The 288,358-nt window shown below is 45.9% G+C and overlaps 4 protein-coding genes, 2 non-coding genes and 1 pseudogene across 12 annotated transcripts in view; 2 read left to right on the top strand and 5 right to left on the bottom strand.

Annotated features, from left to right (window-relative positions):
* LOC129381179 (uncharacterized) overlaps positions 1-18,707 on the bottom strand; it is a 21,161-nt gene extending 2,454 nt beyond the window's left edge. Inside the window, exons 1-7 of the mRNA XM_055063825.1 lie at positions 18,519-18,707; positions 17,314-17,438; positions 12,424-12,538; positions 8,960-9,163; positions 7,089-7,263; positions 4,937-5,013; positions 1-728 (exon numbers count right to left, since the gene is read on the bottom strand). The exon at positions 1-728 is cut by the window's left edge and continues 2,454 nt beyond it. Of these exons, the coding sequence (XP_054919800.1) occupies positions 564-728; positions 4,937-5,013; positions 7,089-7,263; positions 8,960-9,163; positions 12,424-12,538; positions 17,314-17,438; positions 18,519-18,707 (1,050 nt within the window). The 3' untranslated portion in view covers positions 1-563. The remainder of the gene's footprint in view (positions 729-4,936; positions 5,014-7,088; positions 7,264-8,959; positions 9,164-12,423; positions 12,539-17,313; positions 17,439-18,518) is intronic.
* An 81,141-nt stretch (positions 18,708-99,848) lies between these two features.
* On the bottom strand, positions 99,849-250,707 carry roq (RING finger and CCCH-type zinc finger domain-containing protein roquin). 7 transcript variants are annotated; one of them, XM_055063858.2, is made up of 18 exons: positions 249,948-250,707; positions 225,204-225,654; positions 223,122-223,441; positions 216,518-216,625; positions 214,517-214,850; positions 209,178-209,490; positions 199,245-199,283; positions 196,743-196,799; positions 193,509-193,544; positions 187,431-187,514; positions 180,966-180,989; positions 164,032-164,242; positions 160,661-160,696; positions 156,307-156,380; positions 154,871-154,982; positions 151,970-152,066; positions 144,413-144,567; positions 99,849-113,721 (listed from the first exon to the last, which is right to left on the bottom strand). In XM_055063858.2, the coding sequence occupies exons 2-18, from the start codon at positions 225,604-225,606 to the stop codon at positions 113,599-113,601; spliced, it is 2,526 nt and encodes an 841-aa protein (XP_054919833.1). In that variant the 5' UTR covers positions 225,607-225,654; positions 249,948-250,707; the 3' UTR covers positions 99,849-113,598. The 7 variants fall into 7 exon arrangements, with proteins under 7 accessions (XP_054919833.1, XP_054919835.1, XP_054919834.1 ...); XM_055063860.2 differs by having other exon boundaries at positions 144,413-144,564; XM_055063859.2 differs by having other exon boundaries at positions 199,245-199,280.
* LOC140215509 (uncharacterized) lies at positions 126,232-129,234 on the top strand (annotated as a pseudogene).
* Positions 250,708-250,818: 111 nt separating the features above from the next.
* UbcE2M (NEDD8-conjugating enzyme UbcE2M) lies at positions 250,819-253,658 on the top strand. Its single transcript, XM_050166926.3, has one exon. It carries the CDS (start codon positions 250,911-250,913, stop codon positions 251,460-251,462), a length of 552 nt encoding a protein of 183 aa, XP_050022883.1. The 5' UTR covers positions 250,819-250,910; the 3' UTR covers positions 251,463-253,658.
* A 4,522-nt stretch (positions 253,659-258,180) lies between these two features.
* On the bottom strand, positions 258,181-280,403 carry LOC126516826 (DNA repair protein SWI5 homolog). The gene is made up of 6 exons (XM_050166929.3): positions 280,172-280,403; positions 279,963-280,103; positions 279,266-279,314; positions 277,935-278,047; positions 274,177-274,271; positions 258,181-258,582 (listed from the first exon to the last, which is right to left on the bottom strand). The coding sequence occupies exons 2-6, from the start codon at positions 280,028-280,030 to the stop codon at positions 258,494-258,496; spliced, it is 414 nt and encodes a 137-aa protein (XP_050022886.1). The 5' UTR covers positions 280,031-280,103; positions 280,172-280,403; the 3' UTR covers positions 258,181-258,493.
* TRNAE-CUC (transfer RNA glutamic acid (anticodon CUC)) lies at positions 270,076-270,147 on the bottom strand. The gene has a single exon. It is a non-coding gene; the product is annotated as a tRNA-Glu (tRNA).
* TRNAS-GGA (transfer RNA serine (anticodon GGA)) lies at positions 272,213-272,287 on the bottom strand. The gene has a single exon. It is a non-coding gene; the product is annotated as a tRNA-Ser (tRNA).
* Positions 280,404-288,358: the final 7,955 nt, after the last annotated feature.

Below are 288,358 nucleotides of genomic sequence, written 5' to 3'. Positions count from 1 at the left end.
GATACGCTAAGCGACAGAAGTGACATGATAGCCTGCTTGACATCTATGCATGCGCTCTCCGTCACCACACCTGCACAGAACCAAGCCACTGCCTCTCCTGTCATTTGCAAACGAGGAACCCATACTGGCCTCGAAATAATTTTATTTATAAAAAAATATAATTGGTGAGTATTTGCTTTATGTCACCATAATAAAAACTAACTATGAACAACATTAAAACAAGAAAAATTTTTAGGTTTGGCTGACTACTGCACTCCTCAGCTGTATAATCCAAGGCTAAGATCAGCGAAACAGCCTGACTGTTAAAAAAGAAAAAAAAAAGAGAGGCTACGTGGATACAGCGAGGTGTATCTCAAGAACACTCAGACTTTGGTGAATTGGTGAGCTTTCTCAGCCTGCTCAACAGCTTGTTCAACACTGGCTGCTGTTTTTTTAGTTGCTGCGGCTGAGCGTGCTTTCAATGCTGTTAGGACTTTAAGTGCTTTGGTGCCTAGCTTTGTTGTTTTTGTTCTGATTTGCATCATGTGCTCTAGCAATGAGAGCGTCTGCTTTGCAGAGCTGACCTATTCGATGTTGAACGCCCAGTACATAGAAAATAACACTACACCAGAAGTGAAGTCCAGTACATCAACGCCTACGTCCTCACACTTCACACACATGGCCTCGGAAGACATGGGGCTGTCGCCAGTGTACAGCAATGTGGGGTGGGCAAACTCCTGTCCTGGTGTCTGCAAATCAAACATATAAAGAACATAAATTCTTGGGGCACAAAAACAAATGGGGTTGCTCAGTGACATATTAAAAAACTGACTTTTATTTTAGTGAAGGGTTGTCTAAATGTAAAACTTACGCAGTGCAAAAGATCAAAAGTGTAAGTTTTTGTTTGAAGTAGGGAGAAATGGTTTGTTATACCGCATTTACTTGCATAATGATCGCACTTTCTTGCCAAAAAAATTGATGCAAATTCAGGGGTGTGACCATTATGCCGGTTAAATTTTCTGCGAAAAGAAAACATTTTTTTTCATCCCGCATATTTGCTGCGGGATGACAACAGGTCAACAAATAGGCGGCTGCCACTGTAACAGTGCGGGACACCAAAACAAACATGGTGGCTGGCGGAGCAAGCCAGACGCGCCGAATGCGATTTTTTCTTTTCGCGAGTACATTATGCGCATTGACACAGTTTCTTCCGTATCAGTAACGCATAATATTGTTACTATCGGCAAGTTTGTGGCAATAACGTAGCCATGACCACTTTGAGGGGTCAGAAACAGAGATGGGTGCGCTTAGCTGCCAGTGACAGAAACACATGGTGGGCACGCTGCGGAAACTGCGGCATTTGTCTTCACTACTATCTTGATACGGCATGCTTGCACTATGGGTAGGCGAATATCTTAGCTGTGTTACAAGCATCAGCATATGAATAGGGTACACTTCTAATGTATCAGTGTAAACGTGGCTACTATCGTTGCCACTCGCGATTTGTTGCGTGCCCACGAGTGCAGGTGAGAAGAATTGAAAAGTACCTTTTTTGTTGTTGTTGACCACAACCATTATAAAGCCTATAAATAATAAAGCCAAGGTGAGCTTGGTTGTAGCTTTTTTTTCATGCAAGTGCGGAAAGTGATGAAAGGAACGAAATGGGGCATCTGCTTAAGAATGTTCGGGCGTGCAGACTGCTTGGTATGTCTTGAAGAGTTGTTCGCATAGCATTCGACAGATGTTAAGCGCGATCATCATTAGCTGGACTTGGCGCACGACATATGACTGCGGAAAGTTCGGGGTGCGATCATTACATAGGAAAGGAACAAAATCGAACTTTGAGAACAAAATTCATGGCTGTGATTATTATGGAAGTGGATCATTATGCAAGTAAAATACGGTATTACAAGAAATTAGGACAGAACAGTTCTAAGCATTTACTTCAAAAGCCGAAGTGCCTATATTAGTGTGCTACAAAAAATGCAATATCAGGGTGTCTACCAAGTTGACATTTCCAAATTCCCTGAATGAGCCAGAACTTTGTTTTATGTCAAGACAGGCTGACACCATGCTGCCCGATGCTGTCACTCTCTAGTAAGCATGTTGAAACAAAAAAATGACTTAATCCAGTTTGAATAGTAAGGAGTAATATCTATTTTATTTAAAAAGAAAACAGAAGGAAGGTGTTAGTAAAATGCACAGCGAAAGAAATGGTAAAGCCCATTCTAAATAGAGTCGAACATTTTCAAATACGAATGAAAAGGAAATGCATGCATAAGTAAATATTTTTTTAATATCAGCTATTTCTATCAACTGATAGCAAGCTCATCTGTATGAGGTCCTGAACTTTGTCACAACTAAGGTTCTCTCTCAGCAGCTGGGAAGTCAACCTCAACTGTCCTGACATACTCTCAGCCCGTACACAACATCTCAGTGTTGGGTTTCACTGCTTAAACAATTTATTTTGGTTTGGACGAGGGACACCTGTGTCTCAGCGTCAGCCAACACTTAGTTTTTTAGCTCAAGCTCCTTCAAAAAGGCGGCGGCACCCTTCCTTTCCCGTTAATTCCTCAGTGCGTCGGTCCTTTCTGTTCTCATCCTCCTTCTAACACGCTTTCACCACATGGATCATCTGAAGCATCCTCTTGGTCAGTTGTACAGTCAACATTTGATTTTTCGGACTTCCGAGGGGCTGCAAAAAAAAATTGAAAAAAAAAAAAACGGGAAGTCTGAAAAACATTAATGCATGTCTTTAACTGCCTTTAAGGGATAAAATTACCACAGGCACGTCTGAAAAAGCTCTGAAGGCCTGCCAGTACGCTTATTAGGCATATCAGGGCTTGTACTGTGACAGGATACGGGGTGCACGCATGTGTAATTAAGGAATACATACTGTGTCCCGTGACAATTGCCCCTTTCCCACGCTTGTTATGCTTCACCGCCTAACACAAGTGTACTGAGGCGAAGCTAACTTTCGGAGACTGGCATTACGCAACGCGCTGTGCTCTGCGAGCTTCAAAGCCAATCGCGAGGATTACAAAGGCGGAGTCGGTGCCATTGGTAATAGCGGCGAATTCTTTCAATGAAAAACACGGCACCGCACGGCAAGAAGCTTAATAGCGAACATAGAAGCAGCTAGGCCTAACGTTGCCGCGGTAGTGGTTACGGCTGCCAGCGGATCTGCCTGCGAGAGTGCCGGTTCGAGGCGGCGAGATAATCAAAATAGCGGCGGTGGCGGCTTTGATTAATGCCATTTCAGACCTGCAGTCAGGGCAATATACATTGACTATATGGAGTATGTGGTGGTGCCGCAAAACCGTGCAAATTATCGAGCATGTCCGAAAAATCGGGCGTCTAGAAAATCGGTCGTTAACTACTCTGGCAATACATCGTGCCGATGACACGGAGTCAATGACGATTCGTTGCGATTCCTCTGTTACTGGAGCCAGCATTAACACGACTTTCGTTCCCTTTCAATAAAGTTACAGCTAATTTTCCCTGATAGAAGCACAAATTCCCTGAGTTTTCCCTGAGTTTTTCCAGACTGTTCAAATTCCCTGAGAATTCCCGGTTTTCCCGGTTGGTAGACACCCTGAATATGCTGGAGTTCAATTTTTATAACTTAATTTTGCAAGATCATATGTGTGTCCATGGATGATTGCACAACAAGATATAATTCCTCTGATAATGTCTACCGTATTTACTCGCATAATGATCGCACTCGCGTAATGATCGCACCCCTAAATTTTGTCGTCAAAATTCGATTTTTTTTATTTCCCGCGTAATGATCGCACCCCGAACTTGCCGCAGCGATATCTCGTGTGCTAAGTCTAGCTAATAATGATCGCGCTTACCATCTGTCGAATGCTACGCGAACGACTCTTCAAGACAAGCCAAGCGGCCTGCACGCACCAAACATTCTTAAGTAGATGCCACATTTCATTACTTTCATCACTTTCCGCACTTCCATGACAAAATGAGGTACAACCAAAATCGCCTTTATTATGGGTTGGCTTTATAATGGTTGATGTCAACAAAAACAATAAAGGCGCATTTCGATTCTTTTCATCTGCTTTTGCACTCGTGAGCACGCAACAAATCGCGCGCGGCAATGATAGTAGTCACGTTTACTCTGATACGTTAAAAGTGTACCCTATTCATACGCCGACGCTTGTAACACAGCTAAGATATTCGCCCACCCTTAGCGGAAACGTGCCGTATTGGGATAGTAGTGAAGACAGATGCCGCAGTTTCCGCAGCACGTCGGCCATGCATTTCTATGTCACTGGCAGCTAAGCGCGCCCACCTGTTTCTGTCCCCTCCAAGTGGACATGGCTACGTTACTGCCGCAAACTTGCCGATATTAACGATATTATTCTCACTGATACGGAAGAAACTGTTTCAATACACGTATTGTACTCGCGAGAAGAAAAAAAAAATCGCGTTCGGCGCGTTCGGCTTGCTCCGCCGGCCGCCATTTTTGTTTTGGTGTCCCGCACCCGCAATCTCGCATCCCGCAGCAAACGCGAGACAAAAAAAAATTTTTTTTTTCCGCGGGAAATTTCACCCGCGTGATGATCGCACCCCTGAATTTGCGGCAATTTTTCTGACAAAAAAAGTGCGATCATTATGCGAGTAAATACGGTATTAGGTAGAGAGCATGAATGGTTTCCCTTGTTACTTTCAATGTTTTCAAAGCCCAGCAAAAGGTCACCCTAATAATCCGGTTCAGAATGGCACAGATAAAGTGCCTGCGCACGAGGATAAATTACTTGGTACTTCTTATGTCTTAATGATTAAGTTAATATAATTAGGCAATTTCAATTTAAGGCTATACTTCAATTGTTTATCTTAGTGGTTTTCTAGCTCCCAAATTTCCCCACAGTTCTACATCATTTTTATGGCCCCATGTGGATATTATGTACTTATCATGCTGACAGCTCAAAGTTCTAACCATTTTTGTGAACATGTCGTCCCCTCGCTCATTGACAAGGAATGGTAGAATCATCAGAGCGCCCACGCCTCTTGCATCTGAAAAGAAAAATGACACCAGTGAAAGTGCTGCAGTTGATGACCAATTTCGCTGCTTGTAATTATTCAGTAAATTAGCAAGTGCAACAAAACTGCAAGCACTAACAGTTTATAAGATTCGTACAGTCATACAGCAGTACACTTCAGGAATCTCGGTGGCACAATGCAGTACTAAATGGGCAGTGAACAAATAGTAACTGCATATAGCTGTCTACAATAAGGATATTTGCAAGATGTGTTGTTTAGCCATTTGATGTATGATGCTTACATCTGGAAGTGTACTGCAAGTGGTTCAAACATAAATAACGGGAACAATGGGGCCAGACTTTGTTAATCAAGACTGTATAAAGACAACGAATATCTAGACCAAGGAAAGCACAGGGAAAATTAAATATGATTTTATTGAAATACACAACTAATTAAGAAAATGGAAAAGTAGACAAAAAAACAATTTGACACGTAACCTGCCTTACACATGTGATGCTACATCAATTAAGCTACGATGGAGGCTATTTTCTCCTATTCACCTCGCTCAGCATTTATGTATGTTTATTAGATATGACCTTCGGAGTGTTAACTAGCACCACCCTTGGAAATGGTTGACTGTGAAACATGATCGGTTCCCCCCTGCGGCAAGTTGTTTGTTCATCCACTTTAATTTCCATTAATTCATCGTTTCTTTATTTTCATTTATTAAGCACAAGTAATTTCCCCTATGTTGTCCTTGGTGTCAGTGTTTCTTGGCTTCTTATGACATGACTAATAAAAATCGGGCCCCTCGGTTAACCCCCCTTTCTTCTCGTTCATACTTTTCATAGAAATATGTAATGCTAATTTTAGAAAGCTTAAGGATAGGGCTAGTTCATACGAACACATCAGCTAGTTTTTTACTCCTATTCAGGCAGACACAGCACTAAGGACATGGATTATGTGAGGACGCATAGAAAAAATGTTACATCACAATGTGTAATTTTCTTGTGTGCCTTCAATTTGTGTCCTTAGCGCTGTTCCTACCTTAATACGGGGCTAGTTTGTTATACATGTTGAAGTGAAATGCATTATTAAGCTACAATAACAAACAATGAATGGTATCATGTCTGTCCTTTCTGCCATGCTTCCTCGTGACTCAGTAGTGCGTTTCACTTTAATGCTATGTAAACAAGCAATTGAGCGTGAATCTTATGCTGCGTACCATACTGCAGCTATAATGCCCTCTACGGTTCCTTAGCAGTCAGCAGAAGCTATTCAATGGAAATAGGTTTTATGTTCAAGTAACTTTGTGGCTTCCTTAACTAAAGCTGAAATATAGCTCATGAGCAACACATAACTTTATCCCTTCAGCCATGACAGTGTGTGGTCACAATATGCACAAAATTTTCTGCAAACACAAAGCAAACTCAGAAGAAATCTCAGCCTGTAGGATGATATTTAAGTGACGTCAGGCCAGTCATCACCGTTACACAAAAAGTTGAATGTGAAATTTATTAGTTTAGATGCATTATTTCACGAAAATAAATTAAAATTGTTAGAGAAGTAGGTGACACTGTTATTGATCTAAGGTCCTTCTAATGAAAACAAAAACACTAAATAACAGCGATGATACAGAGCAACACTTCTGCCTTTTTGTGAAACATGGTGTTATGTTTTTAAGATACTGTTTGGCATTATTTGCCTTACAGTGATTATCCGTTTAGCATTAGTAGAAGCTTACATTCATAATCAGTACCATATTTAATATTTGTAACTTAGTTGTTATCACGATATTTAAGAGCTGCATCTTGATAAGACAGCATTATGACTGAAAGGGTTATTGCCAGTGAACACTGCTAGCCAAACTTTATATGGCACAGCAATTAACAGTGTCATAGGAGGCAAAATGTGCTCAATCTGACTATGCACCTACATTATGAGGTGTGCTGATGCAGGAAAATTTTAATATGGTACATATATCCCTGGACTCCTCAAACTTCTATTTCTCCAAAGCTGCTTATAAACACTGGCAATGCACTAACTGCAATACACTGCAGGAAAAGAATTTGTAGAAGAACGCATTATCTTGAGCCTTAACGACTTACAGTTTCTCGCAATTCTGTTCTCCACAGCCATTTCTGCCAGCACAGTGCACAGAGTTGACTGCGCTGCTCGCTTGAGCCTTGCTGCATTTAGAATATGGTCGCTGTAATCGTTCAGTGCTTTCAGCAATGCGTTATCAGGTGGTACACCGGTTAGGCGACAGCATTCATTGCAGATCTGTAAGAATTAAAACATAGCTTGAAACCAGTTCATGGAAACAATGTGAAGCATGGTCAACAGTACCAAGGTACTGTCAGTTTGCATACATCAGTGAAGCAGTCTTGCAGAACAGTAAAGGACAGTTGTTGAGAAATGTGAAGTTTCTGGCTGGCTCCTCTGCATAACAAATCATCGAAAGCTGAACATCAAGAAATGTAACTTTGATAACTTGACATTCCATGAGGATTAAATAAGAAATGCTGTGTGCTGTGAGTGGTGACACAACTGTTACAATAGTTAGTGTCACAAAGCTCTTTAATTCGATTGAAGTAGCTTCGCTGGAGCAGGAGCATGCAGTTATTTGCTGTTACTTCATGGTATGTAAGTGAATGCCATTCAGGCATGCTTGTAACACCAATAACTTGTCATATTTACTGTTTGAGGGCTACAGCATGCACAGCAAATTGGAAACTAGAGAAGAGAGTTGGGTTAGTTGGTACTGTGTCTTTTGTAGCGAAATAATTATAAGTGTGAGAACAATTTCTATAAGAGAGGGGATAGGACAGTGCACGGGACTTTTAACTGAGAAATCTTAATGAATCAAGGACCAGCAAGGATGCCTGTGTGTAAGCATGAACAAACGAGCAAACAAGCCAATAAATAAAATAAAACCAGACATGATAAACCACTACGGATCATTGATGCAAATGTTCATATCCAGACACGTGACTAATTTCCTTGCGAGTGCCAAAGACGGTGTGCTTACGCATCTATTACCTGTTTTTAGTACGCAAAAAAGCTTCAAACACTTTCCTATAAATTTGACCACTGAGCCGCCTTAGAACACATGCATTATCAAAGCATGGGGAGCATTTGTGTTTGTGGCACTGATCAGCTAAGTGACTAGCTGCAGCTAGGGTGATGACAATGGTTCGGTGCTCCCTTATGAGGTCCTTCAGGCATCTCCCTGTCTGGCCTATACAGCATTTTCCACATGAAAGTGGAACATTGTATACCACCTCAACAACCTTGCGATCCACAAAGTGCATGGCATGCTTCTTTGTGCAGGCACCTTTACCTCTTTTATGGGCTCTCAGTTACAGGCACCAAAGTGTCTTCCAGATAGCCAGCACTACGCAAATGCTTTGGCTTTTGCTCCACGCTGCAGGGTACTTAGTGCTCACAGGATTTTACAAGAGCAGCTCTGAGGCAGTTGACTGCTATGTAGCAGCAAGTGGAAAAAACAGTGCAGTTTAAATAAATTAGGAGATTTAAGCTGCCACAAGACAGCAAAATGGGAAGAGTAGACAGCAATGGTGACAATTTCTTGGGTCGAGCTGCGATCACATACAGTAACCCAGGAAGGAACATAGTGAGAATCATAGTTTGTGCCAGCAGTTTCTTAAATTACACGTTTGCATTTCTCAATGTGCTTTATCATTATGGTATAGTGCGAAGAAGCCTTGTGTACTGTATTAGAATTAATTATTTTTAGACAGATAACCTAAAGGTAAAGAATATGTTTGGATATGTTTCTTGGTGTTGACTTTTCCTTAGAGAACGCTCAGGTAATGGTTCCCCAGTAGGACTAAAGCTATTATTAAGGTAGTTGAACTAACCAGCTATGATAATGCAAGATAAAAATTGCCAATGAGGCAACTGAAGAAATTTCACAATAAACACTATAAAGTGCTGAACAATTAGGTACGCTCACCTCCTTTTCTAGCTTTAAAGCTGGATAGAGGTCTAGAAGAGTGGCAAGACTCATGCCCTCTTGTTCTATGTTTGCTCTCCTAGCAGCTGTGGTCCTGTTCATGGCGTCCTCTATTTTGTCCATGTCTGGGTTTCCCTTCTTGAGTTCTTTTTTCATAAAATTTGTTGTCTCGGAGATGAAGACCTCATCTACTTCAAATGCTGGCTTCACAGCAGTCAAAGTGCGAGAAAACAGAGACAGTATAACAAAGTTTGGTTTCATAACATTGGGAAAATTAAAGGCAAGGAGAAAAAGATTTACCATACTTATGCATCAGCAACACATACACTGCATGTTATCATTTAAAAGGCCTTCCTATACTTCTAGAACGTGAGTAAGGTCACCCAGTCATTTTGTACTACTACTGTAAATGCACAAGAAAAATAGTAATCCTCTGCATAAAACAGGAAACTTAAAGGTTTTTCTAAGCATTTGTCTATTATCACACCCAAAGGCCTCTATGGGTGCTACAGAGGTGATGGGTAAATGACTTGCAAACAATCATTTATGAAAAGAAAAGCAAGAAATAGACAAATAAATAAAAGAAGCCCAGCATATTCACCCAAAATCAAGCAACAGCTGACAACACCAACACTGGGTTAGTGTGGATATGCAGTAGGCAGAACACATTTAAATGTACATGGCTTCACTTCGCTGTAATTTGAGACAACTGTCTCCCAATAATGAGGCTCACTGCTGTGAACTTATAGCGTAACGCCCTGCAATGTCACATTTTCACATGAAATGTGCAGAATGTTTCTGTTATACATGAATGAAATGCAAGCTGTGATTCTATGGGGGAATGGCACTGAGCTATTGCCTACTAAACAATCTGCATAAGTGTAAGTGACAGCATCATTAACAGGACTACCATGCTGCTTTGCAGGGAGTCACTTCATCTCAGTAACATCAAAAGCGAGTTGCGCGCTTGACAGAGATAAGACAAAGTTCTAAATAAGGGCCAGAATTAAGTAGTATTCTTTATTGATCAAATAATGGCCACTATCTTCTGTCAAGTTAACAATGTCACACAAAATACAGTGGCCGCAGGCAACTTAGTGTTGTAACATACCGCATCTAGCGACTGCCTCATAACACATGATCCTAACGTAACACTTGCACTTTCCTTTTGCAGCAAGCAATTATAGTACTGAAGTACTGCAACGCACTTGCAAAGCAGAAATATTTCTTTATAGTAGAATCAAGACCACATAATAAAAAGGACACCACAGCCACAGCGTCGATGAAGTGCATCCCGCGGTACCATATAAGTGCTGAAGGCTCCTTCTTGGCACTGTAGAGTGATTTTCATTCTACCTAGTTCCTGTTTCGTGGTCTCACAAAGACTGTGGAATGATCAACACGTTGCAACAAGAGTCGCTAAAATTATACATTCACATTCACTGGAAGCACTTCATTTGTTTAACCCTTTAATGACTGCACATATAAGTACAAAACAAATTATTTTATACTTAAATGTGCAAAAGACATCGAGAATAAGCATAATCAACGAAAAGAAATATTTTGCAGAAATTCCTTTAGCAATATGGGGGAATATAACTGGAAGTGGGCTTCTCCCCAAGCCACATATGGCTGGCTGCGTTTGGAATTTGTACAGAGAGCTCTTTGCATATGTGTACTATAGGTGCACATTTCTTCACATCGTGTGTCTGACATCACTACAGCCGGAGATCTCATACCGGTCTGTCTCCTCTGACCGTGCTTTCAAAAGAAAGAGAGTCGCATGTCTAACTTCCTTCCCATCCTGTGTTCCTGCTCTAAACCAACAAATGACACTTGCTGTCAGTCATAAAGTGTTGGCTCAAGACATTTAACCAGAAACTTCTTACTCTATGCCAAAAATCAGCAAGAAAAATAAATATTTTTTGGTATGCTGTATAAATAAAGGGTTAAAACAACTCAAGTGTCAGAGTAGCATAGCCACCCACCTTTCACTACATCTTACCATGTATATCAATATATATTACAGTAAGATGCTGTATTACTAGCCTAGAAATGCTTCTACCACTACATCTTCAACCAATGTTTCACTCTAGGTTCAAGGTGGCAATGTGATATGATATTTTGCTCCTTTAATCACCTATAAAATCTCTAACAGCATTGCAGATATAGCTGCTACCGCCTGATTGCATTTGTTAAAGAAAAAATGTAAATGATATGAACAAGTACATCAAAAGAAGCAACTAAATGTTTCAACTAAGTCACATAACGAAGGGAGAGTCAGTTAATCTAATGAATAAAATATGCATGCAAACGTGCAGCTTATCACCTGTCTTCGAAATCCAGATGTTGAGCATGTACCAGAACTTTCGCCTGCCTTTCTTGCCTTCGCTTTTGCTTTTTCCGCATCAACTTCAGGGCATCCTGGGGGCATTCGCTTTCGCATATTTTTGTATTTGTTCCTGAGGCTCATATACCACGTGAGCTGGAATTAAATGAGAGCAATTGACTTTACATGCCTAAACAACAGTTCATTGACTTCCACTTTTCAGGTTATGAAAGAAACTGCAAAGACAGTACACAATCAAGCATGGAGTTGCCCTAATCTTAGCTTGCTTTTTGCACTGTTTCCTTCATGTTCCAAAATGTACCAACTGAGCTATTTTAGCACACCTTTAAACAACATAGCTGATAATTTCTTTCAGTATTGGTGTTGGTGAAAACTTTAATGCATGAAAACGGCTACAGGTACTAAAATATATTATTTAACCAAATATATATTTAGCTGAGCATGCAATTTGCATACCAAATGCAGAGGTGCTGTTGGCACCTTCACATTTATTTGAGCTGCAAAGCTTTAAAACCACCCCATCTCTACTCAATCACAAGCACACAGACCTGGACAGCCGCAAGCAAGGACGGTCATAAACGTTACGAAGTACTAAATTAAATTATGGGGTTTTACGTGCCAAAACCACATTCTGATTATGAGGCACGCCGTAGTGGAGGGCTCCGGAAATTTTGACCACCTGGGGATCTTTAACGTGCACCTAAATCTAAGTACATGGGTATTTTCGCATTTCGCCCCCATCGAAATGCGGCCGCCGAGGCCGGGATTTGATCCTGCGACCTCGTGCTCAGCAGTCCAACACCATAGCCACTGAGCAACCACGGCGGGTCATTACAAAGTACTAAGAAAGGCTTTGGCAGCACGCTTAACGTAAAGAAAAAAATTCTGCGGTTTTACGTGCCAATACCATTGTCTGATTAAGAGGCACGCCATAGTGGGGGACTCCGGAAATTTGGACAACCTGGGGTTCTTCAATGTGCACCTAAATCTAAGTAAACAGGTATTTTTGCATAACACCTTCATGAAAATGCGGCCGCCGTGACCGGGATATGCTTAACATATAAAAGTGCAAAAGAAATCAAAATGAAGGAAAGTTATGAGAAAATGCTCTTACATGGCCAGAGTCCGATGTGTCCATCAGTGCTGGGTAGTGGTTGACGAGGCTCCTTGCGGCAACGTTGTACAGTTTATTTGGGTACCTGATGTTTACAAAAGCATGCATCAACTTTCTACATAAAACAATACACAAAAAATAAAAGATGCAACAGCACTGTAGCGCAATAATTCCCATGAAATAATATCAAACAGTTGAACTGTGATTCGTAAGACGGGAGAACTTAAGTAAACTGCACCATGAAAGCATTAGGTGCGTGATGAGAACGAGGTTAGAGCATTGATCAGATGGATTTGACAAAGGACAGGGAACATTTAATCCCTTTGTCCTGCAATAGCCAAGATACACTGATAATCATGACCAGAGTATGTTTTAATTAATATATCAAATGAGCTATTACTAAAACATGCACACAAGGGAAAATCAGCCATGAATACAAGCTTGAAAGAGCATCTTCTATAAGAATTTAGCAGGGCAGCTTATTGAGCTACTTGTTAATCCATTATCCTGCGTGTACAGTGCAAAGGTTAAACGAGGACGTAGACGCAAGCACTGACTACCAATGGAGGTTTTATTGCCGAATTTACACAAAATAGTCATATAGCTATGAGAAAAATAATTATTAAAAAGGTGAACAAAGCAGACCTTTAAGGGACACACGAAGAAATGTAGTTGCATAAAAAATGCTGGCCATAGGTTTCACTTCTCAGAAACGTGAACTCTTTTTCTGATATGGCAATGAATGGCTTGCTGATGCATGCACTCTGTTCCCACACCAATTGTGCTACTTCAACTATGATATGGGTACGACCATCCCTGTGCTTGTGAATAACTGACATTCTTTTGAACCAACGAGTGCAGCCACACATGCTAGTATGATGTGCCAAAAAGCCTACTCTGCCATTGGACACATTATATGCATGTTCAGACAACCTCTCATGAAGGCATCTGGCAGTCTGCCCCATGTGACAAGCACCGCATGAAATAAATTTCATACACAACCTCTTATGTGGAGTCAAGACACCAAATCTTAAGCCTGATCTGCAAGGTCAGGCTTATCAGGCCCTATCAGAAAAAGAGCTAAAGTTTTTCTGGTTAACTTCCCTGCCTTTCCTTCTCCACTTGTTCCTTCCTTCCTTCCTTTTCTGGAAGTCACACGTATGGCCGGCATTTGTGATGCAACCTTGAATTTTTTTTGTTAACCTCTATTTTCTGCATTGTTCACCATTTTTTGCCCACTAGTCTGTTTTTCTTGCTTCTATCTCCAGAAGTTTTTCAGTAGCTGTTTCACTCGCTTGTGTAAATTCGGCACATAGGATAATAGCATCTCAGTTGACAGTCGGCACTCCTGTCTATTGGATTGGAAAAACTTTGATAAAAGTCCTGCAGGACGCACGTCAGCGTACTCGTTTACTTTTGTGCTGTACACTACCTACAAGAACTGTAACCAGCAGCTAAGGAAGTTTTAGCCAATGCATCATTCTAGCCCCCTCATTAACCCAAGACTCATGGCAAGGAAACCATGGAGGATATTGCTATAGTCAAGCACAACGTTAATTAGGACTGAGTGTTAACCTTTCTGTAGTTTTCGTGACTGTTTTTGTGGATGAAGAGGAATGTATGTAGAATAAATGCTGCTGATGGTATCCAAACCTGCAAATTTCACATGACACACGCAGCGCTGTACGAATTCAGCTAACCACAACTGTTCTTCCATCCAATTCACTTGGTGTTTGTATACATGCATCAAATGTAGTGCTGGAAATGTTAGGGTTCGTATTGTTAGCTGGAATAAAAAAGATGGGCGCAGGGCTGCAATGTCAACAAAGCCATTGAATATTAAAATTTCGCGGGTTAGAAAATGAGTGAACTATAATTCAAGACTAGTCAACAAATTATCAGCAATAAAAACATTTTCTACCAACAATGCCGTACACACTGCTGCACGCTTAAAAGGCACTAGACAATTTGGGTATTGCTCACTGCCCCAGTGCAAAGCTTTAGGGAAACAATTTTTTCCCCTCACGTATCGAGAGTTTGCAAGGGGAAATGTGCAGCAACTAAGTTATAATCATGAATTAGACAACAAAAACTTGTTTTGATTACAGACACCTCCCACTTGCCTTAGTGACGTAACCACATGAGCATGGAGGGCAATACCATTTCTAATTAACATTGTGCTTAACTTTCATGTTACAATATGAGGTTGAGAAAAATGTGTGACCAAACACAATTATGAGACATTTACTGTGGAATGAATTCTCATTAAGTACATTCAATCCCAACTTTATTTACATCTGGGCATAGGTCGGCAAACTGACTCACAAGTCGGCTCGCTCAGACTGATCTCTGAATGTGAGTCTCAGCGAGTCCGGCTGAGTCAAATTTCGGTGAGTCTTAGCCCGAATGAGCCTCAAGTGAGTTCTCAATATTTTGCTGACCTATGCATCCAGGTAAGTGTTGTAACTTACATTGTTTGAGATGACAAATGGCAGGCAATCCACTCAATTATTTTCTTTCGAAGATTGTCAGGCACATCTCCTGCTGTGACAGTTCGGAGGTGTGCAGCAATTTCAATGGGCATCGGAGGCAGTGTATATGTTGATTCGTTGTACTGTCCTTTGACTGCATTCTTGCTATGTTCGACTTCACTACCAGACAGCCTTAAAAAGAGAAGTATTCATTGAAATCAACAACAATACAGAGCTAGAAAAACAAAGATATGGTATCGCAGACTATCACTCCACACGCTCAAATTTACCTACTATAGTTAGTGACAATCCAAATATGGGCACATCTGCCAGTGGCAAATGGAGCCCGTTGCTGTTCAGGGATAATAATGTACAAACAGCAAAAATCATGGACTGTGACAACCAAGACTGCTTACAGAATGAATGGGTTGTTAAACAAAATTTGGAGAGGAATTTTACCGTCCCCTATATAAATACCTCCTTACCAACACACCGTGACCCCTCTCCCCATTTTCGTATTGGTACCATGCACAAGGAAGGCGCATTACTGGTCTCTTCACAAACATGGGTATCATGAGCAAAAAGCTCCCCCACCAAGGTGAAAAAAGCAACCCGAATGATGCACCTACAAACATTCCTTTTGAGGGAAACTTGTTGCTAGCTACATTGTCGACCTATAAGTGACTACAGAGGTACTGCTTTGTGAAGGACAAAAACTGGGTCATAAAGTGCCAAGTCCATACTAGCATTAAGTCTTCGGAACATAAAGAGAGAACAAAAGTAAGTTAGATAAAGGCCAAGGATGATATGATGGAACAAAAATATACTTGAACATTCTGGTTCTCGAATACACAAACTAGACTGCTTGTGTTTATCCAAACATTAACTCCCTATCGCATTTCTGGTGGCTAACGAATGAATACTACAATCAATGTATTTTTTCTGATAACTTCTTGGCACCTTTGCAAGTTCATGTTATCTATTACAAGTTTCTTTTTTGTGAAACATGGCCACTATTTCAAAGAGGAAGATGACTTTTCCCTCAGCATTACATAAATATGAGCTACTGAGATAGATACAAACATTAAGGTCTGGTAAGACTTTAAAGGTGGTATGGAACGATTGAGGAGTCACGAACATGATTGTGCTTAAGCTCTTCATATAGCATGTTATATTTCGGCTGTCTAGACCGCACAAAATTTTAAAAAATGTATTGCAGCTTTTTGTTTTTATGTTTTCACAAATACACCTCATTTGTCATATCTATTAGTAGAAGAGCATTCCAATTTTGAACAAGGACAGTGGTATGCTGCACAAGTGGAACTAGGACTACATAAATACATAAAATATTAGGGGAAAAAGCTTTTGTTTTTACAAACTAGAATTGCCCCTATGGCATGCATTTATTTGTTTACTAAATTCCCATGAGCTTATTCCCTGAAGTTAAGATGCAACTAAGGGCAGAAAAAAAGCTTTAGGGCAGGGATGAGTGTCACTTGCTACTACTTTATTAAAAGCAGATGGCATCACATTTATAGGTGAAGGTGGCCATGTGCGCACATATGTTTACACACAATACTCAAACAAGCTTGCACCATTATTCAATCATACAGTGCACAAACTGCCGTTCAGTGCTATGTAAAGGCACAGATGTATCGATGACACAGACATCATGTTTTATGTTGATGAAACAGGCCTCCATTAATTCCCATGCCAGAGAATCTGCTTTTACCAAGAATGCGGGTATGGAAAAGATCTGGCTTACACGTGCGGGAATCGCGATGCAACGGCAATAGTGTATTAATCTTATTCTTGACAGACAGCTCATGTTCCCTTGCCAAATCGTTATGCAGCTTCCTGTCTGGCCAATATGCACCCAGCTGTGATTAGGTGAAATTTCATACACCACACCGACCGTGCAAGTCACATGTGGCCTTGTATAATTTTTACCATAAATGGTCAGCTTCTGTGGGTTTCAGATGCATGGGCACAGGCCAGTAAGCTTCTGTGGAGCAAGAAAAAAAAAAAAAAACCATAGGCACTTTGTACCTGCTAGCCACTTTCTTTAAATCGTGGGCCACTTTGTGCATGTATGGAACAACATGCGGCCTTTTCTCCACTAGTGTCTTGGCAAGTGACAGCCAAGTGTTCTTTCTGGCGGTGACGCTTGCCTCCTGAAATCATGGGTTCGTGGCACTGCAATAAGCTATTAATGAACCAGTGTGAAAATTTTTGCACTAGAACGCTCCCAAGAGGGCACGTAACTTCCAGCATATAACCAAATTGCCTACGTAGCTGGGTGAGGGGCCCTTAAATGTATTGCTCAAATACCAGCATTTTAGCCTTCCGACGTACGACAGATTTTAATGTTGTACAGACTTAATGCATGAATACAGATTGGATAAGACAGGGTGCATACGGCTTTCTTGGTGCCTCTGATGCTTCGGAGTTGCTTGGGGAGACAACCAAGTTAATCAGTGCCCCATCATGCACTGTGGTGCTTTCATCCATGTCGACATAGCATTGAAACCAGTCGTTGAAGATCTGAAAGCAAAGCCAGATGGTTTATTGATAGTTTTGCACATTAAGTGTGAAGCAGTGGACACTGAACAGACATAAATTAATTAAACAGCCTTTTTCTGTGGTCGCTGTACTGTCCCGAACAGGTTTGTTATTTAGAGCCATCACAGCCCAGCACGACACTAATCCTGCTGCCCATATGTGAGCTAACTACAGGACGCATTAAGCATACAAGGCTGAGCTTATTTACCAATGTCAGCAACCATCAGTGTATAAGAACAGATGATTTCACAGATATAACCATATTGCTGATTGCACAAGGTTTTCAGAGTCCTATTGCTGAAAATGCCAACGATTTTTTTTTTCCTCAGTGGGTTCAACTTAACTTCATTGCTGCGTGATTGCTGCAGCATACAAATGACAACAGACAAAGATTGAATAGGCACACAACCAGTCTGTTTTCCTCGTCTTTTCTGTTTACAGGATAAACGCTGCAGAAATTTGCAGAATATGGCATATTACGACCGGTTACGCTAACTAAAGCACCATTACATTGACTGAAGCTGTTAGTACTTCACTTTCCCACACCAAATAGGGTAGCGATTGCACACCTGACCTCAATATCAGTAGTAAACCAACCGCGCAAGTTTTCAGAGGATGGAAGCCGTGAAAACGACTAGTTTTCTTGCGGCTTTTCGACACGGCAATAATTATAATTCAGCAACGTTGTGTTCGTACGGGCATGTATGCGCTGCACGTCAATTTAAGGTCAAGTGCACTGGCTGTGACGAAACAAAAATATTCGTAGTTGGCAGCACAGTGAAGTGACACAGAGCAATTTTGTAACACTCGATCTGTCAGTTCAACGCGCGGCAACCCAACAGTTACTAATCGTGCTCGACATTTCCGCTACTTATTTACCAATGTCAGCAACCATCAGTGTATAAGAACAGATGATTTCACAGATATAACCATATTGCTGATTGCACAAGGTTTTCAGAGTCCTATTGCTGAAAATGCCAACTGTCGCTATTTTGCCCATATGAATCAAACAGTGACCAAATCCTCTTTGAGCTCCATAACGCGCAGAACATTCACGCTCACCTGTATTAGAAGATCGCCGCCCTTCATCAGGTGCGCGAACCCACCCGCCCGCAGGCTTTCGTGAAGGTCGGCGAGTTTCCGGGCGCCTGCGAGCTTCACCACTTTCTTTGACGGCCCGTGCGAAACGAGGCAAACCGCTTCTTCTGCATCAGTCGACGAGCAGTTTGCTGAAGGCGGATCGAACGACATGCTGCCGCTGCTGTCAGGTTTCACAGAAGAATGCCCCTCGCGTTTCGACAGCCTTTTGTCGCCGTGGTTTGCGACTCCAAGGAGCCGTTGCCGCGCTTTTCACAGTTGTGAATCCAAAGTCGAAGTAAATACGGAAGCCGTAAGTCAGCCACTGTACGGGGTCCCGAATATTTCGCTGTGCGTATTAGAAAAAAGATTTTGCACTCATCGCTGCACTGTTCTCATTCAAATTTTGCAGAAAGATCGCATTTTGGCTACGACTTTGTTTAGTATAACACTTGGCACAGTTAATTGCCTTGTTTTTAAGAAAAAAATGCAAATTTGCCAGCGCCCATGGGGATGCGAGCTGCTGCGGCGACGGGGCAAACATAAACTTGTGTCGCCACTTGCCGTCAGCTGCAGAAAGCTGTATTTTATTGACGGCTGCCGCGTGTTGCCCGCTCCTGGATTCATAGAGTTTCCTACGTAATTCTTGTAGGAAACTCTATGCCTGGATTAGGCGACTGCCCTCCTTGAGACGCTACTTTCTGCAGCTGACGGCAGGCGGTGTAACAAGTTTATATTTGTGCCGTCGCGGTAGCTGCTTGCATGCCCGTGGGCGCTGGCAAATTTGCAAATTCGCATTAGTCGTGATTACTATCAGACGACGCGAAGGGCTGCGCCTTTGTGCTCGGGTACGCTTCAGTGAGTGATGAGTTCCGTCTGTAACTTTAGGTGCCCGCGATGCCCATTTTTTGCACAGAAATTCACACGTGTGATTTGGCATCTAGGTGAAGTACACGCGTCGGACCCAGACTTCAAGATAACTTGTGGCATTGAAGGCTGCCAAAACACTTACAAAATCGTTGGAAGCTTTCGAAAGCACGTCTACCGTCAACACCAGCGATGGCTTTCAACATGTGACGGTGATTCAGCAACGGAAGCTTCAGAAGAATTGTGTGATCCCAATGATGCCTCTGATTTAGCTGCCAGCGCTTGTCCGGACGACGGAGATAGTGACGGCCGCTCTTCCCCTGGTCAGCAGTGAGCCACCTCCGCAACCTGGGACGTCTGACCGAGAATTGGATCCGCCAACATTGCAGTGCTTCGCGACGGCTTTACTGCGAAGCCTGGCAAAGATGTTCTTTAACATATCCGAGAGCCGAAAAGTACCATATTCAGTCTGTGACAGCTTGTTTCAGGAAGTGCAACTTCTGGTGCACTCACTCTTGCAAAATTTTGCCGGGTACATAAAACAGGCACTCATTGAATGTGGCTGTGTTGTGCCAGAAAGTTTGACACAGGTTCTCGACTGCAACTTTCTTGTTGGCTTGTTTGATGAGATTCGATCTCAGTACCAACGATTCCGCTACGCCAAAGCCAACTTTCCATATACAGAGGCACAGCAGCTCGCCTATGCAGGTGATGACCGAGCCTCATATCAGTACATTTCAGTTGGCAGTGTCATACGTCCGTTTGTACAGTGTGAACATGTTTTTGAACACCTTATGAGGACTGAAGTTGATGGCAGTGCTACACTTAGCACTTTTCGGGATGGTTCAGCTTATAAACAGCAGCTGAACACTGTGCTCCCCTGCACAAATGCTAAGATACTTCACATACTTCTGTACATGGATGAAGTGGAAATAGCTAACCCAATCGGCTCTGCCAGGGGTGTGCACAAGCTTCTGGCTGTGTACTATACACTTCTGAATGTACACCCGAAATACCGTTCTCAATTGAAATTTATGCATCTTGCCATTCTTGCGAAGTATGCTGATGTACAGAAATACGGCTTGGAGGCTGTTCTGCGACCATTGCTTCATGAACTAAAGGAGCTGCAAGAGAGAGGCATAATGGTTCAAATAGGGAAATATGAAGTGTCCTTGACGGTTTTAGTTCTAGCATGCTGTGGAGATAACCTTTCCATGAACAGGCTTGGGGGCTTTACTTGCTCTTTTTCACGAGGTGCAGTTTGTCGCTTTTGCATGGCACAAATGAGAAATCTTGCATCTCTTACGAGGGAAGAATTGTGTCAAATAAGAACAAAACAGCTCCATGAAAGCCACCTCGCAGCCGTTAAACTAAATCCACTTCTGTACAAGAAACTTTATGGCGTAAACGAGACGTCAGCGATGGACTGCCTTCCAAACTTTGATGTCACATCACAGCTTCCACCTGACATCATGCATGATATCTTTGAAGGTACATTCCCGTTTGTGATGCAGCATGTACTCAAAGGGCTGCTCCAAGACAACGTTCTTGAACTATCGGACTTAGACGAAGTTTGCACATTCCACTATGGCCGCAATGATCGTACAAACAAACCACCACAACCCACGGAAGCCTTCGTACGAGGCAACGCCCCGCTAAAGGGCACTGCTTCACAGAAGTGGTGCCTTTTGAGACTTCTGCCTCAGATTTTAGCTTCTAAAATTCCAGAGGGAAACGAAGATTGGGAGGTTTACCTCTTATTCAGAGAAGTTGTAGATATGCTTCACAGTCTCTTGTGTATATGGAGATGAAAATTCAGGAATTTCTCCGTTCATTCGTTACCCGCTACCCAGGAGCCCGCATAATCCCAAAGTTACATTACCTTGTGCACTACCCACGTATGATATCTCTTTTCGGACCACTCAAACAAGTGTGGTGTATGAGGTTCGAGGCTAAACACCAGTACTTTAAGAATGTGGCATCAAAGACGAAAAACTTCAAAAACATATGCAAAACACTTGCAGAGCGTCACCAACTTTTGCAAAGCTATGAATTTAGTGAGATTGTCTTCAACCGACGCCACACCATGTCAGGCCTGAAATCTGTGCAAAGATCTGTTTTACATACATGCATTGAGGAACGTCTGCCTGCAGGTAATGTATGGCAAGCAAAGTCAGTCACTATTGAGCATATGGCATACCATGTGGGAGATGTGCTTGTAATGGCCAAGGGAGACGACCCGCAATTTGCACAGATTGTCGGTATTTTTACTGCTCAGGACGAGGTTCTGTTCTTGTTAGACAAGATGGGACTTGTTGAATTTAGGAGACATCGGTATGCATTTAAGTTACCTAAAGGCAATGTAGTCTGTGCGGCGCGGCCAGGAGATGAGGTATTGCCAGAGTGCCTGGATCTTTATCTGGCAGGGGAGGTGGTCCCCAGATGTGAATTGGTGTTATTTCATTAAATATAGCAATATTTGCTTAGCCTTATGTCATGATGACTCTACGAAGTGCACTCCCCAGTTTGTGTTCTATTGACATTGTGTGTATATTCGTGTTATATTTTAATTTCTTTTTGTTCTATTCTGTGCATGTTCAATGAATATTTATGTACTCCCTCCCCCCTTGAAGATATTTTTATATACCAAATACATATTCATGTACAGCGTGTTGTATATAAATACCATCCTGTGTTCTCACTTCTGGAGTTTGGTGTTGTACCATCCTGCTTCTATTATCTTTAACTGACTAATGGAAAAACAATTTGTATTGCTTGCTATGCTGATTACTCAGCAATGCAGCACTGCATGAAACACATTTTACTTTTTTGCGGCTATATAGTTGAACTCGGGTAGTTAAATATTATGCTGTTTTCTTTGCTTTAGTCATTCAGTTATTTGATTGAGTGAACAAATGCATCCACATTATTTGCAACCTATAACATCACATATGCTTTTCACTGACTCCTGTAGGAATCGCACCGCTGGCACGAGTTGTTGGGGTCTCGGTGCTGACGCCCGTTATTGCCAATGGGTCGCAAGCCCCAAGGGTAGCGTTGGCCTGGCGGCCTGGGGCACAGGAAGCATCCGAAGGTCCCGGCAAAGCAAGAGAAGACTGGTAACAGAACAACTTGTTTATTCTAACATAGCAAAAGAGCGGCCGGTCAGGTCGACCGAAGTGGAAAGACGGGAGAGCACGTAACTCAACAGTACAAATCGGAGCCTCTCTCCTGGCGTCCGGGGGCAGCTGCTCTTATACTCTCGGCGTCGCGGGCCAGAAGGAAGGTCACGGGATGAGCCCACGACACGGCGGAGCATGAGCCCACGACGGCGCGCACGGTCGAGCCGAGAGACCTGCTGAACCGAGTGTAGTGACGCATCGCCAACCCGCCGACGGACAGACCTGCTGGCTCCTCACTTGGGGAGCTCCGCTCCCCGGCTGCCGCGCTTTGACAAGCGTGGGCACACACACACACACGCACATACGAAGACACGTGGCACTGAAACACGCCTGGGCACGCTTGGCGGGGAGGCGTTGCGGCGGCGTCGAACGGCCCAAAATGTCCGCCGCTTTGAACGAAGCCCCGGCGTCCGTTGCATCCGCGCCGGCATTACCGCGCGTTGTAGGCGAAACGTAACAGACCGCCCCGCCGGGGGAAGGAGATCCCGATGGTCAGGGGACTGCATCCGCTGTCCGGAGGGATGTCGCTCGATGATGCTCATAACCGAAGTCGGGCGTCCTTTGGCGTTTCTTGAGCGCAGCGCACAGAGAAGGCCTCGTTCTCACGTTCAGGTGCACACAGGACACTGCAAAGTGACTTCGGGAGAGTTGACATTTTTGTTCTCGTTTCCGGCAAGCGTTAGAACCACGCCGAAAGTCAACCGCTCAGTCAGCAAGCACGGCACAACCCTCACTAAGCCCTGCCAGGCTCTTTCCCCTTTTATACTGCTGCCTAGTTCCTTGCAGTTGTTTAGCAGCACTCAGAACGCGTCCACAAATCGGAAAATTGCACTAGAAAGCACATCATCACTTTGAAACACTACACAAAAGCAATAGGTTAAAAATCCTGCCTCAGGAAGAAAAACATCAGTAACAAGCAATTTTGAGGCTGATTCCCACGTTAGGGGCTTCGACTTAAGCCATCGGCGTTACCGTTGAGACTCCCCTTTTTGTAACGCACCTCAAAGGAATATTGTTGCAAAGCGAGGCTCCAGCGCAGGAGGCGGCCATTTTTGGGAGAGATGGTCTGCAGCCATTGGAGAGGGCAGTGATCCGTTTCAATGATAAACCTCGAGCCAGCTAGGTAACATGACAATTTCTGAACGGCCCACACGATACACGCACACTCTTTCTCGGTGGCGCTATACGCCTGCTCACGACTCGTCAGCTTACGACTAGCATACAGGACGGGGTGTTCTACTTCTCCATTTTCCCGTTGGCACAGTACAACGCCCATGCCTCGCTCACTAGCATCACACTGAACAACGAACCCTTTTGTGTAGTCGGGCGATCGTAGCACAGGCTGGCTTGTTAGGGCGCTCTTTAGGGCGCTAAAAGCTCTTTCCTTTGCCTCGTCCCAGACGACTGTTTGCGGCTCTGTCTTTCTTAGAGCATCCGTTAGGGGAGCCGCGATATCAGAGTACCTGGGGATGTACCTCTGATAGTAGCCGGCGACACCTAAGAACGACCGAATATCGGTCTTCGTGCGCAGTTGCGGGAAGTCTCGCACAGCGGCCACCTTTATTTCAGAGGGGCGGCGACGACCCCGACCAATCACGTGTCCGAGGTAGACAACCTCGGCCTGTGCTAACTGGCACTTGGGAGCCTTGACTGTCAAGCCCGCATCGCGCAGGCGGGTTAGCACTGCCCGCAAGTGCGCCATATGCTCAGGCCAGGATGCGGAGAATATCGCTACGTCGTCTAGATACGGTAAAGCGAATTCTTGCTGTCCCCGCAACACTTTATCCATGAGGCTTGAAAAGCAGTATGGCGCGTTCTTCAAACCAAAACTCAAAACTTTAGGACGGAATGTCCCCATTGGTGAAATGAACGCCGCATACCTACTAGCCTCTTCTGTAAGTGGAACCTGCCAATAACCCCTGACAAGATCTAGGGTGGAAATAAACTGAGCGCTACTCACTCTCTCAAGGCGCTCCTCGATGTTAGGGATCGGATAAATTTGATCCTTAGTGATGGAATTAAGCCTGCGGTAGTCGACGCAAGGACGAGGTTCCTTGCCCGGTACCTCAACTAAAATCAAAGGGGAGGTATAATCACTCTCACCCGCTTCAATAACACCGAGCTGTAGCATTTTCTTTACCTCAGCCTCCATAATATCGCTCTGGCGGGGTGACACCCGGTACGCCTTGGATCGTACTGGCTCTGGGGAGGTAAGTTCTATGTCATGAGTAAGGACAGAAGTCCTACCAGGCCTCTCAGAGAACAGACCTTGAAACTCTTGTAAGAGCTGGTGTAGTTCGGTTTTCTGCTCAGGCGACAGCGATGCTTTACTTATTAAGTCACTAATGACTTGATCGGTGTCTTTCCTGTTCGTCACTGAGCCTAGTCCCGGAAGCTCGACCGGAAGCTCTTCTAACTTTCCCGCATCGGGAATTTCCTCTCCAGTATCTGGTGCCTTTAACGCTACAGGCTCAATTTTATCCCGTTCGGGCGTGCTCTGAATACCAGCTTGCTGCGCCTCTGACCCTTTCTCATCGTTCAACAACGTCGGCCCCGCAACTACCGCCTTTGCAGCGAGCTCCCGAACCTTCGATCTGGTTAAGGTCTGAACGCTAGCCTCACCAAACAAAAGCCCCTTCTCGCGCAGGAGGTGATCGGACCTGTTCGAAAATAGGTACGGGTACTGGGGGGGCAGCCTAGATGACACTGCGGCCTCCGTCTCAAGTGCTCCGAAAGGTCCTTCAATAAGCACTTTTGCTACCGGCAGACACACGCTATTAGCTTCCACTGCTTGCTTGATCCATGCGCACTCGCCCGTGAACATATCGGGTTCTACGTAAGAGGGGTGAACTACATCCATTGTAGCTGCGGAATCGCGAAGCACTCGGCACTCTTTCCCGTTCACGAGGAGGTCTCGCATGTAAGGCTCGAGAAGCTTCATGTTCTCGTCAGTGCTGCATAAAGACAAAAACACGACTTTTGTTTTTGTTTCTGGACACTGCGCCGAAAAGTGACCCGGCTTCTGACACGTATAACACACGCGCACTTGCCTCATCTCGAACCGCTTTCTGTGTTCGGCTTCGGCTGCCGCCGTCTCCTCACGTTCGGTCGGACACTGCGCCGAAAAGTGACCCGGCTTCTGGCACGTATAACACACGCGCGCTCGCCTCGTCTCGAACCGCTTTCTCATGGGCGTGAACTTCGGCCTCTCAAACTTGGAGCCAAATTCACCCTTTTGACCGTCCTTAGCTCCACGAGCCCGACGCGTCACAAACTCCTCGGCTAACTCAGCGGCTCTAGCCACCGTACTAACGTCTGGCCTATCCAAGACCCAGTACCGCACGTTCTCAGGTAACCGACTATAAAACTGTTCTAGCCCGAAACACTGCAGAACTTTCTCGTGGTCACCAAACGCTTTCTCTTCTTTGAGCCACTCCTGCATGTTTGACATAAGCGTGTACGCAAACTCTGTATATGACTCACTTCTGCCTTTCTCATTTTCCCGAAACTTCCGACGGAACGCCTCCGCTGACAGCCGGTACTTTTTTAGCAGACTCGATTTCACTTTGTCGAAATCCTCTGCCTCCTCTCTCTCCAAGCGAGCGACTACGTCGGCCGCCTCGCCGGGTAGCAAAGTGAGCAAGCGCTGTGGCCACGTTTCCCGAGAGAACCCCTGCTTCTCGCACGTTCGCTCAAAGTTAACCAGGAACAAACCAATGTCCTCTCCAAGCTTAAACGGCCGCATCAGGTCAGTCATTTTGAACAATACTCGTTCTCCTGCACCGTGTGCCTGACTTCCATTACGAGCGCGTTCCATCTCTAACTCGAGACGCTTCATTTCCAAAGCGTGTTGACGGTCGCGCTCTTCTTTTTCTTTCTCTTTTTGTTCTTTAAGTTCGCGCTCATCTTTCTCTTTCTGTTCTTTAAGTTCGCGCTCCTGTTTCTCTTTTTGCTCCTCCCTCTCCTCAATGGTCTCAAGGCATTCCGACAGCTCGTCATTCTCAGCTTCTAACTCAAGAATAGCCCTTAGCAGTTCTGGTTTTCTGAGTTTGTCTGAGACATCCAGACCCAACTCTCTCGCAAGCTCCAGCAATTTCGGTTTGCGCAACGACTTCAAATCCATGGCTGCTCTGAATGCTGCTTTCTCTACTGCCTACTATTGTCTTGCCGCAAACTAACCCGGCAGCAACGACAACCCCAATTACCAGCTCTGTTTCTAACACTAACAAAAGCCTGGCAAAACTCAGAAGAAGAAAGTCCCGCACTCACCAAACCTCGCAGCCAAGAATTCAGCGCAGTCGTTCCGCTGCAGGCAACCAGTCATCACACAGGGCTCGTTGCACTGCTCCCGGATGGTCGTTGTGCTGCTCAGCATACAGTCAACCGCATCTCTTCGCTGCTGGCCTCCGTTGTCGCGATCTCACCGCTGGCAACCAGTTGTAGGAATCGCACCGCTGGCACGAGTTGTTGGGGTCTCGGTGCTGACGCCCGTTATTGCCAATGGGTCGCAAGCCCCAAGGGTAGCGTTGGCCTGGCGGCCTGGGGCACAGGAAGCATCCGAAGGTCCCGGCAAAGCAAGAGAAGACTGGTAACAGAACAACTTGTTTATTCTAACATAGCAAAAGAGCGGCCGGTCAGGTCGACCGAAGTGGAGAGACGGGAGAGCACGTAACTCAACAGTACAAATCGGAGCCTCTCTCCTGGCGTCCGGGGGCAGCTGCTCTTATACTCTCGGCGTCGCGGGCCAGAAGGAAGGTCACGGGATGAGCCCACGACACGGCGGAGCATGAGCCCACGACGGCGCGCACGGTCGAGCCGAGAGACCTGCTGAACCGAGTGTAGTGACGCATCGCCAACCCGCCGACGGACAGACCTGCTGGCTCCTCACTTGGGGAGCTCCGCTCCCCGGCTGCCGCGCTTTGACAAGCGTGGGCACACACACACACACGCACATACGAAGACACGTGGCACTGAAACACGCCTGGGCACGCTTGGCGGGGAGGCGTTGCGGCGGCGTCGAACGGCCCAAAATGTCCGCCGCTTTGAACGAAGCCCCGGCGTCCGTTGCATCCGCGCCGGCATTACCGCGCGTTGTAGGCGAAACGTAACACTCCCTTCAAGCAGCATGGGAGTCATCAATTTCATGCGTTAGCCCTGGCTTCGTTTTGCGACTCCCATTGGAAAAAAAGGTAGTCATTGACTGAAAAAAGAGAGTCGAGGTAGTCGTGACTCTCTTTTGACTCTCTTTTTTTTTTAAGAGTGATAACACGACAGTGCAAGAAACAACTCAAATGGCGCCGTTCAAGCTGTTTTATTGAAGGAACCCGACGACGACTCTTGGCGCCATGCTGCCGCACATCACCGACAATGAGAATGTCGACGTAGCTGCCTATCTCCAGCATGCCGAAGAAACCCGACAGCTCGCCCGGGTGCACATCAACAATCAGCAGAGGAGCGATAGCGGCGCTACAATCTTCGACGACGATGCACGGGATACGAGCCTGGCGACCGTGTTTGGACCCCGATACGCCGATGAGGACTTAGTGAGAAGCTTTTCCGCCGCTATTTCGGACTCTACAAGGTCATCCGATGCACTGGAGCACTCGACTATGAGGCCGTGCCAGACGGCATTTCGTTATCAGAGCGGCGCCGCTCACGACCTGAAATAGTCCATGTTGTGCAACTTAAGCCGTTCTACCAGTGTCAACATTGGGACTTTTATACTTTGGGATTTTGTATACAGCGTAGCTGTGGACTTTTTTTATTGTTACTTTCGACTTTGTTTCGTTGTTGTTTTGTTATTTGTGTTCAACAAGTGTCCTTTTGTTTTTCGCCCTCCTGTTATGTATGTAGCATCGGGACGGTGCTTCTTGAGAGTGGGGGGGGGGGGGGGGCGACATTGACACGCGTTCTTGTTAACTTTTTCGGGTGACCGCCTTTCGCCATCTACCAAATGTGATCGTTCAGTGCGGGACGCGGCCGTTGTACCGGAAGTTTCTCGAATGTTATCGATGGTTCTAAGTGCTGTCTGTTGCCAAAGCTTGTGTAATCTGATTGCACGCGCGACGCGGACTGTGTAGAACTTTCTGGAAGACACACGGGCACCAGCGATTACTCTGGAACCTTCGATGACTCATGTATGGAAGCCGACGCGCTTGACCGACAGATCAGATTTCGACAGTCGCGGACCGTCTTCTTCGCTATTGTTGTGCGTTGAGTGCAACTTGCTTTTGTGCTCGCAAGTTCGCCGAATAAAAAGTTAGTGTCGTCATTCACAGTTTTACAGCTGTATTATTGACCGTCATTTCTACGTGACAATATGCTCCCGAAGTGAGCAGAGTGGCGCCTACCTTCTCCTGTCGCCGCTCACACCGCTTCTCGCAGAGCGTCATCACGTGGTCCAAAATTATGTCAAATTTCCCGCTGCGCTGCACAGAAGCGAACTTCACGAACGCGACACTGTCTGTTCGGTACGTGTAGTGTCATCAACATCGCAATCCGCCGCTTCCGTAGCATGCATGAGGTGACATGAATGACAAAACGTCACATAAATGACATGCATGTTTCCCATGACATAATGGCATACGTGACATGACATCATGAATGACATGCATGTAACATGGTATGCAGACATGACGTGGCATGCACGAATGACATGACATAAATAACATATAATGTCATAACATGAATGACATAGCATACAAGGCATGTCATATCAGTCACATGCGTGTACGACATGGCATGCCAATGGTAATGGTATAAAAACTTAGAGTTCCATTTGTGAGTCGGGGTGCACTTTCTTTTTATAGTTATATGATACCTGTGATAAGGTCGTCTGTGTCCGATCACTGGCGCTTGTACGTGCTCGCATTACGCAGTGTTTGAGCTAGGGCCCGCGCTTGGGAACACCGCAGATAACTGCCGCCCGTAGAAAATCTCGAATCCGGTGAAACGTGAAAAGTTAACAACTAATCGGATTCCAAGCTGCACCTGTCGTTCGCAGATAGGAATGTTACAATGGTTAAAGCTCATCTGCACATCATCGATATACGTAATCTAAAGCATAGTGCGTGGAATGACTGTATAATGGGGATTCATTTTTTATAATAGAGAATGCAACAAAGCCCACCTCCATGCGGCACGCTAGGCTCCTAGGTGAATGTTCTACATAAAGCAGTGCCCACTCATACACGAAACATGCGGTTAGACAAGTATGTTTATACTGTGCTTAAACTATTTCCAAGGACACCAATCGCGGAAAGATCTCACAGAATCACGAAGCGCCGTGTCGTGTTGTACGATTTCTCTACATATAGAAATAACGAAAGTAAAAAATTCACCGACGATAACGATACTCCCTAATGCAAAATTTGAGCGCAGCTCTATACGTGTTTTCATTTCGCGATATATTGGCTAGTGTGGACAATCTGTCTCGTGCGGCAAGTTGCAAACAGAGCGAAGTGTGGCGCGACTGTCTCGCTAATCGGGAGATCACAACAGGCAACGCGTGGGTGACGTGTGAGCGCGATTCCCAGCCGCCGCCGCAAACAGACCTCCGCTCGTGCAGCCCTTTGTTTCCATATATGGTATCGGTGGCGCCACCGGTGAACAGACGACGCGCGTTACTCTGGCGCCATCACGTAGCCATCGTCACCTTAGCTAAGCCCTTCTTGCGCGGCACTACGCTTTCCTTCTCACACTTTCGCCATACTCTCCTCCTCCGCTTTCCCCCTCGCCCTCTCATCGCTATCGCCGTCTTTCGTACGCGCTCCAGTTCGCATATTTCATCGGTCACACCCTCGAGATTTAGAAGTGCTGTTATGCGTTACATTTGATGAGAAACAACTTTTTCGATTAGACATGTGTTTCTAATTCATTTCACCTGCTCCCACGTTGAAGGAGATCACTAGACAAGCCATGGACATCACATTCGTCTCTACTTCCCAATCTCCCCAATTCAATCTGAGTATATATAGGTAATATCCTTTATCTAACATTGTTGTTCATAGTATTGTCCAATCATTGCCGTGATTATTTCTTGCGGAAAGCCCAATGGTCCACCTGGGGCTTGTTCCATCTAGAGTGTACTAGAAATGTGCACTCTAGTTGCATGCGTGATAAGGCATCATGCCACAGGCCGCGGCGATGGAAGCTGCCGTGCGCGCCCCTAGAGTGAGCCTCTTCTCTGAAGAATGGTTGGCGGCGCAAATATAACGTATGGATGGATGGAAACAACTTTATTTTGAATCCGGCAAATTTGACGACCCGGGCTCAGGTCTCCCATGAGGGGACTTCGAGGCCTTGCCTCGTTGCCGCCTTTCGGGCTTGCTGGACAGCCCACTCTTGTGTCTTGAGGTTGGAGCTGCGCAGAGCGGCGGCCCACTTCGACGCAAGAGCCTCCGGAGCTACTGTCATTGTAGCTGATGTAACACGACACTCCCACAACATGTGTGACAGCGTCGCTCTAGTTTCCTGACTGAATTTGCAAAGAGCAGTCGGGTATTGCGCGGGGAAAATGTGCTGCAGTCGCACCGGACTGGGGAATGTTTGTGTTTGCAATTGTCGCCAGATGAATGCCTGGCGACGTTTCAGCATGGGGTGAGGTGGGGGCAGCAGCCGCCTGCCTAGCTGGTAGTGCTTGGTGATGTCATTGTACCTGACCAGGCGTTCTCGCGTATTTTGAGCCAGGAGTTCCGAACTCGAAGAGACGGTCTCCGATTCTGTGCGGCGGGTCAGTTCTCGCGCAGAGCGGTGCGCTACCTCGTTCAAGTTAGGGGGGCCCTCATCCGTGGGGGTGGCGACGTGCGCTGGAAACCACATGATCGCGGTGTTATCGAAGTGCTGCCGACCAGCTTTTCTTAGAATCTGGAGAGCTTCGGAGGAAATGCGCCCTCGCGCGTAGTTGCGAACTGCGGATTGTGAGTCGCTAAAGACCCTCGCACATGGGGTCGGTAAGCGTAAGCGCAATCGCTACCTCTTCCGCTGTTTCGGGTTATTCCGTTGCGACACTACACGCGTGCCTAAGCCGGGAGCTAACGTCTACGACTACCGCCGTGAACCGGTGTTCTCGTGTGTATTCTGCGGCGTCTACAAAGCGCGTAGTCCTCTTTCCACCCAAGGAGCGCAGCAGTGCCTTGGCACGGGCCTGGCGTCGGCCCCGATTAAATTCGGGGTGCATGTTTCGAGGGATAGGGGCGACAATCAGCGTGTCGCTGAGGTCGGGTGGAATGACCTGTTTCTGACCGTGTTGGACGTGGTAGTTGAAGCCGAGTTCCTGCAGGATGTACCGGCCCGTGGCTGTCAGAGACATGCGTTCGAGTTGAGGTTCTTTGCGCATCCACGATTTCCTCAAGCGTGTTGTATACCCCCAGCTGCAGCAGACGAGCAGTGCTTGTGGACTCCGGTAGGCCAAGGGCGATCTTGTAAGTCTTGCGTATAAGGGTGCTGATTTTCTCCCTTTCGGTGACATTCCAGTTGTGGAAGGCAGCGACATAAGTGATGTGACTGATTGCGCAAGAGTGTACGAGTCGCATGACACTGTCCTCCTTCATGCCCGTGTGCTTGTTTGTAATGCGTTTGATCAGGCGGGTAGCCGCTGTAACCTTGCCTTCGATTTTGCGAATAGCTTCTATGTTTGACCCGTTGGCTGTTATATGCATGCCTAGGATGCGTATCTTCGGGACTCGGGGAATGCAGGAGCCGTCTTGCGTATAGAGGATTATGTCGTCACATTGGCGCGATTCGGCTCTAGGCTTGGGCTGGCGGCGCGGGCGGTAGACGAGCAGCTCCGATTTGAGTGGAGATAGTCGAAGACCTGTGTCTTGGAGGTAGGTTTCGACTGCAGAGACCGCTCCTTGTAAGGTGCATTCTATCTGACCGTCACTGCCCTTGTTGACCCACAGGGTGATGTCATCTGCATACAAGGCGTGATGGAGGCCATCGATCTCGTCGAGGTAGGTCGGGAGACCCATCATCACGAGGTTGAAAAGGAGCGGGGATACGACCAACCCTTGAGGAGTGCCGGTGCTTCCTAGGTTATGTTCGTCGGATGTCATGCTGCCGATCGCGAGGGTGACTGTGCGGCGCGGCAGGAAGTCTCTGACGTAGTTGTAGCTTCGCTCACCCAAGTTGAGCTTGTTTATGCGGCTCAGGATTGCTGCATGTGCTACATTGTCAAATACCTTTTCCAGATCTTGGCCGAGGATGGCCCGGTTGCCACTAGTTGGGTCATTGATAATCTGGTGGTAGAGCTGGAGCATGACGGCGTGAGTGGAGAGGTGTGACCGGAAGCCCACCATGGTGGATGGGTAGGCTCCAGTGTCCTCGAGGTGGTGGTTGATGCGGGAGAGGAACGCGTGCTCCATCACCTTGCCAACGCAGGATGTGAGGGAAATGGGCCGCAATTTAACGTAGCTGTATACTGTAACAAACTGCGAGTCGTTGCTCTATCCCTTGCGCTGGGCCCCGCCGACGCTCTCCGAAGAAACCCTTGTCCTCAGAGGCAGGGGGCATTGGGAATATGAGCCCGCTGGAACTACTAGCGATAGAGCACCTGCAGCAACACGAACCTCGAATACCACGGCCTGGCCGTCGCCAGCCCGGAGGCACGTTCAACTAAAGTGGCCCCGCGTGCGTCCGCCGGGCTCGTTCTTGAGAAGCGGTGAGCTTTGCGTCGTTTCATTCGAAATCCCGAACGTTTGCACGCGCCTACTTTGTTACTGTCGCTTTTGGACACTGCCTCGTTTGAGGCGCGCGCCCGTGTAAGATAGATTAGCAGTGTACCAGCGATAACAAGTCTAAGATTGAATCCATACACCGTGTTTCCGGTTAACCACATCGTCCGAAAGTATGATCGATGCACAAATAGCAGCAAAAGTGCAAGAACCTGTACGCTTCCCGGTAGGTGCTGCAGATTTCACGGCGCCGCCATGCAGAAAGGTATGGTGGTGCCGTCTTTCTCACTGCAAACACGCATATTCCGGTCGACAGTTATCACTTTTTCAATTAGCGCATTTAAAGCATCTGATAATTTTTCTATTATATTGTTGGGAGTTGGGTTTAGCGGAGGCAAGGAATACATGTTTTGACAGCTTCAGAACGGGAAGTCGACCGGCTTTATTGGAAAGTAAAAGCAGGTTTGCCGAGTGGCTGTGGTGGCGCGCCAGTTGGGCAGGCGCCTCGGATCCAAGAAAGGGCAGGGGGCAATGACGCCCACGGCGAGGCACGGCGAATTGACGGACGGTCGCTGCGATATATATGCAGTGAGTATGTCTGTGCGTGTACCTTTTGACATACAGAGTAGTTTAGACATTTGCTTCTTTTCTTCGCGCCACGCAGTTATTGAACCATATTATTTGTCATTCCTCTTTATTATTCAACCAAGAATAATCACGCGTGGAACAACGCGATACCAATAAAAAAAATTTACGCCGCTTCATGTTGCAGATCAGTGGCTGCTGTGACAAAATTACGCGTTACTTTTAGAAAACAGTGCTGAAGACAGGAATTAACCGGGCTAAAGTTATGATTGGTACCAGTCATGGGAGCACCAAAGTTCAAAGGTGCACGAAAGCAAATAATGACATTAATGAAGTGTGCTGTGCAAACTTCATGTAACAAAAACTGGGCGTCCGCGCAACGAACGCGCGCCCGCTAGCACACGACGCACTTGACAACGACTGCAAAATTGAGGACAACATCGTGTTGTATAACCCATGCCTCAAATATGTATACGTAGCAAAAAGGTGTCAATATAAATTTGCAGTTGAAATAAAGCCCATACAAAGAATGCGCATGCACAATCGGTCTCAGCGCCCGTAGCGAAAATGCGTTGAATATGCTCCGGAGCGCGTCTCCGCCATGATCCAGTTCGCGCTCAGTGCCTTCGCACAGTTTTTGTCACACAGCGCCTCAGTGGGAGCGCCGTCCAGCCCACTAAACTTTACTCTAGTACACTCTAGCTTCAACATTGTTGCTAGTTTTGCTCCTGGGTGCCCGATGAGTGGCTTTACCACACAGCGGAGGAACAAATTGGCGGAAGCATGCGCAACTCTATTCCCTTTGGGACACATACGGGGACACTACTTGCCGTGAGTGGTCTCTGTGGGGGACGGGGCTCCAGGCGCGTGGCGAGCATGCCCGAGCGCCCATATCCGACTGGAACAGGTAGCCTACCTTCCCTAGTTGCACACCTTCGAGATGCCTCACCAACATGGCCGAAGCTCGTTACGAGAGGACATATAGACTACGAATGTGCTATCTTCAACTCGGCGCAAGAAAGCAACGAGTAGCTATCGAGTACAGTGTAGCACAGCAAAGGGCGGGGACACCATGAGCTCTGCCGTAAGCTGAGGGATAGCCTCCGAGTTTGGCATGTCGTAGACGTCATAATCGAAAGTAGAGATTTCCCAACCTGGGCTTCGCAGTGCCACGGTGATGGTGGTGATAAATTATTGGCATTCCCTTTGAAGCGAGGCGATGAAACATAGTCACCTAGCCTGCTTCCGTTAATAGGGTATGCTATACATGCTTTTCCTTCTAGCATATTTGTATACATCTCCTTAATCTTTTTCTCTTCCTGAAAACTTCGCTATCTACCTTGTACCGCGCACCTATGCCGGTAACGGATCCGGCCGTATGAATCTCTTCCCTGCTTTTTTCCTCCAATACTCAACGTCTCCTGCTTATCTCGACTGCTGACCGGTTGATGCTTCCATCCACTTTGAATCCAAGCGCTTCATGGAAGGTGTACGTTACCTACGGGCCTCACTGGGAGGATCCCTTTGTGCCATGGACGCTGCCGAGCAGCGACGCTCGCTGGAGCGAATGCAAAATTCGCCAGACGCGTAGGCGTCACGTGTACGGGAATTCAGGCACCGACATTGTATCTCCCATGCACTTTGCCGCACAAGCCAGCCGTTCAGTGCCACGACCGCCTCGAAAACACGAATGGCCGGCACCCGCCCGCGAAATTCTACATATTTCCGGGCAGGTAACGCAAAAATTAGAGAGAAGCGTGCCCCACTAATGTTCTTGGCAGAGTCAAGTAAGTCGCGCTTGTTCCCTTTCGCACGCAAATTTACTTAACGTTTTGCCATGTGAAATCAATATTGGTGTCGCGCAGTTAGCAAACGGGACAATCGCATATAACTGGGATCCATTTTCAAAGGGGACGCTGGGCACTCCGCTGAGCGTCGGCAGGAGCGGCAGCTTCGCGCAGGTGCAGCGACTGGTGTGATGTGATGCGATATCACTGCATGTTAAAATCGAAAACGAGGAAAGGGGCAAAGGATTCATCAAAGACTAACAAAAGCGTGAAGAAACTCGCGTTGAAGGCCGCCTCGCAAGTACCAATAGGGAATTTTTACGATAGCGTCACGCGAAACGACTACGACGTCCCTGTTTTGTCGAAACGCATGATGAATTTATGCCCCCCTCACTCAGGCACTTTAGAGCGCGGTTGAGTCCTATCCAGTTCGGGTATGGGGACCTTTCGGCCACGACTTTGCACGATCCGGATCGAATAGATCGCGATCGTAGGCTGTCGTCTGCACCGTAATGCTGAGTGAGCTCAGCCAACACGATCCGGATTGCCGGACCGTGCAACAGCTACCATTCTTGATCGCGACCGAAAATTTTTATCCGTATCGGGCTCGATCATGATCGAAATTGCGAAATTTGCCGTGTTGCACCACTATTACACAACGACCGAGACCCAAAGCGATTCAAGTCGCCGCTGACGTTCTCCCGCAACACCACTCGCGGACTCAAGATGCCACACAGTGCGCTTCGCATTCCTGTTACAGGTCGACTACCGAATCATACGCATATGCTAGACCGCTCAACTGCTTGCAACTTGCTACCACAGAAGTGTTATCGATGAAGCACGCACTATAAAACACCGGAAAGCACAATGTACGTCGCACGCACAAATCAGCTGACGCTCAGTGCGACACTCAAAGCACGTCGAAGTATAGCTGCAGCGATATTCCCGTCGTCACAAACAGACTGTACTCACTGAGCTACAATTCAATCAAATTCTGGGGTTTTATGTGCCAAAACCACGGTTTGATTACGATGCAAGCCGTAGTGGAGGAGTCTGGATTAATTTTGACCACCAGGGGACCTTTAACGTGCCCCAAAGCGCTGCACACGGGCGTTCTTCTTTTCTTTTTTCTCTTTTTCGCCCTCATAGAAATGTGACCACCGCACCCGGGATTAGACCCCGCGACCTCGTGCTTAGCAACGCGACACCAGCCGCTAAGCCACCGCAGCTGGTCACTGATCTGCAAGACGAAGCAACAACGCCGTCGCGAATAATAGCAAGCATTAAGTAAAACGGCAAACATTCGCATTCCGACTACTTGATTCTGCGGACGGCGGTTATGTATACCATATATGCCTGGTATATATACGAGGCCATTCCGCCCTGCGAAGGTGGACAACCACCGGAGCTGTAAATATCGGGGTAAGAAAAGCTGTGGTACAGACTTTATTGTATCGCTCATTGTCACTTAGTGTCGACGGTCAGAATGACCTTGTGGTCGCTATGATATACACTGATCGTCATATTCGCAACTGCAAACACATTCTTTGATATACGCCGCTGGGTGGTCGGTTGGGCTAGATGGGTGTGATGTCGCAAGCAATATGTGCGCAAGACGACACGCGTAAACAACTCCTTTTCGGTCCCGGCACATCCACATTGAAATCACCGACAAGGACCACAGGGGGAATGTCATCGCAAATAACCCATGCAAAGTGAGTAGCAATGAACCTTAGGGGGCTGTGAACCATTGCACTTTTAGCTTACTTACGGAAGTATGAGCCATTGATGATGACAGTTTTCGACATGCGGTTCTGTATGCTGTATGCGTGATTGGAAAGAATGTAAGCACTGTTCGCTTCACTTTGCTGAGTGCTTGTAGCCTCTCCTTTATGGGGCTGTGAGCCATAGCAATTTTTGCTTGCTTACGACGATATGAGCCATTGATGTTGATAGTTTTTGTGTGCGGACACGAAAATTCTATAGTAACCAAGCCACATACAGCTCCGCTGTAAAAGAGAAATAGCCCAGGAACAACAGGACTAATGAACTTGTCCGGTTTCACTAGTTCACTTCATAGACTAAGAAACTGTACGCACAGATATTTTCCAGGGGCGCCGGAACATCGCCTTGACATAGCCTATTGTATTTACGTGTGTAGAGTAAAAATGTGATTTGTTATGATTCGCATAGATTCCTCACAACTATATCCTTATTCGATTTTTTATTCCGAGGACTTTTAAATTGTAAGTTTAGTATGCTAATACAGCGGTAACTAAATAAAGGTGTTTCGATATCACCGATGAGAATGTTCACGAACGGCACAATTTCAACAGACACTCAGTTTGAAATTTGAGAATAGGAATCTATGGTAAACTGCTTAGCTACTCTCAACGCGGGAAGGCTATTCTGAAGCTTGTATTTTTAGTTTCACGCTGACAAGAATGACATTTATATCCTGCTTATTGTGCTGAACTATAGACATTGCTTCCCATAGCTTGCACATTGATGAGCAAGCTATGGGATTGCTGTGATTGAGCACGGAGCTTCCATACTGTGTTTTGTCGCTGCAAAAAAGTTTAGTATCTTCAGCAATAGCAAACCCGCGGCTGTACCAATACCTGACAAATCCCGAGAAGCGCCCACGCTCCTACATTCTAGGCGGTGCCCAGTCAGGTGAGACGTTGCTACGTGTTTGAACCTTAGCAGTTAATTTCCTGACACGAAATTGAAGCATGTCGTACCAAAAACTGTTTTGTATGCCCTCTACAGCCGGAAGTTACACCACTGCTGTTGGTATGCGGAGATTCGTCGTTGGTTGCCAATTGTCATAAAAAAATATTGATCAGATCGCATAGACGATGATTACTCAAGTATCCGAATAGCTGAAACGCGTCAGGTATGAGGCGCGTAGGTTACTGTAGCCGGGTTACTCTCGCGCTTTCCTCTAGACACGCTGCACCATCTAGCAGTGCCGCCTCGAAGTCCGAGCATACCCAGTGGCACCTACCCACTGACCCAGGTTGGCGTCAAGAGTGCCATTGAAAAGAGGCACATACACAGAAGCGTATGCCAACATGAATGGCCCAATTGTTTTATGCTGCACTATCTCCTGGTTTGGCCCATATTGCTCCGTTGGGTTAGCCGAAAAAATAAGAATTCGTGCTCTCAAGAATGCTATTAGCAATAAAAAGAAGCAAAATTGGTGATTGCAGATAGTCGTAGCTGAGTGGCCTGGCTGTTTGTGACGGTAAACGATGGGGCATCAACGATTACAAAGGCCGGGCGCGCGCATTGCTGAAGCGAACAGTGTAGATGACGGCATTCTAAATGGATATCGCTGCTTTGCGCGCTTCTACTGGCCGATATCTCCGCTTCCGGCGGTCATAAAGCACTAACATGCCATGCGGTTGCCGGCCGCGCGTTCTTGCGAAAAAAAAAAAAAAAAAAGAACGAGAAGTATACAGAATGTGAAAAAAATCTGCAGCACCGAGGGGCTCAATTTCTAGTGCTAATTATCTGACGCGAGCAGACTATGACGCCAATAAAAGCATACATGAATGTAAGTTTCTTTCTAATTCAGATGAAGGAATTGATAATGAAGGTTCAACTTCGCAGTATAAACTACATATTCCGTATATTTAAAAGAAAAAAAATAAAGCAGGGCTCATCTCACAATGACTGTCGACGCTAATGCGAAGAACATTGCAGCAACGTACCGGCAGACCACATTCCCGAGGTCCCGTTTACTTAACACGGGTAGTCGTAATTCTGAGACAATCGTTCATTTGGCTATATGCCACATACTCCGATATCATTCCACCTTGCTAAGGCACTCGCTTGCCAAGGTCGCCCATGAAGATGGAAGCATGACGACGTCTGTATGACGCTGACGCAATGACGATGGAATGAGGAAGAACGAATGATATCCACGGAACGACAAAGGCGTATAACGACGACGGTATGACGACAATGAAATGTGAATTCTTAAAATATGATAATGGTACAACGACTACACTGTGACGACGACATGAAGACAATGTGATGATGATGGCTTGACAACGACGGTATGACGACTAGATAAAGAAGCGAGAATGACGACGATCGCACGACCAAGATAGCATGACGACGACTGTATGGCGAAAAGGCAGTGACGACGACGGTAATACATGGCATGAGGACAATGGGTTGATGACGAGTGTATGATGACAATGGCTTGACGATGCCTGTATCACGAAACCTGTATGACGACGATGACCTAACGAGAGTAGGATGATGTAGCTGTAGTGACGGTGATGGCCAGGCCACGACGGCATGACGACGATGGTCTGCCAATGGATGCATGACAGCGACTGACGATGACGGCATGACAAGGACGCCATAATCACATTTGAATGACAGTAAGATTACAATACAATGATGAAGAGTGTCGTCGATGGAACGACGAAGGCGGTATGAGGGCTATGGGGTGACGTTATTCTATTGATGACAATGATAAAATGACAGCGTGACGACGAAGACATGACCACTGTGTGACAACGATGGCGTGAAGACGACGGCATGGCGAGAGTCGGATAACAAAGCTGGAATACCGACGATGCAATGACCACGACGACATTAAGACCTAGTGACCCAAGCTATTTGGACCACTGGGTTGGAGTAGAAGGCGTGACTACGGACAGCATGACAAGATTGAGATCACGAAGCTGCAATGACGACGGTTGAACGGCCACGACGGTGTCAGTATGGCGGTGTGACAACCAAAGCATGAGGACTGTATGACGACGAGGACGTGAAGACGACAGCATGACGAGTGTCCGGTGAAAAACGACCGCGACGGCATCATGACCACGAGCCCATACCTACTGGCCCAAGCTATTAGTCGACTATTTCCGCTACAAGACCCAATAGGAAGGAACTTTACGCCTTACATACGCAAAACACAAGCACCTTTGCGGGACGTTACGATGAGTGCTCCTTCAGGAGTTGGCTAACCGTACGACAACGCAAACGTAACACGACGCTAAAAGGCAGGGCGGAATCTGGTTCTTGATACCAAGCATGTCCAATCCAAGAAAATTTATTAGCATCCACTCTGTCGTTCCTATGAAGACGCGTCTCATTAGACTTACGGTTCCCAGAATTACCGAACGATCTTAGAAATTGGACGCGCTATGCGCTCATAAATACCGCCTCAGGTCTGTCTAGAGCAAGTGAAGGCTCATGTGAGCAACCATTGGCGTTCTACAATAGCGAGAGCTTAGCCATCGCGACAGTTTGTGCAGGTGGGGGGGCGACAGGTGTGGCCACTCTGACAACGCTACTTCATATCGTACTATCGCACTCAATATGAGCTGCAACACGCGAGCAATCGCCACAGCTTCGCTCCCAAGAAAAGAGTTGAAATTTCGCCATTCCAGAAATTAGCACGCCCCTTTGCTTAAGGCTGTCTGCTTTTTTCGCGGAGCGGTAATACAGTGGCCCGTAGAGCAGCCCGCAAGTCCTTAGTGCAGCGTGCTTCGTCGTGGCGCAAGAAGCCGTAGCGTCGTAACTATTCTATATATTCCGCGATGAAGCGATAGCTGCTCGGTGTCACAGTGTAATATCGCTCCGCGAAGAAAGCAAACAACGGAAAGCAGGAGGTACGCGCGCATTGCTCAAATGGCGACGCCCTCTCCACTTCTTACTCGAGAGCGTCGCTGCAGCCACGGCTCACGTGCTGCACATATCGAGCGCGATAGTGGATTACTGCGTACGACTGACGATACAGTAACGTACGTAAACTGCAGAAACCTAATCAGGTACGGAGCACATTCAGTGAGGGTAGCATTATTTTTTTATGTTCGTTATGTGTTTCCTTGCAAACGCTATTCTAGAACTATAATATCTGATCATCTCTGCCTTAAGTGGACAAGCTACCCTAAGCGATAGAAGCATAGAGGTCGGTACTGAAATCACAGGACAAAATTCTCTGAAGCTTTGACATGCGCGTCCCTGCGGATATATAGCTTATGTCCCGCTTGTCGGGATTACATGCGGGTGGTCTGGTGCCCGCCAACAGCAAGGTTGAATAAGACGATCGAAGATATCACGATATTTAATCAGGAAGCACTAACACACGCACAAGGCGAAACAGAAAGAAAGTGCTGCGACTGCGTCAGTCCGATAAAATATTTGACAAAGAATGTGTGGCGTCCAGTGATGTACATGGTGGTGCCTGCAAGGGCTGCCATGAAGTTGGAAGCACGGCTAAAATAATTAAAGCAAGTATGACGAGCGAAAAACGCTCATAACAGAGGCTTACGTTAATTCTGGTTTACATTCCTGCAGCTTTAGTACAATGCACCGCTAAGAAAAATTAATACGATGAGACAGCCAGGTGAAAAGTGAACACTGAATTTATGCATCAGAGACAAAGCAGATGCTGTAAAGGGGAGTAAAAAATGCAGCCATGCGTTCTGCTTAAAATACGAGTAAGCGGGAAGGCGAACTCCTCGCAGTCGCACTGGCACTCGGTAAGGCCCGTCGCTTCATAGGGGCGCGCCCATGTGACTTCACCAGCACCAACCTGCTGTAGTTAGGTGCTCTTTGAGCCAAATGTTACATCGGGTCCGCGGGACCACTTGGCGGTGACCCCGGCTTGGGATGCATAGTTGCGGCCGTCGAGTGCGATGTAGAGGCAACAGCGCTCCCCTGCGATGTCTCGGACGCGGATGACAAGTCCTCTGTGGATGCCGTTGGAGGCAGTCTGGGTAGTCCGGCCTCCTTGAGTACTTCTTCGGAAAATTGCTCGTACGCAACTCCCCTCATAGCGAAAGCGTCTACCGTAGGATCGAAACCAACGGAGCCTTCGCTTGCAAAGGTGACCTTCTGATGTGGACGACCTTTGCTTGAGCTGCCTTTCTGGGGCTCAAGAATTTGGTGCGCCGGTGGAGACATGCTGCCTCCGCGCACCCATCTCTCCGTAGTTTCTTGGACGTCCTTGGGCGACCCTCCCTCGCTAGGTGGCTTCGGAGACGGACTTTTCCTGAAAAATGCGACCACTCGTTCCAGCGGCGACTTGGAGCGGGATTGTGGCGACTTAGGGCTGGAAGAACGCGGCCTGGTTGGACTACGACTTCCCGACGTCCCCGGCGTTGGGCTTGTGCAGGACGAATAAGGACCTTGGGGAGGCGACGCCTCCTCACTGCTGCCACCAGCCTTGGGTTTTTTGGACGGCAGACCCTCGCTCGCGGGTGAGAACGGCCGAGTGCTTCTTTCTTCTCCGGACATTTCAGGGCCTTGACGGGCAAGGTAGCTTTCAGCAGCGCCTTCGAGAGTCGACCTCCAACACGCCTTAGGTAAACGTTCGGTTCCTTTAGACAACGCTACAGCTCGTTGTTTGCTTTGGTTGTCACCGTGTTCTGCAGAAGCAACTTTCTCGCACCGCTATTTATATACTCTTTGTACGATATCTTGATATGCCTGAGGGTGAACGCAGAAGCTCGTGGCTTCCACTGTTATCTGTGCGTCGTAACAGATCCACGGAGGACTTCGGCGCGTGCGCTTAATGCCCACGGCGACGTTAGCGTTTGCATGCTATCTCGCTATTCAGCAAAATTGTTCCTCTTCGCGTGTCTTCCATGACTGAATGCTATGATAATTTTTGTTCTTGAAACGATAAGAATAAGATTGCAAAGGTACCCAATAACTTATGCGAAATAGGAATAACTCGACGCCATGTCAACGCATGCAACGTTATTTCGCATTCGCGGTAGTCAAAATATGATAAGGAAAAACTAGGCAACATTGGAGTAATGGGGCCCGATGGGTCACCCTGATTAACAATTTGTCTACTAAGGAGGAACCACACAAAGATACCTGCCGCATGCAAATCTGGAAGACTAGCAGCTAGCCCGCGCTTTGGGTGTCGCTTGTTCACGGGACGAACGTGCAGCCGCCAGACGGCTGTCGCCCGCTTGGCATCTCAAAATGGTAAAGAAAAATTGTTACTGGCGTCTTCATCGTGCGCTTATGTCTATGGTGTCCGCACGCCGCGTGGCGGGCACTCTGGGGATTCACAGCACTGTGTCGTCACCATTTTCGTCACCGGCTGCAAATAGCGGTATACGCGACGATGTCTGTCGAAATCTACGATTCCAATATGTGAATACGAATGGATCGGCGTGGGATTGTTGCGCAGGTAAGTGACGTTAGTGTCCCTTTTTCGCTGTTTGGGCACGTCTCGCTTAGGAAATGCACCATGATAGCCGGCGGTGGGCACACGTGTGTTGTGTGAGCACGCCCTGTATGGCGCCGTCGCACTAGCCCTGCAGAACGCCGATTTTAGGATGCCGACTTTCACATGACAGCTGACTTCCTACGGTCATTGCCCCTGTCATATGGCGCCGACGCCAACAGTCTGCCGGCGGACCGGAGTCGTGAGTAGACGAACGGGTGATTTTCTTCCACTGCAACGGTTCGGCTGTTCAGCGTACGAAACTTGGCGGCGCCTTCGAGGCGACAGACAGCCTTGTCTGATCTATCAAGTTATCGTCCTCCATTGTTTGTCCTTATTGTCACGATAGATGCTTCTATTAGCCTTTGATTTGAATCATGATGCTTCGACGGCAAAGTATTAGTGTCAAGTGGGCGCCGTTTCTGAGATGCATTCTGGGTCTCTTTATTCAGTAGGCTTTGGAGCGCCTGTATTAGCTGGAGATAGCCTAAAACATTTTACGGCGCCCGCGGCCATACCGAGGCAAGCCAGGTGCGCTCTGTAAGATCTCGGAGATCCATTTCTTGCGTTTTAATAGCGATTTATTAGAGCGGCGCATTTCTTTAGACGTTTAGGTATACGGCCACCGCTCGTGTTTCGCTTCGAATACACTTGAAAACACCCAATGCTGACACTGTGCTGCATTTCACAAGTTGGTTGCAGTGGGTGGAAGCTAAGAAGCGCGCGGCGGCAGTGTTCCAGCGCAGCGCCAAGTAGTGCGCCCATCGCAACCTATGTTCTTTGGTCTAATCACTACAAGAAGTATTGTGCGTATTGATGTAAATTAAGACCCACTAGGAGGCCTTCATCTCGATTATTTTAAGTTCCTTGGGTTTAGTATTGCAATTTGTTGCTGTCTTTTGCTACTTTCCGCCAAGACCATTGAAGAAACGGTCTTGGCGGATCATTTGCACATTGTGTAAATGGTCTTGCACATTTAAATATTATGTTGCAAATATGCCGGAAATTAATCCACGTATTTAGCACTAATTTGAGCCTTTGTTCAGAAAGTACTCAGCTTTCTCGCCCGCAGTTAAATCATGGAGGAAAGAAACAAAATAGGAAAGGCCTTGACGTCACGTTTTTGAAGCCGGAAATGCGGCCATGTTGGTGTGCCATCTCCCGTTGCGCCTCCAGTCAGCTCGCCGGAGCAGATAGGCGGGAGCTTTGAACTTGCATTGGTACGAGGCGCCGGTAATGTGTGCTGCCGACGCGCGTCAGAACAGAGCCTACGAAATTTCTGGAATAGGTTTAGTGAAGCCGACGCGCTGCTGGGCTTTTCCGTGGCACGTTGCAGACGACGACGAAGCCCCACACCATGATTATTTGAGTGTGTCTGTTGCTGACTGACAACTCACACTCACAGACCCAAAACACAACTTTCAAGCTTACGCACCGCTCTCCAAAGTCAGGTTGTCTCACGAGCAGCATCTGCTGCGAGAAAGACACGGGCCGAAAAAACCTACCTCACTTTTCAGAGGCCTGGAGCCGCATCGAGATCTTCAGGAGCGTGGTTGCTATGGCAACGTTGACGCTTGGGGTACCAGTCCCAGTGGTCCTTTGCGAAAAACAGCATGTGACTTCCGTCACACTTTCGCCAATACGTACGTGCTGGCTGGGGCCTCTGCTATGCTTTCCTTCCTCTATGAGTTAAAGGGAAGCTGAAACACTTTTCGAAAAAAATGAGTTCTCTGCGGCTTTCTACAGTTTTGAGTCCCCTGAACACGAATATCTGGTTCAAAAGGGGCGGAAACAAACGCAAGCGGCTGTTTTTCCAAGAAAACGCGCACCAGCGCCTCAGGGCATCGCGCGAACGCCGCTGCTGCCCGTGATTGGTCGGGGCCGCTGTGACGTCATTGGCGGCAGTCGCCGGTCGGCGCCGCCGTTTCAGAGCGTAGCACGCTGTTCTGTTCTGGCTTCATAGCTGAGTTGTAAGCATTATGGAACGTTCTCCCTGTCTCGGACAGCTTGTATTTTCGCCGTACATGTTCGAACCGACAGCCGATACGGAAAACGATGGCGGCAACGGCGGCAGCGGCGGCAACGACGATGTAGAGTGTGCCAACAGCGAGAGCGATGTGTGCACCTTCTCGCGCGTTGGAAATCTTAGTTGGTACTTACGTTTTTTTTTTTTTTTCATATAGCTGCAGGTTCCAATGCCGGGAGAAAAAATGCGCTAAAGTGTCACTGGGAACTTGCTGCTGGAAGAATGCCGAAGCACTAACTTCTCATTAGATTGTAAACACTGGTGCGATTCCGCGACGACAAGCACGACAAGCACCTTGCCGCTGCTTGTCTAAAGTAGTCCCGTGGTTTTTTGAGTGTTGATACACGATTGCGAACATAAGTGCCGCGTTTCAAAGCGCGCATATGCAGTGCTGCGGGGTACAGTCATGGAAGTTGCTAATCATACAAATCCAGAGATGGCCAGAGGTATTATATGTGCAATATTCATACTATGGTTCGACGACTTTGCGATTGTGGCTCGATCAAGAATCGGTATGCGTGCTCCATGCTAGTGTTGACATAAAGATATTAGGCAGTTTTAGCACCGCCGTGTGGTAAACACGATAACTGCAACCGTACGTCCAATGTCACTAGGCAAGCCTATACTCCATGTCATACCTCAGGTGCAACGCTGTGGAAGCTACGCAGAAGTCCGGTCACCAAAATTTATTACTGCGTGCGTTTCCGTCTATGCTTCGCAGCGTGCCAGCGGCGTTTGCTCGCGCGAGCATGCACGTGAAGGTGCCGCGACGGGCTGCAATTAAAAAATACCGAAAAGAAAATTGATTTAAAAGAACGTGTTAGCAGCCGTATAAGTACACGGATTGTTTCTATGGGTAAAATTTTTCTTTTTTCATTCATAACTGAGCTTATATATGAAAAATTTTCTAAAAAATCGGGTCAAGCAACACCGAACTTTTTCTAAGTGCGAACGCAGCCACTGCAAGAAATATCTCAAGCCTCCATAGCGTTGCACCTGATGTATGAAACGGAGTATAGCAACGCTAGCAACAACGCGTTTCCGCATTTCTCGTAAGGCTATCCGGCTACGCTAAAACTGTGTTACCAGACGTTAATGGCTGCGAATGTTCGCATTTCTCGAGTGCATTAATGTGGGTCTAATCAGGCTTTCATTAAACTAGGTGCACCTGCATGGGCTGCGTATTGATGGAAGATGAAGAGCATAGCACAGTTGATTTCATCGGCACAAACTTATCTCTCCTCACCGCACGGACCCACTGCGCTGCAAGCTTCTTGTCCTTCGGGAACCTGTGAAACACCACATCGTCTCGCCCGCCTGTGTTCGCGCAGCTGAATGCTGCACAGAACGAGGGCATGTTGGGCGCCCTTGGCTGTAGGCACTCACGCAGCACAGAAGGAAAGAACAGTATACGAAAATCGCAAAAGAAAACAAACGTGAGCGGCGGCGGCGGCAGATCTCTCATAGCGTCGTTCAGTAAAGCGCAGGGTGGAAAGAGGCATGCCAGCACATGCCAGCACGCCGTTGTAGCAGCTCGGTCCCCGCCAGTGACGTCACTCTCGCCGGTTCTCTCCTCTGGCAACCACCTCACCCGGCGCTCCGGGAAGCGATGGGGGCGTGTCCGCGAGGGTGATTTAGAAAGCGATTGCCGCCTCTTATATTAATAAAACGAAGAAAAAAATTACGGAGCCGTAAATTTTTAGGTCTGTTCTTCCCAACCCCAACAATTCATGGAAATTGAAAACCGTTTCAGCTTCCCTTTAAACGAACGTAGGAAGCAAACGCAAAAATGGCGAAGCGGAGGCTTCCTGCGAAATAGTACGCCGTCATCATCAAAGATGGCGTCCGCCAAAGCAGTCGCGTCTAGTGCGCGCCGTTCTCACGAAATGAAATAGTTCCCGAAAGAGGCTAAGATGTTGGCATTAAACGCCTTAGAATCGCTTCGCAGTGGCAGTGGCGAAAGAGCCAGCATGAATTTCCTAGTCAGGAGAACAGCGCAAGTCACGAATGTGAGCGAGTGGATGGTGTACGGGTAGTGGGTGTCGGAGAAAGAAAAGGCGGGCAGAATGTTGACCCCAAAGAAACGTTCTGGAAGAAAAAGTCGTGAGCACAGAAAGAAACTGGACGACTCTGACCTGGGGGTGTTGCGAAGGCTGGTGCACAGCTTTTTACGGAGAAACGAGATGCCCACTGTCGCCAAGCTGATGCGCCACTTTGAAGGTGATTGATAGCGTGCTGTCATCCGTATCGACGGCAACTATGCACAGCATGCTGAAGCTTGACTTCCGATACAAGAAGCGGTCTCGGAACGCACTGCTCATTGAAGCGACGCACATTGTGCAGTATCGCCGCCGCTACCTGCGCCAGATTGCGGAGTTGCGACGCCAGGGTAGCTAGATTTTTTTACACCACCTACGAAATGTGCGTCAACTCCGGTCGCTCGAGTAGTCAAGTGTAGGTTGACGAAACCGTAGATACCCTGCATAGGGCGCATTCATCCGGACTGTAGACGGGCCTCCAAAATCCAAGTGGAAAAGGCGGCAGGCTTATTGTGACCTACTTCGACAATGAAAATGGCTTTGTTGAAGGCGCAGGGGAAGTGTATCGCCCAAAGAAAATCTCAGGCGATTATCATATGGCGAGATGAATGGAGAGCACTACGAAAAGTGGTTCACTAAGAAACTGCTGCCTCTTCTGCCACCTGGAAGTGTTATAGTTATCTACAGTGCACCTTATCACTCCGTGAAGCAGAAAAAGGTGCCGCAAGTGAGCAGCCTCCAGAAAGACATACAAAACTGGCTTTCTGCAAATGGTGTTGCATATGGCCAGGACATGGTAAAGGCTGAGCTCATGAAGCTCGTCGAAAACACTAGCACGGTTGGAGACCGATACCGAGTGGACTTTATCGCTGCAGCATCAGGCCATCTCGTTGTGCGCTTGGAACCCTATCCTTTCCAACTGGATACGAAGAGCTCGGATGGGGTGACGTCAAAGATTTCGTGGCCAGGGAAAACAAGACATTCAACATGCAAAACGTGGAGCCGCTGATATGAAAGGGGATGCAGCAAGCGAGTGTTGATAAGTGGAACAAGTACGTACAGCACGTTCTAGACGAAGAAAGCGATGACGAAAGTTTATCGCATCATTGATGATTTTGTTGACAGTCTGGAATCAGTGGTTTTTCCCGTTAAAGACCGAGCATCTATATCGCTTAGCTATCATCTCGAAGATATCCCACAAGTAGAGCCACTCAAGTACCTTGGAGTCATTTATAACGAAAATCTTAGCTGGCGGTCGCGTATTGAATATATTAGTACAAAAGGATCTCGTACAATGGGCATTTTGCGGAAGTTGAGCAATTGAAGAACAGGTATGCGAAGAAAATCCATTTTGATGGTTATAACACGTACGTTGTCCGGTTTTATAATTTGGCTGTTTTATTCTCAGGTGTTTCATCATACAAGCTGCGGCCATTAGTTTTATTAGAACGAGAGGCGCTACGTCTGTGCTTAGGCCTTTCAAAATACGTTGCAAAGGCCGTGTTACACCTGGAAGCGAGAATCCCACCCATTTCATGCCGATTTCACCTTCTGACCGTTCAGACTTTCTTACGACTATATGAATCACCATTAAGCCGTCCTCAAATAATTTTCATCTCCGCCCCAGAATTATTTTTTCCCGTTCATTGGCTCAGGTATCATACACCACAGATTATATTTGTGCAAACATTACTTGAACCACTAAGTGTGGAAATTCGCAACGTGCTTCCTAATAATACGCATTCAAATTACCCGGAGATCATGTTCGATGACATTTTCACAAACCACGCGAAACTACGACCTTACGGCGTCTTAAACGTCATGTTACAAGACCACCTAAACACCCTAGGAACAAACATTATCATTGCAACGGGTGCATCATAGTGCGGGTAAATGATTGGCATTGGAATATTTTTTCCGGCGCTGGACTGGTCTTTTTCTTTAATATTGCCTGAATTTGTGCCTATCTTTTTGGCGGAGTTTTTATCCGTAATCCTAGCTTTACGTAAATTAAACCAAATGACTACAATAGCTGCTGTTCTTACTGATTCCCTTTCTGTTCTGTGTGTTGCGGCACCACGTACCCGAGCACACGAGGGTTGGACCCTCCAACGTGTAGCCGTGCGCGGCTTGGCCGTGTCCGGGGAAAGGGGGATCCTGGGGGTTGAGACGATGCCGGGTGTTCGGACCTTTAAGGCCTCCTGCATCCCCACCCGGGGGAAATCGGCAGTCGCCTTCTCCTGTCCCCCTCTTCAATCTTTTCCTTCTCTCACTTTCAATCTTTCCTGTCTTCTACTCACTTATTCTTCCGAATTTCCGGGCAGCAAGGGTTAACCGTGTGTAATATATTCAGCCTTGTCTATACACAGTAGGTTATAGTGGCGGTGTATAGCTGGCGTTTGCAAGTTCGTTGGAACGTGTAGCGTTCCCTTGTTGGGCTCGGTGGTGGGTGGCAACCACCGCCGCCGAATTTTTAAATCATCCAATGGCAGAAGCGTTCCTGCGAATTTCAGATCGGCCTCTGAAAAGGGGTCGTACCGAAGCAGCTTTCCAGTTCTTTTTGAAACCAAACGAAGACACATTTCCAAAATACCATGTTCTCCACAGTGAAGGCAACACAACCGTAAGAAAACTCACCATTTCTTGTTTCCAAATGCCTAGCAAACACAATTGGACCAGGTTACAAGGCCTCAAAAATACCTAGAGGAGACCTCCTCATTGAACTGACGAAGAAATCTCAACTAGAAAAGCTCGCTGAATTCACCAGTATCGGTGACATTAAAGTGACAATCTCTCCACATGTTCACTCAACACAAGCAGGGGGTGTTATGTCAGAAGAATACTTCCTAAACCTCAGTGACTAACAGCTCCTTCAAGGATTTCAGGAGCAAAACGTAATTAAGGTGCAAAGAATCACACTACGGTGAAATGACCAACAGATCGCGACGAAACATGCGATATTGACATTTGGCAGCAGCACTGCACCTAGTTCACTTTACACAGGATATATGAAAATCAACATCAGACCGTACATTCCGAACCCGAGGTGGTGTTTCAAGTGCCAGAGGTTCGGGCATGCATCGCAATCATGTAGAGGCAAAGAAACATGTACGAAATGTAGTGCCAATGACCATCCTTCTGATAACTGCAATGTTCCCGCACTATGCGTCAATTGCAAGGGCGATCGTCCAGCTTACTTGCGGAGCTGCCCTTGCTGGAAAAGAGAAACAAATAATCGCAATCACTGTAAAGATCTCACTCTATGAAGCGAGGAAAAGGCTGGGACACTTACCTCAAGTGAGCTATGCCAGTGTGACCCGGCAGGGGGCAGCGCCACACCGGTTTCAGGAGCCTGCAGGGTCCACGTCTGGTATCCTTGTAGAAACTCCATCCGCCTCCTTGGTGGCTGCAGCCAGTGCTGCGCCATCATCATCGAAGATGGGCCGGCAGACCGCAGTGCCGCAGGGCCAAAAGTTGAACCGAACGCCACGGCGCGAGACGCACGTCCCGGCGCCTGGCTCTCGATCATCCAGCGCCGCAGAGAAGGCAATGGAGGTCGACCAAAAAACCCCGGCGTCATTGACGCCAAAAGATCTGCGCTCCTTGGAGCGCTCCAAGAAGGAGAAACATCTTGTAACACCGCCGAAAAAAGGGACACGTAGTCTGAACGCTTACCGCCGTTCATAAGAGTAATCAGCTTTTTATTACATGTCACCTACAGCTTGTAAGCTCGCACACATAAGTAATTTTTTTCAATTCCAATAAAATGGCTTCCATCATTCATTGGAATGGCAGAGGCCTAATTCACAATCTAGGCGACATCAAAGACATTATAAATAAGTTATCACCAGTAGCATTCTCCCTTCAAGAAACGAACCTAGGCCCCAACAATACACATTTTCTTAAGTTTTACTTTCGTAAGAAAGGATCGCTAGCACTCCAGCCGTCTATCAGGAGGTGTCGCTACTGTTGTCCAAGGCGGCATCCCCACACGGAACGTTCGATTAAATACTCCGTACGATGCAGTAGCTGTCAGCGTTTTATCATTTACGACTGTCTCCATCTGTTCATCGTACATTCCTCCCCATAGAATAAAGGGGGTTAATCGAGGGGCCCGATTTTTATTAGTCATATCATGAGAAGCCAACAAACACTGACACCAAGGACAACATAGGGGAAATTACTTGCGCTTAATAAATGAAATAAAGAAACGATAAATTATTGGAAATTAAAGTGGACGAAAAAACAACTTGCCGCAGGTGGGAACCGAACACAAGTAAGCACAAGTAATTTCCCCTATGTTGTCCTTGGTGTCAGTGTTTGTTGGCTTCTCATGATATGACTAATAAAAATCGGGCCCCTCAGTTAACCCCCTTTATTCTCGTTGATTACGTAACGAAGGTCTCGAAACCGGCAACATTGATTGATGCCTTCAGGTAGCATATGTGGGTTTATTGACCAGTTGCCTTCACCCAAAAAAATCACGTTCTCGTGACGCCTGCGGCAAAAAGGACGTTCCACGTCCGCCGCCAAGGTCTGCGAGTGGTGGCGCTGGCTAACACTCCAGGGTTCTACTAGGACACATAAATACCCAAGAAATTGGATGGGAAAACGACGCCACGGTAGCTCAATTGGTAGAGCATTGCACGCGAAATGCTAAGGTGGTGGGTTCGGTTCCCACCTGCGGCAAGTTGTTTTTTCGTCCACTTTAATTTCCATCAAGTTATCGTTTCTTTATTTCATTTATTAAGCACAAGTAATTTCCCCTATGTTGTTCTTGGTTACAGTGTTTGTTGGCTTCTCATGATATTCCTCCCCATAGGCATTTCACAACTCGAGACCTGGAAAATTTTACAGCTCAGTTACCGGAGCCATTTCATTTAGTAGGAGATTTTAATGCTCATTCTACTCTTTGGGGCAGTGTCAAACTGACGAAAAAGGGCAACTCGTTGAAGATTTTATTCAGTCAAATGACATCTGTCTTTTAAACTCAGGTGCACCTACCTACTTTTCACCGACTTCCCGCACTTTTAGTTTAGGTTTGCCTTTTTGCTCACCATCTCTTTTTAGTGATCTCAAATGGGAAGCTCTCGACAGGTAATACGGTAGCGATCACTTACCCGCAGTCTTCAAACTCCTATCATCACCACATACCTTAGTAACTAGGCCACCTTGTGGAAATTACAGCTCGCTGACTGGCCGGTTTTTATGGAAAATGCGAAACTGGAAGTTGTCTTTTCGCCAGAGGTAAGCGTTCACGAACTTAACAAAAATATCACTGAGGTTATAATCTCAGCGGCAGAAAAGGCAATACCCCAGTCATCCGGTATTGTGCATAAGAAGCTAAATCCCTGGTGGACAAACGTGTGTACTGAAGCAAAAAAAGAACAAAATAAGGCCTGGGGAATTCTACGGAGGTACACCACCTATAGCAACCTTTCAAATTTCAGACAGACCAAAGCCAAAGCACGATTTATTTGAAGAAAGGCAGAAAAATCGTCATGGAAAAAATACATATCTTCAATCAGAAGTACAGTGACATAAAAACCAATGTGGGACCAGGTGAAGAAATTTAAAGGAGAGTACTCATCATACACAATACCACTACTTACATGTCAAGGCACAGAAACAACACTACAAGGCCAGGCCAACTTATTAAGTGAACACTTTTACAACATACCCTGCTCAGCAAACTATTCAAATACATTCTTAAAATATAAAGAGTCGGCGGAGAAAAATGAGACTGCCCACCACTGGGGCTTCAGCTGATATGTATAATCCCCTCACAATACATGAATTAAACAGAGTTCTTTCTGCTGGTAAAAAACGGCAACAGGTCTTGAACGTGTCCACTACACAATGCTGGCACACCTATCTGAAGCATCGGTTGAGGCACTTCTTAAATTCTTCAACAAGGTATGGGAGTCTGGGGTAATGCCTAGAGACTATAAAAACGCGGTACTGGTGCCTTTTCTAAAATCTGGTAAACCTGCAACATCCCCTTGCTGCTAAAGACCCATTGCACTAACAAGTTGTCAAATACTATAAGAGCATTATAAACATAACTCATATTCATCCTTGAAGCAAGAAGCCTAATAGACAAGCACCAGTGCGGATACAAAAAGGGCTGCTCGACCACTGACCATCTCCGTGCGACTAGAACATGAAATAAGTGACGCTTTTCTACACAAACAACACTGTCTCGCGGTTTTCTTTGATTTAGAAAAGGCGTATGATACCACGTGGCAATATGGAATTTTGAGACCTGGCTGACCTGGGAATGCGCTGCATAATGCTAAATTTTCTATGTGATTTCATGTCAAATACAACATTTCAAGTACGTCTCGGCACAATACTTTCCCGCACAGTTACACAAGAAAATGGCGTTCCACAAGGTTGCATTCTGAGCACGACACTCTTCATAGTGAAAATGAACTCTGTTACTAAGATCATTGCATCATCTGTTATGCACTCTTTTTATGTCGACGATTTGCAAGTGGCTTGCCGCGCCTCAGTCTTACACCCACTGCGAAAGGCAACTACAAATAACGATAAATAATCTTACACAATGTGCTGACAAAAATGGTTTCTGGTTTTCAACGCACGCAAAACTGTTACAGTTCCCTTTTCCCAGAAGCGAGGATTGCACTGCAGTCCAGTTCTCACATTGGATGGTACAACGCTGCCGGCAAAAGACTACAAATTTTTAGGCGTAACGTTTGACACAACACACAACTTCCTGGCCCACATTAACACAACCAAAGTTAAAGCAAATAAACCACTAAATCTCCTCTCAAGGTTTTATCACACAAGCACTGGCGATCCGACCGAACATGTCTACTACGTATATACTGGTCCCTTGTACGTAGCATCCTCGACTATGGTAGTGTAGTTTGTGGTGCAGCTGGGCAGTCCTACATTAAGCGACTTGATCCAGTCCATAATCTCGGCCTAGGACTGGCGAGCGGTACCTAGAGAACATCGCCTGTCCAAAGTTTATACGTTGACTGCAATGAGCCTTCCCTACAGCACCGCAGAGCACTACTTACACTTTGCTATGAAGTGAGAATTCTGTCATCACCACAACATATGTGCTACAACACCGTCACACAGTGCAAATCGCGGGTACACTAAACAAATGAACCGAACATGATTCGGACACTTACCTTACGACACGAAGAATACTGTCAAACTTATGATATTTCTCATGAAGTCCTGCAGGTTGCTGAAAGGCCACCAAGATTGCCTCCGTGGTGCAATATTTCACAGCTATGTGACTGTACATTAACACATCTAAAGAAAAAAGACATTCCACAAGAACACAAAATACAAGTGTTCCGAGCTGTTCAAGAAAAATATAAAAACTACACGGAATATTACACTGGCGGCTCTAAAACATAACAGTACGTAGGTGTCGGGATCATCACGAAAAATTGGGAAAATAGCATTCGGATAAATAATAATTCTTCAGTGTTTACCACCGAAGTTTATGCAAAATAGATGGCAGTTAAGATAATTCCTACCGACAGACAGAAGAATGTTATTATTTATACCGATTCATTAAGTGCCCTGAAAGCTCTAAACTTAAACTCCACGTCTGAACCCCTCCTTGGCGATATCTTAAAAGTTTTCTTTAATAAGAAATGCGGAGGAACCATACGATTCTGCTGGGTGCCAAGCCATGTTGGGATACCAGGGAATGAAGCAGCAGATAGAAGCTCATCCATGGCAGCGCACAAAAGCATAACTCACATAACACTTCCATACAAAGACAGTATCCGAGTGCTTCGTAAGGCCCTAGCATCAAAATGGCAACAAGAATGGAACTCGTGCATAAATAACAAGTTACATATGACTTAAAGCCCTGCTTCGCGAGTGGAAATCATGCATTCACCAAGAACGGTTCTATAAGGTAATGTTATGTCGACTTCGAATTGGACACTATTAGATTCGTCGGACGATCTCGCCGCTGCCACCATTTGAAGGAGTTGAAGGTCGTAGAGAGGAACTCGGTGAACAGGATTTATTTGCAGGATTTACATTTAAAACAAGACATACATCGACAGTCTAGCGTGACTCCTAAATGGTGCCCGCAAGACGACGCATACAGCAAACAGCTTACGAGCACACAGCTCACTAGTACATTTTGAGCACGACAACGAGTACGCAGCTCACTAGTACATTTCTAGCACGACAACGAGCACACAGCTCACGACGACGAGCACCCTCTAGCAGCCGGCAATCGCTGCTTATAAGCACTTGGTCCCGCCTTGATTCCAAGCGAACGGAAACGTTCGTCCAGTCATCGTTCGACGTCACCGTTCGACGTCACCGAAGATGACCCGCCCTTTTGGAGGAGGCGGGCTCACATACACGTGTTGCACAGATTTCAGTGCCGCACAGATTTCAGTGCCGCACACACACACAGGTGAAAAGGTCCGGAGCCGACGTCAGAGGGGCTTCGTAGAACTCTGCTCCGTCCCGGGTGGCGCTGGCGGGTAGCACATTCCTGAGCTGACCCCGCGCCACGTGGCTGCCGGTTATTCGCAGTTCTCTGAAGTGCGCCCCGTCTGGTTGGATTGGAACACGTGCAGCGGGCGGAAAGCTGGCACGTTGTCACCCCGTACGACCATTCCTAACAACACACACATCTAACACACAATTTTGTATTTCGAAAAGAAAACCCACCCACTTGCTATAAATGCCATGAATCGCATACAATCGCATTCCTTTGTTTAACGCTGCGAGCCCGGTACTTCAAAGCCACGAACGGCATGCGCGTTATCAGCATGACAGAGCATTCTCGACAGGAAAGTAGCGGGCGCAGCGTTTTGAAGAAAAGAACGGCAAGCAAGGCAGATGACGAATATTGTTGTGTGGCAAGATACGGTGTAATTTTTTTATGAGTGTAGCGACAAAGATTAACGTAAAAAAAAGAAAATCCGTATAAAAAGTTTGAGCTCTATTTATCAGAGCATAATGAGAGAAGCATTCCGGGCAAGTTGACAATCCATTACTCGAGTTATTGCGGAACAACAAAAGAAAAAGACACGGACGAAAGAGAAGACACACCAAGCGCAAATTTAACTAAATTCATTGTTCATGATTATATTGCGCTTAGTGTTACACTGACGATTTTAAGTGGAGGACAGGACGTGGACGTACGTAGCGCAAACTACCAACTGTTTAATACTGTTAAAGAACGCGCTTATATACAAGGAGATATGGCGCGGGGGGGGTGAGGGAGATATAAAAAGATACGACAAAGTGACGACATGGCAAACTCGACCTCAGCTTCGATAAGCGCGATGGTCGGAGTGCTTACGCACATATTTTTCTTTAACTATCGCAAGCGCCTCCATTTGTCTCGCTCCATTTTTGTTTTGTTCTTTATGTGCCAGTGACTGTGGTGCTTTCTAGTAGCGGAGATCATTTGCATTGTTTGCAGTGTACAGCCAAGTTGCTAGGTGCTGTCAGAAGCTGGCACGTGTATTTGTGCTCCCGTAACCTATAACTTAGATAACGTCCAGTTTGCCCAATGTACACTTTCCCGCAGTCTAGTGGGCTTCGGTAAACCACTGAAACACGTTCCCCGTACTATTTTACGTGCTTAGTCTGACAAACCGTAGCACTTGAATTGCCCTCTATGGAGCCTGCGTTCACCCTCTTGCACATGCCTTTTAGTTTTTGCGGAGCGGAGAACACTACTTGAACATCATGGCGTTGGGCTGTCTTTCTTATCCTATGTGACAACCCATAGATGCAAGGCAACAGCACGCGATTTTTCCATTTTTCTTTTTCCTGTGTTTTTTTTTTTTTTTTTTGCCCGCCATTGCACCACCACCAATGTGTACCACCATTCTGTTTAGGTACCCACTGTTTCGTAAGCGGCTTACTTGCAAATCGATGCTCTCCCCCATAGCAAGACGGCATGATTTTGCAACTGCTTGACTGATGCAAGCCTTGGCGATGCCTCTTTTTATGATTTTAGAATGGCAAGAGTCACACCTCAGGATTTCTTTTTCTCCTCTATTTTTGTAGCACCAGCACATGTGGGAGCCTCTGATCCTAATGTTTATGGCAAGGTACTGCAATCGACCTTCGGTAGGAGTCTCGTACGTGAATTCTAGACCTTCATGCGCTTCCTTGAACATGCTGATGACAGTTTCTACGCTAACTGGTTCGCTTTGGTTTTCTTTCATGCACAGCAAATAGTCGTCAACATATCTGAAATAGGTAGTTATGTTAGTTTCTTCAAAAAAGGCGGCGAGTTTTCTGTCTCCCACACTCAAAAATAAATCGGAAAGCACGGGAGCTATACAGGAACCAAAAGCGATACCATCCTTCTGCTCATACACACTGTCACCATATTCGGTAAACGCACCCTGAAGATACAGTTTTAGCAAGTTCACAAAACTAGAAATACTGCACTTGCACACGTCCTGAAATTTGGTGTAGCCGAACATGTCGATGGCTTCTTCTACAGCTTGTACCACCGCTGGCCTCGGGACACTGTAGAACAGGCCCTTCACGTCTATTGAAAAACAAGACGTCGGCGGGCTACTCTTTAGTGTTGCAATAACTTCGTCAGAGTTGCGGATCAAGAACGGGTTGTCGAAAGGTAACGAGTTCAAACCTGCCTGAAGGTAGTCCGCGATGCATATTTGCAAGGTTCCGCGGTCTTCAACAATCGTCCTAAAAGGAATTCCCTCTTGGTGGGTTTTTATCGTGAAAAATGGCTTCAGAGCGAGTTCTTTTCTCTCTTTCACGCGCTTTGCCAAGCTTGTCAAGCCCATGCTTTCACATGTTTTGCCGGGTTCGCTTTTCAGTTTTGCAACTGCTTTGTAAGTAATGACGCTTTTTGCGAAATTCTTGCGTATCGCTTCTTGGGTTGATTTTTCGTATCCAGGAGCGTTCATCACGACAAACGCGCCTGTTTTGTCCGAGAGAAGCAGTTTTAGATTTTCTTTCTTGAGGTACCTAGTCACTCTGCTTGTTCCTGCAGGTTTGGGCTTTTCAACTAGGCTCTTTTTCGACACTCCCGTCAAAACTTCTTTGATGCAAGTCACTTTTCCTGGTTCAGGGGTCCTTTCCGCGACTGAGCGAACCATGGCCAGAAACTACTGCCGTTACCGGGGGTTCAATTGCGTGTTTCGGCCCCTTATTTAGGGTCTGTTGCACATAATCGGGGATCTTTTACCGAACAGGTTGACGGCACCGCTTCCTTGAGGCTTACGCTTCTCTCTTCTAGGGAGGCTCTTGAATGAGCCTTTCCACAAACTTTCGGCGTGCAACTCTGCCAAGTCGTAGAAATACCTGATCATTGCTGTTGAAGCCGCTGAGTCCATTGTTTCCTTGCATATCGCCGCAGTGTGGTCTCGGAAGAGACGAATCTGGCGCCACGTTTCCGCTCGAACAATTTTGCAGAGGCGTCTTGCCGTTTTTTCGGTAGGGGCGACGTTTCCGAGTAGACCAGCCGACATAGGTGAAGACAGACAGTTGTTCACGGAGTACGTGAGGGTTCGAGTTCTGTGCCTGGCTGTCGCGATGTTGTCGACGAAATATAAAGTAGGAGGAAACGGAGGAAGGTTAGGAATGTAGAAGCCCGATGTACTCGAAATAACGTTTAGTAAACCAATGAAGGGGGCTAGTTGGTGAACGTTCATGATTATATTGTGCTGAGTGTTACACTGACGATCTGAAGTGAAGGACAGGACGTGGACGCACGTAGCGCAAACTGCCAACTGTTGAATACCATTAAAGAACGCGCTTATATACAAGAAGATATGGCGCGGGAGGGGGGCGAATACTGGTAGAACGACAGTCGGCAGACTGGTTTAGCTGGTGTCGGCGGCACGAAAGTCCGTCACACTACGCCCTCTCGTTGTCGTCGGTAACGTCGGCGCCGTTGTTGGTTTGCTGCGACAAATTGTCTCTCAGCGACAAGGTGCGCCGACGACTGACAGTCGGCTGATCGTAGGTGTCCTGTCGGCATCGGTGCGATGTCGCCCCAGAAGTGACCAGGCCTTTAAGGCATTCCGTCTGCGTCATGTGGAACGACAAATTGACGTTGCCAGACTGAGTCAAAGGATTCAAAAAGGAGGAAAGACTGCTCCTTTGCAGACTGAATGTGGCCGCTAGTTTACTGGCCTTAGCATTCCACTTTGCGCCGTGCTGTAGTTTGCTGTGCACTTTAAATAAAATAAACTTGTTTTGCATAGCAGTATGGCTCGACGTGATGCTACGCCACATTAGCCGTGCTAGGTGAAACATCGCTTCACCGTGAAATTCTTCGTCTTCTCCTTTTCTATGAACGCAGTATCCGTGCTTTACGATAGCATGCACTATGAACAGATGAGATGTGGCGGCCAGGCCAAGTGTGGCTCAACATATGCTTGCCTGGACGGGCATGGACCATAGCATTTGGCACCAAAAACTGCGGTAGCAATTGAGCAAGACGCATTCCGGTGCCTGTGACAAACTAGATACGCAGCAAAATGTCCTAACATGCGTCGCATGGGACGCACATTTTCACACTTGTCATCTGAACTGAGCATGCTAAACAGTTTGTATTTAAGATCTTGGGCTTGCATAATGCAAGCAACATTTTAAGATATTCTTTAGTCTTGTCAAACGTTTTCAGTAATGGTCACCCATTAGCTGCTGTAATGCTTAAAAACTCTTATATGTTTAATTCGTCCCGGGACAGATTTAACAACACACAGGTTCCTTATACTTGCAGGTGGATCTTACTTTTGGCCAGTTTCTCTTAAAGGGATCGATAACTGGCCAGAATAGGTTGCGAGACGTTGATGGAAATGAAATTTTCATGATTTATAGTGACTGAGTCTAGCACGCTGTTCACGCTTTACGTAGGAATTATCATTTTAAATTGGCGATGAAAGTTTCAAAAACAAGTGGCGAGACCTGACGGTGAAATCTTCGTACTTAATTCGGATTTGTTCTATTAAATTGCTGCACGTAAGTCAACTGTTGTTAAGTACTTCATAATTATTGCTTAAAATTGCAGTTGGTATAATATTAGACACTCGCGCATTATTCTATGCTTGGGAGATCAAAAACGCACGCGTGGCTGCGGCCACACGCTGAACTCCGTATCACGTGTAAAGGCTTCGTTTCGTTTTCGGTCTGATTAGTTTCATTTTTACTGGTTAAATACCAAAGCGATTGGGCAGGATTCCACGACAACACGCAGCTATTATCGCAGAAATAATTTAACAATTCTGAAAACATTGATCGCAGGAACATCGACTTGACAAACACAATCGTACTTTGTTACAGCCGGCCACACTTGTCGCTGCCTCCCACTAATGCCCGCGTGAACAGGGGAACATTTTTCGAATGTTTCAAGTTCTTCACACTACACTCAATCGTTCCTAAAGCAAAAACATACAATCGAAAAACAATAACTTCCTACAAGTGGCTGTACAAATGAGTCCTATAATACATTCATCACACTTCACGAAATCCAAAAGGTACTATCCGCAGGTAAACAGACGGCAGCCGGCCCTGATGAAATACATTATGAAATGCTCGCTCACCTCTCAGACGCTGCTGTGAACGCACTTCTGCAATTCTTCAATAAAATATGCGTATCGGGAAAAATTCCGGAGGCTTGGAAAAAAGCCGTGATTGCACCGTTCCTGAAACCTGCAAAACCACCAACCACCCCTAGTAGTTATAGGCCTATAGCTCTCACAAGTTGTCTGGCAAAATCATTTGAAAGTATCCTGAACATTAGGCTGACGTTCACTCTTGAATCACGTGAACTCCTTGACATCCACCAGTGCGGATTTAAAAAAAAAAACGTGTTCAACGACTGATCATCTCGTCCGCCTAGAAAATACAGTCCGAGAAGCATTCGTGCACAAGCAACACTGTTTAGCAGTCTTTTTCGATATCGATAATGCTTACGACACCACCTGGAGGTTTGGTATTCTCTGCGACCTAGCAGAACTTGGCATTCGTGGTAGGATGCTGAACTGGCTGAAAGATTTCATGTCCGACCGTTCATTTCATGTACGCCTTGGTGCAACCCTTTCGAAGAAATTCGTCCAGGAGAATGGAGTGCCGCAGGGTTGTATTTTAAGTACGACACTCTTCATAGTAAAAATGAACTCCATAGCAAAAATCATTCCTAGGTCCATTATGTATTCTGCATATGTCGATGACCTTCAAATAGCATGCACATCCTCCAGCTTACCAACACGCGAGAGATAGATACAACTCACATTGAACAAGCTCGCGATCTGGGCAGACAAAAATGGGTTTAAATTTTCACTCCAAAAAACAGTTGCTGTCCTTTTCTCACTCAAAAGAGGCCTACAGGTTGACCCCACCCTACACCTAAATGAAACCGTACTTCCAGTAAAGAATGAACAAAAATTCTTGACATAACTTTTGACAAAAAGCTCACATTCCTACCACACATAACCACCCTCAAAAAGGAAGCTTCCCAGTCACTAAATATACTCAAAGTGCTGTCATATAAACATTAGGGTTCTGATAGAACATGTCTTCTACACATTTATTGTTATTTAGTATGTTCCTCATTAGATTATGGCTCCATAGTGTATGGTGCAGCAAGACCGACACACCTAAAACATTAGAACCAGTACATAACTCAGGCTTGCGTATTTCATGCGGTGCATACCGAACGTCACCTATAACCAGCCTTTACGTAGAAACAAACGAACCCCCACTAGAAACCAGAAGAGCCGCTCTAACCTGTGCGTACATTCTTAAGGTACAATCTCTACCAAAACACATTTGCTATCCACTTGTAACAAAATGCCCTTCACGAGTACTTTTCAACAACAAACCATAAACTACAAGACCACTACTCCTGCTATTCGAAGAGATTTGTAGGAATCTAGGCAGAGTGGACACCTTACCTGGCATTATCCACAGACAAAATCCACTACCCCCATGGTTCATCTTTCCGACAGCTTGCGATCTTGCTTCAACACAGTTCCGTAAAGCACAAACTCCGCCACAACACATTATTCAAGAATTTCTGGCACTAGAAGAAAAATACAGCAGTTTCACAGTTTTTTATACGGATGGTTCGAAAACAAATGACCATGTTGGAAGTACAGTCGTCCAAGGGAACTGGGAAGAAAGAGTAAGACTTCCGCAGTGCACATCCATTTTCACTGCTGAATGTTACGCCATTCTTATAGACATACAGAAAATAGTAAAGGAGAACCTCGCAAATAGTATCATATACACAGACTCCCTAAGTGCGCTCACAGCTCTCCATGCCAGAAATGAAGTCACACCATCATTAGGAGACATTAAACACAATTTAATGAAAGCCACCACACAAGGACCGAACATTAAATTATGCTGGGTTCCAAACCACATCGGAATTAGTGGCATTGAGAGAGCATATGCATGCGCGGCACAAGCCCGGCACAAAGAAATCACAAAAGTAAAGATACCTCTTAACGACTGCATGAAGTTAATACATCATAAACTAAGGAAAAAAATGGCAGTCTGCTTGGACCACTGAAGTAAACAACAAATTACACCTGTTAAAACCCGTGTTAGGCGAATGGAAATCTTGCATACACCAGGAACGTTTCAAAGAAGTGATTCTGTGCCGTCTTCGCGTAGGACACACACACCTAATACACAACTTCATTCTAACAAAGCAAGACAAACCCCAATGTGAACTATGTGAAGGTGAACTAACAGTAAACCATATCCTATTTTCATGCAGAAAACTTGAACCACTAAGGAAGAAGTTTTTTTACCATATTTTACAACGAACACATCCCTTTTCACCCAGCTTTGATTTTAGGAGAAGATGCGCTTGTTGATGTATCATGTGTTTTTAGCTTTTTAAAAAAAGCAGGAGCTCTCATAAAACTTTAAAACCTCGCAGAGTGCTTAACTACATATTACAGAACACCTCATCCACCTTCTCATCCCTGAGAAGAAGGCCGAGGTCTTTGGTTAATTTGTTGGGACTCTCCGGGCTCTTGCCCAGACAAGGACTCACTGAGGTGTCCCAACTTTTTAAAAAAATCTATACCTAGTGTTTAGCGCATGATAGCCTAAGCTGCTTATGTGCCGTTAAACTCAACTCAACTCAACTAGTGCTGCGATGTTGGGCGCGCGCGCGGTGGGGCAACTCCGAGTGAAAAAGTAAAGCCCTGGCTCCGCGTTCCTTTGAACTGTGGCTGCCTGTTCTCTTAGGAGCAAAACGGCGTGTTCTTTGCTCAGCGTGCGTGAGTGATACATCGCAATGTTCGGGGCCAGCCTCCTACAGTTGAAGCAGAGGCTTACGCTACATTTTGTTCTCTATTGCCGCAAGAGTAGAACGGGCATTTTACTCTCTCTCTCAGAAGGGCAGAGTGAAAATCACATTTCACTCTCTCCTTGTTGACTGAGTGAACAATGCATTTCACTCCACTCGACATTTTGCGAGAGTAGAACACCGCTTTGAAGAGTAAATCGGCCCCTCCACTCCTGCGATACGCTCCCTAGTTCTTAGAGTGTTGCGACGAACCTCGTTGTTGAAGTGAGGTTTATTTAAAATCGATAGTGATCATTCTGACACTTGCGTTGCTGCAGCTACATGTGGCGCACACAATCGGTGGTATCGATCCATTTTGTAATTGGCACTCGCTTGCCTAGGTGGCGCATGAGCATGACTTGGACGTAGGGACGACGATGGAACGTCAAAGGCGGTGTGCCGATGACAGAGACATGAGCATTCTGAAATGATAATAATCGTATAAGGACGAGTGCTTGAGAACAATGGTATAATGACGACGGTATGACAAAGCTGGAATGACGATAATGAAACGACGGCATGGCCACAACGGTAGGACAACAGATGCATAACAGTGACATTCTGAAGACGACGCAATGACGAAGATGGCATGACAACAGCGAAATGTCAGAATTAAATAACGACAACAAGATGATCATAGAATGACAAAGAACAAACGTCGAAGAAACGAAGAAGGAGCACCGTCTTCAGACAGTGCTGTCATGGATCCATTATCATACTGTCGTCGCCATGCTGACGTGGTAGTGTAACTTGGGGTACTGGGTCGGCGTTAAACAGACAGACAGACAGACAGACAGACAGACAGACAGACAGACAGACAGACAGACAGACAGACAGACAGACAGACAGACAGACAGACAGACAGACAGACAGACAGACAGACAGACAGACAGACAGACAGACAGACAGACAGACAGACAGACAGACAGACAGACAGACAGACAGACAGACAGACAGACAGACAGACAGACAGACAGACAGACAGACAGACAGACAGACAGACAGACAGACAGACAGACAGACAGACAGACAGACAGACAGACAGACAGACAGACAGACAGACAGACAGACAGACAGACAGACAGACAGACAGACAGACAGACAGACAGACAGACAGACAGACAGACAGACAGACAGACAGACAGACAGACAGACAGACAGACAGACAGACAGACAGACAGACAGACAGACAGACAGACAGACAGACAGACAGACAGACAGACAGACAGACAGACAGACAGACAGACAGACAGACAGACAGACAGACAGACAGACAGACAGACAGACAGACAGACAGACAGACAGACAGACAGACAGACAGACAGACAGACAGACAGACAGACAGACAGACAGACAGACAGACAGACAGACAGACAGACAGACAGACAGACAGACAGACAGACAGACAGACAGACAGACAGACAGACAGACAGACAGACAGACAGACAGACAGACAGACAGACAGACAGACAGACAGACAGACAGACAGACAGACAGACAGACAGACAGACAGACAGACAGACAGACAGACAGACAGACAGACAGACAGACAGACAGACAGACAGACAGACAGACAGACAGACAGACAGACAGACAGACAGACAGACAGACAGACAGACAGACAGACAGACAGACAGACAGACAGACAGACAGACAGACAGACAGACAGACAGACAGACAGACAGACAGACAGACAGACAGACAGACAGACAGACAGACAGACAGACAGACAGACAGACAGACAGACAGACAGACAGACAGACAGACAGACAGACAGACAGACAGACAGACAGACAGACAGACAGACAGACAGACAGACAGACAGACAGACAGACAGACAGACAGACAGACAGACAGACAGACAGACAGACAGACAGACAGACAGACAGACAGACAGACAGACAGACAGACAGACAGACAGACAGACAGACAGACAGACAGACAGACAGACAGACAGACAGACAGACAGACAGACAGACAGACAGACAGACAGACAGACAGACAGACAGACAGACAGACAGACAGACAGACAGACAGACAGACAGACAGACAGACAGACAGATAGACAGATAGACAGATAGATAGATAGATAGATAGATAGATAGATAGATAGATAGATAGATAGATAGATAGATAGATAGATAGATAGATAGATAGATAGATAGATAGATAGATAGACAGATAGATAGATAGATAGATAGATAGATAGATAGATAGATAGATAGATAGATAGATAGATAGATAGACAGATAGATAGATAGATAGATAGATAGACAGATAGACAGATAGACAGATAGACAGATAGATAGATAGATAGATAGATAGATAGACGGCAAGAATGCTCCTCGATCACGTTGCTTGCTTTGAGAACGAACAGCAATCGCACCATGTTACAAAAGAATTTAGATTTATTTTGCGCTCGTTCGGTGAAACAATGAGCATTTTCTTACTATTTGAATGTCCGCAAATGTTCAGTTCTCGTACACGTTGTCTATACAAGTTACTTTAACATATTGCTCATGATTGGAAGCGAAGGTTGCACTGTGCGCAACACTTTTCTTCTCTAAGACACACAAAAAAGTTTCCCCTCTTTCATCCACCAACACTGCTTCTCCGAATCGCGGGTGTCGTTCATCGAAACACCCGTTTTGAAAGCCAGAAACTCCCTGAGGTTCCACACCGCGCGTATTATATCGTACTCTGCGACCTGCGACGCGCAACGCTCACGAAGCTCGAGCCGTGTATGGCCCTTGGCAGACTTGTCCAGAACATCTAGCACCGTGTTCAACCGGCCGACGGCCTCCGCAGCCTCACCGACAACGTCCAACTGGGCGCGAACAAGCCAAGGCAGTGCGATGAGCATCCTAAGCAGCATGTTTCCCCCGCGTACGCCGTATAGAGCGACACTTTTCAGGTTCTTGCAGTCACGCAGCAAGTTGAGGATACTCTGGGTGAGCGTTTTGGCACTGATGGCGACATGACGAAGCTTCTCCCCAGATTTTTGCATGACATGTTTTGTTTGGTGCTCTTCCATGTGGAACTGTTGAACGTCGAAGCGTTCCAGTTCTCTCTGCGTTCTGAACCGGCAATCGAACCACCCGGTGCCGCACTCCACATTCACTGAAATGATCCGGAGCTTGAGGAAAGCTTGAAGTGCTTGTGCTACCGTCACGTCGTTCTCGTTCCAAACGCTGCCGATCTTGAGCGACTCCAGGTTTGTACGTGCCTTAGGCACGTGCAGAAATCCGCCTGTGGACATTTGAGTTACCCAGATCCATCTCAGACGCTGCAGTGATTCGAGGCACCCCCGTGTGCTTCTACAGCGTACGCGATCCGAGTTGACATCCAGTCGTTCAAGCAATGGACAGCTGGCGCATAGCTGGCGAAGAATGCCGTGCGCGATGCAGAGGTCTCGTGAATTCGACGATACTTTCAGGCATTTTAAGCTCCGGAGAAGGCGTACGTCATCTGGCAGCAGCGTGTCCTTTCCACGCAACGCCACTGCGGCAAGGGACTCACAGTTTCGCAGAATGATTGGCATGCTGTGATGTGAGAGCGTACGGCAAGGTACCACCAGCTCCTTCACCAGTTTAAAGTGCGTTGAACCAGAAGCGATGTCTTCGATGTAGATGATTCCGGAGACATCAAGCTTGCGGATCAGGGTGGCTCTGTTTAGGACCTCGTGCACCTGCTGCTCACTTCTATGCACGTCTCTCCAGAAGGAAGGGTCGAAGGCCAACCTCCTCCATCGCTCACACACCTGGGATATTGTCGGGAGGCAGAGTTGCGGAAGGTAGGTGAATATCTTGAGTATGAGTTCTACTGGGAGGTCGACAAAGTGCAACATGGCCGCGCTGATTCAGCGTTCTTCTTCTACTTCTTCTTTGACCTCTAGCGGCTTCATTCAATCAAATATGGTTGTTAGAAGATCGACATTTCGGTGTTGTTATTCCTGAATGAGTAATTAAATTATGAATTGTCAGTGATATGTGCCAGAGAATGCCCACTTTCACTATATCTTGTTGTGTTCTTCATTCCTTCATTCTTTGGGAAAATTTTTACTTTCTTCTTTTGAAGGAGTAGTGTGTGAAGAGTCCAGTCAAACCCGTTTATGCTGATATCCCTTTACGAAGCGTTCGTTGATTCCATATACGCGCAATCTGATATCAAATTATGCAATATTTGATTACTAAAATGCGTATAAAATTTTTAAAGCTTGCTTCTGTTTAAGTTGTTAGTTTTCCTATATATAATTTCTCAGGGGAGGCGATATTCGGTTAGGCGAACGTTCTTTTGTCCTGGAATCGTGTGCCCAATGAAGGGCGTATGCGAACCCACGTAGGCCTTACTGGTCGCTGTTGCTGCTGTTGATTTAAATAACTCCTACCCACGAGGGGCTGGTGGTTTCGCATTCCTTTCTTCATTATTTTCGAGGAGCTCCTGGCAAGGCACATCTTGGATCGCAGCTCCGGAGCTTGAATCCGCGTATGGCGCATGCGGTGGAGATGATGATGGGTTCAGATATTGAAACATACCGACAATGGGGGATTGGCGCTAATGCGGAAGGTAGAACAATAAGAAAAGGATGGCGACAACAACGACACCAACAACAACAGCAGCTACTACTACTACTACTACTACTACTACTACTACTACTACTACTACTGCTACTACAATGATACTAATAAAAATATAAGGATAGTAAATCATTATTATGTAATAGATTTAATAAATATTCTTGTTCAAAACTAGAAGTATAAGAAGGGCGTATTCTTTGCAGTCAGCCTACTATAGAAAAAGCAGGACTTCGAAGCTGGAAAATGAAGAGGTAAAGAAAAAAAGAAGATTAGAGAAATTGAACACTCCGTGGTAGAGGTTAGCAATACTTTAACGACGGCACGACCTTTCGGTTCGAAGGAGCCGGCACTAGCAATGGCTACTGGGTGTCGGAATTGGAAAAAAAAAATTATGTCGACTCTTTCAAGGAATTACATTTTGTAATTTCGAAATACGGGAAGTAATCAGAGCTGTGTTAGCATACCATGCACTTTTCTGGACGCTGATAAAGCTAAGATTAATCGTGATAATTTTCACAAATCCAGGCAATAGCTATATGAGGGGTTCGTCGTGCCTTCATGTGGAATTTAGATGGCGATGTTTGATGAAGCCGCAAGAAAGCACAAGCGATCTTTACTGCGACATTACCTTGCCCATGCTGCCTGGAAGTTAGTATAATATATGGTTTGGGTAGCACGGCAGCATTGCCTCTCATGTAGTATTATTTATTTACCTTGTTAAAAAAGTATTACCGGGCCCCTTTAACGTCCACTTTCTGGTCAAGCTAAATATCGTTACGAGTGAATGGGTGGCCTCTTAGAGTAACGCAACTTTTCTGACCATGTGGACAAAAATTAACAAGACTATTCTTTCTTCTTGTGACCACTTTCCAACAATAAAAGACCGAAAATTAGGAAATGCAAGTTACGTTTACGATAGCCGCAGTGCCGGCAAAGTTATTTTTCTTTCTTCTGATCGCACACTTTCTTGTAGCTAGTCTCAATGAGAGAACAGAAGGGAGGAAGGCAGGGATGCTAATGAGAACGAAAAAAAAAATGCTGGTGCTCCCGTAATCGAGAGTAAATGTAAGCATGAAATGGTAACCGGCTAAGCAGATTGGTTGGAGATGGTACTAGCGACAATCTTAAAATGGGTGCAGCGCATGTTCACGACGGCACACGCCACCACACCCAACCGCATCACGCCATATTGTGCACTGGTCCATTTGGACGCTGCCCAGCTACAAGAAGAGAACAGGGCGAAGGCAGCACCACAGGCAGTGGAAGACGCCAGTGAGACAGAGCGCAATGCCCAGCTCGAGGATGAAAATCAGCTGAAGGAGGTGGCACACCGCGTGGCGCCATCTCTCGAGACGACGCAGAAACCGCGCCGCGGAACTCCCGGACTGCTAGCGTTGAAAAGAGCATAAGCAACCCTGTCTCAGCGCCAAAAAAATATGACAGTGAAGTATATGGTGCCCTCTGTCTGCCTTTTGAACGTCGCTACTGGAAATGACATAAAACTAACGCGTACTAGATGTTACAGCTTGAGTGATATTATGAACAAACATTAGAAAGAGCTCGGAAGCAAACTTTTTTGTGAATTGTTTGGGAAGTAACTAGCCTATGTGATGCTGTCCTGTGTACAGGACAGCATCACAGGACAGGGCTCGGGGCCAGAGACTGCATTTTCTTGTTTTGACCGGTTGCCCGGATGTTCTCGTTTGAGTCACTTAATGGTCGCCGCCAACCGTAGCTAAAAGCATTTCATGCTTAAAAATGCGGGTTCCTAGCATACATTGGTGATTATATATATATATATATATATATATATATATATATATATATATAATCATGAGAAGCCAACAAACACTGACACCAAGGACAACATAGGGGAAATTACTTGTGCTTAATAAATGAAATAAAGTAACGATAAATTATTGGAAATTAAAGTGGATGAAAAAACAACTTGCCGCAGGTGGGAACCAAACCCACAACCTTCGCATTTCGCGTGCGATGCTCTACCAATTGAGCTACCACGGCGGCGTTTCCCCATCCACTTTAACCCCCTTTCTTCTCGTTTATATATATATATATATGTATATATATATATATATAATATATATAAATCGAGCGCAGCCGCACCGCTAGAGTTAAACGCATTAAGCGCAAATACGCCGCTTCTTTATCACACTTCAAGCACACGCTCCGTAGCCCAACCATAGCTATTTCAGGCGTAACCAGACCCGCACGAGCACGTTTTGCATTTGTAAAGTGAACGTAGCGGGTATCTGACGACGCATGTTTAAATTCATTACTGTTTTATTTGTGAACATTATTTGCGTTACGCAAAGTTATCAGTGCGCAAAACTTTTTTTTTTCAACGCGAGGAAAGAAAACCGAAACAATGACAGGCGTAATGCGGGTCCAAAGTGATACAAAGCCGACGCCATCAAAAGCATAGCGCCATTTCGCAGTGTGTAATATATGTAAAGAAAGAAAAATTAAAGAAATTAATATATGTAGAGAAAGTTAAATTCTAGTGACGTTTGTGAGCCGAATTTCGATTCAGGGCCTAAATTTTCTTACAAGTATATTCCAAAATTCGAATGTTTGAAAAAAATAAAACCACGAAGTTCACCATATTATAGCTCTGCATCAAGAAAGAAATCGCGCTTCTGTGAACGGCATCCATGAAAGCGCTCCGTTAAGGACGAGTGCAGCCGGACAGTCCGGCAAGTTACGGTGGGAACTTCTTTCCGTGCTGTGTGATTGCGATGACAAGGACCGCCAGCAGCACTGTGTTGCTAATATCGTCTTTGTCGACATCGAGCAAGTGCCGCTAGCTGACCGTGACATGTGTTGTGGCTTGCACTGCGTCTTTCATAGCGATGTGGGAGATCCTAACGCACAGAGCCGGCCAGATGCGTACGAAAGCCTACCAGCGGGGAAAATGACATGTGTCATTTTTCTCTCAACGCTTCACGTGAGCGTATCAGTTTTCGAGTTTACAAACGGCGCATACTCGGCCCTTCCCATTTGGCCACGTTTTGCGCGACATTTCTCTTGGAAGTTCACAAACGTTTCGTAGGCATGCGCGCGCGGATGCACGCGAATATACTACTAGCAAACGGAAGCCTCGGGAAAGCATCTGAAATTATAACAAAGCTGTACTGTCAGGAGAAAGAGAGTTCTTACCGATCCTAGTAACGAACGGCCTGTCGCATTGAAAAAGCTGCAGTTATATTGAAGTGAAGAGAAAATAGTAGCACCAGTGTCACATTCGCTGCTGTTGACACGTCGTCGAAAACATTGAAGACAGCTTGTGTATTTTCAAGATTGGCTAGCGCTTCAGGTATATTCGCGATAATAATTTTAACTATAGTACAATGCTGTACGGGGTGTCGGGCGATGTGGCACCACAGACATTTTCGTAGCGGTAAGGCGGCTGCATGCACAAGCGTGAGAGAAACAACGCTTTAAGCGATGAAGCAACATACATTTAACGTGTATTCGGCCACAAGTCAGAAACACATTGGTTAACAATCGAAGCCGATGTATATCCTATTATTTTTCGCGTAATCTTTATTTTCACACTTGTTGCTATTTAAAGGCATGAATTTGCTGCAAGCTTTATATCGTAAAACTTACCAGGCTTACAAAACCTGGGTGAGTTCTGTGGTGAATTTGTAGTATTATTACTGGATTTTACATATTGTATCTTGTGTTGAAAAGGTGTCCTTTCATTTGTATATTTATGTTAGCGCTTACATTTAACAAGCGGAAATGAGCTCATTTCAGAGTCGTTCCTCCCAATGAGTTGCATATGAACCCAAGTTAATCCAGCCTTGGATATTGTAATGTGCGTATAACAATTTTAAGTAAATACAGCTGTAGTTGGCTTAATCGATATAGGATATTTTGTTGCAAAAGTGGAAGGCTATTTGTTATTCTAATGCTCCCATGCAGAAATACATTTTTCCTTTACCAATAAACTCTGATGTCGTTGCATCAAATATAATTGATTGTGGTGTATCCTTCTACTAATATAATTTTAAAAATTCGTCTGTCGTGTATCAGATATGAGTTTATCTTCTTGTACGAAACAATTTTGTGTGACGTACTCCTCTACTGCTATTCTGCATGTTTTTTTTTTGTAATTTTGAAATGTATTTCATTTTATGTATTCAAGGAGCGGCAACAACCACAGGAAGTAGCTATCTTATCGAGCACGTTATGGGTAAGACAAATTGTAGCAGGAACGTTGGCATATCTTAGCAGTATGATGCTGTTTGTTGTAAAATTTGTGTTGTAAAATTTGTGTCCTCATTCCTGAGTTTATTAATTTTATTTTTATTGTGTAAAGCGTAATATGTTTACATAGAGACAGAGCAATCGTACAAAGACAAGACGTGACTTGAGGAGACAACACAGACAAGCCTCATTTGTCCGTGCCTCAATGTTGCACAGTTACGCTGTCGTTATCTACCCACAAGCCCAGATTTCCGATCTACCACGAAGTTCGTACGCTCATCCTCGTTATCGAAACCCGGAAAAATGACGGACTTCTGATGACAGGTCTATGTACTTCCGCTGTGGCCGCATTGGAAATATTTCCCGTGATTGTCACAGTTCTTAGAACTCGTCGCCTTGGCCGAGCTTTCGAAATACCAGGCGCCCGCCTCGTAGCCCCCGCCCACTTACGCAAATCGAAGAAGAAACGATTCCAACATCTCTGCTCGCACGACTAAACCGTTCCCCTTCGCCATGTCCACGTCTTTCGCGCTCGACTCTGCCTCGTCGCGCTCCATCTCCTTACTCACGCCGCTCCTCGAAAAACTAACAGGTGCAGCGACGAGAGATGAGCCCGCCATGACGACCTGACCCGAAATTCCTCTGCTTACATTGCCTGGCCATCACAACCTGATCAACGTGGGCGCGGACGGGGTACCAGTAATAGCTCTAATTGACACAGGAGCACACATATCGGTTATGAACTCGAACCTCAGTACGCTTCTAAATAAAGTCCTAACTGCTACCACGCTCGCTGTCGTTCGCGTCGCCGACGATGGAACGACGGTAGGATGTGTGCCGCCCGCGTCACAGTAACCGGACTCCATATTTATGTTTTATGTCTTGGAACAGTGCTCACACGAAATCATCGTAGGCCTTGATTTTCTGTCTGCACATTAGGGCGTTATTGACTACTCCACGGATGTTGTCTAACTCGCGCTACCGCATGCCGTTCACCTGCCTGATCCTGCGCAGAGTCGACTATGTTCCACGCATTACGTCCGCCTACCTCATCGAGCGTAATCTATACTGCCGTTTCACCCGATCCACCTGTCGCCGACGGCGATTACGTAGTGCCGCCCAACGCCACTGTCTTCCTGTCACAGAACGTCGCATTCCCAGACGCGGTCGTCCCCCTAAAAGGCAGTGCCACCTGTCTTCTTGTAGTGAATTTCAGTCTCTGCCCTCAAGTGCTACCTCAGGGCACATCTCTTGAAACCTTGGGCCCGGCTTGCGACAACCATATCTCTGCCTTTGCTGCGTAGCCTACCTCTGTTGGTTCGGACCCTAAAACCCGAGTATTTGAACCTTTCATAACAATGATCGCTCCTTACTTTCCGGCCCACCATGCGGACGCATTTCGTTGCCTTCTTGTCTCGTACCGGCACATTTTCGATCTCGATGACCGGCCACTCGGTCAAACGTCCGTTGTGTAACATCGGATAAACACCGGTGACGCCAGCCCGATTCACCGACGGTCGTACCACGTCCATAGAGTAATATAGTAAACGTAAAGAGTGGATACTCCCGTAGGCACTTGTGGACGACTTTAGTGTTCCTGTATATGCGGGAGCATATACAGGAACACTCGACGACTTTGGCTCTCAGCGCACCTAGCGAAATCGAAACGCACCAGCCTCCAAGATAGTCGCCGCACGCCGCCGAATCTCGGAGGCCATGATTTCAGCTTCGTTTCCTTTATTATTATTATTATTTTTTGTGACCCATACCGTTGCTTAAATCGAGTGATTTCATGCAGGCGCTTGTGCCCCCGTTTATATGTTGCGACGACGAGCCCGCGAAGGTGTTTAACTTTATGTTAGGTTTATTTAAATTTATATTAACTGTTTCAAGCTGTAACTTAGCGCAACAATCATGCCAACTGCTGAGGAAGCAGAACTTCATCACTTGTGATATTGTACGAGTAGTAACTCGCGCCAAAAGGAGTATCGTAAATATATGTGTTATGTCCTTTAAATATAAATCAACTTGCTGCACAGCCAAGAACACGCAAATAGCAGACAGTTTATTGCAGCAAGATTCTAAGAGGCAGATACATGAAAACGGGAAGCAACTGCGAAATGCAAGGAGTACGGCTGTCATACGGCGCACTTAATCGCGATCAAGCCCGATCTGATTTTCATTTCTCGGTCACGATTGGTTTTCTTGCGCAAGCTGCCCGAGGTAGCCAATCGCAGTCGTGAATTTAGATCCGGATCGAGCTTGATCGCGATCGAAAGTGCTCGTGTGACACCGGTATAATGGAGAATAGTGGAAAATTAATGGCATGGTGCCAATAACTTTACACAAGAAAAACACATACAAGTCGTGTTGCAACTATTCAGATAATGAAAAAAAAAACTGCACCGACACGCGAGAAATTAATTTGCTCAAGATAGGATTGTTTTAGAAGGAAAAAAAATATGGCACCTTTTCTTGTACTTCTATGAAGGAGGGTGAATTAAGGTAGCAAAATTGTGTGAATGGTTGCGTGCAAAAATAAAATGGCTACAAAAATAATTGGGCACGCATCAACATCCTCATCTCGAATGTGTGAGCCAGTGCGTCCGTCATTAAACAGCTGCGATTAAGCACTTTGTGTTGGGGGTCTTCACCTGATGTCTTCGAAGCCTTTGCAATTGTCTTCTGATACTTGGAAATGAAATTTGCCCTTTAATATACGTGATGTCCTTTGGCTGTAGAGTGTATTTTGAGGAAATAGTGGAGATTCCTGCAATACTTAAATGACGGGCAGAAGGTAAGCAATACTGGAGCCTTCAAAGTTTTAGAATGGAGATGCTGCGTTCCTTCGCGTAATGCATATTTTTCTGATCTAAGGTCAAGATGATAAGAAGATGCTAAGAAGAATATTTCTACGGTAAGGACTCCATACACAATTAAAACACGAAAGCACGTATCTTCAGCCCAATGCAAAACAGCTAACAACGCTCGAGCGTACATAGCCTGTTACAGAGGTTGACAAAGCGCGCATTATTGCCATGCTGAACTATTGCACGTGTACCGCTTTAGAAATAGCTACATTGCTTTTGCAAAAGTGGAGCACCATACTTTTTCAGAAGCCGCTGCACGTAACGTAAGACGCTCTTCACCGAACGGTGTGTGTTCATAGGCAGCATTTCTTAACGAACCATTTTATTTTATTTTCTAACTTCGTCGTCTTATCGAACGGGCATCGCAGCTCGGACGCTGCCGCGTCGCTGTTATCGCTTTCATCACCACTCATTGCTGCGCATCATAAAAAAAAAAAAGGAATGCGATATGAAAGTCAGCGTAGCAAATGGGCAGCGGCTGTTTATGGCTTCAAGGCAGCCGTCACTCGTTAATGCGGCTAACAGTGGTGTTTAACCACGTGCAAAAGAACTTCCTGTGGCCTTAGCATGAAACGGCGACGAAGCAGTACTGTCAGACGCTGGCAGAACAACCCAACAACTATCCTCGCAAAAGGATAGACAGTTGGGCGAGTTGGTACGGTAACATGATCTTGGCTTGTAGCGCGAAGTGAACTATCCGCGGGCGCATTTTACAGAAAGAGCCCGGCGACGGGGCCTGACTACAAGGCATATGTAAACTGGTAGCGCAGCTTCCATAGAAGCTCACATGTCGAGCAAATGGTGGCTCGTTGCAACCGTCGCCATCTACGTATCGGGGGGACAACCAACGGCAAGCAAAAAATAAAAGAACGAAAAGTTACGGGACAACCAGAAATGGCAGAGACGTCAAGATCTTACGTTGCTTGACGCGAATGTTTGAATTTCTTTAGCGTCCGGCATTGCGACCGCTACGCCAGCAACTATTTTTTTTTTCTGTTGAGGCTGAGGCCAGCTTACGACTCGCCTCAGCTGAAGCGACAGCGTGTCATTACACTATAGGAGTGGCGTATGCCTTAATGTGAACATAATTATATAGGCTCTTATTGACGGCAATTGCCCCATTAGGTTCCTTAGGAAGGCGAGCGAACAGGATGGAAATAAACGACAGTGCCACAGAGGTTTCAAAAGCAACTTTACTATTATTCGCCTAGAATAATGGAACCAATATAACTGACCAAACAGAACGCGTTTCAATGGATGACAAGTACTATGGCCCGCACACAGTAGTAATGTGTGGCAACATATGCGAAACCTTTTCACAGAATCATTCGCAATTCCGTGCAACAACGTGTATTCATAACCAACAGTTATCAGACAACATTGCCCCACATTATCATTTAGAAGAGGTTCGACTTACTAATTTTATTGCCCGTCGGACACTCAGAGCCTGTGTTACGGAAAGTGAACGAACACAGCGCGACGCTTTTTCGCAGAGCGTTCCGTATTTATCGTCACGAGGAGAGACAGTGCGTCGGATGCCGCAGCATGAATTTGCACAATAATAAAAAACCTACAGTCACACCTCTCGTCAAAGAATGCCGTGTGCTAGGTCACGCATAGCTGGTCTGCACAGTGTGGCCAAGCCTTGCGCCAGAATCACTGGTTGGCAGAGGTCGTCAAGAACGACCTAATAAATTGTGAAATAGAAAACATTAGGGTCTGTTATTTTAGTACAGCAAAAATATTTGAAACGGTTTATTTACTCGTATTACAGTATTCTGATTAAAAATTGCACGCCTGTCAAGCTGCTTGCCGCAGCCGCAGCCACAGCCACACTTTTCTTGGTGCGCTCTGCCACCTAGAGGTATCTGCGAAGCTCCATAGCTCGGCCGTGAAACGGCTCCAATGTCCACTGTTGTCGTTTACTATGTTACTCTTATTATATACCTCTATGCCGCGTCTCCCTTACTGAACGTCAGGTCATACAGAAGGAAGGCGACAAGATGCTTGCCCGAGATATCATTGAGCCTTCTTGCAGCCCTTGGGTTTCCCCAGTCGTGCTCGTCAGAAAGAAAGATGACAGCAGCTGCTTCTGTGTCGACTATCGCTATCTCAACCAAGTAACAAAAAACGTGTATCCGCTGCCGCGGATAGATGACATCCACGATTGTTTATAAGCCTAAAATAACTTTCCTCGATATACCTTCGCTCCGGTTACTCCGGTTACTCCGGCAGATTGCAGTTGATGACATTGACCGTAAGAATGCTTTCATTGCACCTTATGGCCTCTATCAGTTTGCACTGATAGCGTTCGGCTTATGTAAGGCCCCGGCTACACCTTGAACGTGTGACGGACGCTCTCCTTCACGGCTTTAAGTGGCGAATCTGCCTGTGCTAACTCGATGACGTTATTGTATTTTCACCAACTTTGGCGCTTCGATTGCCTTTCGACAATTCTGTTTTCCGCAAGGCTGGCCTTCAGCTCAATTCATCAAAATGTCACTTCGGTGGCCGGCGACTTACTGTGTTCGGACACCTCGTCGATTCTTCCGGCGTCCCTCCCGACCTCGAGAAATTTCGCGCCGTCAAGAAATTCCCACTGCCGACTTGTGCCAATAACATTCGAAGCTTTGTGGGCTTCTCACATTTTTGATGATGATATGTGGTGTTTAATGGCGCAAGGGCCAGGTGTGGCCAAAGAGCGCCATGACAAGTGGTGATGTTGACGATGTATTATGGAGATGTGACTTGGCTGTAAAGTGGCCTAAAAATAGTTGCTGTAAAGGGCATAAAATCTACGTGATATATAATTATGGCGATGATTAATGACGAATACTATGAACAATAAAATCCATCGTAAAAGAATGACACAGAATAGAAAATATATGAGATAATAAAAATACCTGGAGCACTGTTGCCTCACCGGAGCCCTTGAAACACAAGAGCCTAGAGGCACGTGCTACACAAAAGAACTATCACAGCGCTATCCTCTATAGAGAGGAGGCGCTACGAACGTGTGGGGCTAATAACATGCAATACAACATCTTTCAAAAAACCTAGGACGGCGTTGGTGTCAAAGAGTGGTTCTGGACCAAGTAACATAAAGGGATGAAGGGGGATGTGGTGCCGGTATGCTAAGAGAAAATGTTTCTTTCTTTCGGATTCGGCTTCCCGACACTCCAGTAGGACGTGGAGGACGGTCAGCCTCTCCCCGCATCTACCACAGGTTGGAGGCTCGTTTCCCGTGAGTAAAAAGTTATGTGTGCCAAAAGTGTGTCCTATTCTTAGCCGGCAGAGTAGGACATCTGTCCGGCGTGATTTTGTTGCAGAAGGCCAGAACCCTAATTGTGGCTTTATTACATGCAGCTTATTATTTCTTTCCAGGTCCCACAAGTGTTGCCGTAGTTTCGCAGTTTTCTTCTTAAGAAAGGCTTCAAGTCTGTGACAAAGACCGAAGCAGTAGGATTAACTGCATGCATTGAAATTGATGTGGCCATCTGGTCCGCTAGAACGTTACCCTCGATGCCCCTATGTCCAGGCACCCAGCATATAATCACATGCTGGTTAGATACATATGCTTTACATAACACGGAATAGAGTTCAATTAAAACAGGATTTTTGCGCTTACAGAACGATATTAAAGCCTTCACGACACTTAGGGAGTCCGTAAAAATAACTGATTTTTTTTGTTTTGTTTTCCTTATATGCTTCACGGTCGACAATATTGCATAGGCCTCAGCCGTAAAGATACTAGTTTCCGGATGCAGTACGTCGGATTCCGAGAAGGATGAACCGACGGCTGCATAGGACACCCCGTCGTGTGACTTCGATGCGTCTGTGTAGAACTCCGTACAGGAGTATTTGTGCTGGAGTTCCCGGAAATGCATTTGGATTTCAATCTCTGGAGCGTTTTTTGTAACTTCCATGAAAGATGTATCGCATTGTATCAACTGCCACTCCCAAGGAGGTGGCAGCTTGGCTGGATGCATTAGGCGAAGTTCGAGAAGTGGAACATGCATTTCATGACTAAGCTCCCTCACACGCAGCGAGAAAGGCTGTCTTACGGAAGGACGATTACGAAACAGTGTAGCATATGTCATGTCATTAATGGTGTTAAAACAGGGATGTTCAGGATTAGAGTGGACTTTCAAAAAATATGTTTGGCTGATGTATGTTCTCTGGATATGAAGTGACCACTCATTCGATTCTGCATATAAACTTTGTACGGGACTTGTTCTGAAAGCTCCTGTTGCTAAACGGATACCCAGATGGTGAACAGGGTCTAGCATCTTTAGCGCGATCGGGGCGGCAGAGTTATATACCACGGCACCATAATCTAATCGTGACCGGATTAGGCTCTTATAGAGATTCATTAGGCACTTCCTGTCACTACCCCACGTAGTCTGGGATAGGAGTTTCATTATGTTCATTGTTTTTAGACACTTTTCTTTAAGATGTTTAATGTGTGGGACGAAAGTGAGTCTATTGTCAAGTATAACACCTAGAAATTTGTGCTCTTTGTTTACAGGTATCTGTTGTCCACAGATTTGTAAGCAAGGATCCGGAACAAGGCCTCTCTTCCTTGTAAACAGCACACAAGAACTCTTTTGAGGATTGATTTTAAAACCATTTTTCTCTGCCCACCGTGACACCTTGTTCAAACCATGCTGTACCTGTCTCTCGCATACTGTGAGGTTACAGGATTTGAAGCCTATTTGAATGTCGTCCACATAGACGGAATACAAAATGGCTGGTGGTAAGGAAGCACGAAGCGTTGTCATTTTAACAATAAAAAGTGTGCAACTGAGCACGCCTCCCTGGGGTACACCAGTTTCTTGTGTAAAAGGACGTGACAGCACATTGCCAACTTTCACCCGGAAGGTACGATTGGACAAGTAGTTTTTTATTATGTTTAGCATATTACCATGAATGCCCATTTCCAATAAGTCTCGCAAGATCCCGTATCGCCACGTCGTGTCATACGCCTTTTCCATATCGAGAAATATCGAGAGGAAGAACTGTTTATGTATAAATGCGTCTCGGATATTTCCTTCAATACGTACAAGATGGTCGGTTGTGGAGCGCCCTTCTCGGAAGCCGCACTGATAGGGATCAAGCATTTTGTTCTGTTCAAGGAAATGGATCAGTCGCCGATTTATAATTTTTTCAAATACCTTACACATGCAACTTGTGAGGGCTATCGGGCGGTAGCTTGCCACTGAGGAAGGATCTTTCCCTTGTTTTAAAACAGGGACCACAATGGCTTCTTTCCATGCTGTCGGAAGGTACCCTGCGTCCCAGATAGTGTTGAAAAGTGTAAGTAGTGTCACTTGCGTGTCATTGTGTAAGTTTTTCAGCATTTCATACATGATTCTGTCAGATCCTGGTGTAGAGCTCTTGCATGCGCTCAAGGCAGCTCTCAGCTCTGCAATACTAAAGGGGCGGTTGTACGGTTCATTCTGCCGACACTTTCTTATGAGTGGCTTGCATTCTTCTATTTGTTTATATTTGAGAAAGGGTTTTGAATAATTGGTGGGACTTGACACGCTCTGAAAGTGCTCCCCAAGTGCGTCTGCTTGTTCAAGCAGGGTATCGCCTTGAGTGTTTACCAGGGGGAGTGAATAAGTTTGTCGTCCTTTTATCCTGTTAACCCTGTTCCAGGCTTTCCGCTCCTCTGTATAAGAGTTGATACCCGATAAAAACTTCTGCCAACTCTCTCTTCTGGCCTGTCGGCGCGTTCTCCTTCCTTCGGATTTTGCTTTTTTAAAGTTTATCAGATTCTCCGCAGTGGGAGAGGCGCGTAGCAACCCCCACGCTTTGTTTTGTTTCTTACGGGTGGTCCTACATCCGTCGTTCCACCACGGGACGCGCCGTTTGCATGCGAAACCGCTTACTTCAGATATGCATTTAAAAGCGGCATCTATAATGAAGGCTGTAAAGTACTGGACGGCAGCATCAATTTCTAAAGAGGACATGTCATTCCATGAGATCCTGGTGAGAGTTCGGAATTTCTCCCAGTCGGCTGTATCGATTTTCCACCTGGGAGCCTGTGGTAGACATTCGTTTTCTTTATATGTTCTTAGTAGTATAGGGAAGTGGTCGCTCCCGTAAGGATTGTCGTTAACCTCCCATTCAAGTTCAGACAGTAGTGACGGGGAGACTAGGCTAAGATCTATTGAAGAAAATGTTCTGTTTGCAAGAGAATAGTATGTCGCTTCCTTCTTATTCAGAAGACAAGCACCAGAAGAGGCAAGGAACTGTTCAATAAGACGTCCTCGCGCATCTATACGAGGGTCGCCCCACAGGTAGTTGTGTGCATTGAAGTCGCCAAGAACAACATAAGGTTCTGGCAATTGATCTATAAAGGATTGGAATTCATGTTTAGTTAATTTGTAATGTGGGGGTATGTAGAGAGAGCTAATAGTGATGAGTTTGTTTAGGAGAACAGCTCGAACCGCCACTGCTTCAAGAGGCGTTTGTAGCTGTAAATGCTGACACGCAATACTTTTATGGATGACAATGGCAACACCGCCTGATGATGCTACACCATCATCGCGATCTTTTCGAAAGGTCATGTACTGTCGGAGAAAGTTTGTGTGTTTTGATTTTAGGTGTGTTTCCTGTAAACACAGCACTTTTGGATTGTGTTGGTGGATGAGTTCTTGTACATCATCAAGGTTTCTCAGAAGGCCTCTGATATTCCATTGTATGATTTGTGTATCCATGTTTAATGTAAATTGGTGCTGTGTATACGGAAACAGAAATGATTAATTAGATTACAGAGCTCTTGCGAGGCCCCGTAACCGGGGTTTTGCCTATTTTGGAGCGTTCGAGGGAGCCTCGCCGCTCCTTAGGCGCTTGGTGCGCCGTGGGGATAGGTGTTGTGTCCATTGCTTCTTGTGAGGCGCCGGACACGCGCTCTTGCGAGCGAGAAGTTTTTCGGGAGAGTCTCACCTCGGAAGGCGAGACCCCTGCGCCCACCAGCCCGGAGGTCGATGGGGCTCCCTGTGGAATTTGGCTGCGCCGGCTGTTGCCAGCGCTGGGAGGGGCCGGGGAAGTCGAAGCAGCCTCGGCTGCGCCTACCTTCGGGGCCAATATCGGTACTGCGGGATCGCTGCGTGTAGCGCAGGTTGCCGCAGAAAACTCTTGTGGGGCCGGCAACCCAAGGGTAGCCTGGCCTGGTTGCTGGTTGGATGGAGTAGGCTTACCTACTTCCACCCTGGGGGCAGGAGCCAAAGGTACCTGCTCGCTGTACGCGGGCTGGGCACTTGGCATTGGCCGCTGCGCCGCTGCCCCCCGACGCGCCGCATCAGCATAAGGTGTGTTGTGGAAAGGTGAGCACCGTTTACGGGCTTCCTTAAACGAAATATTTTCCTTGACTTTAAGTGCGATTATCTCTTTTTCTTTCTTCCAGTTTGGACAAGAGCGTGAGTAGGCTGGATGGTCACCACTGCAGTTCACACAGTGAGGTGTGCCACTGCAGTTGTCGGAGGGGTGGCCCTGGACTCCACACTTTGCACAAGTTGTTTGACCACGGCAGCTCTGCGAGCCATGGCCGAACCTCTGACATTGGAAACACCGTCTAGGGTTGGGGATAAATGGTCGAACATTTAACCTGATGTATCCTGTTTCGATTGTTTCTGGCAGTACGCTGGATGAAAATGTTAGGATAAGATGTTTAGTGGGGATTTCCTTGTTGTCTCGTCTAATTTTAATACGTTTTACGTCAGTAACATTGTGTTCTTTCCACCCTTCCAGGAGTTCAGTTTCTGTCAAGTCTAGGAGGTCTGTCTCTGACACGACTCCCCGTGAGCTGTTCATTGTTCGGTGTTGTGACATTTGGTAACATACCAATTTCTATTTCACAAGACTGCCAAGCTTCTCGTACTGATGTTTTTGAGGGATCTCAAGGAGAAGGTCTCCGCTAGCCATTTTTGTTACCTTATAACCAGACCCTAAGGCTTCGGTCAAAGATTTTGCTACTGTGAATGGAGAAATAAATCTAGCTTGTTTTTCAGGATTCTCACTGTGTACTACGTGGTATTTTGGGTAGGTCTCTATCGAGCGGTTGAAACAAGTGCTTAAGTCTTCGGTGCGTCCCCTCTTCGGAGGGTGACGATCAAGTAGGCGGGGAAATGCGGGTGTTCCCATAGTAATTTGGTATGTTTTCAGCAGCAATGGCGGCCACCCACCATGGAGCCCAACTTGGGGACGCTGCAACACTTAACGGGTAAGGCTGCCGGCGCCAACCGTACACTGCCACTATAACCTAAATATTATACCCAAGGGAGGGCACATACACAAGGTTAACCCTTGCCACCGTGGAGTAAGGAAGTAAATGGAAGAGAGAAGAAGACAGGAAAGATCAAAAAGGGAGAGATAAAGACGAAGGTTTGAGGAGAGAGAGACAGGAAGAGGCGACTACCGATTTCCCCCGGGTGGGTCAGTCCGGGGGTGCCGTCTATGTGAATCCGAGGCCGAAGAGGTGTGTTGCCTCCGCCGGGGGGCCTTAAAGGTCCAAACACCCAGCATCGGCTCAACCCCCAGGATCCCCTTTTCCCCAGACACGGCTGAGCCGCGCACGGCTACACGCGGGAGGGTCCAACCCTCGTGTGCTCGGGTCCGTGGTGTCGCAACACACCAAACGCCTGCTGACGCAGACGCCCCAGCGGGGTCTCACATTTTTGCCGCTTCGTACGCAATTTCGCTAAAGTTGCACGTCCTCTCACAGAACTTCTCAAGAAAGACGCGGCTTTTGTCTGGGGTGCGAAACAAGCTATATGGATAATGGATTCGCTGAGCTCACCGTGCGGCTCACTTCACCACCAGTTCAAGCCTATTTTTATGTGACCGCCCAACAGAAGTTCCCACCGATGCCGGCGGTTATGGAATTGGCGCAGTTATGACTCGGCGCCAACAAGGTTGCAACCGCGTTATTGCGTACACTAGCCGTTTTCTATCCCAAGCGGAGCGCAATTACACCACTACTGGACTCTAGCGCCTTGCCCTCGTTTGTCCGGTGGGTAAATTTCGCCCTACTTATAAGGCCGACCATTCACAATTATCACCTACCATTATGCCTTACGCTGGCTCTCATCCATAAAGGATCCTGCTGAACGTCTCGGTCGGTGAGCTCTACGACTCCAGGAGTACTCATGCACAGTTTTGAATAAAAGCGGCCGACTGCACGGAGACGCTGACTGCTTGTCGCGCCATCCAGAAGACTCACCGGAGCATTCTGACAGCTGCGAAGCTACTTGCGTGCTGTCGCTAATTACGTTTCATAACATGGGCACTGAGCAACGACGTGACTCCTACTTGCGAGACCTCATTCTCCGGATGACTTCTCAGACACCTTCCCCTTCTCTGCGTATCTTTGTGCTGCAGGATGGCGTCTTGTACCGCTACAACATGCACCCTGATAGTCCTGAACTGCTTTTAGTTATTCCCACATAATGCATCAAACTATTCTCGCACAGCTACAAGACGTTCCTACCGCAGGTCACCTCGGAGTCTCTAGAACGTATCACCATGTTCGGCATCACTTCTTTTGGCCCGGTATTTACCGTTCCGTCTGCCGTAATGTCGCTTTGGGTGAAAACTACCAGCGCCACAAGACAAGCAGTGCTACCAGGTGCCTGCCTTCAAACCCTTGATGTTCAATCGGAGTCGTGTTTAGGGTTGGTCTTCACATTTATGGCTATTTCCCGCTGTCTGCCTGCGGAAATAAGTGTGTAGCAGTCGCTACCGACTGCACGACCATCGGGTCGCGATTACGATCACTTGGGCTCCCCTCCCCAGGGGCGTTGGCGTCAGCAGGAGTTCCGTGTGTTGCGACACCACGTACCCGAGCACATGAGGGTTGGACCCTCCCGCGCGTAGCTGTGCGCGGCCCAGCCGTGTCCGGGGAAAAGAGGGTCCTGGGGTTGAGCCGATGCCGAGTGTTTGGCGCCTCGGCGGAAGCAACACACCTCTTTGGCCTCTGCTTCACGTAGACGGCACCTTCGGACAGACCAACCCGGAGGAAATCGGCAGTCGCCTTTTCCTGTCTCTCTCTTCGCACACCTTCGTCTTTCCCTCTCACTTTTAATCTTTCCTGTCTTCTTTTTCTTCTGATAACTTCCAACGTTCCTAGCGGCAAGGGTTAACCTGGTGTGCTATGACCTACCTTGGTTATAACATATATAGTTATAGCGACGATGTACAGTTGGCATGGTAGGGCTTGCTTCACCACATACCCTGCCTTGTCCCTTTGTTGTGCTCGGTGGTGGGCGACTGGCATCGTCACATTTCATGAGAACTTTCAATTCCTTCTCAACCGAACGTCCCTCTAAAAAGGGGGCGCACCGATGCTACATTTCAGTTTTTTCTTAAAGGTACTCAGACTTTCCCGAAATTTCACTTTGTCCACAGTGATAAACCTGACAAGGCAAGAACGATTTCACCATTCGTTGTGGCGAAGTATCTCACAGAGACCATTGGAGGCGGCTATAAAATCACCAAGCTGGCCAGTAGAGACTTACTACTCGAATTGAAAGACAAAGCACAACACGACAAGCTAACGAACCTTGTAGAACTTGGAGACATCCCCGTCAGTGTAACAGCACGCCGAACCATGAATACGTCCAAAGGCGTAATTGCTGACATTGACTTCATCGACTTGACCGAACAGGAACTCCTGGAAGGATGCAAGGATTTTACTATAGTAAGTGTACAAAGAATGAAGATCAAACGTAACAACAAGGAGTTGCCAACTAAGCACCTGATAGTTACCTTTGGCTCTAGCACCTTACCAGAGACATTAGAAACTGGATATATCAAAATCAGAGTGCGACCGTACACCCCAAGCCCGCGACGTTGTTTTAAATGCCAGAGGTTTGGTCATGCTTCCCAGAGCTGCCGAGGGCGGCTAACACGTGCGAAATGTGGCATCAGTGATCACTCTGCTAACGGGGCTCAGCCTCAAAGTCATCTGCAATTTAATGGTGGCCACCCTGCATATTCTCGATCATTCGCAGTCTGGAAGAAAGAAAAAATTTCAGAGAAGCAAGGCATCGCATCTCACCAACATACGCACAGAGCGCATCTTTCGCCGAAGTGGTACGTCGGGGGGCAGTACCACAACGGCACTTGGCGGACGCCAGCACCACGCGTAGCGAGCGTGCGGCAACGCCACCCGCCCCCATGGTGGGAGCAGCGAAGGCTGCCCTACCTCTCCCGAATTTGTCCACAGTGGAGGCCTCTGCTAGTGCTGGCAACAGTCAGCGCAGCTCAGAGGTCAAGACAAGCCCATCGACCACCAGGACGGTGGGCTCCAAGGCCTTGTCTTCCGAGGCAAGGCCTTCACGGAAAACATACCGCTCGCAAGAGCGAGTCTCCAGTGCCTCGCAAGAGGCCATGGATACAACACCCAGTCAGAGGGCGCAGGTGGCGCCTAAGGAGCGGCGCGATTCCGTCGACCGCTCCAGAAAAGACAAAATTCCAATTACAGGACCCCAAAAGGGCCCTGTAAAATAAACCAAGTTTATTCTCTTTCATACATAGCACAACATTTATTTGAATATGGATACACTGATTATTCAGTGGAATATCAGAGGCCTGCTTTGCAACCTAGATGGTGTCCAAGAAATCCTTCATGAACTAACTCTAAAAGTGCTGTGTGTCCAAGAGACTCATTTGAAATCTAAACATAAACGCTTGCTTCGTCACTACGCTATTTTTCAGAAGGATCGCGATGATGCCCTCACATCATCAGGCGGTGTAGCCATCATAGCTGACAAATGTATAGCTTGTCAACCCTTAACAGCTACAAACACCCCTTGAGGCAGTGGCCGTTCGAACTGTACTTTTAAATAAACTGATAACCATCTGCTCCCTATATATACCGCCGCATTTTCAGCTTCACAAACAAGAACTCCAAACATTAATAGATCAGTTACCTGAACCATATCTTGTGCTTGGAGATTTAAATGCACACAGCAACCTATGGGGCGACTCGCGCTGCGACGCGAGAGGTCGCTTGATTGAACAGTTCCTTTTTTCTTTAGGTGCTTGTCTTTTGCATGGAAAGGAGTCCACGTATTATAATCTGGCAAACAAAACATACTCAATAGATCTTAGCATTGCATCTCCTACTCTTCTACCTTACTTTAAATGGAAAGTTATTAAAAACTCTTACGGGAGTGACCATTTCCTTGTAGTTCTATGCACAACAACGTCTAATGAATGTCCCCCACAATTACCTCGCTGGAAAACTGACTCAGCTGACCGGGAAAAGGTCAAACATCTTGCTTCTTTATCCTGGGACGACATGAGTGCTTTAAGCATAGATTCTGCGATTAAATATTTTACGGTTCAATCTTTTTCTCCTTGACACCTCCTCCAAATGTATCCCTGTAACAAGTGGATTGTCCAAAAAACGCTGTCTTCCGTGGTGGAACGATGAGTGTCTAATAGCGCGTAAGAAGCAGAACAAGGCACGCGTATTCTCCGACAGCAGAAAATCTAGTTAATTTCAAGCAGGTCAAATCCCAGGGTTGGAGAACGCGGCGACAAGCTAGAAGAGAGAGTTGGAGAAAGTATAAATTTAACTCTTGCACTGATGAAACAAATTCTGGAATAGAGTGAAGAGAATAAAGGGTCGACAGCCTTACTCGCTGCCTTTGGTGAATACTCAAGGCGACAGCATGGAAAATCAGGCGAACTTTTTTGGCGCACATTTCGAACAGATATCCAGCTCGTCGCACTACTCTGAAGCATTCCAAAGATACAAAAGGACACCCATTAGAACGGAAAACCACAAACTGCGAGGCATACAATAGACCAGTATGCATGGCAGAGCTTCAGGCAGCACTAAACAGCTGCAACAAATCTGCCCCAGGTTCTGACCTAATCCTAAATGAAATGCTAAAACACTTGCCGCCTGAAACACAAACAACCCTTCTGTGTCTCTACAATTCTATATGGTCCTCCGGCGACATTCCCTCTGCTTGGAAAGAGGCCATCATAATTCCCATTTTGAAACAGGGTAAGGACCCTTCTTTGACAAAGAGGTATAGGCCTATAGCATTGACGAGCTGCTTATGCAAAGTTTTTGAGAAGATGGTACACAGGCGCCTGATCCACTATCTAGAAATAAACAAGAAATTAGACCCATATCAATGTGGTTTCAGAGAAGGCAGATCGACGACAGATCAGCTTGTGCGCATGGAAATGTACGTTAGGGATGCCTTTGTCCCCAAACAGCTTCTATTATCAGTGTTTCTTTACATGTAGAAGGCGTATGATACTACGTGGCGCTTCGCTATCCTTCTGGATCTTTCTGCAAGGGGCATTCGCGGCAACCTGCTGAGAATAATTGAAAGTCATCTCTCTGACAGGACATTTCGTGTTATAGAGTTGGCAACGTGCAGTCTCGACCATTCATACAAGAGACAGGTGTACCGCAGGGTGGAGTACTGAGCTGTTCGCTATTTATTGTTAAAATGAATTCCCTACACACTATATTACCTCGCACACTCTTCTACTCCGTCTATGTGGACTATGTACAGATAGGGTTCAGGTCGTGCAACTTTAGCATTTGCGAGAGGCAGCTACAGCTTGGCTTGAATAGATTCTCAAAGTGGGCGGACGAGAATGGTATTGAACACAAGCCTTGAACATAATTTCTTAGGTGTTATCCTGGACACAAAACTTAACTTCATTCCCCACTTAAAATATCATAAAGAAAAGTGCCTGAAGACCATGAACCTCCTCAAGCTTAAAAGTTAAATTATTGGGTTTTACGTGCCAAAACCACTTTCTGATTATGAGGCACGCCGTAGTGGAGGACTCCGGAAATTCTGACCACCTGGAGTTCTTTAACGTGCACCTAAATCTAAGCACACGGGTGTTTTCGCATTTCGCCCCTATCGAAATGCGGCCGCCGTGGCCGGCATTCGATCCTGCGACCTCGTGCTCAGCAGCCCAACACCATAGACACTGAGCAACCACGGCGGGTCCTCCTCAAGCTGCTCTCTCGAACAACCTGGGGCAGTGACAGGAAGTGTCTGCTTAGCCTGTATAAGAGTCTCGTGCAATCACGCCTCGACTACGGAGCCGTGGTGTACCATTCCGCAACTGAGAGTGCGCTAAAGATTCTCGACCCAGTCCACAACCTCGTTAACGACTGGCAACATGCGCCTTTAGAACGAGCCCTGTTGAAAGTCTGTACGTCGAGTCCAAGGAATGGTCCTTACATCCACGCAGAACATTCTTAAGTTTTTCATACTACACTAAGGTAAAATCAGACACCAAGCATCCATGTCATTCCATCGTAGCGACCTGTCCGCTGCTAGACTTTACCGTAACCGCTCATTTATTAGAACTCCTTTGAGCCTGCGCTGGGAAGCAATGGCAGAACAAACAGACATCTATCTCCCAGAAAAGATTCTGCCTCCCATTCGCCTTCCACTGCCTTGGGAATGACAGACTATGGAGTGCGATATCTGTTTTGTCGAAATAACGAAACATGCACCTGAGGTACAAACACGATCACACTTCCTCGAACTCCAAGCGAAGTACTGCTGGCCGAGTTTTATACAGATGCTTCCAAATCATCTGCTGGTGTCGCGTATTCAGCTCCTGGGCCATTTTTTCCACCTCAGGTGCTCTAAATCCCAACACAAGTATTTTCACGGTGACGCATACGCGATACTCACAGCTGTAAAGCACATCAGACAAAGAAATCTCAATAAGGCCATCATCTTCACAGATTCGTTAAGCGTAGTAAGGGCCTTAATGAGTTTTCGAAAACATAAGAACCCTGTTTTCAATTAACTATACACACAACTATGCTTAGCCTTAATGTACAACCAAAACATCGTCCTATGTTGGGTACCTGGCCATAGGGGCATAAAAGGTAATGTAGCTGCTGACGAAAATGCAAGGTCAGTCGCCTTTAATGAAACGGTATGAATAATCCCATACCTGCAACAGAACTTAAGCCCTTCTTACGCCATAAACTGGGGAAGTACTCGCAGTACCAATGGGATAATGCAGTAGTGAATAAGCTACACGTTATCAAACCAAAATTAGGGAACTGGATATCTGAAAGAACAACAAGACATAAGGAAGTGCTTCTTTGTAGATTAAGAATAGGACATACTTACGCCACTGACTCCTACCTTTTGACGGGAAGCGAACCTCCGACATGTACCAAATGTGGCAACAGGCTTACAGTTATTCATGTTCTTATCCAATGCGCTGAAATAGAGGCAGAAAGGAAAAAGTACTTTCCCTCCGCTTATCTCCAACACGTATCGTTACGTCGAGCATTCTTTCTGAGCAATGAACCCCTTTTTACTTTTCAAGCAGTATTAAACTTTTTTAACTGAAACTGACACCTTAAATGTAATTTGGCCAGGATACTTGTAGCACGGCCTCCACCTGGAGGTCGTAGCTGCAATGAAACAGTTTTCTAGAGCACGTGCCTCCCAGGCCTTTCTTTCGAGGCCTTGCTGAGGCACTAGTGCTACAGTCACTACATATTTTACTGATCATCCCCATCTCGTGAAACATCTATTGCCATCGCAGACACGGTCAATCACTGTCATTTTTATTATGTATGTACTTGTATTTTACGCACTTTAGAGCGAATAAATTTGAGGCCCTTTTACAGCCACATTGCACCACATGTATATTTTGCACTTTTTAGCGAATACTTTTACGCCTCTATACAGCCGTGTTTCATATACTCCTCGCAATTAACACTCATATATCATTGAGAAGCACGGATCATCGACTTGGCGCTCTTTGGCCACATCTGGCCCTTGCACCAATAAACTCTACAAATCAATCAATCACTTGGGATCTCCCGACCACCTATGCAACCGACGTCGCCTAATTCCTCCTCAAAGACATTATGCTTAACTGCGGAGCTCCTCGGCAGCTCCCCACAGACTGGGGCCGCTATTTCACATCAAAGGTTGTCCAGGACTTCTTGCACTCCTGCGCTACAAAGCGCAATTTGACAACGGCGTACCGCCTTAAGACCAATGGCCTTACAGAGCATCTAATACAACTATTGAAGAGATGCTTTCTATTTATGCATCTACCGACCATCATTACTAGGACGTCGCTGTGCCCTTCGTGACATTTGCCTATAATTCCTCCCGACATGACTGTGCGGGTTTTTCTCCGTTTTATCTCTTGTGCGAAAGAAACCCCAGGCTGCCATTTGACACGCTCCTTCCCGCCGTTCTTGACAAGTCGTCAGAATGCACCCGTAACACCATCTTCGGAGCTGTAGAAGCACGCCAGATTGCCTGCCTGCGCCTTACCGCTTTGCAGGAAAAGCAACGACGCTTCTATAATTCCCGCCACCGCGATGCCCACTTCAACCATGGTGAAATGGTTCTTCTTTGGACACCATCACGGCGAGTTGGCCTTTGCGAGAAGTTGATTTCTCCTTACTGTGGCCCACACAGTGTCTTGCACCAAGTGACCGACGTCACATATGAAATCACGCCTCTCGATTCCACCATTTCTCGACCTTCCACCGATGTCATGCACGTGACCCGCATCAAGCGATAATACTCGGACGGTCCAGCCAGCACCGGGACGGCGCCTTCGCTGCCGGGGGTCATGTGACCAAGCACAGCGGCCAGAGACGAAGCTGCGGCAGTACAGGAGATGGTGACGTTCGCTGATGTCGCGCGGGCTGGCTGAATGCCAGTTAGCGCCTTGTAAATACCCTGTAAATATATTTTCAACCTCTCTTCTCCCCGTAGCAACATGCATTCTCCCAGTCCTCCGCATACAATGTTCTTAAGGCATGCGTGCGGCTAATGCAATAATACATGGGGCGCAGTTGTCATAATCTTCCATTGTTCATGGTACTTGTGTGTTCTACTTTATGCATTTTACAATTTTGGCATTAATTGCTCAAGTGTCTGCTACCTTTCTCTGCGGCGTTATTGCTTATAGAATTATAGGAATATCGTGATCACCGAAGCAGCATCCTCATGCAGGTGAGAAAACGACGCGCAAGCATTCGCTTTTTATTAAGCGCTGTCCAACTATATAACACTGCAAAGCATATCTGAGGACGCAGCAGTTGAGCATGTCCCTCAACATCGGGAATTTCCGCTGTCGCTACAGCAGTGCACTACATCATCGCGCAGGCCAAGCAATTGTCATACTGCGAAGTTTCCTCTTGTTTTCAGTCAAGCTGTACACTGTATAGGCGAAGTTAACATGCATAGTAAACCCAAGTTCAGTTTACTACATTGTAAAAGGCACCGGTCGCCAAGGGTAGAGACTCCAACTCCTGCAGTTACCAGCACACGATGATGGCCACGGGATAGAATCGGCGACGGAATGTGTGATGTGTATCTGGACACCATCTGTTGATGCGCCTTTTGGGGTGGGGGTGCAGTGACACTTGTTACATAATATTGTTACAAATCATAAAACTCGTTTCACTGAGTGCAGGCGCAACGTTATCTATCAGATACCGCTCAGCTGTGAAAAATCTGATATAGGTCAAACGGGCCAGGGGTGCTTCAATGAAAAAGCTCCTCAGCACAGCAGTAACCTAAAGAATGGCTATGGGAGTCATTTAGCCGGACACTGTAACAAGTGTCACTGCACCCCCATATTTTAAAAGACAAAATTCATAGGGAAAGGAAAAGGTAAGAGGGAAAGGGAAATAATAGCTAGAGGCTTACTACATCAGAAAGGAAGGAGATAGATGTGTAAGCGCTCTCTCTCTCTTGCCTTGTCGGGAAAAGAAATAGCCTTTTTAGATGAAAGATCATGATGTTGTTGATTTGCAGATGTTTTTGTGACTGGTGTGCGCATGCAAATGCTGAAAAAGGTATAAATGTCCGGTGAATTTCAAGTAAACGTCCAGGTGGCAGTCAGCGCTTGTCTGTGGTATTTGTTTCCTTGTGTCCTCGTCTTTTTCGCGCTGTTTAACCTCAGTTCTATTCTATTCTCCCTCGAGGTATACCCGTACTATAATGCTAGCGAATTATTACTGTCGTAGGCGCGGGATACATTTCGGAATAAATGCAAGTGCGAGCAAGAGAAAATAATCGGAAAGCCAATTCTGCTGTTGTTCCTTAGCCGGCCTTTAGGCATGCTGTCGACCCAAATTAGGGTTCTGTTAAACATGCATGTGACGCTGGATACGCAATTACATAGCCTAGTACCTTTCGATTTGTTCGCGTTCGAATTTACACTGTTAGTAACTAACATAGCCACGGCTGACGCGAAGAACGTATCATGTTCCAGCAGGACATGGAAGAATACAGAAATATAACGCTTCTGGTAATTTTTTTTCCTTTTTAACTTCACATTACACTAGTGGAGTGGAGGCTTCGAGGCGTCCTCGGACACTTCAAACTGCCCAAGGAGTAGACAACGCTTTGACATTCTGAGACACACTGCACGATTTCGCTCGCATCCGCGTGGTTCCCGCACCTCATTTGGCTAACACCATTGGTAGTTTCCATCGAAATGCCTCACTACCATAATATACAATATCTAAGTAAAGAAGCTGCACATCGTCAACTCACGAGTACCCCGCCGGCTGCCGTCAGTTTCAGTAGTGGCAAGTCACTTTTCAACAAACAGTACACACGCTTTCTGTAAATATGAGATGAATGTTAGGCTACATTTGTATTGTTACTTGGCGATCCTTACTCTTTAAAGAGGCACAAACCACGCCTTAGCAATGTGCTACGTGAACATCAGAATGGAATACGAGCACGGCAGGTAATGGAACACGAGCACGGCAGCTAGGTGTTTGACTGCAGGTTTGCAAGAAAAGACCACGGAGCGGCCGCCTACGAGAGTCAGCCGCGGACCTGGTCGGCAGCTGTCCCAGCGTGTGCCGGTCGGTGAACCAGCTCATCTCCAACCTTGCTGCGCGCGGAGCATCTCGGGCCATCACCAGGTGGGCCTCAACAAGTCATGCACGGCCAGTGGAACCGACGGGTGCTTCCACCTTGCGGAGCTGTCCCTATGGAACAGCCTCCTGTGGGTCATATCGAGCTACGCGAAGCACGGCTGGCCCTGGCTTCCCTGCGGGGACGCGTGGTTGCTTTGGCTTCCAACAAGCAGCGCAGGCGCTCGTTCGTTCTGGTTCACTGGCCGCTGATGGAGCACCGCTCCACCGAGTTCCTGGAGGTGCGCGAGTCAAAGATGTCGCCAAAGCAGTTCCAGTTACGGGACGTCCTCGAGCTTAGCGAACACCTGAGGCACGCCAGGCTCTGCTACCACCTGTTGGACTACCAGACCAGGGACCTGATGGACGCCCTCCGCTCCACAGCGACCACGCTCGATAGGCTGGAGATCGTGAGCGTGCGCTTCTGGAGCGTGGGCGTGCTGTGCGAACTGTTGGACCGTGGCTCAGGCATATATGCGATAATGCGCCGTGCTACGCGCCAGCGCCAGATCCACGTCGCCGAGCTGTTCCGGACGGTACATGCACTCCCGCTACGTGTTGGCGGACATGGTGTCCTGCAGCGGAGTCATCCAGGAACTCGTCCTCAGCGGTGATGCGACAGGCACGTGCGGGACGCTGCACCTCGCAGCGTTGCTCGTCCTCGTCGCCGGTCGGTGTGCGACGCTCGCCACAGTGGAGAACTGCAAATATGAAGTGACCGAGGTGGACTTCGGAGTCTTCTCAATCGCGTTGAGCCAATCGCTCGGTGGCGAGGCGCATTTCGCCGTTTTTTCAGCTCAGCGCGAGGTTCTTGTGAATTTCAGTGTATATATAAATTAAAGTGCTCTAATTAGTTACTTTGGCCACTTTGGTTGGTTGAATTCTGTCACACAATAAACAATGGGACATGCACAGTGACTCAAGTTGTCTACTATCTTCGGCCATTAGTTATGTGCTAGCTGAAGACTTGACAAGTAGACTACCTGTGCCACTGGGTATGTAGCCGAATGAGACTTGTACCTAACACATTACAGGTTATTAATTACCTGCATTCAGTTGAATATTTTACTCGGCAACGCTCACACTACTTCAATTACTCTTTACAGTAACCAAATACATTCTACCAGTTATAACGAAGCAAGCTTCCATAGGCGACGCATGTTTAAGCGCATATAATTTTGCGGTAACTACATTCGAAGGCCTAAGGTCGGTGGCAGGCTTATATGCCTGCCACAGGCTTATATGCCTGCCAACACGAATGCCTCTCGGGCATTCGTGTTGAGACTGGCAGACCCTGGCAATCAGTATTCGTTTCCTCATCGTGAAGCTGCACCAGATGTTCGCCGACCATTTGCATCAGCCTTTCTATATGCTCGATAGTGATCACTACTTAGGACGATGACGCCAGGAAATTGCCTAAGCAAGCCCATTCGCCTCTTCTTTGGCCTCATGGGGATCATGCCTTTTCTATCACCAGCAACAATGTAGTGCTCTGCTTCACAGAGGACTCGGACGCCAGTTTTGGAGCATGGCATAACAATCATGCGTGGAAGATATTCGTAGGTTACAAAATTAGTCTTTGTCTCAGCGCGGACATGAGAGTATACATTGTCGCTGCCGGCGTCCTCAAGGTAAAAGCTAGAGAAGGTTGCCGACGAAAATTTCGAAAAGCAGTTGTTAGAGAAGGCAACTCGTGAGGGCTACAGAGGACACACTCAAAGCACAATACTAGCTCGCTGAATTTACTATGTTTGAGCAATCCATATAAAGACTGTCAGGAGAGTAACGTAAATGTAATTGATTAAGTTTCAGTAATTACTCGATTACTTTAATGGAGCAGTAATTGATCCCTGTGACAAATTTCATTTTTGATGGAGAAATTGGTGATTGCTATCGCTTATTATTTTTCTGTAACGTGTTCAAGCCGAGCCCGAATAAAACTCTTCCTGCTGGCTGCAGGGAGGTACCCTAACGCCGGTTCCTCAGGACCATTAATAAAGTTCTTTGTCTGTCTGTCTGTCTCGCCTAGTAGAACACTTGACTCACTGGGTATGTGCCACCGAGTGTGTTCCTGCATAGACACATTTGGCAGTACGTGCGCAATATCGGAATGTGCACATTCTTGACCAATCCCTTGTAATGGATGTGGCAAGGTTAATCAAGCGGTATTTACCCTCAAATATATTAAAATGATATCGCCCCATCCGCAACTGACACCTCCACGTCGGGCAGGACCGCTTCATGGATAACCATTGCGACAAAGTTGCATCCAGAATACTAGGGATAATGGGGGTTGCTACGGAGTTTCAATCGGGGTGCAGTGTTTATAATATGATACACTGTAGCGTATGATTAGGCATGGCTGCTGGCAGTAAAATTTCCACTGCTGATGTGATCCAAGGTTTAGTTATTTACAAATGGCAGTGATGCAGCAGATTACACGATAAACCTATCATGGTTTCGGCCACAATTATTTCTAACTCTTCCGCAACGCTCCGTCATGAGGGAAGTGCGTTTTTCACTCCGACAGGGCGGATAACCAAATAAATGCGATCGCAGACGTTAGACACAAAGCCATATTAGTACCTGCACCTAACTTGGAACACTGGAGGCTATACTGGCTTTATTGAATTATTGCCGAAGGCTATTGCGAACATTTCACATCCATTACATACGATTTGCTTCCTTTATTATTCTCAAAATATTTATTTTTCCAATACGCATAAAAAGAAATTCGGCGAGTAGTTAGTGCACTGTTCACATTGCTCTACCTGGGTTGTTGATTCCACAATCTGGAATCCCCCGTTGAGTTTTGAGCCAATCAGTCTAGGTCTATTCACCCTGTAAGCAAATGTGACTTAAGAAGGGGAATTCCAGAATATGGCACAACTTAACTGTATAACAGCACCGCGTGGTACACTGAAGGATGACGGAGATATGAAAAATCGCGCGAAAGAATTATTCAGCCTAACTTATGGCATGTTTCTCCAACGTGCATGGGAGTAATACTTGGCTCAACTGTCCAGGACAGGGTTGTCTCGCGGCTATATCATAGTTATTTTGAACAGTTAATTAAAAAAGCTTTTCAGTTACCTTTAACAAATTTCCAAATGCACTCCTATAAGTACCAACATCGAAGTGACCTATTCATTGTTCACCTCGGGTAACTTCATTGCCTCAATGACTCGGTGGGGGGACTGCTACTTATATTTAGCAGCCTTTCTTATATCCAATGCTTCCAATTCCAATTACTCTGGTTCTGCATTAGCTGTACCCACCTTTATCAGCAAATTCGGTCATCTCGTCACCACTCCTAGTCATTTACAGCCATTTACTGTATTTTCTATCCCACGAAACACGCTCTCTTGCTGTGAATAAGGCTCCCCCGGATAACAACACCTTACGTGACTCGCCACCTCTTCTTTTTATACTCGTCATATATATGTGTGTGTGTGTGTGTGTCGCGAAAGAACAAGGAAATAATTTTAGTTGCATTAAAAATGTCCGCTGTATAGTACATAGTTAAAATTCGTTACATAGATAATGCAGCCAAATTATATCTTACTTCAACCAATTTGTGTTTATGCTTTAAGTTTACTTTTCCTACAGCCAAGGCCCGAATGTTCTGCCATTCCATTTCATTCTATATTCTTATCATGTGTTGTGTAGAATAGCCAACACTACAAAAGACGGCGCTGCGGTATCCTGCGAGCCATTCGTAGACATCTTGACCAATCTCGTTTGCCGCACAATCTGCCTTCTCTGTTGTTACGACGCTACGTACTTAACTACAATAGGCATTATTATAGCTAATAATTAACAACAGTGTAAAAAAACCGGCGTGTATATAGACGCATCTTTATTGCGCCTCTACCAGTTTAATGCGCTCTTCTAATGAACAACGAACAACTTGCCCAGTTACTATTCTCGGGCACGTAATTTTGATATCGCGCGTCTTCCGCGGACGCGTATAGTTCCGATCATGTCCAACCTGCAGCACAGGCACTCGTGCTTCCTGGTTCATTGGCTGCTCATGGAACAATGCTGCATCGAGTACGTGTACCTGTGCGACTCCCCACGTGCCTGTGCGACACAGGCACAGAACTATGCTAAGGACACGATCCTGGGGGAAATAACCTTCATGTAAAATATTTAACGAGGCCTGGCAATGGGACTTTTAATGGCACGTAATGCGAATCTAACCATTGCGAACATAATACGTACATTACAGCGGCCTAACATTTAGACTCTCAGCTTCCCTCCACAAGCATCGCGTCATTTAGATTAAGACAGTGCATTGGATCTGTGGTTTTATTATTTCATGCCCAAACCGAAGCACCAGCACACTAGCGTGACCTCATGGATTTCGAAGCTTCGTGTGTACATGGACATTTGTTGCCCAGAAAAAAAAGTATCAAAAATGGTGGAGCCTTTCGTTCTTTTAGAACGTGAGGAAATCCTTGTTTCTCGGTAACCGTAACTATCCTCGAGCAGTAGCAGTCCAAATCTCACTAGCGCGGGAAATGCTTCAAGCCAGTCTTTTGCTTACGAGTCCTTTCTGGCTTACAAAAAAGATTGCTCGCAGAAAGTATGGCGTCGTTCCTGCTATTGCAGAAATGCAATACAGCTAACCTTTCTCTACTGCCACCTGACCGACCACAGCTGTTGTGAGCAAGCCGAAATAAAATCACCCGTGTACCGCGTGCATTCTTTTTCTGGCAGTTTTTTTTCTTTCTTTTTTGGGGGCCTCCTCCAGCTGGGCCTCCCACTGGTCTTCTGTTGATGTTTCACCAACTACGGCTGGCTATCAGCACAGGGCCGTGGCTACCTGGAATACGGTGGCCGCCGACCTCCGGACATGAACAGCTTGGTCGCTGAAATTAACTGACTGACTCACTCACTCACTTTGCCGCTGCAGATTGTGCGGGTGCGGATTCAACGAGGCGCTGCTCCTCTACAAAACCCCGGTAGTCCCTGCCTTCCCAAGAAAGAGACGTCGGGTGTACAGATTGGAGCAGTCTCTCGTTTATTATACAGTAACCATGTACTTGTGATGTGTACAAAGGGGAGGCCTTCAAAATAACAGATGGAAGCATCGCTCAGCAGCACTGCAAGGACAAAAGCAGTGAGAAATGTGGCAGACCAGAAACAGCGTCGTCCAGCAAAAGCGCATCCCACAACGCACCTGCCGCGATAAGTGACGTGCCCGAGAGCACTCTGTGCCCAACACGACGCAATCCGCTACGCTTTGTATTTTTCCCTGCACATAGAGGGCACATGTAGCGCAGTCTCCTGCGACAGGCGCCTCTGACTCGGAAGATTGACGCACATTAAAACACGTGCAGAGTTGCCGGCATTTCCGCAATGCAAACCAGCAACATGCGATTACATGACCCTGTTCGCCAATATGACGCAGCCCCGGAAATTCGCAAAACTAAACACGCACAACCTAAAAGGAGTTCTTCTATATAGTCCGTATGGACTTATTCGCGATTCAATTTATATTGGCAGTACTGCAGACATCGTGAAAAGTGCGCAAACACTTGGCCATTAACCACAGTCATCCCCGCGTCTTGGTCAGGTGGTCTATAGCGGCGCCGTTGCAATTTCAAAGCTTCGGGATATAATGATCAAACCTGTTTGTTTGTTTTTTCGCACAGGCGCGGAACATGACAGCAATCACGGGACTGTCCCACACAGGATGCACCGATCGATCGCTTTGGTCCCGTGTGGAGTTGTTTATGGCTGTGTGAAGATGGCCTGGGGTCGGAAAACTTGCATTTCTGCGGCGACTTCTTTTTATTTTATTTGTTTATTTATTTTTGCGACAGCCGTGGTTCGTAAACTTTTGTTCTGCACAGAAAGGGCCCACATTTGCCACACGTGCATGTGCGTTCACAGAGCTGTCTACCGACGTTCGTAACGCCTGTAAACAATTCTGAGAAAACCATTTAATGGTTACGGCCAGAAAAGCATTAGAACAGTGAGACGCTCGCCGCAGGAGTTGCGCAACACCACACACATCCCGAGTGGCAAGGGAAAAAAATAAAGGACATGTTTACTGCATATAATGACTAAAAGAGGACCATTTCAAGAGCGGAAAAAGAGTGCAAAACAAACAGTGCAGCAGTCACACGATCCTACTTGCTAAGCCCTTTAGTTTCAACGATCGTGACTACTCCATGCAGCGAACGGTCTTTAAAGGAGTGCCGCAACGACATTTCTTGACCAGAGGTGCGTTTCAGATAGGACAATATGCTCGCTGCCGCATCGGTGGGCGAATGGAGGCCAGAAACGCTATGGATATGCGAGGCTTCCCATAGCGGGCGCCGTACTCTCATCTGCACTCACAAAATCAATAACGCAAGTCAGAGTCGGGATAACCTATAACTATTCCAATCTGTTTCTATTCCAAATCCGCCATTAGCCATCCGCAATAGGTCAAAATGGCTCAGGTCCATGGGTAAGTTCACTGTACCATGGGCAGGGCCCGGGCCATTTTGACCTATCACGGATCGCTAATGACAGATTTCAAAATAAAAAATTATTGTAATAAGTTGTTATCCCAGCCCAGCGTAGTGTTCCTGGCTTCCTGACGTCACTGGCAGTGCCTAAGTTGGGGTGCTGTTCTGGACATCAGCAAATTCCGCTATATTGTCAATACTCTGTAATGGCGGCATTTTGAACCAATCAGAGAGCCCGTAGCACCTTCGAGGCCAAACAGAGCGGACAAGATGGCGAATTCGACAACGCAGCAGAATTTAACAATATCTGAAATAGCACCCCCACTTCAAACGAATTTTCTATGTATTGTGGGGCGGCATCCATTGCTTTGTGTAGTTACCGATCGAAGGTCTGGGTGGTTATCACACTGCGCGTAATTAATGCGCCGACGTCGAATGCCGCCACACCGAAAACACGTCGAAAATATGTTTCAAATAATTCTCGTCTTTGAACAAACACATTCTGCCCCAATTGGCCAGTCTCGCTCCTCATAAGATACGATAAAGTCCGGACAGCAAGTGCATCCATACACTGACGATCTTCACCTAACATTACAGGGTCCCTTTAATGACACATATATTTGATCATGGTATTTCAGTGGCGCAATATGCGCACTGTTACAAGGCAGAAAACACAAAACCACTCGTAAGCATACCATCGTATGCGAACGGAATAAAAGCACTTTGTGCGTGCGTAAAAGATAAACAATGGTGTACGTGCTTCCTGAGCGACAACCAAACAAATCCGTTGACAGTGCCACCAATCACAAAAATTGCCGCAACAGTCATGACTACCATAAAATGCCGAGCAAGTGCCCCGTCCCCACAGGGACATGCCGTTCAAGCTAATTGACACTTCTCAAAACAATAATTTCCAAGGCTCTCTAACAAGCTTGTAAGAATTTCTCCCTTAGAGAACAAATGAGCCACACAAATACTGTAAAAAGCAGACAATACATATGTTCTCCACCACATGTTCAGCATGTGCCTTTTCACATACATTCACCTTCAAGGTTGTACTGCCGGGCAGGCCTCACTCGAAAAGCCTGCTCAATGTGTGCGACACCAAAACATGCAGAGAGCCTCACATTGCATTACCAGCACTCTGTTAAGCCGAAGAGTGAGAAAAAAAGGCTTGTATGCACAAAGGTTTCATTACACATGCACGACACAATGTGCCTGCACAGCACGGTGTACTAGGGATAATGAGACATCCCTCACAATCACTAATGTACCACAGACTCGCTAGGCACAACAGAAGAAGCAGCAACAATAGCAGCTACAAATGACTAACACAGTTGTTTCGGAATGTCATGACCCATGCATCAGCATTATGATGGAGCAGAACTGCCATGTTGGTAAATGGACCCATAGTTCACCTGACACCCGCGCTCATATCCTTCGTGACACAGCCAAATGAAGAGGTGTTACCGTATGGCAATGACCAGCACCGGTAATGTTTGAGCACGCATTTTCATGAAAGAGAGGCTGGTCCTTGAGGGATGGACATGCTCGGTATTTCATAGTATACATTGTGACAAGTGGATACCACGTGAGCACAAAGATAGAGAACACAAACATGAATTAGACAGGTAAAACTCAAAGGCACATTCTAAGTGAACAAACTGACCTCTCAGGCCTACTTTCATGAACAGTCATGAACACTTCTTTTGAGTGAGGACGTGTGAACATCATTGTACGTTGTTCCAGAACTTTGTTTGAACACTTTTTTTTTTTCACAATGCATCCCCAACAAGGTTCGATCATGCCTGTTTGCCCTCAGGCATAGATGATTAGGTGCAGGGACATCGGTCCAAAGGGGCAAGTGATGAGTCCCAAGAAAAATGGTACACATACGTAAAAAACAACAACCTTGAGACTTTAAAAACAATTGCAGACCTACAAAATAGCAGAGGTCACACCAAAGAACTCCTTGTGACAGCACAAACACTGTGGCATGTAGCTTGAGGCTGTCGTGCAAACTTGGCTTGCACAAAAAGTTTAAGACAGCACAAAAGGTGCCATGACCAGGTTATGTAGAGTGAGAGTAACCACCTCTTTGCAATGCGCAACCTCCAAGCATAAAAGGAACAGCTGCCAAGTGGTCAAAAATTAAAACCTTGGGCACCACCACCATATGTCGTTACACAGATGACCAGTAAAACTTTCTCAAACATGTACAAGAAAATGCTGAAAACAAAAGCTAGCAGTAGGATGACCACGCAGCGTGGATTTAAGGTGAAGCACATTTCGGGAAACGGCAACACAGAGAAAAAATCCCCAAGTCACTCGTTGGTGCTGCTGTTTCTTACTGAAGTTTCAAATCAACAAGGTATGAAGCAAAATCCTGCCATGGGTACAAGCATGACATAGTGAATGCATTGGAAGCTCTAGACAGCTACAAATCTGTGCGGCTATGCCAGAAGAGCGATTACACAAAGGATCCTCTTATCCAATTCATCTCCGTGACACGACAGTTCTGCTGTGCATGACATGAAAAGCACAGTGGCACTGTCAAATGAGCAAATTAGCAGTGGTAAGGGAAAAAACAAACACTGTCAGTGTTTACTAACAAATGCAAAAAAACAAAAAATTGAAATGGCTGGAGGCCTCAACATACATTTTTCTAAAGCAACGATATGCCCCTAGCAAGCAATGACTGGATGTCCCGACTTTGCTATTACTACACATCAGCAACAAGTAAACAACAAAGGTCAAACAGTGTGACGCCCTGTGGGATACGCTTCAATCGCACGTGGCAAGCAAACACTGTCTTCTCACACAACAGCAAGCCAGCATTGGTATGCTGGGTGTGTATACATATATTTATAAAAAAGCAGCTAGATAAGGCAGCCACTGCACAAGGAACAGGTCTGAAGGAAGTTACCGTGCCAAGATAACAAAAGCTGCACATTATCGCCTACTTTAACAACTGCCCTTTGATACGGTTGGTTTTTCGCACAATCATACCAAACAATTCCACTTAAAGCTCCAGTCACTACAAGCTGCTCTTGCAGCTTCGGAAGCCCTGCAGTGACAGTGGATGCATCAATTCAGCTGCACCAAGGAACAAAGACAGCTGGTGCAGGGGGCGTTTGGGTACCGAAGACAATAAAAAAAAAGTGCCTGTTCAGCTATTGTCTAGCATGTCATATGGCACTACCAGCCATGCTGTGGACATTACTGTGGTCAGATCGTTAATGCACACACAGCGAAGAGACAACTGTGGGGACACAATAGCGGATGGTGGTATGACACATCGAGCGTTGGACCATTGTTTTGCAGTCACGGCTTGCAGGGTGATGGCACACCACAGCATTTCCAAAATACCCAATGTACAAATGGGTCAGCTACATGTCTGTGTCTACATGTCTGTTTTGTACAGAAAAAAAATCAGAAGCAGGCAGCGATGCCAGACAAAAAAAAGTTTTCATTTCACTGCAACGGAGCAGTCGTGCTGCCTGCCAACGCACAGTGGCAAAAGACAGTGTGCACTTTGCTTCACCACTACAACGAGCGTGGCAGCACCATTGTGTTCTCAAAAACTCCTCATTCTTTGTCTTGTGTCACCACAGACAACACATACTTCCAATTTAATCTAGATAAAACAGGCAATTAACGCACCTATATGCGAAATCGAACTGCATGCAAGGAGAAATGGCACCTGCATGTGAAAATTGAGGGCAGACAAGCCAGCAGTTTAGCAGAAAGATTCGTGTATACCTGGCACTCCTAGTTTGTACAAGATTCAATAAAGGTGCAAACAATGGCACATCCTATCTGTCACTGTCACGTCCAACACCACGCACTATTGTAGTGCGAGAACAAAAGTGTTGTACCTGCTGCACATGTACCAAAAGGCTGGTCTCTATCATTACGCATTTGATAGGGACAATAAAGGAATATGTAAAGCTGAGTTACATTAATAGACTATTTGTCTAGAAGTATATTATCATTTTCTGGGTGCCAATAGTATAAGACTTCATAGCATAGAAAATTACCACCAAAATCCTGCCGCTGCTCTGTAATTTGAATTGCCTTGCACCAAAATGGATGAGGTGGTGCTAACCTCATGTGACCTTCCCCTTTGCCACGCCCTGCGAATCAGCCAGTGCTGATGTTGCACGAGAGGTACCATAGTCCAAAATAGGTGACACCACTTTGATTGCATAAGCTGTGTTCTCACTACAAATTATGAGTTCATTATTACTCCCCCATGCCTAATATTTCAATGTAGCTTGACCTCATACTTTCCTTTAGTGTTTCTTTAAGTGCTGAGGGTACTGTACACTTTGACAGAATGCTCTCCCAGGCAAGCAGTGCCAAATGTAAGGTTAGCAAGCACCAATACTAGTGACATCTTTCTAGAGCCCTGCTACCCACAAGGAAAGCCAATGCGTCCACAAAGCATGTTCACTGAGCACAATGATAATCCATAACAGAAACAGTGCGCAAAGTATACTGAGAATTCCTTTTTTTTTTTTCAACCAACGATAAATGGAAATTGTGGCCAGTTGGTGTAAATACAAGTTAAAAAGAAAAATAATAAATGGCAACACGTCCACCGATCACTGCTGTCATTTTCCAACACTGCAGTTCACAGTGACATGAAGTCTTAACGGTGAATGCCATAAAACTTAATCCGGCAATTTGCCCATGCAAAGTTTGCCCTCCACAAAAAAAAAAGAATGTGTAAAGTATGGGAAAATAAGGTCACTTTTCACCTAACAACACACAATTCTTAAGGCAACAGTAACAACATTGAGAGCTATGTCTAGAAATTTTGGAACCGGCCACAAACAATAGTTCAGCCTTCAGACACGATCAGCTTCAGTGAATAGAGCATTTTCTCAAACCTTGCATCACTGCCACTGCACATTAAAGTCCAGGAGACCAACCAATGTGCCATAAACCAACCGCATCAAAAGTGTAAATGGCAGCAGACCAACTGACAGTCACAGAGAAGCAATAACCACCTCAGTATAATGCAAGGGGTCAATAATAATCTTGAAAACCAGTAGGCACATTTGGACCTATAAAGGTGCAAATGCACTCTCACAAGGTCATAAATGACTAATCAACGACAGCAACAAAAAGATCAAACTCATGAGCCTGTAGACCCTTTCGTTGCTTGCAAACAAAGGCCCCAGGAGACTTCCGGTTTTGCTTTGTGGAATTGCCAGCTAAATTCAGAAGGAAACAAATTGAATAGCAGATTGCAAGAGTCCTTCAATAGAATGTAATTTGATCGTTTAACTGATCTCATTCTTCGCTGCAGGATGCCATAGCCACTAAATCACTGTGGCAAGCTTAGTCATTGAATATTGGCTTATTCTGCTCCCCATATAATTAGCAGCCTGCAGCCACATAGTTTCGAAAACAAATTTTACTAAGTGACCTGAACAGCCGGTGCACCTCTACCAGAATGAGTTATCAGCTCAGTCTGCACAATGCAACAGTGCATGGGTTTGCAATGTCTTGAACAATAATTCTGTGACTGCACTCTCTTGGGAGACTGTCTGAAATTTAAAAAAATTCTAGATTATTACGTGCCAAAATCACGATCTGATTATGAGGCACATCTTAGTGGAGGATGCCGGGTTAAGCTTGACCACCTCGGGTTCTTTCAAGCGCACCTAAATTTAAGTACAGACGCATTTTTACAAATGTAGCTACCGTAAGTGGGATCGAACTCGCGACCTTGAGCTCAGCAGCAGTGCAATGCGATAGCCACGGGGCTACCGTGGCAGGCGAGACTATGTCTGTTTGTGCCAAATTTTTATGTCAATAGTGAGGAATCGTGCCACAGTTGTCACTGCAGCAACGGCAAGGCAGCCTTCTCTGCTCGGTCGCTACTGGTTTGGTACACTGATAAGCAGTACCAAAGAATATGCAAATTTCATCAAATTAACAACAGGTATAGAGTTCAGCTAAGCCATAAAAACAAATTGTTCATGCACCTTTCAGGTAGATGACAACCTTTCCATTCATACAAGGGATTGATACAGGAAGCGCATACTTTTTACGTTTGATCACATCAAGAAACATATTATAGCAGAGGAAATGAGAAAGCTCACTTTTCCCTACAATGTTGACTGCTAAATACATGCGACCAGAAGTTCTCCGAGGCTGCAGACACATGACTGCTGCCCCGCAGACGAAAGGGTCTACACAGAGACCTGTAGAGAAATGCTAGTCAAAACCAGCAATAAAAAAATGCAGGCTCATACAGGCCAACACAGGCCTAGAAGGCCAATGATGCAACAAAATTTCCCATCACTCTTCACATTTTGAGAAAATATAGGCAAGTAGCCAAGATGAAGCTTTAATGCTCACTATCAGATCCAGAGAAGCCTCAACCGTAGACTATCAGCCAGCCTGCCAGTTTTCTTGAACACTGCGGCGTACAACGGCAGCACAACAAAGTGAGTGAACAACGAATGCGGCGCGAAGCCATTGTGAGGCAAGAGAAAGATTTTTCTAATTTACTAGACACTTGTGTCTCTACAATGCACACAGGTATTCCTTGTTTTCCCAGCAGCTGGAATACAGTGACACTCTGTAGCGGCAGCAATGAATGGCAGCAACACTACGAGGCCATGATTTCACAGAAATCAAACGCGGTCATCAAATGAGGAGGCCCCTCGCTTCATGCCTCTAACTCTAAGAGAGAGAATACATGGTCATGAATGAGGCCATGTATAGCCACAGTAGTTTGGGAAGGAGGGGCTGAAAAGCTTGTACGTAACAGCAGCCCTGAGCGGGTTGCGTGACAAGAGTACTATGACTGATTGCATGTGTCTAGGAATTTGTCCACTGCACAGATTCCCCAGTCCCAGCCATTACTAGGTTCCCTTTCTCCATACTATGGCCTTCATTCGGTTGCCATGAGGGTTCACCAATAGTCTTCATGCATGCAAACTATTGTAGTCCATATTAAAAAAGCCAGTGTGCTAGAGCATGCACAGCAACAACTGAGCCCTTCCTCCCAAACTCCTCAAAGTGTCCGTACTACCTACACACTTGCTTAGAATGCATATTCAATTGGATGAGGGGGGGGGGGGGAGAAAACATGATCACAAGAAGTGTGGCCTGTACTTCAAAGGTTTAACGTCCGGTGAACTTCCAGTATCTCACACCACAACTGACATGTATCTGTACAAGATGAAAGCTCATGCAATTTCTGCTTAGTCAAATGCAAAAAAAAAAAAATAATATACAAGAGCGCTAGGGCTGTGCAACAAACAGTTAAGAAACTACTGACCTGTCAATAAAGCTGGGCATCTGTCAGCAAGCAGCACATGGACAGTCAATGAATACAAGGTAATTCCTGGCAACACACACACAGGCATTTCTCAGGCCAGAATATTACAATTCAGTTCCAATTGCATTCCATTCTGTGCTTTCCCCACTGGTGACAAGTGGTCTCATGCCCGTGTTATCACCAGATGTGGCCAGTTGGCACAGCATGCGATGGGAAAAGAACAAAATCCAGGTAAAAGCAAGTTGTCAAGTCATACAGCCCTAGTGCCTAAAGCTATACACATTCTGTTTGTTCTTTCTAATTGGGCAGTTGCGCTGTTTATACCTGGAGAGGGACTCGATCTTAAGCAATTATTTTATACCTATCTTCCTTTTTTTAAATTCTTTTTTTCAGGATAGCTGATGCTAGAGTCAAAAGACCTACAAAGACTTTACAAAGACAACAAAAGTTGTCAAAAGGTGCTGCTTTTTCCTATTTTAGCAAAACGAACAGTCCTGTCCCCATGCACAGACTAATGCCAAGTCTGCAATTGCTTTTCTCTATATTTTCAATTAGAAGCGAGAATAAAAAGCTCTGGTTACTGCTAATAGCCTTTCACCTTTCAAAATGACAAATACACAGACAAAACATACACCACTAAGAAAGAACGGCCAAACCAGATACAAGCAGCAACTCATGGAGTGCTCAGCTGGATTTGAAAAAAAGTGTGAACATTGCAAACTGCAAGTTGCACATTACTTTCAAATGTGAGGACACAAACTTGTGACAGTGATACTACTGAATGCATCATTCTATTCCCTCTGCTCTGAAAGTGATGAAATACGACTCATGATTTCTTTTGAGACTAAAAAAAAGTTAATTTTTGATGCTGTACATTTTAATCATGAAAGTGCCCATCACAGGAAAGCAACACCACTGGTCCCTTTCTTTTGTGGAGAGGCAAGGTGCCCTAGCTTCTGTTTTTCCCACCAGTTGGTGCACATAATCAAGAAGGTTGCTGCATAATAAGCATCCCCACCACACCCATCAGAACAAATACTGCTAAAAGCATTTGGGTCACCAACCATCTCCAAAGGATGGATGCAGCGTAAATTGTTTTTTTTTAGCCACCCGTTACACCATGCAAACGAGGCAAGTAAACTTATGTTTATGTGCAAAATCAGCAGTCTTTTTGCCAGGTGACTCTCCCTCCACAGGGAGTTTATGCACGAGGGGGTGCTCTATCGAAGCTCTTACATCAAAGATGGCACAGTCGCTCAACAGTGCTACCCACTCAGCTCATATGCTGACGATGATGAGGACTACTGAACTACGGGCACTATGTTAAGATGGTACAATCCAAACACTACCTAACTGGTAGGCTGGCCATCATTCTAGTTCGCTACAAATGGCTATTACTGTTGCTGGCCATTTATGAACATAACACAAATCAGCATAATGCCAATTTTATTTTTTCTTACCTCTGGCCTAAACTCGCATATTTAATTGCATATATGAAAAAGGCTAGAAGGGTTGAATTTTGCCTACTGATCACCTAAAATTCGATTTAGGTGCCTGAAATGTAGTTTTTATAGCCTGAAGATCCAGCTTCTAGTCATAAGTCACATGCACCAACAGCCCAAGATAGCAGCTCTCCAGTAACCACCTTGATCCATCGCACCTGGCTCCATCTGCAGGGGAGCCAGATGGAGAGCAAGGCGAGAGGGGCCATCAGATCACACTGGCTCACTCTCCCAGGAAAATCAAGTAACAATGTGTCGCTCATGCTATGACAAGAATAAGAAAGTTAACGTAGCACACAGCAGCAATTGGCTGTAGTCAGGTGAAAATTTCCTTCCCGGCGACTTCAGGAAACCGTCGTCCAGATTTACAGTAAAAGCATCCCCATTACTACGGAAGACTGAGATCTCACTTAAAATGCTGCCTTATTCCAGCACGAAAGCATCACAGGCGGATTGCCCCTATAGTATGCAATAAAAGAAAAGCGGTCACCTTATGGAATTTACATAGCGCCCTTGGTCGCTCTGTTTACATAGTGTCCACACTTTGCAACTAAAAACTATGTGTGCCTGCACAACACATCATGGAAGTGTATGAAACAGTATACTTTGTGGAACACATAAAACTAATTATGCAACTTCGTGCACTATTAGTTACACTGGGGCTCATTCTGCAGCCTCCACTGAGGCCCTGATCACTGGCACTGCAAACACCCATGAAAAGCCTCACATTTATAACTTGCTCAGTTTCAGGCGAAAAGCCTTATGTGGTCAGCCACAATGACAAAAGCAGCTGCGTAACATTTCTATGGCTGCGGCCTGCAATACGAGAAAAAGTTGCCTTACAGGTACAACTTGCATTCCAATGTGGTTGCCACCTGAAAGTGCCAAACGTCCTTCTGCAACTTCTCAAACGCCGCAATTTCCAAATACTCGAGAAAGATCTAGCTGTGCCAACTCTACCGTGAAGCACACGTACTGCATTCAGATTGATGCTGTAAAAGTGTGCCTGCAAAAGATGCTCCAATATTTTCGTGGGAGTGCAATGATGGAGCCTTTGGCTTCAGACAAGCGCAGCATGCAAATGCACTAGTGCGTATGTAGAAAGCACTCATTTTTGCCTCTTACACACGTACCTTAACCAAGCATGAATGGGACAGTATGTGTTCCCAATAATTGCAACGTCCCCCAAACATAGTGCACTACACAGTAGTTATCGCGCTTTTTCTTCAGTGCCAAAAAAGCCAGCGTCTCCCAGCGGGCAGCCATTACTGAACCACAAGACTCCAGTTACGAAAGCCACTAACAGGAATGAAACACCATGGTACCCTGTGCAAAACTTGCTCCAACCTTGCTGTATATGTAGCTGCAATTGAAAAGCAATTCTGGTGCTAAAATTGTGCGCGGATTTTTAATGCAACTTTGTGTACCTTTCTTCTATTTGGCTGCGACCCATGGATGCTAGTCAAGGCATGCAATGTATGCGGTATAGTGTGCATGTACGGGTGGTACATGCACATGATTATGTAGAACCCACACACTGTGGTAGTCGATGTTACGAAAAGTTTACCAGATGGACCAACAAGTTTGTGCAAGGTGTAAGCTGTGGGCGATGCAAACACGTGTGTGGTGACAGCAGCAACACTACAATGATGGCGATGACGCTCGCATGACAGCGACAGCATAATTTTTTTTTTTTGTACTCTAGCGAAGAAATGTTGCAACTTGTTTCATTACAACTTTGGCCAGTCCTAAAGGCAGTACAATGACTCACAGCACAGCAGCATTAGCTGCCAAGAGGAAAGGACTAGGACATGAGCCAATCCCAAAGGCAGTGCAGTCTAACCCAGCATCTCAAAGCACTGGCTGCAACAAGGGAATATAAGAAACTGACACGCTCCTGCTTTCCTTTAGCGATGAGACGCGATGCATGCAAAGAAGTGGCAAGTTTGTGGCCAAATTGAAACTGACAGGTGCACACATGCAACCTAATCACATAGCTCATACTATGAGATGCGACACACTGCCAATGGTCTCAAAGATCTAGTTCCCATTGGCACGAGAGAAGTATGTGTGCGATTGTGGCCTAACAGTTAGAGCATCAGGCTGTTGAGCAATTTTTTTTTCATGATGATGCGAGACAGGAACCTACCAGCCTACCAGGTATAAGCCAAAGTATGCTTCGCATTAAAGGTGTATTCATGAACCCTGTTCAAACACCTGCTACCAAAGAAATCTCAGCTTTAGTGCCACAGCTCATGCAGCAGTTTCCCAAAAACTCGCAAAAGTGTGCCTTTAGCAAAACTGCACGAGGAAAAAGGAATTCCGGGTTCAGTAATGGCTGTCCAGCAATATCTTAGCATCATCCTCAACTTCACAAGTTGAGCAGCCCACTGGAAAAAGAAACGGGCCTGCAATCAAGAGTGACAAGCGGTAGTTCTCTTGTGGAAGACTACAGTGCACCCCTCACCAGCCAATAATAATGCTTCCTCATAAAGTCTAGCAACATTCACACCATGATACATTCATTCATACATGTGGCAAGCATGTAATGAACTAGATTTTGAGGTGCAGCTGAAAGCAAAGTGTAAAAAAAAGGAAAAAAAAACAATGACCAGGAAACTACTACTACACTTTGACGATTGTGAATCGGATATACAACACAGAGAAAAGGGCCATTTCCAGCTATTACCACATTTGTGCTCAGCAAAGAGGTGCTTCTTTTCTTGATTTGAAGTACACTTCTTGCTTAATAGATTTAATTTAAGCAACATCCCAAGATGTCCCTCGGCCTTAAACGTCGTATTGCGACCACCACCAGGATGGCCCCACTTATAAAAGCACACATGCAACGTCTGGCAAGGAACTGTAAGATGCGGTGCATTACAACACACACCGATAATCCACCACTTCCCGCAGACCTCCCACACATTCTTTAGGACCACTGTTTCAATTTGCGGCGACACCCACACGCCACTGTGCTTCTAAAACACTGCGCAGTGAGCGTATTTTGGCCAGCCAGGCATGTGCTACAGCATACACACAAAATAAAAATTTCCGGGGTTTCTCGGGAAATTTCCAAGTCAATGAGCGGTGGTAGTCTCGGTCATTGACATGCTGGACACACGACCTGGCACGCTGCGCGCCAAGAGCCCTCGTCCACCTCTTCCTTGCCGATTGTAACGGCAAACTCGAAGGTTGCGAGGGCAGCTTCCCAAGTGGTAGGGCCACAGCCCCGATGTCGCCCTTTCCAGAAATGGAAGGTGTGGCCTGACCTCAGAGACATCCAGCAGCGTGGGACTGCTCTTTGCTCTTCCCATATAACGATAATTTGGCTGGCTTCCTCAACATCCAATGGCCGGGCAAGTATGGCGCAGTGACTGTGTGGCTGGGTCGATGCTGCTCTGACATGGCGACGACAGGGTCCACACCATGTCTACAAATGCTTGCGGTGGATGGGGCCCTGTGCCCAGTGTGTGTCCCCTTCTCAGTGTTCCTGGTGGGTCCAGCAGTTGTCGGAGCAAAACTGTGCCGACTCTTCCAGCTGGTTCAGGAGCCAGGGACCCACTGACGTCGGCACCTGGGGCTGTCCCGCCCAAGACTCGCTTCCCTGCACCCAAAAGAAGAAAAAAAAGAAAATGTCACCAGGACTAGGAAGGTCAGCCTAATTTACTTGCAAGTCACATTGGCAGTGCTCTACAGTACAGTGGAATATTGTTAAATTCAAACTCTAACGGGACCAGAAAATAATTCGAATACAGTTAAACCTCGATATAATGAAATTCTCAATATAACAAAGTATTTAACTTTTCATAACATCTTGTCCATAGAACCTCAATATAACCGTGTTTGTATGCGATTTCCATATAACGAAATTTCATTTCCGTCGCAAAGGAATGCCGAGGCAATAAATGGAAGCTTCCGCAGACGCAGATGGTCAAATGATTGAATTACAAACGGCTGCTTGCAAACGCACCTCTCAACTGGTGCGCGGCGCGACAACAGCAAAGTGAAGTGAAGCCACGTCATGTTCAGTATAAAGCCAAAACGCGATAAGATCTTATCCCCCCCCCCCCGCACACTTTGTGCTTTAAGTGTGAGTGAAAGTGCGTGAGGGTGAGAAAGAAAGAAAGATGGTGGCTTCACGAGTTATGCCTTTCCGCGCGAGCAAAGGGAAAGAGGGATGGGTGCAAGCTCACGGCAACACGATCAAGCACACACGAGGGGGCGAAGTGGGGGGTAAGTTGGTGCGCGTCTCGGCCGTGGCTGTGCATGGCTGTAAGTGTGGCTGAGTGCATACGTAGCCGTGCACCCTGCTTTAGAGGTGATCTGCCACATGTGCAAAGAGTGGAAGTGCTGAGACGCCGTGGCACCATGTAAGCTGCCTTCCTGTGCATTTAGTATTGGAGGTTGCATAATCTCAAGTTTGGGTGACCTGCTGGAGCGAGAGGCATACAAGCATTCGCTCCTCGCAGCCAGCGCTTTACCTGATAGTGTCGCCCGCACTGGGACAACGCTATCAGCCGCAGGGGCAAAGTACATTCGAAAGCATGGCTAGCTTCGCTTAATTCGTACTGCCTACGTGAAGATATCGTCAACGTGGCATGAAACCGTATCATTCGTTGCAGACTCCCAGATTCATCAAAATGAGTTGTTTTCTCATTCAAATTTGCCTTCTTGGATTTCCCAATCATTAGGAAAATTCTGCGACTCCTTTCCACATAAGAAAAATTTATTGGTGACTGCATTTAGTTGCATAAAAAGTCGAATTTCAATACAATGAAATTTAGACATAATGTATGTCATTTTACCTACTGCGTTACATCGAGGTTTAACTGTAAAATGGAGTTCGAGCAAAAGAGCCCCTTTGAATACCACGCTCGATAATGTACAGCGTTATCACAAAAGGCCAGATTATACGCACACGTCTTTCTTCCAGTGTGTCGGGGCAATACCCTTTTGGTGTACAAGCCTGAATTATAGGTTAGGATGTGGTTTAGCACCAACTTTATGGTGCCTACAAATGCCTATTTCAGCCCTTTATGTCTAAAAAGCCTATTTCGTTGATTTGTGCCTTTGTATGCCTATATTGCATTTAGCACCTGAAAATCCTTTACAGGGGCGCTAATTCTGTTTCAAAAGCCCATTCTTCTTTCAATGAGACCTAGCAGCTCTAGCAGATGCTTTTGCTAATGGCAATGCACGTGGAAATGCAACCAGCAAATAAGGGCTTGCATGACAACATTTACTGATTTTTTGAAGGTATTTCACCATATGCCTAACACTGGTTATCAATGACAGAGAAAAAGTTCAGAGAAAGTCCGTTTCTTCGGCAGCAGACATGCAACTCATGTTACATTCAGAGTGGAGATTACAGACAAAAATGCACAGCATTTTGATAGAGGTGAGCTGTTGCCTATAGCGTGGAAAGAGTGGAGAGTGCAGAGCACAATGCTAATATTTTAAATGGAAGCATGCAAAGTTTGCTGCATAGCTGCGCGTCTGCTGTACGATGAAGTATAGTTGTGGAGAGAACACTCGCCTATGGCGGTTCGTCTAAAGCAGCAAGCTCTGCCCCACTCTTTTTATTTAAATAAGTGCACATTAGGAGGTGCCTACTGCTGTGCTGATATGCGATCATAAAAAAAATGAAGCTTTGCAAAGTAAGTGATATTGAAAGAGCACTTACAGAACAGGTAATATAAGGCTTCAAATGCCTGTTTTAGGCGTCTAAAACCCACAATTTATATACCTAAAAATCCAGCCTCTAGTTATCATGCTCAATAATGTGCTGCGCGCAATACAGTCATTGACCGATAATGCAGATTCTGTGGGGACTGCCTAAAAGTACAAATATATAGAGTCTAAAATATAAAATTCACTAACGAATAAGTCCTTATTCTACAAGTACCCCCAAAAAGTTTGTCAATCTGCTGCTTCGCTGCTTGCTTGTGACCTGGTCGGTCTTCATTTGGCCGTTGTAATGACTGTGGCCACAGACAAATGAAATTAGAGTCGCCAAATGTGCCAAATCTCCATTTCCTGCAACTTAAACAGAGGCCAACCGCACTCTGATAGCCATATGATCACAGGTTTCTATGCAGCAGCCGCCATCCATCAAAATTGCTGTCGTCTTCAAAGGAGAGACAGAAGGTGGAATTATTACCAATTTTGGCGATGTGACCACCAAAATTCACAAGAACAGCCAGAGAAGTCACCCACAACAGTGTCACAATTTAACACGTAAAGGAGTAATCTGAACATGCAGAACTTGCATGACAAACCGCAAATGCCATGCAAATGCACTTCTTATACAACTTAGGGGCATGGTTATGGCTTCTGCCGTGGTTTGGGCGAAGTCGGCTGCAACTGGATCGACTAGGCTTCATTACTTTCAGCATCAAGGTGGCACCGGCAACGAATCAAAATTATCACTTTTTCTGTACGACTCGGTCAACTTGCATCAACTCAATGGCACATGTTGTGCAAGCGAAGCGGGACAAAGTCAGAATTATCGAGTGGAGCACTGTAAAGTGTCCGAAATTTCAGCAAAACTGTCCAAATTATCAGTTCGTGATTAAACAGTATCAGCGATCGTGCCTTACCATACATTTTTGGAAGAACTGTCTTGGAACTTGCAAATCACCGAGCGAGTGCGACTAGAGTCATACCAGCTTATAACGATCCCTGATATAACCATTTATTGGTTATAATGACCAAATTTCACTGCATTTACATTTCTGACCCTGCCTATGAAAACTGCATCCAGATATAATTAACATTCTAAAAATCAGCGTACTGTCACAATGAACACTTTAAATTCGTTCGTGGTAAAAGGAGGACGAATGCGACGTTCCAAAGCACGACCGAACTGACCAAAAAGGCCTGCTCCAGTCCAACCAAGGTCCATTGGTCCAACCGCAACGTAGATACCACTGAGATAAACAAGCAGTGCTTTTTTCTTTCCTTCCAAGTATTTTGCATTCTTTTTCCATTTGGAGCACAAGCCCAGTAGCCAGTTTTACAGTCAGACCAATTTTCCGGACGCCCGATTTTTCAGACATGCCCGATAATTCGGACGCGAAAAGCCTTCGCTGTCCAATTTCTCCAACTTTTTGCCATAACCACAGGTCTGAAACGGCAATCCACCACCACTGCTATTTAGATTATCTCACCTCCTGAAACCAGCGCTCTCGCACTCAGATCCTCTGGCAGCCGTAGCCACCACTGCAGCAATGATAGGTGTAACTTATTCGACGTTTGCTAACAAGCTATTCAAGCCATTCGATGGAGTGTTTTCCATTAAACCAATTCGCCGCAGTTGGCAATGACGCCGACTCTGCCTTTGTAATTGCCGTCAAAGTCTTGGAAGTTCGGGAAGCACGGCGTGTTGCATAATACCGGTTCTCGAAAGTTAGCTTGCCTCAATACAGCAGTGTTGCTCGTTGAAGCATACGCGAAGTACTGCAGCGAAGCATGCCAAGAGTGGGAAGGGGCAATTGTCACGGGACACGGTACGATTCCTTAATTATACACGCGTGCACCCACCGTCTCCTATCATAGTATGAGCACCAACACATCTAATATGTGTACTAGCAGGTTTTCAGAGCTGTTTCGGACGTGCGTGTGGCAATTTGAGCCCTTGGGGGCTGTAAAAGGTAAAAGACACGCATTCGTTTTTTCAGCCTGCCCAATTTTTCGGACGTTTTCGCGGCCCCTAGGGAGTCCGAAAATGGTACGTTGACTTATTTGTTATAATTACTGCGTGAAGGGAACATTGCAGTATGTGGTTTATGTTGCCATAGCACGTAAGATAATGGTGTGGCGGCTACTTATTGTTATAGTCAAACCTCAACCCAATGAACCATGATTTAATGAAATTATCAATGTAAAGAACTATTTCCCAATCTTAGTTTCGTAATTGAATGAAATATTTTCGTGGTGCAGTTTCAATTTAACGAATTCATGGCTGATTGGAAGCGCAAACACACACAACGAATTTCAAGCATGTACTTGGAGCCTGTTTAGTAAGTACAGGGTTCATAGAAGTTTTGAAGGAAAAGATTCAAGGCCCCAACATAGTAGTTTCAAAGACCTCCAGCGATGTGTTTAGTAGCTTGGACAGAAAATAATTTCAACGAAATCGCTCATTTTATTGTAAATAAAAAAGCAAGTAATTTGCCTTCATACACACTTCACCACAATCATACGCTACCTTGATGCACACACAAGGAAGTATCTGAAGAAAGCGCTTGGAACTTTTTCAGCAATAGCGCAATGAATTGCTTCAACCTTTGGCATCTTTTCTTTCGCAGTATAGGATGTCATTTGCTGCCTAATTAGTTAAGTGGGGTTTAATGGCGCAAAAGCAGCTAAGGCTATGCTGCGCCAAATTTGCTGCCTAATTGTCAGCAGCTGCCATCATACCAGCAATAGACTTTTCTAGTTTCTTGCTCTTGTGTCGATTGCTCTCGATTTCCTCTTCAATAAGGCTTTTCTTTGAATGCCTCAATTGTTGAGCTTCCTGCTTCCTTCGTTCCTCCAAGTATGCTTGGTACCGCTTCCATACGGCTAAAACTGATGTCAGCAGCTCCTTTGTAATTGCAACTTTAAGGATGCCGCCTGCCTTCTTTACAGCAACACAGACAATTCTCTGTGACACGTGAAAGACTTCGTTCATGTTTTCAACAGATATCTAGCGATTAACGCCACATCCCCTTTCAACACTAGCTTGTCCATGGCTTAAAACAAGAACTTTGATGACACCCCAGAGGTTTCAGCATAAAGTACGAAACTTTAAAGGATTGCAAAAAAATGTATCCAAACTGTTGGAATTCCTCTCAAACAATCGAAGGCAGTGTTTTTCTTCCTGGAGCAGCTCTGTGTACTCAGCAAGCACTGAATCTCGTTGATGCTTGTTCAACCAGTTAGCTCCAATGAGTGCATCCAAAACTTTCCTGAAGCCTGTAAGGCACTCATTAGGCTTTGAACACATTTGACAGGGACCTAGAGAGGATAGGGCCCTGACAAGAGGGTATCTTAAAGGATTATCCAAGATCTTCTTCGTTACACTAACCTGGAACCATTTGCACTCCATTTTAAATGTGAACACATCCTTTGCACTTAACTTGGCAGCCTTCACAAAAGTTTGCTTTGCTGCATGACCAATGTCTACTTTTTCAAGCGAAGCATGGTTCTTTGGATCTTCAAGAGGCTCACAATTCCAACAGATGCAGATGGTACACAGCACACCAGAAACCTTGTCATTAGTTTCCTCATAAGACATTCAAAGTCCTTTGCTAAAAAGAACATCAGTGGCTTGTCAACTTGGTATTCAGTCAAAAACAAAAATGGCTTGAATATCATTGCAATTCCCACAGCAAAGTGAAGCTTTGATAGTGTCAGTGGATCACGGCAGGCATCAAATACATGTTGGAATGTCAAACACTTAGGCAAACTGACTTGCTTCATTCTGGCAGACTGCACATACTTGTCCACATCGAACCACAGAAGAATGACCCGTTCAATGACAGGTACATTCTCAACCCAACGACAGGAGACCAAGCTGAGATGGTATGTTACCTGGTCAGTAACAGAAGCAAAGTCATCTCTCCTTGCTGGTCTCATGGAAGAGGGAACTGAGGCTTGAAAGGAGTGTATCAAGGCAACACTTGATGGCAGCAACACCGGCCCTGTAGGCGTTATGCACTGTATGAAGACCACAGTTACCCAACTCTAGGCATTGAACTTGATAGTTGTTCCACAGGTGACTTTGCAAGCTCGTCAAGAATTTCAAATTTACATTGGGCCCACCCATAGATAGGTGAATCATTTTTGCAAGTGGCAAACATTCAAGGGCCCCTAAAAGCTTTTCCTGGATATCTTCTGCAGTGTTGCGTATCGCATGTGAATATCTATCTGCTTTCCTTGCAGGTAATAATTCAAGGACTCATCGAAGGGGATGGCATAACAGCCGCACTGTTCTATTTCACGTTGCAAACAAGAGAGAAAATACAGCCACAGTCCATGGCACATGATGTACCCGCACTTCTTTTTGCCCCAGGAGAAGGCTTTCACTACTTCACTATCAGAAAACATCTTCTGAAACAGTTCCCCAGTATGAGACAACGAATTGTACGCATAGTGGCAAGATGCCACTTTCAAAGTCCACAGTACCTCGGCATCCGTCACAAGTTCATTTACTGTGCAAGCATGGCCCAAGTCCGACGACGTTGATGGCATGACACCTTCTCATTGCGTAGTTTCTAATCGAGCTGCTTTGCTCCGCACTTTTCACATTTGTTAGGTCTTCACACGTTTCATGCAACTTCTGAGTGCCGACTCACCCATAGCAGACATGTCCAAGCCTTTGCTGCACGGCCTACACTTGGCGCGACGAAAGTCCACAAGGTTTGGAGCAATCCATTGCTTGTAACTATCACGGTCGAGCCACGACCGCTGAAAATTGCACTTTCCTGGATTAGTGGACAACTCGAGGCTTCTTCACAACGAGTGAAGCATGCTGACCACCACACAGCCAGGGCATGGCAAGGAGTAGTGAGCGGACTGCAGCGGCCAATGAAGACACAAGCGAAAAGAATGCACAAAGGATTGGATTGGTTTGGACTTGCATTAGCCATTGAATGTGGCCAGGTGCACAGCAAAATTTGCTAAGCCTAGCCGAGCATACAAATTCAAGGACATTCCGGGACCTGTAAAAATTCAAGGGTTTTCAAGGTTTTCAAGGACTGCTAGTAAATCTGTCAGAAAACCATAAATATGTCAGCCAAGGCAAAAGTTATTTCAAGCATCCTTCCACATGAAAAGTTTGAGTGGCAAAAAAAGCCTTCAAAGCATGCATGCCGGGATGCGATAGGCAGGTAACACCGCTGCGCCATTTGCCGCATGAGTAAAAAACTTCAGGAGGCTGCAGTGCACACGGCATAGTATTACTAATGTAATCACCTCTAGAGGAAAAGCTCCCACAAGGTCTGGAGCAACCCATTGCTTATAACTGTCACGGTTGAGCCAGGACCGCTGAAAATTGCACTTTCCTGAATCAGCGGACAACTAGAGGCTTCTTCACAACGAGTGAAGCGTGCTGACCACCACACAGCCAGGGCATGGCTGTGCGCCCATGCATTGAAATTGGTAACCACAAGGGCACCGCCATGTTGCTACTCTGTGCAGACACGCAGTCGACAAAATGCAATTCAGACGAGACACTAAATAAACGCGATCACAAGCGTCCCTCAGTGTTGTGGCACCATCTAATTATCATCATCATCATCATCATCATCATCATCAGCCTAGTTACGCCCACTGCAGGGCAAAGGCCTCTCCCATACTTCTCCAACTACCCCGGTCATGTACTAATTGTGGCCATGTTGTCCCTGCAAATGTCTTAATGTCATCCGCCCACCTAACTTTCTGCCGCCCCCTACTACGCTTTCCTTCCCTTGGAATCCAGTCCGTAACCCTTAATGACCATCGGTTATCTTCCCTCCTCATTACATGTCCGGCCCATGCCCATTTCTTTTTCTTGATTTCAACTAAGATGTCATTTACCCGCGTTTGTTCCCTCACCCAATCTGCTCTTTTCTTATCCCTTAACGTTACACCTATCATTCTTCTTTCCATGGCTCGTTGCGCCGTCCTCAATTTCAGCAGAACCCTTTTCGTAAGCCTCCAGGTTTCTGCCCCGTAGGTGAGTACTGGTAAGACACAGATGTTATACACTTTCCTCTTGAGGGATAGTGGCAACCTGCTGTTCATGATTTGAGAATGCCTGCCAAACGCACCCCAGCCCATTCTTATTCTTCTGGTTATTTCAGTCTCATGATCCGGATCCGTGGTCACTACCTGCCCTAAGTAGATGTATTCCCTTACCACTTCCAGTGCCTCGCTACCTATCGTAAACTGCTGTTCTCTTCCGAGACTGTTAAACATTACTTTAGTTTTCTGTAGATTAATTTTCAGACCCACACTTCTGCTTTGCCTCTCCAGGTCAGTGAGCATGCATTGCAATTGGTCTCCTGAGTTACTAAGCAAGGCAATATCATCAGCGAATCGCAAGTTGCTAAGGTATTCTCCATCAACTTTTATCCCCAATTCTTCCCACTCCAGGTCTCTGAAAACCTCCTGTAAACACGCTGTGAATAGCATTGGAGATATCGTATCTTCCTGTCTGACGCCTTTCTTTATTGGGATTTTGTTGCTTTCTTTGTGGAGGATTACGGTGGCAGTGGAACCGCTATAGATAGCTTCCAGTATCTTTACATATGGCTCATCTACACCCTGATTCCGTAGTGCCTCCATGACTGCTGAGGTTTCGACTGAATCAAATGCTTTTTCGTAATCAATGAAGGCTATATATAAGGGTTGGTTATATTCCGCACATTTCTCTATCACCTGATTGATAGTGTGAATATGGTCTATTGTTGAGTAGCCTTTACGGAATCCTGCCTGGTCCTTTGGTTGACAGAAGTCTAAGGTATTCCTGATTCTATTTGCGATTACCTTAGTAAATACTTTGTAGGCAACGGACAGTAAGCTGATCGGTCTATAATTTTTCAAGTCTTTGGCGTCCCCTTTCTTATGGATTAGGATTATGTTAGCGTTCTTCCAAGATTCCGGTACGTTCGAGGTCATGAGGCATTGTGTATATAGGGCGGCCAACTTTTCTAGGGCAGTGTTCCCACCATCCTTCAACAAATCTGCTGTTACCTGATCCTCCCCAGCTGCCTTCCCCCTTTGCATAGCTCCCAAGGCGTTCTTTACCTCTTCTGGTGTTACTTGTGGGATTTCAAGTTCCTCTAGACTATTCTCTCTCACCTTATCATCGTGGGTGTTACTGGTACTGTATAAATCTCTATAAAACTCTTCATGTTCATATAGGAGGTTGTGGCCAAGTACTGCACCAGGGTGGCCAATCCTGCTCTGGTGAGAGAGTGCGTTACCGGTTCTGGTCACCGGGATCAGGCCGCACTCCAGGCCTGTTTGTGCAATTTTCTCAACACACGGTTGTTGTTTTTTTCTGGTATTTTCCGGTGGAGAATTGTGCGGCCCGGGATTTGAATCACGGTCCTCTTGCACGGGAGGCGGATACTGTACCGTCCCCGCAGGAGTTAAATTTAAGAATAAATTGTGGGATTTCACGTGACGAAACCACTTTCTGATTATGAGGCACGCCGTAGTGGAGGACTCCGGAAATTTCGACCACCTGGGGTTCTTTAACGTGCACCTAAATCTAAGTACACGGGTGTTTTCGCATTTCGCCCCCATCGAAATGCGGCCGCCGTGGCCGGGATCCGATCCCGCGACCTCGTGCTCAGCAGTCTAACACCATAGCCACTGAGTAACCACGGCGGGTCCCGCAGGAGTTGTACGCCTCATTTAATATACAGTGGTGCCCTATTTGATCAGTCAAGGTGGACCAATCTGAGCTCGGTTATACCGCACGGATGGCACTCGGCTAGAGAACCTGGTATTTATGACCTGCACATGTGAGGCCATACATATTTGAAGATATATATCTTTCTTCTTTTTTTTTATTTTAGGAGGGTTCCCGTACAGTGATAAAATAAAGGAAAATACATTAAAAGAAAGAAGAAAAAAAGAAAGAAAAAGGGGCAAAGAAAAGCAACATAACAGGTGATTTGAACTCGTGACCCTCCGATGTTGCCCGGAAAGATAGCTCAGTCGGTTGGTTCGTCAGGCCCCAGGCTACTTTCAAGCGCCACAGCTCCTGCTCAGAGCCTCACACCTACGTGGAAAGGAACTCATGTTGTCCGCGATAGTCGGTTTTTGCTGATTCCGAGTGGTTGGAAGGCATACTTTCTTGGAAAAATGGCTGCCCGAGGAGAAGAGCGAACTCGAGCGGCTTTAGAGACAAGGAAAACTGCCTTAAAATATTTAGACTTGAGGGAAAGCTTCGTTAACAAACTATAACACGGCAATCAGAACTCGAATACGACGAGAGAAATTATTGAGACGTGGAAAATTTCCTTGAAATAAATATGGTTTGCGAGACAAATGCCTAAGGTGGCTGCAAACGCATCTTTACCTACATTGTAAATTCTACACCAAAATTTTATAAATAGCCATGAGATCTTTCTGAAAGTAACCCGTAGCTGATCGAATAAATGGTAAAGATGTCAAAGTTACAATAAATAATAGATAAACTGGTTTACGTGGTAATAGTACAGCCAAGCATCACGGTGCCCTCCTGGGGAGGTATTCTCAGGCGATAGTATTGCTGAAAGTGATCGCCCCAGAATACATCCCCCGTTCACTGGTCGCTCACAAATGGCAGTTTCCTCGCACTACCGCATGCAGTATACTCTTGTTATAATGAAGTGAACGGGACAGCGAAAAAATTCGATACAAGTAATAATTCGACAAGAATGACAAATTCATAAAAGCTAAAAAAATAGAGCTGAAATAGCACAACTCCGTGGAAGTCTAATACAGGTGTCATGGCAAATTTTTGGTCGTGATCGAGCCAAACCGGGATTGACTTTCTTGGTCACAATTGGCTGTGGAAGGGAGCCAATAGAGTTCTAATGACTTTGGGCATGCTGGGTACGCTACGCGGAAGGTGGTGGTGCGGAGTACCATTTACCTGTTCCATTGCACATTACTTCAACACCTCGGCCATAGTGACTGTGGCGCCATGGCGGTGTCGCTGCTCGCAGCTGATGTCGCAAGGGGCACAGCATGGTTGATAAGGGTATGTCGGCAGAGAGGGTTGCTCGCTCACTCGGTGCGAATATGCCCCCCCGAATAAATCTAAAGGTAGCTACATTCTTTTATCTTGCCACCCGAGCCAGCAAGTGAGGGCAGATGAAAAGGACAGGGGTATATTTGTGTCTCCCTGTTGGTGGAGTGGAGTTGCGTGAGCATGCTGCCGGCTGCGCCTTTTGTTTCCTTTTTTTTATTTGCCCCAGCACCATGACAATTGCTCTTCGTTGCGGCAATTGTGAATCTGGCAATCGCAACGATTGGTGCGCTGTGCAGCACAACCACTAAAATCAAAAAGAACAAATTGAGAGGCTAAGCAGCAGGAGAAGGCAGATACGGCTAGAAGGAGAGGCCAGGAGAGGAGGAATTTCGCTAGCTTTAGTTTATTCAAGGGGCCTGGGCGTGAAAGGCACTGAGTGCCACCGTGAGCATTCACCTGCTCGCTGCTGATAAGATACAGGCACAGCACGGAGGAGAAGGGTGCGCAGGCAGTACGATGGCATAGCTGGCAACCGAGAGGGTCACTCGCTCGCTCGGTGCAGAACACTTCGGTCGGCGTGATAGGCACTAAGCGCCGCCTGAGTTGACAGTTCACTCTAAGCGGAGCAGCTTATTAGTATGGTTAGAGTAATCTGGTTTAATATGCGTGCATTAGGTCAGGACTGGGAGAAATTTCAAATAAAGCAATGGTTCGAGTGAAGCTGCTACGTTATAACGAGGGTTTACTCTAGATGCAACCACATAACTACAAAATTAAGACGAGACAAGACGAGAACTAAAAGGGGGGACGTGGCCATTGAAAACTGAAAAATCGTGAAAAAGTCGATTTTTGAAAAACAATATTTCTGGGTTGTATGTCCCATAAACTAGCTGTTCTGTAATTATCAGCCCGTAATTCAACCACAAATTAAAAAAATAATGCTGCTTTTGATGCCACCCCATCTCTCAAAACACGCACAAATGCCGAAATGAAGACGAACTTCGCACGCACGCCCATTTCGGCCCATGCAGCCAGCCCGCGCCATCTTGGTGTCATTTTGACCGTGAATTCTGTGTCTCTGTTTTGCCGCCGTGGAAAATGGTGTCGGCGACGCAGTTGAGGCGCTATTGGTGTTTTCCCTCGATGTGATGAGGAGTGCTGATTGGCCAGAGCAGCGCATTCAAATCCCGTGGGCTATAGCGCACCTGCCATTGGCTGCTGCGCAGGCGGCTGCTCCCTTCGATTCCGCACCCACTGCACTTGCCTCGTTGTTGCCCCTTGGTCTGTCTGCCTCGACAGACGTCTGCTTGCGAGCTGCTCATTGCCTTGTGCTATCGTTTTGATTATTTTTTCAGCTTTCTTTTTCCGCTAGTTCTGTAGTCTTCATTGTTGCACGCAATGCCGACAACGAAGCGCAAGACAGTGGAGATGTTCGGTGTGCAGAAGCACACTATGCGGCTTGTACAAGCATCCTATGTCCAATATTTTGCTGGGAGTGCCGACTACGTAGGCGCTTGCAATGGTCGAACTGTGCCATCAGCTGTCGCCAATCAACAATCCGACACATTGAGTGTGCCTGGAGCCACAAGCACACCGAGTGTTTTCGAGATCGCCGGGCCCAGCTCGTGCTGTGAACCGGTGCCATCGAGCATGAGCGGACCGTCGACCATTCATCTGCGGACGCGTTTCCTAACTAAGGAAGAGATCAACGCGAATACTAAATGCCGTGATACCCTTCGCGCTGAACTCGGCTCTATGCCAGCGACCTGGAAGAAATTTCAACTAATGGATTGGATTGGATTGGAGAAACTTTATTTATGCCTGCAGTTGGGCGCTCGCGCGCCCCGACGAGGGCCTACGTCATCCTCGAAGTTGCCGTTACTCGGCGCGGGTCTCCGCTCGCCATTGCCGGCTCGCTGGGTCCGTGCCTTTCGAGCGCCTCGAGGACCTGCTGGACGGCCCAGAGCTGATCGTCTCGGTCGTAGCTCTTTGCGGCTGCCTCGAGCCGCGGTGGGAGTGTTCTTGATTTAGAGTCTTCTGGATATTTAATGCAGTCCCACAAGATGTGCGTGTAGTCGGCGGTCTCCCTCCGGCAGACTCTGCACATATCTGTCGGATATGTCTCGGGGTACATGCGATTAATCAGTTTCGGGCTCGGTAGCGATCCGGTCTGGAGCTGTCTCAGTACTACCGCCTCCGCTCGACTCAGTCTCGGGTGCGGGGGTGGAAGAGTCCTGCGAGCCAAGCGGTAGGTCTTCGAGATTTCATTGTAATCTGTCATGCGGTCCTTAGTTCCGAACCACGTTGGACGGTCTGTCGCCGGGGCACGGTTGGTTAGCGCTCGCGCCGCGGCGTGTGCCGTCTCATTATGGTTCTCATTGCGTTCCGACGCGTCACCCGCGTGCGCCGGGAACCACTTGAGTTGTACTTTTCGTTCGTCTAGTTTTACCGCTCGCAGAACGCGCTCAGCCTCCCTGCAGATTTGCCCTTTGGCGAAGTTTCGCACCGCCTGTCTTGAGTCACTCAGCACCGTGTGGCAGTCTGCGTCGACGATGGCCAGGGCGATGGCTACCTCCTCCGCTTGTTCCGCTTCGGTGCTTCTCACGCTCGCTGCCGTCCTCGTGGCGCCGGTTGACGCCTCTATGACGACCGCTGCGAAAGCGGTCGTCATACACCGACTCTTACACCTGCAGTTACACCCACACGTGAGGGCGAACATTTCTCTCTCGTTGAGATAGACGTTTTTAGCAGGCTGCACAGCTGCACAGTGTGCGAACATTGCTTTGAGGGTGATTTGACTGTGCGAGAGAGCACCAAGCTTGGACGGGCGACAAAACTCGCAGTCGTGTGCCCCTCTTGTGGCACCACTGAGAGTTCGTGGACATCGCCCCGCAAGAAGGACTCGCAGGCTTTTGAAATCAATGTCCGTGCCATGATGACTAGGAAGCAAATAGGAAAGGGCCAAACGGCTCTCAACGATTTTTGGGCAGCAACGAACGTCTCTTACAGAGGTCTGCACCACAAGACATTTCAAAAGCACTTAAAGGAGACGTTCAGGGAGCCAGAGGCCCACGCCTTGGATACGTTTTACGCTAATTCTGCCGCAGCAGTGATTACCGCGTATAAAGAAATGGATCACCGTGGTGTTACGATAGAACGTGGCACAAGCGTGGGCACACATCTCACATCGGAGTAGGATCTATAATTGACTTCCATACAGGTCTCATCTTGGATGCTGTACTCTCGAACTACTGCCTTGGATGCCAAACAGGGCCCAAACCTGGAGATGTAGCATACGACAGCTGGCACCAGCACCACATCTGCCAGAAGAACGCAGATGCGAATCCTGGAAGCATGGAGGTGGAAGCAGGCCCGACTCTTTTCAAGCGGTCCATATCCAGGCATGGCCTGCATTACACAACCCTGGCGTCTGATGGGGACAGCCGTACCTTCTCTGGCCTCACAGAAGAGAATGTTTATGGGCTTGTGCCAATTGTAAATGTAGAGCGCCTCGATCATGTCCAAAAGAGGATGGGAAGTGGACTATGTAACATTGTCAAGAAGAACGATAAGCCACTAAGTGGGAAGGGGAAGTTGACAAAACCCCTCACTGAGAAGCTCACATACTATTATGGTTGGGCCTTGAGGAACAACTCTAGTGACGTAGCAGCAATGCAGTGTGCAGTGATGGCAACATACAACCACGTCACATAGACTGACCAAGAGCCACGCCATGAACTTTGCCCAGAGGGAGCTGAATCGTGGTGCCGCCATAAAGCTGCAGAGGCAAAGGGTGAGCCACAACCCAAGCACAAGCTTCCGGACTATGTTGCTGCAGCTATGCTGCCTGTCTACCAGCGGCTTTCACAGGAGTCTCTTCTCCAGCGCTGCATGGGAGCGAAGACTCAGAATGCGTCGGAGTGCTTCCACTCTGGTCCTTGATGCCAGAAGAACAGCACACATCTTTGATTGCCGTAGAAACAGCACTGCACGAAGCGGTGCTGCGTTACAATACTGGCTGCTTGAAAGCAACTGAAATAATATCAGTCTCCATTGGGCTCCAGCCAGGACACCTAGCCATCCAGCGAGCTCTTAAAAAAGATGTGCTATGCCTGAAAAAAATAAGAAAAACACCAAACAACACCAAGAAAAGGTGGAGGTAAGTAAGAACAAGAAAAAAAGCGCACAGGGACACTTCAAGCTACTCCGCAGGAGCTTTCTAATAAAAATACGTGTTCAACTTTCAAGGCCTGTTTTCTCAGAATAGATTTTTTCGCTAGTAGTGGTGCTGAGGAAGGCAATATCTCAAGAACCGCTCTTTAGATTTGTGTGCCGTTTTTTTTTATTCTGTTCCTGAATGACTTTGCCAGGGGGTAACAGGCTTCTTGTTTTTTAAAGCTGGCGCAGTTTATTTATAATAAGCAATTAAGTTTTGATGAATGTGGTCATTACTGGCCACAATAAATTCATAGTTGTGCTAAACTTTTTTGGAAGGGAAATTAAAAAAAGGGCTTTGTAGCCCCTTGGAATATCTATCAAGGGATCATCACAGTGAATTTCAGCTTCACACGACGTCCTGCGATTTCTCCAGGCTCTTCCTCAGACATACACATGAACCACCTATAGTCGAATACAATTTTAGAAAAAAGGGGGCGTTTACTCCTCCGAAGCAGATGCACACAAGCATCCCCCAATGGGCGCGCACTCTGGACCGACGTCATGAGCCGGACAGCCAGTGACCCCGCCGTCGGAGAAGACGGCCGCCCGGGCTTCGAGCTGGGCCAAGTTGCGTCAGCTGTGCGTGTCAACGCCTCGTCACAGTGAATTCCCAAACTGTTTGCGATTGTCTATCATGCCGGAAATATTACTGTGAGCTTACGATGCAGCATTTATGCCGCGTGCGTTTATTCTAAGCCGTGATCCTGCGAAGAAACATTGCAGCGAGCATCGCTGACGCTGCGCTACGCTTTGCCTGAAAACTGGATCCCATGGCGACCGATGCAAACACACATCCTGCCTGTTTGTTCCATGTCTTTTTCATTTCTCTCCCGAGTGAAGCTACGACGATAAAGGTTTGCCAAAGTCTGGTGCCTACTGTCAGCGGCGGGTGTGTTCGTGTACTGTGTCGCTGCGTTTCTCATCGGACGGGGTGAAGTGATGGAGCAAAACCATTCTCAGGACAAATGAGAAAAGCGTGCGCGCATGAAACAAACCTACGAGCGTCTCAACAGAAAATATTTGCAAAAGAAGCCTCCAACACAAAGATTCGTCGCCGTCAACTTAGCGTGAACAATCGTCGTCAGTAGTGAGATAGCTGAGCGTCTAACGGCGGTGTTCGAGCGTTGTGTAGCACCATCGATTGATTGCTTTCCACCAGTGCTCACCGCGCGCGCAAGCTGTAGAATGTGTGCTGTGGCACAGTCACGCATAAGTTGTGTTGCCAGCGCTCAATATGGTTTCCCACAACATAGCTTTGCACTGCTTTTCGATTCTCATGATATGTTGCAATTAAAAATTCCCATGACAGTGTTAAGAGAACGGTAAAAAAAAAACATACGAGAAGGTAGGCACAGCAGCTTGTGAACCCACTGCTACAATACTTCTACCCACGTCTGTTTGGAAATGTGTGTATGTTTTCTTTCGTTTGTCATATTTTTTTATTTCCCACGCATTTCTTAGTTTTCGCGTTTGTGTGTGAATACTTGCCTGCTTCCATGCGTGTTTGCGCTTACTCTTATTTCTGTCCCTTTATTTTATATTAGCATTTGTTTTTGCTAGTTTTCTTTCAGCAAAGTCTTTACACATTTTCATTAACCAATCTCATTCAAAGCACTAACTCCTGTACACTGCAGGGCTGGCCTCTTCCATCTAATTAAAACCTTTCTCACTGGTCTACTTAGTCTTCTCAATCTGCCTACTCGCTGTGTTTTCTGTCCTTGCTTCTTGTGTTGTTGCTGCAATGTGATTAGCCAACTTGCTCAAAACAAATTTTGATCGCCTATGAAAACAGAAAGGTTTAGAGATACATCTTAAAAAAGCGTCATGTGGGTTGCACAGTAACTTTGCCTCTTACCTCGGTTCATGCTTATGCATGAGTGCATGTGGTAGCTCGCCAAAAGTGCACATGAAAGGCTGCATATTGCGAAACAACACCTTGCTATGCTGTTGCATTTTTCATGCATTCAGTCTAAGTAAACAGATGGTTTCGCTGCCCATCACATATGATGGTAAAAATTTTCAGCACAAATAACATTGTGCAGTGGGGTGTCATTTCCTGTCCGACGCTTTCATCGTTACAAAGACATTTTTCAGTGAATGGAGCCCAGCAAAGCAGTGCACTAAGAACTTTTGCAACTTTCACCATTTATTACTTCACAAATGTCATTGTCTGAACCTGGCTGTCGATCGCTATGCCGATGGCTTGTGAATGAAATTTTTGCCTCGATAAAACACATTCAACTTCACTCAGCATTCTTTAGTACAAACAATGCTAGCAGAGCTATTCAGGGTCAATAATTGTGCTTACATTGGTGTTACTTGCCCGGTCTGATAAACAAATACAACAATGGCTGTGGCATGACTGTGATTTGATGTGCAGACTGCAAACGGTGCCTTTCAAGCGTGCCCTCGACTACTACTATTAATAGTTACCCGAATGAATATTTTGGGCCTCACTAAGCTGATGATGTTTGATAATTGTTCTCTTATCCGTATTACTTGCCTGGGCCAGGTAGCCAAAATAAACAATGCCACCACATGAATGTGCTTTTGCATGCAAACTGTTAAAAGTGGTGGTAAATTTCGCGTTGACTACTGCTGTTTCACCTACAATGGCTACAACATGGCTGCGCTTTGAAGTGCAGATGCTAAAGGTGCCTTTCAAGCGCCCCGACGACGTTATTTCATCACAGGGCCCGTCATGCTCGTAGGTGGCTGCCCAATAGAGTATCTTGGGCCTTTTGACATTGGCATTATTCATCTCAACGGGCTAGAAAAAACAGTAGCGGCAGCACAACTGCACGCAAAGCACAATATGCTTTGGCATGCAGGCTGCTAAAAGTGGTTGTCAATTTCACATTGAATATTTTCGCCCTCACTAAGCTAATGATGTTTGATAATTGTTCTCTTATCCGTATTACTTGCCTGAGCCATATAACCAAAATAAAGAATCGTGTGAGGCACCATTAGCAGTCTGCACGTCAACACGCAGTCAAGCTGTCACCACTGTTGGTGAAACGGCAGCAATCAACGCGAAAATGACAGCCACTGTTGGCAGCTTGCATGCAAACACACATCATGTGGTGGCATTGTTTATTTTGGTTAACTGGCCCAGGCAAGTAAAGCGAATAAGAGAACAATTATCAAACATCATTAGCTTAGTTAGGCCCAAAATACTCATTCGGGTAGCTATTCGAGGGCACGCTTCAAAGGCACCATTAGCAGTCTGCACATCAAAATAAGAAGCTTTCTCGTGTGAAGCTGGACAGTGGCTGCCCGAATGAGCATTTTGGGCGCCACATAGTTATTCAGGGTTATAACTGTATTTGCATTCAGATTTTCCAGCATTTCAGCACGTTTCCATGCCAATACTTATATTGAGCACGATCTGTGCAGGACGTTGCTTTCTCAGAATTGGGCTTCCATTAAAAGAAATATGTCACCAAATGAACTGCTTATTTATTTGAGAGGTCACGGGAGAATGCTTAGCTGCCTAGAACCCACTGGCAAAATTTTGGTAGCCCTAATAAAGGCTGTTCTTTTGTTAAGAAGCTGTTAGCTTCATCGAGTGGCTCAGTGCTGGACAGCTCGCAGTCGGAGTCGTTTTCTTCCCTGTCATCTTCACCCAGTTGGATAATGATGATGGGTTGGATGCGGTCACTTCCAGATGTATCAAGCCTGAACTTTGCCTCCAGGTCCATCACGTGGTGAATGTTCTTCCTCCAGTCTTCTGCCGTTACGTGCTTTTTTCCCTCAAGACGTCTTTGACCGTGGACAGCTTGAAGTCTCTGTTGTCCGCAGCGATGCCATTTTTCACCTTTGCCCACATGAGCTTGATAGGATTAAATTCGCAGTGGTAGGGTGGGAGCCTGAGTACAATGCAACCAGCCCTTTCAGCTGCGTTGTCTACGATGTAGCTCAGAAAGCGTGGCTTTACAGATGCTACCAACTCAAGCAGCTGCTTTTTAACCATCCCTTCGCTGTAGGTGATGTTTTTGCTTTTGAGCCACTCCTGTATTTTTTTCCTTCTTCCAAGCTGTCGTTGGCAATTTCTCTTCTCGCCGGGAATGGTAAGGTGCATTGTCCAAAACAATGACGCTACCAGCACGCGACTTCAGCAGAACATCATTAAACCATCCCTCGAAGCAATTGCCGTCCATTTCTTTGTGGTAGTCGCCTGTTTTTTGGCCTCGGAATATATCTAAGCAGCCGTCGACGAAGCCATCCTCGCTGCCAATGTGCGTCACAATCAGGCGCTGGCTTTTTCCAGAAGGTTGTTTCAGACCCATCGACAGGCCATTTGCTCGAGCGTATAGGCGTCCGCGCTTCTGCACCACGATGTCTGTCCACACGATCGACCCAGTGTGTCCCGCCATCACCCATGTCTTGTCCAGGAAAAAGATCTTTCGGCCTTCTGCCCGTAGCGCTCCACGTCACGAAAGTAGCGATTCCGCCATTCAGCGATGTCATCCCGGTCGATAAGTAGCGAATTGCGGCTCCTCTTCTCGTGCTTGAATCAGATTTCGACAAGCAGGCGACGCACAGTACACCGCTTCAGTGATGGGAGATCCATTGTTGCGTGTGCCGAGGTATGTGTGGCCGGCAGGAGGTCTGGACCCCACTTCATGCAAAGTCAGAGACGAGGAGAGCTTTCTCAGTGAAGAATTCTTTATACAATGTTTACATGTTGTCGTCATTATCAGGAGAGAGAAGAACAGAGCAGCTGCAAGCTGCTTAAATAACACCCCTCAGTCCCCAGATTCCCCAGACAGTCCCTAAGGACGAAACAAGGTCGAGAAAGAGAGGGTCCGGGTGGCCTCCGTGGCTCTAACGCTGCTCTCGGTGGCCGGCGCTTCCTCGAACCGCGCTGCGGCGTCTGGCTGATCTGGCGGTCAGTCAGAATGGTGCGCTGGGGAAGTTTTATGGCCCGCATAGGACAAAGGGAACCAACTGCAAGGCACGGGGTCGAAACACAGCCCTGCTTTGGAAACCGTCCCAAACACAGTGGGAGTCGTTCGTGGTGCGGGCGCCATCGGACAAAGGAGGGGGGGTCGCATTGCTGCCGGCACGGGGAGGGGCCAAATAGCAGTCCCTGATTCGGTGGCCGCTTCCATCGTGAACGCCGTGCAGCAACGAGGAAACCCGAGCCGTGCATGTAGTCGTGTGCCCGAAGCAGGCACCATGCGAGGATGAATGCTGCCTCCACGGTCGACACACCATAGCACTGGCATTCCGTCAGGCAAATCCCAGGGCACAAACGTAACACCATATACGCTTCGAGAACTCGTTAGTGATCTTCTCGACTGTCGGTATCTCATTGCGGCAAAAGAAATTGTGCACATGACCTAGGCACGCACGTGTCATACTTCGTGCTGCGTCTTCTTTTCTCCGCATTTCGTGGGCGCTTTTGCAAGGGCGTCGACAGTTTGCCACTGGAAATATGTGAAGCTTTGACCTCGCTCCTCACCTTGAACACTGTGCTTTCACTGACACCGAGCACCTTGAGTTTGTAATGGTTGTGATAAATGCATTGTTTTATACAAGTACTTGTTCAATAGCAACTGATTCATTTGAAGCTCGGAACAGGAGTAGTAAATGTGCTGTGTACATGTAAACAAGCGCAAAAGCCATGCAGAGCTGCTCTTTCTACTTTTGCCACTTGCAATGAAGCTAAAGAGCAGACGACGGGCAGCGTTGTGGAAGGCACGGGGTTATTTTTCTGTCGCGATCCGGCATGTGCTGTAGCACATGAGAGCTCTACTAAAGCAGTCATCAAAATACAAAAGTCTTTATACCGAGAATTGCGCATTTCAGAAGCAAGATTTTTTTAGCGGGATTATTTTAGTCGCGGAGGCAATCGGACGTCGCGTTTCGGTCATCTGGGCGGGGCCTCCCCTTTTTTCTAAAGTTGTAACCGACTATAGCTAGAGCTCAATAACTCTGGAACTAATAAACACATCTTTATAAAACTTTGCAGTACCCCATAGTTTGGTGGCCAGCACAACGGCGGAGAGCCGGCCAGCCTGCACTGCCACGCCGGCCACCCGGCCCAATTGCGTCGCCACCGCTGACAACACAAGCATTGGCCAGGTATGTCTTTCGCACAAAAGAGTGACGGTAAAATAAACCGATGTCTTAATTTTATCTTTCACAACAAGTGACAACCACTGTCGACTGGAGCCCACGTCACTGCACTGCGTGCCAGATGGCTCGACCCCGTCACGCACCTCGCAGTCTGGCCGCCGCAAGTCTTTTTATGTGAACTGATGCAACGTGAAATAAAGCATACTCAAACCAATGCATTTTGCGATCGTCAGCGGTTGTTTCTGAAGCACCACATATCATGGCCGCCCATCTAAGCTGGTTAGGACTGGTGGCACCCTCGGCACTTGCTTGACACCGAGCGGACAGCATTACGTGGCAAAGTGGGCCGCTTACGTGAACAGAGCATTGCGGGAAACTTGCCTCTAGTGTATTCATTCGTTAAAGGGGGACACGGGTTTTAGAGACCAAAAAGTCGCGAAAAAATAAATATTTTCAAAATCATATTTTCGGAATTTCCAACTATTATTCTCGCCAAATTTTGCGCATTCTAAATCAATATTTTAGTCGTAATACAAATTTTTGGCATCAGTGTGGGCTAAATATGAGCCAAGGTTTCCGTAAAAAAAAACACTTTTTTCCACGGCGCGTGACGGCCCCTGCAGTCGTTCGGTTGCGCTGACCCATATATCGTTCACAGGAGTGAACGATATTCACAAAAGAAATTCCATCTCAAAAAGAAGACCCAATCCGCGCTGTAATTGGTCGACAAAGGCAGTGACCCTCAGCTAGCCATGCTATTAGCTAGACTGGCATCGTCTGCATCACTCCATGGCTGCTCCGCACACACCGAGCGTGCCAACGATGTTTCCCACGCTGACAGCGATGCCAACCTCAACTCCGAAGTTCGCTACGAAGTTCAAATTTAGGAAAAAAAAAGGAAGAGAAAGTCAGCGTACAACGTCGAGAAACAACGCTCCACCGCATCGCTTCCCGATGACATCGATAAGCTGCGTTTATAGTCCGACGTTATCGGCGCACAGGCGAGCGTCGGAGTCCTTTGGCTGTGTTTGGTTACGCTGGCTGCAGCAGTGTGTTGAACCTCTGGTCTTACAATAGACGCTGTTGCTCTCGTCAATGTGACGTAACGTGTGCACGCGCTCACACTACATCGGACTATATTTAGCCCGCCCACTCGTGCAGTCGAGCGACGCCGGAGATCCCTATGGCGTGTTAGGCCTAGTCCCCCGAAGCGCTCCAGACAACGGCCGCATTTCCTCGAAATTTCAGCATGACGCTACTATTCTGTAGCCGGAATTTTTGCGGCCTACTGACAGTGAAGCTCATGGAAAACTTTAAGCATTAGCGCCAACTTCTGCTACTGACCGAAAATGAGGACTACTAGATCGCGTTGATGACACTGCTGCCGGGAGAAACGAGATGCTGGCTACGTCTGCTGAGCATGCATCTGCTGAAAACTTGCAGTGGGTGCTCAGAAGGAATCACCGTAGTAACACTAGCCAGACAGACTACATTCCTGGAGGCTACTAATGCAATAGCACTTGTATACATTCAAATATTTTGTGGCGTTCTGTTATAAAAATAAGCTCATTTTGTTTTTTCAAGTTTTCTCAGAAGCACTACCTCGGTCTTCAGGGCACAAAGAACCATAATTTTAACAGCGGCATGTAGCTACATGTGTGTACTACACAATACTAGGAGAAGATTTTTTAATTTCGCCTTTGTAAATTTTAAAATCTGGCTACTAATTGGAACACATGATTGCCATGTCTGGACATCAAACTTCAAATTGCTGTAAAATTGGTAATACCTGCAATATAAAAAAGTAGTCCTACAGTTGTGTTGCTTACACTTTGTAGTATCCAGCCATGTCTTTATAAACATTCTGGCTCATACTCTTCTTACAGTTGTTCAGATAAACAATAGGTGATTAATTTTAATTATATCTGGAACCACTCAGTCAATTTAAAAAGTAATTATATTTTTTTCAAATCAGCATGAAAAATTCTGTTAGGGTGAAAATTTTCCTTAAATTTAGCCAAAAAATAAAAAAAGATGTTTCTATACCCCTCTTCCCCCCTTAAGAAAAGTGCACTTTCACAAACTTCACCAGTGGCCCAGAAATAGCATATTTACACGATTGTAAGTCGACTCGAATGTAGGTCAGCCACCCCAAAATCGCATGCCTCAAAGAAAAAAAAAGATGTGTAAGCACATTTCACACAAAAGAAATTTATTGATGTGGTTGCTGAAGATTACTGATCACTGGAGTCGTGCTCACTGGTGCTACTGCCGTCATAGCTGCTGCGGTCTCACAGCACGTCGTAATCATCCACATTTGGCGAACGACCGCACCACAACATCGGGCAGTACCGCCGCCCACGCAGAGAGGACCCACCCACACACAGTAGCCACAGAGGCCCTCCTCACACGCCCGCTTGGGATAAGTTTGCAGTTTTCTGTGGATATCCACTCGTATTCGCGGCAAAGCAGGTCCTTAAAAGGCTTGCTGACCCCCACATCGAGGGGCTGAAGCTGCCCCATCAAGCCACCGGGGATTACGAGCATGTCGGTGCACTCCTTGTGAAGTACCGCTTTCACCTTGTCGGTGAGGTGGCCCCGGAATGAGTCCTACACTAGCAGGTTGGGTATGGCTCTCTTGAGAGATGCCTCCGGCCTCAGGAGCCACACCAGACGGTACCACTCCACTACCGTGTCATCCGTCATAAAGCCCTTTGCATTCGCCCATACCACAACACCTTTACGAAGTACTTCTTCAGGTATCATCTTTCTTTTGAACACCATGTACGGGCGAAGCTTGGTGCCATCCGCCAAGCATGACAGTAAAACGCAGCTTTTCATTGCCCGTTGTGAGCAGACTTACATCGCGCGCTCCCTTAATTAAGGGGGGACGTGGATTTGCAAATCAACTTCCTTATTTCTTCATGGATTTTGATGAAAATTGGCACAAATGTTTAGAATGTCTCCCTGATGCTTGCATAAAAGTTTCAGAGCGATATCTTGAGAACATATTATTCAATGTTATTGAGCAGGTTTTTTTCCCCAATTACTTTCTGGAGAGCCTGGAGAACTTAAAAAACGTGATAGAAGGCTTGTTAAGTATTGACTGCATAGCTAAATGCGTGCTGAAGGTCGTGACATCCTTGCATATTTTCTTTTTTTTTTTCACAACACATATTTTGGAGTGTCATATTTTATGTTACCTTCACATCAAGCACACTTTCAGGGTAGACGAATAGCCATATCGTAAACTTACAAAGGGTCAAGATAAGAAAGTGAGAATGTCACGACCTGCACTGCAGCCCAAGGAAGGTGACAAAAAAAAAAACGGAGTCAAAATATGTTAAACGGTAACAAAGAAATCAGCTCCAGAAACTGAGCAGAAAGGCACAAAAACAGTCTTGAGAAAACAGCTCTCAAAGCTTCACCTTCTCTTCAGTTCTCTAAAAGGCACCAAATTTGTAGTCTTTGGGGCGTTTTGTGATGTGGGGCTTCTTGTACATGTGGCCTCTGGTCTGGTATGCTTCCCCCCTCCCCTTTTTCTTTTTATAGGGCATTCCTTGCTGCTGCTGCTCTACAAAGAGCATGGTGCCTAGGTTTCAAACCAAGTGACATGCAGAACTCTGTGTGGGCATGAATATAGTTCCAGTGTACATTCAGGCAGCCTGTACCCACAGGCTGCCCGATTGATAGCAATCTCCAGTACAATCAGTGAGGATTTTTTTTTTTTTTTTGTAGAATTGACCATGTTACTGAATGAAGGCTCCGAGTGTTAGCAGCCTCCCAAGTCATCTTTACTTGACAATGGCTATAGAACTTAGGATCAGAGAGCCAGTGATAGATATGCAGCTGCTAGGTGTGCTTTCCAGAATTTTACTTTTGTATGATGCCTGTTCACGAGCCCAAGGGGCCTAGTGAACAGAGCTCATGATGAGGTTCTCTTCATGAAGGGGTGGTATGATAGATATTGTTACGAGCTATCGTGACAATGTCATAATAGAGTGAACCACCACGTGACAATATGCTTGGTTGCGGGTCCGAAGTGCAGGTGTGCGAAATGTCTAGCCGCAGATACAAGGAGCCGACGCGCGATGTGCCGACGCGCGAAGTACCTAGCTGCGCAGTCCAAGCTGCCGATGCGCAAAATGCCTAGTCGCAGGCTCGAGGAGTCGATCCTCGATGTGCTTATTCGCGCAGTCCGAGGTGCCGACATGCGAAATGCCCAGTCGTGGGCTCGAGGAGTCGACACTCGATGCACTTATACACGCAGTCCGACGTGCCGACACGCGAAATTCCTAGCAGCGGGCTCAAAGAGTCGATACTCGATGCGCTTATTCATGCAGTTGGAGGCGCCGATGCACAAAATGCTTCGGTGAGGGTCCGAGAAGTCCACGTGCGATGTGCATGATCGCCGAGTCGGAGACTCCCTATGCACGAAATGCTTAGCCACTTGTCCGAATATTGCGTGCGCGATGTGCTTCGTCACGAATTCCGAAACACCGAGCGCTGAAAGATTTAGCCGCATGTCCGAGGATTCCATGCATGAATCTTGGTCACGAGTCTGAAACATCCACAAGCGTAGGGATCGGCCACGCTACTGTGATGGCCGCGTAGTGCCCGTTTTGACACACTGAGATTACGGCGAGTGGAGGAGTCCAGACTCGCAAGGTGCAAAGAGCCGAGCAGACAACACGAGCGCCGGACCAATGGCGAACCGTGCTGGAGTCACGTGGCGGGCGCAGCCAATCGCAGACTACGGCACGACCTTCAATCATTTGCTTTTTGTGTGCTTGTTTCTGTATGGAGAAGATCGCTGAAGCGGCAAATTTGAAGACGGAGAAATGCGCTTTCCAACGAGACCAAGATGGCAGCGCTCGGTCGCGTCGTTCCGGAGATATTATGGCTTGAAAAATGCTGTTCTTTTCGATTTCCGCCACCTTGGTTGATAAAACGAATTTCTTTAGAGCACTTCTGAGTAGTTTACAGTGATGATATTTGGGTATCAGATAGAAAAATGGTTATAGAAACTGAAAATGTGGTTTTCAATAAATTAATTTTTTGGCAATTTTTCGCAATGCGAAAGACGCGTCCCCCCTTAACGCTCGCTGTCGTATTGCTGGTGATGTCAAAACTATATGGGAGTTTGGTCAGTATTGCCGATCTGGCTGAGCAAATACCGTCAGGAGTTGCGGAGTTTCAGAAAGTGCCTAGGGAAGGCGAGGACCTTCTCCTCGTATGTGGTCGGCAACTTTTGGCACACGCTAGTGCGTCTACGTAGGGAGAAGCCAGCCCTCTTCATAAATTTAGATGTCCAGGCCCTGCTAGCTCTGAAGTGAGTCCTTGGTATCCTTGCTTTCGAAGCGAAGACATGGGTTTGTTGCATGATCATTTCACATGTGACCAACAGTGATCGATTGCGTAGATCAGCCACGTATGCCGCAAGCTTCGTCTCCAGCTCCGGAAAGCATACCGACTTAGGCCCGTGAAAACCACGGTGCTTGGAGTTGCATGAGAAAATTTCCTCTCGCTGAACCCGCCACTGCCGCACCACACGTTCACCGAAAGTTCTTTGGACCTAGGGCGCTCATGGCAGGCGTGATGATTTAGCACAACCAGCACAACAGAAGTGACAGAAGCATGCGGCCATCGAAAAAATCGATCTCAAAACTCGAAAGAGAATCTCTTTCGTCAACTACCAAAATCCCCCAAACGGCGACTCTCCCATCAATGATCAATGTTCCCACAAGAGCCTTGCGCTCGTGTTGCGTGCAGTAACTGTTTCATTTTTTAAAAAAAAAGCTTCTGTACAAGCTCGTGGAATAACCATAAGCTGTGGGTTGAGCGTAAGACTTTATTGAGCGCGAAACACATTCGCTGCTAGGTGACGACGATCCAAGCAACCAGAAGCGGCCACTGCCGCACTGCGGGATAGCAAACCAAATGACATGCGGCTGACGGAAGCGGCTGCAAGCGATTTCCTGTACCTCATGAGTACAGTCACCGACTGATTTTCCGGACTCCAAAAATTCGGACGTGCTCGATTATTCGGTCTGCTTCGCGGCACCGCCATTCTCCCCATAGACCATAATGTATAACAACTGCCGAAAGTTCGGACACCTTGAAACCCCTCGTCGGATTTTTCTGACACTCCTTGAGCCAACTCGATCGAGAGCACCAGTCGACTCTGCCCGGTGCATGGTTCGACTTGCTGAACGCCATTTTTGTTTTGAACGGAGCCTCCTTGCTGCCCCATGAAGTGGTGCTACTGCAAATCCCCTCTCATCATCGTTTTTGCCTGGTTCAATAGAGTGTTTCTACAGCAGTTCCGGCCTCGGCTTAGTAAGCCATGTCAAGACAATCCAGCAGCTGATTTGTTCCTTCACGCACGACGCTGCGAGTAGGCCACGTTTTTCGTTTGTGCGACTGGTGTCGGCATCGTGGTGTTTGCTTTATGTGCTGTGTCGAGGTTCCGGTGATCCAACACGGCATACGGAAACATCGCGTCAAGTGTCTAATGGCGTCGACAGTGCCCGTGCAGACTGCACTGGGGAATGCCGGCAAGCGGGTGCCGGGAGGCCTAGGATTTGTCGCCTTCCGATGTGCTCCCTACTGACGCAGAAAATGTTCTGCCGAGACCTGTGCAGTGGTTGCATTGCGACTCCGGACACCGTCTGATTTGACAGTTTGACAGGTGCTGACACTGCTGTACTGACATGCGCAGAACTCGACGACGGCGAGATCATTCGCCAGGTTTCTGCTGCACCGCCGGACGATGACTGAATCGGAAGATGACGCACCATGTGCTACGCTGCGTCGCATGCGGAGCGTGTACAAGCAGTGACTGTGCCGTACGACCCTCTCCGAGATTCAGGCTTATCTGATTGCGCGTAAACGGAACAGCGTGCAATGGCGCATTCATGATTTCTTCAAGCCTACTGCCGAGCCCGAATAAGTGTGTGGAAATAAAGGATTTCATTTTTTTTTTCTTAATCTGCTTTTTCGGACACCTGTTTATTCGGACATTTTCGCAGTCACCGTGAGGTCCGAATAAACAGTCGGCGACTGTATGTTACTCGCATTCAAGGAGTGTTTTGTTGGTCTCTCATAAACAAAATTAGTATTAGCGAATTCCTTGATTCAATTCACGGCACTAACATAGCGACGATCATATCGTATTGTTCAATACATTTCCGAACTCGATGGTGGGAGGTTTGTCGCTCTAGGTACGGTGGCCAATGGGCACAGATTGGGGAGCGCCAACTTTCAAAGCGGTAATCGATTGCATTGACATCAAAATGTACGCAATACGGTAAATTAACGCGCTACGCTTCTACCACAACCATAGAAACAGGTACAAAGTTGTAACCACGCCGTAGCATCCCTGATTTCTCGTTTCTAGATTTTTCGATTTCTCGTTACAAGTGGTTCGGTTTCGATTCGAAGTCGAGAAAAAATGGGTTGACCTACAAACGTGTAAATACGGTAGCTGCATGTAGTGCCCTGCCACATGGACACATCGCCACAGCAAAATGCGTTGCATTTACGCCATCTAGACAAAGTTTGCCCAAGAATTTGTTTGTAGTAGCCAATGGTCCGTTATAACCAGGTCCATTAGAAGCAGAACTTGTCGCATATATAATAAATCCAGGCTAAACTAGGTTGTATCCAAAAGTACTGTATTTACTCGACTGTAACGCGTTTTTTTTTTATTTTCGTTGCTTGAACTCAGCCCTCGTGTTTCATTTCAATAATGACAAAACTTTACGATCTTAAAACAAATATTCCAAATTCTGCGATTTTCAACAATACGTTGCTAACCTGTACCTTTACGTCTTGATTCAATCCATAGACAAGTCGACCGAAGTAAAGATAGTGTACTAGAATGGGGGAGTGGGTCCAGCAGACACCTTGGCAAACACCGAGGGTGATGCAAAATATGCTGAAATTGTGATCGTGCTGCCGTCGCATTATCCTGAAGCTCAGACTGTTTTGGCAGCACCCATTGGCTGAGGCGAGCTCGTGGGCTGAGTAGCTGTTGTCTGGTCGATGCACCATGGTTGCATCCTCTGCATTGTTTCCGTCACTCTTTCTCCATTTTATTTCCTACAGATCGGCGGGGAATAAAATCAGTGTTTCCGCCACCGAGTATCAAAACTAGATGCAACAGAGTGAAACGCCTGTCAAAGCTTCATGCAGCTGCGGTAGGGTCTCCGATGCGACAACCGTCCGGCTGGTGAGTGGGGCCACTCATTCAGGTGAAGATGACAGTAACACCACGAACTTTTCAATAAAGAAAGCTTCAGCGAGAAGCCCGCGCTGGACCCACTCCCCCTATCTAGCACACACTAGCCAAACTTCACTTTTGTTGGAATCTGCACCATTTTCGCAGTGCTTGTAACTGGTGTCACTGTCAATTTTACAGTTATGGTGCTACATTACCCTCTGGCCTTTTGTGCTTCAGCTACGCTCATTCGCAATGTTATGGCAACGCAAAACGTTTGGTACAACGGCCTCTTCAAGAGACAAGTAATTTCGATGGCTAAGGATCTGGGAAACTCCTTGGCGGCTCAACGTCAATAAGTCAACAATTCTTGGGTGGTGGCACCTACGGGAGGCCCTTTGTAGATGTGGGGCCCGTCGGAAGGGCCTCGTAGTGGCCTGGTACTGTCCCCGAATTAATGGTTGCGCGGTCTTTTAAGAAGTAGTTAATTTCAAGCGAACTTGAAGGCACGAATGACTTGATTTTCGGTTGATCACTTTTGGAAATAGTTTTACTTTCGCGAGACTTGGCTCGTTTGGCACCGAAGCCCTCGAAGTATATGGCCGCTGGCGTTCTCGGCACTGATGAGCTAGGCACTCTTCCAGAAACACTTGTTGGGAACGTTTTCGGTGCAGAGTCACGCAAAATCTCGCGAAAGTGAAAGCTATCTCCCAAAGTGATCACCAGAGAGTACAGCCTAAGGAAAGCTCAGTCTTCTTCTCAGACAACGATCATAAGTAAGCTCGTTTCCAAATTGATTCCTTGAATAAAGACACCATTTCTCTTTCTGTTCATCTCACGTTACATTCGCGGTTTTATTTTTATTTATTTTGTGGGCTGAAAGTCTACCCTCACGTTACAATCACGGTCGCATTACATTAGAATAAATATGGTACGTTGTATGCAGATTCATTGCAACGGGTGTGGACCGTATTTCACAAGGAAAGAGGGAAGGCAATGTCTCGGGGATGGGCGATGACTCGAGGCATTATGCCAACGGCTGCCCAATGCGCCTACCTTAGTCGGGGGTGCGACGAGTGGCGGCGGAGCGGCCAGCAGGGCTCCCGTAGAGGGGGTGAAAGGGGGTGCACTCTTGAAAGGGAACAGCAGCGGAGGCGGAGGATCAGCCAGAGCCCCGCATGCCAGGTCACTCGGGAGAAGGGCAAAACCTGCTGTGGAAGAGGAGGCAAAAAGTCACAATGGCACAGAGTCTGGCAGGCCCCTTCCACACATCTGTAATAATGACAATTCACTAAGAACAGGAATCCTAATTACTTACTTGTTTACAATCAATATTTCAATCAGGAGGTCAATTTCAGTGCAGTTCCTCACTGTTGGATTTTCCCGGCTGTCACATTATGTTTTCGCAGTCCCAACCGCCATTTCTTCATGAGCATTTGTTTCATTGTTATTTTCTATTACAGCTTATTACACGCTTCTCATTATCTATTGTACAACTTTATGGTGTTACGTTATGTTCAATTTTAGTGCGCGTGCCTGCATCCGTTCCGTTAGTTGGTTTTCCACTTGCTAACTATTATGTAATGTCACCTTGTTTTATGTATACCCTAACATCCTGCTTATATACACACGGTCTTGTTACTCATAACTCTACAATGCTTCCAATTGTAAATATATATTGCATGCCCCTTCCCATAATACTCCTGCTGGAACCTGTGACGGTTGTCAATAAATAAATAAATAAATAAATAAATAAATAAATAAATAAATAGAACCCTATGTATTATATTCCCATTTGCTATGTTGCAATTCGTTAATGTTCCTGCATCTAACATTGCATTTGAATGCAGCAGTCATGTTAAGTTTAGCGGTGCAGGGGCAAATGCGGAAGTATGAATGGCTGGAAGTATGTGATCGTCAGTCCCAATAAACGTGCCACGGGGCGATTGTAGTTCTTTGCTGCAGTACAACCATGTTATGAGGTGAAGCATAATAAAAGTAGAAAGGGGCCACTGTTGCAGAATATAGTCGTGTTCCTTAATTATACATGCCCGCAGAGCTGTTTATCACATCACTGCTGTGATTTGGGGCCTTCTTCACTGTTACGTTTAACTAGCTGCTTTCTTTTTGGTCCCTTGAAAAACATATAAACGACATTCTATTGTACTTTTATCACGAAATAGAAAAAAAAATTTAATGTTAAGCACTTGTCATTCTCAACTCATGCCTCTCAATTCTTTGGTTACATTTTCAAACTTCGTTGCGCTATTTTACAAGCACCAGTTGCATTATAATACGGTTTGCATCAAAAGCTTATGGCCTGCAGGCTCCAACAAAAAAATTGAATATTTCTGCAGCCTGGTATTTGGATTTCCAGCCTGTGCCACAGTATATGCAAACAACACTGTGTTGAGTGAATTTACTGGCTATCGTCGCCAAATGCTAAGAAATTCAGCATCTCATATCCTGCGGTCTGTGAACATTTACCAATGACCATACATGTACTATGTAGGGTGTTTCATGTAACTTGAACCAACAATGTTCAAGAAGTGGTTAACCGCAGCTGAATGAAACCAATGACACATTGACACGTGGACTTGTTTATCTTTTTCAGGTGATCGCTTTTCACCATCTAACAAATGTTATCGCTCAGTGCGGGACGCGCCTGCATGTATCGGAAGTTTCTGGAATGTTAGTGATGGTTCTATCCGCTGTCTGTTGCCACCGAACCTTGTGTAATCTGACTGCGTGTATACGCAACGCGAATGGTGTAGAACTTTCTGGAAGACACGTGGGCACCAGCGATTATTCAAACATTCGATGGCTCGTGCATAAAAGCAGACGCATTTGAGTGGCCTATAAGATTTTGACGATTGCAGACTTTGTTCGCCACTATCGCTGTGCTTTGAGTGTAACTTGCTTTTGTGGGAACAGATTTGCCACTGTATTATTCATCGTTACTACTACGTGACAATATCGCTTGCCATCATGTGGCGCTCCTTAGAGTTTTTTATATTCTGCTCAATTAGTCAATTAACTAAGATCAATTATGCAAAATTCTTAATATTCACTTTAGGGCCAAGTGTGTTTCACTACGTTGTAGAGGGGATTCAGAAACGACCAATCCAATTTTTTTTGTGGCAACGTACATGCTGCGTAGTGATATTTTTTTTACCTGTTTAAAGAAAGCCTGCAAAATATGAAATAAAACCACTTGATTGAGCTCGTGTGCTATAGTATTGCAGCACTCTCAACTGTGCTTCGCTCAAAGCACGGTTCAGGATCTAGAAGATTTAGTGGCCGGAAAATGTATCATACGATTGCTGTTTGTAGAGATGTACTGAATGTTGGTGCTGAAAAATATTGTTTTTCAGGAACACATCAACCGGTAAAAAAAGAAGCATAACTGTACTGGGTCATTTTTTGTCTTTTTGATCGCGAATGTTGGCGCTGAGAAATCACGCGAAATGGGATCATATCAACAACATTCTACTGTATACGTGCTGTGTTTATTTGAATCCCACCTGCATTATCTTGTATTAAAATGGCAGCATATTTGTAAATAAAAAAAAACAAAAAGCACATCCAGGGCATTCCTACCTCATCAGTCCCCCCACCAACACAACTAAGAACTGCCAGCCAGAAGGTGTGAGGGCTGAAGGGGCCTGTCCTTCATAGAACTGAGGTCAGTAAATTTGGTGACTTTGCATTTCACAAGAACTGTTTATGGCACCTCTGTGACCATACACTACTTCTTAACAAGAAACAAAGCATTTTTCGATGCTTCAAGCTATCTGGGGAAACCAAAACAAAAGCTGCCTACGTAGCTATCGCATCTGAATATAAAATGGCCATCCGCTCAGCCAAGAATTACTTTTTTTTTCTTAAACACTACCTCATCTGCTCACAACTAATCCTAAGAAGTTTTGGAACATTATTAACGTACGCAAACCCAAAGAAATCGTTCTGAAAACTGGTGATGGATTTCCTGTCCCCCATGAGCTTTGCTCAACGGTTTTTAACAACACATTCTCGCTATCTTTTTCTGACACTCTAATAGATACCTCACCGTCCGCACGAGCCTTTACGTTCCCTGAGATGGAGCTGATTTTGATAGACTTAGATGGCATATACAATTTGATTAAGAAAGCTAAACTTTCTTAATCGGCAGGTGTTGATACCATAAATTACAAATTCCTTAAGAGTACTGTAGCGTATTTATCTGCTTTCTTGTCATATATTTTTATGCAGTCTTTGCGAAGTTCAACACTTCCAGACGACTGGAGGACGGCGAAGGTGATTCCATCCACAAATCTAGTGATACACATAATCCCTTAAACTACCGGCCGATCTCCTTAACTTCTATTCCACGCAAATTATTAGAGCACATAATCTACTGCAACCTGATTAGCTTTCTCGGGTCTAATAATTTTTTTGCGTCACAGCAGCATGGTTTTCGCAAAAATTATTCTTGTGAGACTCAATAATTAACCTTTACTAATGATTTGTCTTCCGCTTTAGATCGGGCTTCAGTTATTGACTGCATCTTCCTTGACTTCGCGAAAGCTTTCGATACCGTCTCACATCGACTACTATTACTGAAACTTAGCACACTCCATCTTGATTGTAACTTGCTTAAGTGGATTGAATGTTTCTTGCAGAATAGAACACAGTAAGTTTCTGTTAATGATCATGACTCTAAATCATGCAATGTAACATCTGGTGTTCCTCAGGGGTCAGTCCTAGGGCCTCTTCTTTTTCTAATTTATATTAATGACCTGCCTGATTCTGTTCCTTCTAACATAAGGCTCTTTGCAGACGACTGCATTCTGTACCGCATAATTTCTAATGAGTTTGACTTCTCCGTTCTTCAATCTGACCTAAATAAAATTTCTTCTTGGTGTGATGCATGGCTTATGAAACTAAACATTAACAAATGTAAAGCAATGAGGGTGTTTCGAAAGATTAACCTGTCCATTTCTCAGGGCTATGATCTTAATGGTTGCCCTCTTCAGTTCGTCGACAGCTACAAGTATCTAGGCGTCCATATCACTAATAATCTGTCCAGGCAGAAGCATATCCACCATGTTATTAACAAAGCTAACAGGTCCCTTGGTTTTCTTTGGCGGAATTTCCGCCTCGCTCCCGTTCCGTTGAAACTACTACTATATAAAACACTCGTGCGTTCTAAACTTGAGTACGCTTCATCGATATGGGACCCGTACACTAGCTCGTTAACACAGTCCACAGAATCGGTTCAGAACCGCTCAGTTAGGTTTATCCTCTCTAACTACTATCGCTTAGCCAGCGTTTCTCGCATGAAGCAAAAGCTTGAACTACCTCTCCTTTCTACTAGACGTCGAATTTCCCGCTTATGCTTGTTTCATAAAATATACTACACTAATAATGAGCTAAAAATGACACTTTTTTCGCCACCAAGCCATTTGTCATTCCGTATTGATCATCGAATGAAGGTTGGGGTGCCTCAGTGTAAAAGCAATCTATACCTCAAAGCCTTCATCCCGAAAACAAGTCAAGACTGGAATCGCCTTCCCGCATCCATCGTCACTATCACAGACCATGATGTGTTCAAGTCGGCTATCTGTGACCATGTGCTGCCTCATTAGCCATTTTTTTTCTCTTTTTCTATTGCCACTCCTCTCTGTAATGCCTGTACGGCCTTGAGAGTAAATAAATGAAATGAAATGAAATTTTTTCTATCTATGCACATGTCCCCATATCTGATTTCAATCAGTCTAAGAAGTTTCTTGCACGCAGCTTCTACGAATACAGTAAACTGAACTTCTCCAGCATCAGCCGGCAGCCAGTAAAACAGTTCCATAAAACCTCATTAATTTGACCCTTGCTAACTCGGAAAATTGGATAATTCCGACTAGTGCTCAGGTCTTGGCAGAGACCACGCATTATTCAATGGAATCAAGCTCTCGTTTGGCTGCACACCGGTGAATTTTGACAACTCTCTGAGCTCGGCGAGCGCAGAGTGTCGCAAATGCGCAATGCAAAAGAGTGAAAGATTCTGCATTGCCACAGTCATCAGCAGAAATTGCACGCAACGACAGGAACATTTAGTGCCCATTGTGCTTTTACAGCCTGTATTCTTGCCTTACTGCAGCGCATAACACCGTGTTGGCAGCGTGCCTACAGAACTGCATGGTCATCATCCATGATCACATCAAAGCAAATACGTTTTTGTCTACAGTGGTTGTGGCAAACAGTAGTTTCGTTTTGACTCACTGCAATAACCATGCGCAATGTCACAAACACGGCAAAAGCTGTCATAGATGAAGAGCACCAGCTACATCATGGACGGATGATCTGTTGGCTACCAGGCTGACAGGAGAAAAATGAAATCGGGATGTGCGCACAGTAATGAAAAGCACGTCTCCCATGAAGAGCGTGCTGGAGCCCCGCTGCAAAGAAAGCGACAAGACCTTCACCACTGCGAGCGCTAATCAGTCATGAGATTACGAGAATAGCAGCTTTCGTACTGCTCTTGTGCAAAATAGAAACAGGATTTGCCAATTAATTCAGTAAATAAAAACGGGTCGACATACAGTCAAACCCACTTATAACGATACCGGTTTTAACAATATATCGGTGATAACAATGAAAAGCTGCTGCACCGTCAGCTTTTGTATGTTTTCTATGGGGAAATAATCCACTTACTACAATGTCCCCATGCTGCATTATCGGTTATAACAATGAAAAGCTGCTGCACTGTCAGCTTTTGTATGTTTTCTATGGGGAAATAATCCACTTACTACAATGTCCCCATGCTGCATTATCGGTTATAACGATGAAGCCTGGCTGCTGGGTGCCCGTGCCGAAAGGTAATGGAATGCGAAATCCTTGAAAAGAAAAAGTGAAATGCGAGCCGCTGCATGATCGCTCGCCACCGCAACTGCCGCTGCGCACTTCTCTCCATGATAGATGCACGCCAGCTTCGCGCACATCTCTCCTGTCGACCTTCCAGCCCTCCAAACACAAATGGGCTGTGCCCAGAACTTTGCGCTGCACCACCCTCCGAAACACGAATGGGCCATGCCAATTGTGCTGCCAGCGCTGCTCCCATCTGTATGACTGGGCCCTGACAGTTGGTTCTTTATTCTATGGCCCTCATTCTGCACAATTCTAACGGATTAAGTAACTCGTGCTTGTCTGTTTGTTGCATCGAAGTCGTTCCTGGCCACATTGTTTCCCAGCCTCTTTCAACTTGCCACCGAAATGGAAGATGGCTGATCCACCCGCTGATCATCGGCAATGCACGATGTTGCTGGTGAAAAGAAAGTGTGCTGCTTTAAATTTGGAAACGAAGTGCTTCTAACCGATGAGGCGATAGTCACGAATGTGCTTGCATCGGATAGCGACAGTGACGGCCACAATGGCAGCGCTGACGCTGTAGGGCAGGCTACTGCAACAATGTCCCCGCAGGAAGCCCTGTAGATGATTCAGTCCCTCATGGGCCTGTTTTTGCGAGGGACCTTCCGCTTCACTACATGGAGCACCTGGATTCCTTGGAGAAGGATGTCGGCAAGCTTCGCGTAAAGCAAGCACGGCTTTCTCGTGCAAGCAAGTGGGAAGTATGCGGCGAGATGCTTGTGGCGATCACGTCCCAGCATTTCTTTTGGATTTCTCAAGCCGAGATACTGCCGCGGCAACCTTCCCGTATTTTTTAAAAGGTGCCGGTTGGGGCCACCAAAGTGATGCCTCGGCCGAGCTCGTATGTGACCTGCCGCCCATGACCCCTTTTTGCAGTTATAGCAGTGCCACGCTTGAATGCCGACAGCCATGACTTGTTAACAACACGTGATCGGAGCACGCAGGGAGCAGAGTTAAACAGTTAAACGAGTACACAATTAGAAGGCAGATGGAGGAAGGTGATGGAGGGGAGAACTGGCCTCCCTGCCATTATAGTTTTCTCGGAACAGCTACGCCATCTGCCATATTAATTTTTTTTTTCATGCAACCCTGTTATAACAATTATCGGTTACAAAAATGGAATTTTCGTAGCACTTGAATATTGTTATAAGTGGGTTTGACTGTACAAGCATTTGTTGATTGTTTTCTTGATACTCTCAATAATTATACATTTGGCTTATACGGACATTTCTTTTTGATCCCGTGAGATTTGAATTAACGAGGTGTTAACACACTGTTGGTAGTGTACACTAGTACAGGTAGCACATTTGAAATCCAGGCTGCATGCACCGGGAATACATTCAGCTTTTTAACACATCCCTTGCCCTGTAAATTTCTGATGCCGACTGCTTGCCATTCTTAGCACTCTGCTTCTCTCTTTCTGAACACCACATTTCTGTGTCCTGTTTAAAAACATCAACCTCTCAGTTTTTTTTTTCTTCTTTTTAACTGACTAAATACAGTAAGTTTTTCCACAGGAAACCTTCAGTATCTCAAATCAGAGGGGCTGTATAGTTAAGCAAGGGAGCAATGCAAAAGGGGCAAAGCAGTCCTTCCCTCGCTTTTGCATCTTGAATGTCGAGGCGAACTGCCCATATCATGGCAAAAAAAAAAAAAAAAGAGGCTCCTTTCGACTCAAAGCATAAAAGGCCTAGCCATGTTCAAACCACTGACCCTGTGCGTAGAATGATGGGGCAGCCGCAGCGGATGCCAGGGGCAGCCGCAAGGCAGCTGTGGGACTAGTCAGTTCCTGGGGCTGCCGGGATGTTACCTGGGTGCAGCAAGGGGGGCAAACCCTCAGCAAAGAAGCACACAGCAGTTCTCGGATACCAACTCTGGTTATGAAGCTGCTTTCAAACACAAACGTGATCCAGCCATGTCACATCTGTGGCGAGGCACTAGATTCACAAAGCACACTGGGTAGTTTTACGGGCTATATTTATCCGATTCTAATACTAACCTTTTTTTTCAGACAAAGTAGATAAAAAAAATTGGCTGTGCAAAATTGCCTGTGCATCACAAGTGGGTATGAAACCAAGAAACTGCATTTGCAGTGCTGGCTATAGCCTGCTCTCATAGCCAACGTCATTACTACTGTCATAAGAGCAAAGTTAAACCTCATAACAGTCACATCCGACAAAAAAATATCTTCACCAATATCTAATACTTCACTATAAGTGTACAAGCCGGTAAAGCTAAAGAAAAAAAGAATTTTTGGCGACTGGGTCTATGTGAACAAAACGCAACGGTACGCAATGACTCTGGTGGGCCAGCAAATGGTTCCCTGTTGATATTGATGGCCATCAGCGGCTTGCAATGCCGATATGAGGCATGAGAGCGGCGCTAAATTACACACTCAGCCCTGCTGTTAATGTGTAACCGTGCAACTGGTGTCATCACATGGGATCGGCATGTTGGCTTGCGGGCTGTGGGCCAGCCAAGCCAAGCCGCTAGCCAAAGACACATGCACACCCAGGATGTGCCATTTCAAGTTGCTCTGGCTGAGCATTTGACTTCTTGTCACTCAGCATTAGCAAGTATTTGACATTTCCGCTAGCACAACAACACATATCTTGAGCTGCCAAGCAACCGAAAATGCACTTTGCTATAAGCGATATTGTCTCAGATGTTCCATTTTCGATTTTGTTATAGCAGTGTAGACGAGTCACTAAATAAAGCATGGCCAACCATATTTTAGATTTACTATGTTATGTTATATATATGCTGCTTTCATTATGAAAGCTTGTAGAAAAATTATCTTACATGCTGAAGTTGGCAGCAATACTATACCTGCCAGTCTGTGAACTTTGTAAACCTCCGATAAGCACACCAATGAAGAAGGGGAAGGGAAAGGAGGGGGGGGGGATAGCATACATTTTTATTTAATTCTGCCTTGAATGCACACCTTCTGTGAGCTAAATATTAATGATGATTCACCTTGAGGTGCAGCACACAAGCAGTAGCAAACTTGGAACAGCACAAAGTGACAAGAAACACTCAGCGACTTTGTTGTTGCACATTTAGCCTGATTTGTGAACTTTCTGAATAAACTTGCTCAATGTAGGTGCCCTCTGAATCTCTGATGTCCCTACACAATGAAAAGGCTACCAAGTAGGCTTGCGCAAATATTTGATAGATGCTATTTGATATTTGAATTCCAGTATTCAAAGTTTTCGAAGTATTCAAAACGGAATGAATATACACATTTTTCGCGTATAAGCCGCATCCTGGAAAGAAAAAAATCCATGTGTATAACCAGCAGAACTAACTGCATACGACAACCAAATCTTTGTAAGAACAGTCTCCATTTGCTGATGCACAAATTGCCCCCGTCGTATCTTCAGCTAGCCGCTCCTTCCCACCTCTTCGGCGACAACGATGGCAGAGAGCTTTGTCCTAGAGATGCTTTCACGGGAGGTTTCAAATCCAAATTCGCATATAACCTGCACCCCTATGTTACTGCTAAATTAAAGAAACTTTTGGCCTACGTTATATGCACAAAGTTATGGTAAGCTATAAAAAATAATTGACAGCTTCAGTTTTCGTCAGAAAATTGCACTGCATATTTCATAGCCAAGACAAGCCAAAGATGAATTCATTTAGAGTTGCCTACCAATTTCTGCCCTTGCTCAATTACTCAAGCTTGTTATTCGCAGCAGCCATACGGCTTCCCAAGAGGTGCACGGCCTCGGAGAATAGATTTGCATCGACACAGCACTACGCCATAACTTTGGTGGTTGACACCTGGCAAAACAGCACTAGTTAGGCCTAACAGTCAAGGCAGGCAGGTGGACAGCAAACCGATGCGGGAAGTTTGCCGCTCATCAGTGATTGGGCACCAGATCATGCGCGCGGACTATACTAAGGACCACAAAAACGGGGAGCTCGCCTACCAGGTTCCATCTATATGCTTACAGAAGCTGAATTTGTGGAACAAGGCATAAATTGTCGCTCAGCCAAGGTCACACTTCACAGCATTGTGACAACGAACGATGGGCGAATGCGAAATGCTCCTGCAGCCTCAACTGCAACAAAATTTTCAAATAGACTGAAGCAAAACAGTGAGCAATAGCCCGTAAACAAATGTTCTGTGTTGCTGCAGTTGCAAAAAATGTTGAACTTGCATTTTCACATGAAAATATATCAAAAATAGCATACTGAAATTAAACCAACCCCAGAGATGAACCAATTTCCTTTTTTGCAAGTAAAGGGCCAACTTTTTTACAATTGTCAACATCTGGCACTTGTGTCAAGATTTTATGCAAATTCTACAACTATTCGGGCTATTAATCTCAGAATTATTCGACACTAATTACTATTCACTTCGACTTCGCTTACTACCAAAGAAATTGATATTCATGCAAGCCTACTAGCAAGGTTATAGACCAACGAGCAAAACCATTTTGGGACAACTTATTTTTCATAAAACTTGACTATATTTTTGTAAAATAGTAGAACAAGTCAAATTTCGTAAATTATGACAAATTTGGGAGAGTTTGCAGATATCATATAGACACTACCAAATAAGTGCACCAAAATGGCAGAGAATTCTCACATTAGGCAATGCAGTCTTACCTGGATGGGGGCAGGACCTCTAACAAGGGTTCGCGCACAGCGGGAGATGGGTCCATACTTGGAGACTAAAGGAGGGTCAAAGGGCACCAGGGGATCCTCCTCAGATGGGCAACTGCATCCATGATAAACAGAGGAACGAATGACAGTGCTAGCTTTGAAAACAGTTTTGCTTATGACCTCCTCAAGAGGCCCAACAAAACACCACAAATGCCAGACTTGCACGACATGACATGATGTAAACCAACAAGAGTGCCTCATTTCATGTACACACGCACGCACAGACACACACACACACACACACACACACACACACACACAAAATAAGCATCTCAGCATGGCATGGTCCACATAACTCCACACTGAGGTGCAATTGTGAAAATAAATTTACAAAAATGAAGTTTGGGAATTGAGGATAAATTTTTTTGATGACTTGCTCAGGAACAGCACCTGAAACTGAATTTTCATGCTTGAGAAAGGAGTTTCATGGCACAGTCTGGAAGATCATGTAACATCACTGTCACCTTACATCTTGCGCAATTTCCATTGGCATTTTTAAGACCACTGAGCTTCCTAGAAAAATTACCAGAGGAAACTGGCCTACAGGAGCTAAAAGTATGGTAGGGTTCGGCCAGCATGGCAATGGTGAGCAGCAGAAGCTTGATGTGGGCGAGTTGGTTTTGCATCAAGCTTCTGCTGCTTCAGATTTCTTCTAGATTGGGCTCTTTCCTGTCTTCACAAGTTCAATATAGTGCCTTGTCCGTCGTACATGTTCCTCTTTTAGTCCGCGTCTTCGTAGCGCTCTTTTCTTCAAGTATACAATGGTGAGCAGCACTACATGGACTGGTATAAGTTTCATTCGTTTGGAATGAAACAGTTTTACAAATTGATCATTTTCAACAAAATATTTCTGTATAAATGCAACCATTCGCAATGATTATGCATGTCACAGAGACTTATTGTCTTGCCAGATTTCAAGTGCTTGGAAAGAAAGGCAAAGTGTATAAAATAATACCACAACAACATCTGAAGCCACAAGCATGAACATGTACTACCCATTGTCCCCGCAGTAGCTGAACAATTGCAGCACCAGAGTGGCCTCTAGTAAACTTTTGTAGGATGTTTAATATACCTACAGGGAATGTGCTGTCCACTTTCTGAACCTCTACATGGCTGCACTGTGTTCAGAGCATTTCCATTCTGCACCAGCTGGAAGCATAACATTCGATCCACATAACAGGGGAGATGCCATTCCCATGAGAGAACTACCTTACTTAAATCCACTTAAAATCACTTAAAAAATCATAGCCAGGGTAACTGACTGCACTTAAATTTGCACTGCAGAGAGAGGAGAGCAATGACATAGCCTCAAAAAACAGAGTTGCCAATCTGCTACACCAGTGAGATGCCCCCTGTAGTCAGTGAGACAATGCACTCACGGTCGAGTTGGATGATGACTCGAGGTAGAGCTGTCACAGGACCCATGGCTAGAGCCCCAGTCATCATCATCCTCCTGCAAATCAAGAGAGAAGACCAAGAAAGACAATGACATAATGTACTACGAGCACGAGGATATTTTAGATACAATGTATTAGTCAAACTCAAAACAGTGCTCTGAATTTGCTCTGAATTTGATTCAGCATCAACGGAACAAATTCGTACCCTTACTCTACCTAATTTAGACTGGACATGAATGCATCAATTGAGCCCACCAATGCACAGAATGATCTAAATGTACAGTGTACACAAATCCACATCGATAAAAACACTAGAGTAAACAGCAGGTACAAGCATGCAAGCAGAGTAGCCCATTGCAAGCAGGTTTGCATTCAGATTAATGTTCTCTTTTGTTTGTTTTTTTTTCATTTGGATATGGTCTTCTCGCTTGCACACAAACAAGGAATGCCTACTGGCCCTGAAGTTCTATTGCCCTGTTTAGATATATAGCGGAATGTTAATCATCAGATAGACTCGACCTCATGCCTACATGTTATACTTTGCAAACTCTTAGTCTAAGAATGCTGCTTAATTTGCTACAGTCGAATCTCGTTAATTCAAACATGCTTAATTCGAACTTTCGGCTTATTCAAACTGACGCTGTGGTCCTATCAAATTTACGTGTATCCCAATGGGCAAAAGCGCCCGGTAATTCGAACACGCAAGCACTTGCGACGGTTAATTCGAACATATGACGTTCTCACAATGCTCTCGGCAGCGCGCCAAATCACGCGGCAGCGCCTCCGACTAGCATTTGTCTGACCCTGCCATAGAGGAAGAGCTTAAAAGAGAACCCCTCAACGCCACGCGCGAAGAAAAAAATGTGGTGGAAATTTGTGTGCAGTCGTGTGCAGGCAGGCATCACCGATTACTTCTGTTAGTAAGAGTGTCCTATACAGTCAACGACCGATTTTCCAGATCCCCAATACCGCCATGTACACCATAGAGTTGATTTATAGAAACTTCTAAAATTTCGGACGAAAAAAACCTTCGGCATCCGATTTTCCGGATTTTTGTCATGACCGCAGGAGCGAAACGGCCTTAATTGAAGCCACCACCGACGTCAGTTTGATTATCTCGCCGCTTCGAGTCGGCGCTCTCGCACATAGATCCGCAGGCAGCCGTAGCCACACCGCGGCTACGCTAGGCCTAGCTGTTTTGACATTCGCTACCAAGCGTCTTGCTACTCGATGCCGTGTTTTTCATAGAACACTACGGCGCTGTTAGCAATGGCGCCGACCAGTGGCGTAGCAACGGGGGGGACCGGGGGGCCGTGGGCCCCGGGTGCAAGGGGCTAGAGGGGGGGGGGGGGGGTGTCATATATGTCTGATGTCTGAAGACACCAGGAAATTGTTGATATCCTCGCCTTCCTCGACTACACCCGGGGGGGGGGGGGGGGGGGGGTGACAGAATACCTATGGGCCCCGGGTGCCAGACGACCTAGCTATGCCACTGGCGCCGACTCCGCTTTCGTAATTCTCATCAATGGCTCCGGAGCGCGCAAAGTATGGCGCGTTGCACGATGCCGGTTACCGAAAGTCAGCTTCGCCTCAATACAGCACTGTTACGCGGCGAAGGATACCAAAAGGTGGAAGGGGCAATTGTACGGGACATGGTGTGTACTGGCAGTCCTTTGGAGCTACTTCAGACGTGCCTGTGGCGTTTGAGCCCTTGGGGATGCAGTAAAAGGGATGCATTCATTTTTTTCAGACTGCCTGACTTTTCGGACATTTTCGCAGCCCCTAGGGAGTAAAAAAAATCGGACATTGACTGTAATTTGTAAATACGTGTGAATAAATCTTGTGGAACTTCCCACTCATGTGTTAGCTCAGTGCACATGCGCCACTGCAGGCAATTCCTCCATTCAATTAGCTTCCTTTAATTCGAAGTTTCAACAAATTTTCGGGCCCTTTAGAGTTCGAATTATCGAGATTCGACTGTATTTGGTAACAGCTGCTTTCTATAATTACGTACACAGAAAAACACTCCTTCCCTTAGGACAAAAGTAGTCATTTTAATAAATACAAAACAAACAGACAAATAAATAAAAGAGTGTTCCAAAACCGATATCAATGTAGCTAACAGTACTTCAGACATAATATATCCACAAACTGTCCCTTTGGAGAATAATACTCAACCGATTCTGCAAAAAAGAATTCACAATTACCTTACAGAATTTTACAGCAATGCAAAACATTTCTGAACAGCATGGTGAAACAAGCTTCAGCCACCACCAAGGCTAACTAAAAACTGCCCGAGTACCTTCAGACAAGACAAATGACAAGCACTGAACGAGAAGGGGGAGCAAGGGGCTAGATTTTGTTAGTCGCAACCATATGTAGTCAACAGATAATGAAGCCACTGAATGCATAAGGAACATTATTTGTTGTTTATAATTGAAATGTTGAAATGATTAGCTAAAAGTAAACTGAAGTGGATGGAAAGAATTCACCAATGATTATGATACTCCCTTAATGCAAAATTTGAGCGCAATTGTATACGTGTTTCATTTCGCGATATATTAGTGTAGACAATCTGTCTCGTGCGGCACGTTGCAAATTGAGCAAAGTGTAGCGCGACTGCCTCACTAATCAGGAGATCACGAGAGGCAGCGCATGGGTGATGCGCGGGCGCGATTCACAGAAGCCGCCACAGACAGACCTCACCTCATGCAGCAAAGCTTTGTTTTCATATATGGTATCGGTGGCGTCATTGTTGAACGGAGGACACGCGCTACTCTGGCGCCACCTTGTAGCCATTGTCGCCGCAAAGCCTGTCTTGCGGGCACTATGCTTTTCTTTTCATGCTTTCACCGTACCCTCCTCCTCTGTTTTCTGCCTCATGGTTCCGCTGCACCCTCCTCCTTTGCTTTCCTCTCCGCGCTCTCTTTGCTATCGCCGTCTGCATTCACTCTTTCGTCCTTCGCTGTGCTCGTTCGCATGGTTATGAGGACGCTGAGGGACGACAACGCTCGCCGCAGGAATGGACGCCTACGAGCTGCGCTTTAAAGCAACTTGCCACTGGTTGGAGCAAAACCCACAACTTCCGCATTACAACGTGTTGCACTACCAACTGTGCTACGGTGGTGGCTGTTCCCTCATCCACATTATTGGGTATTCATGTATGGGTGCAAGATATAACCCGGGCAGTGTTAGCCAGCGCCACTCATGACCATGGTGGCAGATGTGGAACATCCCTTCGACTGACGGCATTCCATACTACTTGACGTATTGCTTAAACATACCACGTATCATTACTGCACTTAAAACTACAAATAACTCCCCCTATGCTTTTCTTGGCTTCATTATCTGTTGGCTTCATATGGAAATGACAAGCACATATTTCTTCACGCTCAAAAGCATGCACAAGTGATGTTTCACTTATGCACCTCAGAGAAATCGTTACACTGACGATAGTGAATGTATTTTGGAAGTGCAAGTTCCCATAAATACAATACAGATGAAACTAAGTTTGTCAGACAACTAAGAAATTAACAAACTGCAGAACAAAAAACTTAAGGCCTCAAAAAATATATATAAATAAATAAATGCCACCTGCACCCACTTATAAAGCAATCTAATATGTATACATTTTGTACATGTGGGCAACCCACCCCTCAACACACATTATGAGAAATTAAAAATGAATTTATATTTTTTCATATATGAACCAACCCAGAAACTTTACAAAAATTTTTATTTACAGGTAAAGCAGCTTCCCTTACTTAAATTCCTACAAGCAGTCATTCATTTAGAGAATGATATAAGTGACACGTCACAACGCAACACGGGTTCTATGAGAGATGGTGTGTAATAAGAGGCCTCTGGACTAATTTTGACCACCTGGTGTACCCAAAGCTTAGAACATCAATTTTTACATTCCACCCTCACCAGAATGCAGCTGCCTAGGCCGGAAACAAAACGCACAATGTGTTGAACAGCAGAATTTAATACATACTCACAGAGCAACCACAGCATGTCAAGCAAGCGTTTCAGGCTCTCACAAATGAACTTTTATGTGCAACAAAAGGTAAGTATACAAGCTTACAGCTTTTACTTCTTCGTTGAATATTTTGAGAAGGCAACCACACAGGCTAGGTTAAATAATTAAAACCAAGAACTCTACATAATTTCACCAGAAAACCTTAAGCAGAGATACATAGGAAATTTTTGGACAATTAATTTTAAATTCTAGCTTAGGTTGGCTTTGCTTTGGTGGAATGAGTTGTTCGCACTGCAACAAAACCAAATTACGAGATCCAACGCTGCATTGAGTGCAGGTGAGAATTGTACTTACTAATTGTGAAAGTGCCAAGCTGTGATGTAACACCATCTACGGGTGGAAGCAAACACCAGAGTCCCGATCACATGTGGACCCAGCCAACACAGATAATAATGCAAGTTCTTTTTGTCCAAGTAGGCCAGAGGATGAAGGGGGACTAGAATTTATCAAGGGTGGGTGAACGAGCAAACACTCAGCGTGGAGTCAACGTTTCAGCACAGTTGCTGCAACAAGTGCCCTTGTTTAAAACCGCTTTGAGGCTGGTACTTCCCTCGATCAATCACTGTTGATCAAGTTCGTTTCCATATGTGCATTACCAACTTCCCATAGCACATTGGGTTATATTCAGAACCACGCTTATGATACAATGTTAGATTTTTTCTCATGACCGGGGTCCCCCCTGCAACTTCCTGTCCTAGATTAACAATGAAAGGTAGAGACCTGGGCATGTTGGTAGTTTATGTTTAAAATAAGAACAGTGTGAGAGAGAAGGACAAACGAAGAAAGACACATACAGCACAGTGTGTCCCTGTCCCTTGCACTGTTCTTATATTAAACGAGACAAACATGCATCCTTCACTGCACTTCAAGCGACTGACCGCCAATCACAGACTGCTTTGCATGCCAGACTATTAAACTTAATTTTTTGTATCCTAATGCTGAACGATGAACTTAGATACTGCCAGGTTCAGGTCCTCAATCATTTGTTGTGAGTAATCTCCAGTGTTGATGAGCAGGATAACGTCCCCTGCAAAAATGCAGGTCACAGAGATATTCCCTTTCAATGCTTAAATCTGATCCTTCCAAGTCTAGCATGTACCACACTTGTGACAAGCATACGGTAAATAATAACGGAGTATGAGAAGTGGAACAAAATGCAGCATTACACGCATCACAAAGAGTACAAATGCAAAGATGCGTGAAGGGTTTGAGCACCAGCCTTCTGTGCTTTGGAGGTGGTGTGCTGGGTGGCAGCCAGACCAGTGCATTGCAGATCGTCTTATGCTCATGCACGGCACACACAATCTAGCAGATGCCATTTCTGCTTTAGTAAAAAAGTTGTGCCGATCAATAAGCGCTTACATGATCAAACTGTCACAATAAACGTACAATAAAACTTGATTATAACGAAGTTGAAGGGTGGAGGCAAAATTACTTTGTTATATCTATTATTTCATGCACTGCAATATCAATCTCTATGGGGATTTCAAGGGGAATTTCATTCCTTCGTTACATCCATGCTTTCTAGGGTGCGCGCAATCACCGATATTATCACCAATATCCCTAACTCGATTTTTCGAAAATTCAACGTATTCGGTGCCATGTCACGTGCACTGCAGAGCCCCTTGTGCTCGATGCCATGCAAGCGCAAGTGAACTGGGTGATTAGTGGAAACGCAAACATGAACTTCCTGCATGGTGCAGCCATCTGGAGGCACAAAGCTCAACCAAACAGAGCTGATATAGCAGTAGCCAAGTGTATTCTACTTTGCTGCTAGTGTAAATTTTTGGCAGGAGCGTAATCTTAAACATGTTATCTTTTTAAGTGTTTCAAATGTTTTACACTTGGTTACAGCAATATTAGCTCTGTATTTGGCTGGTTAAGCTCTGCGCCACCAGGTGGCTGGACCATACATACCGATCAAGCTACTCATGTACGTCTATGCTAAAGCTCCATCACAGCAATGGAGGAGCTTTAGTTTATGCCTCCAGCCATCCGTCAAAACACCCAGCTCAACTGTGCTTATACCAGAATACTGGACACGCCTGACGCTACGACAGAACGCTCACAATGCACACTGCTTGGACAGCTCTCGCTGGGAATCGATGGCCAGGCAGCTAGCGGAGAGGTTGGAGAGGCTTTGCAGGCTGGCTCCAAGACAAACGGAAGTAGACGACATGACGTGACATCATGACGTAGAGCCAGTGAAGGCAGAGCTTAGTCCTGATCCCTCAGCAAATGCGTTGAGGAGAAAGAAAAAGCATGGCTAGGGAGGAGGGTAATTTGTAATAGTCTGGAGCTATTTTAATATGAGATGCTTTACTTAAATTGTGATGCAAATGTTTTACTGTAGCTGTACCCTACAGGTCTTCAAAATTTGTCCGAACCGTTTCAGGGACCCTTTAATTAAAGAAAACACACGCATGCTCCACAGCCACTTGGCTATGATGATGATGATGAAACACCTTTTTAAAAGAGGGATGGTGCATCGGCCTATTTGGGGTAATGGAGTTTGGGAATTTGGAGATTAGGACAGGGTCAGCCACCGAGGAATGCCTCCCCACACAGTTACCCATGAATACCTGATTCCGCAGCAAAGGCGAACAACACTCACGGGATACTGCTGGCCTCCACTGAATAAAGCAGTGCTAAGTGGAACTGGCCACACAAGCAAGTATTCAGTTCCCCCATCCCACTTATACTGCTGCAACTGGAGCTATGGCATTTTACTGCGAACAGCTGTTGTGAGCTAGGAAACAAGCAGATTGTTACATTCTGCTTCATTTCTGGCATGGCACGAAAAAGATATTCAAGCAGGTAGGATCAAACTAACAATGTTGCAGTTTCGAGCCAGGGATTCTAACAACAATGCAGCAACGCAACAGCAGCTTTGCGCAAGCAAGTGCTGTACTGAGTACTGTACCTGTAGTGAGTGCACACAAACACTGGTGGTTTCCCCATTGAGCTCAGCTCATGCCCCATACAACAGCGTTCATCGAGGTGCGGCATTGGAAACCTTAATGCACATGCACTGCAGCACGCTCTTCCTTCACTCCAGAGGTATGCACATTCTGCTGCACTTGCACAATAGGGTTCGGTCAATGTTTTCCGGTATGATCAGCAGTGGGGTGTTCTCGAAATCTTGTAAGAGCCTAAACCTTATTTGAGGAATTTGGAGCTCAAAAGTGCTGTTCACAGTCACTGAGCTAAGGGATTTAAAAGGTCACTCAAGTTGTTTATTTTAATGTGAAGTATTTCTTTGCGTGCCTACCCAGGGTTTGGAATGTCGTCCCTGTCATTTGCTCTATTGCCGAGTAAACATTGGCATGGTTGGGGCGGTCGGTTTCACGCCTCAATGATGAGGCGCAAGCTGCTGCTCACTGATAATATATTATGCAAATCCCATGCACTCCGGGAATCGATTTAGGGAAGGCTTTGGTGAGTCAGCAAGATGAAAAGGTCCATCATGATACGACAGGAGCAGCGAATTTCGGCAATGAATGCATTGTGCACCCATATTCAGCCACAGTGGCATACCTCACAGAAACGCGACACGGCATCTAAACCTGTGGGCACCAGAAAGAATGATTCACTAATCACGGTCTCCCAATACAGCAGCCAGTTTTTTGCTGCCGAGGCCCCTCTGTAGCAGCAACGTGTCTCACCCGGCTTGGTGGAGAGGGGTTGCACCAGGGCTCATCCGGGTGAAAGGCCGGACTTTCAGGATTGAGGCCGACCGAGATGGGTGGAGCCACAGGATCCACACGTCGACAGGGAGGAGGTGCCAAAATAGGCGGTGGCGACTCGCACAGACTGACCGGCACCGGTGGGCAGGACGCCAGACGGTGATCGGGGCTGCAGCCTGGTTCACGTGACCTGGGTCAACATGTCATGAAATTCATGAATTCATGAAACAAATTCATGAAACGGCGGAACAGTACACGCATCAGGTTGTACTCATGAAATTATTATTAATTACAATCCCTTCAGCATATTTGGCTGATATTTCAAACAAACATGAATGTACTATACGCAATCCTGCTTTAAAGAAACTGAAGAAAGAACTATATATATATATATATATATATATATATATATATATATATATATATATATATATATATATTGTAATGAAGCAGACGCACCCCTGTGTATGTGCCAACTAAAGAGGAAGACGAAGGACTGTGCCGTGATCGTGAGCGAGCTCCGTGCTACAGACAGCCCTTGCAGTGCTTTATATACCTAGCGTTCCACAACGTTGTGAACGAGAATACACCTCGTTGCATTTGGTGGAGGTTGCTGAGATCCTGCGCTTCATCCTGGAGCTCCGCACTCGAACCCTGCCAACAAGATCGCCCTGCACTATGCCTGATCCCGCCACCTCGTTGCCTGCACCACTGGCTGCCACTGTCACCTGCACCGGCGTCCCTCGTCAACGCGACCCACCCATTTTCAGTGGGACCGCCGAACATAACGTGGAAGACTGGCTGTCATCGTATCAACGTGTAAGTGCTCATAACAAATGGGATGACCAGTCTAAGCTGACCCGCGTGCCTTTACACCTCGCCGACATAGCCAAACTTTGGTTCTTCAACCATGAATCTGACTTTACAAGCTGGTCCGTGTTTAAGACTCTTTTTGCCGAAGTGTTTGATCGCCCAGCTGTGCATAAGCTACGCGCTGAACAGCGTCTACGCCAGCGCACACAGCAGCCTGGAGAGACATTCCCCAGCTACATCGAGGATGTTCTAGATTTGTGCAAAGGGGTAAATCCCAGCATGTCAGAGGATGACAAGATCAAACATATCCTCAAGGGCATAGAGGACAGCGCATTCCAGATGTTGCTGGCCAAAAGCCCAACTACCGTATTTGTCATTAACCTCTGCCAGAGCTTTGGCGAGCTGCGGCGCCAATGTTCCATCACCCGCCAGAACATTCAGCACGCCGATTCCATCTCGAGCATCGCGGTTTCTACCGACATGACCAACTTGACCCTCTCACAGCATATCAAACATTTTATTCGTGAAGAGGTGACCAGGCAGCTCTCGTTGCTGCCTCACAGCGATGCACCTATAGCAGCTTTGCCTCCAACGCTGCAGCAAGCCATCCAGACTCTGATATCTGAAGCGCTTCCTGTAGCTCCTACAACCCCCCCCCCCCCCACCCAATCCTGAGTGTGCCGCTGCCCCATACAGACTTTGCTACTCACCCTACGTCGCTGCCACTCAGTTACGCAGCCGTGGTTGCACAGCCACCTGCGCCGACAGCTTCCTTTCCATCGCCCATGCATCCGGCTTCATTTCCAATTGCCCGACCGTCACCACAGTTCTTTCGTCTCAACGAGACGTGGCGCACTCAAGACAACCGGCCTATCTGCTTTGCCTGCGGCATTGCTGGCCATGTGGCCCGCTTCTGTCACCGCCGCGCCCCAACTACACATACCACCTTTGACACACCCAGATACGCACCACAATGCGCCGCCCCGCCTCCATTTTCACCGCGACTTCCTGACACTGATCGCCGGTCGGAAACTCTGCGTTTCCCTTCCCGTCGTCAGCATTTGATTTCGCCCCTGCGTCGCCGAGCTCCCACTGAAGAGGGAAACTGACTGGTGCAGTTCCTGAGGCAAGAGCTGCAAATACATAGACGTTCTCAAGACCTCAATCTTGACCGCAAAATGTTATTACAGTTTTTCTAGAGGGAGTACCCGCAGTGGCACTAGTCGATACCGGAGCAGCCATTTCCGTCATTCAAGAGAACTACAGCTTCCTCTCGCCTGGTGCTCGCCACTGCCAGCGCGCAGCGAATTCCCTCTTCAGCTGTATGCATGGCCCATATCGCCATCAACGACGTTCTGTACATAATCGAGTGCTTCGTGCTACCATCGTGCTCTCACGACCTTATCCCTGGTTGGGATTTCCTGTCACGTCATCATGCTGTCATTGACTGTTCGCATGCAGAAGTGTCACTTTTACCACTATGTGAATCGCTGCTTACCAGCTCTCCTCACTTTGCCGACAAACTCATTGTAGATGCCGACACAACCATTCCCAGAGTCGACGATGGCTGTTGTCCTGTCGTCTGATGCCACATCTGACGCCACTGTAGTGTTCATGCTGTCCGATGTGTTTGCTCAGTGTAAGGGCATTGTTCTTCCATTTGCCGTACTCACTATAACATCTGGGTCAACTGCGATGCTGGTCACCAACTACTACTACCAGTACCCGATCAGCCTACTGCTTGGAGAGACCGTAGGGTACTTCCAGGCAGTCGACTACGTTGACGATCTCAATGTTCCTACAGACTCCCTCCGTTACGTTGACGCCATCACTTCGGTTTCGGACTCATCACCTTCAGTGGGTTTTGAAACACCATCGATCCTGCTCTTTCCCCATTTCATCGCCACCAACTTCTTGCTCTCCTTAACAAGTTTCTCTCTTCCTTCGACTGTCATCAGACGTCACTGGGCCGTGCCACCAGTGTTTCTCACACCATTGACATCAGTTCCCACTCCCCCTTGCGACAGCGCCTGTATCGTGTCTCCGCCAAAGAGCGCAAAATCATCACGGAGCAAGTGGACAACATGCTCAAACGTAGTCATCCGTCCGTCTCAAAGTCTTTGGTCTTCACCTGTCATATTGGTAAGAAAAAAAGATGGCTCCATTAGCTTTTGTGTCGACTACAGACGCCTAAACAAGATAACGAGAAAAGACCTTTATCCACGGCCTCATATCGATGACGCTCTCGACTGTTTACAAGGCGCAGAATATTTCACTTCCTTGGATCTGCGCTCTGGGTACTGGCAAGTTCCAGTGGCCGAACCTGACCTTCCAAAAACCGCATTCGTTACACCCGATGGCCTCTACGAGTTTAACGTCATGCCCTTCAGGTTGTGCAACGCGCCTGCTACTTTTGAGCGTATGATCGACACTATCCTTCGCGGCCACAAATGGAAGACCTGTTTATGTTACCTCGACAACATCGTCGTCTTCACAACCTATTTTCTGACACACCTCACTCTCACCTGCATGACATTCTGACCTGTCTCGCATTTGCCAGCCTACAGCTTAACCTCAAGAAATTCCGTTTTGCTGCAAGCAAGCTAACCATCTTGGGTCACGTTATCTCAAAAGACAGCGTCCTCCCGGACCCAGACAAGCTCCGCGCCGTTGCAGACCTCATAACGCCCACGTCTACCAAAACCCTCAGAAGTCTTATTAGCTTATGTTCCTATTTTCATCGCTTTGTACGCAATTTCGCATCCATCATGACGCCCTCAAGAAGTTTACTTTCCGCCAGTAACAGCATACAGTCGAACCCGGCTATATCGAACTCGCAAGAAAACGCCTATCAGTTCGATATAGAGCATAATTCGATATAAGCCTGCTAAATAATTGGATGTCATAAAAGCACACACTATTTATAAAATCACTTTATTGGGGAAACTAGCTTAGTTTCGCACAAAGTAGTCCTGCATTTTCTTCTGCTTGGGTAATTTCGGTGCCTGCGACGCACGCACTTTTCCACATTGTCAGCGTCGGAGCAACTGAGGCTGCAACCTTCCACATTCGCGCAGAAGCACCGACTAGTGCGACCGCACCAATCACTTCGGAGAATGTGGGCCAAGGATCGTCGTTGCTTTCCTCATTGTGCCCACTTTCACTTGTGCTCGGTACGATGTCGGCAATGTAGTCTTCGTTTTCGGGCTCTCCTGTGGCCGCGACACCATCATTTGTGCTCACAAACTTGTCCGCTGTTGATTCGTCAACAGCTTCCGGAAATTCTGACAGCTCGCTCCGAACTTCGGCAACATCGGCAATGGCTTCGTCGCATTTATCAGAATTTAGTCATCACCGAGCATGCGAAAGTCGGCATGGCTGAAGCAATTTCGGATGAACCACTCGCACACGGCCCTGCGTACGCGTCGGGCGCCACGGGCACCGGGTCGAGAGTTCGGCCGCTTTAGCCGTAATTTCCCCCTTCAAGATTGTGCTGAGAGTGCTCCTAGGAATCTTGTACGCTGCAGAAACATCCGACTTCTCACTGCGTTCGATCCTATTTATGATTTCGAGCTTCACGACGAAAGGCAAATTCTGCCACTTCATCACGGCAATACTGCGGGAGAAGGCTTACAAGGCGCACACACAATGAACCAGAAAAGCAGCGAGACAACTCGGACTTCCACCATCTTGCAGGACGAGGGCACAAGAGCCTCTGATTGGCTGTCTGAACAAGCGCTGCGGGCGGGCCAGGATCATTTTTTGCAGGGGGGTGTCGACGGCTCGTCCGAGGCAGGGCGGTCACGGTAGGGAGAGCGGTTGGATGGAGCCGTGCCACCGGGTTTTCCCGCCACTGTGAGGGAAAGCCAACTTCCGGGGGCACTTTCTGCCGCTTGACGTTTGATATATCGGGAGTCGCTGCTTTTTTTGTTCGATGTAAGCGTAATTTTTGCTATATATACTCATTGTAACTATACCGTGTCCAGAAATTGTTCGATATATAGAATAATTCGATGTAAACGGGTTCGACTGTAGCAGCGTGGTCACCTGAATGTGATGCAGCATTTCAGCAGTTGCACCACTTGTTGACCTCACCACCGATTTTTCACCACTATGACCCTGATGCCCCCATGGAAGTTCATACTGATGCCAGCGGAGTTGGCCTTGGTGCGGTCTTAGCGCAACGGAAAGCTGGCTATGATGAATATGTCGTTGCTTATACGAGTCGCACTCTAAAGAAAGCAGAATTAAATTACTTCGTCACAGAAAAGGAGTGCCTAGCGATTATCTGGGCACTAAGCAAGTTTCGCCCATACCTTTACGGCCGTTCTTTCAGTGTAGTTACTGACCACCATGCACTTTGTTGGCTTTCTTCCTTGAAAAACCCGTGGGGACACTTGGGTCGTTGGGCGCTTCGCGTCATGTACTGCTCCGGTCGCAAGCACTCAGACACTGATGCGCTCTCTCGCTCCCCACTGACGCCTGACTTGGCGTCTTTGTCCGCTTCCTCATCCACCTTGTCACCGTTGACCATCATTGACATGCTCCCCGAGCAGCGCAAGAAACCAACACTTGTAATGTTACTTGACTACCTCGCCGCTCCGTCTGATGTCCCTTCGACACGAGCACTGCGTCACCAAGCAACCCACTTTTACGTGCGGGACAACATTCTATATCGTTGCAACTACATGCCTGATGGTCGGAAATGGCTCCTTGCTATACCTCGTCATATGCGCTCTGACATCTGCGCGTCTTTTCACATTGATCCCCTAAGCGCTAATTCCAGCGTCCTCAAAACTTGCACAAGGTTGCGTCAGCGCTATTATTGGCGAGGCATGTACAACTTTGTGCAAAAGTACATTCAGTCTTGTACTACATGCCAACAAGGCAAAACGCCTACCCAGCGTTTCACAGGACCGTTGCAGCCGCTAACCATGCCAGTCTCATTCGTTCGACCACGTCGGCATCGACCTCTACGGCCCGCTTCCATGCAGCGGGTGTGGAAATCGGTGGATTATTGTCAGCATAGATCATCTTACTCGCTACGCTGAGATTGCAGCCAGCAGCAACCGCCCATGACGTTGGTTTTTTTCATCCTTCGCAATTTTGTTCTTCGCCACGGTGCTCCCCGAGAACTACTGAGTGATAGGGGCAGTGTCTTCCTGTCGGCGGGCATCCAAGCCCTCCTCGCTGAGTGCAGGATAATTCACTGCAAATCGACCGCATACCATCCCCAAATCAACGGTCTGACCGAGCGGTTCAATCGCACACTTAGCAACATGTTGCGGATGTATACTTCATCCGACCACTCCAACAGCGACACCGTACTCCCCTTTGTTACGTTCGCATACAACACCGCGACGCAAGCAACCACCGGCTTTTCCCCCTTTTTCCTTGTGTATGGCCGTGAGCCTTCATGCCCTTTGAACACCATACTGCCGTACCAACCTGACACTACAGAGTATACTCCGCTTTCCGAAGTCACCAAAGATGCTGAAGAATGCCATCAGCTGGCATGTGCCCTGATTAGTGAGACTTACGATCAGAAGACAAGACAAGACTTTGGATACCAGATCACATTCCTGGCTTTTCTTCCAAACTCCTGGCGCGTTATCACGGTCCATACCGTATCATCGAGGCCACTTCATCGGTCAACTACATTGTTGAGCCGCTCACAGTGACACCAGACCTGCGTCGTCGTGGGCGAGAGACAGTAATTGTCAACTGCCTGAAACCGTATTACGACCCACTCACCTTCTCCGCGCCCCGAGTTGCCAAGATGGCTATGCTTTGCTCCCGGGGCATTGTAGTGAAGCAGACGCACCCCTGTGTATGTGCCAACTAAAGAGGAAGACGAAGGACCGTGCCGTGATCGTGAGCGAGCTCCGTCCTACGGACAGCCCTTGCAGTGCCTTTATATACCTAGCGTTCCACAATGTTGCGAATGACAATAAGCCTCATTGCAATATATATATATATATATATATATATATATATATATATATATATACACACACACACGTCAAAAACTCCTCCCAAAAAATCCAAATTAATCAATGAACCAAAGACATGATCGGGGATCGTTTGGAGCACGCGTTCAGTTGCGCCATGCGCAATTGGCCCACGCCACACCGACTTCATCAGCCGTGCGAAGTCGACGCAGTCTTCTAGGTCAATTGCGCGCAGCGCAACCGAACGCATGCTCTTAACAAGGATCCCCAATCGTGGCACACTTGAAGCTTCACACAAAGTATTTATTTATTTGGCTGAGAGTACTGCAGCAGTGTAGCTTGCTCTTTATTAGCAGCCGCATGTTTAAACACGGAGTCCTCACCATAGTCTAAATGATCCACAAGCGATAGGCCGGTGCCCTCTATTGTGCCACAGTAGTGGCGTAGAAGGGCCAAAGCAGCTATAGCTTCGGTTGAAGTCGGGAGAGGGGCAACATCAGCGCTTGCGCGATCAACCTCAGCAGCGTCTTCATTTGGCCGCTACTTCTGCAGCGATCTACTTCTGCAGCATTTTGAAACACTGTCAACAGCAAAGTATTAAGTGGTGCCTGCCAAGGCGTCTATGAGTGAGCCCACCGGGCGCGTGCTGTTGCGCGTCTTTGCAGATGCAAACCGTTTGTGCGCAGGCGTGAGTAAGACCGGGCACAAGAGAAAATCTGGGGGCTTTTGCTCCTTGAATATACAACTCTGCCTAGGCATGCTGGCATTGCGGAGTGGGGTCGAGTTTGTTTATGCTCAGACACTGGCTGCCGTCGCGGCAAAATAGGTGAAGCAGCGGACACTGACGGCCCATTTGGCAGCCGTTGTGTCAGACAGACTGTCTCGCACCTGCGGCGCCCGTGCTAGGTCAGTTGTGGCGGATCATAGCTTTCTCACGCCTTACGGCGATGTACCTTGTAAATAACATCACAGATGTTTCTGTGGGAACTGTAGCGACTGTAGTAGAGCCCGGGCTGCATATATTGGAAATCTAGAAGGCAGAGCACCTTAGCAACCGTCATTGAATGCAAGTGGCTAAAAGGCCACCAGTGACCAGAATTCGATATATGAGGATGAGTGACTCAGCGCCAGCACCACAGGCATGAGAGAAAATCTGTCCGACGCACCTTCAGAGGCAAAGTTCTGACTGGTGTTGCAGAAGTCGCAGGGCGTGGTAGTGCTGAACATAGTGTCACAAGTAATTATATTTGGACGTAATTATATGGAAGTAATTATATTTATTCAATCATGTTTTTTACTCACTGTAACAATGTGTCATTATTTCGCATGATTGGTGGCGCCTTCAGGACACCAAAGTGGCAACGGGGACACCAAAGCTAGAACCCGGACTGGTCCGTGGGTTGGGGCTTGACGAGGCCTGCACGTGCCAGGGGTGTATAAGATCGACTGTCCACCATCGCAGACAGCCAATTTTTTATGCGAACACCCCCTCGCACGCTTCAGCCTTCATGGCCAAAACCCACGGGCTGCCCTGCTTCCAGCTTTGACCCCCCCGCTATCCCTTGGCTGCCCTGGAGATCCTGCGCCGCCTGCTTTATTATAACCTCAGGTGCTCTCCTGAGGCCTCCATTTGCTGGTTACATGTGCCCTCCTGGAGCAGTGCTTATAAAATATTCAACCTATTGTCGCGACGAAAAAAGCGAGCCACGACCAGTGAGAACCTTGCCCCTCCAGACACAGCGATCACTAAATGAGGCGTCCGTGCCCGCTGCCTCACCGCGCGGGCAGCCAGCGGTAGAGCGTAAACAAACTTGACAACATTCCACAATGCCAGCACACGCTAAGAAACCTCCTCCGTAGTACCTAGGCATGGTCATATATTCAAGGAGCGAAAGCCCCCAGATTTTATGTCTCACGCCCGCCCTTACTTGCACCTGCGCACAAACGGCTGGCAATCCCTCAAATGAAAGTCTTGTGCTATAGAGTGCAGCAGTCGGGATTGCCCATCGCGCCACCGCTATGTTCGAGGGTGTTGCGGAAAAGCTGACCGCCTGTCAACAGAGCGCACGTGGTCTGGGGGTGGCGGATATATCCATTTTACGTCTTCAAAAATGCATGCACGCTGAAACCCAGCTGCTTTGCAGCAAAATTTTGTGCGAAGTTAGTTTTAGAATAGGGGCCCCAAAGAAACAGCGTCGAGGCCACTGCGCATGCGCGAGACGCAAACTGCGTTTGGGTTTTGCATTGGGAACAATATTTCACCGATTAAGCGGGAGCCCAAATAGTGGCCCCAAAAGCTTTGCGTGAGCAAACATGGCAGCACCCATCAAAGCGACGGCTCTAATCTAGCACCAAACTGGGTTCGATTCATGGTAACCAGTAAAGTTCGCAAGCTGGGAGAAGAGACTGCGGTTATCGCTTTCTATCAACTAGCGTGTGTTATGAAGATTGATTCATTAGACGCCGCTGATTCCGAATTCGATTGTGGATTTTATGGCTCATAAAATTCTCACTGCTAACACGGCTAAGCTTGGCTGGTGAAGGCACGTAAAGTTGGTTTGTTCAAAACTAAGCGCAACTAATTGTTTGCTGCTTACAGAATAACCTCTAAATTGTAATTAAATGCGAATACATGAAAGTCAAAATTACTATTCCTATAATAAAATGGTATATCTTATTTAATTATTTTGATAGCTTTTCTCTGACGCCGTAGTGGCGCTGTCAGCGCAAGACTCCATCCGCATACGCAAAGCCCTATTCTAAAACTCTTCACTCCTGTGTGCCCCAACGCTAACACCCGCAAAGCTCTTTGGGGCCCCGAACTATTGGGGCCCCTATTCTAAAGCTCTCCAATAGTTAAGAGCTTGGAGCATGTGCTTCGCGCTGTTCTGTTTCCTAAGGTGTCAGGAATCATATTTACTCAAATAATAGCGCGCTTAAGCCTGTGGAGAAGAAGAAATGAAAGATAGAACATATACACAGCGCGTGTATACATTGATTCAGGGTAGGTTGAACGAAACACAAAACGAAGAAAATAACACTAAGTGCACATAATCACCCAGTTGTGATATCACAATTTAATGCACGGCCCAAAAATCGTTCCTAAGCAGAGCGCAGCGCTAGCTGAGCAGTGCTCGAAACTCGACCACATTACTCGCACCTGCTTGTCACAAAAAGCACACGTTAATATAGTTCATGTGAGACATTCTATTCTGGTTCATCACAAGCAGATGATGATTCCACGCACTTTGATGCAGAAAGATGTTGGTGATTAAAAGTGTGGCACGGCGCCTCGTATACTGCTACACAACAAATGCACTACAATTTTAATAGTTTTCTCGACAGGGGCTCTTTCTCAAGAAACTTGACAGCATTCGTGTTGGTTTTTGTTTGCGCATAGTTTGCAAAAAGTGGCTTAATGAGCTTTCTTGCGATGAGTTCCAACAGGCCCTTGCGGTGGTCTGAATCGGTGTTGCCACAGGTCAAGACGGGCAGGCTCATGAGCTCTTGCACTGTCCTCTGCATGCATACTTCATGAGGCTTCTGGACTGACCGTCGCCGAGAGAGTATGCAGTCCACAAACCTGCAAAGACCTATAAGAACTTTGACAAGCTCCTGCGTCGGGTAGAAAAGGCCGCTGCGATCCTGGTGAGTGATGAGGCCATGAGCGGGAGCACTGCTCTTTGGTGCCTGAAGCATTGCAACACAGTCAGCACAGGGAATGCGCTCGCTTACAGCTCAAACAATGAAACCTCCCATCATGGCCACGCTGGCAACGACGGGCTTCGAGACAAGTGGTCTGTCTGACAAACAGTACTCTTAGACTCATTGCTGCTATGTTCAAATGCGCTCGGCAGTGCCTCCGGTCATGTGGCGCTCATGCTGAATTGGAAGAAGCTGCTTTGATGTGAAACTTGCCGAACTCTGCACATTGCTGCCACTGGAACCGGCTATGATGCCTGTTTTCAACATTTTTTCGAGACCGCATATTATGCTCCTGACGTCTAGGGCATCATCACATCCAGCACTAAGCTGCAAGAATCGAAACATTGCCTCGATAGGTTCACTCAACATCTTGCGGGTAAGAACAAAGCTAAATTGCTTCTCAGTCAGCAGATGGCAGATGCAAGCAACATTTGATTGCGTTGTGAATATCAGAGCTCAACACGTTTCTTTGCTGAAGAAGTTTTCAGTCTTGCTGGCATCCCTCAGATTTTCTATGTACGTGACGAAAGCGTGTTCCAGCCATTCGAGCCTCGGGTCATCCACAGCACTGAACAGATGGCAATCATCGTTGTTACAATGAATGCACTGCTGGCGATTGCTTATGTCCATTAGAGTAAACCATTTCTGCATCGCTTCCAGAAAGTGGGTTGTAAGGCCCTGCCGATGCAAACTGTCCGCAGTGTGCCCTGCTTGGTCTTTCAAATATTTGAGGGCGCCCATTACTGCGGCCGACAGCAACTGCGCGGCTAGTTTCACGCTCATCTTTTAAATATTGGACGGGTAGAGGTGCTTTCGCGTGAGGAACCTGATTGGCTTTACTGTTAAGTTCTGCATTTTGTGCACCATTATTAGGTACTTTGATGATATCTCTTTCTTCGCCGAAGTCTTTTCCCAGAAACTGCGATCTCACATTTTTAATTATATGGCTCTGATCAAACGCCAGAAAGATATGCTTAGTGAGATCTGCAGGGTGCGGAGCACGTATGCGCAGGACTCCATCACACAAAATTTGCATCGCTGTCACATTTATCTTGTGATTGTCAGTGACAGCGCGGACGACATCGAAGCTGATCTCCGAAGTTTTCTGGATAACATGGCGCATGACTTCTGCTAGTTGCTCCCCTGTGCACCCCTTTGTGAAGAAATACCCGACAGGTATCTTGTAGCGACTGTGGAGCCCACAGAGCAAAAAGCAGAGGACCGAGTTTGCAGGCACTCATTCTGAGAGTTTGGGACGTGTTGCAGCTCCGCACCCATGTTGACGTCGCCAATGAACGCGTCTCTTTGTTTGTGATATTGTAGTTTCTGGCGAATTCTCATTTCGTCTATGATGAGTGAACAAACTTTTGACTGTGGTGTTTCAAGCGCTAATATTTCTGTTTCCAGGTGGCAACGAACTAGATGAGTAAAGCCAACTTCTCCGGAAACCGCGCCAATGTATTTTTGCAGGGTCTTGTTGCAGGGCAACCTCAGCAGGTCTTCGGAGCGCAAGTACTCATACGCCTTCGCTGACAAATTTCGGAGTATGATGCTATGTCGCAGCATTGTTTCTGACCATTGTGGCTTTTTCTTTCTGTAGTTCTTTACCTGGTCAACGATTAGCAGTGCCTTTAAATTCCCTTTGTCGGCATTGGACGTCACTTCTAGAAATGTACTAGCATAAGCTGCTTCTTTCAGCTTGAGTAGTTCCTGTTTGTACAATTCTACAGTCCTACTCAGCCTGTCATCTTTCGCTTTGAGCGCCCGTTCTTTCTCGCGCCACCACTTGCGCTGGACAAAGTAATGGTGTCTGTGTCTTGTACGAGCATTTGGCATTCACCATCCCTGTACGTGCCGCATTCAAGCTACCGGAATTCTCGGTTGTTAGATCCTTCATTGTGGTTTCCTCTCACTGAGGTTGAATGGCATAGCACGTTGGCTCGCTTCCTTCAATGTTGCTCTCGTTACTTTCGTGCCCTGGAGGCGTGGCTGGTCCTTGATTTCCTTCATTTGCGCATTCCGGTGGTTCACAAGGCAACGAAGCACTCAAAGGGGCACGCTTACGTTTTCGCATCCTGCCTTGAGGTTCCGTCGCGCTCTCACTTTGTGCGAGGCACGGTGTCCGTTCACTGAACACACCAGACACTGTCGTGCTCTCAGTTTGTGCAAGGCACGGTGTCCGTTCAGTGAACACACTGGGTACTGTGCCGGGTTTCAGAAGTCGCTTCGTGAAGGTCTCCTTGAAATCCGCAGGATGGAAGCGGAGGCGACACACAACCGAGCAGTCCGAGATAGTAATGATCGGCAAAGTATCATTTCTTGATATAGCTCTCAACCACTATGCACGCAAAGCGTTTTCAACTGGCACCTCGTGAAAACCACTGGTTGCTTCCATCCCCAACTTGACGGGCAGCTTAATACGCAACAGAAATGCATCGGTTGTGGGAGATATGGGGTTCTCCCCACGTACTCTTGGGACAAAGGAACGACAACACAGTAGTGCAAACAGTCACAAGGGCATTTATTGCACCTTTCATAGATCAATGCCTGCTAGCCGAGTTGCTTTCCACAAAACATGCCGATGGGCGCGCGACAAATCTAGAAGTCCGACTCACCGCGACCGCATAGCGAGCGAATATGTTCGCCCCATGCTGGATCCCAACGCCTGGTCGTTCGCGTGTACGGTCACGCGAATGGTGGCACGTTCGAAGGCGGCCACGCGAGACAGTCTCGCCGAAGCATGGGTCGGCGCACGCGCGGCATGGCACGTCCGTACCGCTCGCTTCCCGAACCCAAAGAGACCAAGCGCCTTCTTTTCGGCGCCCAAGTAACCTCGCCTGTCGGCGGCGTTAGCAGCGCAACACTCGCGCCATCTCTCGCACTGCGCCCCAACCACATCGACCGCCGCGGGCATCACGCCGGCCACGCGGTGAAGCCGCACTACAGGAGGCGCGCTATGCAGGAAAAACATCAGGGGACGCGCGACAGTCGCGCATCCCCACATCCCCTCAACCTTAAATCACTTCTTATTCCGGCGAAACATATCACACGGTCTAACATCAAGGTAGTGCATGCAGCAGTGGCTGCGCTGAGGAAATGTCCACACGCTGTCCATAACATGCGAGCCGACATTGTCCCTGGGTACACCGCTGGCGTCCGCCGGTCACAGCAGCAGCTTTGCGGACTCGACGGCACGATTCCAGGCCAGGACTCCGGAAACGACGCAGTAGTCGGTACGAGCAAGCGTCGCTCGCGCCGACGCGCCCTGCTGGCAAGAGCCGCCGTAGCTGTCCGTGACCGCCGGCTCTTTTGTCCGCCGCCGAGGGTTGTGAGCTGGACACAGGAGGCCGCCGAAGTCGCTGCGCCGAACTGGCCACAGCATCACCATCGCCCGGGGTGGCTCGATCGTAGTCCGGAGCAGCAGCGCAGACGATGTGCAGGTGACAGCAAGCAGGGGTGACTCCAATCACGCTGCGTACACTCAACACACTCGGCAAACACTAAAGTAGTGCAAGGGAGAGGAATTCTGCATGCGCATCGCCCACGTGGTACGATGTTCAACTCGGCTAGCAAAAGATCGGGCATACTCAGATGCTAAGTTCACGTGAACGAAGCTCGCTTCCTTGAATCGAACGAGTAATTTTAATTCGTGCGAGGCTAAATAGAATGAGGGAAGCAAATTGCAACGCCTCAACGCCACGGTCCACCAGGTTGTGTCCCTCCACGTGCGACAGGCAGCTTCGTAAAGCCTTAGGCCTAAAGCGTCGCTACCCTGACAACAACCGGCATCCAAAAACAACACCCAAAATGGGCGCAAAACAGGCAGCCGCGAGGAGACGTCAGCTCTGTGAGGTGGTCCTACTCCGCTCGGTGCACACAGCATCCGAGTTGACGGCGCCCACCGTCCCAGACGGTGTCGGAGCGCCCGGTGCCAGGCCGCAATACCAGTCAGCCCGTAGTGGCACCCGTGGCCCGCGGCCACCCGGCTCCCAGAGCCGCGACTTCATCCGAGTCAAAGAGATAGAAGAAGCTATTCACATAAGAAATTCGGACCACCCACGAGGCTTCCGTACTCACTCGCTTCAGGCTTGCCACAGCTCCGCGGGCGCTCAGCCTCGCTCTCCCAGGATGCAGACCACGTGGCTCTCGTACTGACGAATGTCATTAAAAAAAACACTTGCGAAAAGGCTTAGCATGTTGATAAGTTCAAACACACTACAGCCACCGTCGCCTTGCTCAAGAAAGCACGCCGCCAACGCTAGCGATCAAAATCCACGCTAGCCCTACGCTTCGGTTCAAGCAAAGGTCTCGAACGAAGCAAAACTGTTAAATCTATCGTCCGATGCCCCAAGAGTCCCACGTTGGGCAGCCAGATGTGGGAGATATGGGGTTCTCCTCACGTACTCTTGGGACAAAGGAACGACAACACAGTAGTGCAAACAGTCACAAGGGCATTTATTGCACCTTTCATAGATCAATGCCTGCTAGCCGAGTTGCTATCCACAAAACATGCCGATGGGCGCGCGACAAATCTAGAAGTCCGACTCACCGTGACCGCATAGCGAGCGAATATGTTCGCCCCATGCTGGATCCCAACGCCTGGTCGTTCACGTGTACGGTCACGCGAATGGTGGCACGTTCGAAGGCGGCCACGCGAGACAGTCTCGCCGAAGCATGGGTCGGCGCACGCGCGGCATGGCACGTCCGTACCGCTCGCTTCCCGAACCCAAAGAGACCAAGTGCCTTCCTTTCGGCGCCCAAGTAACCTCGCCTGTCGGCGGCGTTAGCAGCGCAACACTCGCGCCATCTCTCGCACTGCGCCCCAACCACATCGACCGCCGCGGGCATCATGCCGGCCACGCGGCGAAGCCGCACTACAGGAGGCGCGCTATGCGGGAAAAACATCAGGGGACGCGCGAGAGTCGCGCATCCCCACACGGTACGCGTGTAAATCACTCAAAGTTACTTAGTAAGGCGGACACACACATCCAGTAAACACTCACCGGCTCTGTAACAGAATTTTAGGCCCTGAGGGTACTGAAATAAAAATACCGGCTCTGCAGTAACAGACGGCGAGCAAGCATCATGCAAACAAAAGCAAAGCTAACGGGCTTAGCAGACGAACTTACCGCCATTCGCCTGTGGCTCAGTTTCCAATAAAAAAGAGTATCAAGAAAGTGAAATTTACTTTATTAAGCAATTTTTCATCTTGTCGCAGCAATAAAAAACGACACACGAGTGTCGTCGTCTGCATGCAGCAATGTGACAATGCACGATGTCTGCTCGCGACACGCCAGCCACTTGGCTGCGGACTTCGCTCCTGGTAGCCGCGCCACCGGCGTGTTTACAAGGGCTGGCCGCGAGAGGCACTCGCCACAGTACCAAAAGGAGGAGAGTACAGGCGAGGGAAGGGCAGCGCGTTTGCGGCTCACATTCCAGGCATAGTACTTATAGGAGGCGTTGCCTGCACTGACAGTGGCAGCCGCCTGCTTGTCATCTCGCAGCAAATGCAGGATGAAAAAAGAAAATGTTTCTTTTGATTGGAAATTTAACCCGCATAATGATCACTCCCCTGAATTTGCGTCAATTTTTTTGGCAAAAAAATTCCAATCATTATGCGAGTAAATACAGTATATAGACAGTATTAAGAATTAACATCAATAAATCACCGACAGCAAAAAAGCAAACAAGTGCATATTTACTGTGTATATTATTGTCTCTTCCTGGAGAATTCACATAATAAATTACACTCTTTTTCTCACCAGTTTTATTTGTAGTGTAGAATGTAAGTGCTATTATTTGTATAGTCATGCCCACGTGTGAATGTGAATTACTAGGTATGTATTGCATGATTAGTACCACTGACAATTCTTGCATGCTTCCACAGAACTTACAATGTACTTGCTCGTGGATGTGAGTATGCTACTGCATTGTAGGGGTTTATGGGCCTAGTCAAGCTATTAAGTTGTTTTTTTTTTCCTTTAATCCATATTCTTCTAACAGAATGGTAGAAGAAACTTACCAGTTAATTGTAAACTAATTGCACACTAAAAACTGAAAACATTGCAAATCAGATTAACGAAAGGTGCACATAGCAACTAAATGTAGTTCACTGGCTGCACTATCCAGTTTGTCATATCTGCGCCCCATTATTTTATGTTATCTCAAATTCCTGAGTAGTAATCTTGATCTCACACAGAAAATCGTATTTATATTCACATTGAATGGAATTTCCACATTTTTTTCCAGCAAACTATGTCAGATCAATAACAGTGATGAATGTGCAGTTAACACTGTCAAAGCTTGAAGGATGAATTTGTTTGGAGACATGTGCACAGACACAAAGGGATGAATGGCAGTTCAAAGATTTTTCTAACCAGAGGGTGCCATAAAAGTGTGGCTACACTCATGGTCACAATTAGAGCAGAATATAAAAAAACCTACCGGTACAATGAACAGCAGTAGCCACTGGAAATAAAAAGTATAGTGCTGTGAAGTGCAGTAATATAATTATTACATTGGTGCAAACAGTACAACTTCATCATGAACTCTGTAGCTTTTATGCATGTTGACTATGTGCTTTTAATATCACACACTGTCTCATGCATGCAATACCAATTGATTTGGACAGGTGTCACAGTACTGTAGGAGTCCTGGGCTTTAATTTTTTTAGTTGACCACTGGCTAACTTAGCAGTGCCGGTGTCCAAGGTTGTGTTTACGAACACTTTGCCAAAGTGACAGCACGAGCAAACTATGGCTCTTTCATGTTTACACAAAAACAAGAAAGGGGCTGACAGATGGAATAGCACACTGTGGTATAAAGTTTGTAAACAGGGATAAGGTGCCGCAGAAAGGCTGGCCAACGTTTCGATAGGAGGACCTATCTTCGTCAAAGGCGGCCTCGTCATCCTCGGCGTGTTAGTTTTAAAGGGTTAGTGCAGTGACGTCACGTGCAGTAGTTGTCGCTGGCGGCTGGTTTTAGAGAGAGAGACTACCAGAGGAAACGAGCGCTGTCGTCCGACGTCTGTTAGCTTCGTTCCCAAGACGAGGGGACAAGAGCGGGAGAGTGAGCACGCGGGGAGAAAAGAAAAGAAACAAAAGCAGAGAACAAAAAGGAAAAAAGAAAGAAAGGGGGAAGCCAGGGCGGCACCAAGACAGAAAAACAAAGGGGAGAGAGAAAGAACAAGAAAGAGAAAAACAAAATTTTAAGAAAGACGGGGGCTTGGGAGTGTGTTGGGGATGCGAGAGGTTAGGAAGCATTCAGGGGGAGTCGTTGGCGGCATGTTTTTGTGGCATTAGAAGGGCCGGTCAGGCGGTCAGTGCGCACTGACCGCCTGACCGGCCCTTCTAATGCCATAAAAACATGCCGCCAACGACTCCCCCTGAATGCTTCCTAACCTCTCGCATCCCCAACACACTCCCAAGCCCCCGTCTTTCTTAAAATTTTGTTTTTCTCTTTCTTGTTCTTTCTCTCTCCCCTTTGTTTTTCTGTCTTGGTGCCGCCCTGGCTTCCCCCTTTCCTTCTTTTTTCCTTTTTGTTCTCTGCTTTTGTTTCTTTTCTTTTCTCCCCGCGTGCTCACTCTCCCGCTCTTGTCCCCTCGTCTTGGGAACGAAGCTAACAGACGTCGGACGACAGCGCTCGTTTCCTCTGGTAGTCTCTCTCTCTAAAACCAGCCGCCAGCAACAACTACCACACGTGACGTCACTGCACTAACCCTTTAAAACTAACACACCGAGGATGACGAGGCCGCCTTTGACGAAGATAGGTCCTCCTATCGAAACGTTGGCCAGCCTTTCTGAGGCACCTTATCCCTGTTTACAAACTTTATACCATCATGTTTACACAGTCACTTTTATTTATTTATTTATTTAATTATATCACATTGTATCTTATGTAAATAGTTTCCTTCGTCCTACGCTTCTACGCTATCTCATTGACCCTTTTCTCCCCCCTCGCCTTACTTCAGGTGTAAGCAGATAACCGCTAGAGTTCCAGTGCAATGAACAGTTATTCCCTTACTTCCCTTTTCATTTCATGAAAAATTAAACATCCAATTACTACTACTACGACTACTGGCTTCAGTGAGAACATACTCAGTCCCATCTCAGAAGTTTTTTGCTTGTGGTGGGTGTCACTATACAATCAACTCTGCTGTCCATTTGCACTGAACCACTTTTCTGCAGCAGCTGAACACTTAACTCTATCTAACAAATTTTTTTCTATAAACTACATCTGCTTAGAAAAGTCTAGATCTGAGCAGTATTTGGTAAGTAATGTGCATATTTGAGACTATTCTGAACTTCTTTTCCTTCTGGAAAAGTAGTGAAATTACTACATCGCAGCACTCATAGGTTAATAAGCTAACTGGCATCACGTAGCCGAGAGAATCATCTATATGTGCCTCTGTATTCAAATGTTGACTCAACTGTGCCATTACCACCTTGCTTGTAGCATATTTCCCTCCAGTTACGCTAACGTGCCGAACCTATAAACGCCGACTCCAACACCACAGCTGTACAAGACCAAGTTGCAGACTTCTGAGACCTGGCTGTCCCACATGCCACTTGGCAGCTGGTATAACAGTGTTTTCCACTGGTCGATGTCGAGCAGCCTCTAATCCTGGAGCGAGTGCTCGAATTTCACCAATCTGAATCTGCCCGGGGACAGAAAATATGCTACGCAGTGGATCATACTGGAAGTTTTTGCGCACATGTCACAGAAACTGATTTTTACACTCTATATCTCTACGGCAACTACAGTTGCCATCCCGAACCGAGCGAAGTGACGTATGCTTCTCGTTCTATTTGCACCCGAATCCACGTTCAGCAACTGAGAAAGTGACAGTGACCCAGCGCAGAGAGAGTTCACTCAAAACGACCAATGGAAAGCATGAGCCCACTCCAGATCGACTAGTGAAAAACACCATAAAATGTGCCACAGTACATGCCCCCCCCCCCCCCCCCCCCCTCGCTGCAAGGCCTTATTCTCAACTCTTCAATGTGCGATGCCAGTGCAAAACACGAATGCCTCCTGGGTGCACACAAATTTAATGTGGAAATCACTACAGTAAAACCTTATTGACTCTTATTTCATAGGACCAAATCAAAGGGTCAAATTGACCAAATGTTTAACTATCAAGGGTATCAAGAAAATAATAAATAAATGCTTGCTACACCCATGCGCCTTTATTTATTGAATAATTTCGCAACCCCTGCTTCTATTTCACACAAAATCAGTGCAGAAGCAGTAATTATCATCTCATGACTGATTAGTGCTCGCATCAGTGAGGGCCTTGCGACTTCCTTCGCAGTCGGGCCCATTTGGCCGTTGCGCAAGACCCACGTTTTCACCCTAGTAGGCACACTTTTCACTACCACAGGCACTTCCCAATTATATTTTTGCCAGTGAGCGGGTTGGCAACAGATAGTCCGTCCATCACGATATAGCCACGGTAGAATCAGTCTTCTTTCTCAACAGCTTCTGCCATGTTTCTGACACTGCGCCAAGTCAAAACGGAACTACTGCTCGCAGTAACCATTGCGAATGAAACCACAGTCGCTATCAACGCAATCATGCGTGACAATGATGCAGTTCTGAAGGCACGCAGCCAACATGCACACAGAGACGGAATGAAACTACTGTTTGCCACAAACGCTTTGGATGAAACCATGGTTGTTACTGACACAATTGGAGATGGTGATTACGCAGTTCTGAAGGTATGTGCGGCTAACACAGCGTCACGTGCAGTGGTAAATGCATAAATTCACAAATAGACACTAAGCGTTTGGCGTTTCTGTCATTCCCGTATGGTTTCCGCTGATGATGGCGGTGCGGACTTGGCCACTTCATTTCAATTGGCCACTAGTACAGCTTCTGCTCTTTTGCGCCACACATTTGTGGTGGTCTGGGCTCGCCATGCTCCAAGAGTTGTCCAAATTAACTGGTGTGCGACCAAATATGTGCAAATTAACAACAGTTTGATGCCATAAAATAATCCATGCGCCTGCCAAAGGACAAGTCGAAATGATCTGGTTTTCCAAACTAATGAGGGTCAAATTAACATGGTTTTACTGTGCAGTCGAACCCACTTATAACAGTACCGGTTTTAACAATATATCAGTTATAACAATGAGAAACTGCTGCACCGTCAACTTTTGTATGTTTTGCATGGTGAAATAACATGTTTACTACAATGCCCCGATGCCACATTATCGGTTATACAGTAACGATGAAGTGTGGCTGCTCGGTGTCCGAGCCGCAAGGTAGTGAAATGCGAAATCTTTGAAAAGAAAAAAAGAAAGCAAGAAATTCGAGCCGCTGCACGATGGCCCGCGGCTCCAACGGCCGCTGCGTGCTCATTTACCAGCCTTCTCCGCGCGCCACTCTCCTGACACCCTTCCACCCCTCCGAACATGAATGGGCTGTGCCCATATCTCTAGGCCGCGCCACCCTCCGAAACACGAACGGACCGCGCCAACTGCGCTGCTCGCACCTTATTTGCAGTCCTGCAAACAGACCCGTGTTCATCTTTTGCATTGAATTCGTTCCTGGCTACGTGGTTTCTCCGCCTCTTTTGACTCGCCGCTGAAATGGAAGATGACTGACCCACCCACTGATAATCGGCAATGCACGAAGTTGCCGGTGGAAAGAAAGCGCACGGCTATAGATTTGGAAACTAAGTACTAAGTGCTTCTAACCGATCAGGCGATTGTCGCGAACGTGCTTGCATCGGATAGCAATGGCGACGACAGCAGTGATGACGCGGTAGGGCAAGCTGCCTCAACATTGTCCTCACAGGAGGCCCAGCAGGTGATTCAGTCCCTCTGGGGCTTCAATTTTGCAAGGAACCTTCCACTGCACTACGTGGAGCACCTGGATAACTTGGAGAAGGATGTCGGCAAGGCTGACGGAGATAAGGTTTTCTCATGCAATGCAGTGCGACGTACGTAGTAAGACGCTTATGGCGATCTCGCCTCAGCGTTTCTTCTGAATTTCTCAAGCTGACAGGCTGCCGCGGCAACCTCCTCGCATTTCTTAAAGGCCCCTTTGGCCCCACCAAAGCGATGCCTCAGCAGTGCTCGCATATCACTTGCCACCCGTGACCCCTCTTTGCAGTTGTTATAGTGCCATTCTTTAACAGCCGACACGTGTAACAGCCGACAGCCGCGGCTTGTTACACGTGATCGGAGCGCCAGGAAGCAGTTAAACGACTGAGCACAATCAGCAGCCGGATGGAGGAAGGTGGTTGGGATATAAAGGGGAGGGGCACTCCCCGACATTATAGTTTGCTAAGATCAGCTCTGCAATTCCCCTATTTTCATTTTTTCATGCAACCCGGTTTTAACATTTATCAGTTATAACAATGGAATTTTCGTGGCATTTAAACATTGTTATAAGTGGGTTCGACTGTATGCCCAAAAGCCACAAGAGTCTAATGATGCAATAGGACGAGAGCTTTTCTCCGTAAAAGAAGTACCAGTGTTACAAACTACTCAATGCGCTGTACATTATTTGTAAGCCTAAATAGTGTTAGAGTCTGTAAGGTTGTGAGTCTTTAATACAAACCTGAACTCCCTACAAAGCTCAAAAGCCTGTGAGCCTCAGTTTAGTTCCCCACAGATGAACCGCTGAAGTCTGTCTTGTCAGAAGTTTCCTCTTAATGGTTGTCTCCAAGGATATTTACATCCTGCATCATCATCATCAGCCTGGCTACGCTCACTGCAGGGCAAAGGCCTCTCCATACTTCTCCAACTACCCCGGTCATCTGCTAATTGTGGCCATGCTGTCCCTGCAAACTTCTTATCTCATTCGCCCACCTAACTTTCTGCCGCCCCCTGCTACGCTTCCATTCTCTTGGAATCCTGCCCATAACCCTTAATGACCATCGGTTATCTTCCCTTCTCCTTACATGCCCTGCCCATTCCCATTTCTTCTTCTTGATTTCAACTCAGATGTCATTAACTCACATTTGTTCCCTCACCCAATCTGCTCTCTTCTTATCCCTCAACGTTACACCCATCATTTTTCTTTCCATAGCTCGTTGCGTCGTCCTCAATTTAAACAGAACATTTAGGTGAGGACAGGTAAGACATAGCTGTTATACACTTTTCTCTTGAGCGATAATGGCAAACTTGCTGTTCATGATCTGAGAATTCCTGCCAAACACACCCCAGCCCATTCTTATTCTTCTGATTATTTCAGTCTCATGACCCGGATCCGCCGTCACTACTTGCCCTAAGTACATGTATTCCCTTACCACTTCCAGTCCCTCGTTACCTATCATAAACTGCTGTTCTCTTCCGAGATTGTTAAACATTACTTTAGTTTTGTGCAGATTAATTTTTAGACCCACCCTTCTGCTTTGCCTGTCCAGGTCAGTGAGAATGCATTGCAATTGGTCCCCTGAGTTACTAAGCAAGGCAATATCATCAGCGAATCACAAGTTACTAAGGTATTCTCCATTAACTCTTATCCCCAATTCTTCCCAATCCAGGTCTCTGAACGCCTTCTGTAAACATGCTGTGAATAGCATTGGAGAGATCGTATCTCCCTGCCTGATGCCCTTCTTTATTGGGATTTTGTTGCTTTCTTTATGGAGGACTATGGTGGTTGTGGAGCCGTTATAGATATCTTTCAGTATTTTTACATACGGCTCGTCTACACCCCGATTTCATAATGCCTCCATGACTGCTGAGGTTTCGACTGAATCAAACGCTTTCTCGTAATCAATGAAAGCTATATATAAGGGTTGGTTATATTCCGCACATTTCTCTATCACCCGATTGATAGTGTGAATATGGTCTATTGTTGAGTAGCCTTTACGGAATCCTGCCTGGTCCTTTGGTTGACAGAAGTCTAAGGTGTTCCTGATTCTATTTGCGATTACATCCCACAAATGGCGCTTACCTAGTACTGGCAGTCCTGCCGTCATTGCTGACAGAGGGCTTGGGCATATCTACAGATGTCCTTGGAGGCCGCCTTGCACGGTACCTGCAGTAATCGTTCGGTGTGTACCATTATAACCAAGCAAGTAGTCAGTTCCAACAGGTTTCAACACACCGAAGCTTTTAAGAACTGCGTGCAATGTGAATACTGTAATAATTTTTGGCATTTCAGCAGCACTTCTGCAAGAGTGCTGCAAGAGTGCAAGTACTGTACACACTCAAGTAAAGGCTTCATTCATGAAAGAGCCACACCCCCAACTTAGGAGCCCAATCCAAAAGGTCAAAAGAGACACTGCACACTGCATGTGGTGTATTCATTGTCGTGAAAAGTTTTACAGTAACATGCATACCTAACGCAATAGATGGGAGTGAGGACAACTATCCATGAGCGTGCTGCCGAACAGAGCCAAAGCAGCAGCAACAAGACTAAACAGTTATGTGCATCGGTGTCCATGCGTAAACTATTAAATGTGTTATGAAAACAACTGAATTCCCTATTTTGGTTCAAAGGGATTGTGGAAATTTAGCACAGATGATAAAATAGCACTGAACAGATCACCCCCGTGTAAGGGCCACACCTCAAGGTCACAAAAAAAAAGAAATGCGGCCCTTACAAGAGTGTATACATCATGCTCTAGAGGTGATAGGGATCAACAAATGCAGCTCATGCGCATATTGGGTTCTGTGCATACTTCTCATACTTAACTAATGTTTTTGCCAACGTTTCCAGACGATAATGTTCCCCTACCAAAGGCATGCAAAACAGGGCTAAAAGAAACAGCTGTAAGAATGTGCCGAACGTGGCAGAATCACCAGTGTACAGTAAGCTTTAAAACTTTATGGACCACGACTATTAGAAAACATTGAATTTCCAAGCAATTTGCATCTGTAGCCAGTAAAATTGTAGAACAATACATTGTTGTATATTACAAGGTGTGTTCAAAAAGAAACCAAACTTTTGCTATAATATCTTTATTGCTTATTTCACAACATTTTAAACATAGTCCCCTCAAAGTAATCCCTTCCACTGGCAATACACTGTTCCCATCGTTTCTTTCATTTTAGGAAAGCATTTTCTGGGATGGCGGGCAGTTCTTTTGTTGCATTGTCCTGAATCTCCTGTATGGTTTCAAAACGACATCCTGTCAACGTGGTCTTAAGTTTGGGAAAAGGTAAAAAGTCTGCTGGCACTAAGTCAGGAGAATACATGTGATGGGGCACAACAGGATTGTGACATTTTTGCTACAAAGCTGCGCACAAAGAGCGATACGTGAGCCGGTGCATTGTCCTGAAGCAGCATCCAGGTCTGGTTTTCCCACAATTTAGGCCACTTAGTGCACACAGAATCTCTCAAATGCACTAGAATTCCCTGGTAGACTTCTTTGCTTACCATCTGACCGCAATTTCCTGATGGACAAAACCTTTGCAGTCTAAAAACACAACCAACCTTGAGCTGACCTTGAGTCTAGACCGACTCATGCGTGCTTTTTTGGATGAGGAGGCCCCTTGCCCACCGACTGCAACAACTGCACCTTCGTTTCAATATCATAGCCATAAACGCACGTCTCATCGCTTCTTACGATGTTCTTTAAAGAAGTTTTCACGGTCACTGGCAGGGACCAGCCAGCAGCTCCTGGCTGATTTCAACACCCACATCAGTCAACAAATGTGTGATGTGATTACTTTACTTGGAATCCGGCGATTGGGAGGCCCGGGCCTGGGGCCGCCTTGATAACCACTGGGAGCTGCTGTTCCCGTGCGGCTTCCTTGACTCGATTGACCGACACGACAAATCACAAGTTTGTCATCCAAAATTTGATGGCATGATCCTACACTGATGCCCACTTCGTCAGCAACTTCTAGACCAGTTACATGACGATTTCCACGAATCACAGCACAAACTCTCTCGATTTGGTCATCATCTGTTGAAGTGGAAGGTAGTCCAAGCTAAGAAGGATCGTCACCGACTGACATTCTGCCATAAACGTTCTGCTTAAACTGCCCATAGCACCGCATGCGACTCATGCAGTCCTCTCTAAACGCTTTCGCTAAGGAAATGAAATCTCTCTGTGAAAGTTTTGCCAAGATTGTAGCAAAATTTCACACACCCGCGTTGTTCTTCAAGCTCACTTATTGCGATGTTGGCACTAATCTGACGAATGGATTGTGCATGTGCTAACTTCAGCGGCTGTAGCTCACCAACTAACGGTCAGAGCGAAACGCGGCAAATGGTGGTTTGTTGTCTGAACATGCCACTACGTGCGCTCAGTAGCCTTAGCCCGCTGCCTCTGCAGGTTGGCGTCCCATTTCAAAAGTTCGGTTTCTTTTTGAACACCCCTCGTATGCATTACTAAAGGCACAAAATCCAAATGCCAGTTTTCGTGCTCAGGCTGCTGAAATGTTCAGCTTTTTCTCGCACCCTGTGGCCATAAAGTTTGGGCGTCAACTGTACCGTCAGCATAAATTCAAACACGAACAAGAAGTAACTTATCAGAGTATGCATTACATGTAATTAGATGCAAGTGCAATACGCAACCACTCAGCAGCTGGGTCCTGAGCTTGTAGTCTGAAAGGTGCATTTTGGGGTTATGCCACTGCTACTAATACAGGTGAAACCAGAAGCACAATGATGCAATGATGCAGTTTTCTACTTGTTCACAATGCAGAACTTGGAAAGATTAAGCTAGCAGCTGTCTAAAGGGATGTCAAAGCGCCTTCTGTCTTTTTCTTTGCCAGCTCTCATCAATACCACAATCAATGTGTTTCTTGTTGCACAAGAGCAATATAGTGCATAGTGGGGAAGCACAGCTACAGCCACACAAGAATATGAGTTGAGAAGGCGGGCCATAATTTGAGAACAATTTTTTAATTGCATGCAGCTCTTTTTGAAACAGGGTATTTCAATATATCTTGTGGACAAATGGTCAGAACCTCTGTCCCCTTTTTCAGTATAGAAAAAAACATACAAAAGTACACTGACAGAGAGATGATAACAGTGAAACATGAAACACACAACTGGTGAATAATTGCAGCTACTGCATGTAATGTAATCCTGTGCACCTTAGAATTACAAGAAAAGCTTGGATGAAAAACTTGAACTTAGATGAGAAGTCCATTTTTTCAAACTCAAGGTTGACTAGAGAGGGTGAGAACAAGTTATCTTTATCATGAGTTTTTTAGAGTTCACGCTTTCTCTGCAACATGCCTTCAGAAGCAGGAAAAGGCTTTCCAAAAACATTTTTGTCCAAATATCCACAACACACTTTCACAACACACTTTCGTCAACGACACACAAGGAACACATTTAAAAGGAACTTTCACACTTTCACAACACACTTTCATCAACGACACAGAAGGAACACACTTTCACACTTTCACAACACACTTTCATCAACGACACACAAGGAAAACATTTAAAAGGAACAAGAGGAGGTGTTTCCTGATGAACACTTCCAGATGAAACAATGTTTCACCAGCCAGCCGAAACAGCTTCTCTTTTAAGCTTCACACACCTTCACAGCACTGTGCACATTGGTACATGAAAGAAGCCAGACAAAACAGCAGAACAAGACTGGGTCATTGACACACTAAAAAAAATGGCTGACCCCGAGTGACACGTACTGTTAAAATGAGCACCCACTGTGTGGCACCAGCACTACAATTCAAACTTGAGTGCAAGGAACATGTGCCAATGAGTGGGCATTGCATTGGTGCACACTGTAGTGTGAGGCAAACAGCTGCCAGATTCCAACAGCCTTTTTCAAAGTAGACTACGATGAATGCCAATCAATGTGTGTGGCCCAAATCACCTGAGCTCGAAGGAATGCAGCAGTGAAGGGACCCAGATTATTTCAAACCACGTGGCTTCCTTTACTGCACTAGGAACATGGAAAAAGTGCTCCACAGTGTCCACACTATGTCACAGTGATGAAGGTTTGCGCCTCGTATACACAGTCCTAGCTGCAGTGTCAAGAGTTGTAAGGCTGGCTAGGAAACTGCGCGACCAAACTGGCATCCCACTAACAGTGATGCAGATCGCCTGCAGTGCAGGCACAAGTGGCACAGATGTTGTGGCACATCCTGCTCCTCTTTTCAGAGGTGACTCTTCCACTCATACCTGCACTGTCCCATTCGCCACTGACCCCAACACGTTGACCGGTGCAGAACTGCCAACATCAGAATATGAAAAACACTGCAGCCAAAGCCAAAAAATATTAAAATTTGGTGAAATGTACTAAACACTGGTTTATTACTCAACATGTTAACTGTTTATTAAAGATTTCCTGACTTTGTTTTGTAGGGATGCTGTGATCACGCACTCTGCTCTAACAGAACAGTGAGAATGATCTGCACCACAAACAGAATTGTTTATGAAGTATTCACTTGGTAGCAGCCAAAATTTCAGTTATTATCAATTTATTCTGTAAGTTTGTGCCACTACTGGGGTACAAAAAATCACGCTATGAAAAATCAGAGCGTCTGCATCTGTATTCTTTAGAAGTCAGTTTTTCTCTGAACTAGACAAGTGAAAAATCATGTCGACACGACAATTGTAAACAAAACCTAAGGATTTGGTATTTTATGATAGTCATTAAGAGTTGGCAGTTGAGCAAGTGGGTCATATTTTTTTTTTTTTTTTTTTTTTTTGAGCTGTGAAGTAGAGAAGCTTTTGTAGCTTGTTTTCAAAACTGCAATGGATAAATTTTACATTTTTTTAAATTTAATTTTCCTCCTTTGAACAGTTGGCCCATTTTGCTTGTTGGTGTATCTTATACTGTGCCACCTTCGTGTGTGTATTGTAGCATGTATTATATTTTATTATTTTATAATATGTATTACATTTTGAATGATGACACTTAGCTACCTTGTTTTGCTGGGAGGTGGCAGCAGAGTTTCAAATCACAGCTTTTTTCCCACCTTCCGTGCCACAGTTATGCATTAATGTGTGTGTGTCAGAGCAACGTACTAACATGATTGTGGTGAAAATAAACTCAAGTAGCCTTGGACCTTCTAGGTATACACAGGAACCGATCTTGGCCTAGCCCAAGCTTTCTCAAGTGTGCATAGTAATGAGCCAAACTCTGCATCATGGAAACAGTGAAATCAGTGTCTCACTGCATTGTTTAATCCAGGTGTATCAGAGATGACCACAGAATAGCAGACATGCATGCCTTGCTACAGGTATGTGCATTCTCCCTCTATTGTACAACACAACTCAACTAAAGGATGTGGAAACATATTTGTTCGTGCCAACCTACCTGTATCACACCACCAGTATCATGACAGTGGAACGACGTGCTGCATGTCTAGCTCATTCTTGGGTATTAGCCTAAAGAAAGCACCAAGTAACAACGTACAACACAGACAGGTTTTGGTGCCTACTAATACGACAAATTTTTTAATATAACCAACCTAGCCTGTGGGTAAGCCAAAGTGGTGAAAGTTAGATTCTCAGGGAAGTGCTGAGCAGCAGGAAAGAATGTACATGTCTGCAATTTCAGTACGGCACACACGCACTCTTCCGTGGTCTCAAAAGCCCATGCACCACTGGGAAATCACACAAGGTACCTCAGGTGACACACCTAAGAGATATCTGTCTGAGACACTACTACTCTGCACATCGGTGCCTAAATAGATGTGCTGCTCATTACATAAGAAAGAGGCTACAAAGCAGTCGTCAAAATTTACGGGACAAACATCTTTGCAGATGGTGCGGCGAATAACACCGACCCAATCGTTTTCACAGGAAAAAAAAAAACCATTCTTACAATTCATGTAGCAAAAGTCACTGTCCAGAAAGACGTAAGTTACCTTATCCAAGAAAAAAATTCTTCAAACGCTGAGTTCTGATATCTCTTTGCCTGTACTGTCACGCCAATTATGTTCCAGTCATTAAGAAGAGTATCAATGTTTTAATCAGTTAAGCAGGAAGTATAATTTACTACTAACACTCCATCAGCATACATTACAAAGAGTAGGTTCTTGGCAGATGTGGTACTGTAACAACATGGGTTCACAATACTTGAACCCAACAACTTACTTTCTGAATCTGTCGTCAGAACGGGGAGGCGGTTTTCTGTTAACGGCAAGAAAACATCATGAGTGCTATCACCTTGTAGCCTACAGTTTTGCTGTGCCAAATGGTAAATGCATCCACAATAAAGACCTACAACTAGCAGCCATGACAATTCAAGTTTTTTATCAGCTGCAGCAACTGCAGATACTGTATTTTCATTGTTCTATGTCTATAAAACTGAATGGAGTACTGAGACCAGGAAATACATAATTTTTAGACAACCACCTATTGGACTTGCCCCATTTTAAAATGATACTATGTTGCAGATAGAGCTAGAATACCCCACAACTGCAGTACTAACTCAAAGGATCCCCACAACACTTTTTACACAGCTGCAAACTTTTCGTGAGTGTTAAATAATGCCACCTCACACACACCTTCTCTCTGCCAGAGAAGTTTCATATTAGCCGAGATCAACAAACTCTTTTCCCTCACCACGCTATTGACGATCAGTCTTCAGCAGAATTATCAAGAGTCAAAGGTTGCCCTCCATCACATCTGAAACGTTCTTCACCCTTGTTTATCATTCACCCAATGTAAGCAGCCACTCATCACAGGTGAGGGCAATGCTCCCCCAGTAGCAGCATACAACTTTTCTCTCATCACATTGCCCAGATTGGTCACGGCTCAATGGTGAGGGTAGTGTGCAGTGCACACAACCCTCATCGAGTTCTCCGCGTGCATTGCTTTAAGCATTAGCTTTCTCTCTGCCACCCTTCTCACTGTGTTTTCTGTCAATCACACGGCAATACCAACTGTTTGTAGAGCCTGAAGAAAGTTGGCTAATAACCTAGCTTGCATCGCCTTAAGGAGGGTGGAGATTTTAGCACCAGCCACTTAAGTAAGCCCACTCAGTCCTTTTAAAGTTACAAAAGTATGATCTAGATGGGTTTAGCTATAGCACAAAAAAGGGGGGGGGGGGGGGGGGGCACACAGGCATTACAGTTACGTCTGTTGCCTCTCCAGTTCAAAACAAGGTTGCCCAATAATCTCCTCTCATCAGGAGAGAGCAAATGAAGATGCTGAATACCCTCTGCCCAACATGCCACGACATGCACACCCTCTTTGCAAAAATCCTATCCCGATTCCCTGACCAACACAGGGCTAAAATAGCCCATCTGCAGGCATCCAAACCAGTAACAACGCTTCCTGCTCGTGACCATGTACTCCTATTACCCCTCAAGCCTCACTGTAGGGCAGGCCGGAAAATTGGTAGGCTGCATTAGAGGCATCTCTTTGGGTAGCTGGTTTTCCCTATCATTTTCTTCAATTGAATTAAAGGGACACTAAAGGAGAATATTAAGTCAAGCTAAAGTGATAGATTAGTGCTCGAGAATGTCTAAGGCGTGAGTATTATCACGAACATAGCCTCAATAATCGAGAAATTGAGGTAAATGCAGAACATGATTAGAGACTCCCCTGGGACATTCAAGTACTTGCCCGATGATGAAAGCACTCCTCAGTTAAATTCCGTCACTAGTACTCAACCACTCGTTACAAAAAACATCCCTGTATTGTCTTATAAAAGGAAATAAAATGCTACTTGTCCAGTTCTATTTCATTTTTAGAACGAAAGAACTCATTAAAATTACCCCTGACAACGACGCGGGCGGTCGAAAGGTTTCGTTTTTGCTCAACTCTGCACCACCCACGCTGTCGTGTTTCAGTAGTTTCGTTATCACGAAGTGCTGTGCTGGTTTTGCCGGCTCGCGAAACTCGCACAAACTGCAAGTAGCAGAGAATTCAACTTCCATGCGACGTTGCAGGATGCCCAAACGGGCTTACACGACTTGACTAAAAAGCAGCTGCAGCGGCGAATACGCCGGTCAGTCTTGGCTCGGTACCGCCGTCTGTCAGGCACCATTTTAATCACCGATGGCAGCAAAGGGTGGTGATGGCGTATGCAACGTCACCACTTCCCCAGTAGAGTGGCGGGAGATCTGAATTTCAAAAAAGATATTCGAACCCTTCAGATGCAATTTTCTCGTAAACTAAGTATTTTCTTGGCACGAAACGAACGTTGTGAGGTTTCTGGAATGGTATTTAAACAGTCCATATCGACTTAGTATTTGCCTTTAGTGTCCCTTTAAGGAGTGTAATTTATTTATTTATATGGTTACAGCATATATCCACATACACACAAGAAAAAGAAATACAAAAGCAATGCTGCATATGTAATGTAATGTAACAAAAAGAGAAAAAGAAACCAATAACAAGGCTTGCCAACACAGTAATACCATTAACATTAAAGGCATGCATTCAATAAAATCGGTGCTTATCAACTGTGATAATGGCAGGCTGTTCCAATCTGTTACAGTGCGCGGGAAAAATGAAAAATTAAAGAGGTTAGTTCAGGTGTTATAGGGTGTTAAAGAATCAGCGTGACGATGCCGTGTTCAACATGCTGTAAGTGGTTTAACATAAGCCTGTGGATGGAGGGACGAACAGATGTTTTTAAGCAAGAAAAGAAATTTCAGTCTTGTATTTTCCTACGAAGCTGTAGCGTTTGAATATTATGTTGATTCATTAGGCTAGTAGGAGAGTCACCCAGTCTTTATTTAGAAAAAATAAACCTGACAGCTTTATGTTGGACCATCTCTAAAGCATTAATGTTAATTTTCTTATAGGGATCCCACAAAATGCATGCATATTCTAGTTTCGGTCGGATGAGTGAAGTGTAAGCCAGTAGCCAAAGCTGTACCAAAGCTGCACATGGGCTATGAGAGATGCAAAGCAGGGGCTCCAGACTGATTCTCTAACCACCTGGGGTTGCTCAATGTACACCTAAATACTTAAAGCACCTTTGTATTCTGCCATAGCCACTAAGGCATTTTGTCCACTCCCCTCCCCCCCTCCCTCCTGTCTGTCCGCAGTTATACACTTCTTTGTATCGAAGATTCATGCAGTGTCTAAGTTGCACACTAACGAAGGCAGTCAGCAACCACCACTGGAGAGGAGGAGTCAGCCTTTGCTGGAATCTGTGGGCTTACCACAATGCTAATGCTGGGAATGCAATGTGCTGTGCTGTGTGCAATGTACACCGAACAGCAATTTGAACCTAACTAGGCAATATACACACACAAAAGCCGGCATAAGAGCCTCTTCATGAGATATGCTGTCAACTTGCAAACCGGTTTCTGCGTTAATGGCCAGACGAGGGATTACGCCAAAAATTCAAAGACAGATATAACTGCGCACCTTTCAGTTGGCTGCAAATTCTGCACAGGAGTACTGTGCTTTTTCGCGGTGAAGACTCTGGGCAGAAGCAAACATAAGAAAGCACATGAACTTCTAGAAGCTTTTCAGGGAACAAAAAAGGGCGACACGACTGCAGTTCTAATACAACGAAGCAAGGTGTGAGACCGGGCTAGTTGGTAATCTACGATATGCACAGCACAACAGCAGACAAAGGACGAAAAGGTACAAGAGGTGTCCTTTGTCTGCATGTCGCACTGTGCGCATCATAAAATATAACCACTACATTTATGTCACCTGCTGTGCATGCAAAAAAAATCTGGGAGAACCCATCTCACTATGACTGTCGACGGTAATGCATTTAGCATTGAATCAATATAGCGGCACAAAGTATTGCCACCATCAAAACGAGTTATGTAGGAGGCATGTGCTGCAGCAGCACTCCTCTTCCGTGCTTCCCTAAGAACCCTCGGCACTATCTAGCGGCATGGCGTGCCGGTGCATGCAAATGCTGACGAACATTTAATGCGGCAGCCAGGTTTTTCTCTCTCACTTCTTTCCTGACACACTGCGTCACCTAGTGACGCTGCCGTGAAGTCCGCGCGTGGCCTCCAAAACGAGAAGCATGGTGCACCAGTGCGTTCAAACGCTGAGCATTGTTCCCTCGCTTGCTGCACAATAAGTGGCACAAACTCAGCGACACAAGTTGGCGAGAGGTTCACTGAACAGCAGCACATACCCAGTGCATTCATGGCGCAGCTCGCTAAAGTGTTGGCGAGAAAGAAGTTCACTGAAAAGCAACACATGCCCGGTGTACTTAGGCCACAGCCTTTTGCTACATCTGGTTGCTGTCCTCGAGAAACCTTAGTGCTGGGGGTTTGATTTTGCTCAGCATCGAAGAAATTTAAGGAATCTTTTTACAAGGTGCTTCAGACATACATTTCCACATTGTATAACAGTTTATGTGCTCGTGTTTTCTTTACATGAATGCATATGTAGACTTAATAACGACCTTACCCTTTCTGTAATGACCCCAGTAGGGGCTCACAGTATAAATAAATAAATTAATTAATTAATTAATAAATAACTTTGTATCATGCTTGGGACCCAGCAGAAGCTCATACACATGCACTCTGGCTTCATAGCCTCAGCTGTAGTGTGGAGAATGTCACCACATACAGGTCACTTACTGGTAACACAAAACTGTACAAGCCGTTTTGACCTGCTATGTCAAGCTGGAAAGGTGGCTGGCAGGGATGTTGCCATAGCTGAGATAATCAATTACCATATTCGTACTGCTCACAATTAAGTTTGTTCAATTTGAGAGCAAGCCAGCCAGTGCAGTGCAATTCTTCCAATTTTATGTGCTTTCTACTCAACACCGACAAAAAACACCGAAGTTAGCAAGGCAGAAATGACCTAGTTCCGACCTTTTCCATGGCAATCCCAAGCTTTAATGTGCGAATACAGTCGTGAAAATAACATTTAACATGCTCATTAAATAATCTTAATCAACTATTGAGACATGCAATTATAATTAAACGAGTTGCACAAGGTGACAGCAAACACTGCATCCGTTCTATCAGCACCATATTTGTTTAAAGCCCAACCAACATTAGTTCAAACACCTTGTATAAGAAGCGAAGAAAGTTCCCATTTTAGCCTGCACTACGTAAACATTCTACAAAGTGGAAAGTTGGGCTAGTTGGTGGGTGATCATCATACCTTGCTGGTGAAGCAGCGCACTGACACGGACACAGTAAAGACAAACAGGAAAAGACGACACTGGTGATAACTGGTGAGTTGCGAGTGCAGCGAGTGTCGTCTTTTCCTGTTTGTCTTCACTGTGTCCGTGTCAGTGCGCTGCTTCACCACTAAGGTATGATGATAAACATTCTACATTGCAAAGCCTCATTTATGGACCAGCCTGATTGGCACACACAATGCCAACAGCCAAAGTCAAAAGTGCTACTGCAATGCTGATAATCATTGATAATCATGCTACATGATTAACAGGTTGGATGATTACCAGCGCACTGTATCACATGTAGTCAAAATTCACAGCAGCATCATTGTAAAAAAATTGTTTGCGCCAGTGCCCTTTGTGGCACTGATAAAGAGATGAATTACACTGAATACCCACGAAGATAATCACTTTAATATTCAGGCGTGTAAGTCAATCGTTATCTCGCATAGCTGATAACTGGTGATACAGTTTTTGAAGTATAAGCAATGTTGGAAGTGCCATGCTTTCTCTCTTTTGTTCCCACTAAAAAAATTTTCAGCCGACAGAGAAAAGTTTAGCCGAGGAACATTACATACCTCTTCCAATTTCTTTAGCATACATTGCTGAATGTGTCAAGTGAAGCACGTCAGCATTTCATTCGTGCAAAGTGAAGAGAAGTATAATCATACACTTTTTCACTGCTTGGTATTGAACGTCACAAAAAGCCAATACCAAAATGAGCACCGAGTTTCAGTAGTTCACCAGCTTACGCAACTTACTTTCTGTACCGGTTTTGTCGGACATAAGGTGGTTTTCTGCTAAACGGCAACAGAAAGGAGAAAGAAAGAAAAGGTAAGTAGCTGCTACTTTGCAGGCAATCCTTTACCATGCACAACAACTGAAGTAGGATTCAATGATGTATCAGTCCAATAGTTCAAAGAAGCAAGTTTATCTACCTCTTCAAAAGGTCCAACAACCAATTATCACACATTTCTTTTATCGAAACTAAATCAGCTGGGTCAATAGCAATGAAGTTAAACTGCAGGCATAAAATTTATGCTGAGATTGTTTCTCTATAAGCGTACGCAGAAGCCCTTACAGCTTAATATTTTAAATGTGACAATGTAAATCGACATGAAAAATTTTCCTCATTGCTGTGCTCAAAACTTTAATTCACAATGCAAATGTCCTGTGCGGTGTACATATTAGTGATCATCTCAATGATGCGATTCCAGCTAAGTTTGGCGCAACTTTTTTATTTAAAGTCTCGGCCTTAAGTGCAGTCATTTTGGATGGTACGAATGTTCTCCAGGGCTACAACAAGCAACCTGAGTGAGCGGATCACTCATTTGAGCGGGCCTCCTTAGAACTTATGCATTACGGCTTATGACTTATGACTACATGTCGGATACACCGATCAAAATTTTGTCTTCCGAATATTTTTTTTCATGCAGACTGAGCTTGGAATTTATGTTGCTAAGTTCCCCTTAAATGAATGATGCCAAGAATTGGCGAAAAGCTTGCCTATGCAAGTTCGTATCTGCTGCCATTACCACGCAGCACGTCTCGCCCGCATGTCAAATGCAAAAGCCACAGAGCATCGCTAGTTGGTGCTACAAGATACAGTCACATCTCAATAATTCGAACTCAAAGGGGTCCGAAAATTTGTTCAAATTAAAAGAAGTTCAAATTAAAAGAAGGACTTGTTTTTGAAGTATTCATGCACCATAGCAAGATGCATGAAAGGTGTGAGTCATGAAATATCACAATGTGCAAGCACACAGCGAGCGAGGACCACGAAACCGTCCACGCCAGCTTATGCTCGCTTCCAGATAACTTTAAGGAGCGGGGCTAAGCTGGCGCTGGGCCGCCGAGCCTGGCGGCGCTCGCTCAGAGGTGCGCGCATGCGGAGACTGTCGAAGATGAGGGAGGGCGAGGGGAGCGTAGTTGCGAGGAAGGGCAGCAGGGAAGTGGATTTGCTTTCCCACCAGCTTGCTGGATGGCGTTAATTACTTCTGCCACCTACTGCCACCAAAGCAATGGAGTCTCCGAGGCCGGACTGGGCCTCTGCTGCTGTTCCCTCTGCATGCTCACGTGTTTTCCTTCGTCTGCTGACAGATCGGCGCTGTGTTTACCTTCTTTATCCTGCATTCTTAATGCGACTCACATTTTACCAAGATGACCAAGTTGTTGCCGCTGATCATAATCAGGTTGGTGTACTCCCCCGTCTGTTACGGCATCACCACTTTCAAAAGACAAGGAGAATGAGGTACTGGGTGTCGCCTTTGCGTCCTGGTATTCAGGGTCTGTCTTGTCGTACAGAATCGGATATGGTGCACTGTCTCCAACAGCTTTTCCATCAGGACGTCGCAGTTTAGACAAGTCATTGTAAAAAGAACAAGTGGGAATGAGACCAACCAAAACAGGCGTGAACGAGAGCTGATGCAAGCAAACGATAGTGCGAAACTAGTGGTCCGGCTGAACCAGACGCGAGTACAAATAGAGCAGTCGGGTGGGTCCACATGATACTAGTTTCCCACACACATGTCACTGTAGAGGCCACTCTTATTGGTCTCCTCCGCTCACAGCTCGCTTGCTGCAGTGGCGAGCCACAAAAAATCAGCCCAAGTCTGATCCCTGCTATGGCACACGTTTTGCCACTAGTGTGGCTGGGCATCACGGCGCAATGCAGAAACGACAACCTTGCCATTTGGGAGAGGGTAAAATTCCTACCATGTGTTTATTATTACCTGCCACTCCCAGGGCGGTAATAGCTTAGCTGGAGGCATCAGGCGATGTTCGAGAACTGGGACATCCATTTCTTCGCTAAGTTCTTTTGCACAGAGGGACAAAGGAAGTGTCATGGAGGGTCTATCACGAAAAAATGTTTCGCAGGTCAAGTCGTTTACGGTTGTGAAACACGGATGTTCTTTATTAGAACGCACTTTGAGAAAATATGCGAAGCTGGTGTATGTTCTCTCAATATGGATTGACCACTCGTCTGACTCTACATATAGACTTCCAACAGGGCTTGTTCTAAATGCGCCAGTGGCCAGGCGGATACCTAAATGATGAACGGGGTCTAACACCTTTAGTGCACTCGGTGCTGCAGAGTGATATGCTACGGCACCATAATCTATTTGTGATCGAACTAGGCTCCTGTACAGATTCAAAAGGCACTCCTTGTTGCTACCCCATGTTGTGTGGGATAGGATTTTAACTAAGTTCATTGTTTTTAGAGACTTTGCTTTAAGACATTTTATGTGTGAAATGAAAGTAAGCCTGGAGTCAAGTATAACACCTAGAAATGTGTGCTCTTTGTTTACAGGAATTTGTTGTCCGCCTAGTTCTACGCAAGGATCTGGGACCAGGCCTCTCTTTCGTGTGAAGAGAACACAAGAACTTTTGTGGGGCTTGATTTTAAATCCATTTTGGTCTGCCCACTTGGACACCTTGTTTAAGCCCTGCTGTACCTGTCTTTCCCACACTGTGAGGTTGCAGGATTTGAAACCTATTTGGATATCGTCTACGTAGACGGAATAAAAAATAGCTGTTGGTAATGATGCACGAAGCATGTTCATCTTTACAACAAAGAGCGTGCAGCTGAGTACGCTGCCCTGGGGTACCCCAGCTTCCTGTATGAATGTACACGACAGTGCATGACCTATTTTCACCCGAAATGTACGATTCTCTAGGTAGCTCTCTATAATGTTTAACATATTGCCGCGGATGCCCTGCGCCGAAAGGTCGCGCAGGATTCCGTACCTCCAAGTTGTGTCGTACGCTTTTTCCATATCAAGAAATACGGATAAGAAGAATTTTTTGCGCACGAAGGCATCGCGAATGCTTGCTTCGATGCGCACGAAATGGTCAGTTGTAGATCGCCCTTCCCTAAAGCCACATTGAAATGGGTCAAGTATTTTGCTGGATTCTAGGAAATGTACGAGACGGCGGTTGATCAATTTTTCAAAAAGCTTACAGAGGCAGCTCGTAAGCGCTATAGGACGGTAGCTAGTCAGCAATGAAGTATCTTTACAATGCTTCAAAACCGGGATCACAATAGCTTCTTTCCAATTAGATGGGAGATAACCAGCAGCCCAGATAGTATTGAAAAGTGTGAGTAGCGTGATTTGTGTGTCGGAGTGCAGGTGCTTAATCATAGCGTACATGATTCTATCAGGGCCCGGTGCAGAACTGTGACAAGCTGATAGGGAAGCTTTAAAGGAGTACTGACACAAAAATAATCCACGTGGTTTTTTCTGCTTTAATAAGTAGTTAATGACCCAGTAATCACAGCACGAAACCCCATTTACTTCAGAGCGCGACAGGTAATTATTTGCAGTCTTTTTGGTAGCGACCAGTCGAAGTTTCGGTTCCAGAGAGCAACGAGACGGGAGAAACGGGAACGTAAACAAAGTGGTCACGTGTTCGCAAAAAGCCACGACGTATGCTCCGACGCGCAGCCAGCGTGCGCGACCAACTTGCGACTGCCGCATCTGTCGGACGACCGCAGCCAATGACAGCGCCGGTAGCGTGGATGTCATGGCCACGTGGTAGACCCGGTGGGGCGGGGCCGGCGAGCGGGCGCCTCGTTGCTCTGATCATGTCTTTTTTTCTCTTCCTGGTCGAAACGCGGGCCTCTTTCGCCGCTGACGGCAGCACAAAAGTCGGCTACAATTTGTTGCTGACACGAAATAACTTCTAGAATAAAGTGACCTCGAAACAGTGCGAGTTATAAAACGTTGTGCGAAATAGTAAATCGTTGGCGTAATTTCTACTCGGACGCGGTAAGCGCAGACACGCCAGCAATCGTCTGTATACGAAGCGGCTCGCCTGACTGGCGTGTTTACTCATCGCTACTAACGGCACCGAGAAAACTAATCGTATTTTCACTTAAGAGAAATATAAATGTTCAGGCATTGATTGTGCTGACGAATTTAGGCGCTTTAATACAAGCTGCGGACGCATCGCAAGGGCCCTCGGCCCCGGATAGACGGCCGGCAAGCTAGGCCTACATCGTCACCCAGCGATCGCAAGCTCGCCTGGCATGCTCGTTCGCTTCTGTCGGCGCCAATGAAATCAAATGTGCTGCAATTTAAGCGTGACATAACTGTGTACACGTTGTGCCGAATAACATAGGCGCTTCGTTATACGAGCTGCAAGTGATCGTGTCACAAGCGCAACCGGTGTCGGATTCGATGGCCCAGCGAGCTATGCCTGCCGGCTCCTGGCCATCAGGGGCTCTCAACGGATCCGATACTGCTAACGCGGCTTGCAGAAACACGTCTACAGTGCTCGCATAGACGTGTTTATATTGTCATCATTTGTTTCAAACAAGATAGCTGCGCAAATACGGTTGCTTTCCCTTTCTGTTCGAAGTTGCGCAACATTCCGAACTTCCACGCAGGGGCGTCGGTTCTGGGCAGGGCTACCCGCCGCTCGCTCATTTGTACCATGTGTCCAGAATCGTCGCATGCGGCAAGTCGCACACGACGCGCCGTACGACAGATCGCACAGAAAATCGCACATGTGTCTCGCGCTTTAGACGTGGCCAATCACTTAGCGACTCAGATATTGCGGCGGGCGATGGCGAGGACGAACCTCAACAACATCCTCGCATCGGCCACAATCAATGGTAAGACACAACAAATCGGCGTTGAACGTTGTGGCAGCGCAGTCAAGCTGATAATGTGGGAAATATCCCTATGGACACGACAAAAATTGCAGTTGCAGCGACACTGAGAGCACCCCACTACAAGTACAACAGCTAGAACAAGCAACAACAGAGGAGAAGAGCACATGTAAGCCGCATGGCAGGCAACGAAAATTCGTGACGTAACCACATGACGTAGCGTTTTCTTGGCTATTTACAATCCCGCTTGATGTCAATGTCGCGAGGTGCTCTGTGTTGCGGTTGGCTGCGCGCACATACTTTAAAATTGATTTTAAATATGTTCTAAGCGATATTCGCCGCTGATATTTTATAGACAATGTGTAAGTGACCAACTAAATCGATCTCACAAGTTATCTCGACTTCAAATTTTTGTGTCAGTACTCCTTAGAGTTCGGCCATGGTAAAAGGACTGTTATAGGGATCATTTGGATACATTTCCGATTCAGAGGCTAAAGTTCTTCTATTGCTTTACGTTTCAAAAAGTTATCCAGATAGTGAGTGGAGCTAGAGACGCGTTCCAAGTGTTCACCAAGAGCGTCGGCCTGCTCTTTCAACTTATCTCCCTCCATATCAACAAGGGGCAACGGATGTGTTTGTTGTCCCTTAAGTCTCCTTAGTCCATTCCATACTTTTGCCTCCTGTGTGTATGAGTTAATGCCTCACAAGAACCTTTCCCAGCTTGTCTTCTTAGCTTGCCGTCGCATTCATCTTCCCTGTAATTTAATGTCTTTAAATGCTATCAAATTTTCTTCGGTTGGGAATCAGCGCAGTGTGGCCTATGCTTTATTCTGTTTTTACCGCGCCTCCTTGCACTCGTCATTCCACCACGGAACTCTTCTTCTGGATGAGCTACCGCTTGATCGTGGAATGAAGTTATTTGCTGCTTCTATGATAAAAGCTGTAAAATACGCTACCGCGTCGTCAATACTAAAATCGGTGATAAAATCTCGTGATAGATAGGTCGAATCCTTAAAATGGTCCCAGTCGGCAGAAGCTAGCTTCCACCGAGGCATATGTGGAGGGCATTCATGTGGTACAATTAAGTTTAAAAGTACAGGAAAATGGTAACTTCCATAGGGATTTTTAATAACACTCCATTTTAAGTAAGGGATAAGAGCTGCCGAACCAATAGATAAGTCTACAGAAGAATGTGAATTGTGATGCATATTATAATAGGTCGGTTCGTTTTTACTGAGCAGACATGCACCTGTGTTTATTAAAAATTTTTCTACTAATCGACCTCTCGCATCGCATCGTGAGTCTCCCCACACCCTGTGGTGAGCATTAAAATCTCCCACGACTATGTAAGCTTCGGGAAGCTGGATAATAAGGTTGTAAAAGTCTTTTTTCGAGATGATGGTTCGGGGGTATATAAATAGAACAGACAGTGATTAACTTATTAAAAGGAATGGCCCGAACTGACACTGCCTCAAGGGGCGTCTGAAGGGCGACGTGTCTGCAAGCTACAGACTTGTCCGCTATTATTGCTACTCCGCCAGAGGCGTTAGCCTCATCGCGGTCCTTTCGGAAAATGAAGTAATTGCGAAGAAAGTTTGTGTTTGTAGGTTTCATATGTGTTTCCTGAACACACAGCAACTTGAGATTGTGTTTGTGTAGTAGTTCTCTAATGTCGTCGAGGTTATTTAAAAGTCCTCGTACATTCCACTGTAGTATTTGTGTATCCATTATGCTACTTGTGTTTAGTGATGTGTGTTTAGGAGACGGGGATTAGCTCACGGGCCCTTTGCAGGCGCCGTGATGGGAGTTTTGCCTTTTTTTGGAGCGATCGAGAGAGCCTCGCGCTCCTTAAGCGCTGGTGGCGCCGTCTTGCTGGTGGTTGTGTCCATTGCCTCTTGCGAGCCGCTGGACACGCGCTCTTCCGAGCGCTTTGTTTAACGTGAAGGCCTCGGCATGTTGGACGAGGCCTTTGAGGCCGCCTGCTTGGAGGTGGATGACCCCTTCTGCTGGGTTGACGGAGCAGTGCTAGCTGCAACCGCCACTGGGACAGATGGCATAACTGCCGACTCACTGCTTGTGGGTCGGACAGCCGCCGGAAGCCGTTGTGTCGCTGCCCCCTGATGCGTCACTTCGACAAAGGTGTTCTTTGGCAGGAGGGATACCCGCCTGCATGCCTCTTTGAAACTTATGTTTTCTTTTACTTTAACTGTAACTATTTCCTTTTCTTTCTTCCAAGATGGGCACGACCGCAAGTATGCAGCATACTCCCCATCACAGTTTGCACGGTGGAGAGAGTTTACACAAGATTCAGAGGTGTGCTCATGAGCACTGCATTTCGCGCAGGTTTGGTGGCCTCGACAGCTCTGTGAACTGTGACCGAAACGCTGACATTTGAAGCAACGCAGGGGATTTGGAACATATGGGCGAACACGGAGCTTGATATACCCGGCCTCGATGGACTCGGGCAGAACACTTGTGCCAAAAGTAAGTATCAGGTGTTTGGTCTGTATTTCCTTATTGTCACGCCTCATCTTAATTCATTTAATGTTGATGCCCACGCATACAGAAGACCACGAAAGGCGTGGGAGAATACTACTCGTAGAAGCGGATGCCACTGACCGTATCAACGAGGCACGACCGGCGCATGTGGGTGACCAAGAAAGCGCATCCGCGTGCAGTGCTGACAATGCAACCATGGGCTATGGCGACGGTGCGTCCGCGTGTGGTTGCGACAGCAACATGACATCGGCGAGAGCAGAAGTTTTCGCATCAAATATTCAGCTGCGGATTTCAGCTGCAACTCTCACTAATGAAGAGGTTGCGCAACGAGGGGAGACAAGAACGGACATTTTTAATGCGCTGTCATCCGCCTCTGCACGACACATGGATGCATGGCGCATCAAAAAGGCTACTAAGGTGTACAAAACTGCTGCAAAGAAGCGAAGAACTACATCAAAATGTAAAGGAAATGTGTCCTCACAGGCAAGGGACTACATTCCAGGCGGGTTTTAGGTGCTCAAAGTAAAGATTTAAATGTTTACAAAAAATGAAGCTTCGAGCTCCATTTTCTCAGCTTTGATTTTTTTGTGCAGTTGCTTTCAGTCATCCCAGTGCCATTTCACAAGGAATGAAAACAAAACTATTCTGTCTTTTGCACTTAGATCCTGAAACACTTACGAGTGCAATAAAGCTGTTCGTTTTTATCTGCACTACATAAAAAAATTTATATCGTTTTTTTGCAAAAGTCATTAGTAAGACAATATGCATATTAATGTTTTAAGAAAATTTATGCTAATATCGGCATTTAAAAAATAAACCTATAGCTCTATTGCACAGAATGGGCCTTTGTGAACATGCTGAAGTGAAAATCTTGGTGAACTATGTGCAATTAATTACTGTATTTACTCGAAGCTAAGGCGCACTTTTTTCCCGATAAAACAGGTCCAAAAATTGCGTGTGCCTTAGAATCGAGTACGACCCTAAATCTGTGTTTCCATATCGCCATCAGCATTTCAAAATGGCCCCCCTGTACGCGCTTCAAGCATAGCTGCCGTAGCTTCCTCCATGTGCTATAGTACGTATGCTTAGGTTAGTCCACCGTCGTCTTCCCGTTTTTACGTTTGCTCTATCAGCAAACGAAAAACGTGGCCTACTTGCAGCGTCGTGCACGAAGAAATAAACAAATCAGCTGCTGGATTGTCTTGACATGGCTTACTAAGCCAAGACCAGAACTGCTCTAGCCACTCTATCGAACCAGGCAGAAACGATGATGAGAGGGGATTTGCAGTAGTGCCACTTCGTGGGGCAGCAAGGAGGCTCCGTTCAAAACAAAAACGGTGTTCAGCTAGTCGAACCATGCACCGGTCAGAGTCGGTGCATGGTGCTCTCGATCGAGTTGGCTCAAGGAGTGTCCAAAAAATCCTACGAGAGGTTGCAAGGTGTCCGAACTTTTGGCAGTTGTTATACATTATAGTCTATGGGGAGAATGGCAGTACCGCGAAGCAGACCGAATAATCGAGCATGTTCGAATTTTTGGAGTCCGAAAAATAAGTTGGAGACTGTAAATCCTTGTTTTCTCTAAATGAGAGAAAGCTGTATTTCTGTATGAAAGAATGAAGTGCGCAGCTGTAAAGGACAGGGCCAACGGGTGCATGTTAGAATTGAGTAAATATGAGTAAATCAAGTATGTATTTGGGGATGACCATTAGAGGCTGTCGTGTATTGTAACTCGAAAACTATAATAGATAGCACGAAACTGATTTCAGTTATGATATCAGCTACAAATCACACCTGCATGCTACATTTCGTCAATTTGTTTCCATAAATAAAAAGAAAATGTTTTCATCGCCACATCCCCCCTTAACAACAATGCGAGAGCACATGGCCAGAGATACTATTTGTACCTTCTACTGGCAAACTCACCTTATAAGCTAGGTTATGTGCCATGCACTTAATTGAATGCACCCTGAGCAGAGATGTGCACAACATGTAATCTCACTGATAATGTCAGAGTACCAGTGGAAGGCATGGATGGTATCTCTGGCCATGCACTCATACGTTGTAACAAATCTGATGTCCGAACACGAAGTGTTGGGTGACACAAGACATCACAGACTACGTAAGTGTCAACAGCTCAGCTATGGTCTGTGGCGCCATCACAAACGATGACATCATTGGCCAAGTAGTCAGCAATGACCATTGAGCAGTAGATGATGCGGATGAGGAAGAGGAAGCACCGGTGCCGCCTTTGTTATTGCAGGTGATGGAAGGACTGAATCGGCCACGGCTGTTCTTTAGTTTTAAAGAGTATGTGGAAGATGCTTTCTGAGCTGTTGAAGATAAGCATACAGTGATCGCTTCCAGAAAAAAAAAAAAAGCAAGAAGCTATCCCAGATTTCTGTCTTAAGTAAAAGGAGATGGTTCCAGAGGCGCTACCACTCCTTCAAACATCAAATTTCATTTAATTCGAATTCACTGAGTGTCCCCATGAAATTTGAATTATCAAGCTTTGGCTGCATATATGCACGTACCCTCGCCAAGTTATCCAGCATGCCAAATGGCAACCGAGTCAGGTGCTCACCTGTCCATCTCCTCCTGGGAGTGAGCAAAGGTGCAGTGGGCCCCGCGGGGGCACGAGCCACGCTGAGCCACATCGCGGCACAGGCTCGTCTTGTAGCGGGACCCACCAGGGTTGTGGCCGGGACTCCCACCAGCCGCGCCACCTCCCGTCTCAGCCCTGCCCCTCCCGGGCGAAGAGGACGATGGGGCTCCTCCGCCCCCTCCGTTCATTCGCCGCCCCCCAAAGGCCCCCATGAATGCCACAAGCCCTTGGAGGCAGGCACGTGCCGCGAGCACGCACCGGCTCAGCTCCTCCCACGTCGGTGCACCACCGTCTGCACCCCGGAAAACATAGCATTACCACTAAAGCCCCTCAATTTTTCAAAAGTAGCGCCATTCTTAGATCTTTCCGCCACCCCGCTCACCCTGGCGCGTGTCACGTGGAAGTAGGCGCCGCGCTTTTGTATATTTTTTCTTTCCAGCGCAGAGCAGGCGCCGCGCTATTGTACATTTTTTTCTTTCCAGCGCGCACCGACTTCCATTGTTGGGCCTGCGCGACCAAAGTACGGCAGGCGGACTGACGGAGTGCGTTAGCGTAATAGAATGTGTAGGGCCGAGAACTTAATTGCGATGCCATGCTGCTGCACCTTTGGTTGCCGCAACAGACACAGCGAGGGCAAAAAGCTTTTTGCTTTGCCGTCCGGCGGGCGCAACGCAAAAAGTGTGGATTCGCAGGATCGGGCGGGCTGACTTCGAGGAAGTGGCAAAGAACGCACGGCGTAGTGAAGTAAGGGCCACGGCTACTCACAACCTCTTATTTCGAGCCTAGTTCACGCCTTCCGCTTCGAAAAAGTGTGTTCATTCTCTGCGTGGTTTTTAGCGCATTGTTTGACTTTTTTTTTTTTTCGAATGTGCTCTCTTTGTTTCATGTAGTTTCGTCTTGCGGTGAAATGCACGCATCTGCAGCTGGCCTGTGACATAAAAGCGACTTTATTCAGGGTGTGTTTTGAGCTCCACCAGAACTTAGCACATTCTCGACGCTTTTGCAAGGCTCAATATGACTTACGATGCAGTCTTTCAGCTTCGTATGTACGCCCGCATGTATTGATTTGGTTTGTGGTGATTAACGTTTTTAACGCTCCGAAGCGACTAAAGCTAGGATGCAGGTCGTAGTGGATGGCTCCGGATAACCTTATCTAGCTTGCCTGGGGATGTTTAACGTGCACTTTGATCGTAGAGTCGTACGTGGGCCGGTACACTCCTCGTTGGCGTTTCATAATACTCGCGCGGGCGCGCTAGCGCTGCCTTAGAGGTTGGCGCCTCGGCGCGATTGTATTTCTTCAATAAATTTTGTTTACTAGCTGTAACACCTTGTCATTATTTCGTATTATTGACGGCGCCTCCAGTTAACCAAAGCGGCAACAGGAACACCAAAGCTAGAACCAGGGCTGGGTGGGGCTCGCCGAAGCCTGTGTATGCCAAGGGGGTATAAGATCGCGGACAGCCAATTTTGTATGCAAACATTCCCAGCGACGTCTGCATTATTTTAATGTCACGTGCTCTTCAGAGGCCTACGTTAGCCATTACATGTGCCCTCCTGGAACAGTACTTGTAAAAAAAAAAACAATATATCGTCACGATTACCAAAGCACCCCGCAATGAAAAAAAACGGCCCTGTTGCCAGGCATTGCTGACCGCACACAGCCATTCCGGCTGTGAGCGGTCAGCAATCTCTCACGCGCCGGCCGAACAAAAGTATCCTGCAGGTACGTAAATGAACCTACGAAACGACGTACACAAACTTTCACGCTGTCAACACCTGAAACTTTGGTAATTACGCGCGTGTTTGAGTGCACCGCGTGCTTGCGTCGTGTTTCAGCAACACGAACTCTCAACGTCGCGCGCTTTACGCCTTAAATACGCCTTGAATAATGGTCCTTTTCTCTATTTCTTCCGCAATTCCAACACGAAATTCTAAAGGCCAGTTACCGACTGACGAAGAAAGATCTCGATTGAAAAAACTGCTCCGCAGGGCTCGAACGAACTTTGCTGCGGATTTCCTCCCGTAGCGTGTTAGCCGTCGTCTGCTACGGCAGGCCCACCACCGGCGGCGCCACCGTCGAGGCCGCGCCGAGCGGAGGAGGAGGGAAGTGAATGGCGCTACTTTGGGAGATTGAGGGGCTTTAATTACCACGACAAGGCCAATAAACATTCTAGACAACCTCTCGGAGCAGCACTTCACCCTAGGGAGAATTGATTCGAGGGTCCTGGTCCTGTAGACGCTCAAAACACAGCCTAGCCATAGAAGAGCCATCCCTTAATCAAGCAGTAAGGATTTCAAGGTGAAATGCTGTGCAACCACAAACATAATGAGAACTTAATGTAAGACTTGTTTTCATAAACTCCTCTCAAAGTATCGACCAGGTTAAATGTGCCCTTGATTCCAATGCACACGCACTTCTTGTGGTCCGAAGAAAACATGTGACCACCCTTTAATTGGAACATGCAAGTCAGGGAAAGAGGTACAGAAGCAACTGTTTTTTGCAAATACCGGTATGTAAAATGCCACGGGGGACTTTTTACGAATCAAAATAATGAGCAATGCTAATGTGAACATAGGCTTGGAATTCACCAGTCTAGCATGACCTGATACACATTCCACAAAGTTCACCCTATGTACTTGAAACTTTCAATGCGTTAGCATTAGGGGTGTCAAAGTGGAAAAAAAGTGTATGTGAAGTGTGGGAAGCCGGTCACATGGTAACATGGCAGAAGTGTACGTATGTGTGTACATACACACATACTAACACACACATGTATGTTTATAAGCGTAGACCACTTAAAATTCAAACCGCCAGAGTCACGAATTTCCGCACTAGTATAAGCAAAACAATGTTTTTCAAAGGCTGTGCATGTGAAAACATGCTGCATAATCTCTGGTTCTGCACTATAAGTGGTTACTTTATAAGTGGTCTCAGATGTAGTATAATTGACAGTGATCTGCATCAGACCACAGTCAGTTGCACTTTGTTCTTCAGAGGCAGGCTGTGTATCAAGTGAGGTCCCAAACAACACTTTGCAATGTGGTGAATGCCGTTTAGATCATGGATCCAGGACCACAAAGAGATGTGACTTAATACTAACGCACTGCTCTCGCATTTACCGCTAAATTGCCTCTGAATCTTTTTCTCCTGCAGCTCTCAGTCGAACAGTGTATGCCCAGCAAGCTTTGAAAACCATTCCAGGGGATTTTTCAACTTTTTATGAGCACTGCCAATTTTAGAGTTAATGCAATATTTTGCGAATGCACCTCCTAGAGTGCCAAGTGATACAACACGGCACTTAGCTGGCAAGGGCAGCCATACATTCTTTGCTCGCTGCTGCTACTGTGGCATACCTGTACTTGTGATAATGCCACGCATGCTTCTTCACATGGCAGATGTCACCCACGTCTCATTCACTGTATGAGTTTATAAGCGCATGCCGGTGCTGTGAGCATTTCCTCCTGTAACCCTCTGTCTGGCATTATGTTGCTTTTTAGCAGCTAGGGTTGCTGCAACATGGAATAAACCATGTTTGAGCATCATCTGCCCCTTTTCCTGTGGAAGCTCACAAACATGACATTTACCAATGGCAATAATGATGACATAAGCAGAGATGACGAGTCGAATGAGCAAAACCTTTGAAATCTTACAAGCTGATGCACATTATGTTTTGACAAGGCCATGGACCCTTCACAGTGGATCAGTGGCCTGCTGCTAAAGGCGATGCCTTAGTTCTATTCCTGGCCACAACGGTCACATTCCGATAAAAATGAATTGCACAAATGCTCGTGCACCCTAAGGTGCTATTTTGGACGCTGTCAAATTCCGCCATGGTGGCATTTTCAGCCTATCAGAGATTGCATAGCAGCCCTGTGGGCCAATCAGAGCTGACAAGATGGCAAATTTGATTGTATGGTGGAATTTCACAGTGCCCAGAATGGCACCCCTGTGTTGGGGGCATGTTAAGATGCCCCAGGCAGTCAGAATTAATCAGAAGCCACACACTACAGTATTTCTCTAAACAGGGTTCTGCGTTTTTGGGGTTTATGTTTGGGCAATGTCAGAGGTGGTTATCGGAGTTTATTTTTATTGCGATAGACACTCCAAGCAAATTTTTGCCGTCGACTTCGCCGTGAAGGTCCATATATATTTAGGCATATGTATGCTATATACCCTGAAATATGACCATGAAAAAGCGTCCACTGCCGCTTCCCCGAACCGCTTGGCGCGGAATCCCTGGGCGAATTCAGAGCCATGCGTCTCACTCACTCGACTGCAACGAGACGTCTGGCAAAGGAGCGGCGGTGCAGCTTCCACCGCCGACATGCATGCGCGCGGTTTCTACCACTACTGTGACGTCATGGTTGCTATGTGCAGCTGCGCCCTCCACCGGCGCGCCGGTTGCTAAGGAGGGGAGGAGGTTGCGCCGCTGCACGGAGGAGAGGCCACAGTTAGCACAATTCCAGCGCACGGACGGACGCGACCGCGAGTATGAGCCATTAAAGGCTTTCGCCTTAATAAACGCCGCCCCACCGACGGCCGCGAAACAGCGCGCAGTCACGCGATTTCTCCCTTTCTCTTTTGGTGCGGTGGTGGTGAAAAACTTTTATTGATGAGAAGGCCAAAAGTAAAAGCAAACGAAAAAGCAGCGTTGTGGGCGGCCTTCAGGCTGCCGGAGGCGCGGACGCGGCGCCGGACAGCGCGGAGGCCGTGACTGGGCTCGGAAGAGTTTGAAGTTTAGTTTGAAGCGGTAGCACTTTTGTTCCTTTGTGCTTTTCCTCCTTTTTCGCGTGCCATCGGACGGAGTAGCTGCTGTGCTTCGGGACGCGTTCGTGTTAGACGTGGGCGACGGCGAAGGACTACCATGGGCGGCTGAAACGCTACACGCACTCGAAGTTCTGAGGCGTGCTATGGCCGCGGATGAGATCAGCGACAACACGTGCACGCGTTTTTATGGATTTGAACAAAGTCTGCTAAGTGACCTGACAAAGAAAAAGAAGCAGAAGGACATTAGAGACTTTTTCTTCAAGAAATAAATGCTTTTTACATATGTGTGCCTGAGTGAGTTTCCCTCTGACTCTTTAATTTAGCTAGTTTTGTTTCGATGATACGAATTTCGGCTAATACTAATATTTTTCGTGACCCCATGAGATTCGTATCATCGAGATTCCACTGTACCAGAATTAATCACTGTTATACTGCAGTTCACTGGCAATGTTCCTTTCGACAGTATGGTTCCACTTGTCAACCACTGTGTGTTGTAGCAGTACAAGAACCAACTGTGTCAGATCACTTGCCCTCCTCAGCCTGGCCTCACCTGGCGGCGGTTCCCAATGGGCAAGGAGATCAAAGTGTGGCCGCAGGGCAGCCAGTCCCGCAGGGTCACCCGTCCGCTGCAGCGCAAGCGACAGCTCGTGGACGCTCTGGGCAAAGGACTGTGGACTCTGCAGCTTGTCCACCAGCGACTGCATGTGTGACCGATGGGCCGCGTCCCCATAGAGAAGTGATGACCACTGCTCAGGTGCGATCCGCAGGCCTGCCTCGCTGGCAATCTGGACGATCTGCGCGTCATGCTCCCTCCGCAGCGCCTCATATGTGCAGAACTCTTCCTTGAGCTGCATCAGCGATGAGTCACCCTCTCGCTTGGACACCTGCGGCAGCGTCGAAAAGTCTGAATAAGTGGCCGGACCAAACTAAACCAATAACTCATTCAGGTTCTAACCAATAAATTGAAATTTGAAAATACATTAAGTGCTGTTAATTTGACTCCAGTTCATTCGATTTTTCGGTCAATTCGATCTCGACTGAAGGTGCCTGTTGACGCTCATGCATTTTTATGGGCCCAAACGTTCATTATTTTGATCCTAAAATTGGCATCCGTCGGATAATTAGAACTTGGCCAGTCAGCACGCACGTGCCTGACCCCTACAGTGACCCAGATAGCGACCCCTTTAGTGGCAGTGTCTGTCTCGGCGGAGCTTAGCGGACAGTTAATGCATTGAACGCACATCTCCTGTAAAAAATGCATATTTTCAGCCTGCCCTAGGAAGATTTTCAAGCTATAATGGTAGCGCACTATAAAGAGTCTTTGCGTGTCCGGCATTCCAGTAAATGTGAGCAGACTGAGCATTTTACCAGATGAGCGGAGGTGTAAACACAAACGGCCTGCACAGGGCCACCACCTGGTGATGCCGAGCTCAACCAGACAAACAAAGAGCTAATATTGCAGTAACCCAAGTGTATTCTGTTTCACTGCTGGTGTAAATTTTCGGCAGCAGCGTAATAGTGCTGTTCAGGCCTAAATATTTTTTACTAGTAAAGATGGACTACGTTGCATTCTAAAGGAGCCAAAGACACAACTAAGCAAGTTTAAAGGAATTTACAGCAATGGTCTAAACACACACACACACAAAAAAAATACTTTGTAATCCATGACATCACACTGTCATACCTACGGTCTTTCAGTGCAGAATTCAAAATTTAATTGATTTTCTCTTCTAATAAACCTATTCGCACCCCTAAATTAAAAATAATGGTGTGAAAGAATACTTTAGAGTGTGATGTAATGAGAACACACCTCCCAGTTGTGAACACACCCTTCATCAGTCTAAATTAATTTCCTTTGCAAGTGTCCCTTTAATATGTTTGCAGGGATTATTTGCTCCCCTCCCTCCTTCCCTGTTTTGCCCACAATAAATTCACATTGCAATAGAACAGTGGTGCCATTAGTTACAGCTACAGCAAACCACGGTGCACTTGTCATAGCTACCACAGATAGTGCCACCATTTGACTGCAGCGAAAGCAACATTCTACCCAAGCAAAGCCTCTACTTTGTGCCCTAGCCAATTTAGCCATTCCCCTATCATGCAGAGTAGCCAAATGAGCAATGAAGAAGGCTACAGATGGTCATGAGTTGTAAAGCTAACTGAGCCAAGTCGGAACTAAGACAGCACATAGAAGGGGCACCGGACATAACGAGCACCATTTTTTTTAAAATTCATGCGGTCAAGCAAAACGCCCTGTGCAAGTGCACTTCAAGCAAGACTCACTTTGGGTGATTATTATGTGTCTGCATAATAGTCAATTCTGCGCTGATCAAGGCAATAGATGGGGTGCAGCTTATCGGGAGGCGAGTTTCCGCCTTGAAGTACAGAAAGGCAGCACAAATATGTGCGCAAAACTAGTTCCAACATGCGCACAAGGTTCAAATTAAAGCACTGGTGTCACATGGATTATCTACGACATCACAAAATCCAAACTAAAACAGAAACAAACAGGCCCCTGACAAGTCCCAAGTGGTGATACAGTAGCGCTTACCTTGAAGCAGGACGCCCTATAGAGCAGCTGCACCACATGGCCTATGCTGGTCTTTGAGGCCTGGGGGAAGTGGGGTGCCAGGCGCTGAACCACAAACAGCACCAACACCTGGGAGTGGGAGGAGGGGGGGGGGGGGGGGACAGTGGAACATTTGAACAATGGCAGCATATCCCCCACCCTCAGTTGCTGCTCAACACACAGTGTACGACAGGATGACATTAAAGGAGCGCTGATGCATTTTCGAAGTAGCAAGATAACAAAAGGATGACGCTTAGCAAGCATAAGGGTTGAGAAACACTTAGATATTTTAATTGTATAACAAAGTTGGTCTTGAAAGGCTGGACCTGGCACACTCCTGGGTATCGAAACAAACCAGTTCATAGAAACAAGTAAACATATTAGAGTAAGTTATCGACAGCACTCGGACGATTCCCAGTACTTTTTCTAGGGCGACCAATGATGTCTAAGCCACGAGACAAGCCAAGCCAAGCCACTATGCCACAGTCGCAAAGCCTTGCATTCTGTAGCATTAAGGAAGTGTTGAACAGCCTAACAGCCTTTTTCATACTATTTTTCCATTAAGTGCTGGTTTTAAGTGACTGGAGGGTTAGTGAACATTACACTAATTTAATTCAGACATTTATAGGTAATAGGACCGTAGCAACTAGATCAAACCAAGGTTCTGCATGTGACTGACCTCACCGAGCCCCTCAGTAGACTCACTAGATATACATAGGCATCTGGAGTTCACGCTGAGTGAATAGGTGTAAGCTCCCTCAAAAGGCATTCCTACTCATTCCTCTTCTCTTGAATTGAATTCTGGGGATTTACCTGCCAAAACCACAATTTGACTCCAAATTAATTTTGACCACCAGGGGATCTTTAAAGGGACACTAAAGGCGATTACTAAGTAAAGCTAAAGGGATAGATTAGTGCTCAATAATCTCTAAGGCATCAATATTATTGCGAACAGAGCCTTAATAATCGAGAAATCGAGGTAAATGCAGGGCATGATTAGAGACTCCCCCAGGACATTCAAGCACTTGCCCAATGACGAAAGCCCTCCTCAGTCAAATTCTGTCACTAGTACTCAACTACTCGTTGCCAAAAACACTCGTATTGTACTATAAGATGAAATAAAATGCTACTTGTCCAGTTCCATTTTATGTTTAGAAAAAAGAACCCACTGAAATTACCGCTGACAATGACGCGGGCAGTCGAAATGTTTAGTTTTCACTGGACTCTGCGCTGCCCACGCTTTCGCTTTTCAGTACTTTCCTGATCGCGTAGTGCTGCGCTGGCTTTTCTGGCTTGCGAAACTCACACAAACTGCAATTACCAGAGAATTCAACTTCCATGTGATGTCGCGGGATGCCACAACGGTCTACACCACTTGACCAAAAAGCAGCTGCAGCAGCGAATCCGCCACTCTGTCTTGGCTCGGTGCCGCCGTCTGTCGGGCGCCGTTTTACTCACCGATGGTATTGACAGCAGCAAAGGGTGGTGATGGCGTATGCAACGTCACCACTCCCCCGGTTGGGTGGCGGGAGATTTGAATTTCATAAAAGGTATTCAGACCCTTCAGATACAATTTTCTTGTAAACTAAGTCTTTTCTTGGCACGAAAGGAGAATTGCGAGGTTTCTGGAAAGGTATTTTAATACCCCTGTCAAGCGGGCAAGTTAAGTGCACTTACGGCGAGTGCACTCGGTCTTTAAGTGCACTTTCCCAAATCTTAACGTCGCAGCGGAGTGTACTCTCAGATGAGTGCACTCAAGTCGGAGTACGTTCACGAAACGCACTTTGCTGGCCGAGTGCGTAGCCTCGCCGCCAACGGTTTGAAGGAGTGCCTAGCCTCGCCACCAACGCTTTCAACGACGCAAAATGTAATGCATAGAAAAAGGACACAAAAGTTCATTTCAGTTATTGAGAAGCTTTTAACAATATAATTTGTGTTTAGAGAGAAGCGAAACAGCACAGTAAAGAAACGAATTTATCATGTACGCAACTAACGGCGCCAGAATGGTGCGGCACTGCGGCGCCGCCATGTTCATTCAGTTTGTGTTTATTTTGGTGGGAAAGCGTGCTGACCACGCCGGTCGTGCTTTGAGCCGTGTGCGTGGCATTTTACACTGTAGCTAAATATCGAACTCGCCGTCTTTGCTCATATATACTCGCTCATATTCTGTTCTAGCAGGATCATGAGCAGGATCAACTGCCGCCTCGCCGCACGCCGCCATGTTGTTTTGGATTGGCTAGGCATTCGTCTTGGTCAGCATTGACTTGCAACACACTTATAATAAAGACATCTTCGCTTTTTGTTGAGACAAATAGATGAAGTTTGTCTTTATATATAATTCTACTTAAAACAACCGCTTTTTAGCAGCTTTCTCTTGTTAATTTACATCTTTAAAAACGCGCTCTTAGTCTGTCGCCATTTTTTTTTTTTACTGCGAGTGCACTCTGCTTTCCCGTTAAGAAGCGCGTTGCCTAAAGTGTGACTCAAGATCCCGAAGTGCACTTCCCGTAAGTGCACTTAACTTGCCCGCTTGACAGGGGTATAACATTCCAGGTTGACTTAGTACTTGCCTTTAGTGTCCCTTTAACGTGTCTCCAATGCATGGGACGGGCGTTTTTGTATTTTGCCCTTATCAAAACGCGGCTGTCGCGGCCGGGATTTGATCCCACGACCTCGTGCTTAGCAGCGCAACACCAAAGTCACTGAGCAACCACAGCGGGTTCTCTTCCCTTGGCCCCTCCTTTTCCGAATCCCCTAATTGCACATGCCTTCCCTCACCACTCGCCCTCTCAGTTTGCGCTTTTTGATCGTGACAATCAATTCGCAGCAATAAGTGATCAACGCGGTATCAGAACTTGCGATAGCTGTGATCGTCGGGCTATGGACAGAGATAAAGAGCAACTGTCATGGTGCCAGCACGAGTCAAAACAAAAAACAAAACAAAAAATACTAAAGGCACGGCCAACAGCGTGTGGATGCTCGCACACATATCTGCAGAAATAGCATCATTACAACCACGTGACTCCACTCCACCAATAGTGAGACGCGGATAAGTCCCAGACCTTCTGCCCTGGCTCGTTGGCTCGGGCGGCAAGTTAAAAGAATGTCACTAGCTCGAGTTTTACTCATGGGACATAATTGGGCGCAGCTGTTCGCACCCACTCGTGGCTAGAATATGAAAGTTACTATTACATGCACATTCTGAGACCAATGACAATGCCCTGCACTTTGCCGGCAATCTTTCACTGACGCCTGCCCAAGCCAAAGCTGTTCTGGCGCAGCGTGGTGCAATTTCAGTCATTTTCCACTTTTGCCACAATAAGGCACGGCAATTTGCTTGAGTATCAAAATGCCACAATTGGCGCAGTATTCCCACCCATGCACTATCTCTTGCAACCTTTTTGATTGCTGTTATAAATGTTTCACTCAAAATCTTCAAGCAGGTTCAAGTAGCGCCAACTCCATCGTCAATGGCTGTGCCTATGAGCACAGCAATAAAGCAAGGGAAATGCCAGACAATTATTTGTCACATGAATAATCACGTGGTCCGTGACTATTCGGCTATTAGGGCAAAGTTGAATTCTGTGCAATAAGGTCGATAGCAGATGGAGATTTGGTGCATGCATTGATGATACCTTTGTCTATCTGTAGGTACAGCATGAAAATGGTCAAAATACAAACTGAACAGGTCACATGCAAGCATATATGCATGCAGGAATGCACTGACAAGCCTTTTTTTTTTCATTTTTCTTTCTTGAGGCCACTTTGCAGATAAACACTTATTTTCTGGCAACTCCATTATTTCAAACTTAATTTGGACTTTTAAGCGGTTCTCATCAAGTCCAAATTATTGGTGGGTGATCTTTTCATTGAGTGAAGTAATGAGTAATCATTGACTGATGAGTGCATATCTTAGGCCCATTCATAAGAAGCATGACTGGCACTCGGATGGTGCATACTGGGTGTTTGTTAGTTCAGCCACCAGATTACTGAAGTGTGTGACAAACTTCAAGTTGCTCAAGGCATTTGCGACACTGCCTGCAAGCTTCTTGTACGTGACCAACCACCAGCTATTTATGCTGTATATATGGAACAGGAGGAGGAAGTGAACCTGCTCTCCACGCAATCACATACTGTCACAAATGGAAGCATCGGATCTTGTTTTACACTAACAACATCTAGCATCAATAACACTGATACAGCGCAATCTTGTTACAGTCCGAGAAGCTTGCATTATGTGCTGGCAGATGCCACAGCCCACATGCCTATTTCATGCCTTCTATCATTGCCTTTCCGTCAGTGTGATCACTCTTAGCATGTCTGCTGCGCCTATAAACACAAACCACATAAGGAAATATGGACCGGACGAGCACAAACTACCAAGTGAGTTTCATGTCTGCTTCATCTAACGATACACATCTTGGCATGTATGCGGTCGACGCTCATTACAGCGGACTGTGATAATCCAGTGAAAATCCAAAATTAGCGTATCGCAAGTTGTGAAATAGCGAAATTTTGCGATAGAAACAACGAAATTAAAATAACTATAGCACAACTGCCAACTTTATGATTTTATCGCAAACTGCTCAATTTTTAGCACTCATTTAAGATTGTCGTATTTACACAAATTTTTTACGGTTTTTCGCAAAATACAGCTGCTAAGCGATTCCTCACAGGGCAATTTTTCAGGCCCATTGATTATGCGGGTCTACCAGCGCGGCAGCAGTACAGTCAACTCTCGTTACAATGGACCCTGATAATCTGACAAAAAATGCCAGTTTTAATCCAAAGTATTTAACATCCGAAATGCCCCCCTTTCGAAACTTTGCTCGCGATGTCTAAGAATGTTAATGCAAAGAGCAAGTCACGAATGTCCAAAGTAAAAAAACAAACAAAAAAGTTGCAGTTTCACTCGAAAGGCGAAGCGTCGATTGCGATAGCAAATTAGTAAGTAGACAGCTATGCAAACTAAGGATAGTAGTTTTATAGGCCGTATAAAGTTGTAAACATTCGCTTATTAACTGAATTAAGAAGCATGGTGTCACACACGTACAGGTAAACATTAACACATCTCGCTCGATGACCGTGGAAAGTCCATGTCAAAACGGAGCAAGTGCCGTCTCTCGCTCCAACGCGAACTAAACTTCAAAAGCACGAGCATATGAAGCTACCGGCACACTTTGTCCATATCGCAGCTCACTTTGAAGATGAGGCCCGCAGGGGCATGCATTTTGTCCACATCGCTTTCAAGATACAGTGCGGGCACGCACTTTGTCCACATCGCAGCTCCCTTTCAAGATACGACGCCAGGCGCCTGCGCCATAAGCAGCAGAGAAATGGTAGTTTTCCCGTCCTAAAGTAGTAATCACCAAAACAATGGCGGGAAGCCAGCCAGCTGGCCACCTGGCCCGAGCGCATCGCCACCAATGACGACACAAACATCGGCTACAGTTTGTTGTACACACAGAACAGTGGCCAGTAGTATAAACCGATGTCTTACATTTATGTTTCGCAACAAGGAATGACGATTGTCAAATCTGTAGCACGAACGAAAGCCACAGTAAGAGGCAGGTTCAACTGGAGCCTACGGCTGGTCACTGCTGCACTGCATGTGGGACGGCTAAACCGTATCATCACATGCCTCACAGTCTGGACGCCGGGAATAACAGCACATCTTTTTTGTGCAAATTGATGCGATAAGAAATAAAGCTGTGTTCTCAAAACTGTGCATTTTGCGATAGTCGGTGGTTGTTCTTGAAGCGCCGTATTCGACTTCGAAGCTGGTTAGGCCTTGCAGCACCCTCAGCGCTTGCTCAGCGCTGAGCAGACAGTGGTCCACTTGTGTGGGCGACATGAAAACGCTCCACTGGCAGAGCATTGCGTAACACACCCTTTCTGGGAAAGCTTTCCACTAGTATATTCGTTCCTCAAGAAAAAGTGTACTTTCACAAATTCCACAAGCAGCCGGAAATAGTTGCATGCATGATGGCACGCATGCAACTAGTGCGTACGGGAGTGCACTGCCGTAAGCATTAGTTGCGTGCAGTGCATATCGGACTGCACGCAACTGTGGAATGTATCCCCAAAAATTTGGCTGTTGTAGCCAATTGTGCGTTATAGCTGGGTCTGTTAAAAACAGAATTGGTTTCGTTGATAATACAGGCAGAAGAAACCAAGTGAGAAGAATGGACTGGTGCTTGTAGTGCGCTACAAAGAGCAACAATGTATTCTGACAATGATGCAAACATGCGAATTATGTAATGACAATGATGCGAACCAGACAAACTAGTTTGCACTCGTTCTGTCCACATTTCTTTGTGTCGTTTATATGTGCAGTCAATTATGCTAACTGAAATGCACCAACTAGCCCATCAGGATGTCCTAGCTATGTTATTTGCTGGAGAAATACAGTGCCTGGACAAGTCATGAACAAAGAACAAGTGAAAACACATCTTGTTACTCTAGAGCTGTATTCCCCTAGCGTGTACTACAGCTACTGCTACATTAACTGATTGTCTTCATGCACAGCAGTAGTACAACGAGATAGGGGCCAGGGTTATCGACGTGCATCGCGCAACATGCGCACCTTGCGCGACAGGGGCGACCCATCCTCGAGGGCAAGGAGGACCAGCCTCAACACTTCCTCCTGCATGTGGGGCCCCAGGAACTGGCAGCCACGGGCACGTACGGCCGCCCACAGGGCAGCGCTCAGCTGCTGGCCCCCTCCGCCTGCTCCGCCACCCGCCTGGTTGTGCTGGTGGTGCTGGAGGAGAAGCTCGAGGGCACAGCGCTCGCCCAGCGAGCGTGCTGCGCGGGCTGCCCGGGCCCGCCCCTCTGGCTCGGACAGGGGGCAGTGCACCAGAGAAACCAGCTTGCGCTGCAAGGGCCGGCTCAGCCAGCACCCACCTTCAAGACATAAAGTGGGAGACGGTGAAACAACTAAAACACTGGAACAAAATTTGTCCTGCACACACATCTGGCAGCCACGACTCGTTCATTCATGATGTTCAACGTCCCAAAGCAACACTGGTGCTACAAGAGATGCCGTTGCAGAGGGCGAGCAGATTATTTGTAACCACCTGAGGTTTCTTAACACGCACCTAAATCTAAGTACACGAGTTCTTTTGCATTTCACTCGCTCCAAAATAAAAATAGCTGCCGGAGCGGGGAACTCCACACGTGACCTTGAGCTCATCAGCATAATGCCATAGCCATTAAGCCACCACACGGGGCCATGACTTAACAAAGGGCATTAGATGAATACAAAATGGTATATATAGGCAAGAAGGAAACTTACCTAAGCTGAATGTAACAATATCATGGCCAAGTATAGGATTTTCATAATGTATTGGAATTGAGAACTTGTACAAGTTTTGTTAATTCCTTCTGCATATGTTATAAATTATATAACAGATACAGCTGAACAGCACATACGGGGCTCGGATATGCTCAAGTGAAATAATTTTGCACTTTTCGCTTGAGCACGCCTGCATTGTAATCATGCAAATAAACAGAACTCGAACTTAAAAGCTTTCAAATTTGACAGTAGTTTGCTTTAACAAATTTCAGTGCCAAGTGAATAAGACAGTTGATTGCACTTATGCACTTCACATGAGTTCTTCGAAATAACTGAAGGAATGCAAGTAAGGCCTAGATCAATAAAAGCCAGATTATATGCAATACCACATTATCGAGCCCAACCAGTCAGCAGATTTATTTTTGTAGTAATGTCTCCAACATGAGACAGCAGCTGTTTACAATAAGACTTACTCAATAAACATTTACTCAAAAGTTAAGACTACCGCACTAAATCCGGGACTGCTGGCAACTCTAGCTATAACACTGTTTTTACGACTTCATTGAATACAACTGGAGAAAATTACCATAAAAAACAACCGCAGCAGCCCTTTAACAATGACAGTGTCAGACGACTCCAGATCAAAAATGTGAAAGCAAAGAACAAGGATTATATGGGTAGGCTGGAACAATGCTGCAGTAACACAGGCAGTCTAAATGATGAGTAAACACTTGTCCCTGTTTATATTACAGAGGCTGGGATGTGATGATGAAAGTTCATCACTGTAGCACAAACAGAGGCCTCAATGGGAATTACACAGCCCGAGGCAGCTGCTAAGACCGACGACAGTGACAAGTTAAACAGCGACAGCATTCAACAACCACTCAGGCTGCCTGTGTGACTTTGCACTCTCTTCCAAGTGCGCTGGCAAAGCAAGCAGCTGCAGTTCCCCAAACCAAATGAACAAGACAATGAGAAGACAGAAATTATCAGGGGTCACACAACCTCCTTGACTTTTGTGTCACTAGACATTTGCCCAAATGTCTGATGCATAAACATACGCCCACAATGGTCCTATCAACAATAGAACCATTGCCAGAGAAAGGGAAACATTTAGAAGTGGCAAACATAGGCCAGACAACACAGAGGTTCACAGGTACTCGGAGATCTGAAGTGATTAAAACAGTGGGGAACAAGTGAAGCCTCAGGCCACAGCCAATGTTTTGACAATGACACTTGTTTACAGCGTGGCCCTGATGAAGGCAAGTACCCTAGTCAAAACGTTAGCTCTAAAATGTAGGCCAGAGTACTCTCTGCCCCACAGTGGACTGAATCAAGCTTGTAGTGGTAGCAATGGTAATGACAGCTTGCCTTGGGCAGCAGGCCTGAGAAGCAGCGCCATCTCATGAACACAGCGTGCGACCACTTGCTCGGCACTCTCCTCAGGAACTGCGGAGGCAACAGCAGGTGCAGCTGCTGGAATCACCGCAGCCCCAGCTGCCGCCGCTGACGCCACAGGTGGAGGAGGGGGCGCAGAGACAAGATGGAGCAGCGGGGGAACGCCATTTTCGGGTAAGTGACGCCTCTGCTGTGGCTGATGCTGCTGCTGCTGCTGCTGCTGCTGCTGCTGTTGAAGGTGGTGGGCGCGACACTGAGGAGCGTGGCATCCCCCTTCAGGCTGTGGCGCACGGCCACGGCAGCAACAGCAGGCATTGGATGCTGCAGTGGCAGGCACACTGCCCCACGAGTGAGGGGGCGGAGCCTGCACGGGCATGCTGGCTGCTGCCCCCCCGGTGGGGTAACCTCGCCGGCCCACGGCGCCCTGCATCAGAGAGAAATTGAGAAGGGCTGCAGCTCCCTGTGTGTATGTGCCAAAAGAGGGGCTATCACAGCTGAAGGGCCCGCACAATTTTTCTGCAATTCAAATCATCGACATCAAATATACGTTAGAATTTTAACACCACTCAAGCACAATAACTGCAAATTAGTTCTGTGGAATTCCACTGACATCCACCCGTATGTAGCACAAAGTTTTCTTCAACTATGAAGCTTATGGGTTTCCTTTGCAGGAAAAAGGACACAGCGCAAAAAATGACAGGGACACGAGAGAGCAACACGCACACGCACTGACTTACAACAGTTTATTCATGAATCCATAAAGGAACATGTATACAGGGTGCTACCATGCACAATATGTGAATGATCGGCAAAAAACCTGGAGCGTCATTTGCAATGCTGATAATGATAGTCACGTGCCTACAGGACACACGGAACACTTGCCATTCAAACCTTGTCAAGATACACCACTTCCCAAGATGAAAGCGCAATCGAAGGAGAACTGATGCACGAGCTATCAAACTTCCGAATGAAATCTGCCTCAATGATTTCCCGTGTCAGCTGTGAACTATGTTCAGCCAGCACTTCGCTTCCTTCCAAGTAGGGCTTATACTCGCTGGTGCTGTGATGGTTTTTTCCGCTCTGGAAAAACTAGCAAAGCTTTGGAAGTTTGCTTCAAAAGACAGGAGTGGTCGTTGTACTATGAAACACAGGAAGGGTTCAGTGCCCTGCATCACTGGTGTGTTGTATGCGATTCCTGTCTCTTGTGGAAAAAAGTACGTGGGACAGAGAGGAAGGTGCTTAAATGACAGTCTCAGGGCCATAACAATGTGTACAACACGGTACAGGGCCATCTGGGTATTCATTGACGCGACCACGGGTGCAAGCCCTACTTGGAAAAAAGCGAAGTGCTGACTAAACAGTTCACAGCTGACACGTGAAATCATTGAGGCAGATTTCATTAGTAACTCTGATAGCTTGTGCGTCAGTTCTCCTTCGATTGCACTTTCATCTCGGGAAATGGCATATCTTGACAGGGCTTGAATGGCAAGCATTCTGTGTGCTCTGTAGGCACGTGGCTACCATTATCAGCATGGCAGTAATGCTCCAGGTTTTATGCCAATCATTTACACATTGCGCATGGTAGCATCCTATATATTTATTCCTTCATGGCTTCATGAATAAACTGTTGTAAGTCAGTGCTGTGTGCATGTCTCTTTTGCGCTGTGTCTTTTTTAATGAATCACCAACAAGCCCAAGCTTACACGCTAAGCCTCTTTGCAGCTTCGTGCTACAACTTGGGTCGATGCCAATTTTTCCTTTCAAGCACAATAACACGTGGGATTTCAAATGACTCGCAAGACAGAATGTCTTTGAGCTTTGCTGAACAGCAGTGGGCTGGCAGAAGGAGGGGAAAGACAAGCTGCATTCGTAAAATTGAAAATGTAGCATCCGAACAAAAAGAAAACACATAAGTTCATTTTTGCTCACAAATCCTTCACTCCGACACACAATTATTGTGGCACGGCAACAATGGAACAATGAATTGTTAGAATCTAAGGCCGCTAAGCTTTTGATGAAACCCCAAGAACATTGGAAACAAAATGCCTAATATATTTTTGAGATATTATTTTAACGCAAAATAATAATAAATAATAGCAGTAATAAATCAATTAGGGCAGGTAAAGTATTCTTTCAACACTATTTTTATTCATGTGATAAAATGTGACATTAGTTTCATTCAGTGTACTGCACTTCAAGTTCTCGAATAATTTGGCTTCGCCCTGCAACCTGCTAGCTTCCTGGTTAGCTCAAATGATAGAATGACTGCCCCAAAAAGGCACTAGTCCTGTGCTAAATGCCCAAAGGAGGACACATTTTTCAACAGTGAGGCTTTTTTTCTGAGAAACTGATAAGCATTTCCTTTGTAGTTTTCGCTACACTCAAGTGGGTGATAATTTCCTCCCTTTCATTTTAAATCATTTGATGGTAGAATGTCGATAACTAGCAAATAAAGGTTGATTTTTACTTTCATGGCTAGAACCTTTGGTTAGGGGAGTTGGTTAAACAGTGATGTGAACGGGATTCAAGCACACAACTCACAAGAAGAGAGCTGTCCTTGCATATTTTCTCTTGTTTTTAATGACCAGCAAGCACCCTTCCGTCTTGAATTTTGTGCCAAAGCTGGAATGCTGGTACACCCTTGCAATTTTTTAATAGTGTCATGCGAGTGTTGACCGTACAGCATGTCAGCACCTTGTATCAGTAAGAAGTGGCAAGATCAGCGACGTTATGCGTAAGCACACACGCACTCCCTGGTGCGAGCACCGTTCACTGCGGTGTTCACATCATGAGGGCACACACCCTGCCAGGGTTATATGCGGCATCCTGTCTGTGAAAGCCACTGTGAGGACAGGCGTAAATTAAGATGTTTCATCTGTGATGCGGTTTCCATTGTTTCTTATAATACTGGAAGCTGCAATTGTGCTAAGGAATAAAGATTAGAAAGAAAGAAAATTATGATAAATGTGAAAGGAATTGTCATAAAGGAAGCAGAAGCTATCATTGCACATATCTGTAGCCACATGGCCTGGCTATTTGCAGCAATATGCAATGGACCCTCGTGGATCACAAAGGCAGCCCATCCCCTTCTGAAGCAAACAGCGTAGCAGATGGCAATCGAGCTGTAACTTGCTTTGTAAGCTTGCAGATACTGTCACCAACCATGCCATTTCTTGCCGTTATAAGGCACTGACAGGCCATGCGGTCAACATTTGTGTGACATTATTTATTATTAAAAAAACTGCAAAGGTGCACCTGAATGTGACATGAATATCGAAGTTTCTTTTTTTTTTTCTGTACTTCACACCACCACCACCACATGTGCTGAAACACTCAGTAGGCTTGGCACCAGAACAACAACAGATCATGGTAACTGGCCTTTGCTCTTCGTTATGCAGTTCATCAGGTCTGCCTGTCTTCTGCTGCTCAGTGGTCCCATAGGTAGCTCAGGTGTTACGAGTTACGGGACAAACCTGGCAACCATGCCGATCTCTTTGCCTCTGATTGGAGGTATACTGCAACTGCGTCACCCAGCCAGTGGGGTGCACATTGCAGTTTGTGCCCATCAGCCTTCCCTTACCACCCACCATTCCTGGATCAGCTGTGGCCTCCCCTGCACCAAGTGCCACGTGCCACTTCATCATCAGCAACGTCATCCGACTACTACATGAAGCCTACCCGCCGTGGTTGCTCAGTGGCTATGGTGTTAGGCTGCTGAGCACGAGGTCGCGGGATCGAATCCTGGCCACGGCGGCCGCATTTCGATGGGGGCGAAATGCGAAAACACCCGTGCACTTAGATTTCGGTGCCCGTTAAAGAACCCCAGGTGGTCTAAATTTCCGGAGTCCCCCACTACGGCGTGCCTCATAATCAGAAAGTGGTTTTGGCACGTAAAACCCCATAATTAAATTAATTAATTACATAAAGCCTGTTTGCTTGCACACATGGTTTAGTGCGCTCAGCATAATGACAACGAAGGACCGTGTTAACTGGCCTTTGCTCTTCATTATGCAGATAATTGACTGTCACTGTCTTTTTTCTAAATGAGCCAGTTACCGAGGCCATGTCTCACTGCAGGCATTATTTGCACAAAATCATTTATATCAGCAACGTCATCAGACTACTACATAAAGCCTGTTTGCTTGCACGTAATGGTTTAGTGGGCTCAGCATCATGACAACGAAAGATCGTGTTAACTGGCCTTTGCTCTTCATTATGCAGATAATTGACTGTCACTGTCTTTTGTCTAAATGAACCAGTTATCGAGACCATGTCTCACTGCAGGCGTTATTTGCACAAAATCACGTATATCAGCAACGTCATCCGACTACTACATAAAGCCTGTTTGCTTGCACGTAATGGTTTAGTGGGCTCAGCATCATGACAACGAAAGATCGTGTTAACTGGCCTTTGCTCTTCATTATGCAGATAATTGACTGTCACTGTCTTTTTTCTAAATGAACCAGTTACCGAAGCCTTGTCTCACTGCAGGCATTATTTGCACAAAATCATGTATGATTTTGTATGTATGATGATCAGGCACGTACCCAGGATTTTTTTTCGGGGGGGGGGGGGGGGGGGGGGGGCAATCCAAGGTAACTTTTTATTGCAAATAAGGGGGGAGGTACCTTTACTAGTACAAAGGTGAATAATGCCCACCATCTGCCATAAAGACACGTAAACCCATAAAATACAATTGAAATAAGGTATATCTCACCAGTACACCTGTGAGATACACCTTTCCTTTACTTGGCAAACAAGGAACTACATAAAATGGACTTGGGCATAAAAAAGTGCAGGAAGAACACTGCCAAGAACAACTAAGCAAGCAAAAGTGTAAAATAAAGATTTCAAGTAGCATTTCTTGAATTAGCTCTGGAAGAATTATAGAGAAATGTAGATTTGCGAAACAATCACAGTTCTTTTGGATCCCTCGTCTACTGGCTATCTACCAAGTTAAGTGCCAAAACCAACTCGTGTTGTTCTTTGGGAAGTTGCATAACGATGCGTGGTCACCAATCCTGCACAACTGCGTAGAGCGCAGGACACTGCGGTTCTAGACGTACTGCGCCCACTGCGGAAGGTTAGAAAAATGCCCGCATTAGCACAGCAGAGAAGTGGCTACGTCTGGCGGCTCAACTGACAAATGTAGAAACGTCACGGAATTATTCTCTACTTCCGACGGTGTTTTCCCTACTTCCTTTTTAAATAAAATGATGTTTCCATAAATATTTTCAAAAACAAGTTAAATTTGTTAATTTTCGCTTTTCCTTCCTGTTTGGCTGTTGGCTTGGCTGTCTCCCTTAGTAGTTCGCTTAATTTCTCAACTCCTTGCGACTCTTGTTTCCAGTTGCCAATTTTGCATGAACAGTGCTGTACAATTGGGGAAAAACCAGACGAGGTAACAGGTGACAGTCATACTGCTTATGGGTTTAACGGTTATTGGAAGGTCTGATGATAGGCGTTTCGAATTATTTTCCACCTTGTCTAACCCATATTGTGGGTATATGGTTCCGAGGATCTGCCAGCGTCGCGGTGAGCCATCGCTCGAGGAAATAATGAAGCAAAAGGAAAAGTTAAACGCAACTGGCGTTTTCTCTGGCCACAGCTCATTCCACGAGCATACAGACCAGCTGACTACGAACTGAATCCCTGGATCAGTCTAAACAAAGAAGGTTGAACTAAAGAAGCAAAAGGAATGTGCACGATCATTGAATAGATGGTGACAACTGAACTCATCTCGAGTTAATTGCGTGGGCACCAATCGATGAGAAAACTGGCCTTCACACCCCAGGAGATGCCGCTAACGACCGCCATCCAAAAGGAGTGAAAAAATTAACCATTCCACTCTGTGAAGATGGAATGGCAGCGAAAGCTGACGACAGTTAAAGCTCTTAAATGAAAAGCAAAGTGCTTCACCTCCGCTGCGGGCCAGCCCGAAGATAGTGCAATATCGGGCCGACCCGCGGCAGAGGTGAAGCAGGCATTAAGCACTCCCCATATGTGGGCCGATCCCAAAGGGCGCCATGCAGGTTCCCGAGCCCACAGGGGTATGTGCCATTGAGCTTGGACCCTTTCTGCACTATCACCAGGATCGGCCCACATTATGCATTTTTTTCTGTTGACGGATGCTGAAAAAACTACGAAAGGTTAGCCATACACAGCTTTCGCTCTAAAAGGCAGCAAAATGTTGAATGCCGAATAGATTGATTTGTCGGCGCCTTAGAAATGTGTGTGAGGAGTGGTGGTGTGGGCGGGGAGGGGGGGTATGCCGCTTAATTTCTGGGGAGGGGGGGCCTGAGTATGTGCCTGATGATGATGAATCTGCTCTTATTAGCCAGGGACATAACTAATCCAGGGCCCATGAATCCACTTAGCAGCTTTGCTTCTCCCGCTCTAGTCAGTACTTAAAGAAATTCAATCCGAGCAGTCGGCGATACTCGAAGAGCTGAAGTAAATTCAAGCGAAGCTTTGGTATCATGAAAGAGCTTTTGCTGACTTTCGAACTAGATTAGAAAAAGCTGAATCGAAATGTACATCACTGAATGGGATAAAATCTGAGGTATTCCTACCCAGCCTGCTTTGAAAGAATGAATGGTGCAGGTATCTATGTTGACTGCCCGAACGCAAGATGCAGAAGATAGGTCAAGCCAAAATAATGTGTTTCTTATGGCCTGTAGGACGTATAGTCTGAATCTTGGGTCAAGAGCGAGAACCTTGTCATTGACCACTGCCAGCAGTTCCTAAGAATTGACATTCAAATGCGAGACAATGAGCATGCTCAGAGACAGGGTGCATTCAAGAGAGAGAAAAACAGGCCAGTAATCATCAAGTGTTTGAACTACAAAGACAGAGTGCATTATCTCGCTAAGAAAGAAATTTAGAGTGTCTGATTATGGTGTCAATGATGACTTTACACCTAGAACTTCGTTGCACAGGGCCAGCTAGTAAATTTGGGCAAGACCCACAACATGCAATTCAATCTACAATTTGATAAGCTCATCTGTAATAAAACATGCACTTATGACCATAACATATAAAAGGTTGTCGAACGCAATCCTAGTGCCAGATGAAGGCACAACATACCGAAGCGTCATACCGTAGCGTCATACCGAAGCATAGTAGCATATGTACCTTTATTTTGTCTTCGTCAAGCGACGACGTACTCCTATCACAAACTTTGCTTCATTCATCGTTGACTGACTCCGACATCTCACTCTCGTATCCCAACTTTGATATCTTTCACAAATATAGGCCCAATGACTCTCACAGTGGCGGTGGGCTTACCATCGCAAGCAGAGTACTTGAATGCACGCTTGTGAACCCTGTTAGAAATTACTTGGCTATTTTGCAATGTTTCATTCCCGTGCATGCACATAGGCATTTGCTATCAACACCCTTATATTGACAATGCCTTGAACTTGCTATTTTAATCTTCCCTTCCCAAAGTGGAATGATCCAGCTGTTACACTGGCTAAAAGCAACACCGACAGCGGATTCCAAAACATTCGTCTCATTTTCAGTCTAACACAATTAGTCACTCAAGCTACTACAGTAACTGAACAATCTGCCAATATTCTTGACCTTATCCTCAAAATACATTCTGAGAGCTTTTCTGCCTTCACATTTCTTTCATCCTTAAGCACAGTGAACATTTTGTGACGGAGGTGACTATGCATGATAGATGAACTAACAATTTTTTTTTAAATTTTCGTTAGCAACTATCAACAACGCTCCATGGACTGACTTTTACTCAAAAGAGAACTGCTTTGCCAGACAGATTAGCAAACTATTCCCGCAATAAGCAGCATAGAATGCATTAATTCCCCTTTGTTTAACATGCACCTCAAGCACATAAATAATAAGAAAAGACTATTTCATTGGGCTAAAAATTCAGCTTGTAACTCTACATCGAACAAGTACATAAGTGCTGAAAATGAGTATAATGCAGCTCTACTACACATTTCTTGCCATGCTTCAAAACAAACAAAAAATTTTGGCAGACCATTAAACCAACCGGATCTAATACCATTTCTTTGAGTGACAGCAATGGGTATTCAATCCCTGAATCTGAAGCTACTGATCTGCTAAACAATGCTTTTTGCTCTGTATTCACTGCCAAGTTGCCTGTTAACCTTCTCTCGCCCGCAACTTATGTGCACCCCCAAATGAACCTTATAGTATCTATCGACCCTACTGGTACTATTGTTAATGTGACAGACAAACTGAAAAACTCGTCCTCTGTTGGAACTGATGGCATAAATAACAAAGTCCTTAAAAATACGAAAAATAAGTAGCTTCATTTTGTCTCATCTTCGAACGGGCTCTCAATACGGGTTCAGTCCCTACCAATTGGCCGACCGAGCCGGTTGTTCCCAATTCAAATAAGGTAACAAGTCCTCTCCAACCAACTGTGGCCCCGTTTCCATCACCACTGTTTGTAGTAAAATTATGGAACATATAACCTATTCAGACAAAGCCTGTTTCTTACCATCCATGAACATTTTTCACCATAATCATATTGGTTTTCGTCATGGTCATTCCTGCGAAATGGAGCTTGCTCTTTTCTTGCAAGACATTCACTTGCACCTTGAACGAAACATGCCCATCGATGCTTTACTTCTCCACTTTAAGAAAGCTTTTGATGAAGTCACTAACCATCGCCTTTTGCTCAAGCTATCGAGCCTCAAGTTCAGTCCGTTTTCTCTAATGGATTTGCAAATTAATAACTAACCACCAGCAGTTTATTTTTGTTGACTACCGCTCTTACCCCGATGCCCCTCTGGAGGGCACTATATCAGCCCCGCTTTGCTTTCATATTTATATTAAAGGGGCCCTAACACACGAACGAGCAGAGAAAGACAAGAATCTGCTCATCCATGTTTATCTGCACGCTGGAATGATGTTTCATAATGCTATTCATAACCAACTAACCCAGCTGTCTGCGCTTACCTGAAACACTTTTTGAACACTAATAAAATAATGCGAATCTGTAGAAAAGGCTCCTGTGAACATGTAAATTCCCTGTTGCACTGCATGCAACAGGGAATTTATCATCTCATGTCAAAAACGGTGAAAAATCACCTGCTCTCGTCTTCGCAATGTCGTCATTGCAAGCAGAAGCCCACAAACAGCAATTGACTGATTTCGTGATCACCGAGAACATTCTCAGCAATACTATTATTGCTAATTTAGAGTTAAATAAATGAAAAATATATGTCTGCGATCTCAAAAAGAAGAACAGAAAAAGCATTTCATCTTTGTACTGCATAGCTGCGTTTGCTGCTAGTGGCCTGCGAGATAGTCGCAGCGTGCTGTGTGGCGTAGATACCGTGGCTGCCACAGGGTGCCGCTACAAGCCCTCTTGCTGGGCGAGATGCTCAGTTTTTGGACAGGGCTTTGCCCCCTGTGTAGCTTCCAGCACACCAGTGGAGACAATAGAGAGAAAGCTGCTCATCAGTGTGATAACTCAGGTTATACTTGAAGGATTCGAAAAAAATTTCCGACAAGAGATTCGCGAGGTGAAGTCATTTAATGGTGGTTAAATGATCGGTAACAATGGTAATAATGATTAGTTAGAAAAGTGTTTCAGGGCCCCTTTAACATCTCACCCCCATGTTCAGTCTAACATATGGCTCTTTGCCAATGATTCTATTGTGTACCGCTGTGTACCGCCCTATATGTAATGCTGCTGATCTCTCTACCCGACAAAACTACCATTATCTAATACAGGAATGGTGCGATAACTGGCTTATGTCCTTAAATACTAACAAAACCTTTTTCATTTTCTTTCACCACTGCCATGACTGCACATCATCTGGTTTATTACCATTTACAGTTGCCCTAATGCTCTCACTGATTCTTAAGTACCGTGGCGTTTCTTGAAATCTTACTTGGTCCAAGCATATTATCTAAATCATTAATTCTGCAAATCATGTGCTAGGCTACTTAAGCCATAATCTAGTCTTCGTGCCACCTTCTGTTAAACTTCTCACGTACATAACACTTGCCTGGCCTAAGCTTGAGTATGCTGGTTCCGTTTTTGAACCTCGCCAAGCTAATCTAGTTAAAATGCTAGGATCATTCCAAAACTGTGCCTCCAGATTTATTTTCTCTAGCTACTCATAGCAGTGTTACTGCCCTCAAATCAACTTCATCTTGCCACACTCACTTCTCATTGTATTGTCTCATTCTACTCTAGCACTTCTACTCATTCTACTCTTTAGCACCAAACAACGATCTCATTCAACGTGTGCCTTGCATATCCCGCAGCAGCCATCAAAGGCTATTTATTCTCTACGAGATAGCACAACGATATATCAAAAAGTTTTTTTCTTATGTACTGCCCAAGACTGGAAGGACCTTCCTTGATACATTGCTTTGATAACACAGCACCTCCAATTCAAGTCCGCCAAAGAAAATTTTACCATGTAACCCACGACTGCTATACACATGCCCTCCTCATGTACTGCCCCACATCGAGGCCCTTGAGGTATAATAGATAAATAAATAAATAAATAAATAAATAAAACATGAGCAGCAGAGGAAAAGTTCTCCAAGCTTGCTAGGCTGAGTTATTGCTTTCTTTATTTAGAATGCAAAGTAGCCTTCGTTTACCAAGAAACAAGACCCGAGCAGTTGCTGTGATGTTATGGAAAGAGGGGCTGAGTGTTGCCACCCGAGTTTTTGTGTCTCTTCATGCTTACCAGGCACAAGAGCAGTTATACTGAATATCAATGAAGCATAATTTGCCAGTACAGCCTAAATGTAACCTCTTAATTCTGGGACTTTTGAGGTATTATGAATAAATAAATAAAAGGCCAACTGCAACAAAAATTGGACCACATAAGAATCCTAGTTTTAGACGACGTGGACATAGAGCAGGCTCTCTGTAAAATTTTAGTTTTACATACGAGTGCATCATAAACATGCAAGAATAAAATTTTTTTATATCAGAACTTCAAAAACAACTGCCATTATTGCCCACCAGAAATTACACAGAACCAGGAATGTTGAGAAATGGCACAGTACCTGAGCATGACCCCCAAAATTGGTCATTTTGGAGGTCAATGCCTGCATCACACTGAAAATCTCGACAGCAGTGTAATTGTGTTCACAATTACACCGCTGTCGAAAACTTACACCCCAGCTAAGAAGAATATATAATTGGCTCTCTGTTTAGGTGGTTGAGCTTTGCGCCACCAGCTGGCGCCACCAATCTGGACGCTCACGTTTACGCCCCCAACCATCCGGTAATCCGCTTAAACCACCCCGGTTTGCCGGAATAGCGGACACGCTAAAAGTCTAATAAAGAAATGGACAAATAGGTGACGTCTAAAACATGGCGTCTATGATGTGCTACCAGCTCCCAAATTGCTTTCAACACATGGTCAGTAAAAGCATAGCCTTCAAGATCAGGTTTTGTTATCTAGAGAAAATCCTCACTGAGGTGTGGATTTGGACACCAGAGTTGCAGAATGGAGAACTACATTCCATTCCCATTCAATTCCATAGAGTAGAAATCTCCATAATTCCTTTTCTTTAAATTCTTTAAACACCTCAAAATGGCGAGTAAGAAAACTCCCACTCCTGTTGTGGCTGAGCTGGTCCGTTAAATTCCTCAAATTTCAGTAAATTATATGTTTTCTTTATAACTGTTTGCTACTTGCACTTGCATGCCTAGTGAGAAAATTTTTTTTTAAGTCTTAACAACATAATGCTATGCACAATTTTTTTTTCACAAGAACAAACACGCTTTGTGGCTTCTCATCTCTTCATGGCATTGGTACCTGTAGTCTCTATTAATTATTCAAGTAAAGAAAAGTACGAAGTGATGTTACAGCAAGTCCCCTGTAGTGGGCAAGCGCAATTAAATTGAGGAAAAACAGGCAAGCAAAATTAAGATGATGGCCTCGAATGAATTTAGAACCAAGGATATAATATAATATAATAATATAATAATAATATAATAATAATAATATATATATAATAATATATAATAATAATAATATAAGGATATTGCTGAAGCCAGACAGGTTTTTTTTTCTCACATTTACTAGTAGACAAGCGGGCACCATTTCCCAGCACACCTCTCTGACCGCTTGCTATGGCGCATTCTGGATACTCAACAATGCAAAAAAAACACTGCACGCTTTTGAAATCACTGTGGACTTGTGCAAGGTGCAACCATTAACGACATGGCTGTCATTGGCCTGTGTCCCTTTTTCGTAGCTCAAGCATGCGCTTGCTAAATCTGATCATTCTTGACAACTTACTGTTTACTTTTAAGTAACTAAAAGACGATATTTTTAAATACATTTCAACATTAAAACAAAGAAAGGTTTCAGGGTCATCAGAAGTGTACAATGAGTAGAATACCTCATTTGTAATTACCACAGCCGTTGCAGTCACCTATAGGTAGATACCGAAGGAGTATAGAGTAAGTGAAAAATGTAAAAAAATACTAAAGTTAAAGGTTAAAGGCCCCTCATGTAATCGTCCCATTTCTCGGACCTTTGACGTATTATGAATAAATAAATTAAGCCTAACTGCAACAAAAAGTGTAATGCATAAAAGGCAGTTTTAGATAGCACAGACAAAAAGGAGCATCACTGTAAAATTTTTATGCTTCAAATACAAGTGAATGCACCATCGAAATAGTGTAGTCTAGTCTAGCAGAACTTTTTGTTGGGCTAGTTGGCGCATATTACTGAAGTACTATAGCGCCAAACAGACAACACAAGAAGAAGAGACACGGACGAGCGCTTACTAACAACTGATGCTTTAATGACGGAAACACACAATATATACACGCAAATTTGGCAGCGCAACTCGCGCATTGTCAAAACATCACATGGTAACTAGGCAAAAGGCGATAGAATGATTGTGAAGGTGACGTTCGTGAAGATGACACGTGGTGTACAGGGCCAAATGACTATAAATGATAATGGTTACGCGATACACAAACACCGCCGTAAGGGAGTACCCCATAAAAAACTAAAAGATTAGGAATATTCACCAGGGGCAGGCGGCGCAGCAACATGCTCAGTTTTAACTATGGGCTTCTAAAAATGACATCTCACTTTTATACAGAATTTTTGATGGTGATGGTGTAGCCCCTATCTTAAGCAACATTTTTCTTTCGCCAGTTGATAGCGTTTTGGACAGCATGCTTGACAAACAGAAGGTTTTGAAAGTATTTAGATATGTAGATGATTTCCTAATTGTGCTAAACAGACAGGATCCACCAGGCCACCAGGAAACTGTAAAAGAGATGCTAGATGTTTTTATGAAATATAGCCATGGTTTAGAATACACCTTTGAACTACCAAAGAACAATAAGTTATAGTTTTTAGACCTCGAGCTCAGCCTGGGAGCTGAAGTGTACTGGAAGTACCAACCCCGAGCGCAAAAAGAGCTCTTGTCTTACGAGTCAGCCCACTCTAAGATCGTAAAAAGAGCGATAGCCACAGGGGCATTGGAATCGGCTGCCAGGAAGTCATGTAAGCATGCCATACGAAGCAGCTTCCATCAGCAGATTGAAAGGCTAAAGGAGGCGGGGTTCTGTAGTAGAGTGCCTGCTCCAGAAGATAAAAGGGAAAGCAAGAAAAAACACGCAAGAACAAACCAGGAGATTAAGACCTGTAGTCGTACCGTACTCTCACCGCGTAGCCCACAACCTGAAAAAGGTCGCGAGTAAATTCAAAGTCCCGGTTGTTTTCTCAGCCCCTTCAAAACTTGCTACATTGTGCGCCCGTGTTAACAACCAAAAAACTGAACGCGCGACCTGCGGAACCCAGCATACCAATCCACTTGTCAGTTGCAAGGAAGGGGTAGTTTATCAAATTCCGCTCTCATGCAAAAAGGTTTACATAGGACAAAAGGGGCGGTGTATAAATGAAAGGCTAAAAGAACACGAAAGGTCACAGGAAAAAGGAACTGGTTCCAATATGGCCATCCATTGCAAAGAGTGCGGGTGCAAGCCTCGCCTAAGAGAGACCATCATTCTGGACAGAAGTCGAGACAGCGTGGCCCGTGAGCTGAAGGAAGCCTTCCACATGAAAGGGAAGGGCCTTGAATGCGTAAGCGAACCATCAAAAATTCTGTATAAAAGTGAGATGTCATTTTTAGAAGCCCATAGTTAAAACTGAGCATGTTGCTGCACCGCCTGCCCCTGGTGAATATTCCTAATCTTTTAGTTTTTTATGGGGTACTCCCTTACGGCGGTGTTTGTGTATCGCGTAACCATTATCATTTATAGTCATTTGGCCCTGTACACCACGTGTCATCTTCACGAACGTCACCTTCACAATCGTTCTATCGCCTTTTGCCTAGTTACCATGTGATGTTGTGACAATGCGCGAGTTGCGCCGCCAAAATTGCGTATATATATTGTGTGTTTCCGTCATTAAACATCAGTTGTTAGTAAGCGCTCGTCCGTGTCTCTTCTTGTGTCGTCTGTTTGGCGCTATAGTACTTCAGTAGTCTAGTCTAATTGGCAAATTTACCAGTTTTGTAGTCTTGCTGAAACACTTAGCACTCTGGGACCAAGTGCCCATTCCATTCCAACCTCATTGCGGAATCTAGAGCTTTCATTCCATTCTCATTCCATCTGTTAATACTGCACAGTTGCAAGAATGGGAAAAATTGGCATTCACCTGAATTGTAGCATAAAGCTACAAAGGAAACCTATATGGGTTTCTCAGAAAGAAAGCCTCGCAGTTGAAGAAAAATTCGTCCTGGTCAGGGACTCGAACCTGGGACCAACGCCTTTGTGGGGCGGTCGCTCTACCATCTGAGCAAACTAGAAGGCTAGCCAATCACAGAGCGAGGGCGAATTAATCGACAACTTGAGACACTGAATGTGGCACATCAGTTCTGCGTAAATTTTCAAGATGGAGGAAAGTACATGAAAGCGAAAAATTGACATCCACCCGAATTGTAGCATGAAGCTACAAAAGAAACCCATGCAGGTTTCTCAGTTGCTACAATTAAGGAGGATGCCAATTTTCCCCTCTCATCTACTTTCCTCCACCTTGCAGGCTTCTGCAGAACTTATTTGCCATGCACAGCTGCAATTTTCACAATTGGAAAATGTGCCCATAGTGAATAATTAAAAAGTTGATTAGTGAATCTTATTTAGCTGCATGGACATTCCAATATCTCACGTAGATAATTTCCACCTCTTGCACTAAAACCAGAATGCCATCCCATATATTTTTTTTTTATCTGTCCAAACTAAAAGAAAACAGGTGATATGTATGCTACTCAATTATAATGAATGTATCCAAAGTGAAATTTGGTCACAGCTGGCCTTTGAGCTACCCTGGTAACTTTCGGTAGCCACACTTCTGGGATAGTAAAGAGGCCAGCCTTGCTTGAATGGAAGCCAGTTGGCTAGAAACAATACCCTAGCAACAAAGAATAATAAAACTGCAGCACCAGAGCCCGATTACATCACAACTTTTGACAGCATCTGCTAGAGATTGACGAACTGTTCAGCAGTAACTGAAGATTACATTGCATTATAAAGTACATAAAAACTCGAGCTGACAACTTCCCAGGGAGGCTTGTGCACAAAAGCTATCAAAATACCTGAAAATACAGTAAAGGCATGATATCCCACTGGCATCATCAGGGACAAAGTTTGACTACGCAAGTAAAAAAATGAAGTTTGGTCTTAGTTTTCTCTGCCAGTAACAATCCTTTTACCGACCATAGAAACAACAAAGTTAGGAAATAATGCTCCAGCAGTCTAAAGCTGATCTTTAGTGCTTTGTTTTAGCATTCCAAAGCTAACTAGAATCTTCTCATATTGCTGTTCACATTGGATAGGTTATGTTCACGTCTTATCCATCCATTACGGTACACCAAGCCACAATTTTTCCAATTGTGCCATCTGCGAGTGATTGACGGAGACAACCACACATCCCATTTGGCTGCTGGAAGAAAGGACTGGGCACTTTGGCTCCCGTTTCCTTTGATGGCGAGCACACTAGCCTCACCCATGCCAGCCAGGGATACTGCACACCAGTTCAAACTGGTGAGAACATTGCATGATGTGGCACCTTACCAGCAAAGCTAGAGAATACGCACCAAAGAAAACAGAAGCCAAGTCATGCCTGTTATTGGCATGCCTCCTCACTTATACCAGAAAAACCAGACATACACAGCTATCTGTGACAATCACTGGCACATGTTGCAAAGTGCATCTTTGGCCACACATTCTACTGTTTGCATTTCATTTTATGCCCTTAGCACTCATATTCACGGCTTAGAAAAAAAACAAGGTTTCTTTTTGCCAATGAGATGATCTTAGCAATAGCCAATGTGGGTTTTTTGAAGTGGCCACTGATAACAGCCTATCCTGGTGAGCCCCCCCCCCCCCCCCATGTTGGTAAAACACTATCTCATCAACAAACTGAAGCATCTTTTTGTTATTTGTGCCACTCACCACCATCGCAGGTAGAACTTTTTCCATACAAATTGCTCGTAAAAACTAAACCAGAAGACACATCTGCCATATGGGACACGCCTCAATCTTGCCTTCTAAGCCATATAACAGTGCATGGACCAGCTTATCACCCAAGTGCTTCCGCCACTGCATTGCCAGATTGTCGTTTAAAAGCTTTCTTTTTTATTCTCTTCTGCACTGTACTCTTCTTACAACAGCACCTTGCCTGTATCTCAGCATGTTAATTTCTCCCGTGTTGTCCATCGACATGCCCATACAACTTTTGCATCTTCATTTTTATTCTGAGCAGCCTCCCCGCTACAACACCGCCATTACCTACTTAGAAATGTTTGGAAATGTGACTATGTAACTTATTTTGTTGAGGCATTGTGTTGATGTATAGGTAGTCTGTCGACAGTGCCCCTTTCTTTTGATATTCTTGCACTGCAGCGAAATGCATTGCTGTGTTTACATCCTACCCATAAGCCCCATTTACATCTTTCTTCTTCTACATGGAGTAGTGTTTCATTTTACTGGTGTTTTGAAATGCACCAATTTACTATTGTTTTGAAACCCCTAATATATGAACCGACTCAACCCCCATCCCTAGCGCAAAGGCCCTCAGTTGGGGCAGCTAGGGCAGCAGCAGTGCAAGCCTGCAGAAGTACTGTGCATAAAAATGAATAATGTGCTTGCTACATACCCAGACTATGAAGGAATCAAAACGGAACTCTTCTAATCCAGAAAAATTATGCACTATCATCCACCTAAAGCCAATAAATATGTACCATCCATTTTGTTTTTCTTTGAATGTATCTTTTTTTAACCGCCTAGAACAAACCCCATAGCTCCACCTTTTCGGGCAGGTTATTGAAGAGCCAGTGATAAGATATATCATACATTGTCATGTTCAGGTACCCAATTAACAAAGCTTCACCAATTAAAGGGACACGAAAGGAAAGGCAAGTGGAGTTGTATGAGTAAATTACACTCCTACAATACCACAAAAACCCCTCTTGCCATATGTGGAGGCTTGATAAGTCAAGACTTAGTCAAAACTGATAAGTTGAAACTGGCCACCTTGTATACGCAATGCCTCATGACCTTGAGCATACCGGAACCTTGGAAGAACGCAACATAATCTCAATCCATAAGAAAGGGGACACCAAAGACTTGAAAAATTATAGACCGATCAGCTTACTGTCCGCTGCATACGAAGTATTTACTAAGGTAATCGCAAATAGAATAAGGAACACCTTAGACTTCTGTCAAGCAAAGGACCAGGCAGGATTCCGTAAAGGCTACTCAACAATAGACCACATTTACACTCTCGATCAGGTGATAGAGAAATGTGTGGAATATCATCATCATCATCAGCCTGGTTACGCCCACTGCAGGGCAAAGGCCTCTCCCATACTTCAACAACCCTGGTCATGTACTAATTGTGGCCATGTCGTCCCTGCAAACTTCTTAATCTCATCCGCCCACCTAACTTCCTGCCGCCCCCTGCTACGCTTCCCTTCCCTTGGAATCCAGTCCGTAACCCTTAATGACCATCGATTATCTTCCCTCCCTATTACATGTCCTGCCCATGCCCATTTCTTTTTCTTGATTTCAACTAAGATGTCATTAACTCGCGTTTGTTCCTTCATCCAATCTGCTCTTTTCTTATCCCTTAACGTTACACTTATCATTCTTCTTTCCATAGCTCGTTGCGTCATCCTCAATTTAAGTAGAACCCTTTTAAAAAAATTAAGTAATGTTTAATAGTCTCGGAAGAGAACAGCAGTTTGCGATAGGTAGCGAGGCACTGGAAGTGGTAAGGGAATACATCCACTTAGGGCAGATAGTGACCGCGGATCCAGATCATGAGACTGAAATAATTGGAAGAATAAGAATGGGCTGGGGTGCGTTTGGCAGGCATTCTCAGATCATGAACAGCAGGTTGCCATTATCCCTCAGGAGAAAAGTGTATAACAGCTGTGTGTTACCAGTACTAACCTACGGGGCAGGAACCTGGAGGCTTACGAAAAGGGTTCTACTTAAATTGAGGATGACGCAACGAGCTATGGAAAGAAGAATGATGGGTGTAACTTTAAGGGATAAGAAAAGAGCAGATTGGGTGAGGGAACAAACGCGGGTTAATGACATATTAGTTGAAATCAAGACAAAGAAATCGGCATGGGCAGGGCATGTAATGAGAAGGGAAGATAACCAATTGTCATTAAGGGTTACGCACTGGACTCCAAGAGAAGGGAAGCGTAGCAGGGGGTGGCAGAAAGCTAGGTGGGCGGATGAGATTAAGACGTTTGCAGGGACAACATAGCCACAATTAGCACATGACCGGGGTAGTTGGAAAAGTATGGGAGAGGCCTTTGCCCTGCAGTGGGTGTAGCAAGGATGATGATGATGATGATGATGAGTCAGAAAAAAACTAAAAAAGGTGGCCCAAGCACCACCTTGAAGTTTCTGCACGAGTTCACCATAAATATTTATGGCACCTACTCTGCCCAGTTAACTATTTATTGGCAAAGGAAAGCCAAGTAGCAAACTTCGCAAGTTGACAGAACTTCTATTTCTGCCACAATGGTTAAAATACAAGAAAACGCACTGAAGTTTAACATCACACAGATTTCCTAGCAAAATTTTAAATAGCTAAGTTTAGTCTGCTTTCTATTATAGTAAGCAACCTCTCACATCAAATTTAAGGAAAATAGAGTATTGAAAGAATACTTTATAAGTCCATCAACCGGACTTTGCATTTCTCTTCAGTGCCCCATTAAATCCTTATCCACTTTAGTAAAGGCACATGTGGCAATTGCAATAATGAGGCTATGTAATAATGGGCATGTTCACTTGAGAAATTTCTGGCACTAGTGCCAGTTTTAAGAATCATCATCATCATCATCAGCCTGTTTTAATGTCCACTTCAGGACAAAGGCCTCTCCCTGCGATTTCTAAATACCCCTGTCCTGCACCAACCGATTCCAACTAGCACCCACAAATTTCCCAGTTTCATCACTCCTCCTTGTCTTCTGCCGTCCTCGACTGCGTTTCCCTTCTCTTGGTACCCATTTTGTGACTCTGATAGTCCAACGGTTATCGAACCGGCGCATTACATGACCTGCCTAGCTCCATCTTCTTGTATTAATGTTAATTAGTATATCGGCTATACCCGTTTGCTCTCTAATCCAAACCGCTCTCTTTCTTTCTCTTAACATTATGCCTAGAAATCTTTGTTCCATCGCTCTGTGCGCGGTCCTCAACTTGTTCTCAAGCTTCTTTGTCTCTGCCCCATATGTCAGCACTGGTAAAATTCACTGAATGTACACCTTCCTTTTCAATGATCATGGTAAACTTCCAGTCATGACCCGACAATGTCTGCCGTATGCAATCCAACACATTTTTATTTTTCTATGAATTTCCTTCTCATGATCAGGGTTCCCTGTGAATAATTGACCTAGGTAAACATACTCCTTCACAGACTCTAGAGGCTGACTGGCGATCTTGAACTCATGTTCCCCTGCCCGGCTATTCATCATTATCTTTGTCCTTCTGCATATCAATCTTCAACCCTACTCTCACTCTCTCTCTGTTAAGCTCCTCAATCATTTGTTGTAACTCGTCTGCATTGTTGCTGAATAGAACAAGGTCATTGGCAAACTGAAGGTTGCTGAGATATTCACCGTCGATCCTTACTCCTAAACCTTCCCAGTTTAATAGCTTGAATACTTATTCCAAGCACGCAGTAAATAGCATTCGAGAGATTGTGTCTGCCTGTCTGACCCCTTTCTTTATAGGTATCTTCCTGCTTTTCTTGTGTAGAATTAAGGTAGCTGTAGAACTTGTGTAGATATTTTCCAAGGTATTTACATAAGCGGTCTGTACTCCTTGATTACCAAATGCCTCTATGACTGCTGGTATCTCTACTGAATCAAATGCCTCTTCGTAATCTATGAAAGCTATATAGAGAGGCTTATTGTACTCTGCGGATTTCTCGATAACCTGATTAATGACATGGATGTGATCCATTGTAGAGTATCCCTTCCTGAAGCCAGCCTGTTCCCTTGGTTGACTAAAGTCCAGTGTTGCCCTTATTCCATTGGAGATTATTTTGGTAAATATTTTATATAATACTGGGAGTAAGCTAATGGGCCTATAATTTTTCAATTCTTCAACGTCTCCCTTTTTGTGGATTAGTGCAATGTTTGCATTCTTCCAGTTTTCTGGGACCTTTGCAGTCGATAGGCACTTCATATGAAGAGCCGCCAGTTTTCCAAGCATTATGTCTCCTCCATCTTTGATTAAATCAACCGTTATTCCATCTTCTGCTGCCACTCTTCCTCGTTTCATGTCTTGCAAGGCCCTTCTGACCTCATCGCTAGTTATAGGAGAAGTTTCTGTATACTGTTCATTACTGTTTCTAATTGAGGTATCCTGACTCCTCTGGGTCCTGTACAGGTCAGTATAGAATTCTTCTGCTGCTTTTACTATATCTTCATGATATTACCCTGCTATCTTTCAGTGCATACATCTTGGTTTGTCCTATGCCAAGTTTCCTTCTCACTGATTTCAGGCTGCATCCATCTTTTACGGCTTCTTCAGTCATTCTCACGTTATAGTTTCGAATATCACCTATTTTTGCCTTTTTGATCAGTTTTGACAGTTCTGTGAATTCTATGTTCACTTGAATTGAACACTTTCATTCTTTGTCGTTTCTTTATTGGGTCCGTTGTTACTTTGGAGAACTTGCCTACTGGTTGCCTTGATGCCTTGCCTCCCACTTCAATTGCTACCTCTGCAGCCAGCCTAGTTACGGTTTCATTCATTACCTCTATGTCATAATCATCATCTCTCTGTTCTAACGCTGCATATTTGTTTGCAGGTACCAGCCTGAATTCATCTGCTTTTACCCTTACTGATTCAAGGTTGACCTGTTTCTTCTTGACCAATTTTGCTCTTTCTCTCTTCAAATTGAGGTGAATCCTAGCCCTCACTAGCACTGCACTTTACCCTACCTATCACTTCTACATCCTGCACTATGCTGGGATCAGCAGAGAGTATAAAATCAATTTCATTTCTTGTCTCCCCATTAGGGCTTTTCCAGGTCCACTTTCTGTCTCTAAGCATCCTGAAAAAGGTGTTCATTTTCAAAGCTTATTGCTTTCTGTGAATTCCACCAGCATCTCTCCTCTAGCGCTCCTAGAATCTATGCCGCAGTTGCCAATTGCTTGTTCCCCAGCCTTTTTCCCCACTTTTCCATTGAAGTCCCCCAATACGACAGTATACTGAGTTTGCACTTTTCTTATTGCTAATTCAACATCTTCATAAAACTGATCTACTTCGTCATCATTGTGACTGGATGTTGGAGCGTAGGCTTGTACTACCTTTAATCTATACCTCTTATTAAGTTTGATTACGACTACAGCTACCCTCTCCTTAATGCTGTAGAATTCGTCAATGTTGCCCGCTATGTCCTTATGGATTAGGAATCCTATCCCGTATTGCTTGTTATCTGGGAGACCTCTATAGCAGAGGACATGCCCGTTATTCAGCAATGTATAAGCCTCACCAGTTCTTCTAATCTCACTAAGGCCGATGATATCCCAAACAATGTCTGATAGTTCCTCAAAGAGTCCTGCAAAGCTAGCCTCACTCGACAGAGTTCGGCAATTAAAGGTTGACAGGGTCAGTTTCCATTGGCGGCCTGTTTGAATAAATCCGCCCCCAAAATCTAAAAATACATTGGTGTTCCTATCACTTTTGTCCCAAATTGTGCAAGAAGGGCATCTGAGAAACAATTGCACTATGACCCAGAGGCAATATTTTTTTGCAATCTGTCCAGAAGAATATGGCACATGATATAGAATAGGTGCACAAAATGCAAGTATAAGAGCTCAACTTTACTTATAGCAGTAGGACCACAAAGAGGCCACAAGTTGCTGGCTCGCATCCCAAGAGCTTCAGGAATGAAAAGCAGCACAGCACAGCTAGCACAGAAAGGCACACGTTGATTGATAGCATTTACATTGCCAAAGCAACACACGAGCTACGACAAGCACTGCAGTGGAAGGGAACCCAGGATCAATTTTAACAACCTGGGGTTCTTTGCTGCGCACCCAAAATATGTTGGCCAAATGTACTTCAATGCTGCCCCTATTATAAAGTGGCTGCTGCAGCCAGACATTAAACCCACGAAGTTGCGTTTGGCAGCATAGTTAATAAGCAACCACGAAAGGCACGCCAGTGTTCAGCTGCACCCCAAGGCGGCAATGAAGTTCAGGTTTCTGAGGCATCCCCATAATACAGACTTTACTAAGCAGATTCATGCATTCCACTTATGCCAAAACACACTGATTCACAATTGGATCTACCAAGCACAAGCCTACCTCCACACAGGCGTATGTACCTATTTACGCAGTATTAAAAATGATTTAGCATTGACTGCTTTAAAATTCATTTATCTAGAAATAAGCATGGAAAGATTACACGATAAGGAATACATTGTTTAGGCAGAGGAAGGTTGAAGTACAATTGTAAACATGCTAAAAAGCACAAATATTAATCTAATGCATAAGTGGGGGCAAGTAGTTACTTTTTGAATTATTTACAAAATAACTGTTTTTGAGGAATTGTAGCCATGCAAATTTATGTGCATATGAATGCATATGAATATGTGCATATGAATGCCACACCTGTGGCCATGTGTGGCAGTGGGCAAGTTTTTTTCAGCATACGAACATTATTGTGATAACACTTAAATTTCCAACTAGTTTTTTACCGTCATACATTAACGCATCTCGTAAAGCTGCTTTAATATGTCAGCGAGGATATTTATTTGCAATCTTAGACAAGGGGTGTAGCAGCCAGGTGCTTAGATGTGCTGCACCTCCTTTACAGTGAGATAATTTACATCCCCACCTCAGCACACTCCAGTCTGGATAAATGGACCAACAAGCACCTGAATCAAGCGTCTTCCCTTGCTATTAGAGGAGGAAAATTTTAAAAATTTTGCCTAAAATGCTATTATCATGTCTATTTTTTTACTATCCAATCAGTGTTTACCACTCATTGAATGGCTATATATTTGATGGCAATGATAGGTTGAGTAAATCCTGTAGACATTTGCACAAAAAACATTTCAGCTTGTTTGCAAAATTTACCAACCTTCAAGTTTACATAGTAATGTTCAGATGAAAACATTCGGCATATATCACACTGATTAACAAAATATATCAGGCACAATTTCAATATTGCTTCAACTAAGGACCAAACTGGACCAATGACGTGCATTTCTTTTGTAAAAAATCGGCAACCAGTAATGTCCTTCAGGCTGTTCGGCAAGTATTGTGCTTGCTGAAGCATAATGAAGAAACTGGTCTGCCTGGCGCAGTTAACAGACAGCTAGTGCATTGCAAACCAAAGCCGACAAGCACAACTTACAGAAGAAAATACCTGGCATTTTAAGCCCAACCCAACCACAACTTACAACATGCACAAACTTCCCTGTATAAACAGTGCCGTGTGTCATTTCTAAATGCACCCCTTTTTTTATCAACAAGCACTGAACACAAAGCAAAACAAACAACGAGAGGTGTGGCGAGTTGATAAGCAAGGCCATTTACCTATGGCCGTGTAGTGGGGGGGAGGGGGGGGGAGATTACCTCGCTGCTAGGGGCAACTACCCACGTGACCACTCACCCTGGCCAAACAAAACAAATCATGCGCCAGCATTATGTAGCAGCATAGCAGGAATGACCACTAACACCATGGTCGGAATACAGTGTCAGCTGTTTGCGCGCTATCTCCGCGTTCGAAACGGCTTCTACAGTGGTCGTCAAAAACGCGGCTGCTTTAACCTAGCTCGACTGGACACATCCGGATAAGATTTTCCTGTCCGTGAAGCTGAACACGTTCTGTAGCTGATTAGCTTCGCTAGTCGTGGAAAGCGGGTAGCAGAACGTCTTAACTCCGAAAAATCGAGCCACACGATCACACAGAATACGTAAAGCTTGGAACTGTTGCCCCCTCCTATCCGCTGTTCCCCCAATAACAAAACTGCAATAAAACTTTTTTTTTTTTTTCGTAGTGAGACGCAGATTACATACGCAAGAAAGTGAAGCAGGCGCGAGAGATACGTTCAGCTCTGGCGACTGCCTCGCGCGAGCACGCGCTTTGGTTTCGATCCAAGCGCAGCGGTTACAAGATGAACTCGTAAGGCATACTACACAAGTCGAGCTGCGAATGAAAACTAGCGTTCTTACCGTGCTGGGAACTAGAAGACGGCGAGTTCCCGTTCGGTCGGCCGTCTGCTGCTGACTAGAACGCTGCGATGGTCGCGTTCTCAGCTGCCTGAAGCTGCCCTGTGGTGCGGCGCTCAACCGGCATAGCAGTCCGCGGATGCCGTGCACGGGCTACGCGGGCAGCCAGAAGAGTGACTTGAGCCGCACTATCAGGTGGAAGCGTTTCCCTTTCATCGTACGAGTAGCCCACACATCTTCGAGCCCCTTGCGCTGGAACCCGCGCCGCAACTCCAATCGACGAAGCCCCGGTCGGCCGGCCCTCTTGTTTACGGCGCTAGCTCTCCTCCAAACGGGTGCGTTTGGGGGGCTGCTAGACCGCCGCTGCCGTTCCCGAGACGGCTGATGGAAGGATCCCGGGCGCCAAGCGCGGGGTCCGCGAGCCGCGTGGCGAAGTGCGAGGCTCGCGTGGAGCTCGAGCCCACCGTGAAACCGATTCCTAGGCCACAAAAGCCCGCACAACGACGACGACGATGCGGACGGACAACGGTGCCCAACAAGCGACAAGCCAGATACGCAACCAACACAACTGCAACACAACTGGAATTCCCGCAGGCTGCCGCTACCCTCCCAGTTATTGCGGGTGCTGTTCCAGAACGTAAACACGGCTCTTCATTTTTCAGTTCTCGTAGTAGACGTAAACCCACGGTGCGCGTCACTCGCAGAACAGCATCCAATTTTAGCGACGGCAGCGCTTCTACTGCAGCGGTAGCTTGCATAACTACATACGATAGACCATAGCCTCCTCCAGAGAAAGCTATGGATAGACGAGGTGGATCAGGACTACACCATGTCGAAGGGTCAATCTAGCTGCCGCGCGGTGCAGTGTGGGAAGGCCTAGGCGCTAGGCGTAGGGGCATCGTTGTGTGCGTGGTGTTGCCTGCGTCTCTCCTGTGATTTCGTGCTGCGGAGTTGACGAGCGTCACAATGATCAAGCTCTTCTCCCTCAAGCAGCAACAGAAGGATGGTGAGGCGACGGGCAACAAGCCGGCGAGCCAGAAGCGTGCCTCGGCGGCCCAGCTACGCATTACGAAGGACATCAACGAGTTGAACTTGCCGAAGACCTGTCAGATGGAGTTCCCCGATCCGGACGATCTGCTGAACTTCAAGCTGGTTATCTGCCCAGACGAGGGCTTCTACCGGAACGGCCGCTTCGTGTTCAGCTTCCGTGTAAGCCCAAACTACCCGCACGAACCTCCCAAGGTCAAGTGCGACACAATGGTCTACCACCCGAACATAGACCTGGACGGCAACGTCTGCCTCAACATCCTGCGCGAAGATTGGAAGCCTGTGCTGACGGTCAATTCGATTGTCTACGGCCTGCAGTACCTCTTCCTCGAGCCCAACCCCGAGGACCCACTCAACAAGGACGCCGCCGAAGTTCTGCAGAGCAACCGGAGACTGTTCGAACAAAACGTCAAGAAGGCCATGCTTGGAGGCTACATCGGCGCGACGTACTTTGAACGGTGCCTGAAGTAGCCCTACCCGCTATGCTGTCTTCTCTTATCCTTTGGGGGTTTGCAGGAAAGAAAAAAAAATAATAAAGTGTGATGATGCTGCCGCTGCTACTGGTGCTGACGTCCCCGCCGTCGCCGCAACAACAGTTGTGCTGCTTTAGGTGCTTTGCAGTGCTCGACTTGTGCCAGGCATCAGATGTATGTATTGATATGTGTCACTGGGCCGTTACAAACCTCTTAGTAGGCTTTTAACGGGCCGTGTTTATTCTGCTTATTAGAAAATCTCCTTATCGCTAGTTTGCGGCTCAGCTTTACGTTGAGGGAAAAACTGTAGGCCCTTGTTTTGTAATGTTTTGTGTAACATGATTGTTGCGGTCGCCACGAAGCTCTTTGGTGTTTTACTGCTCGTTTCTGATGCTCACGAGTTTCAGCGAAGCGCCTCTACGTATTGTACGCACAGTGAAGCTCACAGTTCTGCCCTCTTTTAACTTCGGCCTTTTTTTTGTTAGACGTAGCAATGGTCTTATGCAACAGGCACGCGCTTCTGAGACACCTCCATTAAGAAGGTAGTTACGATGCTCTGGTTATATGGCTACGCGTGAAATGGCATATGCGGTTCATCAGTCGTGGGTCGAAGTGCATTTGCCTTCACCAGATCCGTGAATTTCTTTACATGAGTGTTTATTACCTGTAACATTGTTCCTACTGGCCTCGTCTGGTCTAATGGAGCCAGGCTTCGCAGACAGACAGTGTGCAAGTACTGGGACATATAGTGCTCTATAGATGTGTAAAGAAAGGTATCACGCATGCCACTTATGCCAGGGATGAGTGTGTTCATTGCATTTTGCTTGACAATACCATGACTGTGCTTGATGTGTAATTTTTTGTAATCTTGACTTCAAATCTTGAAATTACCGGTTGGCACCCTAATCACGTGAGAAGTGGTCTTGTTTACAGTAACTTACGATTCATTGTTCACAGCGTAGTGTTACCTTGTGACCCTGATAGGCACTGTTGTACAGCTGCGAATGATGCAGCACTCTAAAGAATTAAACATTTTTAATCCCTTGTGAAACTTGATCAACAGGTGAGCAATTTTACTCTTATCAGCATGTAACGTGCTAGAGTGGAACTTTTCACCTGCACTCTCCAAGCTGCAGTTTTTCCATATGGCATACTATGTAGGAGAGCTGCATTAAACCAGCAGTCTCACCCTGGCAAGAACGTGTGCACGCCGAGTTGTTCGGTACTAAGTGTTGTGTCAGGACTTTGATTCCTGGCTTGCTACAACTCTTCTCTACTGGCATCCGTGTTTTGCTGTAAACCGTGATGATTTTACTGTTATCATCAACCCAAAAGTTCAGACTGTTTTACTCACCTGTGCATGCTGCCCCCCCCCCCCCCCCTATTGTCTACGTAATCCTGCAGTGGTGCTGCACTTTGCCTTTTAAGCTTCTGCCCCCCCCCTCTCCATCTTACACTGTGCTGTCCACTTTTTTAAAATGAGGCTGGGACACTCTTCTTCTAGTCTTAAGTCATTTTTCCAGTCAAGCAGAAGAAAGGTCCCCCTGCCACCCCAGGTGCCAAAGTGTCCAAGGAGTTGGCTTTGCTTTGAAAACAGCACCTGTAACAGCAGCAGTAATCAGTCCTTTTTGGTAGATATATTAGTTGCCAATGCACACCGAGTTCTGTTGCAAGAGCCGTTGCTGTCCAAAGCTGTGCATGCGTGCGCACTCTCTCAAGCTTTTGAAATGTGCGATGCCGTGGGCAGGACATGTAAGCACCAGTGTCGCGAGCAGTCTTGTGTGCCGTGTGGCTTGTGAGATTTCTTTGTTTGCTCGGGTCTCAGCCAAGGGACAAACCATCGTTTGATCTCGTAGTGGTCCGAGTCGCAGTTGCCAAGGTAACTTCACGAGCCATCCCGCGTGTTATTGAAAGGGAGCCATGCTCCCTAGTTGCAGCTTGTGTTAGATGCCGCAGTGTGTGTGCATGTATGTGCGTGTGTGCGTCGAGCATCATTGTTGGGTTTGTATCTTGCGTTGGTGGCTCGGCATGCTGATATCAGGAATGCAGAAACATTTCTTTTAAGTCGTGTCGAAAGGACCTTGACAACTTTTTTTTTTTTTTTTTTAATCTTATTCCTGCATCTGCACAGGGCAGGCATCCTTGTTTAACCCTGGGTTGAGTGAATAAATAGAAATGCTGGTTGCGACTGCAAGCCTGCTGTGCATCCTTTCTAGTGGACATGCATTGCATTGTTCCTGTGGCACTAGATCAATTGCCCTAGCCAGAATGCAATTTGTGGCCCATGTAACTACATGAGAAGTTGAAAGGTGCTCAACTTAGTGATTCTTTGAGCTGTTCACTTTGCACTAGAAAGTGCGTCAGCAACAAGCTGTTACACAAGTTGCCTTCGAGAGCTCCGAACAGCAACCACTACAGACAGTTCATGTAGGTATGTAATTAGCATATCAAAAGTAGTAAAGCTCTTCCTTTCGTGATCTTTCATAACACTCTTTTTTTCTGCTTCAAAACAAATTGAGGCTGCATGCTGCTTTCAAGCAGCACTTATAAGCGAGCGTTTTCTTGGTTGCAAGATGCCATGACAGGATACGAGTGATTCTGCTTGACATCGAATTCAATGAACTGTATTTTATATGCTTGCCTAGTAATCAGTTACACAGGTCAAGAGTTGATGTATATTTTAAAACTTAAATGAAACGACTACACCGACATGACACTTCCGTCATTTTTCTTGCATCCAAAGGTAAACACCCTCTGAACCCTCGAAAAAACGTTGGCAAGCACCCGAGTGTCCGAAGTAATCTACAATTATACCTGCTTCTATGAACCAGTTTCAGTTTTTCATGTCCTGACGCATCATGATGTCACAATACATCGACTTGCTCCATTCCTGTGATGGTTGAGGCTGCCACCATGCGAGTGCAGCCAAAAAGAACTCGCGGGGCACTCTTTCATGGTCCTTTTTTTTTTCACTGTGCAAGATCTAGCTTTGCTGGTACACGACATAAGCAAATCTTGTTCTTTGTACTGACATCATAATAACCTAGTTGACGCCAAGTCCGGCACTTTGAGACTTCAGTATCAAATTAAAATTTGCTACGTTTCCCAACATTCATGCCTGCAATTATATGACATCTTTTTATGTTTGAGGGGCATATGGTATAGTTTCTACAACAATAACCACGAGATGCACTTGACTGCGTTAACTCTTTGTAATTTGCTGGCGGTTTGATTAAAATGTAAATGCAGGTTTCTCTGCTTGCATGTTAGCTGCTGCAATGCTCCTCGATTTTTTTACAAAGCATGGAGGCAACATGTGTGTCTGTTGCCACTGGGATTACAAAGTTTGGCATTGCATACTGTACCTGCAGTATGCTAAGAACTTCCAAGCAACAGATGTAGTTGCAGGTTACAAGGGACAACTCAAAAGTGCACATTACACATTAGATAATTACTGACAATAGTCCAGGTCATCAGCTTCACAGCAAATCGGGCAATTCACAAGTGCGTGCTTTCCAGCACAATTTCGTTAAAGGTGGCATGGTTGCCCTCATTCCCGCTTGATCCATACATTGAATCAACTGAAAAGCTCGACATACCATATACCTGGCAAAGACGCCTGTCGTGGTGACTCGGCAGTACAAAAAACAGCCGAACCTCGATATAACGAGTAGAAAAAAACTGATCCTGTTTTAATGCTATGGAGTGTTCTGCTACAACGAAACGGAAAATGCGCACTATGGCCGTTATGGCGCGATAAATTTGTGTGCACATGGTAGAAAATATGTATTCTAGTAGCAAAATTAATCGTCAAATACAGCTTCGCCGACCAAATTTTCAGAAGCCACCCGAAATAATTTATGCCGCAGGATTTTCGGACATGATCCGCGCGCGCGATGCTGCAAATACGGCTACTGTAAAGCACGACTGCCGTGCGAACGGCACTGATTAGGCCTAGCGGCGCACAGGCAGTAGACGCAGTTCCTTCCCCTGGAGGAAGGTCGGGGGAAGGAACTGAGTCTGCTGCCTGTGCGCCGCTAGGCCTAACAAGCCGTCGCGAGTTCTTAATATAATCGTACTAGTAGACTTCAGCGTCGATCGAGCGCGAGATCACATGCACTGGCTAGACTGACGGGCGCAGTAACGGAGTACGGGTCCGCGTGCAAACTCCTCTCTCTCCGAAAATCCCACGGGCAATGTACAGATCACAGCGCAAGAGCAACTTGAAATGCACGCAAGGAAAGAACATATCTGCTTACATGGCAGTTTGGACGCGTGTTGGGGCCCGCGGCTTGGTTAGACCGGCAGCCGGGCGACGGTGCAATCAAAGGGCGAGTATGTAATAATTTGTAACGTTCCTGTACCACGTATCTCCACAATTAAGTCACTAGCGGCCCGTCGGAGGCATCACACTTGCGTTTCTTTCGACGTGGTCGCGATTTTTTTTCTATCGCCAGTTTCAGCATGTATGCTTATAACGAATACCGGATATAACGAAGACGTCTGTGTCGTATGCGATTTTTACTTATAACACAAAGTGCAAATTGATGGTCCAATTTTTATCCCTATTAATGCCTAAATTGCACTTGTTCAGTGGCAATACTTTCCATCAAAATGTAGCCTAGTTGGAGGTGTGGCATATTGCACTTTTCCTAGTGCACTTCCAGCAGCCATGCCAAGTGTTGTCCCCCCCCCCCCCAGAGAAATGAGTAGTGTTCATACAATACTGACAGGCATGCAACATATTTTTTCTCTTTTAAGAACAGAGCACAGTAAAATTTTCTTTTGCAACTTTTTGTATTTCCTTACAAGCAGCTTTGTGCTTAATGGAGGTTGCCTACTACTTAATGAGTAACAATTGATTTACATTAATTATGCACACCATTGTAGATGTCCCAGTAAACTGTGAAGCAGCAGTTTTCTAATAAAATCTAGAGCTGCGTGCATGCATGTGCTCAATGGCCAGCGCCTATGGGCCATTGCAATTTGTGACTGCCAATGTAGCATGGGGCGGAAGAAAGCAAGGTCCTTGTCAGTCGCAGGAGAGAGCAAGTGATTATGCTGGATTACAAGTTCCCCAAAAGAATATTTGGCCCGCATGTTCAAGTCTACAGATTGGAAGTTTTCAGAGCATTACAAAACTCTCTTGTGAACACAAAATGGGTAGCATTTTTCTAAAAGGACTTTCAAATAAGCAGCAAATACAACATTCTGCCAAAACTTCAGGCTAATTACCACAACTCACTAAAATTTTATGTAGCAAGATGTACCAACCATATTAACTTCACCTGCACAGGGCAGTTACAAGTGGATATGAACTAGCTAGGCATGTTCACACGGCATACTGCACCCTCTCTCACATTGGTTTACTGTGCAACGTGAGAGTGCCTAGAGCAAATTGTCAGAGTTTAAGACCAAAATCACCACTCACAACACTGCTTTGTTAATCGATACTAAATGGCCCTGCCAATTTGCGTTGCATGTACATGCTTAATTACTGGACAAATGTGGATGCAATGAACAAGAAAAGAAAATGCTGGGTGCCCGTTCACAGAAGCTTATTCCAACCTGACTGGATCATTTCAGTCAGCTTGCATAGACAGGCAATGAAAAGCCGAGGGTGGTTGCACAGTGCCAGCTACCATCACTACACACACAAAAATAACTTTAAGGCAAAGCGAAGGGACAAACAAGCACTATGTGCAAACCCTAAGTGCAGGTACATTAAGGTGTACTTACACAATTTTTTTTAATGGATAGCTACTGCCTCAACATGCAAGCCCTCAATTTCACTACACCAGGCAGGCTTGCACATGCCTTAGCAATTTGCAATAGCCTGTGACCTGCACCTGATATCCCAAGTCTGCTTAGAGACCACAGCCACACTGCACTTGGGTAGTGCAGACAATAATTTGCTGTGCACACTAGGAAACGAGGCTTCAACATGACCAGAGTCTGAACCTACCCAATAAAAATTTGGAAAGCACATTTATCGCCAGCGAACAAGGACAGAAGGGCGACACTTTCCAAGCCAGTTTACCACATGCCCAACAAATAGCAATGCTGCAATAAAAACTGTTAAGCACTCCTTTACGGCACCTGCTATCTGCAGCATGTAAAACATGACTGACAAGCCCAAGTGCAGATGTGGGGAAATTAGAAGTTATTATATAATGAGAATACCTTTAGGCACACAAGCACTACCGACTAACTTGACCGTCGCTGACAGGGCTGCAAGACAAAAATGTGTAAGAACTAGAGAACCGAGTGGTAGAAATGCAGGTACCAAATACGCAAGATGATGCTTCAGGTCACAGGCCTTCAAGCTGTGCACTTAAGTAAGCGATACCACTTGCGCACCGGTTTAGCAGGCTTTGTCGAGAGCACTTTTACTAGCAAGGGTTGCTTCATAAGTGGCAAGCTGAAACCATCAAGTTTTGGGCCTTTACCTGCACTCTTAGGACTTGACCCAAGCACACCAGTGTAAAATGGCAGAGCAACCCATAACTGCTCGCTCGTCCTTACCTGCACTCCAACCGGTCTGCCCACATACCTGCGATTGCATCACTAAGTGCTCGTGCCCAGATATAGGACTCGCAAAACATGCACAGTGGAGAGGATTGAAACTTGAAACACCCAGAAACATTCCCAGCAGAGCATCTCTCACACCGTGACATTATCCACGAGTTTGCACCCAACACCACTGGTTGTGAGGATTGCAGCAAATGAAACATGTTTATTCACTAGACAATTGTACATGGGTGTTGCGGCTGACCTCACTTCAAAAGTAGAAGTTTTAAGTGCCCTCCCACTTGGAGAGAGGCCATAGAAAGAAGACTCCACAGCGGTACCAACACATAACTTGTAGGCTTTTCCAACAACAACAAAAAAAAGGGGGGGGGGAAGAAAGGCGTGAGTGATACAAGAGGAGGGGAAAAAGGCAAAGAAAAACCATCAATGCACTGTCGATCCCACCCCAGACCTCTGCTGCATGGGTTAACCCCTCTCGCCCCCCGCCATGCGGCCAAGTCAAGTGTGCGGTGGCACACTACTGGGTTCAGTTGTGGGTAGACCGTAGTGTTCCTGCTTGTCCTTTATGGTGACTCCTTCAATAACCGCTGAAGCATAAACAGAGCAAGGGAGCACTTTCATCAGAGATTGGCAGGGCACAGCAATAACAATATCTCATTTACCAGTGTACGTCAACAGGCCTTTCACTTAAGGAACTGAGAAGCCAAAGGTCCGATTTCGTATGCACAGTTCAGCATACCACTTTATCATTTTTTTTTCTTTGCCTGTGACAGCACTTTTCCACCTTTCCAGGTGGATTTTTTGGAAGAGGTGGACAAATGGCAATATCCCGATAGCTAATTAAGGATATTCACTCATTAATTATTAGATTTTTAACCTCAGGGAACATGTGGTAATTGCAAAATTAAATGTAAGTAGTAGTGAGGTCATGTTTGCTTAGCAGAAATCTTAACACTAGCACAACTTTTGAGATGTCCGTCTTAAAAACATACTAAGAAATACATCTCTCTGGCAAAAGCCTCTCTGGAAGTTTGGAACATTGTAGCTGGAATGAAATGCATTCTTTTAATCAGAATTAGCAACATTTGTCATGCAAGTTATGTCTGCCTCCTCAGGCAATCCACCTGAACAGGCTAAATAACAACACTATATGCTCCATGGAATTGAGAAAAAAAAAAAAAAAATAAAGAGCACAATCATGCATTTTTTTTTTCTTTCCAGACATCTTTTCACACACAATTAACAAGCTCGTTTTTCACAACAACCTTAATTCGCAAGGCCACTGCATCCACCTTGCTTCCATTCGGCGCGTCCTGGGGTGGAATTCATCGATCGTTCATCTTCGGGGATGCAATCACTTTCACAAGATTTCATGTGACTGGAAACTTCGGCGATCAGCAACAGCGCAAGGACAGCATGCACGGCACTGCGTCAGACATGCTGCCACACTTATGTGCCCACGGTCCAGTCCTGTGCTAGTCATGTGAAATATTGTGAAAGCGACTGTACTAAGCGAATGACCGAGCACACCTCCCCATGGCTAAAAATAACATGCCTCTGATGTCAACGCAGTTCTGCTGTCAAAGATGGTAATTATTATGGGGTTTAATGTCACCCCCCCCCCCCAAAAAAGTGACGATATGAGAGATGCAGCAGCAAAGGGCTCTGGATTCATTTAAACCACCAGGGTTCTTTAATGTGCACCCTAAGCACAGTACAGAAGTGTTTTTGCACTTGCCCCCATCACAATGCAGCCACCTCCATCAGGTATCGAACCCACGATCTCATGCAGAGCAGAACATCACATCCACAGAGCTGCAACAGATAGCTGTCACGGAAAAAAATTGTGAAATGCCAGCTCGATGCTATGTCCCCTTTTAAGGCACACCAGACAGTGTTGATATTATCCCCTCGAGGGACCACATGATTCTGTCTATTGAAAATTTAGTGTCGCCACATTTCTTGCATATTCCTAAAAAATGAAAAAGTGCAAGCCGCACAACTGATAAAGGATACTCAATTCTTTAGCGCATTTTGTCACGTGTACAAAATGTGGACTCCGTGCAACAGCTATATACAGGAATGTCAGATATGAGAACATCAACTACTTCATGTGGGAAGGCACCTATTCAGTCACTTAAAGAGAATATACCTCGTGTAAAGCACTGTGAAAGACAATGAAAGACAAGAACTCGCTACGTGACGACATACTGACACCGAGAGCAAACACTCAGCCGTCCACCTTCCAAACACTTTACACATATTATACAAACTTGCAGCACACGCCTAACCAGAAGTGTTTCAAGATATATTTGGCATATTTTAAACATCATTATTTTCTCATCACTGCTTTTACTTTTGATGCACTATTTCGGTATGCACAATAGTCCACACAGTGCTTCAAAGAGGTTATGGAAAGCAGAGTCGAGCAAACACGCGGTATGTCAAGTTGAGGCCACAAGTGTGGGCTTTTTCTCAAAGATAAAATGCAAGTTAACTAAATCCATGTAACAGAGAACGTCTTACCTTGAGACGATCTTATCTCTGCATCTCGATATCAATGGCAGGTCACTTTTAATTCAAGCACAACCTTCATTCAATCCATCGAAGTGGTATATGGGGAGAGGAGGGTGTTGATATGCGAGTAGACATATCCAATATGTGGTTTGCACCGTTGGGTCCAGTTCTCAGAATTAAAGCATTGTATTTTTACGAGAGTTTACAAGCTCGGTTTTAATTAACGTTTCCTGGAAATCATAGGCTACAGTTTTTTTTAATACACGAGAGCGTGGTTCAAAGTTCAGCAGCCATTGATCACTAGAATTGTTTACCTTTATATTAAATGACAAAAATTACATTTCGTTCATAGTTGCTCAATTGAGAAGAGCATTTCCAAGTTGCATATGTATACAAAGGGGAAAACTGCAGTTGGCTCAAAGCTTAGAATTCCTCTCGAAAACAGCACTCAAGCTTTCAAAACATGGCAAAAAATATGCAAGAATCAATGCTTCTTTGTTCAATGCTACACTACCTAGGCACCCGATGAACAGTAATCCCAAGTAATTCCAAACACAGTTCAAAAACCCAAGTAAAAACATACAAATGTTCAAAACCTTCAAATACGAATCAAACAGACTTGCAAATCAGGCATTCGATTTCTCCCAATGTTTCTTGTGTCTAAATATAGTTACTATGGTTACCAAATCTAGCATAGTTCAAAGAGTGTAAGTGCCACCTGCAACTGTCAATTATGACGATTATCGTGAAAGACAGGCGTTAGAATGCTGCTTAAAAACCGGCCCTCACCAGGTTTGGGAATTGAAAACAGACAAGCCTGGTGCATAACTCGCATGCCGACGGCCGTAGTCTGCTAAGTATCCAACTGAAATTTCAAATGAAAGCCTGTGTGCCCTTTCTTTCGAAGGAGCCCTGCTTCCTGCCAAAGAATCAGTGTCACATGCATAAACACACCTCTATGTCAGATGCACTACCTGCAACATAACTGATTGTGGCACGTGACCTCAGTAAACCATCAGTTGCAGAAAGTGCAAAATCGCCACTGGAAGAGCGCCACCCAGCAAAAACGAAAATGAAGAAAAAGAATGAAGGTAGAGATCATTACGTAAACATGACAATTCTTTGGCTCCAGTATGGGAGAAGGCAGAGAAAGAAAGTCAGGCGTACGCTAGCCAAAGCACAGAAAGAGCGTCTACATTAGCAGTGAAACTCACTTTCAGGCAGCATAGAGGTGCAACATTTTAATTTCTCCCATCTTCTCTAATAATGAATCAGTTTGAAAAATTATTTTGGTAACGTGCTCCCTAGACAGCATTTTACAACTTTCAATGGATAACCAAAATTTTCCATGGGGTCTGTTGAGGGGCTTTCTAACGAGGAAACAACTCTTGCGTAGAAGTCGTGTGAATACAAGCTTGCCTGTATACCACCATCTACCAGTTACTAACTGCCTGTACCATTGTGTACCAGTTACTTTAAGTGCCAGTTGTAAGCCAACCTAGTCAGAAGCACTTTGATATTCTAGAAATCTCCGAGTGGAAGATTATCTACTGCAGGAGGGAGTGTTGCTGTATAGAGACAGCGTGCATAAATAAAAATGTTTGCTGGCTGGATTAACAGGGAATTCTAGGTTTCCTGCAGAACTTTCCTCGACTTGAGCAACATTTCTTACTTTAGGTGGAGCTAAGTGTTGTACACTATGTGATGTGCACTACTCATTATACAGGGTGTTATTACGAACACATTAATATTTAAAAATACCTGTTTTAAAATAAAAGGATGGCTCCTTCGGAGACATGGCGTCAGCGGTGCTAATCACAGGATGACAGGGGATACGTGGTCATTAGTTGCAAATTATCAAAAATCCATTATTTACATTTAAACTTTTAGTTTCAGTGTGCTCACTGTAATTGGGAAATTGAACCGAGCTCTCCGTACAAGCCATATTGATTGCTGGATCTGGAAAAATCTCATTACCCAAGGAACTGCGGGACGGCGAATTTCGGCTATCAGAGCATGCGAAACTAAAATTGGGAGGATGCAGCGAGCACAAAGCCACACCCCTCGAGGCGACCTTCTGCTTACCTCGCCCAGCAGCGGGCAGCCAGCGTGCTGCGACAGCGAGGAGCACGGAGCCGCCCGCACCTTATTTACGACCGTTTACCTTTAGACACGGCACATAAGGAGCACCAAGCTAGGCACAGCAGAGACTTGGAACCAATAGTGTTTTTATATCACCGACATTTTCAGCAACTTTGCTTTTGCCAATTTAGCCTGCTTGAGGACGTTGTCTGAACAAGCTTGCATGAAGCGAGTAGCCCTCTGTTTAGCACCATGCATTGCCACAGAGGGGCGGCACAGGCACCATCACAATTCAGGGTGTTTACCAAGTTGACATTTCCGAATTCCGAGTTTTTCAGGTTTTCACCGAGTACCTTTGCAAGATTCCCTGAGTGACACAGAACTTTGTTTTATGTCAAGATGGGTGACATCATGTCGCCTGATACTGTCACTCTCTAGTAAGCACGTTAAAAAAAAAAACTTAATCCAGTTTGAATAGCAAGTAGTAGTGTTTATATTATTAAAAATAGAAAATGCAATGGAGGGGTTAGTAAAATGCACAGTGAATGAAATATCTTTAAAAAAAAAAAAACATGAATAACAATAGACGCCCACAGACGCAAACATTTTTTAAAATGAGCAATTTCTATCAAGTGATAGCAAGCTCATTGGTATTAAGTGAGATTTTCTCAGCAGCTGGAAAGTCAACCTCAACAGCCGTGACATACTCTCACACGCACACAATGCCAGAGTGTTGCATTTCACTGCTTTAAAAGGTTTATTTTGGTTTGGATGAAGGTTACCTGCATCTTGTCGTCAGCCAACAATTTGCTTTTTAAGCTCAAGCTCCTTCAAAAAAGAGGCGGCACAGTTACTTTCCCGATCATTCCTCAATGCGACAGTCCTTTCTGTTCTCGTGCTCGCTCCGCCACGCGTTCGCCCCACGAACCATTTGAAGCATTCTCTTGGTCAGTTGTTCAGTCAACGTCTGATTTTTCGGGTTCCTCAGGTGCTGCAAGGATGTCCGAAAAATCGGGCAGCCCGAAAAAATGAATGCATGTCTCTCAGCGCTCTTAAGGGCTCAAATTGCCACAGGCACGTCCGAAAAACTCTGAAGGCCAGCCAGCACACTTACTAGGCATATCGGTGCTCATACTGTGACAGGAGACGGTGGGTGCACACGCATATAGTTAGGGAATACGCACATAGTCCTATGAAAATTTCCCATTCCCACACTTAAGCATCACCGCAATACTTCATGTGTGCTTCACAGCGTAACATTGCTGTGCTCAGGCGAAACTGCCTTTTGGAAACCGGCATTATGCAACGCGCCACGCTTTCTAAGCTTCGAAGCCAATCGCGAGGATTACAGAGGCGGAGTCCGTACCGCTGCTGACAGCGGCAAATTCTTTCAATGAAAAACACGGCACCAAATGGCAAGAACCTTAATGGCGAACGTCGAAGCAGCTAGACCTCGTGATGCCGCGATGGTAGCTACGACTGCCAGTGGATCTGCGTGCGAGAGCACCGGTTCGAGGCAGCGAGATTATCAGAACGGCGGTGTTGGCTTTGATTAATGCTGTTTCAGACCTGCGGTCACGGCAAAAAGTCCGGAAAGTCGGATGGCGAAGGGTTCTTGTGTCCGAAATTTGAGACATTCTTATACATTTACTCTATGGGCCAAGTGGTGGTGCTGCGAAGCCGGCCATTATCGGGCATGTCCCGAACATTGGGGGTGCAGAAAATCGGTCGTTGACTGTACACTGGCAAATCCTCCAGCAGACGACACGGCGTCAAAGACAATTCGTTACGATTCCTCTCATTAACTCCAGCCAGCATTAGGGCGACTTTTGTTCCCTTTCATTAAAATGACAGCTAATTTTCCCCGATAGAAGCACAAATTCCCTGAGTATTTCCAGACTATTCAAGATCCCTGAGAATTTACGGTTTTTCCAGTTGGTAGACATCCTGCAATTTGTTTTTCAGGCAGTGTTTTTCTTTTCCCTTCAATCTTGCTTGCCACGTCCTTCAAGACATTTAAAACATCTTCGCAAACAGAATATATTTTTCGAAAACTTGAGGCAATATTAATAAAAATCATTGAAATTGACCAAATTTGTAAACTTTACGATAACTTTGGGACAGCTGGCAGGTGTGCACCATGTAATTCGCAGGACAGATAACCAAAAGTCTATAGCATCTACAGAATGATGGTGTGATCAAAGTAGGAAATTTGCAGGCAAAGAGCGAGCTGGCGCAAGACAGGAGCAATTGGAGATCAATAGGAGAGGTCTTTGTATTGCAGTGTACATAACACTGGCTGGTGATTGACAATGAGGCAGTGACACTTTTTTTTTTTCGTAGTCACTTTCAAGAAGAAACAAAAAGGGCACCTCTTGCACACATTTCTCAAGTTTATAGACGAAGAAAAAAAAAAGACGGGCCCCCAATGTACATTCATCACCTCAAGTTTTACCCCTGCTGCCACTTCATTTGTTCATTGTAGCTTTTTCTTGTTTGCTGATATTTTTAAACCTTTTTTGATACCTGCCTTCCATCCTAACATATTTCTTTAGCAATATCATCACCCACCGTAAACTCTTTACTCCTACTCACTACTGCAGCTGTCCCTCTACATGACAAAATTGTTTCTTATGACGCTTAATGGCCCTGCAGTCAGTCAACAACTAGTTCTCTTTCCTTCCCTCGACAGCATCTCATCGCTTAGCTCGCCAATGCCGTCCCTTTTTGTTTCATTAGTATAGCTTTGCTATTCGTCTCGTGGATAACTCCCTCACATCAGCTTCTTTGATTCAACATAGTTAGTGTGCCGTCTGGTCCTGTCATGCAGTGTTGCCAGCTGCTTGTGCCACAGTGCTATGCAGAAGTCAATGACCTGCAAGCAGTGCTCCCCTTTTTTTTCCTTTCTTTCTGTCCGTTTTACTTGCATGTACCTCACTTTGCTTGCTTTCTCTTGCATGCTGGCTTCAAAACAGGTGAGAATCGCATTGTGCCAGAGCTATTTGGCACGGTCAACTACACTGTCCTCTCACCAAAGCTGTGCAGTGAAGTCCAAGCTACAGATCTTCACAGCTACCATAAATAAAGAAACGTTCTGGGGTTTTACGGTAAAGCAACTAAAGTGCAACCAACACACACATGCACACAGCCACACACGCACTCACTCCAAAAAAAAAAGATCCCCGCTGCGTGGGTGTGTGTGGATGTGTTTTTTGCACTCTAAGTTGCTTTACCATGAGTTGACAACTAGCCTAACAGCAAGTTATTCTGATATTTTACATGCCAAAAACATATGATATGATTATGAGGCATGTCACAGTGGGAGACACTGGATTTACTTGGACCATCTGGGGTTCTTTAGTGCGCATGAAATGGACGGTAAACAAGCGTTTCTGCCACCAACGAAAACAGCCGCTGTAGCCGAGATTCGATCTCATGCCCTCAAGCTTAGCAACACAGTGGCATAGCTACTACAGCAGGTGAACGAAAACGAGCTGGAGGGCTGGTCCAATCATCCTAATATACCTGGGATCCTACCATCCAAGTGCACACGCTGGAGGATTATTAGTGAACGGGGGACAAGCCCTTGTGATGGTCATGGATCAATCTACTGACACAATCCACAGGTTCAAATGCACCACACAGATTTGGCAAGATGCAGTATGGAACATTGACATTTCAGAGATTAGCAGGAGAAAACTGGTTCACCATAAATGAGCCCCATACCTGAAGAAAACGAGTAACAGCACTGCACGTGACTGCGGCAGACGAAGCACTGACTTTCAACCAATATTGCATTGTGCACACAGCAATATATACAGGGGCTTGAATAGGCAGGAGGGTGAGGAGAACGTATAGTAGGAATACATTGTCAGAGACAGCGATGACGGATAATGTGAAAACTGCACAACTAAATGGTTGCCATCATCCACGTACAAGATACGAGAGTTTCTTCATGAGGGGCGATACCGAAGGCACACTCAGGCATGTCGCCTTTCTTGTCAATGCAAAAGGCCTTGTATATCTAACGTGCACCTGGTCACCATAGTGGCTCAGTATCTTGCATTTGTCAAACAAGGCATGACAACCACACTGGGAGCTATGCATGTCCAGGTGGCTGCCAACACACCCCTTCATTAAATTTGAATGTTCTTTGAGGTGGGCATTAATACAACGGCCAGTTTGGTCGTTGTGCGTGAGTGTGTCTTCAGTATCGCTCCACACGAAGGAACTCGCATTATCTTGCACGTGGATGATAGCAACCACTTAGCTGCGCAGTTTTCACATTATCCCTCATTGCTATTTCTCTGACAATGTAGTCCTATATGTTCTCTTCTCCCTCCTGCCTATTAAAGCCCCAGTACATATTGCTGTGTGCGCAATAAAATATTGGTTGAAAGTCCGCACTTCATCTGTCTCAGCCACGTTCCATTGTCCAGCGCTGTTACTCGTTTTCTTCAGACATGTACCAACCAGCCCAAGTTAGCACATTATTGGAGCCCCACATCTCACGGTGCTCACAGAACTCAGAAATAATCAAAGGGCATGTAATGAAAATAAAATCGCAAGCAGGCACTGCAAAAGCAACTCCCAGTTTTTATTGACAAATGCATGTGCATTGTTCTGCCTCCCAATGCCCTTCAGTAAAACGATAAGGCTTCATTCCTGGCACATTGCTACGGGTGCTGTTATATTCCATGTAACAAACCATGTCACTGTGACCAGGACCCATGAGCAAGTAGTTGCAAGCGCAGCCTTATAAGAACACAACAATGTGAATATGATGTGGATGCTCTTGCCCAGGTTGCACCTGTTCGCTGCACCAAGCTATCACTCCAACAACACACACACTGCCACTAGAGGTGCTAGGATAGAAGCACACACAACCAGCCAAGCAGCAAGGTTTCTGCACATTGGGCTAAATAAGGCCCTGTAAAGTGCCAGAGCCAGCTGCGAGTCACAAAAGCAGCATGCCCATCTACCAAACCTGTAAGCATGAAAGGTAAAAATTGGCATCTGCATGGACTGCAGCACAAAGCTACAAGGGAAACCCATACGGGTTTCCGTAAGGGTTTTCGCGCTGCCTCGTGCAGGATTTCTTTAAGACTGCTTCTTGTTTTGCTATTTTGAAGTCCCTTACAAAATTACCTGCCTTCACAAAATAAAGCTAGTTGGAAGCCTGCGCTTTGTGTATGCATCTATGCTTCTGTTCACGTCTTCTTCATGCAGTTTAAAATTTTGCTGAACAAGGGGGATGATGGCCGAACCCATATCTCCAAACTCCCCCCCCCCCCCCCTTTTTTTTTCACAACATTCCTACATTACGAACAACTTCCAACTAGCACAGCCTGATATGTGTGAAATGAGTGCTGGTACTCAGCCAAAAATCAATTTTATGAATACCATGGCCTGCCTTGTTTAGGTAACAAAACACATAGCTTCTACATCCAGCAGTTAGAACCTGAGAGAAGACCTACACTAGTGCATCAATCAAACCTAAATGTCATGTTGAAACTACACCCTATCTGCTTACATAAGCAATGCACACCTGCCGCCATAAGAGATAAAGCTAAGCATAGAGAAGCAAGCAGCCCTATCGAGGGCTCGTAATGCGACGTCTCTTTGTCAATTTTTTCAATCCTATGACACCACTTGTTTAGCTGTGCTAGTTGTGGATTACATCAATGCTCGCGACTGTTTTATCCCCTTCGTGTAGACAGGTCGGCAAGAGCAACATTTGAAATGCTGCACATTTGTAAAGGATGGGGAGAAGGAAAAAGAAGCCTTTCCTGTCCGCAATACGGCTCAAGTATATTAACGTGAAGACATCGGCTAGCTGGTTATTCATATTCAGGCGGGTACAGCGCTAAGGGCAAAGGTGAAAGTGCACAGAAAACGACACGTTGCGCAACGTGTCCTTACCTATGTGCCTTCCCGTTTGCCCGTGTCTAAAGTGTCGTACCCGCTTGACTACAGCTCAAGCTGGCACGACTTGAAATCTGCCTCGCAGGACTACACGCACACAAGACCAGAATTTGAAGCCGTTAAGCGCAGAACCGCGTAACCACTGCAGGTGCCAGACGAGAAAACACACGCACGGCGGTCAGTACGGTGCGAGTGTTTTCGCCTCTTATCCACCGTTACTACGCTCACAAAAGTAGGTTTAAGGCTTGAACCGATAACCACGCGACTGCACCATATAGGTGTTCTGTGACTGCACTTCCAAGGTTTGAAAATTTCGCTGCCAGCTGGCGGCCTCTTGACAAAGCAACCATTGCCCATCCCCCCCCCCCCCCCCTTCCGAATACAAATATAACGCGCAACGCGAGAAATGTGCACATGCGTTGCTTGAACGCATTGGCTGCTCGCTCACAACATCAGGTACTACGCATTACCCACAGCCTGTGGCTGAACTGGCCATTAGCAGGCTAGAAGCACGCGAACGCCGAGCCGCAGCAAACATGGCGCAGAAGCTGCGCGGCACGACCCAGCGTGCAATCGTCCAGCCTTCTGACGCTCACTTGCCAACTTTGGGTGCTCATACTATATAACATCACGTTAAACAAGAGAACTCAGGCACATAGAGGCCACACCACAGAACCCTGCCACGCCAAACCACGCACTTCACCGTGTTGCTGTTGCCAGACGTGATCTGTGGTCCCCAGCACGCCCAGCATAACCACAGTGCAGCATATTATTAAGGTCCCTGGATAAAACAAGTTTTATATATTACTAACCTGCCTAAATCAACACGTTGCAGATCTTGCGTTTTTTTTTTTTTTTACACGGCCACTAGCTCTGCTTTTCTATCATTGCCAAATATTCGTCTCTTCGGAGCCATTAATGGTTTCATTCCTGGAAAGAACTCGGGCCTTGCTGTACACGGTCGTCCACTTCCAATTTGAACACGGCTCCGGGCGGCCGGCGAGGCCGGGGCTCCGCGGAGCGCCGCTCGTGGGCGCCGGGGTAACTAACGCGCCGGCGCACTGGCAGCCCCAAGCGTGGCCGCAGCCGCGTCGTCTGCTACAGCGCGCCTACACTAGTGTGTGCTGGCGGCTGAGGCCACGCCTGTGGCTGCCAGTGCGCCGGCGCGTTAGTTACCCCGGCGCCCACGAGCGGCGCTCCGCGGAGCGCCGGCCTCGCCGGCCGCCCGGAGCCGTGTTCAAATTGGAAGTGGACGACCGTGTACATATACTTCAGTGCATGCTTCATAGATACCGCACGGCGTGTTCCGATGATTTGAATACGAGTTGCGATGAATGCAGTACGCCATAGATCATGGCCGTAAATCGGGAATGAACAGCGCGGACAGCTGAGGATGTAGACATGCCACAGAACACCTATGTCGTGGGGCGAGTTCATTATTTCTCGACGGCTAGCTGCATGCGAATATTTAATATACGGCACTGGTTGATGCGTACGAAAGAAAAGAATTTTAAGAAAACATGCAAAAGAAATTGAGCGCAAAAAAAAAAAAATCGTTCCGACACCGGGAATCGAACCCGGGCCTCCTGGGTGAGAGCCAGGTATCCTAACCACTAGACCAGGCCGGAGACACTAATGCCGCATACGTACAACCCTCAAATACAACGCCAGCTCCTTTGCGTAAGCAGAGACTTGTCGCTATCACTGTGTGGGCCGATCCTGATGCCAGTGCAGCCCGCACTCACCCTCGACGGCACACACCTCTGTGCGCTGTGGGACCTTGCCACACCCCCTAGGACCCAAAGAAATCCCGCGCACGCACGCACTTGTTTTCTTTAAATGGGGACTGTTCAAAAAATTGCCGGCGCGACCGCGTTCGTGGTCTTCTTCCGTTGCCGCTGATCATTGCAGCATAGAATTTCACTTTTCTGTCATCGTAATGGGGAGGCCGCCATTCATTATTTGTCTTACGTGATGGATACATCTAATAACAGAGGTGATACGCAAATGTGTGTGCGTACTTATATCGCCACGATGACCACACATTAGGACAATAAATATGTTCCTATCTTTATTCAATATTCTGGATCACCTCTGTGTCGTGCGCTAAACAGCTTCACTGGTCATCCACCTTCACAGAGTGGAATGGCTCATTAATTCTTTTCTTTTCTTTTTCTTTTTGATCAACTTTATCATTCCTTTTCGCATTTCGTTGAGCTAAATGACACAGAGTAATGTGCTTTGTTGAGGTGCTCAATCAGAACCGGAAGTTCAGTTTTCGATAAAGATACAGTTTGGATCCAGCCCACAGAACATTTTCACGAACCAGGCATATATGAAACTGACCCCACAACACTACTTTTGCAGGAACCGTGGCAAATTTCTGTTCCGACTACGGGCCCAGCGTCTCCGCACGATTAGCCGCGCATTACAACTACCAAGCGGCGCAAGGTAAGCAGACGATGTAGAAACGACAGTTTGCTATTACTTAGGTATTTTTCCCATGATGCCGCCTTTCTTTTTCTTTCTTTCTTTGTGTGTCAAAGTGCAAAAAAAGCATGTGTATGAAGTGTGGGAAACCGGTCACATTGCAGAGATAGAGAGGGGGTCTGGGACCGCACGTGCGCGTGTGTGTGTTCCAGAACACCATAAGTTGCACTTTGCTCCTCGGAGAGGCAGGACGTGTGTCTAGTGAGCTTCTGAACACATTACAATGTGGTGAACGCAGTTCGTATCATGGATCCATAGCCTCAAAGAGGGGCGACATAATGCCACACCGCCTTAACACATTTCTCCCACATGTGCGGCTAAATAAAGCCATAAAAAAGGGCTTTCATAAAACCACCAAAAAGGGCTTTCATTATTGCAGTATCAGCAGTTCATTTGTTATTTTCTGTTGTCTTTTACTGGCAAATATTTTTTTCATGTTTTTGAGTAGATTATGCAAGGCCACAGGAAAAGTCCATATGACATGTGATAATCCATTGAAAAGATGTCTGCTTCAGTTACCCTCCATGCAACGCATTATTGCTGGCACGGCATAGAAAGGAAATAACAGAGGCGCCTGCAGCAAAGTGTTTTTGTCGTTCACACGAGAGAGCTTGGCAGAGGCTCTAAATCTTCACAATTGTTAGTACGTACTAAGCTGAAATGCCAAAGACGACTTGCTAGAGCTTTCCAGGTCTTATTGTTCACTTGAGGTGACGAAACGCCATGGATTCAGCAATGAAAAAGTGGCCTCATCACCGTATGTCCTCACTGCAGCCACATCACCATCTTTATAACCCAGGGGAACCATCCTTCCACTTCACTCCCATCAACTGCACCCTCAGGAAGTTAGTCTTATGGAAAGCAGGTGCCATTTATTAGTGTAGCATTCCCACCAAAATGATTAATGACTGCCACTCGTCTGTGGCACTCCGTAAACGAAAGGAAATCCCCGAACGAGTGACTCGTCCTTGGCACTGAAAGGGGTAAAGAAAGCTGCAACTCCTCTCTCTCATAAGCATATAAATTTATACTAACTTCATGGTCGTCACCCCTGAAGAAGGAATTGAGCTGGCTCTGCAACACAGGATACAATAATGAATCCTGATAAAGGGGAAATGAGACATCCACGCGTTAGTAGAAATCGCTACAAAGGAAACCCATACGGGTTCCTCGAAAGAAAAGCCTCAGAGTTGAAGAAAAATTCGTCCTGGTCCGGGACTCGAACCCGGGACCACTGCCTTTCCGGGGCAGCCGCTCTACCATCTGAGCTAACCAGGCGGCTAGCAGATGGCAGGGCGAAGTTGGATTAATTGACAACACGAAGCAAAGCCAAGTGTTTGACGTAGTAGTTCTGCGGAAACCCGTACTTCCCTCCACCTTGCGGGTTTCCGCAGAACTACTACAACAATAATGAATCCTGTGTCTCCATCTCCATCCAAACATCTACAGAGTCCTAGTGCAGACAAAACGGAATTTATGCAGTGCAGCACACTCAGTGATCTGCAGCTTGTCATTTGTGGACACAGAGGACCACCGTGTATCAAGCACGACCTGCTTCAAGGATGCTACTGGATGCTGCAGAACTTGATTACTCCTGTTGACACACTTATAACAAAATGAAAGAAATACATAGGTTGGAAGGAACTCACTCAGAACACATGGTGTTTTTTGAGCACATGCACATCTGCCTTCACACTTTACTTCATCATTAAGTGCCAGAAAATATTTTTCACTAGAGAAATGGATGTGGATGGAATTCTTCAGCATGCCTTCAAGTGCCTGGCAATGCTCATAAGCATGCAAAAGTGTGCAAGCTCATTTTCCTAAAATGTGTTTACATTTGCTATCTTTTATTTTGCAGGCTAGAAGTGCAAAATGTAGTCAAATGTTTTGATCGAAGGGACATGCCTGAAGAAATACCCTGGAGGCAAATCCCATTCATATCTTCTCATCCATGTAATAATAGTGCTTTTTTAAGGGCACTATTTTTGTGAAAAGGTTAATTGTTTACAGGATTAAATTAATTGATCTGCCATATCTGTGGGGAAAAAAGATGACTTAAGAAGGCCTCTTCCACATTAAATGACTCCCGAAAGCCAAGTTTCGAGGGGGGGGGGGGGGTGCCGCTTTATTGAATCACCATCAACCCAGCAATCACGCTATGGAGCCCGAGTTCCTCGAGAGTGCAGAAAAAATGAATTGTGTTACCCTTTAATGCGACCACTTCAAAATGCGCACCAAGTGCAGTGTAGCTTTGGATGTGAAAAAGGAGTCACCGAAACCTGATGTGGTGGTCTTCTGGTAAGAAGCATCACTCACACGTACACACCCACTATGACTGTGCTGCCAAAAAGCAGAGTCCATTGAGCATTCAATGGGGCAAGAAGGGAGAGAGTGTCCCTCTGTGTTTCCAAGAGAAGCACACATAGGAAGGGCATATTTGGCAGATTTTGGCAACATGCTCATTGTATGACCTTGAACTGCCACACCAGGCTGGATGTCAGCCTGGTGAACTACCACACCAGGCTTGCCACACTACACCAAGTTGAACTACCACACCAGGCTTGAGTTGTATGTTATACCACGTGACCATCACCTCTGTTTTCGGTGATATGAATAGTCTCCTTTATCACGTTCAAAGCCATGCTACATTTGGTGCGCATTTTGTACAGGTTGCATGGAAGATGCTGTAATTAATTATTTGTGGCACTTTCGAGGAACTGAGGCTTCGAACTCTAATTTTATGGAGTGGACAGCTACCTAAAAAGCAAGAACAGTGGGACACAAAATTTTCACTACTGCTTTAAGCATGCACACAATTAATGGTGCGGACATTGGCTCTTGGAATTGACACACAGGGATCCCGGGCAATCCACCATTCAACTGCTGCAAGCGCTGTATGACAAGCAAGGAAGTTCTTTAAAAAGAATCATGTTGTCCATTCCAGCCTCCTAGACACATTGGATAAAGCAGTTTCTCCAATTTCAAAAAAATAATAATAATAATAATTCTGACGGGTAAAAGCTTCTAGTCACCATATCCAGTCTAGGAAAACTGTGGAGAAACCAAAGTGGTGCATGTTTAAAATGTCATTTTTGCACTAACAAGATGAACAACAACAATAATAACATGGCTCTGAGGTCAGAACACAGGAGAGTTTGACTCACCCAGGCTGCCAATGACCTGGTGAGCTATGTCCTTAATCTGGTTGTAAGTATGCAGCTGCTCCATGTGCCAAGGAAGCTCTTCTATGGTGCAGCCTCTGAACAAGCAGGAACGACAATTACATGAACAGTGAAGGTACTGTGATCATTATTGCACCATGCAACGGCAAGCAAGAGAAAGCAGAGCAAGCTCATTGTAGGACACCACCTGGCTGAGGAAGGCGTCTTTTGTTACAGGGGAATTACACAAAAATTTGGCACATGATGTAGGCAAGAGATTGCAAATGTGAGACACCACTGCCCCAAACTGTAACTTTATTCATCGATGTTTTTTGACCACAATTGTGGTGCAGAAAAAAAAACACAGATGAGAGAACTGAGGTGGACAGGCGCACACTTCCAACTAACATAGTTTCAGAATACATAGTATATACATATATGCAGAACATGTGCATAGAGAAACGAATAGAGAGACTCTTCTGCAAGTAAATTAGTTGGAAGTGTGAACCTGTCCATCTTGGTTCTCTCAACTGCATCCTTTTGCTGCACCACTATTCTGATCAAAAAATATGCTTCAACTAGCCCAGCAACGTGCTTTATTAAGCTTTCAGTAGTAGTTCTCCACATGGAGAACCACACCTATTGAAAAATCCATATGCCCTATAACTCCCATATCCAATACGAAAAATGTAGGATTCTATAGAGTAGAATTCCGTTAATTACACCCCGCTTAATCGGATCCCGACCTAGGGTTCTGGCCGGCGCCTATACATTTCTATGCGCCTAAACTATTCCGATCTCAAAATTGGCCTTAGCTGGATAATTCGAACTTGACTAGTCAGTCTCGCCGCAGTGCAGCCATGTTATGAGGTGAAGCACACGCAATTTATTTCGGTGAAGCATACCAAGAATGGAAAGTGGCCACTGTCACCCGACATAGTACGCGTTCCTCAATTATACAAACGCGCAAGCGCCGTCTCCAGGTCACAGTAGGAGCACCTAGACGCATAATAAGCGTACTGGCAGCCATTGAGAGCTGTTTGTGACATTGCTGCGGCAATTTGGGCCCTCGTTTCGCTCGCCATGCGTGTCTCGTATATGACACAGTTAACGGCGCCTAGCACGTGTTCCTTAATTACACACACCGTGCATCGAGAGGCCGAGAAAAACTATATGTGTTTTGGGAAAGCTAGCGAAAAGGAAGGCGGTAAGATGAAAAACTCCGGAAGTCAAGAGGTCGTTTAAGGCCATCAAAAGAGCGGGAGTCAATTTGAAACTCTGAAGACCTGCCAGTAAATGTATTATGCCTCTCGGTGTTCGTGTTGTGACCGGAGACGGCGCAGGTGTAAATTAAGAAACACGTGCTATGTCCCATAACAGTTGCACCCCCCCCCCCAGCTTGGGATGCTTCACCGCACATCATGGCTGTATTGTGACGAAGCTAACCATAAAGGCAAATACTGCCAAGTGATCAACGGCGTGTTTTGGCGTTTTTTTCTGTCTTTTGTTTAATTAGACCCGCCCGATAATTCATATGATGTGATTGAATGGGGGCATACAGGTTTTTTTTTTTTCCAGCAGCAATAGGTCCTTGTGGTTTCCTTCCCACATAACATAAGGTGTACCCTATGGCTCTCCTATGCAGCCTTTCCTATACCCCCAAGGCCGTGTGGGCTACATACACCAAAAAGACAGAAGAAGCAGAAAGCAAGCAAAGCACTCTGAACCTCACGATGTGATAAAAGCGCCAACCGAACTGTGTCACCTATCAATGAGCGCCTACTGTCGAGACATCACGTGGCGCAAGGGTGCCAAAATTCAGTTGCAGGCCCCTGCTATCCCTGACAACTGCACGCAATATTCTGCTTACTTTGAAAACTGACCAACAGTGTTGCCTGAAGAAGGACACAATATGACCCTGTCAGATAAAATTTCAATCCCTTTCCGACAGGAGCAACTTTAAGGCATCCCTATGGCGCCCCTCAACCTCTAAGACCAAGATGGTGATGCCATGTTGCAGGATATCACAAGCATGAATACAGTGTCCTATTCCCATTCAATCAAATACTAACAATGAATTGTTATAGAGAACAAAACAGAGGCTTAGAAAAGCATTTAAGCACACATGCTTTATTTTATTTAGTATTTGTTCTCTCTGAGTTTTCCTTTTTCCACTAAAGGTGCATTGAAACATTTTTCTTGAAACCTGAAAACGCACCAGAATCAGCGCAATGCCTTTTTTAAAGAATATATATTCTTTAAGTTTTTGAAAGGACCTAATGTGAACGATAATATATTGAGTGCATTATAATGATGCAATAACGAACAATGACCTGACGAGTGCCATTCTTCATTCCCCTTCAACTCAACGGCTCCTCTAAGCTGGGGTGGTGCCGATGGCAATGCCCTGCCAATCACCCATTCCTTTCTGTTTCTTCATGCCACAGTGCACTTATGGTAACCTTCACAGCTTGGCATCTGACAAAGATGCCCAAGAGTGACGAAGGAACGGTGACAGAATATGCAGCGCACATTGACAACCATCGATTCCTTGTTTGCTAGCACACTATCTCCAGCAAATGGTTATGTTTATGATGATGCCAGACTTCAATTATGCAACTACAACATCACCATACATTATTAATTTAAAGCAATTTAGTCAAAATAAAATTAATTAGTGAAGGTAATCATGAATAAACATACAGACTATTACAACATAAGTTCTGATGTCCATCACTGCTATGAATCTTGGTCAGCAAAAATAATAATGTTGCTTCGTGTCACCTTTTATGACCACAGCCGTTATGAGCTCACTCCCCTGATTGTGTTGATGTTTGCTCGAGTCGCTGCTGTCTGCTGTATGAATCCCAAAGTGCTTTGCAAGAAACTTATAAACAAGCTGTTATAAAAATCTGCAGTACCTTTGTTAGGATTCAAACTCTGAATGCAACAAACTGCCAGTTGAAGATTTTGCCTCTTGGCCATTCTACCAAAGATATAACCAAGAAGACTTCTGCCTGGAGGATGTGCACACACCAACTGCTGCTTTGATTGCCTGATGCCCGCTCGGCTTCACCTCCTTTCTACAGGATGATGCTGGCATTGGCATCTCTTTCATCTTCTAGCACGCTGTCATTTCAGCTGTTATTCAAGTTGCCTTCTTCTCAATAGGAGATTACTTACAGGAAGCTGCAAATTTTTACTCCTGCCACTACCTCATGAAACATTGCAAGACTCACTGCATATAATAATTGCAGCAGCGACCACGTAGCTTCTTGGCAGTATGGGTAAAGCTGTCACTATCTTAGCTATTAGAGATGGTCATTGCTGAAACACTTGGTGTGGTCACTGTATTCTGCCAACTAACCTACAGGTCAATACACTGAGACTAAAAAAGAAAGCTAAGAACTGTGCAACAAGCAATGGAAAGGAAAATGACAGCGGTAAACTTATGAGCTTGAAAGATCGAAATATAGACTAGGATGCAAATGCAGGTAAAGCTTATACTCTGGTTGAAACAGAAAGGAAGAAGCAGGTCATGCGGCAGGTAGAGCAGATAACTAGCAGTCTATTACATTAATAGAATGGGGTGACAAAGGAAGGCAAATCCAGTTGAGAGTGGCAGAGTATTAGATGGAGCAGTGAAATTTAAAAATATGCCAGCATAGAGCGTACTTTAGTTGAACCAAAAGAGGAGGTAACTAGAGATCTCTATGAGAGGCCTTTGTCCCAAGCTGGGAGTGCTGCACAGGCTCACTCACTCTGCCTTGAGCTGTTCAATCTGCTCATCCAGGAGGCGACTCTTGCGGCGGAGGTCAGCCAGCTTCTTGCGCAAGTCCTCAACACTTTGACTGCTTACAGGCGTAGTCTTCATCTGAAATGCAACAGCCACTGTGATCACTCTCAGTCTATCCTTCAGAAACGCAAGGCACTTGTAATGTCCAGTCGACAAGACGTGATACAAACGGAACCACTAAAGGATTTATAGATGGCAGGGGGATTCGAGCCATCCCCATGACATACCCACACTTCATCGCTGACAAACTTGAATGTGCAGTAGCCAATAAGCACTTAAAACTTTGTCTACCGCTATCACTGAGATTCGAAGTCTTGTAGCCACAGCAATGTGCACTTGGGAGCTGGATATGCGGACCACTACACTACTGTGTAACAATAGTGCTTGGTAATTGGTGTAAGGAGGTCAACAGATAGTGTACTACTATAAGCAATAGCAGATATGTTTGTTTAGTACAGGTTGAATTCAGTTATAGCTTTAAAACATTTAGAAGAGCAGCACACATGCACTTGTTAAGTTTTCTTTTTTTTTTCAAATAATTCTAATTTATTTTTGTTCCTTTCTGCATTTCAGTTCCTCGTCATTACCAGCCCTTAAGCACGTGCTTGTGCTTTACAACAAATGAAGCCCATACAAACTACCCGGTGCAGGCTTTAAGAAACTTCAAAAAAGAAAAAATCTCACATTCATTGTAAAGGAATAAAAGGAGAAAAACTCAAAAGTCATTTATGCACCCCTCAATACAAAGACCTGGTGCCATATTATGCAGCAATTCTTTTCATTTTCCACTCTTTTTGCCCTCTGTCATACGCTGGCACAATGCCGGGTCATCACTATCACCAGTATCATCAGCTACTCGCTGCAATGAGTGATAAATGAATCGAAGGAAAACAATACCCTTACATAAACAATATGGCCTCTGGTTCACAATGAACAAAATACAAGGCAGCTACATACCTACGGCTCTACAGCTCTCTGTGTACCACTGCGAACAAAATTCACAAGACCACAGCATCAGTGAAAAAAAGTAATTTTTGTTCTGACGCGGCTATGTGGCGTGGTATTGAGACACGCACATGCATGCTGTATGACACTAGTTCAAGCTACATGCTTACAGTTATTAAAAAAAAAAAAAGGTATATCTATATATTTGTGCAGCACCTGTGTCCTTCAAACTTTTGCTGGCGACTGTACACCGGTTTGCTGGTGACAGTTGTGGGCAGTGTTCACACAGTTATGAGTTCTTCATTCACTCCACCTCTTTTTATGCGTGTTATGCAATTCTGCACTTCTCACCGGTGAGCTGAATGGGCGATTGGCAGCACCAAGGCTGGATCGGGACCGCCTGCAAGAAGCGGTGGCACGAGTGTTTACGTCTTCCGAAAAAAAGGGGGGGGGAAACAGAAAAACAACGAAAAGCTATGTGCAATGTATATTCCGAAATTGGAAATTATGTTATTATTGCTGTAAAGAAGAAAGAAAATCTTGCCGCACAAAGCACGGTTTTTTATATAAACAGTTTGCCTGTTCACTCAGTCAGATTTAAAGAGGCATTGCGCCCATAGGCATTACAAAGAGCCATTGAAAGGCATCTTCTTCATCTGATGCGTGTCTATATATATTTACCCAATGCTAGGTCACACATAACAACACATGAAAGTTTTGCAATGAGGAAGTTGGTCATGTGAAATGTCCTTGCTTATACATTCCTCTTTGCACCATATGTGGCCCTTGCACTAAAATAAATTCCACAAATCATCATCATTTTTATTACAGGTAAGGAAAACACATGTGATCACTAAACATTTGAACTGAGGAGCGATGGCACAAAATGCGTGAAAATTATCATTTGGCTGAGGAAATTAACTGTGCGGCTCATGTGAGTAATTAAGATAAATTTGTCAAGGTTCAACAACCTGTTACAAACTTCGACTGTACCGCAACATCATTCAGAAAGCGCCAACTCAGAAAACCAGCGTAGTGAATCGCGTACCTCGCTTGCATCTTGAATCTGTTTCGTGTCGGCGTCTCCGAAGCGGCGTGCTCCCGTTCATCAGACATGCTGCGGCGCAGCTCAGATCCGGCTCGGACGATCACGGCTTCGCAACGCGTACTCGAAAACCTTGGACCAATTCTGCGGGCGAAAAACGCGCGCAATAAAGCAGACAATTGTCGCCCATGTCGACGCAGGCTCAGGCTCACCGAGACGAAGGCAGACAGTCGTTTTTGATCGCTCTCGTCGGGTGAACAAGCAAGGAGATGTCACCATATTTTCGTAACTACTAAAAGAAGAAAAAAAAGAGATAGAAATGGCTTTTCAGGACACACGAAACGGCGTCAGGAACGCACAGCACAACGTATGCGTCACGACGACGTCAGTTTAGCAAAACAAACATGCCGCGCTAACGGCACGACCATGGGCACGACCGGCACGACGGACGCAGGCACAGAATCCGCGAGAGGGCGCGCTATGTAAAACACAAAGCTTCTGCACGTACACCGTAGAGAAAGAAATTCGTACACTTCTGATCGCGATCGGGGCCGATCCGGATCGTATTTCTTGATCTCAATCAACAGTTGTCGCTGCTACACAGTCCAAAGATCCGGATCATGTTATTATCGGCTGCTGATCGTCGGCAACCCTCATGACTGCACAAAAACATTAAGACTGCATAATTAATGCCTTGGCTACAAAATGAGATTTCCATAATATTGCTAAAATTGTTTCATTATTACAGCTTTCTATTGTTTATAAATAGATTTTTAAGCGTTTTTAATGAGTTGTCTTCACTTTTTTTTTTAGCCTTTTCAGAATACTGAGCTAGAGGGCGTAAACGTCAGCCGGCGATCGCGATCAAGACACATCAAGAGGCCAATGGAGGCCCACATGTACAGCGTACTGTACCCTTGAGTGGTCCTGTAAGCATGCACTCTAATGACATTTTTCACTGGTCGATCTAGAGTGGGTTCGCGCTTTCCGCTGGTCGTTTCGGATCAACTCTCTCCGCGCCGGATCGCTCTCACTTGAGCCGCCATAAAGTCCCTTGATAATTCGAAAGTACCGCCACTCTTTGAACTCTGCCGCCGCCGCGATACCTTCTTGCCCCTTGCGCGTCCCCCACCCCCTCACCTCCGCAGCAACCAGTTTTGCCATAGAGTTGAGTTTTGCCCCCGTTTTTCTGGACGACGATTGGTCTCCCTGCCGTTGACCTTGAAAACGCGCGGATCTTGCGTTTTGCTTGTGTTTTTGTGTTTCGTTCGCGCCATTTTTCTCCTCGGAACGGGTGGCTCGGCGTAGCGAGCGTTGTACGCTATGTTTCCTGCTCTCTGTGCTAGCGCTATGGCGTCATGTTGCGCATATAACTGCAGCAAGAAGCCTGAATATGGTTATGCCGTTTTTATGATACCACAAGGAGAGCGTGATGGCTTGCGCAGGATTGAAGCAGTGGCTGCATAACATTGGCCGAAAGAACTTTGTTCCGACAAAGAACAGCGTTGTTTGCGAGCTGAGGCATCTTTCTTACTGCTCGTAGCAAAGCATCCCGTAATGCTGCATTTTTTTTTTTCATTCATCCGGCCTGCTCACCAGCGTTTTTGTTGTGGCAATTTGTACGTCGCGTAAAAATGCGATTGTCCTCAATATGCTTAAAGGGACCCTGAAACGATTTTGACGATTCTCTACAAACGTACTGAGTCGTTAGAGTATGTCCTTCTGATCATTAATTGACGCATCTAAGTGCTCCGCGTAAAGCGTGTAATTTATTATAATGTTTTAAAAATGCACATCGCTGCCGATCGCAGCACACTGCTCGGCGGAATTTTAAGCCCCCACACCCATATGACGGAAATCACCCATACGACGTCAGTGGGGCGAGCTATCCGATTGGCTGACCAGGATGCGTGATCGATAATTTTTCCAACTTTATGGTAAACAAATGATGTTCGTAATAGTTGGAATGTTATTTAATTTGTTTTTATAAAAAGAAAGTAACATAAAGAGAATGCTCAAGAACAATTTTTCAGTACAGTTAAAGGGCCCCTGAAACGGTTCGGACAAATTTTGCAGACGCGTAGGGTACAGCTTAAGTAGAACATTCACACCACAATTTAAGTGAAGCGTTACGTATTAATGGAGCTTCAAGCGATTAGAAGTTACCCTCCTCCCTAGTCATGCTTTTCCTCCTCAACTCGTTCGCCGAGCGAGCTGGGCTAAGCTCCGCCTTCACTGGTTTCGCGTCACGATGCGACGTCACATCGTCCACTTCCGGTTGTTTTGGAGCCCGCCCCCGCCCGCGTGAAACCTCTCCGCTAGCCGCTTGGCCGTCGACCCCAAGCGAGAGCTATCGAAGCAGCGTGCGTTGCGAGCATTCTGTCGTAGCGCCGAACGTGTCTGGTATTCCGGTAACCACAGGCAAGCTGGTCATTTCGGCAAATGACTGGAGGCATAAACTCAAGCTGATGAAGGAACTTTAGCGTAGACGTACGTGTGGCCTGATCGGTCTGCACGGTCCAGCCACTTGTTGGCGCAGCGCTTAACCAGCCAAACAAAGCGCTAATATTGCTCTAACCAAGTGTAAAACATTTTAAACATTTATAAAAACAAAGTGTTGATGATTACACTCCTGCGAAAAATACACACCAGCAGCCAAAGAAGAATACACTTCGTTACTGCTACTGTGTATGGTTGAGCTCTGTGCCACCAGGTGGCTGCACCGTGCAGACCATTCGCATTTGCGATTCTGCTCATCCTATGGCTCATCCCGTTACGGCACAGTCAAGCGGCCAGACCCTGTCCCCTTGCGCTTGCATTTGCCCTAATACCGGACTCGCGAAACGCTATTGCGTTAGTAATTTTCCGGTGTAAAGTGACGGCCACAAACGCGCAAACCCTGGCGCCGATCGGATAGCGGCAGTCCGATGCGCATCGCAGCAGCCAGCTCGCTCGTATGCTGCCTTGCAGAGGGACACGATGTCGCAGCTTGACATATTGCCAGTCGCTACGTTTGCAGTCCACAAAGCAACAAAGTCGAATCATAGTGCTCGCGAAAAGACTGAGACCGACTCTGACCGCGGAGCTCTCGTCAAAATGGAGTACGTTGTAACACAAGCAGACGACACTTGCTGTGTGCCGGAAGTGCTTAATTGTATTGAAAAGTCGTTTTTGTGCATTCTCTTTATGTTACTTTCTGGTTATAAAAACAAATGAACTAACATTCCAACTATTACGAAGATCATTTGTTTACCATAAAGTTGGAAAAGTTATTGATCACGCGCCCTGGTCAGCCAATCGGATAGCTCGCCCCACTGACGTCATATGGGTGATTTTCGTCATATGGGTAGGGGCAGCTTAAAATTCCGCCGAGCAGCGTGCTCCGATCGGCAGCGATGTGCATTTTTAAAACCTTATAATAAATTACACGCTTTACGCGGAGCACTTAGATGTGTCAATTAATGATCAGAAGGACCTACTCTAACGACTCAGTACGTTTGTAGAAAATAGTCAAAATCGTTTCAGGGTCCCTTTAAGCACTTCCGGCACACAGCAAGTGTCGTCTGCTTGTGTTACGTGCTCCGTCTTTGACGAGAGCTCTGCCGTCAATGTCGGTCTGTCTTTTCGCGAGCGCTATGATTCGACTTTGTTGCGTTATGGACTGCAAACGTAGCGATTGGCAATATGTCAAGCTGCGACATTGTGTCCCTCTGCAAGCCAGTAGACGAGCGAACTGGCTGCTGCGCATCGGACTGCCGCTATCCGATCGGCGCCAGAACTTGCGCTATTGCGGCCGTCACTTTACACCGGAAGATTACTAACGCAATAGCGTTTCGCGAGTCCGGTATTAGGGTAAACGCAAGCGCAAGGTTGTGTCCCCTTGCGTGTCGTTTCAGGGGATGAACAGAAGCGCAAATGTGAATGGTCTGCACGGTGCAGCCACCTGGTGGCATAGAGCTCAACCACACACAGTAGCAGTAACAAAACGTATTCTTTGCTGCTGGTGTAAATTTTTCGCAGGAGTGTAATCGTTAACACTTTGTTTTTGTAAATGTTTAAAATGCTTTACACTTGGTTAGAGCAATACTAGCTCTTTCTTTGGCTGGTTAAGCTCTGTGCCAACGGGTGGCTGGACCGTGGAGACCGATCAGGCAGCACACGTACGTACGTCTACGCTAAAGTTCCTTCATCAGCTTGAGTTCGTGCCTCCACCGTTCCGTCGAAACTTCAGGTAGTGTGTGATTACCGGAATACCAGACACGTTCGACGCTACGACAGAATGCTCGCAAAGCGCGCTGCTTCCATAGCTCTCGCATGGGGTCGACGGCTAAGCGGCTAGCGGAGAGGTTTCGCGGGGGCGGGCTCCAAAACAACCGGAAGTGGAAGTGGAAGAAGACGCTGCGAGCCCGGTACTTCCCAGTCACGAACGGCATGCGCGTTATCAGTGTGACGCAGCATCCTCGACAGGAAAGGAGAGGAATGCGGACAAGACAGATGACAATTATTGTTGTGTGGCAAATATACACTCTAAGAAAAGTTTTCACCCTTTGGAGTGCATATTTGCCACACAACGATAATCGTCATCTGTCTTGCCCGCATTTCCTTTCTTGAAAACGCTGCGCTCGTTACTTTCCTGTCGGGAATGCTACACTCTAAGAACAGTTTACACCCTTTGGAGTGCCCCTTCTGCCACACAACGATAATCGTCATCTGCCTTGATGCATTTCCTTTCTTTAACGCTGCGAGCCCGGTACTTTCCAGTAGCGAACGGCATGTGCGTTATCAGCATGATAGCATTGCCGACAGGAAATGCTATCATGCTGATAACGCGCATGCCGTTCGTTACTGGAAAGTACCGGGCTCGCAGCGTTAAAGAAAGGAAACGCATCAAGGCAGATGACGATTGTCGTTGTGTGGCAGATATACACCCCGAAGGGTGCAAACTTTTTTTAGAGTGTATCTGCATTTCCTTTTTTTAACGCGGCGAGCCCGATAATTTCCAGTAACGAACAGCATGCGCGTTATCACCATGACATAGCATTCCCGGCAGGAATGTAGCGGGTGCGGCGTTTTCAAGAAAGGAAACGCAAGCAAGGCAGATGACGATTACACTCTAAAAACAGTTCCACCCTTTGGGGTGTACACTCTAAACACAGTTGCACCCTTTGGGGTGTATATTTGCCACACAACGATAATCATCATCTGCCTCGTCCGCATTTCCTTTCTTTAACGCTGCGAGCCCGGTACTTTCCAGTAACGAACGGCACGTGCGTTATCAGCATGATAGCATTGCCTGTCGCTACTTTCCAGTAACGAACGGCATGCGCGTTATCAGCATGATAGCATTTCCTGTCGGCAATGCGCTATCATGCTGATAACGCGAGTGCTTTCTAAGAGTGTACTTCCCAGTACACTCTTAGAAAAATTTACACCCTTTGGGGCGTATCTTGTCCCACAACGATAATCGTCATCCGTGCTGCCCGCGTTTCCTTTCTTTAACGCTGCGAGCCCGGTACTTTCCAGTCACGAACGGAATGCGCCTTATCAGTGTGACGCAGCGTTCTCGACAGGAAAGTAGCGAGCGCCGAGTTTTCAGGAAAGGAAACGCAAGCAAGGCAGATGACGATTATTGTTGTGGGACAAATATACACCCCAAAGGGTGCAACCGTTTTAAGAGTGTAACGAACGGCATGCGCGTTATCAGTGTGACGCAGCATTCTCGGCAGGAAAGTAGCGAGCGCCGATTTTTCAAGAAAGGAAACGCAAGCAAGACAGGTGATTATTGTTGTGGGACAAATATACACCCCAAAGGGTGCAAACTGTTTTTAGAGTGTAACCGTCATCTGCCTTGCTTGCGTTTCCTTTCTTGAAAACGCCGCACCCGCTACTTTCCTGTCGGGAATGCTATGTCATGGTGATAACGCGCATTCTGTTCGTTACTGGAAAGTATCGGGCTCGCCGCGTTAAAGAAACGAAATGCGGATACACTCTAAAGAAAGTTTGCACCCTTCGGGGCGTTACTGTGACGCGGCCATGACGTCTTCGCGCCGTGTGGCACTTCTACTTCGGCCGCGGCCGCACTATTCCCTTTGGTCGACCGCGCCTGCCCCTCTTTTGGGGTGGCAGCCTCCCTCCGGTTTCGCTCGGTCGTTGCCTTTCGAGGGCAACAGGGGAAGGCTAACCGTTCTGCAGGCGTTCACAACAAAGTTTCTTCACTCACTCACTCACTCACCCTTCGGGGTGTATATCTGCCGCACAACGATAATCGTCATCTGCCTTGATGCGTTTCCTTTCTTTAACGCTGCGAGCCCGGCACTTTCCAGTAACGAACGGCATGCGCGTTATCAGCATGACATAGCATTCCCGACAGGAAAGTAGCGCGCACGGCGTTTTCAAGAAAGGAAACGCATCAAGGCACATGAAGATTATTGTTGTGTGGCAGAGATACACTCCAAAGGGTGCAAACGTTTTTTAGAGTGTAAGACAGATGATGATTATGGTTGCAGCAAAAGGGTGTAATTTTGCTTAAGAGTGTGCACACTCTAAAACAAAATTACACCCTTTGGGTCGTATCTTGCCACACAACGATAAACGTCATCTGTCTTGTCCGCATTTCCTTTCTTTAACGCTGCGAGCCCGGTACTTCCCAGTAACGAACGGCATGAGCGTTATCAGCATGACACAGCTTTCCCGACAGGAAAGTACACTCTTACACTCTTAAAACGGTTGCACCCTTTGGGGTGTATATTTGTCCCACAACAATAATCGTCATCTGCCTTGCTTGCGTTTCCTTTCCTGAAAACTCGGCGCTCGCTACTTTCCTGTCGAGAACGCTGCGTCACACTGACAAGGCGCATGCCGTTCGTGACTGGAAAGTACCGGGCTCGCAGCGTTAAAGAAAGGAAACGCGGGCAGCACGGATGACGATTATCGTTGTGGGACAAGATACGCCCCAAAGGGTGTAAATGTTTCTAAGAGTGTAGAAAAATTTACACCCTTTGGGGCGTATCTTGTCCCACAACAATAATCGTCATCTGTCTTGCCCGCGTTTCCTTTCTTTAACGCTGCGAGCCCGGTACTTCCCAGTCACGAACGGCATGCGCGTTATCAGTGTGACGCAGCATTCTCGACAGGAAAGTAGCGAGCGCCGAGTTTCAAGAAAGGAAACGCAAGCAAGGCAGATGACGATTATTGTTGTGGGACAAATATACACCCCAAAGGGTGCAACCGTTTTAAGAGTGTAGCGGGCGCGGCGTTTTCAAGAAAGGAAATGCAAGCAAGGCAGATGACGATTATTGCTGTGTGGCAGATATACACCCCAAAGCCTGTACCTTTTTTTAAGAGTGTAGGCGTGCACTCTAAAAAAAAGTTTGCACCTCCGAACTAAAGTCCTCCGACCTCAAGTTCAAGGAAGCGCCTCCCCCGTGGTATTCCCCCGGGACAGCTACTTCTGCCGGGTTTGATCAGGAGGTATTCGGATTTTTCCGGTGAACACGTCAGACCCCTTGACTCCGCATAAGCTTGTACGACGTCAATGCCGCGTTGCATGATCTCTTGAAGCGTTTGTGGATCATACGATAAGTTATCAGCATGAACAGGTAGCTACCGGCAGCAGATAGTTTGTGAGCGGCACAGAAATATACCACATGGTTGTTTTTCATTGTTGTATAGTACACTCTAAAAACAGTTGCACCCTTTGGGGTGTATATTTGTCCCACAACAATAATCGTCATCTGTCTTGCCCGCGTTTCCTTTCTTTAACGCTGCGAACCCGGTACTTCCCAGTCACGAACGGCACGCGCGTTATCAGTGTGACGCCGCATTCTCGACAGGAAAGTAGCGAGCGCCGAGTTTTCAAGAAAGGAAAGGCAAGCAAGGCAGATGACGATTATTGTTGTGGGACAAATATACACCCCAAAGGGTGCAAACTGTTTTTAGAACACTCTTAAAACGGTTGCACCCTTTGGGGTGTATATTTGTCCCACAACAATAATCGTCATCTGCCTTGCTTGCGTTTCCTTTCTTGAAACTCGGCGCTCGCTACTTTCCTGTCGAGAATGCTGCGTCACACTGATAACGCGCATGCCGTTCGTGACTGGGAAGTACCGGGCTCGCAGCGTTAAAGAAAGGAAACGCGGGCAAGACAGATGACGATTATTGTTGTGGGACAAGATACGCCCCAAAGGGTGTAAATTTTTCTAAGAGTGAGTGTAGACCACCACTTTTATCCTTTGACATCTGACCCGCCACTTAACACGTGACATTACCACGACTCCGTGGTTATGGCGTCCTGTTGCTGAGCGTCGTTTCTATTCCCAGACACATTCAAAAGGGCGGAATACATAAGCGCTTAAGTATCTAGGTGTGAATGCACGTTACAAAACTGCAGCTAGTAGAAA

This window comes from Dermacentor andersoni, chromosome 1, assembly GCF_023375885.2.
Source record: "Dermacentor andersoni chromosome 1, qqDerAnde1_hic_scaffold, whole genome shotgun sequence".
NCBI lineage: Eukaryota > Metazoa > Arthropoda > Arachnida > Ixodida > Ixodidae > Dermacentor > Dermacentor andersoni.
The sequence above is the reverse complement of the archived record's forward strand: the minus strand, read 5'-3'. Positions and strand labels throughout refer to the sequence as shown.

Coding starts and splice junctions, on each gene's coding strand:
- roq (XM_055063858.2), bottom strand. CDS start 225,606: ATGCCCGTGCAGGCTCCGCCCCCTCACTCGTGGGGCAGTGTGCCTGCC. Junction 216,626..223,121: donor GGTCGCCCCTGTCGCGCAAG/GTGCGCATGTTG, acceptor TCCCACTCCCAG/GTGTTGGTGCTGTTTGTGGT. Junction 144,568..151,969: donor CCCATCATTCTACGCACAGG/GTCAGTGGTTTG, acceptor CCTCTTCCACAG/CAGGTTTTGCCCTTCTCCCG.
- UbcE2M (XM_050166926.3), top strand. CDS start 250,911: ATGATCAAGCTCTTCTCCCTCAAGCAGCAACAGAAGGATGGTGAGGCG.
- LOC126516826 (XM_050166929.3), bottom strand. CDS start 280,030: ATGTCTGATGAACGGGAGCACGCCGCTTCGGAGACGCCGACACGAAAC. Junction 278,048..279,265: donor ATCGCCCATTCAGCTCACCG/GTGAGAAGTGCA, acceptor GTTGCATTTCAG/ATGAAGACTACGCCTGTAAG. Junction 274,272..277,934: donor ATTGAACAGCTCAAGGCAGA/GTGAGTGAGCCT, acceptor CTGCTTGTTCAG/AGGCTGCACCATAGAAGAGC.